General features: G+C 45.5%; 3 protein-coding genes and 1 pseudogene across 12 annotated transcripts; 2 read left to right on the forward strand and 2 right to left on the reverse strand.

Moving 5' to 3' along the window:
• Positions 1 to 11,621: 11,621 nt before the first annotated feature.
• On the forward strand, positions 11,622 to 12,212 carry LOC118995326 (ferritin light chain-like; annotated as a pseudogene).
• Positions 12,213 to 46,899: 34,687 nt separating this feature from the next.
• On the forward strand, positions 46,900 to 212,217 carry ZNF827 (zinc finger protein 827). Of its 7 annotated transcripts, XM_037058445.1 has the most exons (16): positions 46,900 to 47,415; positions 78,626 to 79,678; positions 88,688 to 88,860; positions 94,378 to 94,858; positions 110,009 to 110,242; positions 130,658 to 130,897; positions 133,220 to 133,277; positions 149,674 to 149,774; positions 186,744 to 186,881; positions 189,164 to 189,335; positions 190,352 to 190,518; positions 195,815 to 196,006; positions 196,333 to 196,510; positions 199,862 to 202,464; positions 205,293 to 205,299; positions 212,206 to 212,217. In XM_037058445.1, exons 1-14 carry the CDS (start codon positions 47,373 to 47,375, stop codon positions 200,679 to 200,681), a joined length of 4,050 nt encoding a protein of 1,349 aa, XP_036914340.1. In that variant the 5' UTR covers positions 46,900 to 47,372; the 3' UTR covers positions 200,682 to 202,464; positions 205,293 to 205,299; positions 212,206 to 212,217. The 7 variants fall into 7 exon arrangements, with proteins under 7 accessions (XP_036914340.1, XP_036914337.1, XP_036914341.1 ...); XM_037058442.1 differs by lacking the exon at positions 46,900 to 47,415 and having other exon boundaries at positions 78,529 to 79,678; XM_037058446.1 differs by lacking the exons at positions 46,900 to 47,415; positions 205,293 to 205,299; positions 212,206 to 212,217 and adding an exon at positions 198,074 to 198,140 and having other exon boundaries at positions 78,529 to 79,678; positions 199,862 to 199,951.
• An 8,359-nt stretch (positions 212,218 to 220,576) lies between these two features.
• On the reverse strand, positions 220,577 to 237,921 carry CUNH4orf51 (chromosome unknown C4orf51 homolog). 2 transcript variants are annotated; one of them, XM_037058451.1, is made up of 7 exons: positions 237,595 to 237,921; positions 237,059 to 237,330; positions 233,079 to 233,155; positions 224,771 to 224,829; positions 223,875 to 223,932; positions 223,157 to 223,230; positions 220,577 to 220,902 (listed from the first exon to the last, which is right to left on the reverse strand). In XM_037058451.1, exons 1-7 carry the CDS (start codon positions 237,655 to 237,657, stop codon positions 220,795 to 220,797), a joined length of 711 nt encoding a protein of 236 aa, XP_036914346.1. In that variant the 5' UTR covers positions 237,658 to 237,921; the 3' UTR covers positions 220,577 to 220,794. The 2 variants fall into 2 exon arrangements, with proteins under 2 accessions (XP_036914346.1, XP_036914345.1); XM_037058450.1 differs by lacking the exon at positions 220,577 to 220,902 and having other exon boundaries at positions 222,296 to 223,230; positions 237,059 to 237,921.
• Positions 237,922 to 243,923: 6,002 nt separating this feature from the next.
• MMAA (metabolism of cobalamin associated A) lies at positions 243,924 to 267,052 on the reverse strand. Of its 3 annotated transcripts, none has more exons than XM_037058454.1 (8): positions 267,008 to 267,052; positions 257,818 to 258,241; positions 257,446 to 257,524; positions 254,362 to 254,484; positions 251,571 to 251,741; positions 249,152 to 249,237; positions 247,170 to 247,319; positions 243,924 to 246,194 (listed from the first exon to the last, which is right to left on the reverse strand). In XM_037058454.1, the coding sequence occupies exons 2-8, from the start codon at positions 258,181 to 258,183 to the stop codon at positions 245,886 to 245,888; spliced, it is 1,284 nt and encodes a 427-aa protein (XP_036914349.1). In that variant the 5' UTR covers positions 258,184 to 258,241; positions 267,008 to 267,052; the 3' UTR covers positions 243,924 to 245,885. The 3 variants fall into 3 exon arrangements, with proteins under 3 accessions (XP_036914349.1, XP_036914347.1, XP_036914348.1); XM_037058452.1 differs by lacking the exon at positions 267,008 to 267,052 and adding an exon at positions 262,600 to 262,705; XM_037058453.1 differs by lacking the exon at positions 267,008 to 267,052 and adding an exon at positions 262,600 to 262,701 and having other exon boundaries at positions 257,446 to 257,789; positions 258,083 to 258,241.
• Between the last annotated feature and the right edge of the window lie 17,426 nt (positions 267,053 to 284,478).

Below are 284,478 nucleotides of genomic sequence, written 5' to 3' on the forward strand. Positions count from 1 at the left end.
AAAGAGACCGTGGGAGAAGTATTCCGCCCTTATTAAGGTGTGGGAGCCACCCAAGTAAAAGGATTAACCCGGTGGTGAGATTAAATTCTGGGCCCCAGAGGCAATTTTCCGAAGGTGCCCTTTACTATGTGTAAATTGGAAACAATTTCCTCTCTTGGGCAAGATGACTGCTGTGAGAGGTGTAAATAGATGTAGAATGTCATAAAGACTCGGATTTCTCTGATGAGTTCTGTGAAACACTAATGTCTAATAGGGGTGGTTCAAACGGTACACCCAGTCCCTTTTTTCCCATGACCTTGGATCTTAACTTTGACTCTGCTCTTAAGTGACTATAGAATGGGAATGAAATGGTAAGAACTCGACGGCTGTAGGGAAATGTCCCCCTAAAGAACACAATATTGGGAATGAAGGAAAATGAAATAGTCCTCCAAGAGCTAAACGACAAGATTGATCTATATTGTATGGTACAGCAATGGGCAAAGTCGCCACATTGCACACGGTCACCTGATGGAAGATATTAACACAGCTCAAGGAATAATGGCCAATTTGAAGGAGTGTTGGATACCAGGGGGGAAGGAAAGGAGAGGGCAGAGAGAGAAATGCACACAACACTCCATTCTTATTTTGAGAGTCTGCTAAACACTGCGCTAAGGCCAGTGAGCAATCTGACTCGCCCAGCCTTCCTGTGGTGCCAGAACACACTCACAGGCTCCATCCAAGAACAGCTCGAGGGGATAAGGTGCCTTGGTCAAGACCATCTGGCATTCCAGACCATAAGTAGTGCTGGTCCTTTGTGTCTATTAATGTCATTCGCCTTCCCATAGTGCTACCTCAGCCTACCTTTTCATTAACGTTTGAGAGGTTTTCGCTGGTGATCTACCGGGGTCCTACAGAAGAGTCTCCGAGCTTCCTTCCCCACTACCACTGTGGGAAACCCACACCTCGGTGCACAACCGCGTGCATGGGCCCACACGTGCATCACACACATACACCCATCTAACCGAGACACATGCCTTCTTAAACAACACTTACCCTGACTCTGTTAGTGAATGCTATTTTCCATTGTATTCTTTTTAAACAATCACTGGCTGAGACCTACTAAATGGATTTCCCAATAACCCAACAACGGCTGGAGACCGGCTACTTTAAAGGGCACCTGTGGCCCTGTGCGGGGAGGTTGCATGACCTTGCCTGGGGCACCCAGCCTCGTTTGTCATTGTATTTCTTCTTACAAGCCCTGAGAGTGCCTTATGCCAACTGTGGGGCTTGGCTGTTGTTTCTGTTGTTTTTGACATTTTGGTTAGCAGGTGAGAATGTAGAATTGTTTTAATATTGATTAATATTAGAAACTTATAAAACTTGGTTCTTAGGAAAAGCAATTTGATTATGGAAAACAAAGATTACTGGGAAACTGGGCATGTGCAGCCTGTCGCCAGTGCAGAGCAAGATTACTGTTATTACTGAGTTTCACCCTGTGAAAGGACCACACTGTCCACAAACCTGGCTGGGACCCAAGGAAGCAGAATGACAGCTTCCCTACTCACCCAGGACTCAGTACCCAGGGCATACCCGGCTGGGCCACAGTGTGCTCGGGATGAGTGAGAGCTCAGTTTACAAACCTGGTGGCCCCATTTCCTACATGCGACCTTGAGCATGCTGTCCGACCTCTCTGAGCTTCAGCTTCAGCTCTCTCATCAGTGAAACGGGTGTAATAGCCAATCCACGGACTTCCTGAGTGGGATTGCATTAGGCGCACACGTACCAAACTCACGGTGAGGGTCACCTACCATAAACAAAGGTGCTTCCTCCTCTCCTAAATTCCTTCCAGTGTTTGGGCAATTTTAAATGTGGGTAAGGAATTCAGCAGCAACATGGGAGAGAATGAGCATCACTCTCTTTTTCCTGGATCTCAGCATGGGATGGATCCTAATCCCTGCTTTATAACATACTGTCATCATTGCAGGCACATGCCTAAGCCACATTTGCTCATTGGGTTAATTAATTATTTTTAATAGTATTGTAATTACTTAGGAGCCAACCACCTTCACCCAGGTGAAGACCTTGACAGTGGCTTTTATCCCAAGGTGCCACGCTGTTACAATGGTTTCCACATCCCCTTCTCTCCACCCACCTACCTAATCCCCTTGCTTCCCTTCACTTTTTCTCTTTAATTCTTATAGAATCTAGAAAATCTGTGGTCTTCAGGATGGAGTAGCATTCAGGCCATGCGAAGCTGAACCTGGGATATACCCTGGGCTACTCTTTCCTAAACAAACTAGGCAGACATGTGGGAGGGAGCAGTGAGCATGTTGCACAAAGTAGGACCTTGGGAGGCCCTGTCACCCAGGATTTTTATCATGGTCATTCTCCTCATAGGGGGGTTTTATCAATGCCATTTATTCTTCTTGCCATTCTTTTTCGCCAGTTGTACTTTCAGTCTACGCCCTCCTCAAGAGAACACCAATGGGAGATCAGGGCAAAGTCAAGTAACTTCGTCTCTGTTGAGTTTTCAGAAGTTCCAAGGAACCCCGACTTTGTCTAACATATGTCAGGTGTGTCTAGACTGGGCTACCAGCTTCCAGATAGAGAGTTTCAGCAGCATGAACTAAGATGTCACTGACGGGCTTGGAAAGACTTTGTGAGTCTTGTTGAAAAGGACAGGAAAGACCTGTAGCAGAGATGGCAGAAAATTTGAGCCCCACCAGAAGCAGAATGGCCAGCTCAACCCAACCCCTCTGCTTGCTCAGTCCCCTTCTCCCCTCCTCCCTCACCTCACTTCTGTCTTTCCTGAGGTTGAAGAATGGTTATATAATATCCATTCATGGATAGTTAGCTCTTAATTATCCATTTTGTGGCATTAAAAAAAACCCCTTAGGTTAAGTTCCCCTGCTTGCTACACGTGCCCACAGCACCATCTCCATTTCAGACTCAGCTACTCTATTCTCAGAATGCAGGAGGATGCAAATTCATTACCAGATTAGCCCAGTCCACTGTGCAAACGCGCGTTTTAATATTGTTCATAAATTTAGGATTATCTGAGCTACCACTCTCCTCTCTCAAGATACTAATGAAACGTCCATTGGAAGCCTATTAAGTTGTTTCTTTGCTTTGTCTTTTCAAGGATAAATCATCCCATTCTACCTCCCATCTGTACCAAGAGCAAATAAGAACCACTCCACCTGCACTGCACTCCTAATGCACAGATTATAAGGTGCGGTGAAGACTGCCTAAGAAATTGATCCTGCAGAAGTAGAAGACAAATGAATTTTAGAACTGCTGCCTAGCGTCCTTAGAGATACACGACGCTTTCGTGGAGCAAGGTTCCACTGCTATCTGAGAGTAAGTGCGGTACACTTGGACAGCCTTTCGAGAGTTAAATCGGTTAACATTGATGTAACGAGGTGGAGTAATACAGGGAGCAAGCTCTGAAATGGAGGTAAAGGGAGAAAGAGAGGGATTCTCTGGGGCAGGAGAGAGCGTGAGGAATGAATGACAGCCAGTGTGAGGTTCCCCCGTAGTACAGGGCACTGAAGAACTCAGACACGGATGTCTGATATTGAATTCCACCGTAGCTGAGCTGTGCGAAGTCTGCACCCACCTGGGCACTCGCACTGTCAGGGGCTGTACTCAGCAACCTGATGTCTGTGGTGCTTTGGGAGTGATGAGGAGGGGGCGTGGCCACACTAGACACTGAGCAGGTTAGAAAGAACACTGTAGCCACAGAAGGACCTGGCCGTTGGGGAGGCAACTCTCAGTGTCCACCATAGAGGGAGGCTGTCTTTCCTTCCTTCCATAACCCTTTTCTGAGCACTGAGCATGGGGCTGGAATGGTGCTGAGTATTTAGGATAAATACTACACAGGCCCACCCCTGCTGAAACTCAAAGCCTAGAGGAGGGGTGAGACATTAATAGCACAAAGGAGTGGAGGGAAGATGCCAGAAGAGGTGGTGCTCAAGTCACATTTCTGTTAATAGTGTTTTGTCTACAGATAATAGAAAAAACAGGCAACCAGATGCAGGGCCATAATTTGCCATGCCAACCCTTGGTTTAAACAAATAGGATATACAGAGTCTGTCCATAAAGTATCCAGCCATGTGCAATGAAGAATAGAGACATTTATTGAAGAAGGTACAAGATACAAGAAACATTGTACATAGAACAATGACACTTCAGTCCCCTTCAAAGTAGGCACCTTGGGACCTCACACAATTCTCTCCCAGTTGTCATCAGCTGCCCCGTCATATTTTCCTGGATCTCATCGACGGTCTGAAATCTTTTCCCTTTCAAGGAGATTTTAGTTTGGGGAATAGTCAGAAGTCATAGGGTGCCACATCTGGGCTGTAGGGGGCTCAGTCACCTGGGACATTCAATGTTTCACCAAAAATCTCTGCATAAGATGTGATGCATGAGTGAGAGCACTGTTGTGATGAAGCTGCCAATCACCAGTTGCCCATAGCTGTGGACTTCTGAACCACTCCAATAGTTTCCACAGAGGAATGTCATAGTTTAATGCAAAATTTGATGCAGATTCACTGCTCTACTCGCTCAGTCATTTTGAATGCAACAACCACACAGTACACATGCTCACTCAACAGGTGTCTACCACCCCTACTGACTACTACAGTGAAGTCATCACTGTTCACACATGTGCATTCCAGTCCACTCTCCTTGGCTGCCAGGTTACATTGATATTATGCAAACTGTTCTCATTATATGAAAAATGGCTAGACTTTTTCTGGACAGACCTTGTGTGTGTGCATAAAATACATATATAATTATATAAAATTATATCAAACATTTATTATTTATATAAAAATTATAAATGCATTATTTCTATAATAAAATTATATAAAACATATAATTACATATAATGATTTTATTATATATAACTATATCATAACAATACACAATCAATGCATTATATAAATATATAATATAATTAATATTATAGTGTACAATATTACATTATATAATACTTACATATTAATAACATATATATAACAAATATATTATAAGTATATACATATAAAATATATAATGTTTATAATATATTACAGAATTGTTATATTGTCTAACACAGGGGTTGGCCAAGGTAGGTTTATAGTTGTAATACAAATAAATATAATACGTAATAAATAATGATACAAGAACAAACTCTGTTTTGCGTACTCACAACTATAAACTTGTTTGTACCCACCCATGTATACTATTAATAATATAATATATTATATATAAATATATACACAGACTCCTATTTCTTACTATGCATATTAAGAGACTCGGAGGTGCATGATTATCAGGTCCAGCCCAGAAGCTACTGGTTGCCATTAGGACCCTGGTCTTCCTGTCTGTCTGTCCTGCCTTCCATCACTGTGCTCCCCTCACACCCAGGCAATTTGAACAGCTTCAGCCCAGGGTCCATCCCTGTTCAAGACAGGAAGGAGCTCACCTCTTGTGCTTGTCCCTTTTATCACTAAGCAAAAAATTTTCCCAAAGATACGAGAATTCGAAGGGAGAATAAAAAAGCAATTCTAGAGGTAAACACTAGTTGAGAAAGACTCTCTGAGTTTGATAGGCTAACAGATACTCTCAACACTGAGAAGCAAATGGGAAAAAAACAAAGAGCACACTATCCATGAACTGTGGGACAGATACAAAAGATGTAACATGCGTGTGATAGAAATACCAGATGGAAAAGAGAGGAAGGATAAGAAGCAAGATTTGAAATGATAATTACTGAGAATTTCCCCCCAAATTAATGTCAGACACCAAACCACAGACCCGGGATGCTCACGGAACACCAAGAAAGATCTCTGGAAAAATAAACATCCTATACCTAGGCATGTCATATTCCAACGCCATAAAATTAAAGATAGAAAATCTTCAAAGTAACCAGAGGATTACACTTTAACCTTATAATACTTTACCTATAGAAAGGTGAAGATAAGAATTACATCCTACTGTTCTGAAGCCATGCCAACGAGGGAGCTGAGTGAACTGTTTGGACTTGAGGAGAAAATTCCACCAACCCAGAATTCTGTACCCTGTAAAACTATCTTTCAAAAGTGAGGGAGAAATAAAGACTTTCTCCAATAAACAGAAATTGAGAGTGTTTGTTACAAGTAGACCTGCCTTGCAAGAGATGTGAAAAGGTTTTTGGACGGAAGGAAAATGGCATAGGTCAGAAACTCGCATCTTCAAAAACAAAGGAAGAGCATCAGGGAATAAGTAACTGAAGGTAAAATAAAACTTTTAGTTTTCTTCTTTTTAAGTGCTCTAACAGAAAACAGTACTCTCCAGACCCATCCACCTAGTCAGAAATGGCAGTATTTCATCTTTTCTTAGGTCTGGGTACTATCTTGAGAGTATCATGCTAAGTGAAGTTAAGTCAGAAAGAAAAGGGCAGGAACCATATGATTTCACTCCTATGAAGGATATAAAACAAAATGCAACAAATGAACAAACAAAACTCATGGACTCAGCTTGCCAGTTACCAGAGGGGAAAGGAGTTGAAGTGGGTTGAAGAGGGTAGAGGGGGTCAGAGAGATGGTGATGGAAGGAGACTAGACTGGGTGGTGAGTGCCCAGCGCAATATACAGATGACGTATTGTAGACCTGTACACTTGAAACTTATATAATGTTATTAACCACTGTCATCCCAATGCATTTAATTGTTTAAAAAGAACAGAGTGCACTACATATTTCAAAATCATTCCTTTCCCCTCCTTTTGCAGGAAGAATGAAATCATTTTTCTCTGATATCTACAATGGGGATCTGTTTGACTTTTGGGAGGTAGAACCCACAACAGTCTGGAGGTCTCCCTATGCCTATGTCCCCTGGCATTTTCGACTCTTGGAGCTGTCCAGAGTTGTGAGCATCCAGCAATTCATCAACTACAGCTCAGGTTTTCTGATCCCAACGCTGGTTCCCAGTGAGGCTTCTGCTCCACTGAGTTGGGACGCCCTGTACTTGCGCACCCGACTCTCCAAACTTAGGGGAAGTTGCTTCCCTCCTTCTCTTACAGATCCAAGAAGAGTTGTTGACTTTCCAGCCTGCTCAGCTTTTTATCTGTTGTCAGAATGCAGTGGTGACTTCCAAGCCCCTTACACACAGGACCAATAGCCGCAAGTGCCAGACACAAGTTTTCACACAGAAGACACGCCTGCGCACACAGCTCTGGGGCTGCATTCCCAGAGCTGTCTCTGTCCAACTGAGAAAGCCCCAGGAGAGGACTCAGAATGTCCTGGGTGAGTCATATGCTTGATGGGGCTGTGTGGGAACCGGCTATACTTTCTGCTCACTTTCCTGGTGAAACAAAAATCCCTCTAAAAAATAAAGTTTAACCCTGGCTGGTGTAGCTCAGTGGATTGAGCGGGGACTGTGAACCAAATAGCCGCTGGTTCAATTACCATCAGGGCACATGCCTGGGTTGCAGGCCAGGTTCCCATGGAGGGCACATGAGAGGCAACCACACACTGAAATTTCTCTCCCTCTCTTTCTCCTTCCCTTCCTCTTTCTCTAAAAATAAATAAATAAATAAAATCTTAAAGAAAATCTTAAAATCTTAATGAAGTTTATCAATGTTTTTTTAAAAAAGGATAAGGTAGGTCATATCCACAACATATGATTGAATGAGGGGGGGTCAGGTTCAGAACAGTAGGTATAGAATGACCTTTTTATATGTGTAAAAATGTGTAAAAGGTCATGACTGGTTAAAATTGATTCTGTCCAAGGAGCAGAATTCAATGGTAGAAGACATGGAAGTTGTTGGATGGTGGACTTCCATTTTCCAGTTTAAATGTCCCCTCATTAATTGAACTTATTTTTTTTAGAGCATGTGTTACTTTTACAATTAAATTTTTCATTTTAAGACAATCAAAAGGCAGGAAACCAAATTGATAAATAAGCGCTTTCCATGCAAGCCTCCATTGTTCCCTTCTCTTGTCAAGAGGAAATAATGTCTTGCCGGTTATGCAAGGGAAGCCCCACCATCTACGCCAAGCCACCGAGAATCCCTTCCTGCCCTCTCCAGCTATCTCCAGATCCCGTCTTCTCCTCCCCCCAGCCCACCCTCCCAGCTGAGTAAAAGCCTCAGTGGGCTTCTAAAACCCTGCTTTTCACGTCACCTGCTTTTCAGCACCCTCCGCCCTCCATTCTGCCACCACCACCCTCACCCCACCCCACCCCTCTGTACAAATGGTTACATTTTATGCAAAGAATGTATTCCTGGGGACCTCACATAACTCAAAACTTGCATAATTCAAGCCTGCTTTCCCCAGAGGATCAGATATAATGTGTGTGCGGGAGGAGCAATGCCATCTCAGAGGGCATAAATCTGCAAATGTAGTGTATGTTTGCTTTAAGACTGCCTTTCATTTTCCCTGTGTTTTCTCTAATAGTTTGAAGTGCTCTCTCGCAAATTAATAGAGAGCATCCTGGTGGTCGTTTGACCTTCTCGATCGAGATCTAGCCTGTCTAAGTTTCTGTTGCGAAGTCCCTGACTTTCCCGAGTGTTTTAGCACTCCGCCACTTAACGAACACTGGGGTGACCTTGTGATGGGGTCATAGATAGGATATGGGAAGATTTTCGATCAGATCGGCAGCAAACGTTAAAATAACAGAGGAGAAGACACTGGGTCTCACACAGATGTTCCCATGCAGATAAACTGAGGTTCAGCAGGCACTTACAGAGGGTGGCAGCAGGGCCGGGGTGGGGGGGTGGCCCTGTGGCTGAAGAGCAAACACGCATTCCCCACCATTCAGCCCATCAGCTCTGATAGTATATGATTCTTGAGGAAGGTTCATTTTAATTGGTGGAGGAAAGGGATTTAAACTAAGTTTGAATATAAAGTGAGACTGGCTGTGTTTTAAAAAGCACTAGTTTGATTTTATGTAACTTCAATAAAGTGTACCGTCTACAGAGAAATGCCTTCTTTCTTTCTTTCTGTTTGTTTATATTTTTATTTTAATTACATGTGTTGGGATAGCATTGGTTCATAACATTATGTAAGTATCAGGTGTATATCACTGTGTGCTAACCCCCAAGTCTAGTCCCCTCCGTCCCCATGTATTTGATCCCCAGCCACAACTGACCTTCGTTTTCACCCATGTTAGAACATTTTTATTAGTTTTAAATATCAATTTAGAAATGAAGATAATGCAAATAAGCAAAGATAAAATTTGAATCACCCATAATATTAGCACACAGAGAAAATTATAATGTTTTGACGGGCTTCCTTGCAGTCTTATGCTAATTGGAGTATGTATGTGTATTTGTGGGTGTAAAATTGTTAACTGAAAAAGGATGACTCAGTAATATTGTTCTGCAGCATACTTCTTTGCCTTAAAATACCATTAGCCATTCCCCATCATTGTGTTAAGAACTTGATTGGCTTCCACAATATAACTGTTCCATAACGTATTGAAATGCTTTTGAAAATTTGTAGACTGTTTACAAATTTGAGCTACCGTGAACAATGCTGAAATGAATATTCTTGTTGCTAAATCTTTGCAATCTCCATGACTATGTCTTTAAAATAAAGTCCTCTAAGTAGAATCCCTGGGCCAAAGGAAATGAAAAACGTCAAGGCTGCAAGTGCACATTGCCAGATTGCCCCAGGAAGCTGGAAACAGCTTGCACTCCCCTCCGCAATACCTGGCCCTCGGCGCACACTCACGTGACACGAGCCTTTCAATTCCTCCGTCTTCCGAATTCAGACTGTGACATAAGAAAGCCCCCCAAAGACACCCATATTAATTTGTTCCATTTTAAAAGTACAAATGATTGGCATAGCATGCTCGGGAGCCCTCAGTAGACTCTGCTCAGCGGTCTTTCTCATGCTGTAAGCTCTGCGAGCACACGTAGTGTGTGTGTGTGTGTGTAAATCACTCTTGGTACAGGGCCACATGGAGACAGGCTCGTCGATGTCAAAAAGCATTTATTAAGTGGGCTGATAAATGTATTTTACTTCCAGGCCTGATGTAAGTTATTTGTCTTTCCTTGGTCTCCTGTTGATGGCTTATTCATGATAATGAATGGCATGGTTGAGTATGTGTGTGTGTGTTGTTTGGTCTTGATTGTTTAATTTTTCATCGATAGATATATGCTTCTGGCCTCTTGATGGGTACATTTATAAAATATTTAAAATCAATGAATGAATCTGTGATACCTTGGGGACTGGATATATCAGGTCTTATGGGGTCTGAGTCTACTCTGGTGAAATGTAAAAAATGGCACTCAATTATTCCTCCTATCACCCAGTACTAAGTGACAATGGCAAGGTCACTGGCAAACACAAACACAACGGAGCCCAAGTTCATGTACAAACCTGTTTCTGCGTCTTCTGTTTAAGGTGGCTAGCATTTTGTAATGAAATCTTGCTGAAAGTTCTTTCCCCTTCAGGCATAAAACTCGTGTATATTTTGCTCTGTAACCTCCAGACAAGAAAAAAGAATTAGTAAGACAATAGTAGTTCTGTCCTTCCGCCTCTCCCTTCTGGGGTATCTGGCATTTTTTTTAAGAGACGGTCAATCCATTAAGGGATACAGACAGATCCATCTGTTCATCTAAGTCAACCATATAGAAAATAGTCAGTTAACAAACAGCTCATACCAAGAGTCTAGGAAAAGGCATGTGACAAAGTTCACAACACTTACTATAAAATCACATTAGCAAGTATGGACACATCTCCCTTTGGACGCCCCCAGATCCTTCCTTCAAGTACCGGAGGAAATAACCTAGAAATGCCATTCTCTACATTGGGGCTATTTTTTCAAGGTGTTAGCTGCTGCTAAGAAGTCCATTATTGCTTTCTCCTGAGGGGGTCGGGATGAGGCTGGAAAACTTCCTTGCTATGAGAGGGTATGAAAGAGAAAAAATTAAATCTTTAACCCTTTTTTTCTCAGGCTCATTCAACTAGAAGTCAGGACTTAGAAAGTATTACCCCTTCTCACTCCTCACTCACACCTGGATTAATGGAAATCTTCCTATCAATTGCTGCTTCTAGCTAGTTTGCCTTTTGAGTTGTTATAAATATGTCTTTTCTTTCCTGAGAATTTCTGCAGGTCAAGCCTGGTAGCTATAAAGGGTGGGAGAGAACAAGAAGTTTGATCTCTGCACAGTGATGGTAATAATATGACTGGGGCTTTACCATAAAAATCCCAACATGACCATGGCATTGGCCATGGCCCTGTCTGCATCTAAACATGTCAGCATACCCATATGGGATCTGAATGCCCACAGGTCCAACCCTCCGCGTGTGCTGAATTCCTAAACCAACCATCAAGAGAATGAAGATTATGATAAATAAGCCGTTAAAAGAAAAGTCCTTTGTCATCTGTGCGCTACAAGTATTGAAGTCCTCCAGATCTGCTCCTGTGGGGGCACCACCTCTCTGGCCCAGCTCTGGCAGAATTAACCATGGCCATCCTTTCCCCAGGTTAAACTCTTGTCTCAAGAGTGTTTGGATGGAACAGACCTAGTGAGGCCTCTTCTTCCAGCCTCCAACAACCCTCAAGCCTCTTTTCCAGTCTCATCCTTCGGAACCATCTCAGCCACCCCTGGCCTCTCAGACCAGCCAACTCTGTTATTTTGAACTTAACTCTTTATTGCCAAGCAACCATGAGCTCCCAAATTCATCAGAATTATTCCTCTGATTTGGAGGCCACCGTCAACTGCCCGGCCACCCTGCACCTGCGGGCCTCCTACACTGACCTCTCTCTGAGCTTCTGTTCCCACCATGATGGTGTGGATTTGCACAGTATGCCCTACCTCTTCTGCAGGTTGGTGGAGGAGAAGTGCAAGGGGCCCAGCATCTCCTGATGCTGCAAAACCAGCGCGGGAGCTGAGTTCTCTTCCACAATGTCCAGAAGCCTTCCCACAATCAGTGGGGTCAAACTCAGGACATCATGGAAGACACTTTGGCCTTGGAGAAGAACCTGATCCAGGCCCTTTTGGGTCTGCAGGCCCTGAGTTCTGCCCACAGGGACCCTCAGCTCTGTGACTTCCTGGAGAACCACTTCCTGGGTAAGGAGGTCAGACTCATCAAGCAGATGGGAAACCAGCTGACCCACCTCTACAGGCTGGCGACCCCAGGCTGGGCGGGGCAAGTATCTCTTTGAAAGACCCACCCTTGTGCGTGGCTAGGAGCCTTTGGAGCCCAGAGGTTTTGGGGGGCCTGTCTCCATCCCCCTGTGTCTGGCTTCTGCCTGAGCCTCTTTCTGCAACCACTAGGCAGACTCCTGGAGCCTTCTCCCATGCTTTGGACCAAATGGAAACAATAAGGCTTTTTGCAAAACAAACAAACAAAACCTTATGACCATCTTAGATGAAGTGTATCGGTTTTCTCTCTTTAACCATTTTTTATTTTGTCTTTTTTTCTGGAGGTATTGAGCATCTTTAGACCTTGTTCTCTTTACTTATAGATCAAATGTTTGATTTTGAAAACACCTGCCCCAGGTTCTAGGACTTGAAAAAGTGTCGACAGAAAATGATGGTGTTTGTAGTTGAGGTGGCAGGAGAGGCAAATACAGCTGCTATTCAATGTCAGCAAACGCCACCCTGACCAGCGCGATATAGGCTTACAGTCCCAGATGAACCTGCCTCCCTGGAAACAAAACCATGTTGTACAATTCATTGCCTATAAACGACCCTCTGTCGTAGAAGACTTTCATTCTGCTCTTCTTTTCCCTCAGAAATAAGACTCACCAGATCCAGGTATTTTGATGAAGATGCCATTGTCCGACACAGACAGAAATGCGCATCACACTTAGGCCACAACCGACAGCCGGAGACAAATGCTAAGTGCCAGCAATCATGAGCCATGGACTCACCTTTTGCATTGTTGAACTAACTCAGCTTCTGGACGTGTTCTGCCCAAGACGGAGCCATCTTTTGTTAAATGCATCACCACCAGAGTGCTTTGTTCTGATAATGTATTACTCTAACACATCTGTTGCTTTAATGATATATTAATGTACTACATTCCGAGAGCAAGGACAACCGATGATCTATTCTAGGAAGAAGAGTGCCATTCATAAAATGAAAGTTTCAAGAAAAGGTTCATTAGAATTACAGGAATATAGTCAACAAATGGGATTCTGGAAACCGTACTCTTGGTCTGCTTTCTGCAGTTGGATAAATACCTCCCTAGCTCCCCAGGCTCTCCCCACCACCCCTCTTTCAGGACCAAATTCCATAAAACATCGGTTGCTACATATTTTATAAACTCTTTTTATGTACTAACAATGTCTCCCATGAACCTTGGATCACTGCAGACTCATTGTATCCAGTTACATTGTTTTTACTAGGAAGTCCTCCTTATTTACCCCTAACCATAGGAAACCAAGTAACATTGACCTCTGGACAGTCAGAACGGTGTCTCATCTCTCATTACAATAATCTGAACTCCAGTCATTGTTCAACATTAATTATTGCCAAGGCTATTGCGTTTTCTTGCTACTTGACAGTTGATCTTCATCCTATCATTAACCTCAGGTCAATTTAATCCCAACCTCCGTTCTCAGCACTGTATGAACAATTTATTTTTGTTTTTTTCAACCACACAAAGGCAATGTCAGACTGCTCCACATTGTTTTATGCTTTACAACGATTAAACATTTTTAATGACATTCAGGCATCAATGTTTGGGAAGCACCGGCAGTCAATGAGAGCTCTGGGAAGGAGAAGTCGTGGCAGTTTGCTTTTCAGTAAGAGAATTATATAAGGAAGGATTCAGAGAGAGGATAAGTTCAGGACCGAAAATATAATTTATTTTAGGATTATTCTCTTTCCATAAGCCAAGAAGATTTATAGTCAGCATCTACTATATAAAATTATCCACCAAGTTACAGAATACTATTCTTTTAGTGTTCTTAAAGCCATGAGCAGAGATGATAATGAAATTTGGATAACCTTGTCTGTCTACAAGATTTCTTTTTTTTTTTCTCTTGGAGTTGAGAAGTATGAACATATAGCAGAAGGGAAGCTGGAATTCCTGCCGAGAAATTTATTTGCTGTTCCCTATTCTTCTTGACCTCACACTTATATTGAACTGCCAGAAATAACAGTTTGACACAGCAAGGGCCATTGAAACAATAGTATTTAATGCATTTAACTGACGGGTAAGTGAGCATTGCAAATACAATTAGAGCTGATAGCAAGTTAAAGAAATGCTTCACAGAACTTTGTTGCAGTTTCTTCTGCTAAGTAAAATATAAAACTAAAACAATTTGCTAAAAATATAAAACTCAGGGAACTAGTAATTAAACATTTTCCAAAAATTAACTGCTTTCACTTACAAAGAAAATGTGTTTTTATATCCACATATAAAATAATATATAAAAAATGGTTAGTCAAATAAATAAACTGAACACAAATTTAAAAACCCTCTTCACCTGTATACATTAATATGCCCTCATTTGCATTTTAATTGTTTGTGTAGCTTATGAAGCAGTTAACATAGAAATCCAATGTTCTCTGTTACAACTTTGCCTGGTGACAGTGATGACATCGTAGATGTTTAGCAACTGTCCCGGCTGCACACTGGCATTTCCTTTGCCTCCTGCTGTGGGCACCACAAAGAAGAAACTGAAACACCTTGCCTTTGACAGGAAGAGTGAAGACATTTACCTTCCCCCAAACTACTTACTTTAGCGAGACTGAAAAAGAAGGCATTCTGAAAATGAGATTCCAGTTCGTTTGCATGTAACTTTTAATGCAGACTGTAGGGTTGAGGCTACTTTGCATGTGCCTCTTGCATTAGTCGTAGAGATCTCTCATTCCCCTGACCTTGAACAAAAGGGGACTCATTTCAAAGCTGCCTCCGTGCCTCAGAGCGATTGATTCCCAGGAAGAGCTCTGTTGTCACCCTCTACACCTTCGGGTATCATAAGGCTCAAGGAAAGCCAGCTGCTCTTGTTCTGAATGTGTGTCCGAGGGCCAACAGTTTTCTCACTTCCGGGAAGGAATGCGGTCCAGGGACAGGGCAAAAGTTCCCTTTGTTGTTGAACTTGGGGACTGACAACAAAAACAGGTGGGTAATAGGAAGTCTCCCTGCCATCCTGGCAGGCTGACATTCTGCATTGCAACCCAGTAGCCAGATCTGTCTGTAGTTCGATGTGAGCTCATGGACAAAAGGACACAAGGCCAAGGCTTCCCGGAACCCTATAGAGCCTGGCGTGGGGAGATAAGCCGACAATTACCCCTTAGCCTTGGGAGAAAAGAACTGCACGCTGAGGCCTAGGACGAACTGGAGATCAAAAGTGCCGTTTCGTCACTTTATCATTCATTAGTAGAAAAATTCAAATTTCAGCAGGAAATCCTGGAAAAGGAGTTAGAATTACAATAGAAACACTGAGTGTACATTGAGCTACAAGAACCCACCTCTCTGATGATTTTTGGCAGGAACGTACTTAGAAACCAGTAGAGACCAAAAATCACGGCCTTCTTTTTTTGACTCCTCCTCACAAATTCCTCTCAACACCCCAAACTCAACCTAACTTGCTCTGGGGTGACGTGCAGGTATGGGAATCTTGATGAGAAAAGAAGGGCTTGTGTGAGATCTGGCGCAGCGCTGAGTGAAAGATGCTTTCGCTTAGATCATGCAAACCTGCCAAAAACAGCTGGCGCTTCTCAGAACAGATGTTCCTCGAGATTTAGTTGGAATCTCAGAAACCTAATAAAACCTCTGAGTTCAGTGCATACTGAATTTTCAAGTTATTTCAAGTAATTTCACAGTCAAATGCCAAGTTCTTCTCCTCAGTGATGAACTTGCACACTGCACTAAAAGCATCTAAATGCAACAGGTCGAGTAAAATGCTACTGTCATGCATAGGTACATGTCTGCACGCACTCAAAGGGCAGGGATTTCGATGCAGCTTTGTCGAAAAGGACAAATTAGAGTTTTTGTCCTGCCCCACTCCTCCCCAGCCGCAGGTGAAGGTGGCAGTCTCCCTGAGCGTGTCTACAGCGCAAGCGCAGACTCGGGGCCTTCACCGTGCCTCACGGCCGCCTTGGGAGCAAGCGTCCTGACGCAAACCACACCTGGATGTGTGCGACAGAAAGGTGTGTTGACAAGTTCTCTCCCGTTTCAAGGACCCCCTTTGGGCAATTCTGTAAAATGACGCCCAGAATCTTGTCATAAGACCTCCCACCAACAGACTAGTGGCTGCCAAAGGTCGGGGGTAGGAGACGGGAGAAATGGGTGAATGTGGTCAAAAGGCACAAACATCAAACATCCAGTTATACGATAAATAAGTCATAGGGATGTAATGGACGGCATGGTGACTGTGGTGAATTGTAACGTATTGTGGATTTGAAAGTTGCTAGAGAAGTAGATCTTAAAAGTTATGACCACAAGAAAGAAATTTGTATCTATGTGAGGCAATGGGTACTGACTAGAATTATTTGCGGTGATCACTTTGCAATATATACATACATCAAATTGCCATGTTGTACACATAGAACTAATACAATGTTATATGTTAATTATATCTCAGTAAAACTGGGAAAGGGAAAAAATCTGCCATGCAAAAGCCCCGGAAGGGCCAACATATAACCTCACTCCTGGAAGTCTTTGTAAATAAAAATTCCATAGGAACGACTTGTGCAAGTAGATAGAATACCATAAAATATGAGTGGGAAAGAGGAGGAGTTCTTAAGCCTGTGGCATTACAGAAATATACTCCACAGCCTTCTCTCCAACTGCTGACAAAGAGCTAGTGTTGATGGAAAGGGACAGGCCTCTTGTACGTCAGGTAAGGTGATGAGTTCTGGCTGCGGATGAGGTTGAGTTGAACCAGATCAAAAAAATTCTGGGACGGAATTTCACTCAAGAGTGGACAGAAATGCTCAGCCTCTCATCAATTCCCTCCCCTCATGTTTGTGTCCAGTCATCACACCCCAAAGCTCACGTTATAAACTCACATTCACGGGCCAGTGGGGACACAGAGCTCCGCTTCCCTGCCGTCTGCGTTCAGTTGCACAACTCACAAGCACACACCTTAACCTGCTCCATTTGTTTAAACGTCAGCTTGCTGTGCCATCCACGGCAAGGCAAGGGAAAGAGAAAAGCAAGGAAGGACACGATGTAAAGAGCTAATAAAATATAAACTAATCTCTCAGTAAGCTTTCATTGAGCATTCGCTATGTAACCAGCTCAAATAACTCTCCTACCAAATTCAAAATGAACTTATGGGCATTAAGGTTCTGGATCCACATTTCCAAACTGCCTTTTCAAAGGATTCTGAAAACTGGCATTCCCACAAGGAAGATGAGGAAAACCCGTTCCACTGTGTTAAGTTAAAATCTTGAGTAAAAACTTCCGCACAAATTGTATATTACATACCCCAATGTCCGATAGCTTTAAATATCTCACCTTTTAGATGACCAACTAGTAGCTTATAGCCCAGACAACAGAGCCTCACAACTTGAAACAACAGGCACAGGCCAGGTGAGAAGTGGATAGAACTATTTTAGTCATTTTCCCGTGTAAGTCAAACAGTGTATGGCCACCTTTCATCTCACTCCAAAATCTATGGATTTGAAAAATTCCCTAATCATCTTCGTTATCTCCCCTCCCATTTTCAGAGGCCCAGGCCCCACCCATACCCTGAGGAAGTGAAACTATGTGCCCATATTTTTATTCGATAACTCAAACACCATAGCCAAACCTGATAGGACAAAGAGGGAATACCTAACCCAAGCTAAGCTAATCAGATTCCTGCTAATGAATTTCATTGTTGGAATACTTTAAATATAAGTCTCTGAGCAGGAGGAAATGGTCCAATTAAGTCTAAACTTGGCACCATGAAAAGTCAAAGCCGAAATGATGGGGAAGCAGAAGGTGGCGGTGAATGGGCAGAGGTGTGCCGAAAGTTAAATTGGAGACACATGCAGAGAGAAGATGGAGCCAGGCCTTAAAGTCCTTGTCCTGGTGCCTGCCTGGTTCTTGTGAGTTCTTCCTGTCCTTCCTGCCACTGGGCTCGAGGTCTTCCTTTGTCTTTAAAGTAAATGCCATTTTTTAGTTGAGCCAATTTGATAAGAACACATTCCCTCCAAGTATTCATCTTTCTACCCCAATTTTAAGGTGCACTTCTTCCTCTTCCTCTCTGCCACTTTAAACAATTTATACAATCACACAGTAACTATACACATTAAATGAAAGAGGAGTCTTTCCCCTTGAAAAGTTTTTCAGTGATGGTGTGTCTTGCAGGTGAAGCATCTTGGAACAAGAGCCTATGAACATAAATGAGAGAAGCCAGGCTGGATATCCATGCTCCCAGGTTAAAGGGCTCCTAGTAGATGCTTCAAGGCAGAGATGAAGAGAGTTTATATACCAAATCGCCCGGCGTTTTTAAAGAGGCAAATGGAGCGACCAGGCTCATTGTATTCATTTGAGCTCAACATTTTCAAGCTGATAAACCTATTTGTTACCAAAACGTCTCCACAGGACTTCTCATCTGGGTCGCCAGCACCACTGCTAAGAGCATAATGAATTTTTCAAAACATTTCCCCCAGATTTTGAGGAACTGAAACTTTTCACTCCTACCAGTTCTGTCCAATAGAAAACTATAAAATGAAGAAGTTCCTAACTTTGATAATCACCAGATTTTGACTTAGAAACGTGTAGCTTTCTCCCTAGACAGACAAGGGATCTGATTTAGGGACTGAGTGCCACTCTGGTTAATGCAAAAGCCACCGCCCTCTTCCACCCCTTCTTTTAACCCATCTCCCTCCTTCCCACTGCAGGATGGAGTGGAGGAGCGTGCTGTCATTGACAGAGCTGGGAACTGGACACACAGAGAGGACTGTCAGAGGCACGGACAACACCTCACAGAAGATCCTTCTTAAAGGGAACCACATGTGCCTGGCATCTGTTTGCCGTCCCTGTGGTAACCGGCTTTCATGAGTCCTAATTTCTGATGGGAGCAAACAGAACCAGGAGTGTACTCGGGAGTGTACTCAGGGGACCCCACCTAGAGTGCACCTTTGTTGCTTCTTCATTGCTGTTCGTCTGCTCGTGGTGCTTCTTAATTTGTTTCTAAAACCCTCTGAAATGTGCAGCAGGAGAACATCATTAAAATCCCAAAACAATAAATATACAAACAGTCATGTAGTATTACTGGAATCATGCAAATCTTTCTGCTCATGTCTATCTGAGCCAAAGTTTGTTTACTCATATAACCAAAAGATTTTTAAATCATTGTGGCAGAAATATGTTTTCTTTCCCACTGGATTGGAGATATATATATATATATATATATAAAATACATATTTTATATAAATGATATATTAAAACACATATTATTTTATCTCTGTAATATATTATATATTATTTCAGTGTTATATGCTATAACATATTATGGTAATATGTGATCATTCTGTTTCTCTACCTACTTATCTATAGTGATAGCGCTTCTTTGACTGCGTGCCCTCTGTCCACAGGCCTGCAGACCTGAAAGAGAAATGGAACCAGCCAGCGCAGAAGTTAAGAAAAAGCGCACACTCCACCTTACACCCTACGAAAGAGCAGAATCACGTAAGACATGCAGGCCTGGACAAACCTTCGGGACCACCACTTCCCGAAGAAGACGAGGTAAACCAGTGGAGTACCTTCCTCCTGGAACTTTCCTCTCGAAGACGTGTGAGCTGGGACCACGTAAAAACGAGTGCTCAGGTCACACTGTTGGGGCTGTGGGGGAGGAAGAAACTGTCTCCTGCCCTCAAGGTTCTTTCGGCTGGTCTAATAATCAAATAGATATGAGACAGATTAACAAGAGAATGTAACCAAATTTAATACATATGTATGTATGGGCACCCTGTATTCATGAGGGAGTCAGAGACCCCAAGAGCATGAGATGTTCAAAGACAAAAAGGGAAAGTACCTTGAGGCTTCAGAAGGTCATTGCAAGGACAGCAAATGTCTAATAATTAGTTTGCCTGGCCCTGGGGATAGGTCGAAAGAGATTATTTGTGGTAATCTGTCGTCATGGGTAAGGCCCCCAATTCAAGTTCTTCTTGGTAGTGAAAGGAGGGGCAGAAGTTCCTCCTGAGCCTGTAACTCCAGTTGCCTTTAGCTCCAAACAATCTGCATACCTCACAGGCACACCTTGGGGTGACTTAGCCTGAACCCCCACAGAGCTCAGAAATGTTCCAGGTCAGTTGTGATCTCTTCTGGGTCCTAGGTTACACTTTCCAGCCACTGTCCATTCTTGCCTCCGTAGAACCGAGTTTGGTGGCACAGTTCTTGCCTAGGAACTGCTCATAGAATTGAGCAACCCACACAGACTTCACCGTATGCGATAAGTGCTATTTTAGGGTTATGAATGGAGCCTTAACGAGGGAGAAGTCATGAAAGGCTTCAAGAGAGATGAGTGCTGAAAGATCCAACTCAGATGAACATGTGAAATTGCCAGTTGTGGAGGGCTTTGCAATGAGCTGCAGACAGAAGGTGCCATCTACGGACACATGCTCCCCCTTTAGTGACCTGTGTCGGCCAGACAAGATGTCCTGCAGGCCAGATGCGGTGTGTGAGCCTTCCCATTTATGTCCCCTGCTTTAAAGGTGGCGTAGGAGGCATTTTAGGCAGGGAGGCACAACGATCATAAGAGCAAGTTCGGGGAGGGCAGGTGTGTAGGAGGGAAGTTGAGATGGTTGCAGTTTTTCAGGAGGGGCAGGAGATGGGATGGCTACGAAAGACTTTGAAAGCTTCTCTGCAATGCTAGGCTTTATCCCGATGTCCTATCAAGCCAGACGATGTCTCTAAGCAGCGGGGAGGACACAAAAAGATTCACTTTTAGTGAGTTCGTTGCCAGCAGGACTTCAGGGGAGAGAGACTGGACCCAGGAAGGCTGGCGGTGAAGCCAAAGACAAGGAGAGAGGCCAAGGCCATGGCAGTGGGGGTGGAGAAGATGGGGTAAAACTGAGCGCTATGTATGAGGCAAAAGAGATAAAGCCTGGCTATGGCCATAGGAGAGAAGGAAACGTTGAGAGTGACCCCCAGGGTCTCAACTTCAGTAAGCGCTCAGGTAAAAAGACGCCCAACCAACACTGAGAATCAGAAAAGGCACAGATGAGACAGGAGATCATTTCTGTCTGAGATACTCTAAACTTTCAGTGTCTGGGCTTCAACCAGGTGGCCGTATTTTTTCTTCGTTTGTTTTCTTTTACATTTAAAAACATTCCAAACTTACTGAAAAGCTGGAAGTATCTGACAGAAGGAAATAAAACCATCTTACTCCCTAAACCCTACAAACTATGTCTAAGTAAGTTGCTGACCCCAGGCTCCCCTAATTCTTTAGTGTGGAGGTTCCACAGACAGGAACATCATCTCACGTAAGCAGAAGATAACAACAGAATTAACTTGCTAACGTTACTGCCATCGAACCCTCAGTCAAGTTTTCCCCAATGTCCCCTTAATCACTCGAAGATGAAGAACCTTGTTCAGAATCATGGGCTCCCTCTGTCTGGAAGAGGTCCTCAGTCTCCCCTTGCCTTTCCGGTGCTTGTCTGTTTGGAGATAACAGGGCAGTCATTGAGTCTTACGTCCCTCCTGTTGGGTTCCTCTAGTGTTTCCTCATGATGAAATTCAGGTTATGCCTTCTCGGCAGGAAAACCAGAGAAGTAATTCTATGTTCTTACTGCGTCTTATCAGGTGGTGCATGATTTCAATTTACCCCATTCCTCGTGATGGTTGTTTTGATCACATGATTGAAGTGGTATTTGCCGCTCTCCTTCACTCGAAAGTGACTCTCTTTCCTTATGGAATTAACAAGTTAACTTCCTATTCCTCAACAAACTTGCAATTTTTCCATTCATTAGTCTCTATCAGAATGGAGTCATGCTCTCTTTATTCAGCTGGCTATGATTCATTACTGCCATTATTTATTTATGTGCCAAAACTGCCCCAGATTTGGCCAGTGGGAGCCCGTCCGGGCTGGTTCTGGTTCCCTCTGACATGCTCCTATCATTCTGTGAATACTTCCTTGCTTCCTGCCATAAATGAGACTCTCCAGGCCCACCTTATACTTCCTCTACCAGCCCTGAAATCGGTCACTTCCATAAGGAGCCCTGGTTCCTTGTAGTGGAGCGTGTTGTCCGGAGTCGCGTTCGGGGAGCTAGGTGTGCTTATACTACTGGAGTGGCAGTGTCCGGGGCTCGCCCCGTGGACGGACCTACGGCATGCATTTTTGTGCATACACCCGTGCAAATACCCAAGCATGTGTGGTCTGACATTTTGTTTTCTGTTCGTTCTCTCTGTTCTTAATTTCTTTTACTAGCCTTCCTGTGGATTGCTTAAATATATTTTTAGAATGCCACTCTGACTTATCTGAAGTGTTTGGAGTGTATCTCTTTGTAAAGCCTTTTTGGAGGTTGCTCTGGGTACTGCACTATATATACATAACTTATCAGTCTACCGATGACATCATTTTACCAGTTCACATGAGGAATAAACACCTTAACTCCCTTCAACTCCCTTTACCATCCACGGTCTATAGTATAACGGTCCTAAAATTCCTCTACAGACATTTAGTAGAATCACACAGAGAGTGTTATACTTCTTGTTTCAACCATCAAACATAATTTAGAAAACTCAAAAAGAGCAGGAAGGCTTGAGATATGCACCTATACTTTTCTTACCTCCAAGATCCTTCTTTTATTGCTTCCCTTATGTTTAGAGAAATTCCTTTAGCCATTCTTTCAGGGTAGGTCAGCTGTGTGTGTCTAGTAGTGTCCAGGATCTTTAGTTATGTTTAGCGGGGGGATAGGGAAAATCTGTGTATTCTGTGTCCCTAGAAACAGTAGTCTTAAGGTGCACATGCTACCTCTCCAAAGCTGGGAGTCCTCCTGCTGTTGGTCAGACTGCTGTCACAACACACTCATTTTGATCTCTGGATGTGTCCATGTGATCATAGCTATTTCTATTATATCGTTTCAACGGGATTGGGTACATTGCTTGAGCCCAGGCTTAGCCTTTAGGGGACAGGAACTCGCAGATATGAAAGGACCCCTCAAAGAAAGGTGAAGGGAAGAAGATTTCTCCTGGGCCACAGGAAGCCCCATGGAGCACAGGAAAGGAAGTATAAATGACTGTCATTTGGCATGGTCCTACACGAAGCCGGCAGAGCTCACTCAACATGTTAGTTCTTGATGTATTTCACGGACTTGCTTATTAACAGTTAAAGATAAGCTTGTTAGAAAGTGTGGAGATGTGATTATTCTCTCTCGTGTTGTGACTGGGCAATGACATCTCCTTGACATTTCAGTCAACAAATCATTTAAAGACTATTTGAGGAAGAAATAGGAGCCCCTGTAGTTGTCAAAACCTTTCATTGATACCTTCTAGTTAGATCAATAAAGGGTCAGCATCAAAACTTGCAGGATGGGTGTCAGTGTCTCGGAAGAAAATACAGAGGCAATAGTGGCACTGGCTTGCGAAAGCCGCTCCGTCGCCGGTGCTGCGGACAGTACAGCGGACTGCGGACCGCAGACAGCACTTGGTGTGGGAGATCATGGTCTCAGACAGGCACTTCCAAAAGCGATTCAGAAAAGGCGGGCATTTATTGAGTTGTACTTCCTTTATTCATCGATACAGGAAAGTGATACATATAAAAATTACCCCTATGGCTAAAAAAGCTCTTTCAGTAAGTATAAAATAAAAATTCAAATGGATAAGGAATCATCATGCTATTTTTTAAATAAGTGGCATTATTTTCCCTAAAGGTAGATAAAATAATGATGCATTTTACCATTAAAAATCCTTTTTGACCATTTAAACCATTTTTAATTGCAATCTGTATTGTTGAAATTTAAAATTTTTTCACTTTGGAAAATACACCTAACCTACATGTTACCGTCCTAATCATCTGAAGCGCTCAACTCAGTGGCTTCAGTGCCCTCACGCTGTTGTAAAACTCCAGCACATCGCATCTCCGCTTCTCCCTCTTCCCGAACTGCAGCTTTGTACCTGCTGAACAATAACTTCCCATCGCCCCTTCCCCAGTCCCTGGCCCTCTACTTCCTGTCTTTATGAATTGGACTGTTCTAGTGAGGTCATATACTTGTCGTTTTGTGACTGACTTCCTTCACTTTGCAAAATACCTTCAAGGTTTATCCACATTACAGCACATGTCAGAATTCCCTTACTTTTTAAGGCTGAACAATATTTCATTGTAGGTACATACCATACCTAGTTTGTTTATCCATTCATCCACCTAGGAACACTTGCTTCTACCTTTCAGCTATTGTGAATATTGTGTGCAAAATATGTATTTGGGTCCTTGTCTCCAAAAGACTCAGGAATGAAACTGCTGGATCAAGGTAGTAATAGCATTTCAGATCCACTGAAACACAGTACTCAAGAATAACCTACCTCATAGGGTTATAAATGAGTGTATGTACTTAAAGCATTGAAGACACTGCCTATTCCATAGTATCAACTCTGTAACTGTTATTGATTTTTATGATTAATTAACCAGAAATGTTTTTCTGATTCTTGGAAGAGTGCTAAGGGTTATGGAGAAGAAATCTGAGTCATAAGCACACACATGGTAGCGGAAGCCAATGGAGCAGATGGGACCACTCACGCAGACAATGAAGAGCAAGAAGAGAAGGGAGCCAAGCTCAAGGAAACTGCGGGCAAATCAAGAAACAGAGGAGGTGGCATCAGTGAAGATGACTGAGAAAAGAGCCCCGTAAGTCACAGATTAAGAGAACAAGAGCTGGAAAAACAGGAGGTTGTGGTTCAAGAGGAAAACAGTGAAGTTTCAGAGGTGAGGTGGTTCCTGATAAAAACAAAGTTTAGGGTCTAGTCTTGGTGGAGGTTTGGGGAGACAGAGACCGAGGTCACTGTCCTACAGGAGATTAAGGAACAGTAAGATAGAGTGTTCAGTGGGTCCTCACGTGGCCACCAAAGTAACCCTGGTGGCAGGCGTTGGCATGAACAGGAAGGGAGAGAAATTCCAGTTGCTGTGCAACAGCAGGAGAGCCACTTGCTGGCTGGAAGACCGCAGCAAATGACGATGGGGAGAAGTGGCCGAGTGCCGTGGTCACCAAACTCCAGGAGAACTTTTCTTTAATGGGGCAGACTAATTAATTACAATGAGAAGAGTGTAGTTGAACTTCCTGATAGTCATTCATTTTGATACCTCATGAGATGCCTATGGAACACAAATGGATAGAGAATCAGGGGTTGAACTTATCCACATATCTGAGCTTGGATATTTTAAAAGTGCCTATCATTTATATATATAATGTCTTGAACTGTTCCCGGTGTAAATGTGGGATTCAAAACATAAATCACTAGTTCAGTGAAATCTGTAGCCCCTAGAAATGCCCAGACGGATGAAGGCATAGTTGCATATTGGACAATAATGCCAGGTCGTGGCTTATTAACTTGATGGTTGATATTTAAAGCTATAGGAAAGAAGCTAAATGCAACATCCAAAAGTCTAAAACCATTCTGTGCTTACATATGATTCCCTTGCCTCTATGCAAAGTTAAGCATTGTGGGCTGGTAAGGAGATCACACATTAGTTGGGCATGTCATAAATGTACTTCAAACAGCAAACCCGAATAACTAAACTCAACTTTAGAAATGATCTCTTGGCTCAGACTTCAATAAACCGAGGGTTAATCCCTCACTTGCTGTGGGCCAAAGATAGAGATGTGGCCCTGATTGTTCCAGAAAGCAGGGGGGAAATGTGCTGGCGTGAAGGTAGTCATAACAAGCAAAAAGTGAGAGCATGGTCATAGGAATAAGGTTTTGCTTACAGCATGAGGGCCCAAGCAATAACTTAAGGAACTCCATCATTTATGAGAATAATCACAACCACTCAAAGCATCCGATGACTTGGGCAGTAGAGCTTGCCAACTGCTGAGCCTAAATCTTCATCGGCACAGGACAGCCCTGGCCACGGGACAGGCTGAGAGGCAGCTGACCTGTGGGAGAGTCTAACCATTGCATGCCCTTGGTATCAAGGGAAAGGGGACTCTCCAGAGGGAAAGTTGCACAGGAAACAAAAGTTGAAAATGACACACTATGTAGTAAATGAGTTTGCAGACGAACCATTGATGCCACGTATTTAAGTATCTAGGAATAGTTTTAGATTGGGGAGATTTTTTCCCCTACAAGAGTAATAAAGGATCCACTTTTTAAAAAAATCATTATTGGCCACATAGAAATGATAACACTTTCACCATTAATTTTTTTCTTTGCTGAGAGAGAAAGGAAGACAAAGCCTCCAACTTCCAAACTTTTAAAGTAATGTTGAATCAGTAAATAGAAGGAGTAAGACTTGTGTTTTTACATTGGCCGTATTATGGTCAGTTACGGGGAAAAGAGACACGAGAGAGATGGGGAAATGAGAGAAAGGAGAAAAGGATCGCATTTAGTCACGGCTTTTCCTCCCAGCCTCTGCTCCCCTGCTCAGCCCCGTGGGACTTCCTGTGGGGATCTCCCTCACGACTCCTCCCACAGCCCCAGGCCCCTCTCCTGCTACCACCACCAGGCACGCTCGTGTGAGTAAAAGAAAGTCATTCCGACCCTTCCTCGGAGGCTTCAGCTCCCCGAGTCACACGTGTAAATTTGAGCAAACAACAGGAGTTTTAACTTTCCAGAGAAGTTCCAAGTGACCAGATTTTCACACAGGCCCCCATTTAACCCTCCCAGGCTCAAGAAGTCTTTATCTCGTCACAGTGCCTTCCTTTCTTCCCTCTCATCTCAGGAGAGAAAGATGGGGCCTCTCCTGAGTTCGAGTCTCACCCCTCCACCTCTGTCCCGAGGGGTTCCTCGCCAGCTCTGTCCTGTCAACCAGGCCCTTCCTTTCCCTCTAAAATGACGTATTGAGTAATTGAAGTAAAAAGGTACAGTGTTTGTATGCTATTTTTAGTAGAATGCTCTCATGTGCATTATTTTCTTTGAATCCTCACAATCGGTCTTGAAAATAGGTATGCTTGTTTTCCCACGTATACATTTCTGAGCGGTGAGGTGACACTCGCCAGTGCTCACACCAGTCACCAGTGGCAGAGAGAGGACCCAAAGTGCAGCTTCGGGTGTCAGACCCAGCACCAGTTTCAGGCTGGAGGGGAGGTCAGGTAGAAAAGTCTGCACCCTCCCAGGGGTCCTAGAGGACTGAGGGGCTGAGAGCCCCAGACCACCCCCTGCCTGAGGCCTTGCTAAGAGGCCAGGAGACTGGGGGGTCTGTGGTATCGTTCATGTGAACACCAGGCTCCCAGTGAATGTGGTCCACATACGGAACCCAGATCTAAAGTCACTGGGTTTGGGAGATGGGCAATGATGGAGACGATGAAGAGGCTGGCAGAAGTGACCAGGAAACTTCAGAAGAGAAGGAGGAAATGTTGCCTGCACTGAGCCGAGTTCAGGGAGGGGATCCCCGCTTCCTCAGACCATGAGCAAGGAGAGTGGCTTGTTGGCCAAGGTTAGTAAGAGAATTGCATCAGGACAGAAACCCAGGTTTCAGTTCAACTGATGAAACAGAGGACCAGATTAAAAATGCAGAAAGGGACGGAGGGATTCCCCATAGCAAAAGGCAGACGGTGGAAGGGTGCAGTGAGGCATAGGTCACAGTGAACTCCTGCTGAGGGACATGGGAAGGGAGAGTTACCGGGAAAGCTGTGTCTGGGACGGCACCAGAGGGCTGTCGGGACAGAGGGAGTTCAATATGAGCACATAGAATGGAATATCTCTCATTCTTGAATTAGTCTTTCGGGGGGGGGGGGCTGAGGGGAGGGGGCGTGGTAACTGGATCATCCAGACCGAGGTCAAGATTTTCTGGTTTGTGGCTTCTGAGTCTTAAGCTGTCGTTTCATCTTCTTAGGTTCTTTTAGGTAATGCTGAAGGTGGGGTGAGGGTTGGGCGAAGACCAGAAGTGAAAGAAAGTGGAATATGAGAAAGATTTCCGTTGAGAAGACTCGCAGAGCTTAGTAACAGATGCTCACTTTAGGGTGTTGGACTAGAAGTCCACATCCCAAATTCTAGACACCATTTCCCCCCAAGGCGGGGAAAATGGGGATTTAAAGTATAAATCTAGTCAATTAATTAAAGATGCATGCTGTCTTTTTTAAGTGGAGAAAGGAAGCATAAGAAGTAAGACCTGTTGTGACATTTTAGTTGGTCAAAACAAAACCGAAGTAGCTAGAGTCATTTCAAAGGGTTTTGGTTTGGGGGCTATTTTTTTTTCCAGCAAAAAACAGTCTCTAACCTGGCACCCACCCCCACCCCACACCTCTCCATTCTCTACAAGAAACATACCTGCTGAACTTTAATTTTTGTTGCCTTTGCAATGATATTTTAAAGCTAGAACAGAAAGCACTTTTTTTCACTAGAAAAAACAAGAATGGCAATGAAACAGGGTAGTTGCAATCTGAATCGAATTAAATATTTTACTCATTTTGTTTCATGTTTTTCCTTTTTTCCTCTTAAGAATCAAAATACTCCAATTATGGCTCCATGGAACTTGTTACTCAAGGGGAACGGCCATTCACGGTGTTGAAGAAAGGCCACGAGGGCCTTCTTCTGTTCTTAATCTTAAGTTGGTTCTGCCTGAGAGCAGGTGGAGGGGTGAGCAGCCCTCCTGATTCAGGGCAGTTCGGGGACACGAACATTCTCTCCTCTCTCACCCCAATGCCACAGCCTGGGGGAAGTTAAGTCTGCTGCTCTTGTGTGGGCCCTGGAGGAGCAACTCTCTCCTCTGTGCACTGAACAAAATAAGACACAGCAAAATGAGACATCTACCCCACTCTCCTGTCTCACACGCAAGTCCAGGCAGAAAGTCATCTGGCGTTTACTCAACTTCTCTGAGGCCCAGAAATGACTGACTTAAGACAATCGGTCAGAACATCGGCAGAAAAACCTCCTACTCCGGTACAGCAGCTCCCCTAGGGGACAGCTCCCTGCCCTTCCACGAAGAAAGGTAATTTTCTCCTCATCCACACCCACACCCACACTCACGGCTCAAGGCCAAAGCTGCATTAAAACAAAATGAGTGCCCTGCCTCTTTTCCTTTTTTAATGTTGCAGTAAAATAGACCACCCCCATTCCTTAGATCACAGAAATTGCTTACATAACAGGACACAGGAATGGTGAGGAAGAGAATCTAATTTTCCTGCACATTTGCTGATGATCTTTTCTCATCGTCCTTAGGGATTCCCATACTCAGCCTACTTCCCTGCAACCTCTTAGTTCAAATCCAGGCCTTTTATGCCAAACCAATCCATTATACTTTCCTTCTGGAGCCAAGAGTAGGGGACATTTATTTTTGGCCACACAGCATCCATCTTCTCTACTTTCTGTAACTGTGGTCAAGGGCTCCCACTGGCCTCATCCTCGCTACTTGTGGCTGGGGGTATCCCACTGTTGTCCCCCCCGCCCAACCCCCCCACACGAGTCATCCTACCAGGTGACCGGATCCTCAGTCAGTGTGCTCTTCCAAGGTACTGTCACTGGGCCAAAAGGAAGTGAATGACCGAATCGAAGCCAATAAAATTCAGTGAGACACAACAGATGCTTCTGGGAAGAAGGACATCTTTCTTCCATGCTGGATTTGCGAGAGGTCAGAGCTATGCTTGGGTTTTGCTGCGATGTGGATCATAGACGATGAAAGCCGCACCAGGGGAGGAGGAGCCAAAGGGAGGGAACACAGCCCTGTGGCACCAGGACAGCTCTGCCTCCCAGAAGGCCCAGAACGAGCCAGTCCCTGGACTTTTCAAAGTGCCACCAAGTCCCTTTTTTCCTGAAGAGAGAATTTTGCAACCAAAAGTCATACCAGCTACTCCTGACATCTGTTTCTAGATGGCTGCTGGATTTATAAGCTCTCTTTTGCACACTAAAACGATTCTCTCATGCTCTCTGACAGTGTCCCCTGGTAAGAGCTCCCCGTTTTCTTGAAGGCTTCCTCATGAATTCTTTGCAACCTGTTGTTGAAGCATCAGCTTTTACACTTGTGCAGAATCTTCTGTATCTTTCTCTTCTTTCTATGCAGTCACTTTTTAAAAAAGATTTTATTTATTTATCTTTAGAGGGGAAGGGAAGGAGAGAGGGAGAGAAATATCAATGTATGGTTGCCTCTAGTGTGTCCCCTGCTGGGAACTGGCCCGCAACCCAGGCATGTGCCCTGACTGGGAATCGAACCTTGATACTCTGGTTCGCAGGCCCGCACTCAATCCACTGAGCTACACCAGCCAGGGCTCTATGCAGTCACTTTTGATTCAGCAACAATACACTGAGTACTCAGTACATGCTCTTAGAAGTCGTGAGATGCAGAGAAAGGAAACCAGCAACAGAGTGAAAAAGCAACTGATAGAATGGGGGGAAATGGTCTGGTAAGGGCTTAATGTCCCAAATATATAAAGAACTTTTCAACTCAAAAGCAAAAAAAAAGAAAAAGAAAAAGAAAAGTCTGCAGACCTAAATAGACATTTCTCCAAAGAAGACATACGAGTGAGCAACAGGTGTATGAGAAGATTCTCGATGTCACTAATCATCAGGGAAATGCAAATCAAAACCACAAGGACACGTCACTTCATACCTGTTAGCATGATTATTACTACAAAAATAAAAAATAACAAGCGTCGGTGAGGATGCGGAGAAATCGGAGTCCTTGTGCACTGCTGGTGGGAATGTGCAACGGTACAGCCCTTATGGAAAACGGCACAAAAGAGTCTCAAAACCTTAAAAATAAAACTACCACATGATCCCGCAGTGCTGCTTCTAGGTATTTATCCAAAAGAATGAAAGCCAACACGTGGACAGCGTATCAGCACATCCATGCTCGTTACAGGATTATTCTCCAGAGCCAAGAAACAGCATAAATAATGTCCACCAACAAAAGAATGAAGAAGACAAGTGTGGCATCTACATACAATGGAATATTGTTCAGCCTTAAAAAGGGAAGAAATTCTACAGTATGTGACAGCATGGAGATACCTTGAGGATATTATACTGAGTGAAATAAGCCGGTCACAGAAGAGCGAATACTGCCTGTTTCTACTTATGTGGGGTGTGTCAATAGGAAAATTGATAGACTCTAAGAATGAGATGGTTTTGGCCAGGTGCTGGGGGAGTGGAGCAGAGAAATGCTAATCATTGAGCAGGAAGTTTCAGTTAAGGAGGATGAATACGTTCTAGAGATCTGCTGTCGGTGTAGATAACCACACTGCTGTACATCTAAAAAGTCGTTAGGAAGGCAGACCTCATGGTAAGTGTTCTTACTACAGTAAAAGAAGAAAATTTAAAAGAGGTCTGAAGGATGCAAAACGTCGCTCTGAGCATCCGTGTACAATGACAGAACAAGGTGGTATGCCCTAGACTAGGCACACGCGTGATGGAGAGCCCTGGGGAGAAGAGCTGGTGGCTCCCCACGCAGCCCTGTCTTTCTGAGATCTCCCATAAAATCACATATTTGAGAAACAACATTTCGTCCTTCTTCCTTCAAGCTCACTTTTTAATTTTCTTTATGTAGTAGATAACAAAGAATACAGCAGAAATATTGGAATACAGAAGAAATATTCCAGGTGCAGGGAGAGCCTCAGGTCCTGGCTTAGAATTTGGAGTTGGGGCGTGGGTAGCTGAATGGGAAGGAAAAACCCAAGTGCTCAGAATTCTGACACTTTCAAATCTGCCGTGGGAACATTGAAGATTTCTGGCCACTTCAAGGAAGAGGCTGCTGTGAACTTTTCAGCAACATAAATGAATGACTTCTTGTGGGCACCACCTCTACCCCGAAGCTTGGGAGCCTCTGTGGCATCTAAGCTCAGTGTTTTCTTTTTTTTTCCTATTAAATAAAAATTTTATTTGTATTTATTTATTTTTTATTGTTTTTCAAGTACAGGAAACATAAGTTGTGATTCCATAAGCTCAGGGCTCTCCTTCTGGCCTTCTGCCTGCTCCCTTGTGGGCTGAAATAACTGAGAACAATGTCGAAGCACTTTGGAATATTCAAATGCCATAAAAGCACGCATTGGTGTCATCACAGAGAAGAATGAAAAGTAATGATGCCCCGCCCATGGATGGACTTTGGCTGAGAGACAAATGACCTTTCTGGCTGGCTTGCCCGCCTTATGTCCATCTGTGGCACAGTCAGGAGTCCCTCAGCCACAACCTGCATTTCAAGAAGGATTTGTCACACTGTGTTGTGAACTCATAAAGTTGACGGCACTGCTCGTAGTTGCTCATTTACTAATACCGGTGATATTTATTTAAAGCTCTCAACAGTGAGGCCTGGGCCGTTGGCTTCGGTGCCCTTGGCTGTCCTACATCCTGTGAAGACAATTGAGGTCATCTGCCTTCTCTTGCCTGCACACGGAGACTTAGCATGACCTAGTGGATCCGGAGCCTGAGCCTGCAAGCTGGGAACTCCCAGCAGCCCCCAGACCTTTCCACGTCCTTTACAGAGCCAGCTGTTTGAGCAAGGAAGGCTTTTTCCCCCACCTCCGCCACTCCTTTTAGAAGAAAATAAGTTGGGATGCCTTAAAGTCTGTGAGGTCAAAAGGGCTCACAGGTTTTTGTCAGAGCTTTTTTAGGGAGTCACTTTTTATTACACTTTTCTTGTGACAAATTGGCAAATACCCAGTTGGAAATGACATAAGAGGGTCCCTGTGTTTTAGGGTTAGGGAGGGCTTGATGGGTAGGAAGACAGGGTAGGAGAAGGCCTTATTGAAAATTTAACTTTTCAACGTGTAAGACTGCATTTACCTTTCAGTCGCTTGGTGGTTTTATTTTCTAAGGGGACGCTTGAACTCAGCTGTGGCTGTAAAATCCTCAGAACGGGAGCCTGAGATCCAGCTGGACTTTCATTGAACCTTATTTATCAGCAGAATGAGGAACAGGACAAAGGAAACGTGTCAGGAAAGGTGGGGGCAAGGTGTAGAGAAAAAAAGGGTTTTGTTTTTAGCATCTTTTGCTGTCTCTCCCCTTTTCTGACAGACAGAAAAGCCCATGACCAACCAGACAGCCGGCCTTGGGGCCTTTTTCTAACTGCAGGTTAATTTCCGTGGTAATTCAGATCCAGCCATGCTGCAGTCCCAGAATTCAGGAAGAAATGAAAGTACTGCTTAGAGATCCGCTTTGGAGATGTGTGACGAGGGAAGAACAGTCCTGGATGCCTCCTCTTCTTGGCTGCCTCTCGGTGAGGGGCTATCTGTCATTTTCAAACACAGGAGCCACACTAACGATGCTGGAGACACGAAAGAAAATGAGGGAAAACCTAGAACGCTGAAAGTCTGTATTTAGAGCAGGGGAGGTAATTTCGCTGCTGCCCTTGGCACCCATGCTGTGTTCTGGCCTGAGTGCAGGGCCCAGAGGGACTGACGGCCTCACAGGAGAGCAGCAAGGATGCTGAAAGGGAAACCGGGAAGCACCAGGGCTGCTCTCTGCCAATGTTTAGAGGGTAGTCATGTGAAAGAGTAAACCTGTGCCATATGGCTTCCAGGGGCAAAAAAAAAAAAAGGAATAAAAAGCAGAAATGTTGGATTTCTCTATATTTTCTATTTTGGCAAAATAGATATAACTTACCCATTTTTAAAGACTTTATTTGTTTATTTTTAGAGACTGGGGAAGGGAAGGAGAAAGAGTGGGAGAAAAACATCCATGTGTGATTGCCAGTAACCCAGGCTGTCCCCTGTCTGGGAGTCAAACCAGCGACCCTTTGATTTGCAGACCAGCATTCAATCCACTGAGCCACGCCAACCAGGGCCCATCTCACCGAATTTTAAGTATACAGTTAAGTATCCAGTTAAGCACATTTGCATTGTTGTGTAGCCATCACCACCATCCACGCACCCCAAATTTTTCATCTTCCCAAACTGGAAGATGGTATCCATTAATCTATAACTCCCCATTTCCTTAGCCCCTGGTGTTCACCACTCTACTTTCTCTGTCTCTACGAGTGTGACTACTCTAGGTACCTCACGTGAGCAGAATCGTACAGTCTCAGTCCTTTTCTGCCTGGCTTATTTCACTGGTGTAAAGTCTTTAAGTCTCATCCATGTTGCAGCATGTGTCTGAGTCTCCTTCCTTTTTAAGGGTGGATAACATCCCGTTGTGTGCATACATCACCATTAAATCATCAGTGGACATTCGGATTGCTTCCACTGTTCGGTCACTGTGCGTAATGCTGCTATGAGCATGGGTGTGCGTGGCCGCTGCTTTCAATGACTCGGGGTGCACATCCGGAAGTGGCGTTGCTGGGCCGTACGCTAATTCTGTGTTTGATTATTCGAGGAGTTGCCCTGTTGCTCTCCACAGCAGCAGCCCTATTTTACATTCACATCAACGCTACTCAGAGGTTCCAATTTCTCCATCCTCACCGACACTTGTTATTTTCTATTTGTTTGATAATAGCCATCCTAATGGGTGTGAAAGGAAGTGACAGATTTTGACTGACTCTAAGGAAGAACTGTCTCACAACAAGTTCTGTCCAATCAGAGTCTGCCTTATAAGGAGGGGCCATCAAATGAAAAGCCAGACTAAAGTGATAACCCACCTCCAGGACTGAGAGTCTGTGCATCTGTGACACACGACGATATTCGAGGGCCTTATTTATTTTTTGTCCAAAGTGTATAAGATGAGAACAGTGTGTGTGTGTTACAGTGATTTACTGTAAGTTTTGTACGTATGCAGGGGAGATTGTAAACTGGCGATCCACAGACTGGACCCACAGATATACTTGATTTGGGGCATATGCAGTGCTACTTGGAGATTTCGCAATGCAGTTGAGATTCCCTGCTTCTCTTGAAAGATGGGAAGATGTGCGAGAAAGGGTCCACAGTCCCTGGAGCGGAGAAACAGGAGGTGTCCTCACGGTCCCACCCCAGCCCCTGTTGTCCATTTAGACAAGCTACTCAATTATAAATGAACGGTGATGTGTGTCCTTAAAGAGCTTTCAATCAGATACAAGCTCTTTGACCAAAGCATCTGAAACAAGAGACATTATCACATTTAACATTTTTTCCAGCGTTCATGGACTCAGTTATTTTGTTTTATTAATTTTTAAAACAAAAGTAATGGGCAACGTCTAAAGTGCTATCTGTAGAGCCTTTTACAGAAAGGACCATGACTTGTCATTAAGATGTTTATTCTGTGACAGTGGGGCCGTGGCCCTTGTTCACACTGCACGCCCAAAGCATAGGTGGCGTGGGGGTGGGCCGTCATTACGTACAACGGTGTTACGGTATATAGCTCGTCTTTGTCATGAGTGACATATGGTCTTCAGCCACAGCCACCAACCAAGTGACACTTGAAACTGTACAATAGGTAGTATAAACATTTTAGCAATATTAACTGTTTAAATCCATAAACATGAGGTACCTGGTCCTGTATTTGTGTCTTCTTCCACTTACTAATCAATCTCTCAGAGTTTTCAGTGTATAGACATTTCATGTCCTTGGTGAAATTTATGCCTAAGTACGGAGATGGGTGGGGCGGGGGGGCAAGGTCAGGGGGAAATGGAGACAACTGTACTTGAACAGCAATAAAAAAATTATTAAAAAAAAAAACATTCTCACACTCATGGCATATCCAGACCACTAAACTTGTCTTGTGACTTTCTTTCAAGGGTAAGATGCCAACCTAAGATTTGGTTAAACATTATCAAACTCTGTATATGTGGGCTTTGTTAGGTTTTGTTGGGGTTTGGTTTGGTCTTTTGGTATAAAAATCCTCTTCCGAACTCAGAGAAAATCCAGGTTAATAAAATAAATCTGGTTTTCTTTTTTTTTTTTTTCATTTTGCTTGCCTATCTGTTTTAGACACAGAGAGGTTAGAAGGGAAAGCGGAGTCCTCACCGAGAACTGTGTGCTGCTGTTGGTCTGTAACGCACACTTGAAGGTAATCCAGTGTGGGTTATGATTTATGTCAGATGAATGCTAAATAATACTGGGTCATTTATTTTGTTTCAGGCACAACAATGGAGGCAGAGAAGGGAGAATAGGTTGGTTTAAAACAAATCAAATCATGAAAACCTCAATAAATGTTTTATAAGTGAAATTTATAACTGAATGAATGCCACAATGCCTAAAACTCCTGGTATTAAAGTCACTGCTCTGGGGTGAAGTATGGCGAATCCAGACAACAGAGGTAATATATTCAAACTTTTCCTCTAGTAGCCAAAGAAAATGAAAACTTCTCCTCTGGGAACCTAGGGATGGAGCCGGAAAAGGTTTCCGGGCAAAGTTTCCCCAAAGACTTGCATTTTGACTTAAAACTCACACAGCCCAGGAGGCAGGAGCAGCTGTCTGCTCAGGGTTTCACACCCAGGAGTCCCCAGAATCCCAGGCGGATACATCTCACAGGACAGAGCAGCGCTATCATCACCCCCAGCTCCAGGAGGAAAACCAAGGTCCATGCACATCCAAACCTATCTCCATAAAATTGTGTGCTTTAAATTATGTGGAAGTTGCCCTGGCTAGTGTGGCTCAGTGGACTGAGCACTGGCCTATGCGGACGGGTTGCTAGTTTGGATCCTGGTGAGGGCACGTGCCTGGGTTGCAGGCTGGGTCCCCTAGTTGGGGGTGTGTGGGGGGCAACTGATGGATGTTTCTCTCCCTCTCTCCCACTTTCCCCCTCTCTCTAAAAATAAATAAAATATTTAAAATAAACAAATTTTGTGAAAGTTAAACTAATCATCCCCAACAAATACTTTTGTGAAAGGAGCATTCCAGAAAGATGGCCATGTTTATTCTATGACATCTTACACTTTCTGGCTACTTTATATATGTCCTATTGGGAAAGATAGGACAACAAGCTCCGTTGTACTGCTGAAGACCTAGGAATAGAGTAGCTAATATTCTTACTGTTTTTAAATTTTTTTAAATTATAGCAATATATGTTAATAATGTGGCCAATAAAAGGGAGGAAGGAAAATAGTTCTCCTTATGCCGTTGGCTACCATTTGGGAAATAAAAGCATGCAGTGGTCATGGGAAAAGAGGGGGCAAAGGACCAGTTACACTTTGAATGGAGGACTGTGGGCACGCCCATCAGGAGAGGGTGGGTTTGGTGGGCAGCACAGTGGCTGTTTCTGCATTGGCTGCGGACAATGCAGACGGGCAGCAAACACTCTGCAATGGGTTCTGGGGGAAAACACCTCCCACTTGGCTTTGCTTAGGTCCCCCCAGATTTGGTCCGAGCACGGACCCGAGATGGTCCAGGATCCTGGCAGACCAAGACTTTGCTATGGGCAGCTGATTCTGCTTGGTCTTCATTAAAAAAACTCACCTACTATATTAGTTAACTGGGTCTGTAATAACAAAATACTACAGACTGGGTGGCTTAAACAACAAATTTATTTTCTCATGGTTTCCGAGGCTAGAGGTCCCAGATCCGGATGGCGACACGGTCTGGTTCAAGGAGGGTTCTCTTTCTGGCTTGCAGGTGGCTGTGTCTCACTCTGTCCTCGCACAATCTTGCCTCAGATGTATATATACACACACACAGAGGTGTATATACAGTCATGCATTCCTTAACATTCAGCCAGCGACAGACTGCACACTGCAGAGACGACAGCGGGATCCTGTAGATCTGTGTGTGTACTAGGCTTACAATCTAAGTTTGTGTGTGTGTGTAGTGTGTGTGTCCCACCATGAGGACCTCATATAAATCTAATCACCTCCCCAAGGCCCCACCTCCAAATACCCTCACCTTGGAGGGTAAAATTTCAACATGGGAAATTCGGGCAGACACCATACACTAACTAGGTGTCTAGTATCGGGCTGGGGCCTATTATCACTTCTCACACAGCCTCATTCCCTGTTCTCAGGGTTGTTGGTTGGCTTGGAGAATTTCTGTATTTTAAAGGTTAAAAAACCCAAACATTTTAGTTTCATGGAAAATAACAAAGAAGGGTTAACTAAAATAAGCCCTGGAGTTCTGCAAACTCCTCAGGGGCAGGGATAAGATCTGTGTTTGCTCGCCGTGGCATTCCTGGTGGCTCGTGTGGTGTCTGGCAAGGAAGAGGGCTCATTAAATATTTGGTGAATGCATGAAAGGAGTTTGGGTCAGTCTAGGTTCAGGCAGTGAACAGAACTCATCTCGGATGATTTACATGCTGAGCCTTTAATGAAGGGACTACTTACTTACCGACAGAGGTGTGAGTAAGGTTCTGAGGACGAATGGGAAGTCGATGAGGCGTCCAGAAATTCACAAGGGTGCCAGGCCATTCCCACCTCTAGGCCTGAAGGAACGAGAGAAGGAAATCATGTATCTTGAGTTCAAAAAGCGTGAGCTGTGCTCAGAAATGGTATTCACAGAGGGACAGAGCGACACAAGGCACTGGAGAGGCAGGGAAGAAAGAAGAAATCTCTCTACACCCTTTCCTCCCACTCTTTTCCCTCCTACAATAGCTCCTTTTGGCTGAACCCATCTGTAGGTCAAGCCAACCAGGGAGCTTGGGTGGTGTGGTCACTGGAGGTATGTTCCTGGAACCCGGGGAGGCTAAGACGGAAGAACCTGCACAGTGCAACTTCAACGGAGCACTGGGCATTCAGCCTCCGCTTCTGCTTGTCTATGTTCTGGTTACTTTTAGAGATTACTTGGCTCTCCTTAATAACGTAACAATTGACATCTACGTGGGAGCTTATCCTTGCCTCTCGGGGAACTGGAAGCAACATTTCCTGGGGAGAGTTCAGGGCATCTGGGTTTACTCCTTCCCTATGATACAAAGTCAGAGTCTCTTTGGCCTCTAGGGCATGACACGTGGCCCGTCTGTTCCTTGGGCTTGTGCCCGATGGGAGCAGGGAGGTCAGTGGGGCCGAAGGAGAATACTAGTCACAGAATCAGCGTGTCTGTAGCCCCAAGTGAAAGGGACCTAATGACAACACCCGGAGCAATTTCTTGTCTGGGCCATGCCTCCATTTCTCCAGCTGTAAAGTGAAGAAAGAAATGGTCCAGAGTGGATGTGAAAATGAATTAACCCTGGCTGATAGGGTATGCTCTCTCCCCTCCCCATATGTAACTATGTTGACACTCAGACAGAAATACCCCTGAACCAAAACACTTATATTATGCAAAAGTCACAGCAAAGCTTCCTGTACTTGCCCATACAAAGCAGCCAACACTCCGAGGGCTTAGACTACGTGAAAAAGCAGTCAGCCACCCAACCTTTCTCTAGAACAACAACAACCTGGCACAAACGGAGCTTGAACCTCCTGGGGTGCAAATTTCTAGAGGCTTGACCTTTAGAGACTGTCATCCCTGCGATGCGGGCTGTCTGTTTTCCAGGACATCTTTAGTAGGAGGTACATGGCAGCCGGTCTTCTGTACTCCAGGGACACGAGACCAGCGGCGCCAGAGGAGCCCTGGTCTGCGAGGCCCCACACGACCCCGGGTCCAGGGGGCAGCTCCTCTTTCAGGGCGTGACTCCACAGACTCGTTAATCCATTCACCAGGGGCTATTTACCCAGAGGACACTTGCGGAACCAGTTGTGTTCAGATCCCAGGACAAGTACATCTATTGTCGTTTCTCCACTCTGTTCCCTGCTGTTTGTTCTGTGCAACTAGCGGGTATCATTTTCTTGTTGTTCTGAACATTTTATGAAGTTCCATTTTTCCCATTGTCTCTCAGACAGGGACTCCAGAGTGCAATGCAGAGGAGGACGAGGTTTCCGAGGCCGCTGTTGAAAGAGCACCCATTCTTCCAGTGTGAAAATGACCCTGCTGACCAGCTGCCGGGGAGCTGGGTGGGTGACTCATGGTTTTTTGCTTTAAGAGTAAGAGACGTGCAGTGATACACTGACATCCTTCCAAGGTAACCGTGAGCCCTTCTGAAAGCCTTTTGTCAGGCAGTTGGACAAGGCTAAGAGGACCACACTGGAGCGGAACTGAAGGCGGGTTTCAGAAACTCTCTTTTCATGAAGATATAAACATTTTATTTTGAAATGTCTGCAATGTTTCTGCTCAGAAGATGCAACACCTTGTCTCCCCTATGTTTGTTTTTGTAAGGGTTTCCAGCGTTTAATTGAGTCTCGGTATGGAGTTTATCTCTATGGTTTGTAATTTTTAAAAAATTAATTTAAAGGTTTTTCTCTAGCCCCATAGCTACGTTTTATTCTCATTTCAAAGAACCTTCCAGAAGCTAGTAAAATAATGTCAAACATATGCTGAATTTTCCATGCACAGCATTTAAAAGCATTCCATTCTCTACTTTTGCATGTTACTATCTCATACACTCCTAAGTTCCGGTTTGCAAAATTCGTTTGCTTACATCTATTAGGATGCACAAATATGTCTTCACACCACCCTATGTTTGAGCTAAAATTTTCTGGAATAGCAGATGCTCTCATCAGAGCTCAGCTAGGACCACTAGTCCCTGAAACAGTCCCTTCAGCTCCCTGTGGGTGAAATACCAGGGCTACTCTCAGTAAGCTGCAAGGCACCTTCCAGTCACAAATTCTATGGCTTTCGTTTGAAGCTCTATTTGCCTTCCTCATTAAAAATATTAAAGGGTGAGATTAAATGATGGAAGAGAGGGGACATAGAATAGTTAACTCCCATGGCATTATACTTTGCTGTTTTATATGAAAAAACTTTTAATCTAATAAAAAGGCACAGCCCACCTCTCAACAACCAAAAAGACACAGTTGAAGCTCAAGATAGCTTGATCTCACCTCCATGAGCTACCCAAGTACCTAAAAAACAGCAAAAACGGATAGAGGCAGATTCGCATGACTACAGATGGCAGAAGTAGGAATCACAGAGGAAAGAGTATAAGGAAAACCCACTGGAAGCTTTTTGATTGGCTTCTGCTCCAATTTTATTTGCTGATCATCCCAAATCATGATTCTTGGTGTGTATCATTTTGTTCTTTGCTATTCGTAAATGGTGCCACACCGTACTGCACGCCAAGGAAGGAGAGGCTTGACACATGAGTTGGTAAATGACCTTGCCAAGATGCTCTGGGTGGGTGCCCCAAAGTGAGTGAAGGGGATGAGAAACAGACTTGACAAAGGGAAAGATAGACATTGTAGAGAAACCAAATCAGAGCTGGTTGCAGCTCGAGAGGCAGGCTGTGAGAGAAGCCGCAGTTCATGAGGGGACTCGCGAGGAGACAGCTGTACGGTTTGAGGCAGGCCGGAGGGTGACTGGGTCAGGCAACAGAGAAGTACATTAAGAGACCAGACAAAGCTGGAAAAATGCATCAAGTGGGGAGTAGCTGCTCAGGGGAGTTTTCATCCATGCAGATGAAAAAAGAAAAAAAGGCCCAAGGAAGCTGACTCAATAGAGGTGCTAGGAATCCTAGCCAATGAAGCCTGGGAAACCAGAGTTTAGTCTCATTTAGGGTTTAGGTTTGGAATAAATAAGGGAAGACTGAGTGATGTGGTCACTAGAGCTGACAGGAAGGGCCAGGTGAGTGACATGTGGACCGCAGAGATCTAGAAATTGACCCAATCTAAATGGTAGTCTGAGTCTCAGACAATTCGTAGTCCTAGGTGGTGTTGAGCTGAAGAACTTGTGGGAAGATGTTTAAGGGAAAGAACCCAAGCACGTGAATTTGGATTAAAGACACCCAGAATGTCAGAAGTGCCTCTTTTGGCAGGTTTTCTGCTGGGTCATGCACTTGCATGTCCACTACTTTGGAAAACCTGATTTGTCCAAATTGTGAAAAAAACTTGCTGATCCCGGCCAGGCCCCACCTCCTAGGAACACGAGTACAGATTACAGTGAAAGGCTCCCCCCTCTGTACATGGTGGCTGGTCGTCGTCACCAGAGGCTGATTTACAACTTGTGAGGTCCAGGCCAGGTGAGACGCCAGACCCGTACCTCTGCTTTGGGACAGGCACTGATTATTTAAAATGTCAGACTCGGAGCACTTTGGGGGTAAGGGTGTTCCTGTCTTAACTCTTGAGGCAGTAGCTCAGGTCCTTGGAAAGAGAGAGACCCTCACTCATTTTACTTTCCTAAGGGGTCTGAGGCTGGAAGAGGCGTGAGCCTTCTGTGTGGAGTAACTGGCCTCTCTGCATGGCTGGCCAATCTGTACCAACAGGACATGGTGGCCGCCTACTTCTCCTCTGTGATGGATCGATACCCAGCTGCGTTTATGAAGCCGCTTCCAAGGAGAGGTTAGCATGCGAGTCCACACACTGAATAAAGATCACCTTCACCAGTGAGGGTGGGCATCATCCGATCCATTGTGGGTCTGAATAGAACAAAGGGGCAGAGCAGGGGCCAAATCCCTTTCTCTGATTGAGCGGAGATATTCATCTTCTGCTGACCTTGGACATCAGCGTTCCTGGTCCTCGGGCTTTTGGACACAGACCAGGTCTTACTCCATTGCCTCCCCCCAACCCCACTCTCAGGGCATCAGACTTGGACTGAATTATACCACTGCTTTTCCGGTTCTCTGTCTTGTGGATGGCAACTCTTGGAAATTCTTGGCCCTCATAACCTCGTGAACCAAGGCCTCTAATTAATTAATAAAATATATATTGGCTCTAGGGAGTGAGTATATTCTCTCTGGAGAACTTTGACTAATATACTTTTCCTGTACCTTATAAAGGATCTCATCAAAGAAGCCAAACTTGAGACATGCAAAACCAACTCTCAGCTCCTGGAGCTAAGTGGGCTCTATTTTACAAGTGTAATCAAATACACAACTGGACTTCAAGACCTCTAGTAAAACGCACATAGATGCCTTTTTTCTCTTTAACTACATCTCAGTTAATGTCTAGGGCAGAGGTTCTCAAACCTTTTGAATTAGGACAATTCTGTACTCTTAAAAGTTATTGATCATAGAAATATAACCAATATGAAACCAATATGTAACCAACTTGAAACCAATATGATCTGATTAACCAATGTTGCCCCAAATAAATTTAATTTAAAATTTTTCCAAAAAAGCAATAAAAATGTGCCTAGGAAAAACAGTTATTGAGGGCCCCAAAGAACTTTCATTTACATGGGTTATGTCTTGATGTGTTCTATATTCCACGTTAAAACTGCAATTTTAACATTTATATATTAACTCATATATAAATAATAATAAACACAATAGAAGTTAATGCATCCTTATGAAAACTATCTGTATTTTTGAAGCAAAATATTTTGTGAGAAGGATAGCCTTGTTTGATTTACATTTCTGCAAATCTCTATAATGTTAGAATTACTAAGAGATAGGTAGATTCTCATATCTGCTTCTGCACTCAATTTGTCGTGATATGTTGCTTTGGGTAGAGACTTACATGAAGAAAATCAAGCTACACATAAATATGTAGTTGGAGGAAGGGAGGAGTACTTTAAAGCCTTGTCAAATAATTACGGATACTTTTCTTTGACCTCACACCAAAACGTGGTGGGTGGGAGTTCTTGAAATTTACCGACAAGCAGAATCTGAAATCTATGAACGTTTAATACTCTTACATTAAAACCCATTAGTCTGCCTTGTACTTTGAATGGATCTTTGGCCACAACACGATTCTGTAACGTCATGCGTTGTTCATTTGGAAAAGACTGGTTCCCTGAGTTGAGCAGTTCTTCCAAAATGTGGACGCAGTATGAGAAAGTCACGGTCATTAACATTGCCATGAATCTCATCAGAAAGGCCTTTCCGTCTTAGGAAGCTGGATGGGTACCAGGGATGGATACCAGTTACCGAAAATTCTAGTTTTCATTTGTAACTGCAAATAATATCATTACCGAAAAATACCATGGATTGTTTTTCTGGAAGTTGCCGGCTCACTTCATTCCACTGTTGAGAAATACCCAAGTCTGAGGAACCACAGTCCGTCTGTCAGTCATTCTTGCAAGTAAAAATAATATTCCGTAAAGAAAGCAGCTAGATCAAATAATCTCACAAATGATCTTCCTTGAGACATGTGATGGACTTTGGTCTGCAACAGGAATACTTTGTATGTACCTATCACTTTCTTACAAAGAATTTTTGGAAGTCTTGTACTCGAGAGTCGAGGTTTAATAAAATTAATTTTTACTGCTCCATCAAAGACAGCCTGAGATAAACCCTTCTCCCTATCTCCCTCTGCGTGCGTGCGTGCGTGTGTGTGTGTGTGTGTGTGTGTGTGTGTGTGTGTGAGAGAGAGAGAGAGAGAGAAAGAAAGCGGGCGAACCGTGGTGAAAAAGAAAGTGACTCTAATACATTTCGGTGTCACTGCCTTGATTAGAACCAAACTGCAGCATTTTATTCCCATTGCTTTTGTGTCATCAGTGTCAATGTTAACATAGATAAAAGGGCAAATATCATCTTACTGCTATGATGACAATAGTTTGGACCTCAAGGACCTTCTACAGACCATCCCAGGGGATATGCTCCCACTGTCTACCTACCTTTAGCAGTACTTGGGCCAGGGTGCAATTTATTCCTACGGGAGCGAGTGTGTATGAAACATCTTAGAAAGCATACTTTTGAGAAAATCTATTTTAATCTCACATTTGAGAGGTGACGAAGGTGAAGAGCACTACAATTATTAAGATAAGATTTGCTTGTACACACCTGGGCAGTGGGGGTGAATCAAAGAGAATATTCCAGTTGGACGACTACAATCAACAATGACCTCAGTGCACGGTTCATGGGTGTTTGCACCCAAAAGGCACATGTTCCCCAAAGTATTTACTCACTCCACTTTGAAATCTATTGTAGCAATTGCCAGCTATTTATCTTCCTAATGTTTTAGATTGGTAGAACATTAAAGTTAGTTTGTGTTCCCTGAACATGCAGCAATTGAGGGTTGAGGGGCCAATACCCCCGAAGTGTGCTTTGTGGCCCAGAGATCTCAAGTTGATATTGAAACAGAAACTGTTCTGTCCTTGTTTCCATTTTCTATTGTTGTGTACTATTTCAAATGATTTTTGGGAAAAGGTAGAGGCATGAATACATTCCATTTAATAATGCTTTTGGCTGTTGATAGAACACCTATATAACTAAAAGTTGACAGCGTTTGCCTGCATGCCTTTAAAAGGTCGCAGGAAATGTGCTCTAACTCTGAGGAAAGGCCTGAAGTGTGTTTTCAGTTGCAGTGTACTAAGCATTGTGAAGAGTCACAGCAATTCAGGAGGAGGTGGCAGTGTGCCTTGTGCATGGTACTAGTCCTCCATTTCCTCGCCGGGGGTTCCCAGGGTGAGTGGCAAAGTGTGACCATTCTGTTTACTCTGTGTTTACTCTGTGTAGGGTGCAAGATCCTACACACTCAGGGCAGTGAGTCTACTTGAAACGGTTGGGCTCAGATTTGTCTTTCATATGCTCATTTCAAATCCAACACCAGTGACCATAGGCAAAGTCATTGCAAGTTGAGTTTGATCGGAGTTGAAACAGTTATAATTTTCAAGTCTTAACAGGGGGAAACCTAACTACCAGTTTACTTAAGCCAACATTCAAGGAAAGATTGGTTTAAGGCTAATGCTCCATTTTAGAATTCTCGCACCAGGAGGCATTGCTTGTCATTGGGAAGTCATCTCTTTCAAGGGAGTTGGCAGGGCAAGTGCCATTCTGAGAGTTTATCATCAATGAAAAACATCTTTTGGGAGATGTGGCACTCTCTAAGCTTTTCTAATAAAAGTGTGTCAAAAAGATTTGTTGTTTTGGGGGGAGTCCATAGGGATTTAACCCCCGCGCTGTCTTTGCCACCACTTGAATTATGAGAATGAAGCCAGAACTCCAAGAGGCATCAGTACCCATCCACGGAAGCCTGGAAGGGTCATGTCAATGCTTTGTGCCTTTGCGTGCCTCCGCCTTCTTTGATGAAAAAGTCTATTTAAAAATTGGTGAGAAAATATTTAACATAATAAGGTGATGAGTCAGAGTTTTTCAAAAAGCTAAAAAGGGAAGATGTACTTAAATACTGCACCTTTTTATTTTTTTAGCTACATCTGACTCATGACATATAATGTATTCTGCTTAAGTTCAAAGTTTCCTCGTACAAAGAGAGTTTTATGAAACAACTCTTCTTCGGGCCATTTTTCCTTCGATGATAGCAGCGGGTTTTGGAGTTTAAATAATTAACAACCTCCAAGTGAACTTTTGTCCAAATGACCCCAAGTCACAAAGGGAACAGTCCTCTTTCACCAAGTACCTTTTGTGCTAGAGTGAGACCAGTCCTTTTCTGTTTTCCCCCTTTATGTCTCTCTTTGAAGAAAGAGGTGTGATTTGTAACGTAATGAATGTATCAGTTAATGAAAACTGCTATATTGGGTTCATAATGCAAACTGGAATTACTTCCGTGTAAGCTTCCTCTACCTGAATGAGAACAGGGGAAAAAAGTAAATTTCAGGAGTTGAGATTGCTGTGTGCACTGCAGGAGTATCGTGTAGCAGATAAATCAGCCATCAGGGGTGACCTAATCTTATTTCCCCCCTTTGTCGAGAAGGTGTAATTTTCATTTAGGCGGCATTTTTCAGTTTTAACTCCACCGGACACTCCAAAACTGGGCACTGACTCCATCAACCTAATTATTGATGTCACCATATGTTATCTTTTTATTTTTTTAAATTATTTTTACTGGAAATGTTTTGGAAAGAATGTGTGGGAGACTGTAACCTCCACATGCTTAGGGTGATGGGGTAAGAGAGTCATTCTTTTAGGGACAACACCCCGAAGGATTTTATACCGAAGAACGTGTCGTTTAATAAACAAAAGAAAGTGAAGAGGCAAATCTGTTTCCTTTTGAAAAATCAGTGGGAATAATGAAGTAATCGCTGTTTCAAGAGTGGGAAAAACTTTCCCCCCCCCCACCCTCGATGTGGCGAATAGCGGGATAAATTCGAAGAACTCCATCCCACCCCCGCACGCGCGCCCCCCATTCTGTCCACGCGGAGCGGTTGCAAATCCCTGGCTGAGTCCGCCCTGGGAGCCCTAGGGCACCTTCCTCTTTGCTGTGTGTGTGTGTGTGTGAGTGTGTGTGTGTGACAGAGAGAGAGCGCGAGAGGAGAGCGAGCGAGAGAGCGAGCGAGAGAACGAGCTGTGAGCTGTGCTGCCGCCGCCGCTGCCCTTTGATCCCGACATTAGTGTTAGGGGCTCGGAGACACAGAGCGCGGCCATAGACACCGCGGCACCGGCGCTCATTTATTTATACCTCCCATCACACACGCGAGCACAGGACACACACACACTCACACCTATTAGATCCGTTTCCATTGAAGAATATTACGCTCGGGGGACAAGCCAGGTGCACGACCAAAAAATTTTTTTAAAAAAGGAAAAAAAAAAGAAAGGAAAGAAAAGAAGAAAACCCCTCTTCTGGCTCCAGGAAACAAGCTTCAACCCATTGTACACACCGGAGAGAAGGGGTTTCCCCCTGCCCGCCCGCCCGCCCCCCAACTACCTCCCCGCTCCTGCCAGTGTCTGCCTCTCTGCCCCCACGGGGGTTTATTTGATCTCACATTAACCAAGGAGGAGAATGTGAGAAAAGGGGGAAAATGCCCAGGAGGAAGCAGGAGCAGCCCAAGCGCCTTCCCTCACGTAAGTCATCCCTTCTCCACCTCTTCTCGTGCCATTTTCTCGCCCTCCCTCTCCTCTTTCCCCTCCGCAGCCTCCTCCGTTGTTTTCTGCATTAGTTTAGGGTTACAGAGGTGAAACTGACAAAGACACAGCCCGGGTTACTCCTCGTTTAGGTCTATGCCGAGGCAGCCATGTTGGTGATGATCAGCCCCGTGCCCTTTCTATTCTCTCTCTCTCTTTTTCTTTCTTTCTCTCAGCCCCCCTCTTTTTTTTCCTTGAGATCGAGCTTTTTCCCCCTTCCTTTCCCCCTCCCCCTCCTCACTCCGGTTTGCTGGGGGAGGGGGCAAGAGGAGGGAGGAGGGGAATAGTGTGGATGCCGTTTTTTTTTTTTCCTTCCTAAATCGGGGGTTGTGGGGAGGTGGGAGAGGTTGGAATCTTTAAAAAAATTTTTCCTTGTGGATCCCAGTGCCTGAGGGTGCGGGGATCGGGGCGCGCGCGGAGGGCCGGGGGCCGTGACATGGCGTTTGGGGGTGTCGGGGCGAGGGCGCGCGGCCGCCCGCCGAGTACAGGATCCAGGGAGAGGTCCGTCTCCGGCTAAAAGGTTGCGCCGGGGTTGGTCGGCCCTGGAGCCGCCAGCGGCAGCGGCGGCGGCGGCTGGGGCAGGAGCAGGAGGAGGCGGAGGTGGAGGAGGCGGCGGCGGAGGAGGGGAGTCGGGGGCGGGCGAGGCGGGAGCGGCTGGGGAGGGTGTGGGGGCACCGCACACAAACACACGGTACACACGCGCCGCGGGGCGGCTGGTCCCACTGCGCCGGGGCGAGGGGGCGCGCCGGGGCGCGGGGCGGCCGGGCGGGGGGCGAGGCCGGGCAGCGGCGGGCGGATGTGGGGTGCGGGAGCTGCGCCGAGGCGGAGGCAGGAGGCAGGGCGGCTCGCGGCGCGCGAGGTCCCTGCAGAGCGGAGGGGAGGGGAGGAGCAGGGCTCCTGGCCGCAATAAAATGCGGGGTCAGTCGGAGCAGACGGAGCCGGGCGAGACTCGGGCGCTCAGACCCCCCTTCCCGGCGAGCTGAGCAGAGTCCAGGACTAAAGTGCATCACAGCCCTCCCCGGCTGCAGCCACATACACCAACTGGAGACTCCCACCCGCCGGCACGGCCGGGTCCCCTTCCCCTCCTCCACCCGCACCCCCGGTCCCTCTCTTCCCTCCCTACGGCTTTTCTTTGCAAGACTCTTAACTTTTCCCCCACTCCTTCTCCAGCCGCCCCCCACCCCCCATCCTTCTCCGCTTTGAGTGTTCTGAGATGCTGCTAAAGCTAAAAGTGAAGGAGAAAGAAGCGACTAAAAATATCCCCCGGGGCCGCCCGGCTCCTTGAATGCAGGGAGGAGGGGGCAGGGGAGCAGGCGTGGGGCGGGGTGACGGGGAGGAGGGGACGCCGGAGGCGCCGGAGGGAGGGGTCGGGGGAGACTGAGGGTCAATTTCTCTTCTCTCCCCCCGCACTGCTCCCCTCTCCCGGCGGTTTGGCGCTACTTGGAGCCCGATCCTGCAAAACCCGGGCTGGGGGCGGGAGCGGAGCCGGAGCGCCCGCCCGTCCGGGTGTCAGGCCGACGTGGTCGGTCACCTGAAGTTCACGGAGGGTGGGGGAAGGGTTAAGGTTATGGTGTCTCGGGCTCGGGTTGTGTGTGAGCGTGTGCGTTTCCGCTGCAGACAGGCAGCGCGATCGATCTCCCCCTCGCGAAATATCCGTGGCAGTGCCTGCCCAGGGGACGGGCAGGGGGCGCGTGTGGCTCGGGCCGGGTGCCCCCACTGCTCCGTGTCACCCGGGCCGCGGCCGGAGTGGCGAGCAAGGGCACTTGCAGGCAGCCCTCTCCGCAAACATTCCTCCTTCTTTCCCCTTCCCGGTACGCAGGAGTCGACGCACAGAGCTTGGGTTATGCTTTTTTTCCCCTTCCTTAAAAAAAAAAAAAAATGCCCCTGTGCAGTCCTTTCTTCGCCTGCCCGCTAGAGGTTCTGAGGATAATATCACATATGTAATATATATGCACATAAAATCACTCGCAGGCGGCTGCGTGTGTAGGGAAATTTTGTGCGAGGAAAGAGAAGGCGGTGGAGTCGGGGAGGGCGAGTTGGGAGGCTCCGCGCTGCGATTCACAGAAAACTCACAGCAGTTGGTGGCAGAGTGTTTGCGTGCACAAGGCCGGCGGGCCACGGCTCCCGGCTCTTTTCGGGGGTGCGTGTCGGGGGCGGGGGGAAGAGGAGGCAGGACTCCCGGCGGGGTTAGGGGGAGGCTTGCCCTGCTCGGACAAAATGGGCTTCAGTGTTCTCTTCTAACTTGCCCTTAGATGGCAACTTTGGGAGCTGATGAGCTTGTGTGCGAAAAGCTAGGGCGGTGAGGTTATTTGGTCATTTTCCTTTCTTCTCGTTTCCCCCTGCTTAAAAAAAATGTTGGCGGGGTTAGAGGCAGGGTAGGAGAAGAGAGGGATTTATCTGTTTCGGCGTTGACGGAGACGGACCGCCTTCCCTCCGTTGTGTACAGCGCTGTCGGGCAGCTGCTGCCTGCCCTGCTGGTGACCTTGACCCTGACCTCGTGCGACTACCCTCCGTCTGAGAGGAAATTCAGGCTCCATTTTAGCTCATGTGCTTAGTGGACCTCTTCTGCGCGCTGGTGCCTGGTGATTAAGTTATATTTTGAGAGTGGGCTCTCCCACCCTGTTCTCTAATTGAATACTGTTATGCACTCACTTACACACACACACACAACTGTCTCTTTTAGTAACAGAAAGCCACTTTTACTGAAGAAGTAATTACCTTTGGAAACACTGTAAATGCTCCTACAGTTTTTTAAAGGGACGCCCAATTTGAGAAGCTTTTTCACTTACCTTTCCATTGAATGGATTTTTTGTGGATGTGTGCTGCCTGTTCAAAGCATGGTTTACGCATGTTTTATAAGTAGTTTCATTGGGACTAAGAGCAATTTCTGGGCAAATGGTGTATTTTGCAATTCGGACTGTAACCCAAGGCTTGCTAAGTGCTGAGTGAGTCTTGAAGAAACTTGCAGTGTGTGGAAACGTAACAAATACCAACTTTGGTAAATAGCATTAATTGATATTTAATGCAGGATGTAATTGTAGTCTCAAGTCCCAGTTTTAGTGCCAAATTCTTTATCGTTTATTTACCCGTGGAAGAAGGGGTTTTCTTTTCCTGGAGAATAGTTTTGTATCAAAGTTAAAATTTAGTCAGTCTGGGGATGAAAGTTGCTCTGATGGAAGTCATCCCGGGGCCTGACGAACTTGTCTGGGTCTGATTTAAAATTTGACCCTAAAAGGAATGATGTGTGTAATTTGGGGGGGTGGTTCCAAGGGAGAATGAGGTGGGGAGAATTGCTTTTGAAACCCAAGAGCCCTTCTGAAGAAACACAAAAGTGGTTAAAAACCACTGCGGATATGAGGTTTTAAGAATCTAGACAACTATAAACACACATTTAAGAAGTTCAAGTTAGAATACAAAAAAGAGAGAGAGAAAATTGTGAAAATTGAACGTATAGGAAATTTGGAATGTTTTCCACTTCGTCCTGGGTTCCCCACCTCGTCTCTGCACCTCCCATAAACAATTGCTACTAATCAACTCTTTCTTTGTGTTGAATCTCCTATTTTCCTAAATCCACACCGGCCAGGTACAGTGGGACTGCACAAAGGCTACTGTCCTCCTACTCTGCAGCACAGACACCAGGGAACCTGGAAGTTCCACTCTCGAGTAGATTAGTCCTGGAAATCCAGACTAGCACTTGGTATTATCTGATACCAAGTCTGGGGTGAGCCTCGGCCCCTGGCACCGAGTCCCAGCAATTCCCCAGGCTGGGCTTCAGCCTGCTAAGGTTTCCTAGCTCCTTCTGTTCAACGAGACACCCATGGGACTGTTCAGAACTGAATTAGCTTTGGGGATGGGTGAGCCTTTAACCCGACACGACTAACCTAAGGGTTAGATTTCCGATTTAAAATTCTACACAGTCATTTCCTCCTGGGCTTCTGAAGAGAATGTGTGTGTGTGTGTGTGTGTGTGTGTGTGTGTGTTAATATATACCTTTAAACATATTCGGAGAAAAAATGGCCTGTTCTATAGAGTTGAATGGTGATCCTGCTGGCTACAAATCAGAAAGAAGTTCTATACTAGCTTTGTGTGTGTGTGATACGGGCCTCATACATATGCAGAAAAAAATACCCTGCCCTGTAGAGTTGAATGGTGATTCCTAGTGGCTACAAATCAGAAAGAAGTTCTAGGCAAGCTTTTGCAGGTGACCCCATCAGAGCTTGTTAAACCTAAATTATTTTTTGAGAAGTGGCTTTAAAAAGCCTTTATTTCTTGGCCCAGAGCAATCATTGTCATTTTGGGATTTACCCGTGAGTCTGCTGCTCCTCATGGTGCTACTATGGTGCACAAAGTTCTTTCCGTTAACAAGGTCCAGCACCATGTCCAGCAAGTATCCTAGAGGTCCTTGGAGCTATACCATGTGCTTATCTTTAGCAGAATTCCAAGTGACATAGCTTAAAAGTGTCAGTGTAAGAAAGAGAAAGACAGGGAAACTGATTCTGTCCGTGCCTGTTGGCCAGGCCCGGGGCTCAGCACTTTCCGAAGATTGTTACATTGGAAATCACAAACTGAAGGGGGGAGGGGGAGGGAGGGCTTTCTCCTATGTTTGTGATCCATGCGTCTGTAAACCCTTGTCCTATTAACGTTTTCCTCATTGGCTTCAACTTGCTAGCACTGTGTATGAGTTTAGGCCCTATTATATTCACCACTGGAAATCTGCCTGATGCCTGTTCTCGAGGGGCGCGCAAAGGAAAAGCTCATGAAACAGTTGTTTTGTTTACTCTAGTGTTTTTATTGTTTACTCAGTCGTGGGTCAAGACAGGTTATTGTGCTCTTCATTGACAAAACTTTCAAAATGCTCTTTTGCTTTCTAGTAAAATTGGAGAGCAAAATGCCCGACAAGCACCTGGGTCCCTTATTTTTCTATTTTGAGGAATCTCTTCATGTGTTCTGGAAGAAAAAGGTAGAGAACGTAACTCTTTTCTCTACTTACTATAAATTTTTTTTTGGTGTTGAGGCCACACCTCCTGACTGTGACAGGAACCACAGGGGAAACTTTGGAGTCTGAAGCAGTCAAATATTTCACCACACCTGTCAGCCAGAGCTAATGATTCTGAGCCGCCTCGTAGCCTGCCGGGGTGATACTGGGCAGTAATGGCTTATTTGTTCTCCTAAAAAGGAATCCATATATTCCTAATACAGTAAGTAGGGTCCACTGAGCTTTCCTGTTAAAATAAGAAAGATAGCTCAAAATCACAGTCCTTCTAATGCTTCAAAATAGTGTCTAATAAAAAAATTGATTTTTAATTTATCTACGTGTTGCCATCATGCCCTGGGGATGACACGGCTGCGGTGCGTTGACAAGCCTCCTGCACAAAGTGTTAATAAATCATGCTGGGGAAATAGAAACTGGACAGGTTTTGGCCAGGGTTAGAGCTCGCCGTGCATTTGGAGTTTTAGAGTCTTTGAATGGCCTCTATTAGGAGAGTTCCAAGAGGGGTGTGGAAAACCTCTGTCTTGTGAGGCTCATAAAGTTAAGATGGACAGAGGCCATGGAAACACCGAGGGATAGTGTTGTGTTGGTGGAGTGACCAGGAAGACTTCTCCTGGGGTCAAAAGTTGGTTTAAAATACAAGAAGTCCGATGAATATCAGCATGTTCTTGAAGGGAGGGTTGGATTAGAAATGTCCAATGGGTTGCTAACTAACTACCTTCTTTACTAATTCCAGTGATTTGAGTTCAGATGGTGCCTGAATTGAGGTTGGTTTCACCAAAGAGAAAAACTCATCCAGGACCACTGACTCTGATCATTTATATGCAGAGCGGTGTCTAAGGACTCAAAGGTGACAAGGTGGGAAGGAAATGATGGTGGAGCCCAAACTGCCCCCTGTGCAAAGCTCCCGTGCTTTCTGTGACAAGTTGGTTATGCCTGGGTGAAAGCTAGAGACAGGGCAGCATAGTCCCGAGCGCAGTGATCCATTGCACCCTTCAGCCGCCGTTCCCTCGTCACTTCGTTCTTTTAAGACCTCGGCTGGTGTATTAGGTTAGCAGGACGGAAACACAGACAACAGGCCGGAGCTGATCGTCTGCTCCATTCTGAATGGTGGATTAGTCATTTTCCATAATTCAGTCAGACTGGTCACAGAGCCAGATAATGAGAGTGTGACCTACAAAATAGGACTTTGCGGGGAGTTAAGGCTTTTTGTAGCGTAAGGTTTTACCAGACCATAGGCTTGTGGAGAAAGAATAGAGTTTGAGTTTTACTGGAAAAAATCCAGATCAGGCCTAGTCATGGTAAGGATATATGTTTCTGGGTCCTGTTTGGAGGCATTCTTTTCTGTTTCCTCCTTTGCTAGGTGTAGCCCAGTACTCACACCGACGAGGGCTAAGTATACAAATACTCTATGGTTCATAGTAGCTGAAGTGCCTTTTGTCATGTTCCTAAGAAGCTAGGGTGCAAAGCAAAAACCTTAGAAATAGTTAAGAGCATCTGATGGGCTGGAGTTTCCAGCTGCCTTCCCCCTTCTGTTTAGGAGCAAGTTTTGTGTTTCTATCCACTGTCTATAAATTACATTTTTGTGACATTAGAGAATAGTGTGTGACTGGGTGCTGAAGCAGGGGCCTCTCAGATGTCTCCTGTCATTCCCCGAGGACCTACCTTGGGATAGAATTGCTGTAGTTACAAGGTGGTTTCATAAATTAAAATCAGACTTTGGCTTGATATTAATCTTTAGCCACATGGGTGCATATTGCTGTTTATTTTACGAAAGCCAGCTTCACTGCGTGCACACACAGACACACACACACAGGGGCTGCACTGTAGCTAATTTTATAAAGTGTACAGTGATACACGCCCACCATGTGAGATCAGCATGTGGTCTTTAGCAACTCTGCCATTCACAGACCGACCCAGGGTTATATTAAAGGCAGCAGATTCTATGAGTCTAAAAAGGGTATTGTTTCCAGCCGTCCGTCTTATGAACAACAAGCTCCACCACTGAAGTTCTGTGTCTGGAGTTTTTTAATGACCAAGGCGTAGGGACTCTTTGCTTCAGTTTTTTAAGAAAGTCCCAGTTCAGCCAAGTGTTGCCTACCAGCAAGGAGGACGTGCATGGACCTTCCCTGAGGCTCGGACCTGAAAAAGCTGACCCTAAAAAATAATACCCATCTCCCTTTCTGGTAACTATACATGAGTCAGGAAAGGGACCAGAACCCACTAGAAGTGTGGTGTGAAGGAAAAAAGACAAGGGGTGAGAGAGAGACAGATGCAATCTCAGGGTGAACTGTTTCGCAGGCTCTGAAAAAGCTGGACCAAGAGAAGGCCAGGGGGAAGTGGACTTACATGGTCAGCAGCACTCTGTTTCTCGGAGCGTTTAAAACAAGTCTGTGTGGAAGGGGGTAGATTTTTCTAAAGTAGATAGTGCTAATGCCCTGGGTCACCTGGCAGTGTACTTTACAAAGCTCTGCTGGTTTTGCTAGGAGAGAGGGAGAAAACATCCCATGACTTTGCCCTCTCTTCACTGTGTCCACTGTCCATGGTCCAACTTAAGTAAAAACAGAGACGCACAAGCCGAGTTCCTAGTGTAGTGGCCAAGTGGACAGACTGTTCAGATCCCGGCTCCACCACTAACTAGCTGTGTGACCTTGGGCAAATGGCTTAACTTTTCTGTCCTCGGTTTCCCGCCTCTTCCAATAGAGCTCCTATATCATAGGGTTATTGTAAGGATTAATTGAATGCGCACATAAATATCCATATTATGTACACACACAAGCCATGCCTAATTAGTGTCTGCTGCACTGAAAGAACTCACAAAGAGTGAGCTATTATCATGTGTATGAAATAGGTTTCCATTTGCTTAGACTGTGATTCGACTACAGGAATGTCTGACTCAGAACTTTTTGGTGATTTCTGTGTTTTTAATTTTTTAATTATCTCATTAGAGTGATGAGGAGTAATGTAATATGGTAAAATTCTTTTATAAGGCTGTTTATAACAGGGCTTGACTGGTACTAGCTTCACAGGCCAGCAGTGTTACATTAGACATTTACTGTGGGAACATGTTCCTCCGTGTATACGGTTTGCCCTGAATTATGCCTAAATAGTATAATAACCATGTGAGTTATGACTGCGTTTCCCTGTAAAGTGGGGGTAGTAAATCCACGTTCACAGACTTGGAGTGAGATTCAAATGAAAGAATAGGTGTTTAATAAATGTTTACTTATTCATTCATTCAACAGTTAGTCCGGTGATTAAAATCACCCAGGGGAAATTTATATTGTTTTTTCCACATGTTACATAGATACTAGTTGAAATTTTGCATGAAAGGAAAAAAGGCAGGGCGTGCTCTTTCCAAACTGCAGAAAACCAGTCCAAGAGAACACGTTTGGCGGATTGTAGACGGGTTGAGAGCTGTGTGTGCGCGCATTGTGTCTGTGAGGTAGATCGTGTTGGCGGTCACAAGCTAGTGGCCTAGTGATGGATTTTGCCCCACACAGTATGTTGAAAAACTCAAGATGACATTTGGAAATGGGTGGTTTCACATAAAAATCAAAATTCTTAGCTTCTTTGGAAAACTTGGAAGTGCCTGCAGCGCTCGGCCCACCTCCCCACATGGCAGCAATCTGCTGCGGTCGGCGGCGGCTGTCTTCTCTCTCCGGGCATGTGCTCGTCAGTCTGCCACGGATCCGACCACTCGGCTGCGAGGCCCCGTCTGCACGAACACCTGCCCACCTCCCTCGCGTGGCTTGCCTTCAGCCTCTGCAGGCATTTGGGTTACAGACTGCTCCGCATTCTCCAGTGTTCTGTGGTCTTTTAATTCATCACTAAGGCTAAGGCATTGTGAGCCACATTCTGTGGCAGCATCGAGAAGCAGAATAGGGGATTGAGATCCTGGCACCAGATGCCTGAGTTATATAGCCTAGCTGCCCCACATTTTAGCCATGACCTTGGCAGGTTACTGCAGTTCACTGCCTGTTTCTCCTCTGTACAATGGGGAAGCATTGCAGGTTGTATGGGAACCAAGTGAGTTCATCCATAAAGATATTTATATTTAGATTAATGCCTGGCAGGCACATAGTCTGTGCAGAGTAAATGCCCATCACATGGCTATCCGTGAGGTGTGAATTCATTTCAGCTAAGGGTCTCACTAGGATTGGTTTAATGGCACTGTGTGATTGATCACAGACAGAGTGTTTCCTATCACTTTCTGATCACCATCAGCCAACCCCCAGTGGTTCTCAACTCTGACTGCGAGTCACCTGGGAGATTTTTTAAAAATTGAACACATCGTTGTGCAACGCTTTATGTAACGTTATTATGAAAATTTGTTGCATATTTCTCATAGTTTGAAGCAATAAAATATTAAAATGAATCAGAGAGCCCTGTCCTGGTGGCTCAGCTGCCTGGAGCATCGTCCTGTAGGTCAAAAAGGTGGCACATACGGGAGGCAACCAACTGATGTTTCTCTCTCATGTAGGTGTTTCTCTCCCTCTCCCCGCTTCCTTTCCCTCTCTCAAATCAATATACATATCCTTTGGTGAGGGTTAAGAAAAAAACCACAAATCAAAAAATTAAAAAGTGGCAAATGCAAACACCCCCAGAGATTTAAATTTAAGTGGCCAGAGTGGAGCCTGGGCATGGGCCATCTTAGAAAGCTCCCCGGAGTGATCCTAGTGGATCCTCAGGGTTGAAGACTTCTAGACCCTCAACACTGAGTTGATGCTCAGCCGGAAATGAAGACGTGAGGTTGAGCTTGGGTCGTTTATTGACAATAATTTGTTAGGCTCTTAGAATCCTAAAAGCGGCTCATGGACCTGAGTAATTGACCCCAGGTCTTCCAGGTTGGAAACCAGAGGCTCAGGGAAGGACCTGCACTAGGCAGGAGACACAGCCTCCAGTCCTGTCTGTCCCTCGCTCCCACCACGGACATCAGGGTCTCCCACCAGCTTTATGACCTTGGCTGAGTCATTTAACCTCTCTGTGCCTCTGTAGCGTCGTCTTGTAAAAGGGGTCATAGTACATTAACCACGTTTCGTATTTATATTATGCTTCATTGTCCACGAAGCGTTTTCACTAATACTGTCTGTCTGTGAGACAGACAGGGAGAGGTTCCTCTAGCCAATTGGACAGAAGTAAAAACCGAGCCACAGAGAGAAGGAAGTAGCTCATGGTCGCCAATGTCAGCACTGTCCAGGACTGGATGGACCATCTCTTGGTCTCTTGGGACCCATTGCAACTCTGAGGGCTGGGAAGTCTTCACTGGGTCCCTCGAAGCAAAGGACATGCTTTCCCAGCCGCACCTCTCGGGCAGAGACCCACCGCTGCAGGAGGACCCTTACTAGCTGCTGGTGGAGCTCATAGCTCTGTGACTCACGACACTTGTGTCACCAATAATATTTCTTTCTCAGAGACGGATTGAGACTTCGGACGAAGCAGGAGGTACCGGAATGGAAGCACATGCAGTGACGCTGTCTGGGGTCTCCATTCTGGGCGCCAGGTGGAGGATACTGCCTTTGTGTAACGGCCTGAATTGTGCGCTGTTGTCTGAGCCAGGCTTGTTTGGTCCCGCTCCTTCACCCAGCAGTCCTCTCGAGACCACGAAACACAGCTGTATTTGGGAGGAAACAAAGGGTGGGACACCCTATAGTTTAGGAAATGTTTCTGAAATGTGCATCGTGATTTCTCCCTTCGAGGGGAAAGCAGACCTCACATAATAACTCACTGGGTTTTAATCTGACCTTAAGAAAGAGGGAAATCAAATTATAGTGATCTGCTTTCTGACATTTATAGGAAGAGAAAAATCTCATAGTCTAGAAGTAGGGTTTGGGGTGGCCAGACTACTTGATCATAGTTAGAAGTGCTGTATACCAATGACGGCTTGAGTACTTGTTGAAAAGTGAGGAAATACATGCAAATGAAAATAAATAAATACAAGCATTTAAAATATGAGTTAAGTGTACCTCATAGGGCTGAAACTGTAGACATCACAGATATTGTTTATTCATTCATTTTTAAAACTCTGTATTGCCTGCTCAGTATAAATAATGAAAGCTATGTGGGACTGTTTAAGGTGGGAAATACCGCAGAGCACTGTTCATCATCAAGCCGTGTTCAAAATCCAGCTTTCGTGTGACGAATGGGTGTATTTTAGCAGAGTTCATGTGAGCGTTGAATTCAGAACAGGGGTGGCGACATTGGACTTGTGAGCTGATTAGATCGAATGTGTAGTATTGAATCCCAGCTTGAGTGTCCTGATTTAAAGGGGGAAATTGGTCAAATTCTCACCCAGAAGGGAGGCAGCTAGAATGTTGAGGGCTCTTGAAATCATCATATGAAGAATTAAATATTGAGGCCTCTGGGAGTGTTGGATTGGAACATAAGGGTGAGGGGGAGAAAAACCGTGGAGGGTGACTATGTTCAAACGTATGAGGTTGTGGGATGGGGCGTAAACTCACTCTCAGTTGTCATTCGTTCTAAATTCTCAGCTTGTGTCTGATAACTGACACTTGGTTGATTCACCGACTCATTCATTGATTTATCAGTTCATTCTTGCAGCAGTAACTGAGTGCTTCGGTGCCGGAACTGGAGGTCTGTAGACCCTGGTCTCTGCTCTCAAGGAGCTCTGAGACAAGTGGGTGGAAAAAGAGGTAGAAACAAATCATCAAAATTTGGCTTGAAAAACATTGCCATAGATTTATGAAGGCTGAGCAGAAAACAGAGAACAAGACCAGTACCACTGAAGTTATAGGGAAGGTAACTTTGAGTTCTGAAGTCAGAGGCCTGGCAAATACGTAAAACTGCCTCCGAATGAAACAGCAGACCTGGTGTTCACTAAGAAGCTGGGTCAACCACCCGCCAAGGGTGATTTTCTAAGGACTTCCAGTAATGAGGGGTGGGATGAGAGGAGAAATGTGGAATTCTAAAGTCATTTAATATTATGAAAAAGAATTCTCTGAAGCAAATGTTGCTTCGCTTTGTTATTAAAAAATGGGAAGTCTCCTACAGCAGGGAAAAGCATACTTTGATGGTGTAAATTGAAAGCCTTTTGAGAGTAATGGTGTATGTCAACACTCATGGTTTCACATCAGGGCAGTGAGGGTTTGAGTGGCTGAGAGTTGTCGCTGGACTTGGTCTCATCCATTGAGAAAAGGTTTCGAGCATGTACCTGGCTCATAGAAGTTGTACACAGAGAACGCCGTGTCTGCTGTCTGTTCTTTCAAATGCTGACACAAAGCAATCACAGACCATGAGTACATATCAACATGCTAACAGACGTGAGGCAATGTAACAGGAATTAGATGTGTCAGTGCTCGAGGCAACCTGGAGTAAGAGTGGTGGGTAAAAGATTCTTGGAAAGGAGTGACCCTGAAGCATCCCCAAGGAAGTGATGGATTTAGGTCTTGAGAGGGGAGAACATTCCGAACAGAAGAAATGACACGAGCCAGAAGTGGTTCACACAGACCAAAAGCGTGCAGGAGACACTAAGGGAAGGAACTGAACTGAACCAGAGGGGCCGTGGGGTGGTGTGAGGATAGGAGGTCGGAGGGATATAGTGGGAGCTGGCCCAGGTGATAAGAGATTACAGTCAGACCTCAGTACTCATTGTCTTCAGAATTTGTCAAACCTTGTACTTGTCGAGTTTTGAGGAGGAAAAAGATGTTTCAACACTGGGTGCTTGCTCCAGTGCTTGCTCAGTATTCGTTTTTGTCACCTGTCACGAGTTCAGTAGAAATTAATGACAAGTACCAGGGTACTACCATAACTGTGTTGTGACTGCTCAGTTTAGTGGTTTGGAGACAACACAAATCAACTGTGAAATGTGGTAGTATGTTTCATTGTGATAAAAATGGAAATAGAGGATGGAGGGAGGCATGGGATTTTGAAGGAGAGAGGGATGTTGAAAAACCAAACCAGATGGAGGGCAGTGGATGCGACCTCACGGGGGGTCCGTGGAAGAGACCTGCCCGAGTGACGGTCTCCTCTGGGGCAGGTGCTGCAGACCCTCCCCCAGGGCTTGCCCTCACCCCCAGCCCCGTCACAGTGCCGCTCTTCCAAGGCTGTAAAGTATGTGTTATTTACCACCAATGATATAGCTAACATTTATTCATGTCGACTGAAGCATAATAGTAAAACCAACATCTGTAAATGTGCCGCCCAGTCTAACAAATTCCAACATGGTCAAACTTCTCCATCCTCTTCTGCTGCCTGTTCCCATTTTCTTAAACTCTGTTTATCATTTCCTTTGCTTTTTCTCAATAGCTTCTTTGAAATGTATAAAAATGCTAGTATACAGCATGCATTTTGCACCTGGGTTTTTCATTCGACTGTTAACTGTGTGAGGTTTATCTGTGCTGCTGCGTGTAGCTATGGTGTGTCCATCTTCACCGCATTGTATTGTGCTGTAGAAGTAATACCACATCGGGGATGGGGTCCGTCCCCCGCACCTTTTTACTTCCTGTTAGGAACAGTTGGCCTGAGGTTAAATTCCCTAGCACTGGTTCTCAAACACTTTGGTCCTAGGACCTCCTAATAGTCATTGAGGACTCCAGAGAGCTTTTGCGTATAATGCATTATATATACATATATATCACATAAGCGATTATAACTAAGAAACTTAATATTTTATTATTGAAATAATTATTATAAACCCTTTTATGTTAACTATAAATAGAGATCTTTATTAAAATACACCTTTTCCAAAAACATTTAGTGCGAAGAATGGCATTCTATTTTTGCAAATGGTTTTAATGTCTGGCTTAATAGAAGGCAGTTCGATTCTCATCTCTGCTTCTGCGTTCAGTCAGATGTGGCTTCCTATTTTGGAGCCAGTATGTGAAGAAAATCCAGCTTCACAAAGATATGTAATAGTCTTCAGAAAATCATGGATGTTCTTTGGTACTATGCCACTGCACCAAAACTCAAAAAAGAGGTAGCTTCTTATGGTTTAGATGTAACATAAAATAGGAACTTTTTGTATTCTGTTACATTAAAATCTACGGGTTGATCTTGACTTTGAGTGGATCTTCGTGCATGTAACATCAAGCACTGGTCACTTGAAATGTAATTGGTTCACTGAGTTATGTAGCTCTATCAAATGTTGACATATTTCATTATACAATGTAAAAAGTTATTAACATCAACACTGATCTTATTTGAAAAGTTTCTTTGGGTAAGCTGTCAAGTTCACAGTGTAGGACATGGGTTCTCCAAAGTTTAATTCATGCTTGAAAGCTTGACTTTTGTCATTGGCTGCAAATACTGTCACTTTTTTCCTTAAAGTTTCAGCCTTCATTCATTTCTAAGAAACGGTCTGCCAGATACCCAAATTTGAATGACCATAGTTTGTCAGTTATTCTCCCAATTAAAAGTGATATTTCATGAGAAAAGGAGCCAGGTCAGCTCCCAACTCAATCATACATGTCCTTTTTCTTGGACAGCTGTCACATTTCAGTAATGTGCTTTGTGCATACATTCCGTTACATAATATAACAGTGGAAACATGTTTGCTCCAGGGTCAGTCTTTAATAAAAGTAATAATTTTCACTGCTGCTTCCTGAGAGACATTGAGTGAAACTGGCCGAGTTATTTTGTCTGTTTTGTTGTGTGTGTGTGTGTGTGTGTGTGTGTGTGTGTTTACTGTACGTGGTCGTGAAGACTACGATTACTATATGAGCTGGTGTGGCCACCTTGATCCACACTGAAGCATCGGCATTTCACCCACCTTCGTGTTTGCGTCATTGCTGCAGGTGTCAACAGAGGGAAAAGGGTGAATAACGTCTTCACCTTGATATGTTTTCATCTGAGACTTCCTGTGGACCATAAGGTCCACGGACCACACTCGGAGAGCCACTACCCTAACGTGTCCACACAGGGACGGCAGTGCCAAGTGTCTGCGGCTGTGCTGTGTCAATGTTACTCGATCATGCTATAAGGCAGCCCTGCGTGAACATTTTCACTGAGAAACCAACCCAAAAGGCGGCGAGAACTCTGACAGCCCCAACCCTTCACCTCATCAGGGTTCTCAGCTTTTGTGAGGTTTCTTCGAAGAATCTTTGAAGTGTCTTTTTCTGCCTGTAAATTAAGGTGAAAAATATGCATTTTACTCTATATCCTGTCTGTTTAATGGACTCATCGGCTAAATTACTTTTCTCCCCCACCAACCTGTTGTGTCTCTTCGCTGTCCTGCAAAGATGTGCTGTGTTTAGCCCATGACGTCCGAGGAGCCCCGTTTGAGAAGGAGAGCTCCCATAGGCCCCACGCTCCAGCGTGATTTATCTTCGAGGGCGAGTAGGTGCATGTAAGAGATGGCTACAGTTTTCTAGACTGGGCGGGGGGGGGGGGGCAGGAGTATTCCCGGTCCTCTGTGGTCTCCTCTGGGTTGCTTGCTATTCTCACCAACCACTAACCCACTTGCTTAAGATGGAAACCTGAGTATAATCCTAGATGCCTCCCTCTTCCTTTCTCCCCACATCAAACTGACCTCCAAATCTGTTTGATTCTGGTTCCAGAATCTCTCCAGAATTCACCATGCCCACCACTTTAGTTTATGTTGCTGTTTTCTCCCACAAGAATTGAGGTGTTTTTTGCCTCAGTCTCACCCCTCCCTTCCCTGACCCGGCCTCTGTAATCCAGTCTTCATGGGAGACTTTCTAAAACACTCGGGTAATCCAGATAATCCTCATTTAGGATCTTTTCGGCATTCCCTAAAAGGATAAAGCTTGCTATTCTTAGTAAATTATAGGAGATGTGTCATCATCTGGGCCCCTTCTCCACCCCCCTTTGTCATTCATATTGAATCGTCTGTATTGCAGACCACCACACCTTTATCTGTCTACTTCGGCATATTCTTTTCCCTGTTCCTGAGATGTCTTCACCCATCTGATTTGCCTGATAGCCTCCTGCTCTTCCTTCGACACTCAGTCCTCTGAGAAGCCTCCCTATCTCCCCTCCTTGCCCACCACTGCCCCACTTACTGGGCAGCGTTAGTCGTCTGCCCGGGACCCCATAGTCTCTCCTGATACCTCTCATGTGACATTATACTTACTCGTTCATCTGTGTCCTCATTGACTGAACTTTGGAAGGTGTGGACTATTTCTTTCTCATTTTTATACATTCTTGCACATATCAGTACCTGGTGTGCAACAGGTGGTTAGTAAAATTGTTAAACAAAAGGAGAAGTTAAGAACAGGTTACAGAATCAAATAGATAGGAGGTGTTTCATAAACATTGTTGAATAAATGAAGGAGTGAAATTAAGAAAGGGTCACAAAATCAAAGACTTTGTAGGTATTCCATAAACACTGTGGAAGAAAGGAAGGGAGGGAGGGAGGGAGGGTGGGAGAGAGAGAGGAAGGAAGGAAGGAAGGAAGGAAGGAAGGAAGGAAGGAAAGAAGGAAGGAAGGAAGGAAATTAGTTAGTTAAAATGGGTTACAGAATCAAGGGCTGTGAAGAACATCTGCTGTCTTCCTCCGTCAGAAACGAGAAAACAGTTTGCCTAACTTGTACAATGGGGCTGGGTAGGGGTGACGAGCAGTGGCCTAGAGATGACTGGAGACNGTGGAAGAAAGGAAGGGAGGGAGGGAGGGAGGGTGGGAGAGAGAGAGGAAGGAAGGAAGGAAGGAAGGAAGGAAGGAAGGAAGGAAGGAAGGAAGGAAGGAAGGAAGGAGGGAAATTAGTTAGTTAAAATGGGTTACAGAATCAAGGGCTGTGAAGAACATCTGCTGTCTTCCTCCGTCAGAAACGAGAAAACAGTTTGCCTAACTTGTACAATGGGGCTGGGTAGGGGTGACGAGCAGTGGCCTAGAGATGACTGGAGACAGTCATGTGCTTCCGGAGGAGACTTGCCGAGCAGAGAAGAGGCCCTGGTCTCCACCACAGGGGGATGCCACACAGTCTGAGCGCGAGGGGGAACTTCTGTGGTTGGAAGCCTGGCGCATTCCAGACTGCAGAGTTTCCCCTTAGCTATTGGCTGTGGCTCTCTCTGTCCTCAAACTGTGCCAAGACTGTAAGATTTTCCTGATGACTGGGCATATTCCACATCTGGATTCCATGGTCACAGCAGCTAGAAGTTTCCCATCCTCTTTGGTTGAGGCAATTATGATATAGAGCTGGGTAGCAATAGAAACAAGTCTGAGGTAAGCCCTACTACTTCAAGTATTGCTTCAACTGAACTTTCCGGGTGCCTGGGAGGGAGAGAAAGGGGAGATTATTTACTAAGCTAACTCTGTGAGTTGTGTTGCTTGCATTGCTCTGACTTTGCCTTCACAAATTACCCTGTGAAATCACAGGTATCCGTGTCCTAGTCTACAGGTAGAGGGTGGGCTTGGAGGTGTCAGGTGGGTCTGTTGGGAGGTAGAGCAGGGTTTGAGTGTGTCTGGTGTCAAAGGTGATGGTCTTATTTTATCAGTTTGGTAAGTTCTTAAAGTTGCATATATGAGGGGGGACCCCCCCAAGATGAGAATTATCTTCTGGAGGGTGGGCCCTTGTAGTACAGGCTCACCTAGCACCTGCTAGGTGAGTGTTCTAGGAACCCATCTGTATCAGTGGACCAGTTAGTGTTGTTGCAAGAGGCTGCGTCCAGCTTTAGTGAATTTTTCTGAAGAGTCAACACATTTGCCTGTTTCATGATGGGTGATTTAGGAGCACACCTGCCACACATGCTGAGTGTTCAGCGGTTTTTGACCAAAAATGGCGTGACCCTCATGCACCACCCTCCCTATTCACCCCAACTCACCTGAGCAACTTGTTGTTTTTGTTTCCCTGGATGAAAAAAACTCCTCAAAGGGAAACATTTTCCCAACGTGGAAGAGGTGAAACAAAAAACGGCAGAAGCACTAAAAGGCATCAGAATCATCGAATCCAAAAACCATTTTGAGCCATGGGAAAAAGTCTCGATGGGTGTATTGCATCAGCTGGAGAGTACTTTGAAGGTGACTGAAGTTTAAACCTGAAAGAATAAATACATAGTTTTTTAATAAATAAATTCCAGAGAAGAATCTTTAGTTTTATAGTTCATGGGGTGTGTGCTCTGCGGTTTGCAAATGCTCTGCCGTCTCTGTAGGCGCCCCCCCCCCCACGTGGATGGAAGAAGGAGCAGAAGTCACCAGTCGACCCCGCTGTATAGATGAGGTGTCCAAGGAACAGGGGAAGGATGTCTCCCATGCCTGGGTCGTCACAGGGCTCCTTATACCCAGTCTGTGGGTTAGTATTTAGCAGGCTCTCTGGGTTTTGTTGAGTAAACATCAGGAGTCATACAGCTGGGGAGTGCCAAATCGGACCAGGCCCCAGATCTCTGAGCTTTAGCACAGGGCTCCTTGCACGGCTAAAGCGCCCTGCTTTCCCCAAGCTCTAACCGGAAAGATGCCAGAATGGACTCTGTCATTAGCGGGGTGTGGGCTTGGAAACCCTCTGGCATGGCTACCTGGTGAACCTCCACACATCTAAATGGCCCCTTAGAAAAACATCTCTCTTGCTTTTGTTGCCCTTCCTTTAAATATTTGGATACAGGATTTGAAACCATTTCCCACTTCCAGGACACTTCCCAATAAAACGATTGCGAAGAGATCAATAATTCAACGCTGCATTCGTAGAGGAGTGCCACCAGGAGGACTCCTGCAGTCACCGAATGCGTTGTTTTTCAAAATCAAAGCTGAAATGAACAGTAGAAGCCTGGAGAGCTCCGATACCAGATGAGATCAAGCCGCTGGGCTGGCGAGGTGTGTGCCGAGGTGGAGCTAGAAGGGGGCGGGTCTAGAGAGCCCCGCCTTTCCCTGGAGTCTTTGGGCTCCTTGCGGTTGCGGTTTATAAATCCCTGTTCTGACCCTGCACAGGGTAGGTCAAGAAACAGCGGCACAAAGGTGCTTTGTGACTCACACAAGTGGCTAGATTAAGAAGGTGATGGTGAAACTTTTTGCCATGTATCTGAATTTTCAATACTGTTTTAAAACACCATTCTGCTTTTATTACAAAGGAAAAGTACCTCTTCTTTCGAGCGGGGGTTGGCAAAGTATGGCCTGTTTCTCTGCGGCCCCTTGGGAATGGTTTGCACATTTTTCAAAGGTCGTTAAAAAAAGGCAACAAAAACAACAACAAAAGAACAAAGAGTATGGGACAGAGACCGTATGTGCCCCACAAAACCTAAGATACTGCCTGTCTGGACATTCATAGAAAAAGACTGCCAGCCCTGCGTTTACAGGGTGCACTGCTGCAGAGAGGACCATGGAAATCCCAGAATAATTTGGCTTTCTCCAAGGAGCTTCAACACACAAAGCCTGATAAAGGGGCATGTTTATACCAAAAAGCTTTTGAAACTTGTATCCCTCAGATGAACTTCTTTAAATTGCCCAATACGTTTTTATCCTCTTTTTCCAACACAGGTTTTTGGTAAAGGGTAAGCTAATCATCTAAGTTCTTACAATATGTGGTAGACATCGCAGCCAGAGAACTGCAGGAAGTGGAAAGGAAGTGGTGTGCTTATTCAGATACGGAATGGGGGTATTTTATAGACCCCCAATGTGTTAAGAAGAGAAACTGTTATGCAAATAAGATAAGAAGTCACTCCCAGGAAGCAGCTGAGTCACTCTGGGGCCACACATAGGCAATGCTAGAGGGGACTGTGTGTGTGTGTGTGTGTGTGTGTGTGCATTTGCCTTGGGGTTGAGCCTTCGTCTGAAGCAGCAGTAGAGCGGATTCCCTACCGTCACGCTTACCCCTGGGTGCGTTTCCAGAAGTGTCGGGCTTTGTTGGGAAGTGGAACAGTTTCTCCTCTAGAGCATCACTCTTGATGACACACCCCTGGGAAACAGAGCCAGATTTCGGGGCATGCTGGCCCTTGGAAGGAGACAACAAAGAGGAATATGCACTTGGCCACTCGACTGTAGTCCTGGCACAACGCCAGGTCAGGGTAAAGGTTAAAGCTGTTGGCCTGAATCAGTGCTCAAAGCTAACTTTGAGTTGGGGTTGTCCTAGTAATTGGTGTCCTCTGGTGTCACAGATTCTTGTACGATACCCCCCAAAATTCACAATTCCAAAGCACCAATAATATCCTTTCCCGGATATGTGGAGGCTGGGGAGCTGCCTCCTCAGCAGCTTTTGTTTTATATGTATTTAATCACTAAATAAAAGGCAATTTCATCTCCTCTCCTTTGCTAAGCCTGCAACTTATCCCCCAAGGCACTTTTCTTTCTGGATATATGAATATTTTTAGTAACTAAAGGCCTCACTGTGTGAAGTTGTCCATCGGCCGGCAGAATGATGATGTCTGAGGAGTGATTCATTGCAGGGTGCCTGGTCAGTGTGCCCAGGAAGGAGTGTCTTGCTTTATGCAGACCCCAAGATCTCAATAAGTAGCCATTTTCCTCCTTTATAGAGTGCTGCTCGCAGACGAGAGAACGCGTTACTATGTTATTAAGGCTTTTTTTGTTGTTAAGTTCTTTTTTGATCTATTTAGCGGTTCCTGGTGATTTCAGTCGCTTGGCAATTTATCGTTCATCTTACAACAGGTATTGGTAATGGCGGGATGAAAACATTTATACAAGAGGAAATAAAAGTCAAGGAAGCAGATAATCGACCGATTTATCAGCCTTAGCAGACAGTTTTTCTGAGAACGCCATGGTAGCCATGGTAAATTTACTTCTGATTGCTTCGGGGGACAGATTCTGTATGCTCTTTGTGACATGGAGGTACACGGAATGGTGTAGGAGGAGCACATGGTCAGTCCGTGGACTCACCGGTACTGTTTTGGTGTCTAGATTGGCCTTTGAGCCAGTGGATTCGTGCTGTATTTTGAACTGTTTCTTAATTTGTTACACCATATGGGATGATGAGAATATATATATGTGTGTATATATAATTCTTTTTTCCGTCTGGACATTTCTAAGTAGCTTTAGTAACAGAATACTTCTCTCTTTTTTCTAATCCTTACTGGAGGACGTGCTTATTGATTTTATAGACAGGGCAAGGGAGGGAGAGAGAGAGGGAGGGATACATTGGTGTAAGAGAGAAACCTCAAACAGTTGCTTCTCATACGTAGTGCCCTGACCACGGACCGAACTTGAAACCTGGGCGTGTGCCTTGACCGAGAGTCCAACCTGCAACCTTTTGGGTTACAGGACGACACTCCAACCATCTGAGCCACACTGGCCAGGGCTAGGATACTTCTCTTGCTTAACATTTTCTCAAAATCTTTTATTTGAAAGAAATTTGGCTTACGTTTAAAGATGGGCAAAAATAACCTATTCATCTGCTCGCAGCCCATCCAGCTGTGGAGGGCTCTACCCCGAGCAGCAGTGTGGCCAGTTTTGTACAGTCATACCCAACTTACACAAGAACTGCAGTGGCAGAGCTAAGGTTCCCATTTAGAATCCAGAGGTAAACAAACCCCGAAAGAAATTCGTCTTCGGCCTTTATTCAAACTTAAGTGTATTTGTTTTCTGAGGCTGCTGTAGCAAAGTATGCACACCGGGGGGTTTAAACAACAGCGGTTTACTGTTTCTCTGTTCTGGAGGCCAGAAGTCCAAGATCAGGATGTCAGCAGGGCCACACTCCCTCTGAGGACGCTAGGGAAGGACCTGCTGCCGGCCTGTGTCCCTGCTGCTGGCAGTTCCTTAGCTTGTGGCCGCCTGACTCCAATCTTCACATCACATTGTCCCCATGTGTCGGTCTGTCTCTGTGTTCAAATTTCCCCTTAATGGGGACACCAGTCATACTGGATTCGAGCTCACTCTAATGACCTCATCTTAACTTGATCATCTGCAAAGACCTTACTTCCAAACAAGGTCAGACTCACAAGTTACTGGGTTTGGACTCCAACAACTTGGGGAGGATACGATTCAACTCGTGACAGTAGGTTTTCACCCTTAGTGTGCACACAGTTTAATAAGCCTGGTGATTGTTGTCAGCTGTGGCAGACAGAAAGCCACAAATTCAGAAAGAAGGGGCCCTGCGTCGGGCAAAATAGAGAAAGAGAATTCAAAAGAAATGGTAGCTTATGGACAGTAGCTTGGGGACATTTAATATGGGGGCAAGTGGCTGAGAAGCCCCAGTGGCCTCTGAGACACATCTACGCATTACAAATGTAATAATCATGTTCAACACATCCTATTTGGGTGCATCTGCAGTTTCAAATACCATCAAAATGAGATTTTGAGATGTTAACTACTTGAAAGTACATTGGGTACTTTTTGGTTATCTGAAAAGTTCCTCTTTTGGGGGGTGTCAGGCTACTCATGTTCTGTTAGATGGTCTGAAGGTTTGGGTTTGAACTTCGCTTTGTCACTCACTAGCTGTTTGTTAGGTAAGCCATTAACCTTTCGGAACCTTGGTTTCCTGGTTTGTAAAATGAGGAGAGTGTGGTCTACCATGTAAAATTGTCGCGAGGATCAACCTTGCTGTTGCAAATTTAAATAGCTAATGTGGTAGCAGGTGTATTTTCAGGGCTTTATGCAGAGTTGTTGGTTTATTTGGCAAAAGCTGATTGGGAGACTGTTGCGTTCCAGCCTTGTTCTGGAGTGCATTCATTCACTTCATGGTGGTTGCACTCTGATTTAGCAGTGGAAGCAATGGCCTTTGGACTGGGACATCTGAGCTCAGGCCCTGTCTTTGCCTTTAGATCAGTTTTGGGACCTTGGGTAAATCACCGGCCCTCCCCCAGCCTCTGCCTAGAGATGAGCCATGTGGACTAGATCTCCAAGGCATTTCCATCTGTGAAGTCATTCGTATGACAAAAGTCAAGTTCAACAAATAGAATTACGGTTCTTGATAGCCTGCAGATCAGTTGTACAATCCTGGGAGGTTGTCCTCGGTGCTTTCCCTTTTTTCTCTGAGGTTGGGGTACCAGAGAAAAAAGTACTGTCTGTCTTCTGATAGTCAGAACAGCAACGATGATAGCCGCCCTTTACTGAGCTTTGACATGTTGCCAAGGACTCTTCGTGCGTTCTTGCTTCTCCAAATAGGGTACATGCTCCTCTGAAGCAGGTGCATATCCAGAGAAACTTGGTGCGTGGTCCCGGGTGGTTTGTGCAAAATACCCCCGTGTTATTACGTGAGGACAAGCACACCTATAGTATCGAGTGAAGAAGTAACTTAAAACGTTAAGCCAAAACTCAAAGAAATTTGGAGCTTCGTGGGGGGGCTTCAGCTTCAGTCCCAAATTCCCTAGGATGCAGTTGACTTCTCCTGGCCACCAGGGAGACTTTGGTGGGAAAGTTTGCAAAGTGAATTCTTTTCCTCGTCTATGTTTGACTCCTGTAGGAAAAATAGAATTATGAGTTGTAGGTTTGAGCATAGTTCCCATTTCCAGTACTAACTATGCTACCTTTCTGATGGTTAATCCCATTCTTCTTTCTTTTTCATACACCTAACAAATAATAATTGAGCACCTGCTGTGTGTTTGGTAACAATCTAAATGCTAAGGATAGAGCAGCAAACAGTACAAAGCACTCTCTCTCACGGAGCTTTTGTTTCGATAAACAGTGATGTCTGAAGGGGGATCCTGAGGAAATAAGGGAATCAACCATGTGTCTATTTGGGAGTTAAAAAAAGATTTCAGGGAGAAGAAACAGCAAGCGCAAACAAAGGTCCTGAGGCAGGAGCCTGTTTTATTTAGGAGATGAGGTCAGAGCTATACAGATTACACGGGACCTTGAGGTCAAAATTAGGGTGTTGCATTTTATTCTCAGAAGCATGGAAACGATTGTGGAGGTTTGGGGATGAGAAGAGTGGAATCTGACATAATGTTTTTGTTTTCTTTTAACTTTAATTTTGTGACACTGGAAGGGCATATTTGCAGGATATGTAATAAGTGGTTATCCAGAATTGATAACATAAAAGTTTGTCCACTTTCATCAGCAGACGATTCAGAGACATAGAAATGCAAATGTTTAATACACTTCAAAAAAGATGCTTAGGCTTTGGCTGATTGGTGACATCATATTTTTCAAAGCTTCCTTTGGCTGCCGGCTGAGAATCATAAGTAGGGAGGGGGACCAGCTGGAAGGGTACTGCCACAGCCCCGGCAAGGGGTGGCGGTGCAGTGTCCCCGGGCAGTGGTGGCAGAAATGGTGGAGAGTGACACGATTTGGAATGTCTGTGGCAGGTAGAACCAACCAGCTCTGCAAATGAATTAGATGTAGGGTATAACAGAAAGAAGAGTGCAGGGATTTGGGCCTAAGCAATCCTCAGGGTGCAGGAGTTGCCCTTGATGTTGAGATGGGCAGTTGATGCAGGAGCTTGGTCAGTTTCTTGGTCACTGGAAATTCTAATGAGTGACTTTGCATGCGAATATTAAAACAGGCTCAGATACTGCTTGGAACTCACGTTGAGGATAAGGAGTGGTGTGTTACTTTTTGTTACCTCTGTTTTACTCAAAGGGCATTTAAAACAATCATGTGAAAATACTGCCGTGTGCCAAACGTTCCTGCTGACCCTGGAGCCCCTCCCTGCTGTCCAGCCTGCAGCCTAGTCCTCCCCAGACACCCTGCCATTTCCCCGTGCCCTCACAGCACCTTTTCCCCAGCTGGACTGGTGACAGGGATCTGGTTGTCTCCTCCACCCTGGCAGTTTTAAATAACTAGCAGTTCTTACATTTTCTTCCTGGTCATGCTGAAAGCGGTCTGGTGCCCAGCGCATCGATGTTTCAGTAACTGTGGTGTCTGAGGCTTTGTCCTGCGTTTAACTTCGAGTGCAGACCTGGAGCCCGAACCCCTGAGAGGTCTCTTAGGTTCGGGCAAAACTGGCCTCGGGGGGCAGTGCTGTGGCTTTCAAGCTACAAAAGGGCAATTTAAAAAATTGTCAGGTACAGCCAGCCTAAATGAGGTTATGTGTTATGCTTAAAATTATAAAACTGGTTCAGAACAGCCCGACGTGCAGCACACTCAGCCTTTATTAAACATGATAGAGGTCACTGCTTTTGCCTTCCGGGTGCCTCTTTGCCTCTCCTTTCTTCTGTGACCCACATTGAGCCAACTGCAGAACACACCCTCTGGCTTCAGTGATAGGACCCGGGAGTGGAACCTGACCTCTCACAGGCCAATCAGAAGGGGAAGGACCTCTCTGTAGTAGTAAGTCACTGAGAGTGAAAACCCAGAGCCTGTGCAGCCGGGATGGCAGCCTCCTGGGAAAGGGAGCCTGGGAGGATGAGGCTGGCCTCTGAGAGAAGAGAGTAGAGGCAAATGAGAGAGCTTTGACATCCTGTGGGCTGCTAGTAGCTGCTCTGTGCCCCCTCAGTGTAGGCGGCGTTTGGCACAGGACTGGGAGCGCTGGCTGGGGCTTCCTGCCCTCCCTGTAGCAGGAGCTGTGGGCAGGGCACTGAGCAGGGGCGCAGGAGTGACTGACTCCTGCTCCTGCCTCTGGTCTTTACAAGCTAATGGTTTCACAGCTAGGAAGTGTGGTGTGATGTTGGTAAGCATTTCCCTTAACCAACCAGTGGAGGACGTCTTTTTAACATGTGAAGAATCAAGGATAGAAAAAATTTTCATTACATTGATTTATGCAACAGTTATCACCTACCTGTTAGCGTTCTCCATGACCAGGCTATTTACTTTTGGATGGTCTGCAGAGGAGCAAGCCCACTTTTAAGTGAATTTCCAGTATCATCTGTTAAAAACTTCATCCTTGGAGGTCCATTTCCAGAGCTACCTGTGCCCCCGGAATGAATCGCTCCCCCTTTTGTGTACACACACCCTTGGCTCTGTTCCTTTGGGCCTCCTCTGCCTGCGCAAGCCTCGAATTCCTGTGGATTATGAACTGCTGGCCTGGAGACTGCGGCACCTCTGAGTCACCTTGTTGCAGACTTCCTTAAACATAGTAAATGCTCAGTAAATGCTTGGTGAATTAAATCAATTATTAGCATTGGTTTTGCTGATAACTTTCGTGTACAGCTCCTTCAACTTTACAAACCAATAAATACTATATAAAACTGCACAGAAAATTTGGTTGTATGATTTGAGGGAGCTATTGCAGATATAACTGATGAGACTGTTAGAGATGCATGGCCTTAAAACATACATGTAAGTATTTAGCACTAGATGTGCATCTGGTGAAAGGGGAAAATTTGGAAGATTTAGATGAAAATGAACCAGAAGGCAGCTCTGTAAGTACCAGGTAAATACACCTGTGGTTACAAGAAGAGAGCATGGGCTGCCAGAGAACTAACCATGACCAATGCCACCCAGGTGAGTCCTGGGAGGTTGCGCTTATTCTCCTCCAGACCTGCTGGTTAGATTCATGTGGATCGGCTCGGGGGAGTGGTTCATGGGTAGGTACGGAAGTGGGGCTTTGAGCCTTCCATCTCTACTTGCTTTAACTTCAGCCAAAAGGTATGAAAATTAATAGATGTCTCTGTCTTATATTTTTCCACCCCTGCAGTCTTTCTGAACGAGGATCTCAAATGAATATTGGTCCAATTAAATGCATCTGATTACAACTCTCACACCAAAAAGGAAGTGAGTTGAAAAAATGCAGCAAGAATTGTGGATATCAAGTTACTGAGTTTCTACTGGGGAACTGAATTATAAATAAATGTGTTAGGTAGTAGAATTTTGTTTTGTTTCCCCCAAAGGAGAAATTGTCGCCACATGGAAACAAAATTTATCCAGCATATTTTCATTCTGTAATTGCACCATTTCTATTCTTAATTCTTCGAGTTTCTGATTCAAAGTGAAAAACGCAAAAACAGACTGTTGTGTAAAATTGACGGGAACGAGTGTGAACCTGGCTGTGAGACACATAGGTTGTTGCAGAATTAGCCACGGAAATAGCTTCCTATTCTGGAGGTTAAAAATAATGCATTTAGAAGGAAGTTATTTACGTTGGCTGCTGAAAGGCTTCCCCGGGAGCCTGGGTTAGGAAAGCTGTGAGGCCCACGGTGGGTGGATGTGTGCAGGAAGTATTCCAGTGCTCTGGGATTGCGTGCCACCACTCCATGCCGGTGACAGGAAGAGGGACCTGTATGGCTGCCCGGGGTCTTCGCCGATTGTGAGAGAAACTCAATAGCCAAGCCTTGCTTATTCTAAAGTTTGTGCTGGCCAACAAATTAATCTCCTGGATTATAGCAATGCTGTGTTTTGAGCTTCCAGACGAGAGAACCTTTTCTCAGGATGTATTGTGTCCAACGTGCTGGGGGTGGAGGGTCCTGCAGACCACGCTGAGGCGGGGCTCCCTCACAACTGGACAGTGCAGCCTTCCAGGACCTTCCTGATGAAACTGAATGTAAAAACCGAGAGCATCCCTGCAGGGGGGAAAAGGAGTATTTGTGGGAGAAATTCCTTGTTGCTGCTGTTTTGTGAACTGCAGGCCTATTTGTCTGAGCTGCTTATGATTTTTCTCTAACCTCTGCACGTCCCCACGTCCCTTGCATTCATTTCTGTGAAAGCTTCCCCCACCTTTTTCTTGACCTCAGGTTAGGCCAGAATAATTTCAGATCTGTTTCTCCTCAGGTTTCTGGCCTGGCCCTTTCTAGGCCATGCATTACAATTATTTGGTGGTTTATTACTTGAATAACCTCAATTTCAGTAGCGGCATCTTCAGAAAAGCGATTAATAAGAGTATGATGAGTTTTAAAATGTTCTTTATGTATGCAGGTTTTCTTCCAGTTTGGAAGAGGGTGTATGCCTGTATTTCTGCCCACAAAGAACCGAAGCATGGGTGGTTGAGAACTGTCCAGGTATCTTAGAGGGGATAAATTAGTCTGTTTAAGAAATGCTCTGTTTGCTTGTTTGGGGCTTGTATTTTGGCAAGGTTGGGAAAGTTGCTTTAAATGTAGATATCAGTGGTTTGTATCATTCAAGAATGTTTGGCTTCACTTATCACTGCTGGATAGGTTTGGAACCCAAGTTGACAACTGCTTTAGTTTGTGACACGCTTCCCCACTTTGGCACATTGGAAGACGGCATATTCTTGCTCACTGACGGTGTACACGGAGGGGGGCGGAAATTAAGCTTGACCTTTGGGGCTCTGCCAGTAGATACGTTGAATTCTCTAGGCATTTGCATCAGTATTTGACCGACTACCACAAGGAAGAGGTAGACAGGGAACGGAGAGATTAGAGTATTAGGAATATGGGTATTTACCTCTTCGTGGTTTATCTCAAAATAAAGAGTGAACACTGTTCTTACCTAAGAGAATTCGCCTGCTGCTTTCTGTTCCAGGAGGGTGGAAGGATGGGTGTGGGGGGGTGGGGCACAGCTGCTCGGACAGAAGTGGCTGGAAGTTGTCACCTGGAGGGCATCTGGCACATCGCACGCACTGGGGCTTTACAGAGAACACTGAGCCAAATGCCAAGAGATTGGGGTTCTTGGTTTGGGCAAATAGATAGTTGTGTGTCTTCCATGCAGCTGGACGGCCTTTATAATATTTAATTGTCTCAGTAAAGCGACAGGCCTGGATATGGGGTTGTAACTTTGTGTGGTTCTCAAAACCCTGGTTTTAGATCCGCCACGTTAGTCGATCCTTACAGCGAGTTTCTGGACCAGCCTTGCCTGTCCAGAACTACTCTAGTTTGACAAAAAATATAATCTAATACTACTCGTGAATCACTATTTTTCCTATGTCAGTTCATTTAGTATCAATAAAGACCAAAGAAGGGGTTCTTCGAGGAGGCAGTCAGCCGATTCTTACTGTGGGGACTTTAAAATCATAGTCTCATGTGATTCTCCTGAAGGATGAGACGTTTAATCTGAAATCAAGAAAGGTGTTTTGCCAGAGGAACATAAAATTAGCCCAATTGTTGAAACCGATGCTGACTGCATGGTGTTTGGTATAAAGCGTCTAGGAAAAGCCACTGGAGAGGTGAGTAGTTCAGGGCCCTGCTGATTTCAGGGGAGATGAAAAATGTTGGAATCAAGTGGGAAGAAGGAAATGTGGTAAATCACAAGGAACTAGGCTGTTTTTAAAAGAGAAAATTCCATTTGATCTGCTATTTTCCAGCACATTCCATTTGATGTTTTACATTTTCTTGATAACTTAATAAAGACTCTCAGGAAGGAACTGTAAAACTTTACTGAAAGAGAATTTGTCATTTGTGACATTTCTTCTCCAAATAGCATGGGAAGATCAATGTATTAGCTTGTAGTTCATGCATTACTAGTTCTAGCTATTTCTGTTCAGAAAAGACAGCACGTTAGATAGCAAACCTTGGAGGTGAGGCATTCTGGCTCACTCCCTCCAATACTCACTGAACTCTGCTAGGGACCAGGAGTTGCATTGGGCACTGTGTGGGATACATAGATAATACAATCCCAGCTTTCAAGGAATACCACTACTTACCTTTCAGAACATAAACCAGTGGCAGACAGATAATCCAGAGTGATATAAAATCAGCATAAACAAAGCACGGGGATGTTGGCCCTGCATCCAAACTATGCACAGAATCTGGCTGCTTCTCACCCCCCTACGCACCTGGAGCTGGTCTCCCTGCTCCCACCCTGTACCTGGATTCTCTTCCACACAGCAGCCAGCACAGTCCTTTGGAACAATGCAAGTCATGGCGTTTGACTCCCCAGCCCCACACCCTTCAGTGGTTCCCAGTTTCACCAGATGCCAGAGACTCTGCAGTGGGTTACAAGGTCCCAGGCACATTCACAACCTCCTTCACACATCTCTCTCTCTCTCTCTCTCTCTCTCTCTCTCACTTCTCCTACTGCTCTGCTTCTCACTCACTCCACTCTACCCACACTGCCTCCCTCAGTGTTCCACGGGCACGTCATGCACGTTCCCACGTGAGGGCCTTTACAGCAACGCCCTCTGCCTGGGACTCTCTCCCAGAGATCCTGCATGGATAACTCCTTTCCATTTTTACTCAAAGCCACCCCCTCAGTGAGGCCTCACCCCGGTCACCTATTTACAACAGCAGCTGGCCTCCTGCCCCCGAGCCACCGCCCTCCTCGCCCTGCTCTCTTTTTTCAAAGCACTTATCACTTCCTGGCTTACTCCATGATTTACTCATTTATTAATTTTTTTAACCGCTGTCTTCCTTCATGGAAAAAATGTAACCTTCAAGGAGGCAGGATCTTTGTTTTGTTCAATGGTGTGCAGTCTAGAACAATCCAGAACAATGCCTGGCATGCAGCATGTAGTCTGTTGCAACTACTTGTTAAGTGAGCAAATGAATGGGAAGGAGAGATTAATTCTGAATGAGTTCTGGGGAGAATCACAAGGAAGAAACCTTGGAGCTGAGTGTTGAAGAGTAAGCAGAATTGGACAGTCAGGTTTTCTGGAGGAAGACATTCCAGATGGAACACCTTGAGCAAAGGCAGAAGAGGGATGGAACGCAGGAGTGTTCCTGAAATGGCAGGAGCCCCAGCTGACCGAGCTTTGGGGGCGGGCATTCAGAGTGGGAGTGGTGGATGGATGAATTAACACATAGAAAATAATTAAAGGGGACTCTTCGTGGAGTGAGGAAACAAATTATTAATCTCTGCCTGGGGTAAATTGGAATCAAGGACTCTCAACCAAGTAGCAGTCATGATGTGGTCAGTGTTGTCACTTTAAGACATCATTAGTGTGCATCGTTTTTGCTAACGAGATCTGATTTTTATATAGTACTTGACTCATTTCAAGCATGGTCACACATTTATTATGATTTAAGCTTCATAAGAACTGGGTGAAATTGTAAAATATAGCAGTTATTTGCATTTTTTGATCAACTTTTTAGAAAAAAATTAATTGCCTCTTCTATCAGCCCAGCTAAGTGGCTTGCCTGAGGGCACGCAGTTAGGCCCTGTCTCCCAGCCAGCATCGTCCCGCTCTGCCTGCTGTCTCTCTAACTCGACTCGAAACGAAAGACAACTTGCTGGTTTCCTACAAGGGCACAAGCTTCTTCCCACTTGCCCTGGGACTGAAAATAGCAGTTACTTCTTTACCAGATCCATTTTTTCTCTTTACTCCTTTTCCTCTTCCACGTATCCGGGATAATTATTAGGTTAATACATGCCCCGAGTGGGCGTGTTTTTACCTTTGCCTGTTTAGCATTTTACCTCCTTTTGGGCTTATGCCAAGACAGTCTGACTCAGCACCTGACTTTCCAGTCAGGTGGTTGCTGCCTTTCATGTGGTTCTTGGGTGGAAGGGAAGAAGAAGCATGCGAGCAGCACCATTTGAATGCCTTCAGACTTGCCTGTTGCTCACTTGGGCAGTAAACCTGATCTTCTTCATTCCCCCAGATGTTAGTAGGCAGGAAGAGGCGGAGGGCGAACTCAGTGAAGGAGAGCACTGGTATGGAAACTCCTCGGAGACTCCGTCAGAAGCATCCTATGGCGAAGTCCAGGAGAACTATAAGTTGTCTCTGGAGGACCGGATCCAAGAGCAGTCCACTTCCCCCGACACCTCCTTGGGAAGTGCCACGCCCAGCAGTCACACGTTGGAGCTGGTGGCACTTGACGGCGACGTCCTGCGAGACTCCCTGCAGTGTCAAGATCACCTCTCCCCTGGTGTGTCCTCTCTGTGTGAAGACGACTCCCCAGGCTCCACAAAACCTTTGAGCAGCAACTTGAGGCGGCTGCTGGAGGCTGGGTCCCTCAAACTCGATGCCACAGCCACGGCCAATGGCAGGGTGGAGTCCCCTGTAAATGTCGGCTCCAATCTCTCCTTTTCCCCACCGGCCCACCATGCCCAACAGCTCAGCGTTCTTGCCAGGAAGTTGGCGGAGAAGCAGGAACAGAATGACCAATACACTCCAAGTAACCGTTTTATATGGAATCAAGGTAAGTGGTTGCCAAACTCAACCACCACCTGCGGCTTGTCCCCCGATTCAGCCATCCTAAAACTGAAAGCTGCAGCCAATGCTGTTCTGCAGGACAAATCTCTCACCAGGACTGAGGAGACCATGCGATTTGAGTCCTTTTCCTCCCCTTTCAGCTCCCAGTCTGCCAGTTCCACTTTGGCAGCTTTGTCCAAGAAAGTCAGTGAGAGAAACTTGACTCCTGGTCAGGAACATCCCCCTCCGGCCAGCCCTTTCCTTTCCCTGGCTTCCATGACCTCCTCGGCCGCCCTTCTCAAGGAGGTGGCTGCAAGGGCTGCTGGGAGTCTTCTGGCTGAGAAGTCATCACTGGTGCCTGAGGATCCCCTACCACCACCGCCTTCCGAGAAGAAGCAAGAAAAGGTGACCCCGCCACCTCCTCCACCACCGCCACCACCTCCACCACCACCGCCACAGTCCTTGGAATTACTGTTACTCCCAGTTCCTAAGGGAAGAGTTTCCAAACCCGCCAACTCAGGTAAGGCATCTGTTATTTCCACCATCGTGTTAGGCTTTTGGACTGTAAATTGCTAAGTCTTCTTATTTCATTCTTGCCTTATTTGGTTGGGTTCCCCACGTGATCTGAGGCAGGAATGAAAAAGTGGGAGTGCAACAGAGTGCTTTAAATAAGCAGTGTGGTGGTCTTTCATGTATGTCTGACACAAAGACTTCACAAATAGCTTCACTGTTGAAAGGTAATGAATAATCTTGGAGATACACAGTACTCTCCTGGCTTTCATAGACATGACTTTTTTTCATTACCAGGTTCAGGCCAAGTCCATATAAGAGATGTTTAATGGGAGAAGATCAAAGCATCTTTGTCATGGAGCCTGTGGCATCACTGAGCACGGGGGGGGGAGTGCTTTTGAAACATTGGACGAGGGGGAGCCCACCCTTGCCGCTGCCTCCATCACAAATGGACTTTTGTAGAATCAGCAACTACTCTGCCCTAATTTATCACATTCAATACTTTTATGTTAGCATTTTTATTACCTTTTTGTGGAATTTAAGTCCCTTTCACTTATCCTGCTCTTCTATAATTCCTTGTCACATAAGAACTGTGAAGAACATTGTCATTCAGACTTAACCAAAGCATTTCCTGCACGTGCCTTATTTTATTCCAGCCCAATCAGATTCTGGAGGATTCCGAGATTTCAATGTGTACGTGGAAAATCTGAATCATAAGTTTTTTTCTGGGGGCGCAGTCTTTCCAGAGGAGAAGTCTCTGTCCTGTAGAGCGAGTTACTCATCGAGGGAGAAATGTAGTCATTTGAGTTCTCACTGTGGAAACATTTCTTGGATGGGTTTGTTTTTAAATTGTGCACATGATAAATACATGGTCCTGGAGATGGACGTATGGAGTTTCGGATGTCTCCTGAGGATATCCTGCCAGACTTGAACGGGAAGTAGGCTGTGTGTGTCCCCATCAGTATAAACACCACTACTGTGTGTTTAGCCAGCTCTGGGTATTTGCAGCCACATTGATGAAGGAGGTTTAGAATGGCAAATAATTGACTGAATGAACGCAGCTAACATCAATTTGATGCATTTATGACAAATTTCCATTTAAATTGCTGAGTGAGCTATATGCACTAATTATAATTACTTTAAAACTTGTGTAAACAGCAGAATACAACTAGGAAAATGGATCTTTGGAATTTTTATGACTCTAAGCGGTCCAAATCGTCCTCGCCAGAGTTTCCAAAGTGTCAATAAAATCCTGAAATGTTTATCAGTTCTGAGTTTCATTTCTCCTCACTTCGCACCTGCCATCTGGTGAAATAGAGAGAAATGGCTAAAATTTGGAAACAAGGAGAAGAGCAGTGGGAGCTGGGTAATCTTGCCATAGAACAAATCACTCCTGATTTATCAAAATTTTATTTAAGGTAGAAGCAGAAAGAGAGGTATGGCTCTGTGTAACATGTAATTTTATAAATATTCTGTGCATCTGGTTATTGAATAAATGTATTAATGGTGTTTACACTGCAAATTCACCTGGACATTAGTTGCCTGGAAAACCTTATGCAAAATTAATAATAAACCTTAGTTCACTGAAGAATTGGAAAAAGGTAACTGATAAAACTGTGCCTCTTGAAAAACTAGGGGCTTTGTCTTTTTCAAGTGTCTCAGATAAAATCAGCCATAGTTGTAAAGTATAATTTTTTCGCCCAGGTGACTAGATGCATGTAAAGATGAGGAGGAGGTCCTGAGCTTCCAGTGTGGGGGAGACTTTGGGCCTATTTTGTTGTAGGATGTACACCCAAGGGAGACAGGTTGTTTTCTTGGTTTAAATGCACTGAGCTCATGCCAACACCTGAATGAACTTCTCATTCAGGAGTTCTATAAGAAATCATTTTTTCTCTTCTCTTCACTAAATTTATTCTGTTGCTGAGACACTTAATATCTTAATCAATAAATGCTTAAACCGTTCACACTGAAAGAGGAGAGGGGAACTTCTCGGATCGGGGCTCTGCTGTGGATTGGTACCTGCGCCTCCTGTTTTCATGCCTCTGCTCACAACCCAAGACTCGGTGAAGCAGCCCCACGGATGCAGTAGTTATATTTAAAAGCCATTCATTTCTGTCAAACTCATGCAAGGGGAAATATCCCTGCAGAGAAAGACTCACGGGCCCTTGAAATGGTCACTCGGAAAAGGTTCCATGCATCTATCCACAAGGACCGTCCTAAATTCAGGTTCTGTTTCCTGTCGCGTGGACCTGAAGCAGCGGAGGGGGAGCTTCTGCGTACTTGTCCGTCGCAGCGAGTGCCAGCACTTCCCAGCATCGATACTAGAGTATGGGTTAAGGAGGAGTTGATAGAATGTTTACTTTGTTGTTTACCTTTATATCGTGGCGAGATGATTTGGTCGGTGTTACTTGGATCACTGGTATTTGAATCTGAGGGGTGGAGGGGAAGGTGTGTCTTCTCCATCGGGTCCCCCCCTCCACTTCGCATGCTGTATATACTGTTGGTCTCCGGGCAACCTGGGGGCTGGATTCTCACGTCCCTCGGCTCTACCTAAAAAGCGTTCCTGGGGGTGTGGTGAGAGCAGTCACCCATGTTCCTAAACATTTCATAGTTTTATTTTTTCCCTATACTTTAGAAAGAAAGATTAGTTTAATTCAAAATGGATAGGTGGACCGTTTTCTCACAACAATTCTAATATTGTTGCTTAATAACTTAGGTAAATAAATAGTAACCAAAAAAATCCACAAAAATAAACTGCACACCACCTGACTTCAAGCAGGGATTCCGTTTTCAAGGCATTTGTCAAATGTTGCAAAAAGGGCCTATCAAGTTGATTCTCGGGTTACAAAGGTATGTGCTAGAAAAGCCAATGTATTGAGCAATTTAGACTCAAGCATTTCTTTGACCTTCTTTAGGTCAAGAGAAGTCCAGACCATGAAAAAAAAAAAGTGTCTTTCAGGTCTGGCCTTACTCCTCTCTTTTGAATAGGATTCAGTTGTCACCAGGTCATGTGTATTTAATTCCGTGAAGAGTCCGCTGCTGGGTAGCCTTTCCCCCTGCGAGACAGATGTGACACTTGAGCAGGAGGTTTCTCTCACGTGACCCTGTGCCCCGGCACATGCGACGCTGCTCCTCTGAAAGGGGACACGACGGAAGGAAGATTATGTCCGTTTGCTACAAAGATAAATGTCACACATTGACTCAATTCTCTTTGAAGCTACTGTTCTATTGCAGCTGAGGGAAAAAAAGGAAATGGTTTTTATTTTACAGACAACAGTTTTTGTGGAAGGCCCTCAAGATTCTCAAGATGTCAGGCTCCTAGTTAAATGACAAGGAGTGTTTCAGAGCGTCTCCAAAACATCTTCTTTTCCTGAATAAAAGTTAAATATGCCTAGATCCAAAACATCTTCTTTTCCTGAATGAAAGTTAAATATGCCTAGATGCAAGCTGGGCTCATGTGCCTGAGGGCTAAGAACGTTTCCTGGGTCAATAGCTAGGGGGTGTCTGGCTGCCGTTTTCTGTCATGTTTTCGTGATGTTAACATTATTACAAAAGCATAGACACTCCAGAAAGTGAGGGAACCCCTCCTGATACTCCCTTTGGTCCATGGTTATTCCAGCTGTAATCTGGCAATGATCACAGACGGGAACTTGCTTAGAAAATTCACTTTTTAACCAGGATTCAGAACTATTCTGTCGCTGATCTCAGTTGTATTTCCCCAGTAACTCCGGTTTAGACTGCCTCTAGATATTGGACTTCTTAGTTTTATTGAATACTTACCAGTTATTAAAATATGCATTGATGATATCAATGTCAGTTACAACAGATAAACCCAGTGATATCCATTGCTAACACAGTTTTTTGTTCCCCTGAAATGGCATTTGAGAGACGCCCAAGGAATTCAAATAAAAGACATTAAGTGCATGTATTGACATACCATTATTTGGAAGGAAGGCGGGTCCTCTTACACAGGGGCTCACTAGAGGGTTGGCAGGCCTGGAGTGCAGGTGGCGGTCATGTGCAGACTGTACCCTGGGGCCCCTGGCACCTTGAACTCCTACATGTGTGGTAAGGTTTGTATGGAAAGACTACCCACTTGCCAATTATCTCAATTTTCTGCAGATTGTTACATAGGATCTAACAAGAGAAAGTTTGATTTCAAAGCCTACAAAATAATTAAATTTATTTTTTAAAAATACCTTCCTTGAGTTAAAGCAAGTAAATTAATATGATTTTCTTTTTCTTTCTTTTTTGTTTTTTAGTCCAGTGAGGTTTCGGTGCTGTTGCTTCGTGAATGTATGGGTAGCCACAGGGCAGAGCACTGACCGCAAAGAGATTGGCCCTAATCCACACCTGCCCCAACTAGCGGAGGGGCACCAGCATTTATAGTCGCTTCACTTTCCTCATCTGTGAACCCAGTTTGTGGGGAATTATCGGCGAGGTTTCTTCTTGCATGAAAATTCCGTGGTTTTACTTTCTGTTTATTTTTAACTCTATCAACTAAAAAACCCCCCACAATTTAAAAAACAATTTTAAATTAAATATATTCCTTCTTAAAATTTACAATCAACCCCCGCACCCCTACCCCGGCCCTGTTTTGAGCAGCTCCACTCTTGTCCATTGTCAGTAGTTTAACCAGACATCCTTGTACTTCATTAATAAGGTGGCCGTACTGTGTGCATTGTTAATGTAAGCTGCTCCAGGGTCATTTTGGAAATAGGTGAGGTGTAAGCACAGAGAGATCCATCCCTGTGTGTATATACCATTCATTCCAATGGTGTATTGGCTGCTGTGTGAAAGGCGTGCCATCTTGGGCTAACCCTGCTTCCACTGGGACATACTTGGCAGCTTCCTGTTTCTTTTCCTTCTGTATCCAGTGCTCTTTTCACTTTTCCATACTCTCTTGACCCCACCCTTTCCACTTAATCTTATTACAATCTGACACACAGGCACTAAATCGTCCTACATTGTGCTGGCACTGTTCTGGCTGCTGGAGACACAAAGGCGAGGGCTTCCATCCTCGCCCAGCCAGTTCCCCGCTCCACCCTCTTCTTTGCCTCTTCTCTTTTCTCCATCTCTCTTTTCCTGCCAGGACCAGTCTGTCTAGGCTGAGGCAGACCCTACCTGAGCAGCACGATGGACACTTGCTCTTTTAGTTCGTCTAGGCTCCAATGACAAAGTTGGAGCCAGGCCCCTACCAAGTTGGGCCAGGCCCCGAGCTATGTATTTATTGTGGGGTGCCAGTTGTTTACATTTACGTCTGCTCTGATGGTGAGTTTTCTGCTTTGGAGGGCCTGACCAGAGTTTATTGTCACCCCTATTACTATTACAGCTGCTACCAATAGCTTCCATTTACTGCGTGACGGGCATTTCACACACATTTATTATCTCTTTTATTCCAATAATATTATTGCCTAGAAAAGAACATGTTTTCTCCAACGTAGGAAATTAGTAGCTTTCCATCCCACTGGGCCGATTAGCATCTGATGGGATTTCGTTTTGTTTGCTGTGATAATAATTAGCTAGTGATATATTTGGGAGAAATTGTTTATCAAACTAGGTAAAATCATGAAGGTTTCAATCCTGTTGCCTCAAGGATGTGGGGATTATTTTGAGGAAGTGGTCATATTTCCTTAGGCTCTAGATACAGCTGTCAGCTCCTTGGAAATCGTTTGACACACAAAATAGACTACATTCTTATTCCTCCTTTCTTTAAATTAGTTTATGTCCTGTACATGTGGAGGGCATCCCACTAAACTATGAATTTTTTCTCTTGAATAAATAAAAACGCAGATGTTATCAGGGGAGATTATTGGTCAACTTTGAAAACTGATTATTGCACTCTGGTTACTTTTGTCATTTGCATTGTTTTCTTCCTTTCCTGCCACCCTGGGTTAAAAATTTCAAACGGTTGTAGGAGTGTAGCTGTTTGGCCACGTAACTTGTGGCTAGGTTTTTTTTTCCTCATTGTGAGTGTTCTAATTCTTTTTCCAGTCAATCCAAGGGCATCCTAATTTGTGCATGATTCATGTATGTTTTGGTAGTAATTAAAACTAAAGAAGAGGAGCTCTGAAATAAAATAGGTTTATACAGAATGTTAACATACCATGTTTTTGCAGTGCACTCGGGACTGCATTGGCAGTATAGACGAGGTGGTGGGGGCGAGGAGCTCCGGGGGTGCTCACATTTGGCAAAGCAAGGCGTCCTGGGAAGCCGCCAGTGTTCCTTGTTATTGCCTTCCTATGATGTGCTGTGCAGTCTCCATCCAGTAGAAGACATCATAGGTTTTCTCTCATCTCCCAGACAATTCTATAAAACTAGGCAGTTTAGGCTTTATATAGTAGGGAGTACTTCCTGAAGATGGGATTGGCGGCAGCCTGTTTGTGTACCTCTTTCTTACTATTGTTCTTTAATGTTCTCTTGTCACCCCAAGTAGACTCATCCTCCTCTTCCTCCTCTCTGGTTTATGACGGGATCTCCCCTAGAGGCCCAATTCAGTCCATTCTCTCCTATCTGTTGTTCAACGTGCAGTCTTCATGAGCAAGATATCAGAGTGAAGGCAATGACAATGAAGGACGGGAAATTCAAGGTCCAGTCAGGGGTAGGACTGCAGGTCAGCGGAGACGAGCAACAGAAATAGACATCAGGAGGGCTCGAGTGGGTCAATAAAAAAGCCTGTAGATCAACCTCAAAACTGTGCTCTTCCTAGAGTGGAAGGAAACCCTCCATTCCCTCCCCAGCCCGCAATCGGAAGAGGAAATACTTATAATAGAACACGTCACAAGTAGAATTTCCCAGCTTGAAGGGTATATTTTTAGATAGAAGATTCTCTTTCCAGTTACTTGGTCAAGCCAACCCGTATTGCTTCTACCTGTCTCAGTAAAACAGTGTTTTTGGAATGCCCTAACTTTCTTCCAGAACCCTTCTGGTCCTGTCTGTTTAAAGTGGTTCTTTGCATGTGGAGACTCAGCTGACTCAGTGAAAATATAAACTTATTTTAAAGTTCACACTTAGGAATAATTTCTTTTAAAATAATAAAAGTAACATGTGCATTTAAAAATTCAAATAGTACCGAAGAATGTAAAATAAAAATGAAAGTTCCCCTCCCTGACCCCTGTCTTTTAATCCGCAATCTTTGTAAGTTGACTGCTTGATGGTTTCCTGGGTACGCCTCCAGACAATTTTCATACAAATAAAAGGGTATCTTTTTTGTGTGTTTGTTTCATTGATTCATCCCATTCTTCCTACTGCTCCTTCTTTTTGCGGGGGGGGAGGGGGGAATGAAGTGTTTTAAAGCAAATCGCAGACATCGTGTCCATTTGCTTGTAAATATTTCCATATATATTTCCAACAGATAAGGACTTGAACTAATAACCACACTGGCTGTTGTCCCATCTCACGGGATCAACAGTTGTTACATGAGATTATGGAACACCCAGGCATTTCTTCAGTGTGTTAAAATAACACTCAAAAGTGTTATTTTATAATTTTATAATCAGGATCAAAATAAGCTTCTCCCCTCGCATTTTTATATGTGTCTTCACATGTCCTTTCATCCATAACTCCTGCCCTTTTAAAAAATGTTATTTCCTTGTTGAAGAAACTGGGTCATTGTTCCAGCAGATTTTCCCACATTCTGAGTTTGGCTAATTCTGTCCCGTCTGTGTGTTTAGCATGTTGTTTAAATCACTTGTATTTCCAGGGAACTGCTCGTTAGATAGACGCCTGATTAAATTTTGTGTAAGAGTATTTCACAACTGGCTTATCAGAAGATGCACAACGTCTTTTCCCTTTTCAGTGACATTAAGATTAATCAGTGGTTTTGTGTTGTCAGCCTGATCCATCCTCTATAAAGTTCCCTGTCAACCTTTCACCTCATGGTTTCAGCAGCAATTGATTCCCATTTTCTAGAAAACAAAAATAGAAACACCCCAGACATAGTTTCATGTCTTACTTCACCCACTCACTCTTGAATATCTTGGGCATGCTCCTGTATTAGCTTCTATAGCACACCTCATTTTTAAAATACAGCTTCATGGATTTTATTTGTGAGTACATTACACTTTATGTCACAGTTTGCAAATATTTCTGATCCCTCATGATTAAGAAAGGAAAGTTTGAGACCTGAACTCTCCCTGTTGGGATTGTATTTCCCAGTGGCCAAGGCCACTGTGGCACAGACCAATGCCAGTCAATATTGGGAACCCAGTGTCCCAGCAGAGACTCTCCCCCGCGGAGACGGTGGAGGAGAGAGTGAGCGGAGCTTTCCTTGGAGGAAGCAGCTGGTTTGTTTGCTCTTCTGAAAAATTGGAGCGGGTTGGTAGTTCTTCCCAAAGTGGGCAGCGGGGCGCTGGGGCAGCGCAGGGGAAGGCAGTGCATCTTGTTAGCAGCAGCTAGAGGGACAGAAATAAGGGGGTGAAAACCCTGACCTTCAGACCCCCAGTGGCTAAATTGGCAGCGGCAGCATCTGTTTGAGTCATAGCTGAACAAGTCAGCAGTAGGGATCCTAAAATTTGTCTCCACTGGAGTTCAGTTTGTGAGGTTTATGGTGGCCGTTAGGTTTTCAGTCCCTGCCGAGTGTCATTCTCTGTCCCCTTTGATTTGTCTTAGTTTCTGGTCATTTTCCAAGTTCAGGAATTCACAGATGGACTCAAGTCCAGCAGTTTTCTTCCAGAAACAAAGCCCCTGAACTGAGCCCACTCTGAGCTGAGCGAGGACAGGTCAGGCGAAGCCCCTTTGCAGGTGTCTGACTCCTGAGTGGGGGGCGGCCACTGGGAGTAAGACTTCCGGAAGCGAGGCAGAGCGATCGGATTTTGGAAAATGGTACCCAGAGGGAAGTCATGAGATGAATGTGGGTTCCTACCTGAAAAAAAAAAAGCAGCTGCAAAACTTCCTCATGGATAACATCGTGGGATTGCCAGGAAGAAAAAGATTCCAAACCATTTTCAGTGTTCTTGAACTAGCGTTGCGTATACCTTTCTGTTTTCTTTAATGCTCCTTTCTCTCTCCTTCTTCCAAGCCTCCGAAGAGGAAAGTGGAAAGCCTTTTCAGTGTCCAATATGCGGTTTGGTTATTAAAAGGAAGAGTTACTGGAAGCGGCACATGGTGATTCACACAGGTTTGAAAAGCCACCAGTGTCCACTCTGTCCGTTCCGGTGTGCTCGCAAGGACAATCTCAAATCCCACATGAAGGTAAGCCGGCCACAGCAGACCCTTCCAACGAGGCGGGGCACAGCCAAGCAGGAGAGGGGCCACTGTGGGGTGGCAGGGTCAAGGTCCCAAGGTAGATCGCAGTGGAAATAAAGCACCTGGAAAAGTGAAGGTCTTCATGGGCAATTTACAACCAAGAACTTAAAGACGGAGAGAACCTTCAGTGTCTAAATCATATATGTAGTGTAGAGCCGTTCCTCTTAGGGGAGCTGCATCCTAACCAACCCTTGCATGGTGATGCATTTCTGGGGTGCTTGGAGGGGTGGAAAGGGTACAGGAAAGGCCGCTGGACCTGAGCCCCAGAGAGAGGGTGCTTGGGCCCGCCTGCCTAGCTGGAGAGACTGCCCTCTTCTGCTCACAGACCTGGAGGAGCACCTGACAGGAGGTGGGGGGGGACTCTGAAAGACACCTGGGCTTCAACATTAGCACTGTGGGAGGCCAGGCCCTTCCCGACAGGACCGAGTCCTCACTGAGGCTGTCCGTGTCTGGGCTGTCATAATTCCCAGGGTCATACTTACCCAGCAGGTAAGGACATTGTCTTCAATGTCCTGTTGAAAACAGGTGGGCTTGTGCCTGTGATGGACATACAGAGCATTGAGTAGCCTCTGTGTGTCACTCTTCAGTGAGATGGGGGGCAGGGGGCGGGACCTAGTCATCTAGAAATCTTTTTAGCAAATGCCTTTACTACTAAGGGTTTTGTCTGAAATTCAAGGAGGAAACTCAAGATCAAAAGAGAACATGGTTTGAACTGAAATTTTAATCCTAGTGTGCGACTTACTAGCTAAGGGGCCTTGAGCACGTGAGCCCTTAGGCTTAATTTTCTCACCTGTTGAATGGGAGTGGTAATGTTGGAAGATCTATCATTAGTATTTAAAGGAACAGTGTTAGTAAAGGATCTGTCACAGAGATGTTCTTTAATAATGACGTAATTTCAGTAACTATCATCTAACACTTTAATGATAACAATTATTTTTACTGGTATTTTCAATATGGTTTGGCTGTTGACATTGTTTATAAAGTTTTTACTTCCCTGCCATAAGAAGTATAGTCTATGTACATAATTAAGATATTTGCTTTTTTCTAAAGCTTGTCTGATCCTTCTGACTACATCACTAATCACTGTTCGTAATTGTAGCCCTAGAAAATAATGTGAGCAGACAGAACTTATATTGACTATAGGAAATAGCTTAGAAAGTAAAAAAAAATTAAATTCATGATGTTATTTGTTTTCTGTCATTTGCCTTTTTCTGCTGGGAGTAGCATGCCCTTCATCTTCAGAATCCATTTAACCAGGAGTTCCGGTTGGCTGAATTTTAGTGAGCCTACTTAGTTTTTACTTTAACTCTCCTCATCCTCTATCACCTCTTCCCAAAGTAAAACCTCGTATTTTATACCTGCCAAGTGGATTTTGCTAGCAGGACGAGACTTCAAAAGAAGTGCCTTTAAAAGTAAAATTTGTTTTCATTACTGTGTCCTACGCTGTGTTCAGCAATCAGGTCTGACAAATTTAAGGCTTCAGTGAGCAGAAAACTTGCATCTCGCCTGACACCTTGTAAGCCTGGTTTCAGCTCAGGGTCACGTAAAACAACCTATTTATAAACCCATGGTGGGGGGAAAGCTGGGTTTTCAAGAGCAGGGACTACTGACCCTGAAACTGCAGAGAGAAGAGTTGAGGCCGTGATGATACAGACGGGTCGGCCAGGACAGCATCACCGAGGCGAGCGGCGAGGGCTTTGCAGGTGGCGGGGTCTCACGCTGCTTCAGAACAGATCAGTAACCCGCACAGTAAAGCAGCTATGTGAAATTACTGCTCCACTCAAACCTGTCGAGTCCTAACCTGTTGAGCTCCGCCTGAGCTTCTGATAAAGGAGGTGCGGGAAGGGCTCATACAAGTTTAATTTGACCAAGTGGTGTACTGTTTCTTGTCTTTACTCTGCACCTCACTTATGGACCTTTTCTGAAAAAATTCTTTCATCCAAGGACTCGTGGTTTTATTTTCATTACACATACTTGAATTTTGCTACATTTTGCAAATAATAGTCCATATAGAAATATGATCGTTGAGGTTTTAGAAGTCAATGGATGTCCTCCGCTGCCTTCACCGGAGGTTACAAAGATGGGGGTTTTTCTGAAAACGATCTCTGTCTAAGCAGCGGGAGCAGCATAGCCCATAGATGAAGATCTGCGACTGTGTGGTCAGGAAAACCTTAGCTGGAATCTCAGTCCTGTGCCTTCTGGTAGCTGTGAGACTTTGGGCAAATCATCTATCCTCTCCAAGCTCCCATTTCTGTTCATGGAGATAATCATTGTGCGATCTGTCTCATCGAGTTGTTGTAAGAGTTAAATGAGATAATGGAATCAACCACTTAACGGAGCCCAGCTTGGAGAAACGCTAGGTAAATGTAGCTAATACGGTAATTATTACCCGAAAGCCTTCTGAACGTACATTAACGTTTACATTTAGAAGTAAATTAGTGACATGGTCTAATTGGATTTCTCTAAAATAACATTATTGTTTCCTCCTTTCGTGACAGTATCTCTAGTGTTTAATTTGGAAAAACTGGTAAAAAGAAGAATATAAAACTGACCCTTAATCTCATCGCAGAAATAACCCTGAGTGACATTCTCGCGTCTCTCCTTCCATGTTAATTATAGAGGTTCATTTAAGAACAGAGTGGGTTTCTACTTTATTTTCCGACAAGCGCAGCGCTGACAGTGTTCCTACTGGGTGCTAGGCACTGCGTGTTTTTTTAAGCCTGCCTTTCTTCCTTAACACACTGTGCAAATGTTTTTATGAGCAGCAGCAGCAGCAGAAGATGTAAATGCCTCCAGCTTCCTCGGGGTTATCTGAGATTTCCATTAAGTCTTTTACAACTTTCCTGGATGAGTGAGCATACAGGAATTAAATAGGAAATTCATAAGCTGAGGTTGAACAGAAAAGGTGAGAGGATGGCGACGTTAAAGAACATGGGTGAAGTAATGGCAAGAAAAAGGGGACCAGAGTCAGGGCGCCAAGTTCCCCTCGTCTCAGGCCTGCCGTCTAAGGGGCTGTGACTCTGGGGGAAGCCCCTCACCTGGCTGGTCAGGACCCCAAGGGCAGTACAGTGGGTGTTTCCCAAGGTTCCCTGTGTTCCTCTGACTGAGCAGTTGGACCTGCTGATGTAACAGCACCTTCACTTCCCTCCCCTTAGGGTGGGTGGTTGCTTCTGCTGCAAAAGCAAAAAGTGGTTAGTGAGTACATCACTCTGTGGCCTGGAAACAGTGATGTGCCTTAGACAAGTGTGTTTTTTCATGAGCAGAGTAAGAAGGATTTTGAAGTCAGTGTTAAGCATAAGAGAATAAAAATTGTGACCGACAGTGCTTTGCAGTCAGAAGAGAAGGGGAGACACAGCAACAGGAGGACGGAGCTCACACGTCTCTCCAAGGCCAAATGGGGTTCGCAGCCCCTTCGGGAAGGTGTAGCTCAAACAAAATTGTAAGTGCGAGAGTCAACACTGCATCCACAGATTTTTCCACAACTAAATATAGCAAGGCCAGGACCTGGTGGAAAAGCAGCCGCATAAAATACTTGCCTACAGACTCTTTCCATCCAGGGCTCCCTTCCGACTTGAGAACAGGGGCTCGCTCTGTGCTTTTCCTTCTTCCAGAAGTTGCTTCTGGAGCTTCTGTTCTTGGATCAGCTCCTCTCCTCCCCTGGGTCAGAGATGGAAGGACACTTCTAGGGTGGAGTCTGCCCCCTGTACTCTTCAGGGACTACAGAAGCTTTCTGCCCTGTAGTCCAGGGCAGGCTTGGGGCGGGTCCTGTCAGGGTCTCCTGGGGCTGTGACCTGAGGCTCAGAGGTGCCCACCTCTGTGTGAATTGGGTGGAGGAGTAGTAGGAATTCTTCCTGATCCGGTGAGAAAGCAAATGACCGACCAGCTCCAGAGTGAGATCCCTTTGTTGTGAAAGCACAGAGCGGGGTGATGTTCACAGCCAGTGACACTGTGGCTTCCCAGCCCAGTGCCGCCCAGCGCTGCCCCGCCCTCCAGACCTGGCAGAGAAGGGCTTTAATGGGCAAGACTTTGCTGCAACTGAATTTAAGTTTCGATGGTGATTTCTGTTGAGAAAATTCATGCTTCGGGGGACCAGAATGTCTTCTGCTGTTTTTTTCAAAAAGCCACAGTGGGGTGCTGTAGCAACAGGATCTCACCGTTAATGTTTAATTCCTTTGCTTTTGTTGGTCACTTAACATTATTTAAAAGTATGTTTTGGCTGGTGAATAATACTTTTGGATTGCATTCAGAATGCATAAACAGCTGTAGTAAAACTTGCTCTCTTGGAAAGGAGGCCTTTGCAGAGGGGCCAGGTGGTACAGTGGATTCACGGACTGGCCCTTAACCTTGGTTCGACCTGGGTTCAAATCCCACCTAGGTCACCCCAGACAGATGAGACGTCCATTTTGTTTTGCTTTTGAATTCCCATCACTGTCTTGTTTGCCCAGATCATACATCTCCCCAAATCATTTGGCCCAAATCCACGCAATTGGCAGTTTTTATGCGAGGGAAGGCCAGTCCTGAAAGTAGCAGGGTGCGGCGGGGCAGCGCTGAAGTGTGCTGGCGGAGATGAAAGGGGGGTTAACAAGCTGAGGAGCACCTGCCAGCCCAAAGCCTGGCTCGGGCCAGGGCAATGCTTTCCTCACTTTTTCAAGTGCTAAATTTGGTAGTGACCGGAAGAAAAAAAAGTTCCTCGCAATTTTTACCGGTATAGACGTGCATGCAAGACTGGAGCTGTATTTCGGAGCGTGCATGTGTCCACTGCAGACGCCTGAATCACCGCAGTGGGAAGCACTGGTTTCATCCCGCTGAGAGTCCTTGGTGGGGATCCTGCTGGCGTGCTGCAGTCGCCCCTGCACACTCTGCTTTGTTCACATGTAATTTTGCTCATGCCACTTGCCCTGGGGTCTCAGTTTCTGTGTCTATAAAATGGGAACACTCTGAAGACATCTTTTTCCACATCCTTAACTACCTAGAAAAGCATTTTGAAAAATTGAAATTATGTTTGTAAAACGTCACTAATTCTCTGGGCGACAGTCCTTGGGAACATGCTAAGTATTACTATGATGAGAGGATTTACATGACAGGTGACCTGTTTTGACCCCAACGAGTAATTAGGTAAGTTTGCATTCTGCTCGGTGTGTAACGTTTTCTCTGAGGACACGGACGGAGATCAGATGACCAGACTATTAAGAGGGTTCTGCCCCGATGGCCTCCACGGGCCGACACCACCCTCCGTCATGCACACGGCTCTAATAGTGGACTCTTAACCTACTGGGACCCGCTTTATGTTTCGGGATGACCTCATCACTTGGAGCACAGCAGTGCAATGCCCCCCTCTGGTTACTTCATTTCCTGGGCCAACCCTCTGTGCTGTGAGGAGATCGTTGATGGCTAGTGCGGATGCGCAGCGCGGCGTTGCCCATGAGCACACGGGGCAGCTCACTGTTCTTGCTTCTCCGTCAGGTTCATCAGCACCAGGACCGGGGAGAGACCTTCCAGTGCCAGCTGTGCCCTTTCACCTCCTCACGCCACTTCAGCCTGAAGCTCCACATGCGTTGCCACCAGCACTTCCTGAGGACAGAAGCCAAGGTGAAGGAGGAGATCCCAGACCCAGATGTCAAGGGATCTCCCCACCTCAGTGACAGTGCCTGCCTGGGGCAGCAAAGGGAAGGAGGAGGGACAGAGCTAGTGGGGACCATGATGACGGCCAACACTCCAGAGAGGACTAGCCAGGGTGGGGCTGGCATCTCGCCTTTGCTGGTGAAGGAGGAGCCCAAGGAAGATAACGGCCTGCCAGCCTCCTTTACCCTGAATGCTGCCGACAGGCCGGCCAACCACACAAAGCTGAAAGACCCCTCCGAGTATGTGGCCAACAGTGCGTCAGCATTGTTCAGCCAGGACATCTCTGTTAAGATGGCGTCTGATTTTCTCATGAAGCTGTCAGGTACTTGAATAGGGTTGTATTCTCTCTCTCTCTCTGTGTCTCCCCGCCCCTTCTCTGCCAGTATTTTCATCTGTAAAATGAACTGGTAGCACTAGATGATTGCAAGGTCCCTTTAAATTCCGGTAGTCTGCACCTGTACACAGTTCCCCCTGGACTGTTTCCCCAGTCCTTTGGAAGTAGGCCTTGCTGTGATTTGGGTCTGGAAACAGCGGGGCTGACAGATGGCCTTCGGGGTTTTCTCCTTTATGGACTCTTGCTGTGGGGGAAAGGTCGCCTGGTGAGCCAGCTCAGTGGCAGTTCTTTGTGTGACCTTGGCCCTTACTGAACTTGTCTCTGCCTTGGGTTCTTTAAAGTGCTGTGCGGAACACTTCAGTTTGCATTACTCAAGTTCTTTGTTTTTAATTTGAAAGATTTTTTCAAAGGGCCTATATGCAGAGGCTACTATTAGGAATTAGAGACTTTTAAAATTTGATTCAGTGGTAAAGATTATCTTAGAATTAGTTTTTTTCCCAGTGGAAATCTTTTTGTTGTGATAAAACGTACCCAACACGAAATTAACCATGTTTGAGTGTGCAGGTCTTCGGCGTGAAGCACATTCATATTGTTGTGTGACCACCATCACCGTCCATCTCCACTCTTTTCACCTTTTCATTAGACAGTAGCTCCCTCCCCCCAACTCCTGGTGACCGCTCTTGCTCTTTCTGTCTTTATGAACTTGACCTCAGGTAAAGTAGAATTCGAATTTTTGAAAAAATTATTTTTCAACGTGCCCAAATGCCTTTTGAAAGATAAGGAGTATGAGTTGTAAACAGTTATTTTTATTAATTGATATCAGTCATTTTCACCATCAAATTATATGCGGTTTTTTAAAAAGTTTTTGTCTTTTTTTGTTTGATTGTTTTCAATGGCTTTGGCCAAGTTTATGGAGTTGAATGGGGCATGTAGAGACATTGACGGGGCTGCATTGCCTGACTGTCTTTAGAACGATAAGACATTGTGGGGTTGTGCTGCTACTCATTTCATTTTTTTGAGGTACAATTTTAAATTTTAAAGGCAGTGTGGAGGGTGGGGAAAGGTCGGCTGAGAATCGGTTCTGTCTTGCAGTGCAGACGGCAGTCCCCACGATGGTTTCCAAATGCCATTTCAGCTCTTTGGAGAGTGACAATACCCTTTTAAATGGAGAATAATTGGTCACCGCCTTCCTTTAAATGGACTGTGAGTCGCATTTCACTAAATGTCATTGCCAGGTGAATTAGAGGCTCAGTTTCACTCTGAAGACCCCATGCTCAGTGACACTTCAGTCAGGTCTTCTGGAATGTCCCTGACACCCCAGATCTCTGCCCCTCAGGAGTGCCCAGCGCTAGTTGGAAGGAAGGAGAAAAGGTAGGGGATGGAAATGAGGCGTCACAGGAATGAGCTTCAGAGAAAAAGAGAGCAGAGTCCAGGGAGGCGAGCAGACCTGCGCTGTGAGTGAGGTGCGAGTGAGGCACTCCTACTCTGGGAGTGGTCAAGTCCTAGGAGTTCAAGTGCACCTGACTGGGCTCAGACAAACAGGAGGCTCTCTGCTGCCCCACCCCCATGCCACCTTCCTTTTCTTCCAGCTCATCTGAGGGGAATTGAGCTTTTAGAGACTGCGGGTTTTGTACTGAAACATTGTTGAAACAAGGAGGGGGTGCTGAGGAGAGGGAGGGATGGGCAGCCTGCTGGTGTCCCTTTGCTCCCTTTGGTTTTTACCTCCCCATCATCTTTGGTTCTTCCTTGATGGTCTCTCCCGCCAACAGCAGAGCCCAAGGGGCTCCTTTTCTGGACTCTGCTAGTGCAAAACCAGGGAACGCAAAGGGCATCTTGGCTGAGCAGAGCACAGAAAGAGACAGACATCTTACTAAGGGGGAAAACCAAGGGTGGGTGAGTAACTCCTAGTAGGGGGTTATTCCCTAGACTCCACCATGCTGGGAAGTTTTCAAACCTGCAGCAGGACGGATTGGATAAAACACTTGGTGTAGGATACACCACTCTGCTGGGCTCAGCCCTGGTGCCCTACATCCGGCTGTAACTAACTCCAGACCCAATCTCAGGGGGCTTAACTGAATACCAGAATTGCAAACAGGAGTTCCACCAGCACCAAAGCCAGTCAGTACCTTAAGGTAAAAAAAACTGTGCCTTCTATTGTGATCTCAGCTAGCTGTTGAAGGGACTTGTTTGCAGTTTGGCAGTCACAGTATTTACCAACTGATCAATTGGCAGAAGAAAACAGATAACAAATGCACACTGTTTATGCAAAAGGCCCATGCAGCTATTTTATGGTGGCTTACTAAAGGTCCTGAAACCTGACTTGTGTGCACTGTTACCTAGCAACCTGTTACGAAGTCACTGGGGAGTGAGGTGCATCGGTAATTTTTTTGTGTGTGTGCATATTTGGATGTAAATGTAAACTCGGCGACTGTGGCAATGCAGCCCACGGAAGAAGAAGGTATGTTCCAAGGAGAGGAATACATTTTCTGGAGGAAAATTTTTTTTAAATTCCACTAGCTCTTTGGATGGCCGAGCCCTGTAATTGATAGCTGCCGTCACTGTGGTGCTGTGTGTGCCCGACTGTGTCCGTGGCTCTGATTCTGGGACCAGAGGACCAAATACCAGAGAACTGCGGCTGAGTGTCTAGCTCTTTCCCTGCTCAAATGTAGTGCAGTCATGGTCAACATTGGGCCTTGTCCCTTGGCGTCACAACGACACCATTGTTCTTGCGCCGAGTGTTAGCTGGGCTCTGTGCGCGCACCTGCTGAGGCTGCCAGGAGCAGCTGTTGGTGGGCCCAGCGTCTGTGAGTGTCTGTGCCAACCTCATCACTGTCCACAGAACTGGAGCACAGTGACAGAATCAAGCATGTACATACCTACTTGTTTCCAAAAGAGAGATGGGAAACACTCGATTCTTTCTTACTTGGTTATCAAGGGGAGTCTTTCTTGCTCTTTCCACTAAAACTGAGAACAGAGATGACCTTAGGGAAGCCGGTGGGATTAAAAAGCACGGGTGGAATGCTGCTTTAAACAGACTCTCCACCTTCCTCCCACCCACACCCCGATTTCGACGACATATCCCACCCAGCTCATGTGCTTGTGAAATCGAACCCCTTCTCCCAGTCATCACCTGATGCTTCTTCTGCCTGAGCCCACACTTAACATTCCTTGGTCCTTCAAGATCAGTGCTGTTCCCTGGAACCGAGGCTTTCCAGGCCTGGCACCATAATTGAATTAGGGAAGAGAATGGGCCAGCCCCTCCTGCTGGCTTTCTAGGCTGTGAGAAAAAATGATTTTGTAAACTTTGCTCAGGGTTTTGGCCTAGAAGGCAGGTCTTTGAGGGCTACAGCCCTACTTGTTTGCATAGATCTTTCTTGAGAGCCAGGAGACGTATGCAGGTCGTTGCATCTCTGGGCAGGGGATCCAGGGGCTGCATGACCGGGGTGTGCAGGGGAGAGGGCTCACCTGAGCTCAGAGCACGGACGTTCCTGCTGCTTCTGTGCCTTCTCTCTGCGACCCAGCACCCAGCAGCAGGTCTAACTTTGGAGTTTTTTGCTTTGTTTTGTTTTTAATGCTAGGGTCCAGGCCACTCCCAGAAATTAGGATTCAATTGTTCTGGGATAAGGCCTAGTCATTGATATTCTCTTTAAAATCCTCAAATGATTTCAACATGCAACCAAGACCGAGGACCACTTATGTGGAATATAAACTTGGTACCTGGTACAGCTTCTTTTCAGTACAGCTTTCTTCCCTTGCTTTGTATCCCGGGCCATAATAGGGGCGCAGTGGTGTGAGGTGGGTCTGGGGCCTTCCACAGAGGTCAAGGTTGCCATGGGTGAGAGGCCTGGATGAGTCATGTTCATTAAACCCCATGTTCTTCCTCGTGGGGCCTTGTGACAGGAGAATTAGAAGAAACATTTTCATGTTCTCTAGTTAGAACTAGGAAGTCTCATGCCTCATCTAAAACATCGAGGGGCTGGGCGTATCATTACTGAGGCCTGATTAAACGTTGCCTGCTATGGCCTTACATCATGTCTCTTTCTGAAAACTACACTTTTCAAGATGTATAATTTAATTCTGGCTCTCCAAATTATAACCCAGGCCTTGACAGAAACTTGGCCCCTCAGTTGTTGGCTGGGAATATCTTTTTGTCTCTGATTGTTGAAAATAAAAGATACAAGTCATTTCAAGTATTTTTAACTTGGAAACAGGCAAAAAAAAATTTATACAGCCTTCCACATTTTGTTAGTTTCATAAACTCACTGCTGAAGTGATCTTAACTGGGAGACACGGACTTTTGAAAGCAGTGACTTACTTACAAATGGGTACAAGCAGAATTGCTTTTAATTTCTTAGGAGCACGGCTATAAAATAGCCAGTGTCTTCTTGTATAAACGAATGGTGGCTGGTGAATGTATTTGCGTCCCACAGACCTTTGTTCTGCCACTGCCGTCTATTTCATCCCTTCTGTGCACCTGAGGATACAGGATGGTTAGTCTTTGAAGGGCCGCTGCCCTATCTATGCTGGGATACATCTGTTTGTGCTTCTGCAGAAGGAGGGATGATGGTAGACACCCAGTAGACCAGGTTGTCCTTATTGCCTGGCGGCTCTGAGGGGCCTTTCTGTTAAACAACTCAACAAACTAGCTGTCTTTCCAGTAAGTGCCATCTTGGGGCATTCACGCCCAAGGACTTCAGTGCCAGTGGCCAGGGGGCTCTCCCGCACCCCACGCCTGGGTGCCTTCCCCAGTGGGTGTATTTTTGGCCACCTTCCTTTGCGTCTTCAGGTTGGCCCCCTCTTGTTAACCCTGCCTCACTTGTCTCCTGCTGTGCACTCCCCGACCATATGACTAGAATCCCTGGTGTCAGAAGCTGCATTTAGGGACTTCACATGCAGGCAGCCTGAATGCCCTTATGAAATCCTGGATTTTAGTATTGAACCTGGGGGTGATTCCCACGAGCAAGAGAGTGTGATGCTTTCCTGGCCTTCAATGACTTGCGCCTCCATGAAACCAGAGCTGATCTGTGTCACAGAGAGAAGCAGGTAACATTACAAGAAAGCAGGACTTGGATGAGTCCCCAGCCATAGGTGGGGACTTTGTTTTCCTTGGCAGTCACTTATATAGCATCTACTCTGTTCCATGAACACATGAACTTCATAGCAACCCTATAGCAAGATGGCATGCCCATTTACAGATGGAATCCAAGAAACAGAGAGGTTAAGAGACTTGCCCAGGTTTACACAGTTAGTAAGTGGCAGAGCTGGGGCTCTAAGCCAGGGGGCCTGGCTCCGGCATTTCCTCCGCCCGTCTGCCGTACCCCAGATCACAGAGGAAGGAAGCAGCGAAACTGGACCTTGGCTCCATCCTCTGTCCTTTGTTGTTGTAAAGGAAGCAGAGCCCCCCAGCACGGGGGCCCTTCTCCGAGTGCCGTGTGCTCCATGCCATTGGAAGTTACGTGGACACTTCTCGGCTTTTCAGGAATCGTTCAGTGCCAGTAGAGTAGTAACCATAAGGCCAATTTATATTTCCATAGGGCTTTCTAGTGTGTAGTGTGTTTCCAAGTACACTGTCTGTTACCAAGTGTGCATCTGAGGAAACCGAGACTCGGTGTAAATTCTGTAGAAGGGTCATGACCGGAAGCCAGACCTTGCTTTCCTCGGTGAGCTAGACTGAGCATCCCTCGTTCTAGAACTACCTGCGGAATAGTTTTTTCATCTTGACAGACCCCCTGGGAAAACTAATCAGAGTCTACATTTCTGCAAAACTGAATTTGGCTCATTTTCTTCCTTCCCTGAGAAGTACACCTTCTTCTACTTACTGCTGCTGCTACTATTGTTACTATCTACTATTATTATTGTAAGCACCATTACCAGTCAATTGTGTTTACACGAAGCAGGGCGGCGTGCCAACAACTTCATGTAAGTTCTCGTTTAACCCTCCCGACAGCCCTGCATGGTCAACAGTATTAAACCTATTCTGTAGATGAGAAAGCTGAGGCGTTAAGGCTTCATGTACAAGGAACAGAACAAAGATCCAGCTCCGCCTAATTGCAAAGCTTTGGCTCACGACCACTTAATTAGCTATTACCTAATTTTTTTTCTCAGCCGAGCGAACTGTCTTTTTGACCTCCGTCTGTTGCGCTGGTTATTTTCCTTGGCTTCAAACCATGGCATCATTTCTACATGTTAATTCAGTCGCTAATCTGGTTAGACTTTTGTGTGTCTTCAAAATAGACCTACAATCCGTCGTTCACGTGCAGCTGACAGCTTGCCCCTCCAGCTCCCTCCCTGACGCCTTCTTCACGCCGAGGTCCCCCTGCCCCCAGGCCCTCCGAGGCATTCAGAAGGACACTTCTTCTAGCGCCTCTTGCATCAGTTTATGCCCCCACCTGCTCCTTCCTGCCAAGTAACCCCATCCCCGCTTCTCTCAAGGAAAACACGTACAGTCTTCACCAGCTCACAGACATGGCGCCCCTCTCGTTTCCATTGCTCAGCCTTGTGTTGTTTCAGGAGCCTGATCATTTGAAGAGGAGCATCCCATGTGTCTTCTTCCTATTAGATGAAATGGGAGAGGGGGCTTTTGAAAAAAATAATAATGTTATTAAAGCTAAAATAGCTATCTTAATGTACCTCTGACCCACAGTGGGATCTCTGTGGAGAATTTCTAGCGACGTCGGGCCCCATCCCTGATACCTTCCCCTACTGCTGGGCCCTCCCAAGTGCTAGCCTTTCCTTCCAAGACTAGTCCCCAAGGTTAAACCTTTCCTGGTATTCTGGCCTTTAGTGTTTGCCCCCACTGTGAACTCCAGTGATACTTGGAGCCTTTATCACCTGGGTTGGCACTTGCATTATGGCTGGTCCCTTCTATTGCTATGTATTTGTCTTGCTTCTTCAGCTATTTCAAGTTGTTGGGGGTGGGGAGAGATCAGGCTTCTTTTACAATATCTTTTTCTTTGAATCATCCACAGTGTATTCCATGATGGACTATAAGGGAAACATTCTAATAGTCATTCTGGAAGTCAGGTTTGCAGAGGCTGTGATGTTACTTCCCTTAATAAAGATTTGCAGATCCATAACCACATCCGTGATGCTGTAAGAGAAAAGATGGGGTGGGGATCAGTGGTCTACAGAGAGTAAGCAGGCCATGTAAAGACAGCCCCAGTGAGTGTGAGTGAGTGAGTGAGTGAGTGACTGTGAGTGAGTGAGCTCCGTGTGGTCTCAGGCCTTATGTCCCGGGACCTCAGCTTGTAGGGCCAGGACTAGGAACTGCAGTCTGTGGCACTCACAGACTTCCACAGCTTAGCAGCTCAAAACGATAACCATTTTCTTGGTGTAAGATTTTGTGGACTGGCAATCGGGGCAGGGCTCCACAGTGGGCTGCTGCCCCGTGCTTCTGCAGCCCACTGCCAGGCTGGCTGGGGGCTGCTGGTCCAGGGCCATTTCAGCTAGGATGGCGTCTCTGCTCCCCAGGGTCTCTAGTCCTTCTGTGGGCTGGCCCAGGCTCGTTCACATGGCAACTGGGCAGGGTTCCAAGGGGAAGGTGAAAGGGCAGGAGACTTCTGGAGGCTCAGCCCAGAACTGGCCCAAGGCCGCTTCCATCACCTTCTATTGGCCAAAACAAGCCACAGCTCCAGCCTAGATGCAGAGTGGGGAAATCGCCTACACCCCTTTGTGGGAGGAGCTGCAGAGTCACATGGCAAAGCGGTGGGTCATCAGGGAGGGAAATCGCCACAGACATTTTGTAGCCTCCCTTCGCCCAGAGGTCTTTGGATTCTCCAGGTGTTCCTCAGTAACAGAAATCATGTAAAAAACTGGCATATAAACCAGAATGTTGGCATAGTGATTTAAAATGACAATTGTAGCAATCAAAAGGGGTGTCATTTGGGGCAGATGGTCCCCAACTCCCCTGAAAAGTGTTGGAAATATATTAGCCAGTCTTTAGGCTGTCTTCTTCCCCCCCCCCAATCTCCAATCGTTTCCTGCTGTTCATCCATTTCATTCTTTGGACGCAATAGTATGACTTTAACATCCAGCTTTCTTCCACATTTACTCATGTCTTGATTGGTTTTCCAGGACTTGGCCTTCCTGCTTGTGACAAGGGAGATATCCTGTCTGTTAAGTGGATTACTGCAAATAGCTACTTTTGCTCCTTATGTGATCGTTTTAGTAGTTTAGTTCACAGGGAAAAACCTTATTTATTTATTCAAACGTTCTTGAGGCACCGCTCATTGTTACTCCCGTGACCCTGCCCAGAGGTTGTTTAGTTTTTCCCGTTGTCACGTTGTCACTGGTCTGTAATTGCAGGAGCTCTCACTGAGGGCCTGTGCAGTCTCGGTTAGGGAGGCCAGTCCCGAAGTGTGGCCAAGTATTAGCTCAGGTGGGGATTAATGAGAAATAGGAGATGAGTAAAACTTCACTACACACTAATTATGAAGCTACTTAAGGCAAATTAAGTAGTTTACCTTACTGGAGAGCAAGGTTGAAAAATATTTAACTAATGTTTTAAACATTCTGTTTAGCTATAATATGCTTAACATCTGAAAGTAATACTCCACTTTATTATACTGTTTAATTAAATTTCCCCTTTCGTATGATGTTAGAAGGCAGTTTATTATTTTTTTCTCAGTTAAAAATGCATCAAGTTATTTAAAAAATCCCAGGTCCCCAGCCTGGTCATGCATACTTTTATATACATCTAGGCGACATCACTGGTTTGTAATCTGGAGAGATTCTGATTCTGGGTCTATCGTTAACAAGCTTTGTGGTTTTCAAAAGGCCAAATCGTTCTCTGAGCCTGTGCTTTCTTATTGTAAAATAAGGGAGTAGAAAACAGTAATAATGAGTTTTATTTTGTTGGTTTGTATTTTCAATGGTAAGCCCATTTTTTTCAAACAAAATTTTAAGTGAAGAGTTAATATGTAAAACACATGGAATATATATATTTAAATATAGGTTTATTTTTTTAAGTTCCCATTTATCACATTTATTTACTCAAAAATGTCAAGCCATGAAGAAACGAGTTGCTATTTTGTAAGCACAAAATGAACTTGAACTTAGAGTTCAAGTGAACTTAGGGTTATGATCAGGTGAGGTCTTTCAGCCCCATTAGCACCCGGTGCATTCCTAAATTTGCTTCTCTCATTGCAGTTTTGAGCGACACCCTTTACACAGGGCAGACGTTGCAAATGAGGGCAGCGTTCAGACAATTTGCCTCGAAATCTCAGGGTCCCTTCACTTAAGTGTCTTCAGAGACTTGAGAGAAGAACATGATACCTAAAAGTTGTTTGCTTCCATCTCGATGATATTTAGCAACTGCCCTCATTCCTTATACTAAACAGCAGACGAGAAGCATCTGGAACTTTCCATGTGCACTACAGCCGTCTATCATTTTGTATTGGCTACTCGGTTGTTAGTTAACTATGACCTGGCCATTGTTTCATCTCTAGTCCCAGATGCCCCACCTGCAAAGTGGAGATCCTAGTAGTACCTCCTGCAAAGGGCTGTTTGTCGGGGTCAGAAAAATGAAGCCAGGCAAGCACTCGGTGCGCTCCCTGGCCTGAGGTGAGCGCTCTGTAAGTGCCAGGCCCAGGTGTATCTCCATATCTGGGTATGTCCGTCAGCCACAATCAGAAGCTTCACCAAAGCAGATACACTTGAGCCTGTCCTCGCGTTAATTTAAGGCAGTGGTTCTCAACCAGGGGTGTGCTCGAGGGACCGTTGGCAATGGCAGGAAGAATTTTTTTGTTGTCACAAATGGGAAGTGCTCTCGGCATCTAGTGGGTAGAGGCCAGGGGTGCCACTCAACATCCCACGCGTGCAGGACAGTCTCCCATAGCACACTGTCCAGCCCGGGGTGCCGGTGTCACCAAGGCTGAGAAGGCCTGCGTCCAGGGGAGCCTGTGGACTCCAGGTGTACCCTAAATGTATGCTTTTACATGGATACACATGTGCCGCTGTGAACTGTTTGAAAGATCAGTACATAGCCAACTGCTTCCTTATTAGAGACAGATCACTAGAACTCCACCACTTACGTAACAGGAAGCATCCCAAATGATACACAAACTGAATTAACATATCGACACAAATTAACATAGTGGCCTCTTGTTGGCATCTTATATAATGTATATAATGCCCCTTTTAAAATTAAATTGTATGTTAATTTTAAAAGTAAGTTTGAAGTTGATTGAAAAATAATCATAGAGACTTACGTTGGAAGCGCACATTTGGAACCCCTGAAGCATATTCTAGGGTTCCTTGGAACACAGTTTGGAAACCACTGCTCTGCAGCCCCTCGCAGGTCCGAGAGTCTTTGGCTCTGGTTTAGGGTGAGGGAGTAAGTAGAATGCTCATCGGTCTTGCTTTCTTATGAAACAGCTCCTCATGGGCCAAGTTGCTAGTCTCTGAACTGGGAGAGAGCTGGCTCATCAAACTGAAGGAGAACGTCGTTTGCCTTCACCAGAGGGAACTTCCAGAGCAGAGGCTGTCTGTCCTCTGACAGTTTGTCTCTCCTCTTCCACCCTCCTCTCAAATCCTCACCAAATTCTTTCTTCCCAGGTGACCCCTCACCTCCCCTTCCTTGTGAAGAATGTTTACTTCACTCTGTATCACACGTGTCCTAAGGCCCGCCGTCCAGCTGCTTAGGTTAGCATCTTTCTTAAGAAGAAAGATGGACAGACAGGAGAGAGCTTGGGTGCATTGTCAGCCAGAAGCCCTGGAGTCTATGGATTCTGTGATTTTGGGGGGTGGGGTGGGGAGTCAGTCTGTTAACCTCTTGGGACCTTAGATTCCTCACCTCTAATACGAAGATGATAACGATCCTTATCTTGGGTGATTGATGATTAATTCCTGTTTGACTATTCAGATGTGAGTCGTGTGCTGTTGTTAAAACCCATTATGGCCTTTAAGGAAGTTCTGTAGGATGTTCCTCAAGGAGGAGCGCATGGGAGAAAGCTCCCTGAAAACTGAAGACATCTTACTTCACAGAGGGGCTTCCTCTGCAACTCATTAATGGCTGCCTGCGAGAGTTAGAAAGTCTCTAATTAGGAACGGCTTTAGCCCAGTGGCTTCTCACTCCTTTCCCATACTAGCCTTTATCTTGAATCCTCTGTAAATCCTCAGAAAGCTCATTTGTTTCTTCTAAATGGCAGCCCAACTCCGCAAAATGCATGAACTTGAGATACACATCATTCCTAATCAGAGCCTCAGGCTCAGGACCTAACCTCCTTGCAGCAGTGAAAGACGGGGCCTCCTGATTAGTGGGGCTTCCTCCCTGCGTTCAGAATGGAGTCTCTGAAGACAAACAAAAATTACAACAATTTAATTTTAAACATGAAAGAAAGATATAAGGAGATAACAGATTAGGTCCTAATGGCTCTTTGCCTTCTGCATTTCTTCCTTGCATTGGATTACTGAGGGATTCTGATAACATTGCCAAAACAACAAATAATTCCTAAAATAATGTAACATTACAAAAATAAAATGAAAAAATAAAAATATTAAGGGATCCTTGTAAAAAAAAAAAGTGGAGTATCTGGAAGCTTTAAAATACACAGACTGCAGTCTGGGCGAGTGTGCGAAGAAGCCCTTCACAAACTGATACGTGCACAGATCTTGTGGGGCGGTGGGGGGAAGATAGAAAACTGTACTTGAATAACAATAAAAAAATGTTAAAAAAGAAACAAACCTACAAGAAAGGAGAGACAACGGAAGTGACTAATAAATGCACGTTACCAAAAAAAGAAGAATGAAATACGACTGTGTATGCAGTGGGTCAGGTACAATTCCTTTTCTTTGAGCAGTTCCCTGTTCCCCAAAGAAAATATCTTTCGTTTTACCTTTCTGTGAGAAAGACAGTGGGCTTTTTTAAAAACTGAGGGTAATAAAAAACAATGGCAGTTATTCAGCCATTAACTCTAAAATAATAGGCTTTATTTATTATTCTCTATGTAAATATTTCTGGTAATTGAAAGAAAGCGAGATAACCTTCCAATTCTATTTTTACATCTTTTATTTAGGCCCAATGTTTGGGAAATTAAAATGTGAGCAATGAGTGTCTCCCACATGCTTTTTCCGACTTGTCTTTATTTACACTTCCCGAGTGCGTTACTAGTTGTATGCTATTCTTGTCATTGTCAGAATGAAAACCAGGTAGAAAGTGCCTTGCACATTTATAATCCAGCAACATCCAGCCTGCCTTTTGTTTCTTTTGAAGTGTCTTATTGACGTTCTGTTAAGTCTGGGCTATACTAACAGAGCTAAGTGTCTTTTTTTCCCTTGTTTTCTGTAGCTTGTACTCTGCCGACTGCTCCCAGGAGCTACTTGATTCTTCAGAGAGCATCAGCATAATGGTGGCCCCTCTAGAAGCTCAGGTTTACTTTCCGGGCCCCAGGAGTTTCTTATCTTTCTCCTAGCCTCACCTTAGAATTTTTTAAAGCTTTAAAATAAAAGATACAGCACTGAAGCCTTTAAAAATACCTAGCCATCCACTTTATATTATTCCTTCCCAAAGAACCCAAGTCACAGCCGTCGTAGCCCCGCCCCCCCCACCTTTTGATGACTCTGTCGTGACTATCGAGGATGCTCCTGCCTGGAGGAAAGGCTGAGGGCTAGGAGGTGGTTGGCTCAAACCTCAGGAAGTGGCTGAAAGGGGAGACTGTACTAACTAAATTCTTCTTAGGAACTGCTTGCTGCCCTGGTAGGTGGGGAGAGGTCCGAAATGCATACTTGTTACAGATTGCTCTAGAAACTGTTTTTGTTCCCTTTGGTTCAGATTCTGATGGCATTGTCCCCAAAGGGTTGGATTTAGGCACTTGGCTGGATGTCTGGACTGCTCCTTTAGTAATGCCAGAGTCCAGGTGATTGGTCAAAGACACCTCGGTGAGCGCCATGGTGTGGGCAGCGAACTCCATCCGAACTTCATGTCTGTGGTCTTATCCCCAGTCTCATAACCAGGGAGAGCACAGCTAATTGCCTTTGGTGAGATAGTTTGAGATTCTTAGTTTTTGTTGACCACAGGTAATGGTGGAGTGCCATCTGATGTCACAAACTTGTGGCCAATGTATATATTGAGCACCTACTATGTGCCAGGCATTTTTCTAGGCACTTGAGGCCCATCAGTGTTAGATCATTGCCTTCATGAAGAACAGATCATGAATGGTGAACATAATCAATAAGAAAATTATATAGCATGTGGTTAGCTTGTTTGGGCTGCCATAACAAAATACCACTGACCAAGGGGCTGAAACAGCAAAAAAAATTTTTGCACATTTCTGAAGGCTGGAGGTCCAAGATCAAGGTGTTGGTAGGCTTGGTTTCTCCTGAGGCCTCGCTTTCTCTTTGGCTTGAAGATGGTTACCTTCTCACATTGTCCTCACCAGGGTCTCTCTCCTTATAAGGACACCAGTCATATTGGATTGGGTCCCTACCCTAATGGCCTCATTTAACCTTACTTACCTTCCTATCTCCAAACACAGTCACAATGGGGTTTAGGGATTTAACATATGAATTTGGGGGAAGGTGGACACAATTCAATTTCTAACAGTATGTTATGAGCTGATAAATATTTTGGAAAAAAGATTAAGGTATACAGTAAGAGAGATTGGGAGTACTGGGGAGGGAGTCACAGATTCGGACATAGCAGACTTCATCAGGAAGTAATTCAGCGAAGATTTGAAGGTCAAGTTACATTAGTGTTGTTAAGACGTAGAGACCAGAGGTGGAGCGGTGGTGTGATGGAAGTTAGTAAGGGACACAGGATGGGCAGCCCATGGACTAGGTTCGAGCTCTTCCTTCTTCTGGTAGCAAAACTCCCAAATGTCATGTCGGCCCTCTGGGCTACAGTGTTCCAAATACTCTGGTCTGTATGAACTTGTGATTCCAGAATGTCCATTCTTAGAGGCACATGAGGTAGACAGAAAGGACTTTGTGTTTGAGTATTGGCTGGGGGAAGGCGGTGAGGGAGGAGCAATAGGTCTTTGCTTTGGGGATTTGTTTTCTTCCTTTTATTTATTAAGCAGGAATGGGTTTAACGCTCATTCTAACAAGCATTGCCAAGAACTCTGTATTAAGATGAGATCTTCTTTCTCAATAGACAAACACACCCAACGTAAGCAACCTAGAAGTTCCTCCCACACAGCCTTTGAACAGGGAGCAAGACGCCTGTGAAAGTCACGGGTGGTGGGAGAGGATGCTTGTCTTTCCTGGGTGGCGTGTAGCTTAGTGGTGTGTGGTAGCCAAGCCATGGAATCCATCCCATAACAGGCTAGTTGGCTCTTGCCTCACCACACACTCCACACCAACCAGCCGTGCTAAAATGGAAAAAGGGCATGAGTGGAAAAACTGGTGAAATACAAATAAAATCTGGAGTTTAGATCACAGTAATGTGACTTTCCTAGATCTGACAAAAGCATCGTGACTTAGTAAGATGTTAACGTTGGGAAGGCCGGATGAAGGATGGATGGGAACTCTTCAAACCATTTTTCTAACTTCTCCCCAAATCTGAAATTATTTCAAAATATGCTTTCTTTAAACAATGCCCACTGTGGACTCAGGGGTGACGTGGGCTGCACATCTGGACCCAAAAAGCCATGTCAAGTGTATGTCCCACTGTTTGTGGGTCAGTGGTATTGGTGTATAATAAAGCAAAAGGTATATATCTCTACTCCGAGCCTTTCTTTCTGGCAAATTCTCCATCCTTGCCTCACACCCCAACCGAGGCTTTCAGTTTGGCTATTGCCTCTGATTCATGTTTATTATATTCAATATTTTATGGCAGAAAAGCTGTATGAAGGCATTATTCTAGAATAGGACTAGGTGGAGAATGCAGGTGGGTCAGGGAGGCAGCAACATATACAGGAAAGAAGATGTTGAGAGAAACCAAAGAGAAAATGCCCAAACACTTTGTAGAATCAACGCTTTTTAAAACAGGGTAGGTCCGAAAGACTCAGAAGCCCACGTGCTTATGGAGTGTGTTGTGTCTTCGTGCCCTGGGCTCAGCCGACTTTGATTAGGTCGTGGTCCCTCCCGCGGTTAGCACGATGTGATCGCGCATCCATACTTGGTTGAGTTGGGAACAGCGAACAGGGGGAATGGCCTTTTTTATCTGTCTCACTATATATAATCCCTTTCTTCTTTTGACAGCTGCAAATCAAAAGGAGCCCATGAATCTTAACTTTAAAGTGAAGGAGGAGCCTAAGGAAGAGGAGGCCCTCAGCTCCTCCTTGCCTCGGTCCAGCTACGTGTTCAGCCCGGAGTCTGAAGTGTCAGCCTCCAGCGTCTCTGAGGACACGCTTAAGCCCCAGGAAGGGAAGGGGAGCGTGCTAAGGCAGGATATGTCAGTCAAAGCAGCGTCAGAACTTCTCATGAAACTCTCAGGTACTTGATTTACTCTAAAGTGTTCACATTCGGATCATTTCACGTGCAAGCCAACCGCGCCGCTTCCTGCTTGGTTCATAATTAGCCTCCTGGTAGCCCTGTCTCCTTATCCCTGTGAATCCGGGAACGATGGGGGGCCTGGCTTAAATCCCTGGGTTGTGTGTATGAGTTTGTTTTCAGAGGTGAGCTGGGTATCTATCTTATTAAACGCAGCCTTCATTTCCCGAATGTGACTAAAAATTGTTGGAAAACACTGCTACTTTCTAAGACGAAGCCGGCCGTAATTTTAAATGGGTTCTAAATGCATGCAGAGCGCTGCTGTTGAGTGATCAGAACATCTTTTTTTTCCCTAAGAGAGGACCTTGCTTTTGTGTGTATTTTTACTTTATGTTCTTTAAGAACTATTAAAAAGATTATTCTTAACCTAATAAGTGGTTGAGGTGGTACTTGAAATAATTACTCATAGAGTGACAATGAGATTTTAGAAATAGAAAAATTCATGAAGAGGTATTACAATAATTGTTTAGTCCTTAAGATGAATGGCTTTCCTTAGTATCTAAATGTAATCCAAGCCTTGCAGATGTTGGCAAAACAGGTTATAATGTGACATTTATATTCCTCATCTCCTATCTGCCCCATCCCCTTCGGAACAGGTAAGCATTGGGTGTCTTTTAAATTCAACAGTATGACTTTCAAAACATGGAAAGGAAAGTTGTATGAATAATACTACTTACCAAGTCATACTCCATCTTCAGTTAGTTCACTACTGCTTAAAAATAACTTCTACAAACCATATTCAAAGTGCTAACACCAATCAAAAGCTGTTTTCAGTTTGTAGCTTGCTGTGGGCGAAGAATGTGGCGAAACACATCGTGGTGCCGGTGAGCGAGGTGCTCTGCTGAGTAATTTCATAAGCAAATCGGACTGTGTTTCTGGTTGACCAGTGGGTTGGAAGTAAGAAATCGATAGTGATTTATTTGGAGTCATTGCATCAGCACTGATTGCATTCAGTGAAATTCAGTTGAAATTCCTGCATTTGCCAGTTGGTGGGGTTAAGAATTCTTTCCTTTGGTGTTCACAATGCACTGGAACTTCAGGGGAACATGTGTAGACAAAGCATAATACGATTCTGACATCCAATCGTAGCCTCGTTTGCCTAAAACTTGCAGTGGCAGCGCAGCTTCTCCCATAGTTGGGAGGTGTGGCGGGGTTGCGCTGGTCAGGGAACACTGAAAGGTTCAGAAAATGATAGTCAAGCCGGCATATCTTCATATAGCTGACCCCTCCATTCAGTGTCAAAAAGTCGTGTTGACGTGGGGTAATCTGTCGTTTTTTTCAGTCAATGCAGTGAGGCTGCACAGCGCTCTGATTCTCTCCCATACCATAAGCTTTCACATGACAGTGGCCTCAACCCTTCTAAGAGTGACTTTTGCCCCCTCCTGATGGTAAGGTTCTAGTGTATAATTTTTCTGTTTCAGAGTTTGCTGTGTACCCAGTGCTGTGGGCAGAGAGAGCTGGGTGGCACCGAAAGACAATACACAAAAATGAGATCTCGGGGGAGATGTGCTTTCAGGAAAACGTTGTGTCTGAATCCTTTTGGATGATGAGACAATGCAGTAGGAAATGGACAGTGAAGTCCCTCAAATAGAATAAGGGTGTGCAGCCGTATCCATTTGATGATGTTTGCGGATAGCAGTGGCCTTTCTAAACGTTTATGCTGACTTTCTTTGAGCCCGTGTGCTGTAGGGGTTAAACAATAGTCAAATGGATGACATGGTCGCATTTCCAAAGGGCATCTGCCCTGCTTTGTGCTGTGGAAATGTGTGAAAATGTGTTGGAAGACTAAGATAAGTTTTCTTTGCCCTGAAAAATCTTCCTAGCATTCTAGGTGCAAGAGACCTGGTTAAAAAAAAAAACCATGCATCCCAGTTCCTCCCCTCTAGATGCTTATGGTCTGGTCAGATGGAATCTAGGGCAAGGAAATTCATCCAGTAAGTGACTGGCAGGCACGTGGAACTTCATGCTTCTACACTCTGGCAGACTGTGGTCAGGCGAACTGCAAAAAATTTCCGGGTTAGTCCAGAATATGGGCATGTGACTTAAAAAACAGTCATCATTCCTAAGCCACGAGGTAAAGAGGACTCACCCTTTACTGGATTTAGAGTGGACAGTAGAGTTTCTGAGCGTGGATAGGTCAGTGCTTTTGGAAGAAAGAAGGCGTTAGGGAAAACCTTGCTGCTCTGTCTGTCCTTGAGTCGTAAATTGGGCAATTTCAGTCTTCGTGCCCTAAAAGACATCCAAGTACAGAACTTGCCAGTGTCTTCAGACTGCCTTGTCCCCATGCCATTTGCTGTGCCTTTTTAGACAAGGGTTGTGTGGTAATTCAGTTCCTAAAGCATCTCTGCAGGGAAGTCAGATTGCTCGGGCTGCACCTCCCAGGAGACCCTGAAGCCCTTCCGAAGGCATTCTGGCACTCTGGAGAAAGTTCTTCTCTTAGGAAAAGCCAGGTGAGCCCTGGCCCGCATGGCTCAGTCGGTTGGAGCATCATCCTGTGGTCCCAAAGGTCACAGGTTCAATTCCTGGTCAGGGCACATACGAGAAGGTGGCTGATGGATGTTTCTCTTTCACACTGATGTTTCTCTGTCTCTCCCCACCCCCTGCATGCCCCCCAACACCCTCTCTCCCTATAAAAGCCATGGAAAAAATATCCTCAGGTGAAGATTAAAAAATAGAGTCGGGTAAGAAAAGGGCATCTGTGAATTATCATGCATTTTCTTTTCCTTCTTTCAGTTTGGACCCAGGGAGTGGCTAAGATGTAGAATGAAAGGATTTTTCTTCTCTGTTACTTCCTGGAGAATCGAAGCTGTGATCTGCAGTAGTTAAGGCCCTTTCAGTCCTTTCATTGAATTAATGAGAGGAAACTAGTCAATAATTTTGGCTGCTTCATTTCCAGTTTTAATTTATGATGACTCTTTAATGGATGCTGGGCGCATGGCCCAGTCAAATATCATGTGAAACTTTCCTGTGTGGAGACACCTCTGTAGGTATATTGTTTTCCAGATTGACATTTACATTTTATGGGAAAAACACAGATGCGTTAGGGACTAGACTAACTTTTTCATTAACTGCATGTTTGGGGAAATCTGACTTTTCTTCCTTCCTGTGGCTCAAGTTCTATTTCAGTTGTTAATTGGGAAGTCAAGGGCCTGACAGCTGGGCCAGATAAATTGATTACCATAAAGAAAGCAGCCCACTCCAGGAAGCCACGGGAGGCCTGCGACTACCTGTTGTTACGTGAAGAGAAGCGGCCAAAGTAATCAGACTTTTCTGCTAAGCGGATGATTGCCAAAGATAATTCCCAGAAGTCCTGATCTAAGGAGGCCTGCGTGCCAAAGCTCAATACAGAGGATAGATGACATTCGACAGACGGAGAGTCAAGTCACTATTAAGCTCTGGTTTTGTAGTGTCTGGTGACCTTGCGAACTTACGGCATGGATGTGTTTTTGCATGGCTGTGTTACCACAGATATGACTTATGCTGAAAGTGACACAGAATTTTATCTGCTTTGTCTGCTGTGCTTTAAGAGGCGTAACTAGGCTCAAAGATAAAGAAACGCTCTCTTCCCCCTTTGGGCGGCTGCCGGTTTACACGAAGATGTGTGTATAAAACGCTCCATGTGTGCGGTCGTGCCTGGAAATAGTGGATAACAATGATTTAAAAACATGAATTCCATAAGACTAAACAGCCGGATAGCTGGAGTTATTCAGAAACATTATTGAAAAACTAAACATTTAAATTTACCCAACATGGTGAATAAAACTTCATATCCAGACCTTAATTTAAAACCTGTCTATTGGTTTTCTTACTCCTATGCTCAGAAAAGGACACCAAGTGGATTTATATTCATTTTTGATTTATATTCATTTATCCCAGCCTGGTCTTGGAGAGCAATATAAATTATAATTGCCTCTTGTAGAAGAATCCAGTGGGCCCTGGATTTGAAATACATGGTGATGTAAAGTACAGGGAATCCGCCGAGCAAGTTAGGGCTTCAGCTATGAGGGATTTAGAAGCAGGCAAACTTGGGTAGGATGCGGTTTTTGGATGAAGATAATCTCTGAGTGAATTGAAGCAGAGAGGAGAAGTACCTGAGATTGACTTTATTAAGTTTTAATTAAGGCTCTTTCGGTTGTCAATAACAAATCCTCCTCAGCCAGTTTAGGCAAGAAAGGGAATTTAATAGAAGGTGGTTCGGGGTTACTCATGGAGCCATCACAAGGGCAGGGACTCAGTCCTCCCCTGGAGCCAGGCACCCGAGGCTCTCCCCCTCCACGTGGTGCCCCCTCCTCTCTGTGCTTTCACGTGGACTGTTGCTGTTTCCCAACCAACCGCTGGTGATGGCCCACAACTTCTGGGTTCAAAAGAGCAGCAGGACAGACATTTCTTGGCCTCAATTCTGAATTCCAGCTGATTGCCTCCTTCCGAGTGGGGCCCACCAGGAGACACTTCTGTGTCTGGGATCAGGGCATGGTGGGCGGACACGGGCACCGTCACGAGGGGTTGATGAGAGGAGAGGAATCCCCCAAAACAAGCGTGAGGGTGGCGTGGGACCAGAACGTAAATGATACTTCTGAAATCACAAAAGCCGAGGAGCAGATCGTGGTGACTGCTGTTGTTTAAATGTTAAATGTCATTGTGTTTTGGCCCTTGGGTGATGTTTTCTTTCTGGTAGACTCTCAGAGGAGACTTGCCCGGCCAGCCCAGCTCTGGAGGTGCTGAGACAGTGCCTCCCCAGGTGTGGTCCGCGGACCGGCAGCGTCAGCCCGGGTCGGGAGGGTTGGGAAGTGTCAGAAATGCAGATTCCTGAGCCCTGTGGTGGACCAGGTCGAACCCCTGTGGCTTGTACAGCCCTAGGGTTGGTTCTGACAGCTGAGTTTTGAGAAGCGTACAGCTGAGGAAACCGTTAACTGGAGGAGTAAGTTTTGTCCATCTGAAAAGAATGCCTTAGGTGAAAGGCAATAGAGGGCAAAGCTGTGTTGAATGCACATCTTGTTTTTTCAAAAGAAGCATCTGTCTTGAGTGGAGATTCTTTTTCATTTATTATGAAATAATGGTATCTGGGAACCTTTTTTAGAAGGGCACCTGTACCTACTAAATTGAGAGTGTTGATTATGAGCTTCAGATAATACAACTGTTTTTAGTATTCTTTGCTGTCAAATTTCATGATTATTCCTGGGCAATGTGGACATTCATTTCGGAGAAAAAAGTTTCCCCTGTCCCCCAACAAATTAAAGACATTAAGATGCCACTTCTATTCTAAGGAATTCCTTGGGATAAATTAGAGATTTTAGCTAAATAATTTGCCAGGGCAAAAATTATTCACTGTTCCATTTGGTATGTCTCCCTTGGAAAATCATAATCTATCAAACTGTATAAGCAGTAGGACCTCAATAATAACCTGCAGGAATGGAAAATGGAGTTTCAGTTTTATGTCCATGTCATCATACATTTGCCTCCTTCAAACTCATGTTATTTGATTAAGTGAGAAGACATGGGAGGCGAGTGGGATCTAGTTCCTTGTGATTCTGCTTGCTTACTACATGCAGCTGAAAGCAAAGCTCCTCCAAAGTGAACAGGCGATGAGCAAAGCTACCTGAAAGAGTTCGGGTGATGTGGGAGTGTCCCTGGGAGAGTGTTTGGTGTATGTATTTCAGGCACGTTGTCTGTTTAACACAGTGTCCAATACGTGGCACTGGCGAGCTGAGAGCTCCCGCGTCAAAGCAGCAGAGTCCCATTGGTCTGAGATCGAAAAATGCTTCTTTTCACTTCAACTTTATTTGAGCACCTGGAGAAGTTTATTGAATCCAGGACTTTACTTTTCTAAGAATTTATATATTTTAGATTGTTAGGTTTTAGAGCAACTTCTAGACTGATTTTTAAGCATCATCCCGGTTTTTAAAGAAAGCATCTTTATTGAGATATAATGCGCATCACAAAATTTACCCACTTAAAGTGTACCATTCGATGGTTTTTAGTATTGGGTTGGCAAAAAAGTCTGTTTAGTTTTTTCTGAAAAGTAGAAGACATTTTTCATTTTCACCAATAACTTTGTTGATCTGGATATTTTGAGTATGCCAGCTATCTCCCACTATTTATTCTAGTCGACAGAGGCCAGGGGTGCTGCTAAACATCTCCCCATGCATAAGACAGCCCCACATGAAAGAATTATTTGGCCAAAATGTCAACAGTACCAAGAAACTTCACAAACCACTTTTGACACGTCCCATCAGTCACAGCACCTTCTCCACACACTGCACACATCTTTTTTTGTGCTTCGGTTGCAATTTATCTTTCTTGAAATATAAATCATAACATGCTGAAGACGTTGCACATTTTCTTCCACCTTTAATATTAAAATGGCTGCACAAAAATTCACCAATTTTGGTAAGTTTTTTAGTGCACACTGACGTGACAGCTGTCACAACACAATGTAACAAAATTGTTTTGGATGAAGTTAAAGACAGCTAAGCACTACTAGAGTCATCACATGGAAAAAACTAAATGAACTTCCATGCCAACCCAATACATTCACTGAGTTGTTCAGCCATCATCACGTCCAATTACAGAATATTCTCATCACCCCAGGAAGAGACTCCATACCTGGTAGCGGCCTTTTGTTAGTTCTCTCTGCACCCCCAGTTCTAGGCAAACATTAATCTACTCTCCATCTCAATAGATTTCCCTGCTCTGCAGATTTCTTATACATTAAATCGTACAAATATGTGGTCTTTTTTAACTGCCCTCTTTCACTTAATGTTTTCAAGATTCATCTATGCTATAACATGTATCAATACTTTGTTTCTTTATATGGCTAAATAATATTCCATTTGGATATTATTGCAGTGGATTCAGCAATAATGTAATATTAACTATACACGTGGTATAAAATGGTATAACTTTATACATGGTATAAAATGGATATACCACATTTTGTTCATCTAGTCATTCGCCGATGAACAGAATTTGGGTTGTTGCCCAACTTTTGCTACTATGAACATTTGTCGAGTGTTCCCGTGGACATATGTTTCGTTTTTCTCGGGGAGATAGCTAAGAGTGAAATTGCTGGGTCAAATGGTAACTCTATGTTTAACATTTTGGGGCACTGCCAAGCTGTTTCCCAAAGCAGCTGTACCATTTCATATCCCCACCAGCCATGTATCAGAGTTCCAGTTTCTCTTCCACGTTCTTGCCAGAACGTGTCATTGTCTGTCTTTTTTGTTGCAGCCATCATCCTGGGTGTGAACTAGTATTTCGCTGTGGTTTTGATTTGCATTCGACTGATGATTAATGACGTCGAGCATATATGCATATGCTTATTGGCCATTTATATATCTTCCTTGGAGAAATGTCTGTTCCAGTCCTTTCCCCACTTTTTAATTGAGTTATCTTTTTACTCTTAACTTGTAAAAATTCCTTATGCATTCTGGATGTAAGTCCCTTATCAGATATATGATTTGTGACTTTTTCCCCATTCTGCTGATTATCCTTCACTTGCTTGATGGTTTTATTTGCAGCAAAAAAATTAAATTCTGATATAATCCACTTTCTCTCTTTTCTTTTGTTGCATGTGATAGTTGTGGAGTTATTACATTTTTCATAATTCCAAAAATTAAGCTAAAATAGAGACTCAAAGTTAAAACAAAAGCCTTTACTTATATTACCAAGTATTTAATTTTCATATATAAAGACTACAAAACCTAGTTTATTGAATGAATAACTTCATAGCAGAGTTGACTCCTTTGATGTAAATATTTGCTGTAACATTCTGTGGTTCAGCTGATGGTAGAGAATATTTGTGACATTTTTTTAATGACTTATAATGAATGTGACCAGCAATGGGCTTTACAACTAATTGGCCAGATGACTTTGCCCGTTGCCATATATCACCTAAGCAACCCTCAAGATATATGGGAAAGTTAAATCTAAGTAAAGAGTTAATTAGACTCTTTCTTTTTGGCATTTGAAAACTCAGTGAGAACAGGCAATGTTTGGAGTGTGAAAACTGTATCATACAAACAAGGAATCGATCACTTTAATAAGATAAAAATGTGATGTTTATAGACCCAGAGAATTATTTTCTTGACGGTCTGGACCTTGTTAGGCTCAGAGGATGTGCAGCTGTGGTATTTACCTGACCGCTTCAGCAGGATGGAGTCCCCGTGCCCAAATGCAGCTCCGAAGGGCCGTTCTTTTCCCAGCCGGAGGAGGCTTGCTGCTAACAGGCTCTCCTCTGCCTCCCTAACTGGTGTTACCCTCACCCTTGGACTAGTAAGCCCTCTGTTTATTGGGTAACATCACACACAGCTTACAGAGCCTTGAACCCACACACCTGAATGGCTGTTGCGGCTCCTCTGCTTCATGTGGGGGCTTGGCCAGCTCGCACCCCATCGTCCCTCAGAGCCCTCAGCCCTCAGGCCACCCTTTGGCTTTCTTGACCCAGCTTCCTCCACCTCCCACACTGAGGTCTGAGACTCAGACAGGCGGGACTCAAAGGGGCTCTTGTTTTATTATCATCTCCCAGTTGCATAGCTGCATATGTTAATATAGCCACGAGAATTTTTATTGGCTAGTGTTCCCAGAAACCGGGCAAAAACTGGGAAAGGAATTTCCTAAGCTCCACCTTCATTAGAGATTCACTCCTGTTTGGCAACTGGGAGAGGGAGGGGTTTGAGCAGCTGTAAGACTGAGGGTGGGGCTGTAGAGGGGGGGTGCAGGGTGAGGTAGAGTGTGGTGGAGGGTTCCAGACCCTCCTTTACAGCATAGAGCGAAAGAAGGACGACCCCTAGGACACGTGTTTGCAAGTGGGGACGGTGCACCCTGCTGCTGTATTTTGGTGTAGCTTCCTGGTTTCTGGTGTAAATGACAACAGGTGTTACCTATCCACAGCACAAACGGTGGCACAAACACAGAAGCCATTTGTAAATACTATTTGATGGGGACAACTGTAAGAAGAAGCTTTACTTTCTGAGGGACCCAGTTGCAGTGTGGATGCAAAACTTTGAGTGACTGGTCATTCTGTTGCATTTTTCACATAGAGGGTACATCTGCCTGCCAGGGAGAAGCTGGGTACCTTTTCCACGCATTCATATTGTCTACATCGCTCCAGCTTTTATGCCTTTCGTCCCCAAGCTTTCTGTCTATAATGTTGCCATAGTTCTGGTCATGGGGTGAGAGAGCACAGCCATTATTTTTCTCAGCAAGAGATCAAAATATCTTCATCTCGTGGTAGTTTTTTTCTTGTATTGACCTTTCACCTGTCACTTGCTCATGTCAAAGCAGGGGAACATTTTAGGATGTATAATTAAAACCCATGGATTCCGTGCCCATCTGAATACAAGCTGGTAATGCTTGTATACCTCTGGAGAAGGGACTGCACTCCCCACTGCCAGGTAGCCTGTTTGCCGTGGCCACGCCCCCTTCAGCACACAAGGTGGGTGGGGGGAGCTCCTGAGAATGACTGGCCCCTCGTTTTCATTGGGCAGGGAGTGTCCCTATTAGCCCAAGAGTGGAACGCTTTTGTCAGAGAAACTACTTCTCCCTAGGACTTCTGTTATTCTTATAGGAAGACAGAGGAGTGAAAAGTGGAGGGATCTTGGTCTCCCCTCCTAATAATTCTTCTATTTACTCCACTCACATGTACATATATATGTATGTGTATATGTGTGTATGTGTGTGTATGAAATATATGTAACTTGAAATTGCAGTGATCCGGGGGACTTCTTCTGAGATGGGAACCATCACCCCACCCCCTGAGTCTTTGAATATTGGTAGGATCCTTCACTTGGAATTCATCAGTGCTTATTTAGCCAACATATTGGGTAATATCTAGATAATACTTATTTTTCTTCTGCCCCTTTTTTAAAGCACTCTAGGGATGAAGAAGAGAACTGGGACCCGGAGGTTAGTTTAATCAAGACAGATGGTTATCTCCTTTCCATTACATGTGCTAAACAAAACCTTTTGCAGCGTGTTTATCCCATCCGAATGCTGTTGAAAATATTTTCTCCTGAAACACCGTTCACATTAGAAAGCGCTTCCCATCAGACTCTGCCGCAGCTCCCTCGGAGATACCCAGAGCGTCCAGCTTCCATCCTGTGTGACAGTGAGTGTACCGTGCTGGGGCCTGGTTCTCAGCTGAGGGGTGGTGACCTCTCCCTCTGTGTCCTTGCTCCTCACCACCTGCTCCAGAGGGGACACAGGGAAAGACAGAGGACGGGAAATTAAAATGAGTCACTTACGCTACTTGTAAGTAGCTCTGATGTAAAAAATGCATTCGGACAAGACGGTTGAAGCCTCACACCCTCGTGCTTCGTGAGGGTGTTCATGTACTCTGCATCTCCAGGCATCCATGGGAAAAGTTAAGAGCCCCTAGAGGTCGTGGTCTATCATCCTGTAGTTTCCCCCTCCGTCCAGGGCTCCCACAGAGCTGGGCCTGGGCCCTACCAGAGGCAAAGCCTCGTTTATCTTTGGTGATTAGCACCTTGTTTTTTGGCAAAAATACGTTAAGATTTGTTGGGGTTTAAATGAACCCTGTACTTTAGCTTTCCTCTACTTCTCATCCGTTCTTTCCACTTAATTTCCATGGTCTTCCTTCTTCTTTTTTTTTTTCCCATTTATTGTGGGTTTTGAAAAACATTTATTCAACAAATATTTATTGAGCTCCCATGCTTTCCAAGCCCCATTTTGAGTGCAAGGGATGCAAAGGTGAGCAAGACAGTGCCCTCTGTTGCATGGGGCCTCCCTTCTCACCCCAGCCCATCTGTTGGCGCCGGTTGTCGCCCAGGGGAGTGCCTGGGGTCTGGCCTCTAGTGTTCCGTGATGCTCTGTCCTCCGCACCATGCTCACCAGCCCTTCTCCTCCGGCTGGAAATACTGACCAATGGGAGAGACGCAGTCGAGACTGCTCAGCACAGATACGTACCCTTGTGACATGATTCAGTAATATTTAGCACCACCTAAGAAAAGCATTTTAAACTGTCTGCACATACTAACGCCTTTTTTACCATCTGTTAGTGGAAAATACCTCAAAAGTTTTGCAGAACTCTCAGTAATTTAAAACTCTTGGCCTGTTCCTTCTTCTCTTTGGGCATTAAGGACCCCCTCTGCTCTTCTCTCCCCTCTTTGTACACAAAGCACTTGACAGAGGTAGACTTTTGCTTTTTGGTGATTTTTTTAAATGTCAGCGGGAATTCTATTGAAGCTTTTGGGAATTCTGTTTAAAACCTACACGTGCATACGCACCCCCTGCATCCAGGTTCCTGGGAAGATATGGAAAGGCCCATTAATCACAATAAATGAGGTGAACAGGTCTTAGATTTATTAAATGGCAAAGGATAATGATGTTAAATAGCTTTAAGGTTAGATCAGATACTTTAATTGACCCTGTTCCTTTCTTTTTTAATATAGACCAAAAAAGGATATCTGGACATCGGATGAAAAATAGGTTAATTTTTAAAAAATGAGATCATTTGGAATGTTACCAAATAGCAGACACATAGTTTAAATACACCTCTTCAGCTAATGTCCAGTGAAATCATCAAATGAAAAGAAAACAAGATGATCGGGCGAGGTTTCACATTAATACCGGGACACTCAGAGTTCAGCTGCTCATGACAGCCATTCCAGGTCGTTGTTGGTTGCAGAAGCTGATCTCCCAGGGCCCCCCATACTCTTGATTGTCATTGGGACAAAAGTGAAATGGCAAATAAAGTGAAAGGGACAACTGTGAAGTGTCATGGACGTGCTTCAGACTTGTGATCACCTTCCACGTAACCACTCTGAGAGACCTTCCTTTGTGTTATGGGCACGTCCCAGGTAGCTTAACTTGAAGCAGGTTCTTATCCAGAATTAAGCCCAAAACTTGTGCTACAACCTTGGGCCCAGTTTTGTGGCTAGTCTGAAAACACGAGCAAATGCCCAAGGACCTGTTGCATTGCTTGCCGGTGCAGGGTATCCAAAGACTGGTTTTAAAATCCAACAGAAAAACGAAGCATCAAGTGCTTGGCTCCCATGGAAGATACGTGTCTTGGAAAGAGAACTTCCATATCTCACTAACTATTGCCTTTAAAGTTCAAGTTCCGTTGTTTTGGGGCACATTTGTTGTGTGCAGATTAGTGAAGTGGGACACCTGGGGCTGCTTATTGTGTGCTTTTAAAAACTCGATTCCAAGTTGACGCCCTGCTTGCTGCTGTCTAATTGTGAATTCTAGTGTGCATGGGTCAGTCTTCGGATGTTTGTTAATTCTCCTTCTTAAAGTCGTCGGGTAACATACTGATATAGAGGGCAAATGCTAATTAATTTATGGTTTTGGTGATCCAATTCCAAAGGTCAATTCTGATAAAATACTTTTGAAATTGTTTCAGGGATCAAAAATATGGTTGTGTGTGTGTGTGTGTGTGTGTGTGTAGAAAGGAAAAAGGCATACAAAAAAGCCCATTCTTTTAAACAAAATGTTCCTAATGTCTAGATTACTGTGAAGACTGGTTTTACCAACCTGGAAAGATGATTTAATTTAATTAACTTTTTAATGCATTATTTAATTTGGGGCAGGTCTTTGCTTGTCTTTCTTTGAGACATTGGCTTGGCCTCATGGTTTCCTCCATTACTACTGCGCAGTTCTCGGTGAAATGTGTGTGTGTGTGCTCTGGGCGCCATGGTTGGGCTCTTCTGTTGAAAAATATTATTTTTTTAATAAAAAGAGGGGGGGAGTCCAGTTCCCTACTTCATACTATTTAGCACTCCTGCCCACTATGTCTGTTACCTTCTAGTCGGCAGACCATGCGTTTTATCCATTCCAGAGAGTTCACCTCCCATTCCACTCTTCCAAGAAGAGTGGGCTGAGAAGTGCTATACCTAATACAAGAAGATGCTATTCTTGTATAGCTGTAATGTTCTTATGTATTAGGAAAACCAGAGAAAAATATGGTTTTTTTCTTGGAGAGAGTTTCCTCTCTTTTTCCCCAAGAACAGATGACTACTAAGTCCAGTGGGAAAAACTCAGCTTCCGACGTCATTCCCCAGAGCAGGACTGGGGGGCACTTACTTCCCCACAGAGGACCACTGGACTCTGGGCATTGCACTAGCAAACCCAGGGCCACCCCATGGAGAAGAAGGAAAGGTTTGCACAACTGCCCATGGAGAAGCATGTGACAGCCCAGTCTTTTAAAGAGCATAGCCCTTGTCCCGGTGTGCTTGTGCTTCTGTTCTGTGTGTTGGCTTATAGAGCGAGAGACAGGGGGTGGGGTGAAAAAGAGGACAGGGACGATGACATTCAGTATCCTGTCACAAGAAGGGAGCTCCATGGCCTCCACTTCACTGCGGGCCCAACTTCCGGCACAGGGTGAGGAAGGCTGCTGGCCCAAGGCCGCTTGGCGCCTGTGCTAAGAAGACCTGGCGGCTCCTGTGGAATGACATTTTCATTTCAGCCCACGTCCCTGACTCTGCTGGGAACTTTGTCTCTCCCTGCGACACCACAGAAACTCAGCCCAGTGCTTCATTCCGTTTTGATTTTGGCAAAGGCAAGATCAAGTAAGAGAAAATGAAGGGGAAAGGCACTCACCTTTGTCAGAGGCCTGGGGTGACAGGCCTTGTGACATCCTGTCACCGTGGCGTCTCAGGTCCCATCCTGTTCCTGGTCCTTAGTTCCATGCCACTTCCTTTGTGCCTCCAGCACTTCTCATAGACTGTTGGGGACTGAGCCCAGCGCCCGCAGGAATTAAGTTTCGTACCTGGATGGTGTTTGGATGCCCAACGAGCACTTGGTATCTTTGAGGATGGCAAGTTGGAAGTGAAAGATTTTAATTGTTATGATTGACAAGAGTATCCCTCTAGACAGTGAACTGTTCCCACGCGGCATAGTTGGCATTGCTTCTAGAGGCTGGTTGAAGCTTCTCGTTATTCTAAGACACTTGTTGTTCAGGACCATGACAGTGAGCAGTGGAGGAAGACAGAGAGGTCACTTACTATTCTTTATGTCAGTGCCATCATCCTTTGGTGTACCAGCATGTGTGAGCATCCTTGGCAGACGAAGGGGGCAGGACAGGGAGCTCGGCATCACATGCCTACTGTATACAGTGCTTCAGGGGACTGACATCCACGAAGCATATTGAATGTGCTAGGCCCTCTGCAAAGTCTTGGGGACAAGAGGCAAGTAAGCATCTAGCTCTCCCCCGAACGTCCAGTCCAGAGGGAAGCGAACCTGTACATAATCACTGTGGTGACTACAGTATTTGCAAGGTTTGTACAATCTACAGGTGAGAAGGGAATGCTGCTCACAGGGGGGGACATCGGAATAGTTTTGAAATCTGCATTTAGAGGTATAACGGGGGTATTTAAGAAGGAAGGAGGTGAGCACCATGTGGCATGACGAAGCACTGGAATAGTCCAGCAGTGGGGGAGCGTGAACGTGTGTGGAAGAGTGCTGAGAGCTGATACGGAGGCCACGGGCCCAGGGCCTGTGTGGGGTGGAAGCTAAGGGAAGGAATCCTTGTCAGAGGACAGCCACCTGGCGGGGGAAGAGGCAGGAGACCCTCGTGGTGGTGCCCAGGATGCCTCTCCGCTCTTCTTTGGGTTTCCATGGCACACACCATGCTGGAACCACCCTCACCACCTCTTCTTCCCTTTCTGTTCTTTCTCCTCCTCTCCAAGAGTATTTGGGAACACTGCTGCCCCATCCACATGCGCTACCACTTACCCTCACGACCTCACCCAGGCCCCCCATTCAGACGACACCTGCTCTGTGTGTCACCGCTGAGTCTTTTCCTGCCTTCTGGAAGCCACCAGGAGGAGTTCCACTTCCTGCAGGGATCGTAAATAATTCTCCAAAACAGAACTGAAAAATTTTTTTTTAATTTCTCCCCAACTCAACTTTTTGTATTCCTATCCCAAATCTAGAGAGCATGGCATAAGGGACACCATCTGGCACGTCTGTCTTGCATTTGGCTCAGGCGGGGAGCCTGGTGGATGAGCGCCTGACACCTGCCTGGGAAATCCAGAGGGTGAGAAACAGGATGGCCAGCTGCTTTGGGGGCCAGGTGTGCTGTATGGGGCCGGAACTTTCCCTCCAGGTCTGGTCAAGTAAGGGGCACTATTTCCCGTGTCCCTGGCAGTGACCAACATCCCCCCAGAGGGCTGCCATTGTGGGTATTGATTTAAATGCTGTCCAGTGGGACTGCCAAGAGAATTGATGGTCCCTTTACACAACGGGGTGTGGGAGGAACAGGAGGGCCCCTAGAGGCAGTGGAGGAAACAAGTGACCCCAGACAAGAGGGACTTCAGCCAGGTGAAGGGAACGTCAGGGGAGAAACCAACGCGAAGGCTTCGAAGACCCTGTACACAAATCCCAGAAGCCTCTGCTGGCCTGCAAGGCAAAACCATTCTAGAACAGGAAAGTGAAGTAAGACCTTTCTCATGCCGGCACTTCTCCACCCTTGGCCTCCTTCTCTGAGGCCCCAAGGGGCAGCCGGTGTAGGAGGCAACAGGAAGGGACCAGGATCCACCCCCCACTCTCCCCCACCCCTGTAATAAGTAAGCAGTAGACCCTTCCAGACAGCTGGAAGGACGGATCTTCAAAGGAAGGTGGAACTGTGAATTAGCACCTGGGCTCGGGCCGTCTGCATTCTGAATGGAGACTGTTTTGCTGTTAAAAGGGGTTTTCAGTCTTTGTATCGTCTAAGAATGATCAGGTATGGGCCTGCCTGAGCTTCCTGCCAGGGAGAGGGGTGGGGTGGGACTGTTCCTACCGGGCAGGTTTAAAGAGACAATGGACTACAAAAAATAGAGTTGCTTTTATGTTTGCCCCCTATGAGCCCTGCTTATTCAAGGCATCGGTTCCACCTCTCGGGTCGGCCCTCCAGCCGGACCAGACCAGTGCTAGTCCCTGAGCACAGCTCCTCCTCAGGTGCCTTGGTTCACGGTCTCCCTTGACCCCTCTCCCCGCTTTGTATTTTAGTTTTACTTCTCGTGTGAGAGGGCTGTTTGTACTTGTCCGATCGTTCATTTAGATTTAAACTGCTTGAGGGCAAGAACTAAGTTGCATTTTCCTCAGTGCCCCACAGTGTATCTTAGTTCTTAGCCCATAGTAGACATTTTTAAAAGATGACAGAGTGACTAAATGACCGATGCATGAAATAACACAGGTCGATAGCTAGTATCGCCATGTCTGTGAAGGTAGAGAAGGCAGAATTACTGCATTCTCTTGCCACCCGCCGTCCACTGGCAAAGTTTGGAGGGGCTTATCTGACTCGCCGACTCTTCCCATGCTGCCAGCTTGCAGTGTTCTCACCGCTTCTAAGTAGAACACAGCACCTTCTTATGGGCGGATATGATTGTTTTCATTATTTAAAAAGTTAGGTAAATGACAAAGTACCCACGTATTTTATAGAAGAATTACAAAACACGAACAAGCATTTCAATGAACAGTCAGACTTCAACCCCCGTCCCAGGCATAACATGGTCTCGTCTTTTTCCACATGCCAAGTTCTTTCTTGGAATAACAGTATAAACCATCTGGGGTGAGATTAATATTTGTCCTGTTACTTTAGGAGGTGATTGGAAAAGGATTTGTAAGGGGTGTGGAGCGGGAAGCCGATGGGAAAGAATAAAGGCCTGGAGGTACAGACCCAGGCCTGGAGGTACAGACCCGTGCCCAGGTGTGGGAGTCTCAGCTAAACCCGTGAAATGATTCATGCAGCCTTTGTTACGCTAGGGCGGCCCAGGCTAGAGGGAGTGAGCTGGGGCCCAAGTGGGATCGGTAAGGGACACCCTGTTCCCAAGTCAACCTGCCTCCTGCCTCTTAGGCCAGCCTATTCCCACCCCTGGCTGAGAGGGGCGCTGGGGAGCCTAAGCCACAACTTTAGAGAAGGCAGGGCGGGAGGAGGTAGGAGAAGAAGGTAAAGGGGGGATATAAATGGTGACGAAGGAGACATACTTGGGGTGATGAACACACAATGCACTCTACAGGTAATGTCGTATAGAATTGTACACCTGAAGCCTATATAATTTTACTAACCAGTGTCTCCCTAATAAATTCAATAAAAACAAGTAACAAGCTACAATGTTAGAGGAGCTTTTGCCTTCTTCTTTGAAGCTCTGGGTGCTGATTCACCTTGGGAGGAAATAGGTTGAAAAGCAGAATGTGGCAGAAACTTGTCAGCAGTGGTCTCCAGCAATGGCTGCTTTGCTCCCTAGACAACACTGGCAGCATCTGGAGTTATTTGTGCTTGTCACAACTAGGAGACAGTGACAACAGCATCCAGTGGGTAGAGGGACAGTGACAATGGCATCTGGTGAGTAGAGAGCAGAGTGGTTGCTGAACATCCTACAATGTACTGCCCAGCCTCCCACAACAGAGAAGTATCTGGCCCCAAATGTCAGCAGCGCTGAGGTTGAGAAAACTGCTTTAAAAAAGAAGGCAAGGAAGGACTTGGCAGTGACGCCCAGAAGAGCAAGGACTAGGGAAGTATTTATTGTATCGAGTCTCACGCGTTGAGAGGTCCATTTAAAGGCTCCTCTCCGGAAGTCTGGAGTCCATCAGGTAGATCAAGAATGCTAAAGGATTTTATCAGTGGTCAGTGTTTTGAGCATTTTTAAAATATTTTATTTACTTGTTTTTAGAAAGAGGGGAAGGGAAGGAGAAAGAGTGGGAGAGAAACATCAGTGTGTGGTTACCTCTCATGTGTTCCCTACTGGGGACCTGGCTTGCAACCCAGGTGCGTGCCCTGACTGGGAATCGAACCGGCAACCCTTTGCTTCACAGGCCCGTGCTCAATCCACTAAGCTACACCAGCCGGGTTTTCAGCATTTTTGAAAGGTCAAGGGTTGTCATAGGAAAGGGCAGGAAGCACTTCATGGAAATCATACATGATTTGCCACGTAGCTTTTAAAAATGGATTTCATTAAATTCAGTGGTGCAAGGAGCCAGGTGGGTTTTAATCCAGGGAGAAAGCTCAGGAAGAGGTGCTGGGGAGAAGACAGAGATGAATAACGGAGCTTCTTTCTAGCTTTGCCCTGTATGTTGTTGAGATTTTTTTGTGACTAAATGAATCTCTTTCTAGTATTCCTTTGTGTTTGTCTTCAGGCTTGAGCACAACTTGCAGGGCTCCGAGACATCATTGTGCACCTGTGACACTGACCCCACTGTTTATTGTCTAAACGAAAGTACTTGGAGGGAACAGGTGCTGTGACTGCTCCAAAGGGTGGGCCACCTGTTAGGGCAGCAGATCCCTGGGGGCGCAGGGGGTGTGGTCAGCACTCAGGGAAGAATTCCATGGACGGAAGCTAAAGTGCGCTTGCAAAGGTTTTTTTTTAAGCAAGATTGAATCAGTGAACTTGGCTCCACAGACATACAGAGGGAAAAAAAAACAGCTTGGCAGAGTTAGAGAGGGGGGAAGGGATCTACATTAAATGTAACAGTTGCCTGCAGATTAGTTGCTGACAAAAAACAAGTCCTTTTCTCTGAGAAGCATGTGTAATATGTCAAAAGGGAGAAAAGAACAATTAGCACACTTCTTACATAAGAGCTTATGGATAGCAGCATAGTAACTTTAAGCATTTCATTAAAAATGCTCCTCCGTCTTTATTGCAAATCAGTAAACTGTATATGTACTTGACTTTCACCTGTCTTATACTTAGCAAGGAAAGCACAGTGTTCTCTGACCACCCAGCTTGCAGCAATGAGATTTCCCCTTTCAAATCCCCTAGCTTCATTTTTCGTTTTGTTTTGTTTTATCCATCTGTCCATCCATCACCAATGATCACAGACTTGGTAGCTTAAAACAGCAGAAACTATTCCCTGACGGCCTGGGGGCCAGAAGTCTGAAAAAGCTCCCGGCAGGAACCTTCCCCACCCTCTCTCAGCTTGAGGAGGCTCCAGGCAATGCAGTCTCAGAGCCTCTGGGTGGGACACCGTAGACCGGGCAGCCTCTACACAACAGGAGTATGTTTCTCATGGTTGTGGAGGCTGGGAAGTCCAAGATCAAAGAGCCTTAATATTTGGTGTCTGGTGAGAACCCTCTTCCTGATTCACCGAAAGGCATCTCTTTATTGCATCCTCGAGGCGCAAGTAGCAAGGCAGCTCTGTGGGGTCTTCGTTGTAAGGGCACTAATTCCATTCACCAGGGCTTCACCCTCGTGACCTGAACACCTTCTGAAGGCCCCGTCTTTAAATACCACCACACGAGGGGTTGAGTTCCAACATACTCCTATGGGTGGAACACAAACATTTAGTCTGTCTTCACGTGGCCTTTCCCCTGGGTCCTGTCCCCCTCTGTTTCTTTTGGGGACACTTGCCATAGGATTTAGGGCCTTCTCAATAATTCAGGATAATCTTATCTTGAGATCCTGAATCATATCTGCAAATACCTTTTTTTTTTTCAAAATAAGGTTACATTTACAGGTTCCTGGTGTTAGGACACAGACATATCATTTATGGGGGTCACCATGCAATTCAGTTGTTTGTCTGTCTGAGTCCTTTTTGCTTGTTTTCTGGGATGCTGAGTAGCTACTAATAAATGCTTATTGATTTGAAAGCGTGGCCTTATTTTAAAGTGACCCAAATTAATGGCTGGGCTCATTGCACCACCTTGTTTCAAAGATGTTATGCCATTAGCTCTGAGGGACACGTGGACACAAAGATACGCCAGCCTTGCAAAGTGAATGTATGTTTCAGACTAGAGGCCAAACATCTAACAGTCACACCTAAAGCAAGAACAGTCAGTAAATTGAATCGTTATTATAACCTGTAAGATTGCTCTTTTTCTAAGTGTTAATCCTTGGGCTGCAATTAACTTCCTAGGTGGTCTGGAGGATTACTAGCTCCCAGCAAGGCATACATGTTTTAGTTGAATCGACTCTATTTAACTTTTTATTAATTTAGATGCCCGAGAAGAGAAAGAAAAAATGATCAGAGCTTTAAAAATTGAGGGAGAAAATCCTTATTTTAATATGCTAGCTCTCACTTGATTCGTTGAAATTAAGCTGTAAAATGAAGACATATGTATACCATCTGTAAGTTTGGGAAGCAGCGTGGCAGGGAGGAAGGAGTGCATGGAAGCGGCCGCAGCCCCCGGGCAAGGACCCTGAGCTGTAGATTTGCACAGCCAGGACTGTTTCTGCTGCCCATCCTGTGGCCTTGGGCAAGTCGCTCAGCTTTCCAGACCTCGGTTCCTTACTTCTTCAGGAGACCAATGGGTCAAATGAGCCGTTTTTCGAACTCTGTCCCCGTGCGCCATGGCACACTCTTCCTGACTGCTCCTTCTTGACAGCGTCCTCACCGTCCTCCCGGGGGATTAGACACTGGGTTTGGTTCTGAATTAAGACACTCCCATGTTTTTGTCTGTCTCCATGCACCTGCTCACAGCGGAAAGCTACAAGGAAACCCAGATGGTGAAGATTAAAGAGGAACCCATGGAGGTTGACATCCAGGACTCCCATGTCTCGATATCACCCAGCCGGCATGTTGGCTATAGCACTTTAATCGGGCGAGAGAAAACTGAACCCTTGCAGAAGATGCCAGAGGGCAGGGTGCCCCCAGAGAGAAACCTCTTCAGCCAGGATATCTCCGTGAAGATGGCCTCCGAGCTCCTGTTCCAACTGTCAGGTACGTGGCGTCCGGGAAAATGTCAATAATTGGCAGGGAAGCCACTCACAGAGTGAACACTCCCACATGATAGGATTTTTGCAGACAGAAATCAATTTTGTTACTTGAACATGCCTACTGCAACTCACACTCCGTGGATACAATGTTGCCAAGTTGAGCTCCTGCCAAACTTTCTTTAATAAATAGTTAAGAATCGTTTGAAATTAGAACTCTATTCAATTCTGTGCAAACGATCCCTGCGGACTGGGCTACACGTCTCACCTCTAATGTTGTTTAGGCAGCTGATCTGATTAACAGCCTTTTGTTTCTTTCCAATGTGCAAAAGATAAAGTGCAGCTTACTGCCACATTGACTGAATTACCACGAATTCCAAATTAGTGCGGTCTGAATTAATGAGATTTTACTGTATCTCACCAAAAAAAAAAAAAAAAATCAACGAAAGGGAAAAGCAAAAGATGAAGAATGAGGATTGTTTTTTGGCTCTAGCCTAATAGAACATTTTCTGTAAACCAACTGCGTTGACTTTGAATCCTTGGAATTCAAAAGTGCAGTAATTACCAGCTCGGCTAAGTGTCCTGATAGAATAGTTGAGGGTTCTAGTCCCTAAACTTTTCCCCTTGTTAACTCTTTCAGACTGTATACATGGTGTCCTTAACAGACTGTCTAAACAGGCTTGAGACTGATGATGATACATACCTGTTTGAGATTTAGATTTATATAGATACCTCCCTTGTCTGTGGTCAAGTATTTGTCTGCATATTGAAGTTCATGCATGGGTACAGTTTGTTACTAATGTGGGATAAACTGTTTGGCTATGGATAACAAATTTAAAGCACCCATTAGATGCCTTGTTATTTAAGTATTCACTTGTTTTCTCCACTAAGAAGAATACCAGGAAGGAGAAAAGAAGCTAGAATCCGTGGGCCGTTGCGAGGGTTCGTCTTCTCCTTGGCCCAGCGCCACACCCCACACCTGTGGCACTGCCGTGGGAGGCCCGGGAGTTCTCACTCCAGGGTCGCGTCTGTGCCGAGCCCTGCGCAGTGGAAACTGTTAATTCTGTCGATGTAATAGGGCACATAGATCTTTGCAAGCTTCAGGAAAGATCCCAAACTTGCAAACACGCTTTTTGATTTCTAACAAGCTGAAAACGTACCTAAAAACCATATAAGTTTGCAGATGATTCAGCAGTTACATTTGGCAAAAGGGAGGCCAGTGGGGCTCTTTTCAGAGAGAGCCTTCCCATCTAGGAGGGCGTTATCACAGTCTGCGATCAGCTCGGAACTCTGTGTCTGAGAGTCCTGCCCCTGGCACTGTCACAACTGCCTGGGTGACCTCAGGCAAGTCATTTAGGCCCGATTTCCTGCTTTCTAAATGAATGCTGCCTGGGAATCTCAATTCACCCTCATTGTCCCTGGCGAGCGGACAGAAAGGAATTGTCCACGCAGACTGGCTTGCCACCGCCTCAGACTCTTGTGTTACAGAGGATGGGACAGATGTTGTAAATCTTTGTTGACATTTTTCCAAAATTTGTAAGATTAGGAGTTTTGTTTTTTTTTTACTTGCCCCGCCGTTGAAACCTGAAACCCTTGCAGAGTTGGCCGGGTTTTCTCTGGGTATGTAAAAGAAGCCATTGAGAGCCATGGCGGTCAGGGCCAAGGCCTCGCCTTTGAACTGCGTCAGGGGAGGCCAGGGTTCGACTTCTGTGTTCTTGAAAGCTAATGAAATAATTTCTGACAGCTGGTAGGTACAGACCTCAAGACAGAGGAAGGGAGGGTTTACCTTTTCGTGTCTGGTGGTATTTTTCGTCCCGTGTGACATTTATCAGAGTGCCCTGAGGTCTTCCTGTGGCTGTTTCCATAGCCCCTGTCACAAAGGGGGCTGACAATACAGTAGGCTTACGGGTTGTCATCAAAGTCGGAAGCGGAACAGTTGCAACAACAGCATTTTTCATGCTGAATCAGAGAAAGGCAGAAATTTTCAGCTGGGGAAAAATCTGGTAGAAACGACTCTTTCTGTGCAACTGCGCATGGATGTGTGTGCAAGTTCTGCCCCAGGCCCAGCTGAAACCAGACCACACGCTTGAGATTTGTTAGTAACTGTTTCCCTTTGATTAGTTTTTAATCCATTTTTGTGGATGTTATCTACCTGCTTCTGATGCTGGTCTTTACCAATTAGACAGAGAGGGTGTGGCTGTTTAAAAAAGAAACCAAGGGGAGAACTGCTCGAGAGAAAGAAATGTTCAGGCTGTTTCTGCTGCAGCCTTGAAGGCATGACTTGAGTGTCCGTGACCTAAGAGGTTTGTTTCGTTCTTCCTCCTTTCAGAAAAAGTGAGCAAAGAGCACAATCACACGAAAGAAAACACCATCCGGACGACCACCAGGTAGGCGTTCTATGCGGGGTCCCCTCAGAACACCCCTGGGGTGGGCCATGGGGCCCACGGCACATTGTCCCCCCAACTGGCTCCTTCCGCTGTGTCAGGGGAGGACCACTTGACCACAGTTTTGTACAAGAACCTCGTTGGTAGAAAACAATACAGAAAGCAAGGACACCAAAGTGGGGGAGGGCCATTAATATTTATTACCCATCTCAAAGGTGTCCCCTTGCTGAGGAGGTTTTTTTTATTAGAGGGTTTTTAAAAAGATTTTATTTATTTAAGCCCTGGCTGGTGTAGCTCAGTGGATTGAGTGCAAGCCTTTGAACCACACGATCGCGGTTCGATTCCCAGTCAGGGCACATGCCTGGGTTGCAGGCCAGTTCCCGGCAAGGGACACACAAGAGGCAAGCATACATTGATCTTTCTCTCTCTCTCCTTCCTTTCCCCTCTAAAAATAAATAAATAAAATCTTAAAAAAAGAAAAGAAAGATTTTATTTATTTGTTTATTTTTAGAGAGAGAGGAAGGGAGGGAGAAAGAGGGAGAGAAGCATCGATGTGTGGTTGCCTCTGAACCCACGCACGTACCCTGACTGGGAGTCAAATCAAATCGGCCACCCTCCGGCTCTCAATCCAGCACTCAATCTGCTGAGCCACACCAGCCGGGGAGGAGTTTTCATGTGTTCTTGTTCTCTGTACCTGACGGTGATTTTGTGAAGTAGTTATTATCCTCTGGACTTGGGAGTTGGGCGGGTGGCGCCTCCGTGGGTATCTCAGGACAGCCTCCCTCCGGAGACCAGGGTGCTGGCTGCAGCTGCTCCTAAGGGACCGTGCGGCCGGGGACTAGTGACTGTCACCGAGGAAATCCAAACGTGTTCTCTCACGGCGTTAATGGGAGGGCAGAACAGTAAGAGCAGAAGAAAGTGCTTTTAGATTTTTCAAGAAAGCCCGCATCGCTCACAGCTGCGGGTGAGGAAGTTTCCACCGGCTAAAGACAGTCTGAGGAGGTCAGCCGGGGTGGGCTACCCATCGGTCTGCCAAATGAAAGGGAGGGACCAGGCAGGGCAGCCAGTCTTCCGACTGTGAGCTGTCAGAGGCCAACGCCAGCCAACGCAGACCCAGCCAACGCAGACCCCGCCACCGCAGATGTGTTGCTCCAGCCGGGGAGATGGGCCCTCCCCTTGGAAGGCTTTAAGTCAGGCATCTTTGCTTTCCTGAGCAAACTTAGTTGCTCCCTAGTGGGAACGTCAGTTAGCTTCATGCTTTTCATTCTTGCAACTAAAGACAAATGACGTTTTTCTCTTCAATGTGGTCTGAACTGACCTCAGAGCATCATCAGGCACGTGAAGGGTGCCCAGTCAAACCTTACCTGAGTTGTGTTTTCTTTTTAATGCTGTGAATTGGGATGGAAGAATGTCACACATTAAACGGTGATTAGAACAGAGCCGGCTTGCCTCACACAGAGTTGATGTAGTTGGAGGGAGAGGTACCTGCCTCTACCGAAAGGAGAGGAGTGATGTAAACCCTGTCCCCACGGACAAGTACATGGCTGGGAAATGAGTGTTGGGGTTTGGTTTGTGCATTGCATTGGGAAATGGGTGTGGCAGGTGGAGTCTGTTCAAGTGGGATTCTCAGAGAGGAGACGTGCACTGCTGTAGATTCCTGCCCACCTTCCACCTGAAATCGGAAGGCCGTTTAGTGTGTGGTCTTGTGTCTGTGGGTTAAACACATGAGATTGGGCAGATGGGTCATCACTGAAAGGTGGCAGACTAAAAATAGTAAACGATCATTTTAATTGGCTCCCATAGGCTTCTCGAAGTGTCACAGGCCAGGCTCCTTAGCAGCAGAGCCCGAGGTGGGGGTTCCTGGGGAGGGGCTTCGCTGGGAAGTGTCCTCAAAGGAGCCTGCGGGGAAGTGACTGGGCAGGAGAAGGAAGGGGAAGCTACTGAGCAAATGCATGTGGTTTTAGCCGGGTTCAAGCTTCAGCTGTCCTACAGTGCGTTCTGGGACATGAACTGCACCACAGCAAACCCTGCCTCAAGGCCAGGGGGCCGCTCTTTGCACCCCTTTAGTATTCACTGACTTCAGTGGGGGCTGTGGAACCTCCCAGGTGAGGGGGCACTGATGGTGAGGCCAGTTCTCACTCTGTGATTCCCTGACACCCCCAGCAACTCGGGAGAGGGCGCTTGGGGATTGGGGCAGGACCCCAGCAGCATCTCCTGGGAGGGCTCTGCTGGCTCTCTAAGATACCATGGTGATATTTATATGCCAGAAAGGTATGCAGCAAGACCATGTTATTTTATGCTTTTCAGGTGTTTCCTGGGAATAGGTAAGAGGAGGTTTGAACTAGCCCCAAACAGGTGAAATGCTCCTCGTAGCCTAACTCGGAGCCTCCTGGCTGGAGCTGGAGCATAATTACAAAATAAACACAAAAAAGTTTAGCCATTTGGCAGAAATGAAGCAATCCTTAAATTCTCCTCTTGTGGGGAGAAAGAAACCAGATCTTTCACCCAAAGCACAGGATAAGGTGCTTCCTATAAGCCTCCGACCCCCACCTTACCCTACGATACACTGTTCAGAAATCAGTATTAAGAATTCTTGCTTTGTTGTTCCTCTACAAAATCCTCAGTGTGTTCTTATTTTTCCTCTGAGTAGGCACCTTGCTCAATTAGCCTCTCCTCAAATAGATCTCTTCTTTACCTTCTCACCTCATTACTTCAGGTGAAAGAGAGTCAAGCTGCTTTGTGCCCAGAAATCCTCTTTGACCTGAGTTAACTGATAGCAGGGATAGCGGGGGAGGATGGCTCCCTCTCTTCTTTTTTGAGCCCTGGCTTATTTTGTATGCACAAGGTGAGCTTCTGGGTCAGGTGGGAAGGTATGATTGGGATACTTTTCAAAAAAAATTTACATCATCTTCCAAAGTTCCATATCCCCAGGTTTGTAAGTCCTTAGTGGGCTGGTCAGTTAGGTGTCAGACCTCTCATGTTTGATTTCCTAGACGCAGCCGACTGTCTGTAACAATGGCTTGTGATTGGAATCCAGTTCAGAATCATCTGTGTTTGAGAGTTGCTGGGTACATTTAGGATAGAGCATAATGTAACTGTGAAATTCATGGGGAAGGACAGTGCTGGGACGCTGGCCTCAGGGGAGTGAGTATCCAGCTCTTCAAATGCCAGCAATCTCCCCCACTCAGCAAGATCTCCTGCTCCTGGGGTCTGGGATCCAGGGGGACGTGGGGAGGGACAAGATGTGCAATACTGAGGAAAGGGGTTGGCCCTTTCCCTGTCCTTCATAAACCCACAGCTTCCCCCACGGTTGTTCATCATTATTGATCTTGACTCTCCTTCCAATCACAAGAACTAAGGCAAAGTGTCGCAACCCAGGATGAAACACTCTGTAGCTTGGCATTTCAGTATGGGCTTACCAACGAGACTTGGGGCTGCCGATTTCCTGGCCGGGGCACCAAGAGAGTGTGAAGCTGGTGGCTGTGTGTACAGTGAACTCTCCCGCCCTGGCCACAGCTGTCCACCGGCAGTTCTCCTGTTTCGTAGTGCCTCCATTGTACAGTGGGGAGATACAGAGAGAGAAAGACAGCGTTCCTTGTTAGCAATGTTTGAAAAGAGGCTTAGGTGAAGCTAAAGGTTGAAGCTAATAACTAGCAAGTTTCTGGATCATTGGTTCTCTGCCTCATTTTGTTAACTCTTACAATGGAAAATTTCAGAAGTACAGAATGTGCCCATGGTTGCATTTGACCAGTTATCTATTCAGGACCCATATTATTTCATCTGTCCCCTCCTTTTGTTCCCTCTCCCTTCCCCTAGATTATTTTGAAGCAAATCCCAGACATTGTAAGATCTTGTTTGAGAATGCCTTTTCTTTAATCCTAAAAACGTAGACTTGGTTGCTTGAATGGGACCATCTTCCCAAATGTCAAGGAGAACAACAATCACCGAAGTGCCCCATGTAGCCAGGCAGAAACATCATCCCTGCTTAGCAGCCGGAATGATGGGCTCCCGTGGTCCTGCTCGCCAAGGCCCCGACCTCACCCCTGCGGCCCTTGTTTGGGCCCTCGTCGGGCGCCTCCACTGAATCAGTCCTTTAGGTGGGACCTCACTGGCAATGCTAAAAGCAGCTGTCCCTTTCCCTGTTTAACCTTAGAGTCCAGAAAATTCAGTCCAAGCGTAAAGAAGCCGTGTGTCTCCTTTGAGATAGTGTGTAGACAGAGTGTTCTTAACGCCATTCTACCTGACAAATGAGATGAGGAGACAGTCCAGCCAGACGCATGAGAACAGAAGGCCTGAATAGTTAAGAGACTAATAAAATCCTGGTGTTTCTGTTTCCTTCCCCACACAAGCCTAGGTTCTGCAAGGAACAGATAACCAGCTAATATGATCATTTGTAGGTGAAAATATGTGAGAAACACTCTCATAACCACATCCCAAAGCTTAAAGGAACAGAGGGAAGATCTGCATCTTCTGACATGAACCATCACCCGGCCAGATGCCAGATAAGATCAAAATAGGAAAATGGAACCCTAGAGTAAGAATCAGATAGCTCCTGGCAGGTGAACTGGACATGCTCAATGTTGTGTAACACCGTGAACTTCAAACAATGGCTGCCAAGAACGCTCTCTTGATTATTTGTTCTCTTTTCCCCATTAATAATTCAGTGTCCATGGGGATATAAGATTGCAGGCCTATAAGAAAAACTTCTCACACCTGGCTTGCTATTCCAAAAGCAAGGAAATGTTTACCTGAATTGTCCTTTTCTCCATCACTAGACAAAAAGCAGAAGTAGGAAAATCAGAGAAAAGTAGATTTGTATCATGCTGTGCTGACCAATATTTAATTTGCCCAATTTTCAAAATTTGACATGTGGGCTATTTTTCTATGATATAGATAATGGCGCTTCCAGTGTTTACTGAAAGACAAATGTTCTTGGAAGTGTTCAATACAGAATTTTCCCGTGTGATGGTGTGGGTGCGTATCCTTAAATATTTATGATTCAGTAATAGAAATTGCACAAATTTGTAAAAGTATAATGTGCTTCCCCAATTTGTGCAATTTTCCCTTTTCATTTTTCCAAAGGCATAAGAGAACAGTGCTCCATTACCTTAAAAAGTAAAATACAAAGAACTCTGGATTAGACAGAAGCAATTAAGAAAATAGGAAAGAGAGCAAATGAAGTTGGTGGTTTTGAGTCGCTCTCCATATATTCTCTTAACCCTCTATATTTTGTGACCTGAAGATTAAATGTGCTGAGATCTCTGTTTCTCAGAAATGGGAATTACTGCTAATTTTATGGTATCCCTTTAGTCAGGGCATTCGATGCTTTTTCAGTGAGGTCAAGGCTGTTGGTGCCCCATTGCTGGTGTCTAAGAAGTGCCCTTCCTCAAGACACTGCCCTCTACTGGAAATACTATCATAATAAATATGCACGTCTTGGAGGCCTGTGATGTTAAGTGTGTCTCCCTAAATGTGTATTGCGCAGCCCACACCACTGTCTGCAGCTGCCCTGACACGAATGGTGATTTGAGAATCTTCGTTGGCGATACATGCTTTTCAGTTTATGGTTAAGTTTTCATTTTTCAAAGAAATGACAGCTGATCTTGGAAAACAGTGGATCATTTTTTTCAGTGAAAATAGCTTAAAACTACTTTGTGCATTGCTGCCACGTGAGGGTTCTTTTTTCTTATTTCACCAAACCTGTCTCAGCACTTGTATCTACTCCTTGACTCCACTGTCTTCTAGGTACCACTGTCTGCTATTTTTTCTCCCGTCTGTGGCATCTGTGTCGAGCTGTAGTTGACATAGGGCGCTGCAGAGTGGCTCAGAATTGTGTCACTGTGAAGAGGCAGGTTTAAATCTCCTTTCGGGGTCGGCAGAGGGCTGTGCCTTTCTTCACTGCGTTTTCCCTAGGCCCTCCCACCTTTATTTCTCCTGACTCGAAGCAGGGTTCCATCTTGTTCGTGTGACTCAGAGCAGTCAGGAACAAGGTGTAAAGCTGTAGGTCTCTGTAAGTACACACCCAGAACCTGTGTTCTCCCCTAGTCACCGTTGACAAGCGATGCAGAGGGGACAAGACCAAAGGTCTTTGTGGCTCAGTACCGGCTTCACTCCCGTTCTTCTTAGCTGGGATTTACTCTCAGGAGTGCCTTCATGGTTGTTAACAGAAAGATATAAAATATTCAAGGGTGGACCTCTGTTGAAGGGTGAAAAGTCCTCATGGGTGATGCCAAGGGCCAGGGGGCATCCCCATTTCGCTGGCATTCCCTACAGTGTCCACAGCACACGCCCTGCGTCACTGCGGAGAAAACTGAGTTCATCTGTTCTCTGCTCACCTCAGCAGCGAGCCTTGTTTATGCAGAAAGTCCGATTCCTGAGGGAGTTCCAGGTCCCTCCACAGGCTGACATTTCACAGATCCGGACGTGCAGGTTCACTTCCGTGGCCTGCGGTTGGCTCGGGCTCTCCGGGCCTGGCCTCCGAGCCGCGGCGGCCCTCCACAAGGCCTGGCATTGTGCTCCCTGTCCTGAGAGGTTTCCTGGCCCCGCACTGATGGCTGCTTCAGCCGCAGCCACAGGAATTGTTCCTTGAAGACTTGGTGTTAGGTTAGCCGGGTTGGCCCGCCTCTAAGACAACCTTAAATAGAAAGCATTTGTACTTTTCAGAAAAGAAAATTTAAAAATCACCGATTACTTTTTCTTCCTAAGATGCTTTATTGTCCTGGTATTTGAAATAGCCCTGTCCTCCGATAGCTGTGGGCCTCCTGCAGCTGCAGGTGGCCGACCCTGGTGGGGTTGTGATTGAGAGGCAGTTGTCCTTTGTAGCTGCCTGCAATTGTGGAATCCCCTGAGTTATTTTCACAAGGCTAAGAAACTTCTTTAAAATAGAAATAAAGGGTCCTAAACCAGAAAACTTAAATTTAAAATTTTTTTTTGATGACAGTTGACACTCAAGATTATAGTAGTTTCAGGTGTACAGAAAATTTTTTAAGTTTTAAAAATAACTTTTATTTCCAGGAGAACATTAAGAAGAAAAAATAATCATTAATAATCAGTCCTGCTACCCAGGCAACCACTGCTAAGCTGGTGGTGTATATTCTGGCTGAATTTTTTTTCTATTTATATACATATATTTTCATGTAAAAATCAGATAGTACTATATATACAGTTTTGTAGTCTTCTCTTTTTACCTAGCAATATATTAAGAATTCCTTTCCATGTCAATAAACATAACTCAATATTATTCTTTTCGTGTCTGTGTAATGTTCAATGTTTGCGTGTGCCATGATATATTTAATCAGTCTCTGGTTATTGAATATGAAGGGTTTTGTTTGGTTTTGTTATCCCAAGTTGTTGCTAATATAAATGGTACTGGAGTAAATTGACTCAAAAAATAATTCACAGTTTTCAGGCTTTTGCCTGAAAAGTCTAATTGACTTTCAGACAGGTTGGATCTATAATTCTACCATAAGCTAATGAGAGAGAGAATATTTCAAGAATCTCTGTGCTTTATCATTAAAAATAAATTTTTTGCCATTTGGGAGGTTAAAATTGTTATAGTTAAAAACATTTTAATTGATTGTGTCCTAGTGTTGTCAAGCATTTCGTTCAGAGGGAGGCATTTCTATTTGTTCTTTTATAGATTTTCTTTTAATGTCATTTATTATTTTATTTGGGGGGTTTGTCTGGATTGAACTTTTTGTTTGATTGTTGCTACTGATTTTTTTAAAGATGTAAAATTTCAAAACAAAGTAGAGGGAATGATGTGATAAATCCCCGTATCCCACCACCCAGATTAAATATTTGTCATATTTACCTTGCCAGTCCTTCCCCCCATGTCTTAAATCATACCCCACTCATCCTAACATTCACTCACAGATTCTTTTACATATATATGGATATTTTCTATGAAACCAATGCACAACTTACAAAATAACAACACGTTGGATTGGTTTTGTCACTGTTGAGAAGGATCTACTATATAGATTGGCACCAGGCAAGTGTATAGCCATGTGAATGGGCTAGGAGGAGAAAGAAACACATCTTAGCTTTCTCGTCACCTCAAAAATTAAGGATGAAAAGCTCATGCCCATAGGAGTAGTGGAATGATGGAGTGACCTTGGTTCTCAGTCTGCCCACCAGCGCCATTTCGAAACCCACTGAACCTGCAGGGCCAGCCTCAGTGTGCAGGTTGGATGCCCCAGCTGAAGCTTGCCAGTGGATAGCCAGTATTTCAAGTTTTACCACTACAGCCCAACTTGATCAATGTTGGGGCTTCCAGGCCTGGCCCACTGGGGTTACAGGAGGTCTTTTTTGCTGTGTCCCATTTAAACTTGAATAGGGGGTTACTGTTTTGAATGGTCAGGGTTGCCTTCAGGTCAGAGGCCAGCTCTCCCCCTGACCCCCCACCCCCCACCCCCACCAGTCATTTTTAATCTTGAGCACTGTTCTTCACCCCCGTGTGCGCTGACCTTCATCCCTGGGTTCTTTTGTTGAAATAAGTAAATGAATAAAATCATTCTGGAACAGGAGTCCTCGTCTCTGGTATTGAAAAGGGAAGGGGAGTCTTTGTGAGCACCGTTACAGCTGTTTTTTTTTCATCATAGATTACCGTTCTAAGTGACGACACAAGTACTCATAGGAAAATGGGCCCTGGTTTTTCCACCTAAAATGTTCAATGCCTGGGCCTATTTCAAAAGAAATGAAATGGCACAATCTGTCAGCCAAAATGAAGTTGAGGACCCAAGGCGAAGTCAGGGGGGCCACTTCCAGTCTGCGGTGCCATTCAGTGGTTGCTAGATCCAAGCAAAATGACCTCACCAGGGTTTTTTTTTTTAAGTGTTAAAAATTCTTTTTTTAAAAATCTGTGTTACACCCTGGCTGACGTAGCTCAGTGGATTAAGCACGGGCATGCGAACCACATGATCGCAGTTCGATTCCCAGTCAGGGCACATGCCTGGGCTGCAGGCCAGTTCCCAGCAGGGGACTCACAGGAGGCAACCATACATTGATATTTCTCTCCTTCTCTCCTTTCCTTCCCCTCTAAAGATAAATAAATAAAATCTTAAAAAAATCCGTGATGCTAATCATTTAATGTATTTTGAATGTAATCATGTTATGCCATGCACATTTATAAACATTTTAAAATATTAAGCATTTATTATTCTGTTATAAATTATTAGCAAATAAATTAACCTAGGACAGTAATATTTGGGAAAGAAAAAGCACTACCTAAAATGAAGAAAGTTGCATTAATGGTGAAAATTAAGGTGAAAATGAAGTCATCTTATTTGGTCTTTTTTAAAAAATGAATAGCTAAAAAAAGTAGCATTGTTTATGTTCTCCAGTTGAGAGCACATTCCCCATTTCTCAGAAAGTTTCTTCTGAACTTAAAGCACTGGAGGAAGTGTTGACAAGGTAGCTGTGACGAATCCAGATATTTCCCCTGTTCCTTATCTTCAAATAATCGCGTCTCTTTAACTGATATGATAGAAAAGGTTTTTCAAAGAAAACTCTTTTTGATTTTTGGCAAGGACTGTATTCTGTTATTGTTCTTAGCGAGGTCTGGGTTTTGTTCAAAGAAAACATTTCCGGTTTGTTGTCATTTCCTTTCATTTCACTATGTACACATGGAGATTCCACATGGAAGTTCCCTGTATCCATTTCCATATTCAGAAAGTCTTTAAACTGGCATAAGATTTGTTCTTGGAATAATTTTGGTCCGTCGCTCACTTCTTCTGGAGGCTTTTGGAAGCACAGAAAAGTATTTCCAACTAGCGTCTCCTGTTCACTCCAAAACGTGAGGTGAGGTGTCACACTTGGGTGTGTGCAAACGATTCCAAGGTCAGAGTTTTAAAAATACCGGTATGATGGTTTTAGGTAAACATATGGAATTTTAGTTCTTTAAAGATAACGTGGTATATCAATATAGAGAACTAGTGTTTCAGTGACCGAGGCTGAGGAAGGCCCGTTTGTAGCAGGGAGACACGGCTGGCTGGGTGGTGAGATGGCCCAGGGGCGGGGCTCTGCCGGCCAGCGGGTGGCAGCCAGACAGCAGAACTACCAGCCCCCACGGAACTTTCCCAGCCCAGAATCAGGCTTCTGGCTCTCCTTTCGCTGCATATACCTTCTCTGAAAGATCAAAGTCAGATAATTTATTCTTAAAATTTCCTTCAAATCAAACAAAGCAATATAAAGATTAACTCGAATCCTTTTAGACATATTTTACCCAGCTCTTGGACAACATCTGGAAGCTGGATGGAGACTCAAGTACTTTCACTTGAAAATACCTCATCTTTTTATATTCATTAAAGAAAAATTTGTCTATGCTCAGATTGAGGTCAGAATCTCACTTCAGGATGGTGTGCCAGAAGCTCTTACCTTTAATAGACTTTCATTCCATCCTAAAATACATAGATCCTTATATGTTCTGAGTTAAATCTCGTTGTAGAGCAAAATCATTTTCCTAGGTTTAACCTTTCTTTTCAATTTGCCATCCCCACATTCAGTCCCAAGAATTATCATCATCTTTTAGAAGGAGAAAATGCTTCTTTGTCATTCTGTGAAAATTTTTGTGTTATTACTAAACATAAAATTTGTTTTCTTAACTTTCTCTTACATATTGTACCCCCCTTCTTCTTTCCCTTTTTGCTCTGTTTTGCTATTGCCATCAGACTAAGAATCCCTGTAACATTTGGTTTCCATGGCGGCCCATGGGGGCGGGTGGGGGGCCTTGGGTTCTGCAGGCCTCCGAGCTCCCTGTGGGCCTTCAGATGGTAAAGGTGGAGATATTTGTGCCACAGTCGGCACTTAGCAAAATGTATCACTGTTTAGAGCCATAATCTTTTATGGACTGTTTTATTATTTATTGTAAATCTTTTCTTTGTGCAGCCCCATGCTGGTGACCCTCCATCCCAGGCCGCCTGATGCCTGGAATTGTCTAGTCATGGTGACCACAGTTCCTTCTTATCTTAACCCTTAGATTGTCTACAGGAGAAAGATGAAAATGCACATTTAATTTCCACTTCGTTTTTATGCAGAAATGAAAGTCAAATAGATAAAAGGCAGGAAAAATAACGGGGTATCGGGCAGTCCAAAGTCTACAGCAACAGCTTCTAGATGCTACTTCTGGATATTTATTAAATATTTATACAGGGGTGTCAAACTCATTTTCACCGGGGGGCCACATCAGCCTCGTGGTTGCCTTGAAAGGGCCCAGTGTAATTTTAGGACTGTATAAATGTAACTACTCCTTAACTAGGGGCAAGGACCTTGGCGCTGCCACTGGGGAGGAACAAGGTGGAGGGCCGGACTCAGCCCCCGGGCCTTATGTTCGCCACCTGTGATGTACACCCATTAGCCAAGTCTTCCACTAACTTGTTATTATACGGGACCAGAGGGGATATGTTGTGGTAGATGGTTACAGTCCCCTCTCCCATTAACTGTCAGTTTCAACTTCTTCCTGTACCAACTTTCTAACCAAACATATTGACCAGGAATACATTTTTAAACAATTTTTTCCTTTTTCTACATCCTAAGTTTACTTTCTGAGGGAGAGGCTTTTGCACAGTGAAGTGACCCAAGTTCAGGGAGCTTGAGAATCAGCAAGTGAGGACCTTGCGACATTCACACACTGCCTCCCTTTGTGGAGAATCGGTAACTGTCCGACTGGCCAGTTGAGGGGCCACACAGACGTGTGTCTGTCGCCTGTGTCACAAAGCCCGTTGTTTGTGTGTTGTCTGTCTCCGTGGCAGGAGGCGGACGCGGTGCATCCCAAGTAGGCACCCCCTGGATCTTCCGCCCCTTGGTCACCGCAGCCTGAACCTGGTGTTGGCTTTTCTACCACAAACCAGACAGTGGCTGAGAGTGGGTGACCTTCTGCGCAGTAGGAGAAGAGAGATCAAGGAGTGCCATCTCTACACTAAAATGCATGTTGCTCGGCGCTAAGTCACAAGCGCAGTTGTCCATCCTCAGGACATGGGCAGAGAGTTAAAGGTGGCCCGCGGTATCGGAGGTGTAACCCCACTAAGCCAGCGCATGCTGTATGGGGCAGGGTCCAAGTTTGGTTTCTCCTCCTGAGACGCGGATGCCTATCTGAGTGGCCACAGTGCCACCGTGAGCTTCATATCTGTGCTGAGATACATGCCTTGCTACCCTTCCCTTTCTGTCTGGGATTAATAATGGAGACGTGCTTGCCCGCAGTGGAGCAGGGATAAGATTGCAAATTGTCTCACGCCTGTGTTGCAGAGTATTAGAGAACTGGACCAAATCTTGACTTCTGGAGAGAAGTAAAGCCTAAAAATTCTTTTTACTTGCTCAAGTTCTCAGTTGAAGAAGTCATCCTTCCATGACCCAGGAGCCCGCATATTGAAATGGCTGCTCCCATCCTCCCTCATCCCTCCTTCCTCCATCCCTTCCCTTTGTTCCGGAAGGATCCGAGATTCGGTGTTGTCCACGAGTGGCCTGGATGCTAAGAGACCACACAGAGGCAGCAGAGCGTAGCAGGCAAGAGTGCATACTGGGCGTCCAGCTGCCTGGGTTCGCCTCCTCGCTCAGCTCATGGTAGGGGACGTGCCTGCATCTGTGCAAAGTACAGATAGTGGCGGTGGTAGCTGCACCCTAGGGTCCTTTTGAGGATTAAGTGAAGTTAATATGCACAACACACCTTAGAACAGTGCCAGATACTTAGTAGGCAATGTACGCCTCAGTTGCTGTTTGACTAGGCGTGTACCGTGTACTGAGAACTTGAACATGAAATTCCTTCTTTAACCTTCATAGCACCCTCATAGAGATGGTATTTTTAAATTGCCTTCCCAGTGATGAAACTGAGGCTGGAGGGGATGTTGGTTTGACAAAGGTAACTCGACTCAGAAGTGGCCAGGACAGAATTCAGCCTCGGGTCCTCCTAACCCCCAAGACTGCTGCTCTGTTAACCTAGCGTCTTCTCTTTGCAGGTCAGCCCTTACACCAGGCTTAAGCTGCCTTGACTCGTGAACGGTTCTCCATTGATTCTTTCCCCCGCTACACTGACGGTCCTTTCTGTGCACTTTTAGTCTTCGGCGTGCCTCCCCTCTCATTCTCTTCTCCCTTGGAAGAAATCTTTTCTTTGCTATACAGGATAAAGCATCCAGGGTAGAAAATTACTTGGAATGTTCCCCTCATTGATTGTCTCCTTTCGCCTCAATTTCTCTAAGCAGCGGGGTGATGAGAGGGCGTCCCTCCTCCCATCAGCGGGCATCTCTGCTGTTGTAGAGAACATGTGGGGATGCAGAGCTGGCCCATTTCTGCCACTTACAGAAGCCAGGAGGCTGTTCCCAGCAGGCAGCATGGCTGCCTCAGGCCGGTTCACCTGGAAACCTTAGGGTTCCTTCTGGTCCTCACCTGCCTATCTGTTACACTATCTTCCAGTCTTCAAGCATCGCTGCTCGCTCACAGCGCTGGTCACCAGCGTTACCACGTCCAGTGTGGACTGCTACTCTGCCACCTGCCCTGACTTGTGCCAGCCCACACGCCACCCAAGGGGCAGAGCTTCCTGGAGCTGCTAATCTATTCTGACCACCCGGCTGCTTACTTAACACACAGCAGGGCTTCCCGGGCCCTCAGGACACAGCCGTGATCCCTGCACGCAGTGCGCCCATGTGCCAAGCCAGCCCCATCTCCTGCACCACGGGCCTTCTTTCAGCTCCAAAGACTGGCTGTGTTCTCTCCCTGTGCAGGGGACACCTTCCCTAGCCCCTAGGAGCCTCACAAGCCCACTCTGCACACAGGTCCCAGGTCAGCAGTGGCTTCTGCAGGAAACACTGCACCCCTCCCTTCTACAGCACTGGTCACGCGGCAGTCCCCTTTCACGTGTCCACACAGGCCTCTGCGCTTCCTGACACCTGCAACTGGAGCCAGTTCTGTGGAGCATTATGTTCCCAGGGCCGGGCGTTCTCTAGGCACTCACTAAGTGGTCACTGTAGAGCAGAGGGAAGGAGGACAGTGAACATGTCTGTCTGTAGCAAGAAGGGTGATGTTTCTAGGTACCCTTTGGGGAACCCTCTTGGGACTCTTGCTGTCCCCAAAGGGACGTCTCCACATTTCAGACCAAGCAGTTGCACGGGCTCCCCTGAACTTGCACACTTCAAGGCAATTGCTGTGGCCAGAGTGACAGTCACAGGCTAGCCCCTGGCCACTCTTTACCCTGTGCCCAGGGCCAGCCATGCTGTTTCCATGTGAACTGCTCATGGAGACACAAGGGTGTCACTGTCACCTCAGCAGAAGCTTCAGAGCTAAGGAGGTGGGATCGAGAAATCTCATAGTCTGGGTTTGACCAACCATCCCCCAACGTCCCCATATCCTTTCAAGTTCTCTGATTCTCAACAGTTTTCTTCATGGAAATATTGAAAATTAACCTAATCACTCCAGCAAGCGGCTGGCCCAAATCAGAGCAACCTTCGCTTCATTCATTTTATCCAAGGAAACGACACTTTTTGTCAGATCGTGATTAATTTATGTTCCGCTTTTGGCTGGCCAGAGATAGAAGTAAAAAATAGCTCACATTTGTCTGAGCACTTACTGTTTGCCAGGCACTGTGAAAAGCATCCTACGTGGGGTATCTTATTTGGTCCTCACAGCTCCCCTCTGCGGGGCGGACACTGTCACCAGACCAGTTCATAGACGAGAGAGGAAGGCTCCGAGAAGTTAAATATACATGCAGGGTCTCACAGCTGTAAGTGGAACTGCAGTTTGAACCCAGAACTGCCCCGCAAGCCTGCACACTCAGGCACCACGCAGCCCTGCCTTATCCTCTCCAGGGTTTGTGTCATCTGTAGGTTGTGAGGAGATTGACATGAAATGGCCTGTCTCCCTGCTCTCCATCGCCTACTAGCCAGTTCATATTTCAGCCCATTTACATTGTTTTTATCAATGACACAAAACTAAAAAGCACTGTGGCCCAGCTTTGCACGAAATCTGGCCTAACCGTCATGTAAAACTTTGTTATTGCTTTTTAAAAAATATTTTTACATGTGTCTTTGATTTATCTTCATATTTCCTTTATTGCATTTAATAATACAATAACCATAGCCCTGCAGCATGTTTAGAAAGCAGCACCCATCACAGGAGTCCCAGGCTCAGGTGCCCTCAGATCTTTTCCTCCCTGACCCCTCATCTGTGGCTTTGCAGGGGGCCTGATCCCTGGTGCTGTGTTTGTCTGGCTTCCGGAAGGGTTCAGCCTATCAGAGGCCCTGAGGGGAGAAGGGGTGGGGCTTAAAGGAGAGCTAGGATATTTCTCCCTGGTCTCCAGCAGCAGCTGCACCTTCTCTGTGGCTCCAGCTCCCATGAGGTGGCCCCAGCCCCTGGACTCCATTATGTCTTTCTGTCCCTCCAGCCTGAGGGCGGTGGTGGCCTTCTGCTTTTTTTTTTTTTAATTATTATTCTCCGGGCTGCTTTACTGCCCTCTATGACCCGTCTGCCATCTGTGCTGTACCCAGTTCCCTCAATTAGACTTTTCCTGTTGTGCGTAGGTCTTTCCAGTTCTCCGGAGTGGACGCCGCCGGATACTCCAGTCTTCTCAAGTGCGATCACAATACTTATTCACAGGTCACTTTAGCGGCACAGACGATGGAGGACAGGATTGGGTTAAAACCCTCTGATGACAAGCATCCAAGGCCTTTGTGTCCACTCTGGCTGCCAGAGGAAACCAGAGTGGACACAGGGTTTCCGTGTCCGTGGAAACCCTGGCGGGGTGTTTGGTGACCCTGGTTCTAGTTCTAGCTGAGTCAGTAGGGGTACTTAGAATCACTCAAGGCAGAGCCTCAGTTTCATGGAACTTGGAGGTGCTTTAACGCCTTCTGAACCTGACAATTCTAGGATGCTCTCTCAGTGTCTGTGGGGACTGGCGAGGTGTCTCCTTCAGTGGAATGGCCCCTGTTCCAGCCTTCTGCCCTTCTAAGGCATGCTTTTGGTCCCCAAGGAATCACGTGACAGAATGTGGGTGTGCAAGGGCAAATCTATCACCACTCTTGGAAGAACCTCAGCAGGACTTGCTGATTCTGCCCAGATGGTTGGTCTTCATTTGGGCATGGCACACTCGCAAAACGTGTAACACAAGAGTAAAATTTAGTGCTCAGCTGTCCTGACTGTGGGTTTAACCGTCTTTCAAAGACGATATTCCATATATTCACCTTATATATAAAACCAATAGCAGAGTGGGCAGATGGCACTTGTCTCGTGTAATATATTTTCTCTTTCTCCATTTTCAGCACACTCTTCTTATAGTCTCTAAACTCCATTTTTAAAAAAGCACATTATCCTGTGTGTGTGTGTGTGTGTGTGTGTGTGTGTGTGTTTGGGGCCAATTGCCCTGGGTGCCCTAAATAACTTTAATTTACTAAACTTCACTCCTCCTCCCCTACCCCAGCCCTTTCTTTTCAGAAGATACATTTAGACAATCACCATTCTCCAATTCAAAGGACCTGCTGCCCAGTGACTCTGTGCTTCACGGAAGAATATCAGCTCCAGGTATGGATGCGTCGTTGGCTTTGCTTCTACTATTGATTGCTTAAAAATTACCTTGCTGAACATTGTGTGCATTTTCAGATATTTTCATCAAATATGTTGACATTATTCATAGGAAGAAGCTCGGTTTTTTAAAAGGAGAGGGAGAGACTCAGTGTAAGCAGCCACAAAAGTTCACTAAAAGAAAATGCAGACCGTAAGAAAGTTCCGCCTCTGCTTTAGAAATTCATCATCGGTTACCTGCTGCTGTTTCATTCCTACAGGGAAGCTCTCATTCTTTGAAATAGTGAAGGATAACCCGAAAACAATTTGCTTTCTACGGTGTCAGTATTTCAGGGAGGCAGCCAAGAGGGTAGAGGGGCAGTGGCCAGGGCAGGACAGGGCAGGACCCTGGCAGGGTAAAGGCCACCACAAATGCCACTTTGGTTTCCATGCAGGCAACACAGCTCCTTAAAACAGCCCTGCCACCTGGATGTTACCCCCTTCTTAGAGCGTCTGCGTGTAGCCATCTCATGTTCCTTTTTGCTGACGGAGGATCAGTACACAGTTTCTTGCCTGCTCTTCCTTTTTCTTTTCCAAAGTGAAAAAGAAAAATGTAGTTGTTGTGCCCTTATCAACAGCATGACCGTCCCTCCGGGCTGGTGTGAGTGTCCTCAGAGCTGGTATGAAACCAGGGCATTTGAGAATCACCGCACTGCAGCCCGTACCCTTCACTCACTCACCCCCACCCGCCCAAACACCGGCCCAGCAGCAGGCAGGAGGCTTCCTGCTGGGGTTACCTTCGTTCCCAGCCATGGGGAGAATTTCCCAAGCTCTCGGTGGCCTCCACACCCACCATTTGACCAGGAGGGCAGTGGAGCCTGTGGCTCCATGCGTTTGCAGGTGGGTCTCACAGCAGGGTTGCTGGCCGGGCACCCCTGCAAACATCAAGTCCAAGTGTCCTCCACAGGCCTAAGGAGCCTGGTGCCACAGACAGCTGGAGATCGGACTATTGTGTAATTCAGAAGGCGCCAAGCGGCATCTTATGAAATGTTGTCTTGGGTGTCACAAGTCACTGGAAGGGGGCGTAACAAACAGTTGGGAAAAGGCAACTCTCTTCCTCCCTCTTGCGGAGGCAGATCTGTGTCTTCGTGTCTCCAAAGAGTCCAGGGGCCTGTGAGCTTTTTAGCTTTGCAGGCCTTTTCAGTTCAATCACCATAAATAACACATGTGCACAAAATCCTGTTACGCAACACCTGGTTCTAGAGTGGGAAAGAAATTCTACTTGGCTGATGTCTTCACTCTCACAAAGGGGCAATGTGAACGACCGTGTGCTTCCCACAGTGTCATTTTGAATAGCCAGCTCCCTGGTCCCCAGATTATCGCCCTGCTGTTAAGTTGATGGATTGTGACTTTTTAATGTCAAAATAACTGCCTAGGAATTGCCAGTCGGAGTGCTGTGACCCACACGGCCGACGTCCCATGATGGATGGACAAACCCCGCGTTGCCGGTTTACTGTTTGCTTGGCTGTATTTTAAGAACGCTGCACACTGGTCAAGCGACAACGGCCCCTCAGGAGTGTTGTCGGTATATTTTTAACTGTGTATAGACGGCATTTCTGTCATTGGCTTGATAGACGTATGTCACAAATTAGATGAAGTCACACTTAAAAATTTAACTTCTTTGCGGATGTGGGAGTCAGCATAATGGGGATTTGTCAAAATGTAAAGCCACCGTCCGCAGGGAGCGCCAACCTCCGTGCTTCCAAAAGTCTGTCTCCGGGCAGAGGAGATGCTGGATGACGGTTTACATTTTGCTAAAATGCACAACCAAAGGGGACTGTTTCAAAATAAGCAAGGTGACAGTGCTTTACAAGTGGAATTAAAGTTAGAGAAATTAAAATGATAAGGACCACCCGGCGAGCACAGACTTCTTGCAGTGTGAAGACACCGTTCTGTAAGGAAAGCCTCAAAAACGCGAACTAACTGGAGAAGACCAGTCTGCACTGAGGATACCTCGAAGTACGGGGACTTCTCAAGTCCCTCTTCCCTTCAGTCTGGAGGGTGGTGACTGGCTACAACACTCCTCCTGAAGCTCCCCAGTGCCTCACCCACAGCTCGGAGACCCCAAACTCTACCAACCACAATTTTTTGAATAAGTTACTTGGTGATACAAACTAACGGGAGGCTATTTACAGCCTTTCTGTGTTATGCCAAGGGTGAAGTTAATGCATTTCGTTGCAGAAATATCAACATATTTGATCATACAGGCCCAGTCGAGTGTTGTATAAAGTGTGCATTGTGCACCATATTATCATCCTGAAATCAGAAAAAGTACACAAATCCCAAAATACATCAGGCCCCCCGGGTCTCAGCTAGTGTGGGTGCACATTTGCTCCAGTACACCGCCCAGCCGCTGTGCTAGGGACGAGGCAACCGAAGCTGTAGTCGAGGATCTCCAGGTGCTGCAGTGTACGAGTCATGGATTCCCATGGAAAATTACGGGAGACCGAGCAGGCAGCAGATCGCTGAATCACTGGAGGAGCGGTGACAGGAACCAGGAGTCCATTGGGGATGCCCTAGTGCTGAGCCGCATCAGTAATGAGGGCCGGGGACAGGGAGAAAAGGCAGGGATGAGAGAGGCACACCGGTGGCTGCCGGGTCTGGGAGGCTGGCTGGCTTTGCCGTAAGCTGGCTGAACTCAGGCCTGACAGTGGCTGTGCAGACCTGGGGAAGCCAGGAAGGAGGCAGCGGGCTTTCGTGACTAAGCAGAAAATATTTTGTGGTTAAGGTGTGAACAAAAGCCTGAGTCCTGAGAAAGCTTCTGTTGGGTAGTCTCAATGTTACCATTAAAATGGTATTTCTCTTCTTTATTTGCTTTGCAAACTTCTTTCCACAGAGAATGCAAAGATAAATGTCAACCCAGAAACTTACCTCAGATTCCCAGTTAGTAGAGATTAATGACATTTCAGGTGCCTAGTTCCAATCTAAGAAATCCCTCGCAAGAGCTGAAAACCCATAGCATTAATCCAACAACCTGTATTAGTATATGTTTACACCCCTTCCATGTGTGGGATGAAATTCTCTCCAAGCACCTTTGGAGTGAGAGCGTGGGGCAGGGGCAGCGTCCCACCTGGGAGGCTCAGGTGAGGCCAGTGTGTTGGGACGAAGGAAGTGGCAGCGTGGGGGTCGCTAAGTGGGGAGGGGTGGAGAGGACCGTGGGCTGGGAAGAAACCGGGACTAGAACAGTGGACTAGCATTTGCCTTCGGCAGATGGTGTCTGAGACGCACAGCTGCTGCCATCCCAGGGAGACAGACGAACACAGCGCTTCTCGGTGTCTTGGCCTCTGTTGTCGCCACTGTTTCTAGACTGACTTTTCTGAGCACCAGAGAAAGCTCAAGGGCTGGGACCCAACATCTTTACTTGCTGCAAATGTCGTAGACAGAGGTAACACCAGGAATCCTTAATAAAATGATGGTTTAAAAGCTGCTGTCACCTTCCGCTACAGGGACACGGGGACGAAATATCCTTAAAGCTGTGAATAGATGACCGAGTGCATCCTGGGTAACGGTGCTTGCAACGGTGTTGCTGGTGGTGATTTTACAAAAGAAAGAAAAACAATCTCCTGTTATGGGAGAGCTAGAGTTACAGACCGTGTGCCATGTCAGGTACTTTGTCTAATTTAGAGTTGTCTCACTCTGTGAAAGATTGATACTAATGGAAGATGGATTCTGAGGTCCGGGGTTTGCCTGGACAGGAAGGGCGGTGCCTCCGTACGAGGCGCAGACCTGTTACCGTTGCACCTGTCGCTATTCCTGTTCGCTGGGAAGAGAGGAATTTCTGTCTCTGCGCAGCGTTTAAACACCGTGGAGCTTCCGTTCTGTTTCCATGTGATTTCTGAAGTCACAGTCTGTTTGCTCTGTGTTACGCCGAAAAACAAAAACACAACCAGAACAGGTGTGAAGGAGGACGTGGGTCTCCGTGGAATTCTCTCACGGCGTCTGGAGTCACTGACGCTTCTGTTGGCTGTTTCCAGTGGGGCCTAGCGTTGGACGTTGGACGACGTATCAGCAATTACAACTGTAAACACCCACCCCCGTTATTTGCCAACTTCTTTTAAAAAAAACCTCTTTTGCTGGTCTTGTTTATAAGAAAAGAATGTGGCGGGGAAAGGGCTGGTTTGGAATGATCTACCCTTGTCCCCAGACCAGGTCTTGATCCATTTTCCTCTCTCTGTTTTGCCCATCAGTCTAATACTAGTGGTGCCATGTTTTATATTTTTCCAAACTCTAAGTGAAGGTTGCCTTGTATTAGCCACCCTCAGCTAACCCCGCCCCCCTCGCCACTGGCCAGCTGTGAACGGCCTCCACACGGTGGCTGGAAAGGTGAGCACGTCACATCCTCACGTCAAGACTTCGCACTCATACCTCAGGAGACAGATAGACAAAACTGCTCTGGATTATGGCAAAGTGTTCATTTCTATCCTTTTTCAAACACAGCAGATTCTTTTTCAATTCAGACTAAGTCACAGGCAAACAGTAGACTGTCAGGTGTTGTTGGTGCATATCATTTTGTAGCTTAAGCCTCTTTCTGATTAAACAAATCCATTCTGTACAGAGAAGGAAGCTAATAGTGATCAAGGACCTATGTCGGCTCATTTAATTCTGAAAACAACTTGAGACGTAGAAATTATGCTCAATTTACAGAAGACTAAATAGAGGTTCACGGAGATTTAATAACTTTTTCTAGTTTTACTGATACAATTGGCCTATAACATTGTATTAGTTCAAGGCACGTAATAGAAACTGAAACCTATATTGGAAAATTATTACTGAAATAAGTTTAGTTAACATTTATCACCTAATGTAGTTATAATTTTTCTCTTATGATGAGAACTTTTTATAACAACTTATCTTTATTTTTACTTATTTATTTTAATCCTCACCCAAGAATATGTTTATCGGTTTTAGGGAAAGAGGAAGAGGGTAGAGAGAAAGACAGCTGTGTGAGAGAGAAACATCAGTCGGTTGCCTGTGACATTTTAGTGCACAAAATGACAATCCAACAACCTGAGCCACCTGGCCAGGACTTACGGTGAGAACTGTGAGTTCTACTCTCTTAGAAACTTTCAAATACACATTACAGTGCTATGAACTGTAGCCACCGTGCTGTACATTAGATTCCTGGGACTTAGGACCAGAGGTTGGTGCCTCGTGCGGAGAAATTTCCTGACTTGTTCAAAGTCACACGGTTGGTGAGAGGCTGCAGCGGAATTCAAACCCAGCCCTGCACGAGGCATCTTCCCTCCTCCCGCCCTCTCACGCCACCCACTGAAGTCAGAGGGTGCGTCACCAGCAGTGAGTCCATTCCCTAGTGTCTGCCCACACGACCCCACAGTTGGCAATTGAAGTGTTACTGATGGATGACCTCCTCCAGTGTGTGTGTGTCGAGTGCCATTGAGTCGGCTCTGCCTCCTGGGGACCCTCATTATGTGCTTGAAGTAGGTTTTGTCATTTTTGCCTCCAGCGATATTTCAGGCTTAATTTACTGTAGGCCCCACATGCCATCTTTCTGGAAAACCAGGTATCTGTAAGGCCCTTCTCCAGCACCATATTTTATTTTTTTAAGACTGTTTATTTATTTATTTTTAGAGAGGGAAAGGGGGTGGGATAGAGAAGGAGAGAAACATCGATCAGTTGCCTCTCGCACACCCTGCGCTGGGAACCTGGCCTGAAACACAGCCATGTGCCCTGACTGGGAATCGAACTGGCAACGAATCGGTTCTCAGGCCCATGCTTAGTCCGCTGAGACACACCAGTCAGGGCCAACACCATATTTTAAATGAATCCACTTTTCCTACTGTTCAGCTTTCACATCCATACGTGGGAAGTGGGAACACAGGGGAATGACTTCTTGGAGATAGGAATCAACAGTAGTCCTGTAGATAAAACATTTCAAAGACTTTACAAGGTGAGGAGGTACTGCTTATTAACATCATTCTGATTCTGTTGTCTTCCATTTCTATCTTTTTTCTTCCTTTAATACTTTGATATCTAGTAATCATAGTCACTCAGAATGTGTCTCTCAGTTATTGAAGTTAAAAAAACTGTTTATGTTTCTCTTCAGTAATCTTTAATGGATCGTTGGGGCCATTGAAGGAGTTCCATGAGACTGTAAAAACCTCCTGGTTAAATAGAACGTGTAACACTGAAGCCAGTGGCGATCTGGCCACCACTACAGGAGAGTCAGTTCTTCACTGTTCTCTTCACAGAGAACCCTAGTTTCGCATCCTGGCCCAGTTTCGAGTAGAAACACATAGGAGGTTGCCAACCTTCTTCCTTCCTCATGCCTCTTTTTCAAAACCTCTGCCATCTGGAACACTACTGTTACTTCAGCCCAGGTTCCTTTCTTTTCTTTCTAAAGGCCAAAACTATGTGTTGGTACAAGGGTAAATCAGAGTCTAGCCTAGGGGTTTTGCCCCTGAAATTCTACCACCCCCACTCAGAACTGGGGAACAGCCCAGACAGTATGGCTGAGATGGTTGTCCTTTCGTCCCGTAACCAAAGGGTTGTGGGTTCAATTCCCAGTCAGGACACATGACTAGGATGAGGGATTGGTCCCCAGTGTAGGTGCATACGGGAGGCAACCAATAGATGCTTCTCTCTCACATCAGTGTTTCTCCCTTTGCCTCTCTCTAAAAAAAGGCAATGGAAAAAATATCCTTGAGGAAACATTAAATAAAGGTGGGGAAGAAACAATTCAACACAAATAATTCATTAAAGACATAGAATTTGGGAATGGGAAGTAACTGGGAAGGGAACCCAGAAGGGCTTCTACAAAGTTGGGGTGTTCTGTTTCTTTATCTCACTGCTAATCACATGCCCAGGTAATTTTGTGAAAATTCATCACGCTCTGCACTTATGGTGGTATTTATGCATTTGTGAGTGCTAATTGGCTTATTTACAAATAAGTGGGTTTAGATGCCAAGCGGTCACCTCCGGGCCATCAGTACACGGTGCACATTCACTTCAGAAGCCATGGCAGTGACGACGATGACAGCGGTGTTTCCATTATACAACTTTCCATTGGCAGGAACGTCCCCATTAGTCACACGGACTCACTGTCCGGAACCAGATGGCCTACGGGTTAGTGTGTCTGATCCCTGCTGTGCTTCAAACTGAGACACGCTTCTGCCCGCTTGTGGGCGTTTCTTTGCTGTACCTGCAGAAGGTGAGCCCTAGCCCTTGCAGCTGTTTACTAGAAGGGAAGTTTCCATTGCTGCAGATTTTCCTGATCCAGATAATGTTACTTGAAGCTAAAAATGATGTGCACACGACTGGCCCCACCTGGTCTTGGTACGCGTGTGGGTGAATTCCAAAGGTGCAGTATGGAAGCCAATAACTCCCTGTAGAGGAGGGTTTCACATGAAGCACTGTCAGCTTGGGTCCAGCCTAGTCTTTGTAATATAACTAAGCAGGTCTCTGAAGAGCATCCGTGGCAGGGTTCATGCGCTGATATACAGGCACATGTCTTTTAAAGGGCAGTAGCCTTTCCAGAGGAGAAATTCACATTCAGCTTGGACGCATCCCCCGAGCTATCTATAGAAAACCACAGAGACAGAGAGAAAAACTGGGGGGGGGGGGGGGGGTTGGTCCAGCCTCCGTATCTCCACCCAGGTGGCACAGGGGTTGAATCACTTGGTATTGAAGATGACCATCTACACTTTCAGGTTTGTACTTAGTAGGAAATGGTAACGTCCAAAGGGGCTTTTAAAAACCCAGCTTGAGGACCTTGTTTCTCGGGAGCAGGTCGCCCCCCGCCCCTGCCACCCCCCAAGGCTTCGGTCACTTCGCACCAGCCTGGGATCTTCCTGGGACCAGAGCAAAGACGTGTGTGCTCCCATGAAATTTTCTGCACACCATGTATGAGGCCTCAGCAGTGCCTGTGATTGTGTTGTCACTCCTGCAAAGTCCGTTGAGGTAGAAGCCTCGAGAGGGAACAATGCTGTAAAAGACCAAATTCTCCAGTATGCGTAATGGGTGATGGAGAGTATTTGTTTGAAAACTGCCATGGAGTGACCCTGGCTTCCACTCGGGACTGGCTCCTTCAAGTCTCCAAGGCCTTTTCTCTGTATATACAATATGTTCTTCCATTCCTTTGCTATCAAAAATACTTATTTTCATTGCATGCAATTTCTTCTTTGTGTTTATTCCCTTTCAGGGCAGCAACCACCCTCTGGCAACCAGGGGAGGGAAAAAAGCCATTGCACTTGCAGACTAGACCATCTATTTTCAGTCAAACAAATCCATCCTGTATTTCCCATTTGGGGGCCAAACGGGTGCCTCCCCAGCACACCGCAGCCCTTTCTTGATGTAGTTATCAGAGTGCCAGTCAGCGGCTGCATTTTTTGGCTATTCTTCCTCATGCGGCGTGTTTCCTTTAGCAAAGTACTTACCATTTCTGTTCTCAATGTATCATCCAGAAAAGTAAGGCATTAACCAGAAACACTGAAGTAGGGGCAGTCTTTGCATTTGCCAGATGCTATCAGGCTCACTACACCAGCCACTGGGTTCTATGGAGACATCCACGCAGAGTTCCCTGAGCTCTTTAAATTCAGTTGGTCCCTAGTTAAACCTGTAATGTTTCCGCCACCTCCCACTGTCCCCATCCCTCCCGTCCAAAATCAACTCATTCCTCTTCTCTATCTTGTTCTTTCTTTTGTGGTGGATAGTATCATCACCAGCACACACCGTGACACAAACCATAAGGTTGGACACCAGTCACCAGTGTTTGGGTTCCTCCCAAAGCAGATACTAAGACAAAGATTTAAGTGCAAGTCATTTTTTTAAGGAAGTGAGATCAGGAAATACTGGGAGAAAGATGGAGAAGCAAGCTAGGGAAAAGAAGGCAGCCAGTGAAGCGTATGCTATCAAATAGGAGGCCGTCCACTGGCTGTGGACAACTGGAGATGAATTCCCTGGAGAACTCTGGGAGGCAACGGAGGACACACCCCTGAGAGTTTTCTCCCCAAGGCGGAGGGAGCTGGGGTGGGTATGCAGTCACTCATTAGTTACAGTTGCTTTCAGGACAGCCATGCCCCCGCACTCTGGCCGACCACACAGTGGGCTCAGCAGGCTGCCGTGGCCAGAGGAAACCCTCAGCAGATACATGCAGGTGCTGGCAGCAGGAAGGCAAGGTGATAACGTGATGGGGGCAGACAGCAGTATTTGCTACATCATCTTTCATTATTACCTCTTCTTGACCATCCACTTGCATTCAGGTACCACGTTCTCCTCCTCGATCTCTCCTCCATGCATCCTTCTCTTATTCTGTTGCCTGTGGCTTTATCCAAGTCTCCATCTTTATCCTCTGCATCACAACAGTGGCCTCTTGTTGGTCTCTCTGTCTCCAGCATTTGCCCTAACACTTCTCTCCATCCCACAGCCAGACTGATCTTTCTAGAAGACAGATCTCATGTGACTCTCAGTGCTGGTGGCTTCCCATAGCCCTCACGATAGAGGCTAAACTTGGTCCATTGGCACATGCACTCCCTCTCTGTAAGCTGCCTTCTTTTATTTATTTTGTTTTTAGTAGTCTCTGCCTTCTGTGGAAATTGTTCCCTGCCACTCCAAAACCGCATGCGGGGCCCCGTCCCTTATGTCCTTGGGTATTCAGAATTTCCTGTGCACTCATCGGCCTTCTCGCCAACCTGCACGCTCCTATGCAGACGTAAACCGGCCTGGTGACCATGATGTTACCCAGAAACTAGCACCTCATGTAGTTGTTCAACAAGTCTTAGATGAAAGTATATTATTGAAAAGCTATTTTGTTTATGGAACAAATAATGCTCAATGTTTTTAAGAGAGATCTGTTAAGACTTCGATTATAAAACATAGTAAAAAAACATGTTTTTTTTTAACTACAGATTGGATTGGGGATCAGTCTATAAATATAAGGTATACACTAAATCCCTTTCTAAACATAGCTAGGCTCGCTACCATGCTGTAACTGTTTTTTTAGAATTAAATGGTTTAGCTTGACAGAAAGAAAAAAAATCACAGGACTGTCCTGTTCTTTTTTTCCCCCACCTTAAATTCAGCTGTAGCTGCCAACCACCTGAGAAACTCTAGAGTAGCATTTCTGATGACAGACAGTGGGAGGTGGAGGGGCAGGAGGCCTTCAGATGGTTTGACGTGCAAGTCCAATGCCTGGGTTAATGTGAGAACCCAATCCCGAGTCTCACATGTAATAAATAACAAACTTCCCAGGCACAAAATTCTCACGTTAGTTTCATATTTCAAAGCTTGGAATTATTTCAAATAGAACTTTTGAGCCATCTGTCAGCCAATCACTTTATCAAATAAGCTTCTCTTGTAAAGTAAATTATTTTATTGAGGGACAGTGTTATATCTTGATCCAATTATGGGCAAAAGTTCACATCAGAATCTCTCACAACTACTAATGGGAAACTTCGTTTGAGGCAGATTTGAATTCACACCTGGCTATCTCTGAAATCCAGACAGCCCATGATGGAAATAATTCTTTTTCTTTCAAATTCTTAAAAAATTGTATTTGGCTTTATCCTCTTGTGTGGGAAACAAGTCCCACAGATCTGTTACTTGCTCAGTTGTTTCTTATGTGTGAGGAGCAAAATAGTTTTCTAGAGCTCTCAGGCCACGGGCCTCTCTAGTCCTGCACCTGTCTGCTCACCTCTTCAAGGAACAAGCGCCATTTCTGCCCTCAGTTTCCTCCATGTTGCTTCAGGTGTTCTTGCGTTCTCTCTCATCCCAGCCTTTTCCTCCCTCTGTCTACTGTGACCCCCTATGGGGCTTCCATAAGGCAAGCCTTGCATTAAATACTCTACTAAACACGGAAATAAGAAATGAGTTCTCTGAGTTATGGAGAAATACAGTGCTGCATGTTGTTTTGTGAACTTGGACCCTGATGTCCCATTCCAGAAATGTAACACAGATAGATGTCACAACCAAGCCGCACTCAGGTACATGGACAAGGACGTGCTTCATGGCAAAAAGGTCTGACAACAAGCTAGGGATGGAGCTGGTGAAATGAACCATGGGGCATTCGATGGCAAATTGCACAGCTGTAGAGAAAGTGAATTTTTAAAGGGTATCTGAAAGTAGTTTATTTGAATTTATTTGAAAAGATGTTCCTGATGTATAGATTTATAAAAACTGGCTGTAGACATGTGTGATGAGACCCATTTATGTTTATAAAAAGAAGGGGGGTGCATTGTATGTGCCCATTACAGGCTTGCACATGCAAAGACCATTCCTCGACAAGTAAACTGTTAACTGTGGTTACCACCGAGGTGTGGAAAGGACTCTGATGGGCAGGAGAGGGTGAATGAGTGAGAGTGAGACTTTGATTTTTTAGTTTATAGCCTTTGCACTATTTTTGAACCATTAATTTAAATTACTTTTATAATGCTTAAAAGTTTTAAAAAAGGAAAGTGGATACGTATGTGTTCAAATCACTGATTTTTTTAGAGTCTGTCATTTGCACATAGGATGACTTGGAGCCTTAATGAATAATCTCTAAATTAAGCGAACTACTAAAAATATAGAAAAAGCAATTATGCTTAGCCATTTTCCTTCAGTGAGCTCCTCTAGCTAGATGCCAGAGTTGAATGAGTTTTTCACACCGTTCATGAGAATATAAAGCAGGTTACAAATCCACATAAATGCTATGATCCCGCGGTTTGTAAAAATGCGTGCATACAGGGAAAAAAATCAGAAAGGATAGGTAAAGAAATGTTAGCTGTTATCTCAGTTTAATTAGCATTTCAAGTGATCTTTACTTATATTTCATGGACTTCCATTTGTAAAATAAGCCTATATTATTTTTATAATCAGAAAATACCAATGAGCTTTTTTCATTTTGGACAGAGGGGAAACAGTCTTGTATGTTATGGTAGTGAATATTTGACACTAAGTTACCCTGGAAATTTTTATCATGAGGTTACTCATGGAGCTTTGGACCAGGAGATTAGCTTGAACTGAACCACATTTAAATGTGATCCAAGAAAAGAAGTGGTACACCTAAAAGCGATGGAAGGAAATGTAGATATTTTCAGCTGGAAGAGATGAAAATGTTGGGTGTGGGAGGAGACTGGTAAAAGGTGTTAAGGAAGTAGAATCCATCTTAAGATATCAAAGTAGTTCAGCCTAAAGGGCACTGACATAATGTCTTGTATTGATTGGCATCTACAACCATCATGATTTCTGCATCCTCGGTTACTGCAACCTTAGGGACCTTCTTGCATCCAGTCAAAATGACTCATCCGTCTGCAAAATCCAGGCCCCCGCTGTATGTATCAGGAGTGAATCAGTCAGATCAGTTGCTTCTCTTTTAACTTGAATGGAATTAAGCTCAGAGATGTTCGGTGGAAAGATTCATGAATGGATGGATCCCAGGAAAGGTAGTGGTGAGGTTATTAGGGAAATCAGCAGTATTATGGGAAACAGGAATTTGGGAGTCCAACAGCCTAGAGGTAGAATGATTTACCAAAAAAAGATTAAGTCCAAATTCTGGCTGTGAGTCTTTGCTACAGTAGAGAGGCAAGAATTACTTGGTTATGTGGGTTTTAGGTAACTATTCTGTCTTAAAGGCAAAATGACTCATACAAATTATTTTTTTTGCTCACAAATTTCGTTGTGTATTGTTAGATGCTTGCCAAAAGAAAAGCAGAGGAAAATTATACTCAGGAAAAAGAAAATGTGTACTCTTTCAAATGCCTTTAACATGTAGCATGCTTTCGGTATGTGAAAGTTATTTTTGACACTATTTTTGGCCAAATTGTTTTTCATTTTTATGAAAAATGTTAATTTTTAAAGCACTCTGGTCTATCTCCCAACTGTTACTTTTATCACTCGAAAATGTGGTATTTTAAAAATATCATCCCTGGTGTCATACCAAGACTTGCCTTGCATTACAAGCCTTTCATAGTAATTATTTTTTTTAAAAAAGCATTTGGACGTGAAAAGGGAATAAAATGAAAGTTAACCAAAATGTATAAGGCAGTTGGCTTTGGATAATGGTGGGAACTGTTGCCTGTGGTTTTCCCCCACTTTTCTATGTTTTTCTGGTTTTTTATAAAGAGCACGGGACCTATTATTATAGAGAAAAAATCAAGTTTATTAGTAGGCAGAAGGTATTAAGGAGTGAAGACAAGATTCATGATGCTTTGAGTTGTACTATAATAATTATTGTGGTCACACACAAAATAGGCCTTCGTCCTATGTTCCTAAATAATCTTGTGTTACAGTGAACAGCTATTGGCAGAGTTGTTTCAAGAAATTTAAGTTATAATATTTTGCAAGTTATTGACAAGGAGCTGTGAAATCCTCAGGTGAAAAATAGGGTCACAGTCGTTTAAATATGCATTTCCATTTGGCTCCTTACTAAGCTTACTTGAGGAATAATTGAAGTTTGAGGATGGTTACTTATTTTGAACCTTACAAGGGAGAGTAATAAATCACATTTAACGTAATGAATCACATATGTTGGGGAGCTAGCTGTTGGAGAGGAACTTTACACCATCTTTTTAACATGGTTGTTGAAAGTAGTGTTTTTAATGGAATAGTCTGTGGTCCTTTTGCGTTGCACTGTCGGTCTCCCAAATATCATTTGCTTAGGTACCATTAATAAAAATAATAACTGCTGATAGAGGATATTTTCGCTAGTTTTATCAAGAACTATAATGAGCGTTCTCATTTCTGTTGCATCGGTTTTGTTTCCTGATGGAAGAGTTCAGTTAGAAAAACAACCTCAGTGGTGACAGGCAGGTTCCTTGCCTTTCCCCTCAGACGGTCTTCCGTCCTCTCCACCGGGGTCAAAGGACACCGAGCTCCTATGAAACGAAAATTAAACAGAAAAGGATCTGAATGTCATTAAGTATTGGATGAGCAGTGTGAAAAGCTGTTGTAAAGTGTATATACCACTAGAGTGAAAAGGAAGGTCGTTCCTTCATTCAAGAAATACTTACCGAGCCGCTACTAAATATACACCAGGTACTTTTTAGGTCCTGGTGAATAGCAGTGAGCAAAACCAAACCGCTACCCTAATGGGGTTCACAGCTACCAAGTGATGCAGACAAGAAACAGACAATTATGCAGTGTGCATATAATATATATAACATCATAATGTGTGGGGGAGGGCAGTCGAGTAAAGGCAGCAGTAAGTGCCAACCCTGGCGTGACGGCGCTCTCTGTGTCTTGAGGGAGTGACTGTAGGACAGGAGGCGAGCCTGGTGGGGCCAGAGGGAGAACAGCTTATGGAGCCTGGGAGTGAAGAGCAAGCTCTGGGCCGTATTGCAAGTTTGCCAGGGCCGTTGGAATGTCTGGAGCAGAGCAGTGACCTGATCTCATTTCCATTTTAAAAAGTTAATCTGACTCTTTCTTGTTTAACCTTTGAAGCCCCAGTAAAGTTCCCTGAAAGGCTTAATGGAAACAGAGAGGCCCTGCGTGAAGATAAGAGAAGCTATGAAAGTTAATTTAATTGGCTGGGTATTATTTTTGTAGTGGATGGAATTGGTGTATATCTCTTTAATAATTAATTACAGATGGTGAGTGTTGCCCGGTATTTATCTCATTTAATTTTTCATACTCAAGTTATAAAAGAAGGGGTTATATTCATGGGACTAGTACTGAAGGAGGGATTTCTTTGCCTCCCATGCTTAGCACCACCTGGTAACTAGGCAGGATGATCGCCGTCCCTGGGAAGCTCAGGTTCAAGACCACCTTCCGGTGAAATGTATCACTTCCTATCTATCTCCAATAATCCTCAGATGTTGAAATAGCGTTTTAAAAATATCTCATTATCCATAATATCTGAGGAAATACAGATTCCTCATAGACTCTTCCAGGCTAGCATTATGTAAATACATTTTTCGGCTAGATTTTTGTTTTAATTGGTTTGTATCCACCGGAATAGAGGAGTTGATTATCCAGTCTAGACCTGTTACCATGCCATTCCTTAGCCAAGCTGTTCAGTGGCAGTTGGCTGAGATAGGAGTGAGATATTGTGTTTTAGTGATAAAATAAGCGGTCCACTCCTTGCTGGCAAGCTGTGCAGTCGACTACTTAATACAGAGCTAGAGAGTGCGTCTGAAGCGCCGTTTCCTCCAGGGCCAGGCAAGCCTCAAACTTCCCTGGGTGGGGGGAGGGGGGCTAGCTGGAGCCGGGAGAAACCTTGACAAGGGGTCCCTTACATCCATTTTCACTGCAGTGTGTGTGCATTTCCTTTTGGCATGTGAGTTCAAACTGGTCAAAATCTACGAAAAGAGCTTTATAATTTGAAATCATAATTTCTACCTAAGATGTTTTATAGTTTAAAAAAAAAAAGCATGTGTTCAGTCGACTACTCAAGGTTCTCCAGCGTCGTGGCTTGTCTTCAAGGTAGCACACCATCTATTCAAATCTGTTATAACAAAAAAGAAACGCGTACAAGGAAAACTGCATCCCTTTTGAGAAACTGAATTTTTTTATGCACAAGTAACCCAACTAGGCTGTTCCTGAGCTTAGCACACTGAATGCACTTATGCCGGTTTTATTTCATTGGGGAACTGGTGCAAACCTGCAGCTGGGCCTTTAGGAAACCATTACTGGCTCGAGCTAAATGATATTGCTGACTCTACGGTGTCCTTAGAGTCTTGCGGAGCCATAGGAATGGATTCATAAGGAATCCTTTGATCTGCTAGAAAAACTCCACACTGCTCAGAATGAAAGCAGAGAAGATGTCGCATGGGTCAGCTTGTGTGGTCGGTGTTCTCAAGGTGACGATAGTAACCCCTCTCAAACTCTGTCCCGGACCCTTTCTAAATCCTTCCGCTAACAGCTGGATGCCAACATGACTGCTCCTGTTTGTGCGATTGAAGAGCTAGGAGTGATCCTAATGCACCACTTGCTAGCAAAGAAGTGATTTTCTTACCCTCTTGAAGGTAGTAACCAGATTGGGCTCATTTTGTTCAAATTGCTGAGTTGGATGAGGTTAAAGAGATTTCTGAAAGAAGACATTTTAATGATGAAGAACTTCCTGTATTCCAAGGGATCAGCTCACTCAGAGCAAATAAAATCTTCAAAATCTCTTCCCAGAAAAAGAGTGGGGAAGATGCGTACCAGGAAAAGGATATTTCTTGTTGTTCTGTGTATTGGTTCTAATAGACTTGGACTCTCAGGATATTTCATCATAAGAAAGTAGGTGGAATAATGCACTGAATTAGTGGCTTTCATTTTGGGTTTGTTTTTTTTAGGGAGTGGGGAACCCAGAATAAATTTTGTGTGTTTATGTGTAGTGTGTGTGTGTGTGAAATGACAATGTAAAATATACAGGGTTAGTTGATAGAGACAGAGGTAAAGGAAACAATTTTCACACATGTGCCGTATCTCGTACTATTCTACCCAATTCTAATCTATCCTATTCTAATCTATCCTATTTTATTTCACTTTGTTTTCTAAATGCTGGTTGAAACCCACTAAGTTTATTCCATAATGTGCCACTGAGTACAACCAAAGATGGGAACTTCCCTGGGCTAAGGGGTAAGAGCAACGAGAGCCCTCCCCCACCTTCGAGTTACCTTTGGACAAATCCAGGTGGCCACGCTGGTGCCAGCTGCTTTGGCTTTGACTCAACAGGCTGGTTTGTGCCAGACAGTCTGTGGATCGAAATTTCCATCCTTACTGAAATGGTCGGATCGCTCCCAAACCAGACCTTTGACGCTGTGCCCGCAGTACTAAAAACAAACAGAACAATAGGAACCAAACCGTTCCCCAGTGTGGGCTGGTAATATTTGGCTTTATGTCTCAGTAGGAAAGAGAAAGTAATGACGGTGTTACATTCGAATGAGTCTCATTGAAGAACAAATGTCTCTGAATTGCTTCTCAAATCTTTAAGTAATGGCACAGTGAAATTACGTTGGAAGAAAAAGAAGAAACTTTTAAAATTCTGCATTTAGCCATGAATTGAACCTTTAGGGTCCCTGGTATCTGAAACTCGTCTCTGGTTTTACACCTTCTTGGAGATGGGTGACCGTGACGACGCCCAGCCTCCATTCCTGTCCAGCGTGTTTGGTAAGAGATAGGTGACCTCCTCTACCCAGGATGTTGTCTTTCATTTCCATTTTCAAAAATAACCTCTTCCTATCAATAGTAGACCACCTTTCCTGCTGCCCCCACCCCCTGCTCCCACCCCACCCTCCCCTATGAATGGTAAAGTGTACAGATTGAAGTAATGGACTTTTTTGGTTGCTGGCAAAGATGAAATGCGGCAATCGGCTAAGCTTTCAAAAGCACATGTATCAAAAGGGAAAAGAAGACAGGCCTTGGATTCCACCCACTCCAGAAATCAGCAACGAGAAAATTCTCTCAATGGAAACATACTGTAATTTCCATCCCACCTTTGGGGCATTACTTCTGCTATGCTGATGAAAGTGAACATCAGATTGATTGGCGTCCCACGCCCTGACCATCATTAATTATGCCAAAGGTGCTGGGGGCCTTCTGATTGAGTGCGGGGATCTGAAAGAAATGTAAGGCGACGGCTTGTTCCTTACCTCACCCCCAGTCCCATCTCAGGAGAGGCAGTGGGCCTGACGTATCTTTTTCCAGGGCACACCTTCCCCGTGCTTTCAAATAGGAAGAGATTGGGAAGATATTTGCTTTGAATGAGCTGATCCCTTAGAACATAGGCAAGTCTTCATCATCAAAACTGATCAAATGCTAAGCATTATGGGCTATCACGGCAGAAGAATTTGACAGGTCCTTCTAAAAAAACTGCGTGTTTGCAAATGCTTGCAAATAATTCTCACTTACCCATATATACTATCCAAATGTCTAAAAATATGGTGCTAGCAACATAAAAAGGCTAAAGGAACTTGGAGTTCCTCCTGATTCTGAAAGGGTCAAAGTTTCTTCTATCATTAGAGTTTCCATAAAGGAATCATATCCATACATGGAGGATTTTTTTTTATTTCACACAGGCAATTATTTCCATCTGAACTTTGGAGAGAGGAAGTTGGACTAATAGTTAAATGTGCTTGAGATCGCGCCTATGACTTTTTTACTACCCTGTGAATTTTCTTATTGACAGCTCAGTGAACTTCTTAATTTAAAAAATAAGAATCAGCTCATGCTCCTTGCCCCTGGTAATCACCAGGGCACCATGATCATCAAGAGTGTGTTAAGGACCTACCTGTCTGTATCCTGCTAGAATTTAAATAGTGCAGCCTCTGCTTTCTCGAAATCTGCGAACTGGGGTAAGATGAATGGTCCTCTGCTGGGGGCGGTTTGGCCCCTAGGGGTCATTGCTGTGTCCGGTGGTCTTGTCCGTCATCGTGAGTGGGGTACAGGTACTGCTGGATCCAGTAGGTAGAAGCCAGAGATGCTATTAAACACCCAGCGATGCACAGAACAGCCCTACAACACAGAGCAATCTGGCCCAGAATGCCGATAGTGCTGAAGCTGAGACCCCTGCCTTAGCCCTGATTATACAGATCAAATGGCGTGGCTTCGACTGTGCAGAACCATCACTTCTGGACCATTTTCAAGTTTTTACATTACAGTGTGGGTATCTAATAGCACTGTTAACACTTAGGCTTGGTTCAGAATGAACAACTGGGTGACAGAGACACTATCTCAGTGTAACAGCGGCCCGAGAAACAAGCATGGCAGAATATTGTTCATGAGTTATTAAAATCTCAGAAAATGGAGAATATGCATTATAGAGGGGGAGTCTGCTCCCTATGAACTAACTGAGCATAGTTTAAATTGTAAAAAGTGTACATGTATTAGGTAATATATAGTGTCTATGGCTGGGCAGCTATTATTTAAAAAGCCAAAGTAACAGTGGCTTCAGTGAGGTAGAGGTTTCCTTCCCTCCTGCACAGCAGCCAGAGCGGCAGTGCGGGGTGCCCAGGCTCCTCTCCTGTCTGTGTGCTGCCAGTCTTGGCAAACAGCTTCCACTTCGTGGCCCAGAATGGCTGCTCCAACTCCCACCGTCACAGTCACATCCTAAACAGCAGGAAGGCAAGAAGGAAGTCAAGGGCATGGCTCTTTTAAAGGCATGACCTAGAGCTTGAGTACATCACTTCCACCCATCTGTAGTCCAGAACTTAGTCATATGGCCACTCCTCACTGTGGGGGAGACGAACTGTTTTGGTGGGCAGCCACGTGCCCAGCTGGACCTCAGGGGTTCCTTTATTAAAGGAAGAAGAAAAGCTTGGCTGTTGGAGGACAGCTGGCAGTCTTTGCCTCAGATAGCTTGTTTTAGGTTAATTCAAGGTCAAGGAACCCAAAGACAACTTAATAATTCCAGATGGCCTTTGGTCAGGATAGAGGTCCCAGGCTGTGATGGTGTGTGCAGTGGCCTGTTATTTCTCGCTGTTACATTAATCCTAAATAACACTGAGCTCGGCGCTGAACTACCAGGGTTCAAACCGGAGCTCTACCACTTGCCAGCTGAGATGACAAGTGCACTTCCACTCTCCGTGCCTGGATCTTCTCCTTTGTAAATGCTGGTGGCGGAGGTGCCCAGTCCTAGGACCGTGGGGAAGGCGAGAGAGGTAATACTTGTAAAACACTCGGAACAGTGCCTCCCACAGAGCGTGTGACCGAGGGCTCTAAACCTTGTTATTGCTGTGGGAGTCCTGCACTCGACCGACTGACTGCTAATTTGAGCTTAATTTATTATGAAAAAAATGCCTGTAGATTTCAGCTGGTTTTAAAATCTGAATAGATATATTGTTGTGTATATCTAGTTTTGAGGTGTAGGTCCCACCCCTACCTCCAATAAAGTGTCAGAACACGGGATTCGATTCAGAATGGGACTTGTCATTAGGATTTGCAGTCCCAAATTGGAGTTGATGTGAACTTGAGCCAGTTCACGAATCAGTGCATTGGCAGCCAGCATCTTAGATTTGAGCCACGCCGGTAAACAGGCTAGAAATTCAGTATGGACAACTGATGACAGAGAACTCTGGTTTGATCAACAAAGCTCATTAAACTAGAGATAATTCAAGAACTCAGTGAGGACATTGCCACTCACTTCTGCAAATGGCATTAGTTGTCATACTTTCTCCAGTATTCCAGATTTCAGCATCTTGTAGGAGATAACTGTCCTTCCCTGACATTCTACCACATGGGCCCTAATAAGCAAATGACTAAAAAGTAAGGTTAGAACATCTTTATAGCCGCAAACATAAGCGTGTGTGTGTTAGAGGAAGTCTTGGCCACTAAAACGCCCATGTAGGAGACCATTGTGCATGGCGTGGGCCCAGCCCCCAGTGGCAAACATTTACTGCCATGTAACTTCCTAAAATCCATGCTAAACCTTCCAAGGACGAGTGTAACTGGTTCAGCCACTTTTCCCTTTTCATTTGCAAATAATCCTTCTTCTGTGATGTGATTAGTGCCATTGGCTCCTTTGTTTTCTGTAAAAGGTAACCACCTAAAGCAAACCTGTGCCTAGTAAACGAGGACCATCTTGTAATGTGCCAAGAAACCCAATAAAGGCCGGTCATGGCAAGGGCCAAGGCTTTTGCTCCCCTTGAGAGAAAAAGCCACGCTGTCCCTTTTCCCCACACCGGATTTTGTCATCCGTGTGAATGTCTCATTTCATCTATAATGACGCGGACACTGCAGGCCAGTGTCCACATCACGCACCTGTGAATTATGAGGTCATTTCATACTTTTACTAGTGTAAATTTTGAAAACGGGTCAGTCCTTTTCCCCTCTATGGAGTGATTAAAGTCAAAGCCATGTATATTGTTGACCAGAAAGCAGGATTCTGTGGGCTCTAACTATTCTGTTGTGAGTAAATTGATGGGGGCAGCCACCCCGCAGCACAAACCTTGGTCTTGATTTTCTTCTCAAATGCCCTTTGGTCCTTGAAACATAAAATTTAATAGGATGATTCTACATCCACTTAATCTTAAGTTCAGTGAAGGAGAATGGTGCTGATCCATTATAGTAATTCTTATTTTACCAACAGAAAATTATAAAGAAAACAATTTCACCCAATCATATGGAAATGAAAATTATTCAGAAATATTCTGTGGCAGAATATTTCCTAGGCTCGTTAAAATCGTGAGCCCTGAGAGGGCATGTGGGTTTAACAACAACAAATTGAGAATTGCCATTTCTACAGAAGATTTGATTTCTTAAAACTCAACTTATTTCAATATAATGCTTTAAAGTTATTCAGGACTTTGAAAAGTAGGTTTTGGAATGTTCGTTTCTCCAAACAGAAAAGCAAAAGTTCACTCTTTTTCTTTTTAAAAATAAGTGAATACAGGAAACAGAAAGGCAAAGAAGGAGCAGGTGAGGATGGGAATGGGCAGCCTTACATTGACAAACAAGCTCCAGCTCCCAAAGGAAAGGGGGCAAAGTCCTTTTCCTGGAAGGCAGCATTTGTGCGGGGGGGTGACTGTGAATAATCTCTTCAAGTTCAAGGACTTCAGAGGCCTCTCCTGGCCAACTTGAACCAAGCGAAAGACTCTGGAGTGACCTGGTGAACAGGTGTAACTTGATACAGAGAAAACCCTCTGGCTATTATTGTAGAATAGTCATAGAGAGAGCGTCTCTAAAGGTCAGTGTGAAGCTTTAGAAAATAATTTACCTCTAAGAGCCACAACCCTACTTTGTTTTATAGCATCTCTTGGGCAACTCGGAGAAACTCACACTCTGACTTGAAGCTCACACTCTTGACATTGAGATATGATTTGTTTGTGGCAGACTCTCCAAGACCTTTAATTTTTGTTTTGGGATATTAAACTAGGATTCTGTTGATTAATATTGCAAATGGAGTCCCACAATTGTGTAACAGTGCCTTTGACCTTGTCTCTGACTTCACACAACCCTTGGGAGGACACCCCGGTCAGTGTGTGGTTCAGCTCAGATCTGTGAAAAGGGGACAGCACCTACCACATAGGTAGTTAGGAGCAGCCAATGATATAAATTGTGTCAGGTCTTTAACATAACTGGTGCATCGTTAGTTCTTAGTGAATTTTATTGCTGCTGTTGCCTGTTGCCTGAACAGGTGTTAATAGGGTAAGTGGAGAGATGATAACGAATATTTGGAGCTAGTTAGAAATTTGCTTTGCTATTGATGAAATCAGGTGTTTCTCCCACCCTTCTCCACCCCCAGGTCACTGCTCCCTGCTCTTGCCGCCTCACCCCCTCCCTCCTTCTGCCCCTCCACTCAACCAGTATTACCAGTTTCATGGGAATCTTTCCAGAAATAGCATACACGTACACAAGGGAAAAAATGTCTGTGTGTATCTATATTTGGGGGACATTTATTCTTAACCAACCCTCCCCTTTAAAGAATCAAGAACCTCCTTTCAAGCTGATACTTGAAATGGGGAAATGAAGTCTCTTTTCTCCATAGTTGCAAATGTCAAGTTTATGGGCCCCGGGGAATCAGAGGGTTCTGTCCTTTGGACAGGGCAGGCCCTGAGCCCAGAGGGGTGGTTCGGTGGAGTAGCGACAGAGCTCATTCTTGCACTCAGTAAGCCACTTAGCAACATGATCATTTCACTGCTTGGCCAGACACGGGTGCCCAGACTCAACACCAGCTCTCTTTTGTGTATTTTTATATGATTTATTAGCTGACTGGCTCCAAATTAAACTCAAAAGGAATTAGAAGCCTCCGTTGAGGAGCCGTTGGTCTAAGATACCCTATTCTAGCTGAGCAAGCGCAGCAGAAAACTTCAGAAAAATGACAGCTGTTTCTACTTCCCTTTTTTCGAACATTCCCATTGCCCCGCATACACAACCCTAACCAAGTCATGGCTTAGCTCTTCCCCATCATTACTTATGGCAGAAATGACTGGGTTAAAAGAGCATTCTTGTGATTTTCACGGTGCCTAAATAACGTGGTAACACGACAGACAAATAATGCCATGAGGGAAGATGCAGGCACCACCCCCCCCCCCCCCCCCCCCCAACCCCNCCACCCCCCCCCCCCCCCCCCCGCTCCCATACGCAGCGGACAGGAGGCATCTGCGGTGACTAGACTTCATCTAGGTGTCATAGTTCTTGATTTTGGTTAAACCTTCACTTGGGAAAAGAAATGAGTGTGCCAGTCCATTTGAAAGCCCTGTCTTTAGAAAGCCTCACTTTTTACCCTTGGCTACCTGCCAGACCAAGATTTGGTATCTGGCGTTACTCAGGGCTGCCCCCTGCCGTGGATGTTACTGGTTCCTGAACAGTAGAAATAGCTCTGTGAGTTGGGTCTTGACGAGTAGAGATCTTTTCCATTGGCCTTAACCAGTGTTGAGGATGTGTCTGCTTTTCACATGAGAACATAGATATCGCCAGGAGTTTCACCTGACAGCATCTCCTGTAAGTTTAGAATATGACCACCTCTCCGTCTCAGAAGACGCCACCAGGACCTCGAGGCAGATGTCCACACTGAGACGGCAGCCAGCCATACGCTGCCGAAATCAGAATGTGGCAGCGTTCCAAATGGAGGAGCCTTTGTTAATTCCCATATTAATATTAAATGCAAAAATCTTGGCTCATGCCACATTAAGGTTACAAATGCCCACATGCCAAAATTGGGAAGTAGCCGAAAATACGATTCTCGTGGTGACATCTGTTCTCCACCGTAGTACGTGTCCTGTAATATAGTGTATGAGTTGAAAACGTATTTGTTACGGTATGTAGTGTGATTAAGAACCTGATCTTCAGCATGGGGCCGGGGTGGAGGGGTGAAGTGAAGAGAACCCTGAGCGAAAACTACTTCACTCCGAGTCTGGGTTTGACTCTATGGCTTTAGGCAAGCACTTAGCTGGCCCACACCTCAGGCTCTCTATAAATCAGAAGCAGTAATGTTCCTTCTCCCCGGTTCACACAAGGTGAGTCAGACTCTACTGAGATGAAGTCTCCAAAGAATGCTACACCTCCATCATCAAAGTTGGAGGTAGTGGCCTTCTGTTACAGGTGGGAAGCGATGCAACAGGGACGGGCTGGGACCCACAGGCCTTGTCCATTCGTGTGTGATTTGCATGGATGTACAGATGGCATATATCCAAGCATGCCTTCTCTACCCTTTGCCTGTAATGAGTCAAAATGTAATCAAATCAACAAATATTTATCGTCTGTTTCATTTAAGATCTATGTAAAGAGAAAGGATAGAAAGAGATGTTTTCAAAGACGATAAAATCAGAATATATCAAAAAAGCACATACATACAACCTATGGGAATACAGGACAGGTAACTAGAATGGACTGCATTTCCACTATTGGGTAAAGTAGCACGTCCATATTTCCGAGTCTGTTATTTGCTTTTTCTAGAGTTTGGTGTAACCCAAATATTGCATTGATAGTTTAATATGTAATTTATTTGATTTCTTTTTCAATTTGAAATAGAAGGAAGATGCGTTCTTATTTTTGGATTTCTCCTCTTGTTCAACTACTTTGGAGTTGTATCGCTGAGCATTACCTGTTTATTAGCATATCTGTGGGCTGTTGGATATTTACATTTCTGATTTTTGAGTTGAAAATCCATTTCTGACTCTTTTAATCCTTAAATGATTAAATAGAAATGGTTTAGAGTTTTATTTAGTTATATTGATAATAGTAATGCCCTAACGCCTATGTACAAATTCAGTTTTCCAGACCCCTGCTTGATACCATGTGTGTTTGGAGTAGTATTAAGTTTACATTAAACCTTCTACAGTGCTGACTCTATTCTGTTCTTCACCTCTATTCTGAAGGGTATTTTTTGTTCAAGGCAGCCGATAAGGTTGTACAGGATGGAGCAAAAGTAGGTTGACAGTTGCTCGTATGGAAAATTAATACAATAAGTAACAATACAAGAATAAACTCTGTGTTTTGCATACTCACAACTGTGAACCTACCTCTCTCCCACCCTGTGTTATCATCTGAGGCCATAAAATTCAGCGGCACTTGCCATCTAGGAAAGAGAAAAATTAAAGGCATGACCTTAGCCTCCTTAGGACTCAGTCCACATGAAGGTCATCAACCTATAAAAATCCCAAGCCGGCAGCCACCAGCCTTGTTCCACTTTGACGCAGAGATCAAAGGCGCTTCCCAGAGAGAGGTGACAGCCCCGGGACCCACCCAGAGTTTGTGCCACGTGTGGGAAGGCACGGAGCGCTTCCTTTTTCAGGGGCAGACCTGGTTCAGGTCGGCTCTGACTCTTACCAGCTGTGCGAGGCCAGCTTAATTCCTACATGGCTCTGGGCTTTGAGTTCCCCCATCTACAAATGAGAATGAGAGTGAGACCAGCCTTGGCTTCTTGTTGTGAGGATTAAATGAAATAACATAAAGGGCTTAGCCTTCACACAGTGCCTGGAGCACAATAAGTGCTAAGTAAATCTTAGCCAGTCATATGTATAACTTCTCTTTCAGGTACACTGAAATCCAAGCTCTCTCCCCCATTAAAAAAAGTGCATAGATATTTGAATGATGAAGATAGCCTATTTTATTTGTTTAAGAATAAAACATTTGCCGACCGTATTACTTGCTACTACTGGCAACGAATGACCGGTGCTGCCCATCATCCTGATGCACCTTCAGAGGAGACACTAGCAGCCCCCGCCCTCCGCCGCTACAAGTGAGCAGGGTATTTCCCAGTCCCACCCCTCTGACCCCTGCCTGGGGGAAAATAATCAAACCACCAATAAAGGGAAAGTCTCCACCTATAAAAACATATAACTCTGCTTAATCAAATAGGCAGTATTGCTGGGTCAAGGAAAAAAATATTTATGATCAGTGTTGCCCTACAATGTTAAATATGCTGTCAACTAACATAAATTTTATAATGTGCTGAAACCCAAGGTCAACAGAAAGGCAAAAGAGAAGAGCTACAGTTTCTGTTAGTGCACAATTCAAAAGATTAGCTGCAGAGAGGAGGAGAAGACTAAACATTTGCAACTGGATGTAGTCACACAAGAAGATTGCAGTGTCCAGGAGCTGATAAGGGACTTAAGGAAATTTAGACATTTTTAAAGGGATGGATGATAAGATCGAGGCTTGTCCATGAAAAAGAAGGATAGAACAATTGAGAATACCAGTGAATTTCAGTCTTAGTGGAGAAAATATCAGAAACCTTAGGGTCTAACTTGAATGTTTGGAAATGACTCACTTGAATTTTAAAAGAAACATTAACTAGTTTTAAATACTTTATAAGCATGATTCATAGCACATCACATAATTTTAGGTGTAAATGGACATTAAAATTTTAATATTTTAGATAGTCTGAATTTTCATGTTTTAGAGTACTTTTAGAAAGTTTAAATTCTCCAACAGTGGCAATTTGCTATTTTCTTTTAGTGTATTTATTTCTTCATTTTATAAATACAGGGTCCAGCACAAATAACGCCCTTTTTATTGCAGAATCTTTTATTATGAAACCATGAGCATGTACTTCTGTAACATAACGATATCACACTCAAGCACACCACATGACATTTTAGGTGAAATGTTCAAATTAAAACTATAAACTATTACATCCGTATTATTATTTTACCGGTAATTCTGCCGCACCCTGTATATACTGTACCTAGTTCAGCAATAAACAAGGGAAAAGAAGGTAAGTCTCTTATTTGCCCAATGAATGGTAATGTTTTCCCTCAAGGTGATCTCATGTACGTCCATACTTTGTAATAATTTGTAGAAGGAACCTCCTTTAGGAAATCTTAAAGATTCCCCATCACTTTAATACAGCCCTGGGGTGGCTCCACACTTGAATGCCTCTCACATGTCTTCACTGGGAAAAGTTGAAAGAACGGCCACTGTGGGATCTGATGCTGGAGCAAGTGAAGGCTCACCTGAATGCAGTTTTGCAGCTAAAATGTACCTAATTGGTGCTCAGGTGTTTGGTATGCGGCAGCCTGCCAAAGTAAGACCTTGGAAAGAAGACCAGAGGGATTGAGCAACAGGAACGAGGCAGAGTCTCCAGGTCCCGCCATTCGCTGTCCAGCTAGGTCCGGGAGAAGCATTTGGGTTGCCCCAGTAAAGCCTCCTTTCAATGTATGTGATCACAGATGCTTCCTCTTCACAGATGGTGACTACAGGGAAATTTAGAGTAGAACAAATCAAGACTATAACAGAGAGAATTGTCTCTGGGGAAATAAATGAGAACTCTCAGGCTTTCTTCTTTGATTTTATAGTATAATAGTGTAACATAATGATTAGTTAAGGCTTTGGAGCCAGACAGACTTAGGTTTGGGATAGGCTGTCACTCACCAGCTGAATGACCTTGAATCCATTGTTCAACCTCCCTCAGCCTGACAGTTCCACCTGTGTGTGTGTGTGTGTGTGTGTGTGAGTTGGAAATGGTAATAATAGTATCTAATGCATAGTGCTGTTATAAGGTTAAATATGCAAACTGCATAGTGCAGTGCCTTGTAAATGGTAAATTCTCCATAAGCATAAGCTATTGTTTTAATTATACATTATCTCCTTAATATACTCTTAACCAACTCAGCTCTTGTTTTGCATAATGGAGATAAACTGCCAAAAGGGCATGAGCCTGGTTATACACTCGAAGTCTTTATCTGTTAGAATTATGTTCTGCTCAGCCATAGTGACTTCACCAAATGGGGATCCAGTTTGTTTGGTTTGGTTTTCCACATGATAAGGAATTCAGAAGGAGGCCGTATAGGGCTGGTGCCGCAGCCGGAGGACCCAGCTCCCTTCTGGTTTTTTCTCTGCCGTCCTTATCCGACGGACTTCATCTTCCTGATAGAAAGAGGGCTGCTTCATCTCCAGATGTGGGAGGAAGAAGAGCCCAGGTGGACCAGGTGGAAAAGCCTTTATTTAAAACTGCCTTTGGTGGGGGCACGTGTCCAAGACTCTGTCTCCAGGAACGTCCACCTGTACCTCATTGGCCAAAGCTGTGTTTCATTGCTAGCCCCTAACAACAGTGCAAGTTAGAAAGACGTGTGCATGTTTTAACTGGGCATGTTGCCACCCTAAAAAAAATATAATTGTACCTCTGTTGGATACTGAGTAAACCAGCAGCTGCAGCTGCCACAAAGCCACAAGAAGTACCTAGTTCCCAAGCCTGACGGTTTTCTAGCAAAGCTTTATAAATGTCCTCAACATTGGGACATTCTGAGGGCATTTGCTGAGACGTTAAGGCTTACTGTCATCATTGATCTGTGTAACTGGCGAGGTAGTCAGTCACCAGACCCTGTAGCAATGACTCCTGAACCAACACTGTCAGTTTATTTCTGTGTTGCCCTGTAAACGTAGGCTGCACTTTAGGTCAACAGTCGTGATCTTGGTGATGCATTTGTTGAGGGTCCACTGATCTTAGAGATACAAGTAGAGAAAAAAGGGTAGAAGCCACATCCCAGTGTCCCAGTGGATTTTTTTAAGGTTAAGCTGTGTAGAGGTGACAGACATCTATCCGTCAGTCAGCCTGGATTCAGTGATGTCCTGTGTTTGGATGCTTAGAGAAGTTCCCTGAAGTTCTCAAGTTCTGTGTAATCAGCCACACCTGAATTAGGGGTACCCAGTCCTAGCCATTTTCTACAGGAATGCAGATGTTCTTCCATGAATGTTAAATGACCTATGTATAAAATCAGATGTAGAAAACTTCTATGGTTTTTTACCAGTTTAAAAGATTACAAACCAATCAGTAAGGATTCCTCAAAGCTAACTATTGCCCAGCACTAAGCAAAAAACAATGTTGTCCAACTTTTCTGGGTTGATCTCAGGATGTTTACCAAGAACCAGTTCCACAACCCTGTTTGGTTGTAGACTTTGGCATTGATTTCTTACAGCTGAGAGGAGCTTGAATGAGACAGTAGGACAAGTTGGTAAGTTCTCTGGGCCCCGGTTTCCTTAAGTAAGAAGAGAACACTTACCAAGAGGATCCTTAAGGTGCCTCCCTGAACTACTAAGGTTTGGAGCAGACTGAAGACTGAGTCACTGGGGAAACCTTGAATCTGTTACCCAGCCCTGTGTACATTTCATTGTGGGGTGCATGGGGGTGACAGAGGTTCTGGTCTCTAATGCCCCGGTTTCGTTCTCAGGGAGAAGAAAGAGTTGGGTTCTGAGAAATCTGAGTCTTCGACTTGATCTAATGTTCGGTCAAGTAGAGTTCAATAGCGCTCCCTCCCAAATTCTAAAAGATGCGTTTGTTTTATGAAAAATTCTGGAGAAATGCTTGATGGGTTTCACCTTCCTGAGACCTAGGCATGGGCTTTGCCAAGTTTGTTAAGCATCGAGGTTTGAAATGAGCCCAAAGAAGATCAAGGCCGTGAACTCCTTTCGTGTCTAAGACTCTCCATCCAGTGTTTTTAATTGGGCACAGATTGACAAAAACTATTGCTAAATTCTGCTATCTGGACTGTCCTTTGAAATGGCATCTAGACTGGCAGAAAATCCCATACTTTGAGGGAGTGTTCGAAGCGGTCTTTAATGGACTCTGGTTACACCAAGACCTACAGAGAGGTGATCATAAGGAACTTAATAAGAGATCTTTTAAGACCTGCCAAGTAACCCTCAGTTGGTGAACCCTAAACGGAAAAGAAAAATAAGTATACAGTTAATTGCAGGCACCAGAGCAAAGACATTAACCCCCGAAGGGTCCTGAACCATGGCTGACTCAGTTCACCAGCAACGCTCAGAAGGTCGCAGCTGGTTTCAAGCAGAGGCCCTGCCAACAAGCCCAGGAAACTGAGAGACAGAGCCAGGGGGGACGAGGTCTAACCCCAAAATTACATGCTCTGCCTGGACTTGGCCTGGTAGGTTTCAACCTCCGCAGGGTACCGACTCCAAATGCAGAGGGTTTCAGGATTTCTGTTGTGATGTGCCTTGGTGAAAGAAAGGAATGAGCCTCATACCATCTGTCACGACGGGAAACCCACACGGCCCCAAGGCCTCTTCCCCAATGAGCAGCCGATGCGGATTTAGTCAATCTGGACAGTTATTTATGCTCTGAGGTCACATTTTGGCCCATCTTTCGCTTACGGCTTTAACCAAATAAAGCCTTCTCTCTCTCTGCACTTCTCTTGCCAAAGTCAGGTTGAGAGATGGTTCTTTGAGAGGATTGTTTTGGCAGGAGATACAGGGATCTTCTTGCACAGAGAAAGGCAGCAACAACGCCAAACGATAATACCACTCAGGGGGCCTAAGTGATGTTCAAATTGGAACAAACTACGGTCCTTCCCCATGCCCCTTTTGTCTGCTTGGTTTGGTTTGGTGGAGTTTTGTTATTGTGGGTTTTTTATATGCTCTTTTGTTTTTGTTTGGGTTTTTTGTTTGCTTGTTCGTATTTCTATCCAAAAACCAGCTCCCCAGATGTCAGTGAAAGGCCCAGGGTAACTGTCTTCAGTAAGAACTGGTTTACCTCGAGGGGACTGGCTTTTCGGACCCTCTCATTTGCTCTTCCTCTTGCTCCTGTACAGTCTGGTTTTTGCCATATTGCAGTTTCTAACTTCTCTCTGGCTGCAAATATTCTAGGCTGACACTTTCGAGAAGAGAGACGGAAAGAAATCCTACTGCCTGTGAATTGTTGCTAAATCTGCACGTGTCCACTTATAACCGAGAATATTAAACTCAGAGCCAAGGAACAGGAGGGGAAGAAAAACCCCTTCCCTTGTCTCTTGTAGACTTTGGCATTCGTTCCATAGCGCTCGGGGGAGCTTCTGTGAGGCCATGGTGTAGTTAGTCTCTGCTCTCCCAGGGTCACCAGCCAGGTTACCTGAAGCAGCGTCTTAAGTTCTTTGGCCTCAATTGCCTTGTAGGTAAGAAGGGAACATTGAACAAGATGAAGCTGGAACACTGGACTAAGGTTTGTGGTAAGATGGTGACTTAGTTACTATGGAAACCCTGATTCTGTTACTCAACCCCGTACGAGTTGTGGGGTGCCCCAGGACAGGGGGAAGAGCCCTGGAACTTTAAGCCTTGGTTTCATCCTCAAGGAAATGAAGGCCTTAGATTCCATGAAAACTTGATCTAATGTTCTGTCAGGTCTGTCAAGCTCCCTCCCAAATTCTAACCAGATGGGTTTATTTCATGGAAAATTTGGAGAAATGCTTAATGGATTTATCTCATCTTCCCAGGACCTGTGCATGAAATTAGACTTGTCGCCTTGGATCACTGTTTCATGATGGGCAGAGTTTAGAAGACTGTCTCTTCGTTATTAAGCCTCATCATTATGAATGAGGGGCCTCGGTTCACTATAAATAGGAAGAGCCAAGAGCCGTGGGCTGGGAATGCTAGGACAAGTGACTGTCTTTGCACCCTGCTCCTGTGTCTCCAGTTACTTCATTTAGAACAGAAACCTGCTTAAGGGAGAGGAACGTCCCCAAATGACATCCGAGGCAAAGACCACGGGTGGAAAAATAGAGAAAAACACCTACTCAGAGAGTCCCAAGTAGCCAGGAATGCCTGGATTTCCCAGGAATCAGAGTATAAGAATGTGAAGAGAAATGAAATGTGAGAAGACAAGATCCTCTGAGACTCTGTATAAAAGAATATACCAGGGTAGGCAAAGGTAGGCTTACAGTTTGTATAAAAAGCAATGCAAAATTAATAATAACATGAAAATAAAATCCATTTCGTGGACTCACAACTGTAAATCCACCCCTGCATTGGCTTTAGGAAAGTATTGTGTTATAAAAGAAATGAATGAAGAATGTATAGCAAGGCCACCACCAACAAAATGCAACGCCAGCCTGTTGAATGAGAGAAAAGATTTGCAAATCAAATATCTGCTAAGGGACCAATATCCAACAATATCTAAAGAATATATACAACTCCAGAGCAAAAAAAGAAAAATCAAACAATCCAATTAGAAAATGGGCAGAAAATACGAACAGACGTTTTCTTAGGGAGGAGAGACACAGAGATGGGCCAACAGGCGTGTGAAAAGATGCTCAACATCATTAACCAGGGAAATGCAAATCAAAACCACAATGAGATATCACCTCACATCTGTTAGAATGCTAGTATCAGAAAGACAAGAAATAACAAGTATCAGTGGGTGTTTCGAGAAATGGAACAGTTGTGCACTATTGGTATAGAAATCGGTGCAGCCACTGTGGAAAACAGCATGGTGTTTCCTCAGAAAATTAAAAATACAACTACCACATGATCCAGCAATTACATGTCTGCGTATTTATCCAAAGGGATGAAAACACCAACTCAAAAATATATATGCACCTCATGTTCATTGCAGCACTATGTACAATAGCCAGGACATGGAAGCAACCTCAGTGCCCGTCAATGGATGAATGGACAAAGGAAAAGATATATAAGTATGTGTGTATATGTGTATGTATATCGCAATGGAATATTACTCAGCCATAAAAATAAGGAGATAATCTTGCCTCTCTGGTGGGAAAGAGCAGGGAAGAAAGCTGAGAATAATTGTTGGGTTAACCAATAAAGTGTCTTTCGGGGAATTTATGTTGAAGAGAATAATCCTGTGGCTTGATATTAGGAAGAAGTGAGGAGATGGAACCTTTGGGGGTCAGGCTCATGACTGTAAACATTTCCCCTAATAAAACCATTCAATTCTTGTGTTGAGTTAAAACACCTATTCAGAAGCAAATAGCCTTATTTTTTGCTCTGAATTGGTCATAAACCTTACCTAATGCTATTTACAGGCATCAGTCTTTCCCACTGTACGATAAGAATAATGTTTATTCCCTGCCTCACTTGGACCCTTTTATTCAATTATTCATTTATTCAACAGCTGGATACCAGGTGCCTACTCTGCATCGGGCACCGTGCTTATGCCAAGGATACACAAGTCAGTAACGCAGAGCCCCTTTCCCACTGAATTGCATTCCAGTAGGGAATGGGGACCAGGAGCAGATTTACTGCACACTGCTGCGTGTTGGACCAGGGGGTAGCTCTGAATTACAAAGATGTATATATAATACATATGCTGTGTAAACGAGTAATGTAATAGGTAGAGAGGTGCCATAGAAGTAGTCATAAAAGTGCTTTGGGACAGAGAAGGGGGATGACTCATTCTGCCCTGGGGAACTGGGGAGGCTTCGAGGTGAAATCTGAGATAGGGCCCGGAAAGGAGCGGGGCTTTGTTGTGTGGAAGTGCAGGGTCCCGACCGCCTTCTGGGGGAGGCCTAGTTGACTCAAAAGCATCGACAGCTGAATAGGAACCAGTTTGTTCCCAGAAGGGTGGGTAGCTCATTCTGCAGAGCCTTTGCTGGTGGGAGGTGGCAAGGGAGCTGAAGGTGGGGTGGTGGCTGAACCCAGGGATGAAGGACCTCAGAAGCCGTGTGAAGGTGTTGGGCCTCGAGGAGCCGTTGGAATAGAAGATGAGACCTGATCAGATTTGTGCCCCAGCAAGATCATCCCGGGACCTGTGAGGAGGCGCCATTGGGATGGAAAGAGGCGGGTAGCAGAGACTGTTCGAGAAGCATGTGCAAAAATCCTGGTCAGAGCCGATGACTCAGTTAAGGCGGTTGGGCTCCTTTTTACTTTCGTCTTGGTTTCTAAACATTTTTTGAAAACCAAAACGTAGAAAAACTTTACATACAAATAGGTCCACGTTAGCTTCTGCATTGTTATCTACACACACACACACAATTGAAAAATGATATCTTTTTGTTAAACCGGTGGTCACTGAGCCAGTCTGTTCAGTGCACCGCGACGGGGACAGAGCACAGTGCCTATGTCTTGGAACCAGGCCGTAACATGGGCACCCCACAGGACACTCTCCACCTTCCCTGCAGTGGCCTCCTTACAAAGGGTCACCCTCAACCTGGCTGATGCGTGGAGATTAGAACTGGCCTGCGTATCAGCTTTTAGAAGTATTTCTTCATCAACAGGTTCACAATTGAAATATTTGAAGATATTTTTGAAAACTTTTGATCATCAAGAACTGGGGACAAAAATGTGCCCCTCTTTTCTGGGATGCCTCTAGGGGACCTGCGGTCCCAGCTGGCAGCTCTCGTGACAGTGTGGGCCAGTCCTACTTCAAAAAGGCAGACCAATGACATTTAAAAGCCCATCCTCGCTGGGTGCCCATCCCAGGCAGATCTCACTCTAGAACTAGACGGACAGCTTTGGGTGGCTGATTGGCTGTGTTGAAAGACAGAGAGAGGAGAGAGTCAAAAAGATTCTGAGGTAAGATCAACAGCCTCTGGTGAATAGTTGGATGTGTCGAAAGGCCAAGGGGGAGGAATCAAAAGTGTTTCTGAGGTTTCTCCCGTGGCGTTTGGGTGGAACCATTCACAGGCAGTGTGGGAGACTGGCATCTGCTGAGCTGCTTCCGGCCCTGTGAGAGGGGGAGTGGGCCTTTGACTTCGGTCCTTGTTTTGTCAAAGTCATGCTGCTCCCCCGGAGCCTCCATCCATCCCCACAGCCTCATCCAGCTGTGATTTCAAGTTCACGAACGGGGACAGGGCTCTTCGTGGCTTCTGGTTGCCTTGGTGCATGCGAAATGAAAACAGGTGGCCGCAGTACATGCAGACAGCAAGCGGGAAGAGGAGCTGATCCTTGGACAGGGCTTGGGTCCCGGCGCAGGCAGGGAGGTAGCTCCTCAGTCGGGGACGCCAGTGGTGGCTCTGGCCTGCCCCCCCCGCCCCCCCCCCCTGCCACTGCAGCCTGTTCTTTCTCCTTCGCCACAGCCCAGGCTTCGTAGCTGTGAGAGTTTCTCAAGGCCAGTGGCGGGGATTAGACTTTTCATGATGCTTCAGTTTCTCAAGTACATGACTAATACTTGAAAGAATTAAGAGACTTCTTTATTTTTAATTGCATCTCCTTGTTTGGTATGTGACTCGGTGAATTCATTCTTGTTGTGAATGTATTGGGAGACCCTGTTCCCCCTTGACCTCTCCTTGTAATTATTACTGTCGTCCTGCTCTGAAGCACTGTTGTGACTGCACGCTGACCCGCCCTCTCACCGCTGCATGGCTGACAGGCCCTCTGCTCGGACTCAAGGACAGTCGTCTCAGAGTGGTTCTTGTCCTTAGCGGGTCAGTGGCCTCTCTATTCAGCCCCTTTCCTCCATAATTCTGCCTGTTCCCCTTTAGGAGGTCTTAGGCATACATTCCAACTTGAATAAGAAGACCCGCACTTGTCTCTGAGGCCCAAAGGTCAGTGTGGGCCATTAACACAGATAAATCAATAAATGGGCCTTATCACGGTTGGCCTGGCCGGCAGGTGCCTCACAGCAACGGTTACTGCAGTTTCGCCATCATTCCATCACTGCCACACCCGCCCCTCTTGCCAAACACACCTGGGCTTGTTTCTCCTTCCTGTAGATTATACTGTCTGGCAAGTCTGCGTGAAAGTGAAAATCGATCCAGTTGATGGACCCAAATACAGGTGGCCGCCTATATTTGGGAAGCAGTTGTAACCAAATTGTGTGAAATAAAGTTCTTTGTTCCCAGTGTTTTCTCTGAGTGGTGGTCTGAGAATTTCCGTCTGCGTGGATCTTATGAGAAGTCTTTCCCACTGTGTAATCATCACCACGTGGTCCCTGGCTGCATAGGGCAGTGCTGTGCTATAAGAAGATTCACAGTAATTGACTGGGGTAAAGGAGAAGATACTAGCCCAGTACATTATTTGTCTTCTTCAAAGTGAGACCTAAGGGCCTTTCAGTGGTCCGGGCAACTGTCCCCTGGAAGCATCCATTCCCCTTTTTGGTATTTCCTCTGTCACCTGTCCCCTTGTATTTCTATAGAAGGGATGTGTGATTGATCCACTGATGTTCAGGGAGAAGAAGGAAGGTTAAGAGAATTAAAGGTAATCTTATGGGTGATGATGAGAAAACAAAATATGTTTAAGATGACAGAGGCAATATTAACGTCCATTTATTTCATTCATGGCTGGGAATTCACGTGCAGATAATGTGGGCCACTCACCGTTGTCCCAAATACAACGGGGCGTTGGGGAAATACAAGTTGTGCACTTTTGCCATAGAGTTTCATGGGGAAGAGTGTTTGAGTCGGTTTATACTATAACAAAACAACGTAAGTGTATTCCGCACAGTGCAGGAGGCTGCGTGCTAAGATCAAGGTGCCACTGTGGGCCCCCAGTCAGGGCCGTCTTCTGGGTCACAGACTTTTCACTGTGACCCCCACATGGAAGGAGTGAGGGATCTCTGTGCCACTTCTTGTATAAGGGCACCAAACCCATTCATGGGGGCCCCACCTTCAGGGTCGAAGTGCTTGCCAGAAGCCCCACCTCCTGACACCATCACCTGAGGGGTTGGGATCTCCACTTAATGTGGGACACAGACAATCAGATCAGAGCGAGCAGCTTGCACTGTCATCCCTGGGCCTCTGGGACATAAGTTCCCGAGCAAAGATGCTGTAGCGCCCTTTTGAACGTAGGGTAAAACTTTTCATCATAAAGGGCAGTGAAAGCATATTTCCTTCCAAGGGATTTCCTTCCATTTGTTTTTGCATCAGAATCTGAGACTCAGCATTCTGATTTACTATCTTGTGGCAAAATCTACATTTAGGGAATTCTCAATGCAGCTCAACCATTCAGCAGTTTTTTTATCAAGTACTGACTGTGGAGCAGACACAGTGCCGAACCATGCTACCAGCCTAGCAGGGGTGTCAGACTCTTGTTCACAGGGGCCACATCAGCTACAGGGTTGCCTTCAAAGCGCTGAATGGAATTTCAACTCCTTAACAGTTAAGAAGTGGTTACATTTCTACAGTCCTGAAATTATTTCAGCCCTTTGAAGGCAACTGTGAGACTGATGTGGCCCCCGATGAAAATGAGTCTGACACCCCTGTACTAGAGGGTTGGGTCGGCTGATCTTTTTTTTTTTAGTGACAAAAGCAAGGGAACACTGGAGACTGGCCACCAGATCACACCTTTCAAGGGTAACCTTCTTAGAGGCAGTAAGTGAGCGTGCAGACCAGCGCTCACAGGGACTCTTCTGCAGTTACCAGCCACACTCTCCAGAAGGAAGCCTCTGCTTGAATCCTGAATGTTGCCTGAAATCACATTTGTTCGTGCTGCCTTATTTATTCCTCACCATGTTTTGTTGTTTTGGTCCAGAAACAGACAAGCTCGTGCTAGAGGCAGGCAACGGGTTGCCGTCCTGGAAATTCAACGACCAGCTCTTTCCCTGCGACGTGTGTGGGAAAGTGTTTGGCCGACAGCAGACATTGTCCCGGCATCTCTCGCTGCACACAGGTGAGTCAGGCCCTGGCCACGGCACCCTCCCCAGTCCGACTGCCCAGCTTCTCTCTCATCAAGAAGCTGGGAGAATTCTCACAGGAAGGGGAGCGCATGTTTTCATCCCAGCCTCTTCAGGCCATTTTACCAGCCAGGTTCAAACAGAGCCCTGGAAAAGGGTTTTTATTTGTATCCAAAGGACTCTTAGAGTTCAAGTAGGACGGATGGGAAAAGATGCACACGTAGGCATCTTCCAGTAAAATTCCTCGATTCTAAGGAATTTATTGCTCTTCTTGGCCCCGGGATGGGTCTGCACACCATCTTATTGGGCTCATCTTACTGTGGGCGCAGTAGGGACACAGAGCATCTCGATGGAGGAACAATTACTGTCTTTACTTACATAAAATAGTAAAGATTCTGTGTGTTAGGGGAGGGAAAACAACCAAGTTAAGGAGTAAAGGTGTAATAAATGTTAAATGAATCAATGCAGCAAAATCAAGTGAAGGTGAAAAGAAATATGGTAAAGATCCTGGCCGGCTAGTTCAGTTGGTTAGAATGTTGTCTGGATACGCCAAGGCTGCAGGTTCGATCCCTGGTCAGAGCACATACAAGAAGCAACCAGTGAATGCATCAATAAGTGGAACAATGAAGCACTGTTTCTCTCTCCCCCACCCTTCCTCTTTCTAAAATCAATTTTTTAAAGTATGGTAAAATCAATTGTGAACATAAACTAGGATGGAAATAATAAAGTGACGTTTTCAATTTTTGCACTGAAGATCAGACTTTTTACAAGTTCGGATGTAGCTTATTTATAGGAAATGCAAAACAAAATGACAAAATAAATAGAGGTTTTGCATCCTGGCTGGTGTAGCTCAGTGGATTGAGTGCAGGCCTGCGAACCACACGATCACGGTTCGATTCCCAGTCAGGGTACGTGCCTGGGTTGCAGGCCAGTTCCCAGCAGGGGACTCACGAGAAGCAACCATACATTGATATTTCTCTCCTTCTCTCCTTCCTTTCCCCTCTAAAGATAAATAAATAAAATATTTTTTTAAATCCCCAATTAAAAAATAATAATAAAATAAAATAAATAGAGGTTTTGCTTATCACATGAAATAAAAAGAAGGCGAGGCAGGCAGTATTAATATGGCCAGATTAATTTTCTTTATATATATATATTTTATTCTTTTTAATCTTAAATATTAAACTGCTAGACAAAATTTAGTCATATCCTTAGCCAAAAAAAAATCTTCAACGTTAGTGGAGGTTTTGCAGGCCACATGTGCCCTGCATACTTAAATGAAATTTAAAGTAACCAAAGGTCAATAAAATGTCCTGCTTAATCAGGTCAAAGAAAAGGAAAAAAAATCAAAACACAAATTTTAGACATCTAGAAGGAATGGAAAGAGGAACACTTCATACCTACACCTGCAACAAACAGCCACAGCTCTGATCGGAGGAAAATTCATAATAATGGTGTCTCGTGTGTGTTGTAAAAAACCTCTTCTGTGTTCTTCCCGGAGAAGTAGGTAAGACAGGTTTGTTTGTTTTTTTAAGGCAAGCTCAGTGTTGCAAAGGAAGGACAGTAAGGATGGAAAACGAGGCAGTTTTTGTCTTCCGCTCCCATCCGTTCCTTGCGGCTGCACAATAAAAGCAGAGCCTGCTTCTTTCTCTTTAATTTGCCTGATTAACCAAATGAATTCAGACCGCCACTCTGGAAACAGGCCCGAAACACTGTCGGTTTTAGGAGAGACTTTCCATTAAGAAATTAATTGAAATGTTTTATTTTATTTATGTAAAATGTAAATTTCTAATTAAATTATTTCACACAGATCTTTTTTTTTCCCTTTAATTTCATTAGGTTTTTTTTTATGTCTTGGCTGACCCTGGCCTAGAGCTTAGAGAAAATGATGGAGCTTCTTTTACACACCCATCCTATGAACACTGTTTCCCTCCCCCAGCCCCAGCATAGCATCCACCCACCCTGGCACCTGGGGACCATTTACACACTCACACAAGACATGCTGTGCTTTTAGCTCTTCTTAGCCTGTGGGTGTCTGGGAGAACGCAGATGGTCCACTTGCCCTGGGACTTTCTTTCGTCTGTGGAAGTATTGATACAGGCGTGCCCTGCTGAGTAAAGGCTTTTTAGTTGTTTACAATTCCAAGGCCTTTCCTTTGTCCTTATTGAAACGAGAGGGGAGCCCCCCTTTCCTGGGTACCGCTGAGTGGTCTCTTGCAAGGTGCTGGGATTTCCTTCCTGAGATCAGCAGGGGTCCTTTCCTTTTCCTTCTCCCCCAGAGGAAAGAAAATACAAATGCCACTTGTGCCCCTATGCTGCTAAGTGCCGTGCGAACCTGAACCAGCATCTGACCGTCCACTCGGTGAAGCTGGTGAGCACGGACACTGAGGACATTGTCAGTGCCGTCACCTCTGAAGGCAGTGACGGGAAGAAGCACCCTTATTATTACAGGTGAGCTGCGGCTGAAACCCAGGGTGGGCCAGCCCTCCCGACACTCCCTGCCCATCTGCGAGGTGGACACGGACGTGACGAGGCCCCTCTGCTCAGTCGGCACGTGGGCCTGCGTTTTTCCGTGTTGCTTTGCTTAGATCGGGCCCTGCAGCAGCTCCTTGCCTCCCGTGGGTGCCCTGGTGGATTTCATTGAAAGGGAAACGGCCTTGAGGTGGCTCCCAGGGGTGAAGCTGCAGAAAGAGGCAGGGCCCTGGGGCTGATTAACTTATAAATTTTTGTGCGTCTGTTCAGCTCCTCCCTTGCTGCTTCCTGGGGATTGTCCTAAGGGGGGAAAAAACTGGGACAAGTAAGCCTGAGAACCCTGAGGCAAGGGTTTTTTCCCTGAGTCATGTTGTCCTTCAGCACCCGGATTTTACGGTTGTTCCCCCATACCCAACCATAAATCCGTATGTGGTTTGGTTGCCATAAAACCCCAAGTTTCAGGCTTTTCACCAAAGCTTGCTCGTGAGAGAGGCCATACAGGTTGGTAGAAACTTGCTTTTGCACGAAATGTCTCCATGGACAGGTGGCTTCTGCCAGGACTTGTCACGGGCAGGAGTGCCGTCCCACGACCTGTGCTTTCATTCCTGCACGGAAGGTTGCGGAGGCAGCGGAGGCTCGCGGGTGCACAGGGCCCGTATCTTGGCGAGGCTGCTCTGCATCTTCTTGCCCAAAGGAATTTGTTAGGAGATGTGCGGCATCTGGAATCTGTAATTTTTAATTACCTCCATGATGATTTGGCATCATTAGAGCGTGTGGGGGGTTGTTTCACCACACTGGCACCAAATCCTTTTAGCTCGGTGACCACTGCCGAGGCATCCCAGAGAGGAGAGGCACTTTCCATGGCAGAGTCCTCCAGTGGCAGGAAGTGTGTATGGAAAAGGTGCATTCCCTGCGCGCACTGGGTGTCAACGGGTAGCCTACATTTAGAATATCACTCCTCTTTCTCTCCCCTCTTTCCTTTATGGTGCATATAGCTGTCATGTGTGTGGATTTGAGACCGAGCTCAATGTCCAGTTCGTCAGCCACATGTCCCTCCACGTGGACAAGGAGCAGTGGATGTTTTCCATCTGCTGCACCGCCTGCGACTTCGTCACCATGGAGGAAGCAGAGATAAAGGCTCACATCGGCACTAAGCACACAGGTGACCGTTCCTGCCAGTCTGTGTCCTCCGTTCCCCACCACACCAGACCGCCTGCGCCCCAGGCAGAGGCATCCTCATCGTCACAGGACACTGGCATTCCTTCCTCAGAAGGAAGGGTGTTCCCCAGGTAGCAGAAGCACATGTCCCTGTAGCCACTTCGCCATGGCCAGGCACAGCCTATGCGCCCGCTGAGCTGTTGACTTGTCATCACCAGCATCATGGTGACAGCCATTAAGCTCTCCCGATGTCAGGGGCTGGCACCTTTGCACTCTGGATCCCATGCAAGCTTCGTAAGGACCCTCTGAGGCCAATACCATTGCTGCCACAGTATAGAGGCCAAGAACCGAGGCTTAACAGAGGGGAGGTGTTCTGTCCCAGGCCCACGGTAGGGTGTGACTCCAGAAACTCAGACCAGGACAGTTTTCACCCAGGAGCCTTCTCTCTGTATTGCTGCTCTTCTGGCGGTCCCACACAACCCTTGGCAAAGGCTGGGCCTCCCTGGGTTGCTGGGCAAGGGCTCTGCTCCTCGCCAGGAAACCACAGCCCTGACACTCTCCACAGTGACGCGTGGCAGGCCTGTGCAGGGCCAGAGGAGCCCCGAGTCTCCTGAGAGAGCCCAGTCACTCCCTAGGCCACGGCCCAAGTCTTTGCCAGTGCTCGCCTTTCAGTGCAGACTCTTGCCATCCTGGTTAACTTCTTCCATTTAATGATGTTAACATTTGACTTCGCCATGCAATTATCCTCTCACAAGTGATGGTTACAAATGACACCAGCGTGGAGTCATTATGTGAGAACGTGGAGGAGCTCTCTGTGTCTGCAGTGCTTACAAATTACGAGCTGATGTTGTGGACTGCAGCCCCGGGTGCTGGGTCGGCCCCTCACGTTGTCGGCAGTAGAGGGATTCAGGAAGGCAAGTGTCCCTGACAGCTGTGCTGACGATGTGCATGGCCAAGAAGGGTCTCTCTGTGTTTTCCTGGCTGCCTGGGTTCTGTGGTGCCAACAACAATAAAAGCTTGTTTGTGCCAGCAAGTTGAGCAGCCCTGACGTGGAGGTCCGCAGAGAGCCGTTCTGCTGAGCGAGAAGGTGTCATTCTTACAGTCGGTGGTCTGACCATAGCCACATTAGCACCACAGGCTGCAGGTGAGATGGAAAACCCATGTGGAAGACAAATGACATTCAGCCGTTCTGGAGTGGCGAATGGAGGGACAGGCCGGCCTCTCTCCCATTTCTACTGTCTTTTCAGATAATCTATTTTATCCTCTCTCTCTCTCTCTCCTCATTCTTCTAACCTTCTCCACACCAAAAAGTATGCCCAAACCCAGCCAAAAACCTGCCTCCTCCTCCCCACTCCCCAGCCCCCTCNAGATGGAAAACCCATGTGGAAGACAAATGACATTCAGCCGTTCTGGAGTGGCGAATGGAGGGACAGGCCGGCCTCTCTCCCATTTCTACTGTCTTTTCAGATAATCTATTTTATCCTCTCTCTCTCTCTCTCCTCATTCTTCTAACCTCCACACCAAAAAGTATGCCCAAACCCAGCCAAAAACCTGCCTCCTCCTCCCCACTCCCCAGCCCCCTCCACCAGCTCCCCACCTCAAGAAAACCATAGGACCACAAAGGCTGGAAAGAAGTTGGACTTACTCCCCACTTTTGTGACTCTCGTTCTCTAATTTGATTGACCCGTCACGGGAACAGGCACCTTTTCCTCTAGTGCCCTGGGAAATCTGCAGTGCTGTCTTGCCACCTAAATGGAGTTGTGAGCTACAGGATGAGCTTCCGTCAGCCCAGAACATTTTTATTTGGCCTTTCTCAGATTTCCTTGCTGGCTACTCTTAGTCAGGGCCCACGTGTGAATGGGGTACGAGCAGCTGTCTGCAGAATGTCCTACGCGTAGGTGTTTCTGCAGTGATCCCTCCTTACTGTCTCTCTCCCACACCTGGCTCCTTGTCCCTGTGGGGAATATCAGCAAGGGGAAAATACTCCCTCTGGCGCTGTGTGGCTTCCTCGACTTCCTCAGTGCAAATGTTGCTGCAGTTTTTAAATGTTGTAATAATGGCTTTGAGAACTTTGAATCGCTATTTGGAAAATACAACCGTCAACACCTTACCTCACACTGACACCAAAATAACTCACGCAATCCTTGTTTACAAATATGCCCTAGAAAGGCTTGGAGAAAATAGACCAGAATGTTCATCAGACACGATGAGAAGGATTTGTAAAAGCTTACGGCATGACAAGAAATCACAAAGGGAAAGAATCAAGAGATTGGACACATGAAAACTACTTTTTTTTTTTTTGCAAAAGAAAGGAAGAAGAGAAGGAAACCTCCCCCACAGAAAGCATGCATTCTGAAAATGTGTTTGTAAAAAGGACCCCAAAAGCTAATATATTTATATAGAACGTTCACCTGCTGAGAAACACTTTAGATCTCTAAGTGAAGAATGTATAAAGAACATGAACAGTCAACTCACAATACAATAACAGCTAGTCAATAACATAAGGAAAAACGTGCAACCTCACTGAGCAGTCAGAGGGCAGGTCCTGAGTGGCCTGTGTTAACCTATCCAGTTAGGAGCACGTTTTATAGTGTGGCCCAGTGCTGCCCGATTCTGCTGGTGTCCCTGTGCCCACGGCCCTGCGGGTGGTGGAGCTCGGGGAAACTATTTAGGCAATATATATACCAAGAGGCTCGAAACTGCAGTGGTGTGGGACCTGGTAACCCCACTTCTGGGAATGTGCCTGTAGGGAAGGAAATCTGCCACAGAAGGGTAATTTTAACCTAAAATTTAATCTTAAGGAACCATCAAAGTAGATAAGTAGGATAAGTCCACTCCTTGGGTCGGCAGCGCAGTCTCCCTGTATTTTCCATCTTAAACATAAACCGGTGGGGCAGCATTGAATTGGTTTAGGGAGAATTGACATCTTAACAATATTGAGTCTCCTGAACCGTGAATAACATAGAGCACAGTATTGTGGCTTTTTTATTGTTGTTCCAGAATGGTGGGCTCCATTTCCTGCCACCGCTTTACCCGCCCCTCCCACTCTCTGTCCTTCCCCCTTTGACTTTGTCCAGGGCCCGATAGCATACCTCCCCTATCCACCATTAGGTCCATTACATTATTGCCATTGTGTATTTACTTACATATGTGTTATAAACCTTACATTATTACTGGTTTTAAAAACAAAATTAGTTTTATAACCTTTTAAAGAGATTTCAATAATAAGAAAAACCTACATATTGACTCGTGTGGTGGTTCTTCCTTCCTCTGTGCACACCCGTTTTTACATTTGGTGTCATTGTCCTTCTGCCTGGAGAATTTCTTTTATCATTCCTTGAAACTAACGTCTGCTGGTGATAAATTCTTTCAGCTTTTTTACATCAGGTGTTGGGTTTTTGCCTTTTTTTGAAATATGTTTCCATAGTTGTTTCAGTGCTTTAAAGGTGCTGTTCCACTACTTCTTACTTGCATTGTTTCCAGGGAGAAATCTGCTGTCAATCCGTATTTTTGTTCCTCTGTACATAATGTGTCCTTTTTCGTCTGGCTGCTTTTAGGATTTTTCTTTATCACTGGTTTTGAGCAATTTGGTTATGATGTCCCATGTATAAATGTCTTCCTTGTGCTCGGAACTCATGGCGCCTTTTGGATCTATGTGTGTGTGCTATTTCTCAAGCTTGACAAGTATTTGGCCTTTTCAAATATTTTTCTGCCATCACCACTGTATCAGGGACACCAATTAAATTTATATTAAGCTGCCTGAAGGCCTCGCACAGTTCACTGAGGCTCTTTTTATTCCTGTGATTCTTTTCTGTTTCATTTCAGATCATTTCTATTGCTATTATCTTCCAGTGCACTGGTCTTTCCTTCAGCGATACCTAAATTGCTAGTGATCCCATCCAGGGTATTTTTCATCTCAGACATTGTCATTTTCATCTAGAAATATGATTTGGGTCTTTTTTATAGCGTCTACCTCTCTACTTAACTTTTTGAACACATGGAATACAGTTATATTACTGTTCTATGTCCTCATCTGCAAATTCTAACAACTGGGTCAGTTTTCATTAGGTGATATTCTCTCCATTCAGGTTGAGTTCTCTTGTTTCTTTGTGTGCCTAAGAATTTTTATTTGAGTGTCAGACATTGTAATCTTTACCTTATTAGGTGCTGTATATTTTATATTCCTATAAATATTCTTGACCAGTTAAGTACTTGGAATCTTTGATCCTCTCAGGTCTTGTTTTTATGACTTGTCAGATGGGTCTGGCACAGTGCTCCATCTAGGGCTCATTATTACCCACTACTAAAAGATCCTCCCTGGTTTTCTACCCAGTGCCCTGGGAATTACGAGGTTTTTTCCAATCTGGCTGGTGGACACAGGCACTGCTCTCCAAGCCTTTCAGACGGCTTTGCCCCCTCCAACACATGCTCCGATCCGAAGTCTGCTGAATACTCACAGGAGACCTTCTGCAGTCCTCTGAGTTGTTCATCTCTGGTGCTGTGTCCTGCAAGGTCCAGCCATGCTCATCCGCCGGACCATCAGCTCTGTCTCCTCAAATCAGCACGTGTTCCGTGCTCCACCTCCATCCCCCCTCCCTACACTGCAGCCTGGAAGGATGCAGGGCAATCGTAGGGCCCCCTCTTTTCTTTCCTGTCTCCCAGGGATCATTGCCTGATTCCCAGGATTGTGAAAACCATTGTTTGAGGTGTTCTGTCTGTTTTTTTCATTGTTTCATAGTGACAGTCAATTCCATCCCTGGTATGCTATGTTGATTGGAAGCAAAAGTCTACCAGTACTAGATTTTAATGGTCTGTTGACTGTTTACCCCTGGCTGGAAGGGAGACTCCAGTGCACTGACAAAGAGCATGGATTCTAGAGTCAGACCAACTGACTAACCTGATGGTGCCTCCCTTCCCTCATCTGTAGAATGGGGAGATAATAGTTGTGCCTCAGCAGTCATTTTCAGAGAATAAAATGAGACAAAGCAGTGAAAGCATGACCCAGGTTTTGGAACTGGGTAACATCTTAGCTATTATTGTCATTTCATTTTAATTATTATAAGACCTCCATAAACACTCATCCAGTGAATGAGTGCCTGCTTTTGGTCCCAAGTACCGTGAGTGTCATTGCCATGGGTGCCTGGGACCCGGGGCCCAGGGGGTGTCCCGGAGGAGCGGGGAGCCTCCGCTTGCGCTCCCTGGGTGACGATGTGGCTACGAGGCCCAGCCCCACCCCCCACTGCTGCTGTTCCAGGGTTTGCGTCTCCTGAGGGACAGCCTTGCATTGTTTTATTTTGTAGGGGAAGACATGAAGACCCCAAGTGAATCAAACAGCCCCTCCTCATCCTCCCTGTCTGCTCTGAGTGACTCTGCTAACAGCAAAGATGACTCAGACAGCTCCCAGAGAAACAGGAGCGGGAACAACCTGCTGGTCATCTCCGTCATGCCTGGGGGCCAGCCCTCACTGAACAGTGAGGAAAAGCCCGAGAAAGGTAAGGGAGCGGGTGGGTTGGCCTGTGCAACCCGCCACCCCTGCCCCCCACTCTGGAGGGATGACCCCTCGTCAGGAGTGGTGTTGGAAACAGGGACTGGGTCCAGGAATGCTCCTGTTGGCTTGATCCGCACCCAGTCTGGGGTTGAGGGACGAGGCGTGTGACATCGCCTCCAGAGCTGTCACTTCTTTTACACAGAGACGCGGGGAACAGTGCTTGGAAGGGTGTGAACTGGGGTGAGGGGTGAAGAAAGGGGTCTCGGCCTTGCCCCTGCCCTCCTGTCCCTCTGCCCCGTGCACCTGTACACCCGGCTCCGGTCCTTCCAGGGTTCGAGTGCGTTTTTTGCAACTTTGTCTGCAAGACGAAGAACATGTTTGAGCGCCACCTGCAGATACACCTCATCACCCGGATGTTTGAGTGTGACGTGTGCCACAAGTTCATGAAGACTCCCGAGCAGCTGCTGGAGCACAAGAAATGCCACACTGTCCCCACCGGTGGGCTCAAGTAAGGAAAGCAAGTACAGAACCTTTTACTGTGTTTGTTTTTAAACACCCCTTCCCCACCCTTCCCCTGTCCCCTTCCCTGAAGGTTCTGGGGTCACGGAGAGGGAGAACTGGGCACGAGGGGAGTGAGGCAGGCACCTCGGCTGCCTTTAGCTGGGTGTGAATTGGGCCTGTCCCCAGGGGGCCAGCAGACAGCAGCAGGAGAATCCATCGCACCAGATGGCTTGTGGGAGCAGACCAGCACTCGGGTAGGCTCCTCCTACACTGCTTGAGTTCTGTTCAGACTCGATATTAGTATGCTTGGGTCAGTGTCCCCAAGTGCAAGTCATTACATTGTCACTGCAGTTCTGTTTTTCTAGGTGATTTGCCACACATCTTTAAATAAGCATTTCAGTCACTCCATCCACACCCCTCCCCAAATACTGGGACTTGGCCCATTTGAACAGGCTGGAGACTGCGTTTTTCATGCAAGGCCCGTGTGCCTCCTGAAACATCCCTTAGGCCTTCCCAGGAACTGGCTTTGGGATCTCCCTGCCTGAGATCTGACCTTTCAGTCACGTTACTCACAGGTCACCATCCCTGACCCCCACCCACAAAGACCAGGACAGTCAGCATCGTCACTAACCAGTATTTGCAAGAAGCCCTCTGGTCCGAAGGGAGGCTGATCAGTTCTTGCCCAATGTACTGTGCGTTTGGCTTGATAACCAGCGCCCGAGGGAAACCGAGGACCAAAACCTAATTCCCACCCTCAGGCAGTTTATGTCCTGCCACAACCAGAATTGAACCTGCCAGCGATTCTGAAGCTGGGTCCCTGTTCTCAAGGCCCTCGGGGGCTAGGAAAGAGGAAGCAGCTTACATCAGGCCCAGAAAGACACACCGTTTTCAAGGCAGAATTGTTCATGTTCAGCTGAAATGACTTTGTAATTTAAAAGAATGGAAAATTACAGTTTACTTAATGCAAGGGTGGAGGGAACCTTTTTAAAACATTTTGGTTTTTGAAACTCACAACTTGCCAGAGGGGTGGCGTCACTGTCCTGAGTGGGCGCGGGCTGGAAAGACCCAGGACCCTGGGAGTCGAGCACTGGGGGCCACTCAGGGGGGCCTCTCCCCAGCTCCTGTCTGGTGGGACACCCGCCCAAGTAGGGGGGCTGGGGAGAGGCCCCTGCTGGGAAATTCCATTTTGTTTTCCTCTTGGGGATGCTTAGGTGGGAGGGGGAAGGGAGGTCGCCAGGGATGGGGGAGGGGTGGTTATAATCCAAGACAACCGGACACTGGGAATTTGATTTGTTTGGTTCCCTCTGCCCCTTTCTAAACATGTGTGCACTCTGATTTAAAGAGCAAGGCCATGTATTTCTGTGGTCAGACTAGTGCCCCTTGCCCTTCGCAGTAGTCCCATCACAGCCACCAACTCTGCGGCCAGCCAGTCGCAGCCCTGCCAGCTAGCCTCTCCTCGGGGACCTGCCGGTCCCAAGCCTCCAAGCTGCTGGGGAGAATGCGCAGTGAGCGCTGATGCTTTGCGGTACACACACTTCCCATGTGGTGCTAACGGTCCCCTGTGTAATAGTTTATGTTCTAGGATGGCCAAGTAGAAGAATACTTTGAAAAAATTGATTATGCCTTCTGGCTATACAGTGAGTCTTTGTTTTTGTTTCGTTTCGTTTTGTTTTGTTTTCCCTTTGCCGCATCAGAGAATTAATTTGCCTGAGAGAGTGCCGTGAGGACCAATAGCGGGCCCCGCCACACCCTAGCGCTTGCCCCGAGTCACAGAAACGTGCTTAAAGTGAAACGGACTGCCAATGTCTAAGTTGCTTTTCTGTGATGGAACTGCTTGTACTCTATATCCTGTTCATAATGCAGATCGAATAAGATTATACTATTATTTTTCTTTTGCCGTAGCTCAGGACAGTGGTGAGTTTCAGACTCCTCTAGGTAAGGCCCAGCTTGGCGTAGGGGTTGTGTGTGCACCTGACCTGGGAATGGGCTTTTATTTCTCTCGTGTGCACTCTTCTGTGAGCTGAGGTTCCAAGGCTAACAGCGGGCTGGGCGCTGAGGAGCAGTGCGTGGTGCACTGGGTCGTGCTGGGCTCTGCTGAACACCTCTCCAAACCCTCAGGGGACACCTCGCTCCTGGGCCCTGCCCTGCAGGCACCTGGCAAGAGCTGAGGCAGCCACTTTTGCATTTGCCTTCTGTTTGTAAAGAGAGCAAACACGCTACAGCTATCATATCAGCCACTGACTCGAGCCTGGCAGCTTCTCAAAGAGCAGAGTTTGTCAACATGCCCCCACCGCTCCTCCTAGCCCCCCTGGACAGCCAGGAGGCCTGGAGGGAGCCTAACCTCACTGCATAGGATGGAGAAATGGAGCAATGGAGAGGCCCAGGCTTTGGCCCAGGGCGTTTCCAGCTAGAGCCCAGTCAGGTGATGGAGCTGGAACCAGAATCTGCCTAAATTACATGTAGGACCAGTCTAGTGCCTACCATGTGCGAGTACTTACCAAGCACTGTACATAATGCAGGAGAAATCTAAGAAACGGTCCTGCCCACTGAGAGTTTATGATCCAGTTGGATTATGATTATTTCCATAATGTAATAATGTATGACCAATGTCTTCAAGCGTCAGATAGCAGGCGCCCCCTCTCCCTCCTCATCCCCCACGAGTAGGCGGGCGGGGGGGGTGGGCGTCCTTCTCCCATGGGCGCCCTGGTCCTCACCTTCCTCCCCTGGTGGAGAAACAGCCATAGGAGACAGTTGCTACGGTCACAGACCCATGGCCACACACACACACTCACACACACATACATGCAGGCCTTCTCATCCTAACCACCTCTCCTAAGCACGATTCTGACCCTACAACTTTCTGTTTGCTGGAGGTAGCTTTCCCCCTGTAAGCTGTTCTTTAAAACTCTTAGCCTTTCTGCGTGTGCTTGGTGTGGTGCATGAAACGTCGATTCTTTGTGTTGCTCCCATCTAAAGGGGAGGTCGTGAGGGTTCGCCCTCTGTTATGTCCAGTGGGGGGCGGGGAGGGCTCCGAGGGGCCAGGTGGGGAGGATGGAGGGGAGCCATAGCTAATGTAATTCTCACCCTTTCTCCGCTCCCCCTCCTGAGGGTCAGTGTCCGCCGCTCCCTCCAGGAGACCCAGAGCAGACTGAGCGCACCTCATCACAGCTCCTCCTCGTGGGGCCGGCTCTGTCAGCAGAGCCGAGGGGGTCATCTTAACCCCTAAGAGGCAGCAGGGCTGGGCTGGGCAGGGTCAGCCGGGCCGCAGGGTTTCCAGGGTGGCTGGTGAGGAGGGTGGCAGTGGGACCAGGGCAGAACCTGGCTGGCTGACCCTCCCTGTCACCACTTCCCCCGGCAGGTGCCCATTCTGCATTTATTCCACCAACCGCCCCACTGCCATGGAGTGCCACCTCAAGACCCACTACAAGATGGAGTACAAGTGCCGGATCTGCCAGACGGTGAAGGCCAACCAGCTGGAGCTGGAGACGCACACCCGGGAGCATCGCCTCGGCAACCACTACAAGTGCGACCAGTGCGGCTACCTGTCCAAGACCGCCAACAAGCTCATCGAGCACGTGCGCGTGCACACCGGGGAGCGGCCCTTCCACTGTGACCAGTGCAGCTACAGCTGCAAGCGCAAGGACAATCTCAACCTGCACAAGAAGCTGAAGCACGCCCCACGCCAGACCTTCAGCTGCGAAGAGTGCCTGTTCAAGACCACACACCCTTTCGTCTTCAGCCGCCACGTCAAGAAGCACCAGAGTGGGGACTGCCCCGAGGAGGACAAGAAGGGCCTGTGTCCAGCCCCCAAGAAACCAGCCAGTCCCGGGGCCCCGCTGCTCATCGTCGGGAGCTCCCGGAACCTCTTGTCTCCCCTGTCGGTCATGTCCGCCTCGCACGCTCTGCAGACCGTGGCCTTGACGGCTGCCCACGGCAGCAGCTCGGAGCCCAACCTGGCACTCAAGGCTTTGGCCTTCAATGGCTCCCCTTTGCGCTTCAACAAGTACCGGAACTCGGATTTCGCCCATCTCATTCCCTTGACGATGTTATACCCCAAGAACCACTTGGATCTCACATTCCACCCTCCCCGACCTCAGACCGCACCTCCCAGCATCCCCTCGCCCAAACACTCCTTCCTCGCCTACCTGGGACTGCGAGAAAGAGCGGAGACTGTCTGAGGGCAGCCGTGTTCTGTACCAAAAACAAAGTGACAGAGACAGAAAAACCCACAAAACTTAAACACAACCCCAGCAGGTGTATGTTGCTGCAAAACCTACAGACCCCCGAGGGTCTGAACCAGTGTACTGTATATCTTTAGTAAGGAATAGAGAACTGGCTCCGTGCGTATACCTATTGCATTGACCTGAAAGCTGCTTTATCCACCCTACAGAGAGGTGACCTACTGCGTACATCTACCTTCAGAGGCATGCCTCCCCAGCTCCCACACCCACTCTCAGCCCGTCTCCATACTTTATCTGGAAGGAAGTTTGTCTTGTTAAGCCCTAACGCGAGTGTCCTTAATAGCAATCAGCACTTGTAAGCGTATATACTGGTGCATTTTGTTTTCTGTTGGGTGAATGGGGTGTGCGGGCGATTGTGGATTCTGAACGAGAAAGCCGTGTGTCGTGTGCCATGAGATTTCTATTGCACAGTTTTTGTCCCGGCTTCTTTTGCAGCGGTGAACATGTTGTTCCCTCCTGGGTTGTTCATCCACTGCAGTCTCTCCCCGAGCTCCTCCATCCCCTTCCCCCGTTTTACGGCTACAGAGTGGTGGGGCCTGGTGCTTGGTCGATGAAGGAATGGTAGATGCCCACGGTGCTGCTGGGGATTTCTGGCAGAGGAGACCTGGTGCTCGGGCCTTCTCTGGTGAGGCAGGCGCGAGACAGCCAGAGTCCAATCTGAAAGGAAATACCCTGCAGCACCGCGGCCGACACCACAAAACCTAAGTGTGTGTTGTGTGTGTGTTCATACGTACACAATGTGTGTGGGACACACACAGCGCCTCGTTTTTTTTAAGGGCAGATTATATATATATATATATGATGTATTAATTCAGTGGTTACCATTTGTTTGCAGGAAAAAAAAAGTGTGAGTGAAAAATTTTATGGTTGATAAATCCAGCCAAGGAGATTAAAAAGGGTTTGGATCCATTCTGGGTATAAATGCTCAGACTAAAAAAAAAGAAATGGCAGTTTTGCACAGTGCTTTGGTCTTGCACTACTTTTTGTTTCTCATCTGCAAAAAAGGAAAAGAAGTAAAATGAAAGGAGGAAAATGTACCTTTTCTATGGAACGAGTAGACTCTGTTTGGAAATTTTGTCCAGCCTCATTGCCATGTACCCACCCACCCACCAGGTGCTGTCAGGTCCCACAGCTCTGTCCCCGCCCTGAGAAGTGCCCGCTGTGTTCGCAGGTCGCAGGCTCTAGTGCTAGTCAGTCTCCACATTATTAATAATTCTATACTCCATTTCGTTAACGCCTGGTAGATGTAACCTGCTAGGAGGCTAACTTTATACTTATTTAAAGCTCTTATTTTGTGGTCATTAAAATGGCAACTTACGTGCAGCACTTTATTGCAGCTAGAAGCAGATGTGATTGGTTGCAGAGCCCTTTGCTCATCTTTAAAAGTACTGGGCGATTTAAAAAGAAGAGAAGGAAAAGAATCTTCGGCTGAATATGTGAATGGCTTGTATTTTTTAAGACAACAGAATTTCCTGTACAAAACAGGCTGAAAGAGCAGGAAGAAATGTGCTTTGTACAGTGATGGGAAGTTCAGAATGTAAAAGTTTGTGTATTATTTATCTGTTGAAGAACTGGCGGTGTGCAGGAGCAATATTTCTCACTGCGCTGCTGTTTCCCATCAGGTGTTGTCCTACAGGCGGGATTTTTTTTTTCATGTGTTTCACCAGGGGAAAATAAAAGCAACCCTGATTTTCTCCCTCTAGTCAGTCCGCTTCACATGGTTCCCCACCACACACCCCTTCCCTCCCCCAGGCCCAGCGGGTCTGCTACCCTTCTTCCCTTTGCCAGCCACCTGGCCCTGGCAAACCTGTTTACACTAAGGAGACGCCCCGGGGGCAGGAAGGCTGAGCCAGCCAGGGCCAGAGGCTCCTGCACCCTCGGCCATTCTCCAGCAGACACTTGTTCCCGGCCATGTTTGAAATGCCGGATCAACCTCGCCACGTCAATGTCTCAGTAAAAGACACTACAGACAATGATAATACACTCCAAGAATACCGGGCTAATGGGTGGGTTGGTTTTCTTTCTTTTTTTTTTTAAGTTATGCCTTTATCCCCATATAATGGAGAATGTGCCACTTGGCTAATCATGTGCTTTCAAAATTACAAGTTCAGTGAGGACAGGGAAGAGGGCCATGATGACCCCACAGAGGCCGGCAGGAGAGGTTAAAAACCTGAAAGGGTGGCCCTGACCACGAGGACTGCAGTTTTACAGCCTGCCACTTGTGCAATAGGAGGTCCTAGGCTGCAACTCTCAAGATCGGGAGGGGTGTTGGAAGGAGACGTTCACTGTCCGAATGCCATGCATTTCACCACTTGCCACTGAACTTGTATTTGAATGACTTCGTCATGCTTAATGTAATTGGGCACCTTTTTTAGCACTTTGGAAAGAGTCATCAATCTTTCTGGTAAATTATAAACATTTTCTGAGTGAGAAAAGGTGTGTTTGGAGTTTGTTTGACTTTTTATATTATTATTATTATTATTGTTATTAATAAAGAAAAGATCTACAGCATTTTTCAGACTCCACTGAGATACTATGTACCCCCGAATTTGGTTTGCCGTTTGATACTCAGGGAAGGATGCATTCTATGGAAGATATCCTTTCCACGAAAAACACTAACGTCTTTGAGAAATTCACCTGCCAACTAACTTCAGTTGTTTTCACTATGTATTCTTCAATGAAAGCTAGCTTATTTTTCCATATAGTAATGCAGTTAGTGTTCTCAGCACTTTCCTTCTTCTGTCCTTTTTTTAACCCCTCATATTATGCTCAGATGATCATACTATCAAGGTTTGTGTACATTACTGAAAATTTGTATTGTATAAAGCTTTTTGCATTACAAGGCTGTACAGGGTCATTTTGACAGTAACTGGTATATTCCTTTGCATCTTATGTTGCATTGCCAATTTCTAGTGTATCCAGTTTGGAAGTATAATATACTCTAATTAAAAAAAAGGTTGGCTATACTCTTGTTTCTTCTTCTTTCTTGGTTGCCATCCTTGACTACTTGTTAGTCTCAGGGCTTGGTCTGTCTTGCATTGTTCTGATTTTTACTTTTCAGTGTACTTGAAATAAGTTTAGGAAATACCCACTACTAGTTGTAACGATTGCAAAATGCAGGTTTTGAACAGCCATGCTATAATGCAGACTGTCATTGTGGAAGTCATTTAATTAGTAGCCATTAGGTCAAGAGCAGATCCATCATCCAGTACAATGGCAGGCCAGCCCCTTCCTGAAATTGCTTAGTGACATTTAAAAGTGTCCACCAGCCTTACCCTCTTCTGCTTAACATCATTTTAGTGACCCCACAGCCAAAGGGGCAGGGGTGGGGGGCAGGGAACAGATGAATAATTCTATTTGTCTTAATGAAGTTTGGCAACGATGAGATTGTAATGGGCGGGGGCGGAGGCAGGAAGATTGGCCTGTTTTGAAAACTAAATAATAATCTATCCAAATACAATTAATAGTTCGTTCAAAAGAAGTTACCAGAGAAAGAAACTGAGGCCAAAAAAAGAAAAAATACACTAGGTTAAAACAATAATTTTTTAAATCCATTTTAAAATTCTAGTTTTAGAGACCTTCCCCCATGAATCTATGCTGTTTGATAAAAAATGTAAAGCAGCAAAATGATATTTTGCCTAGTTCACTACCTGCAGGTTTATAAATATAATGTCCTCTGCTCATTGCAAGAAATTATAAATTGCTTTACTCTAACATTCAAAAAGATCGAATTTACCTTTTACAAAACAAGATAATGCAGGAAAAGCCACTTTGACAAGAACTAGTCACTAATCCCACTATTTTCCCCTTCATTTTTTCATCCAATAGCTATTTTTAGGTGATTAAATCAAGTTCTCTCACTTGATTCAAATTCCAGTTTTGTAGTGAGGGGGCTGGTATTTACGGAAAACATTAAAATAAGCCAGAATTCTTTGCCTTTTGCTAGGACTATAGGCAGGAGTGAGTTCGTATTTTGCATACATATTTTTGCCCTACACTCCCCGCCCCTATGTCACATATTTTTCTCGGTGGTTGAAAAAAGCCTGAAATGTAAAGAAAACAATCATCAGTTTGGTACTTGCAATGTGCTTGCAGTGACCCTGAAGAAGGGCTGAGATGGGAGCCCTCCGACGAAGCGGACCCCCCCTCCCGTCCTCACCCACCCAGAAGAGCCTGCATGTGGGCTGGGCAGTTCCAAGCCAGTCCTACGGCCTCTGAATATACTCCAAGATCAAACTTCGACTTTTCCTCCTGTCACGTTAAATAAATATTTTACGCTGAGACTCAAAGCCATGTTTCCTATAATGGGTCTCCGTCTCATTGGCTCCATTTGGGGACCACCTCCAAACTGCTCCTATAACAGAGCCGCACTTCCAGTCACATGAACGAGGAGAAATACGAGGGCATGGTGAGCTCGCGCCTCACTTTACCCACAGTTGGGGGTGCCAAGGGCAGGGTGGGGCTCGTAACAAGTTGAGGGGGAAGAAGGCTCCTCGTTAGCTGCCGAAACCAAGTCACTTTCGATCCACAGAGAAGGAGAACCGAGAGGAGCCCTGTGCCTCCAAACGGGTTGGGAGGGAAGGAAGGGGATGCACAGCAGCTGAGCGGTTTCATCTCTGCTTCCCACAGGCAGAGAATGGAAACCTGGAGCCCTTTCTCACGTGGCCTCGGACCCTGTGAGCAAAATCCCAGGATAACGAAGGGGACTGGGGCCGCACTCTAAGGAGTCATCCACCACAACAATACACGAGACCCCAGACAACATTCTTGCCGGTATCACTCTCTCGAAGCAGACGGGTCCCACAAAAATAAGGTTTTATTTTGCAAACGACTCCAATAAACCGGGAAAGCAAACACGCATAAAGCAGGCCCTGGAGAAAATAAAGTGCGGTGACACGGGGACCAGGGGCTCCATTCTGCCCGTCCAGGGTCCGAATGGTCTCAAGTTCGCCATGGAGACCGAATCACTGAGGCAGCAGGTCTCCCGTTCATAACACCTTCCTGAGACAGGAAAACGCAAATCCTCGAGTTGGTAGGAGCGCCATAGGGGAAAGGAAATTCATCCACCGCTCTAGCCCCTTGGAATTTTTCAATCACTTCTTGGTATTCAGTAGAATTACAGAGCTAAAGTGGAGAATCTACTTCAATTCATACTTCAAATTTCCCCTTCCAGTAGTTCTGCAAAAGGCTTTCTACCCTACTGAGAGTTTCTAGGTTACAGGCAAGGTTTTCCAACTGTGAGGGACATCACCGTGGAGTCAAATCACCTGAGTTTGAAGCTTGTCTGGGAAGCATCTTTTAAAAAGAGAGGTTCAGCCCTGGCTGGTGTGGTTCAGTGGCTTGGCTGTTGGCCTGTGAATCAGAAGGTCGCTGGTTTGATTCCCATGCCTGGGTTGCAGGCTAGGTCCCCAGTAAGGGCACGGGAGAGGTAACCAAGGTGATGTGTCTTTCACACATCGATGTTTCTCTCCCTTTCTGTCCCCCTTCCCCTCTCTCCAAAAATAAATAAATAAAATCTTTGTAAAAATTAGAAAAGGTTGAACCAGCTGATGTCTCGGAGTCTTCCCCACCTAACAGATACCATGCAACATTCATTCAGTCCTCACTCAACATCGTCGGTAGGTTCTATGACTCGAAGTGAAGTGGCCGGTAAAGAACTTCACCACAGCCCAAGTGAAGCGAGAGCTGAGTTCCTACAGCACACCGCCAAGGTTAAAGCCAAAGGACGTTGGACGGAACACCCTGACCTGCAGCCTTGCTGTACTGGGATGCTGTGACTCTTTCTAAACAAGCGCACGTCCACTTTTTGAAGCAAAGCGGGTCACAAAGCTGCACCTTTGCGAGGCAGTTATAGTAAAAATGGCACCTTGGCATTTTCAAGCCACAACAGACTGAAGGGAGAAAAGAAATGGCTAAAACCTTTTTTCTGCCCACTTCACAGTGTGAGAGGTCACAAGTCCTTCTCTTGTGAGTGAATATGAAATCACCATGCTTGGTTTGCCCGCACTTATCTGGAGGGTGGCTTCGACATGCTCTTCCAAATGGTGAGCACTTCATCTGGCCAGAGGAGTCGGGGACGGCCACGCGGAGATGCAAAGGCTCGTCCCCCCCACCGCCCACCTGTTGCTGACCCCCTCCAGGGGACATGTGCAGCCGTGACCACTGAGAAGTCTGCCAACCACGTTCCCACTCTTTTCTGTAGAAGAGCAATTGGTTTCTTTTAACAGGTAATGAAAGACGTTTTACTTTTAATACAAGGCACGGCACAAGTAACACCCTTTTTATTACAAAATCTTTCATTACAAAATCATGAGCATGTCATTCTGTAACATAACAATATCACACTCAAGCACACGAGAAGATATTTTAGGTGAACTATACATTATTACACCCATATCATTTTACCCTACCAACCACACTCAAGCAGGCTTCACTTCTGCCGGACCCAGTATAATGAAAGAAAATATTCTTATTCTGCCACTTGTTTAAAAAAGCTCTCAGCTCAAGGACTCAGCTAGAAGCCCACAAAAGCTCCCAGGCACTTCCACTGCATGGCAAGACCCCACATATTGATGGAGACCCAGGCAAATGACTCATCTGTCCCCAGCATCCAACAAGCAAAGCCAAGAGCGTACACATGGGGCAGGGACCAAGGCAATCCACTTAGCCACCCCCGGCCTGAATGTAGGGTTCCCCCGAAACCATCCCCGAATGGTGGGTGTCTTTCCCAGAGATTTTTGGATAAGAGAAGCCATCACTTGGCTTCAGTGTTCTTCGTTTTATTTTAACTGCAATTCCTAATAATCTGAAGACTTTTCAGTATGTGTTATAAAGGGCCACCAAGGCCCTCTCCCCCTAAGTCCCAGTTCAAGCAGAATGTCTGTTAGATCATTCTCCATGCAGTGGGTCTGACCAGCATTTGCAGTCTCAGTTTGTCTATCTGTCTATCCATCCATCTATATATCTGTCTATATCTATTTTCTGGGTTTCCCTAAAAAGCAGAATCCTGAGATTTATTTTGGAGAGCCATTCCAGAAACACAAGTGGGGAACTAGAAAAAGTGGTGCAAGTGAGAACAGAAAGCCAGCCCCAGGGTGCCCTGGGGCGCTAGTCTCGGAATGGGTGCCTGGGGCGCCGTCCCTCGGGGCACCCTCTCGGGGAGCTGTGTAAATGGAGCTCTGAACCCACAGCCCCGGGACAGAAGGAAGAAGGGGCTAGCGCAGCCCAAGAAAGTGTTCGTTCCTTTGCCCTTCCAGCTTTGCCCATCATTCCAAGCAGCTGGGTAGTTTCCCTCAGACAGGCACAGAGGTGGCAAAGAAGCCAACGGTGCAGAAGGCAAGAGATGCTTAGGGGAGCTGAGGCCAGGTGCCGTCAGTTACACTTGACCCTGACCAGCTAGGGCTGGTTGTTATAGCAAAGCCTGGATTAAGAAGTGAGTTTGTAAAATGAGGAACAACTGGTTTCAAATAAAATTACCATATTTGGCAAGAATGTCATCATCAGCCCTGGCTGGTAGAGCTCAGTGGATTGAGCATAGGCGGGGAACCAAAGGGTCACCAGTTCAATTCCCAGTCAGGGCACATGCCTGGGTTGTGGGCCAGGTCCCCAGTGGGGGTGCGCAAGAGGCAACCGCACACTGATGTTTCTCTCCCTCTCCTTCTCCCTCCCTTCCCCTCTCCCTAAAAATAAAATAAAGAAAACCTAAAAAAATGCCATCATCACTTTAGCTTCTACACCACTGTGGGCTGCACACCCAACCTATCTGGTTAGCTCGAAGCTCTTCTCCTCTCCCCCAACGACAGTGGTGGGTCATGATGCTAAGGAACAGAAGGGGTAACGCATGAGAGTAGGTACAGGCTCTCTCACCTCTGCGACACTCTGCGGAGTCCTCCCTTCCTTGGGGTTTGTATGGGGCTGAGCTCTTGCAGGATGCCAAGAAGGGGCAGTCCCTGAGGAGGACCTGGGCTGCCGCCCCCCCACCCCCCGCTCACAGAGGGCCCCTGCCTTTGGAAAGCCACCTGAGAGCCCAAATGAGGCCAGAGGGGAGGAGCCAGCACCCAGCACTGGGGTTGGCCTCAAGTCTAAGGAGGAGGCATCCTGGTAGCTCTCATAGGTCCCAACCCACTGTGAATGGGGGCCCAAACACAGGGGTTGGCAGCCAGACCTCAGCCAGGCATAAAAGGGCTACAGTTGCCTGGCATTTTCTTTGTACACATACATCCCTCAGGAACCTGTGGCTGAACAAGGCGGTATCTGTCCTCTTGGAAAACAGCTGATTGAAAATGGAAATATTCAGAGTATAGGTTATCTCTGTTTCTTTCCATCTCTAACCCACAACTAGCAGCCTTTTTACTAATGGAAGACTGGGCTGAGTGTGGACTGATGGATGGGTGGTCACATACACACACCAAACATATATAAAGAATGCATGGAAGACATACACACTACAAACATAATAGATATACATTTGGCTGAGGGCATCCAGAAGGAGGACTATGAATTTTATTATTCTGGGAGTCACAATATTAAAAGTAATAGTTTTCATTTTTCCTCTGGGCTGCTGAAAATAAATACAGGTTGATAAAGGAGTATCACGTGAAAAGAATAATTAAGGGTCAAAGGAATCTCATTCATCAGTATCCCCTCGCCCATCCTTTCCACAGTTAAATCAACGGGCACAGCCAGGGTCCCCGCTCTTTACGGCATCAGACAATAAACAGAGCAGCAGCAGCGATAGCTAAATAGGCAGGAGTCTGGGTCACACAGAGGGGCCATGTCTCTTTTCGAATGGGCGGGATAATTAAATTTCCTGCTGATGAAGGGCTTCCCAATTTGGCTGATCTGCCGGTGACTAAGCTGAACTGTATCCATGCATGAGTTTGTGTCACGGGATCCTGTCTTTCAACATGAGTCCCTCACATTACCCATAATCCAGTGCCTTCCTCATTATTATTCTCTTCACCTGTTCTTCACAGCACAAAGTTTTCACCGCAGTTGGCCATATTCTAAAGCAAGCACAAGCCAGTCAGGAGCAGATGAAGGCTCTCTACCAATCATTTCTCCCCTTAAGGCTCCCTTTCCACTCTAACTTTCACCAATTTCTCTCTCTGCTTTTCATTCATTATTTAATGAGCAACACATATGTGGAAAGTCATGTGCTTGCAGCTGATAAGAAATGGAGATAAATAAGATACGTTTCCTAGGTTTAAGGAGTTTATCGACCAATAGAAGAAATGCATATTTGAATAAATGCATTATAATACCAGGAAAAACACGCATAAATTGCTGCGGGCACCCTGGCCCCGCGTGGCTAGGTAGGTTGGGCAACATCCCACAATGAAAAAGGTCCCCCAGTCCCAGCCAGGGCACGCACCAGGCTGTGGGTTCTGTCCCCGGCTGGGGTGTGTACAAGAGGGACCTGATTGATATTTCTCTCTCACATAGATGTTTCTCTTTTTCTCCCTCCCCCTTCACCTCTCCCTAAAAAATAAATATTTTTTAAAAATAAAAATGAAAATAAATAACTTGTTGTGGAAATAAAAAGCTACTAATTCCAACATTAGGTGAGGGGAGACTTTGGGGGCGGCGTGTGCAGCCACCACACTGTGGCAGAGGACTGGGATTTTCCTAGGCAGGAACAGTGGGGAGGGCAGCCCAGATTGAGAGAACAGTTTGAGAAGAGGCAACGAGGTGAGAAATTACACAGTGGGGTCCTCTTGTGCTAGAAGATCCTAATGAAACCAAGCAAAGCCATCTCGGGTAGGGCTTCGAATCCCTTCTTCAGGAGACTGAACGTCTAAACCACTCTGTGGGTAAAAAGAACTAAGAAAGAATGTTGTGGAGAATGGCATGATCTGGCTCTTGTTTTGGAAAGACAATTCTAGCCGCACCACAAAAGGAGGACTCGAAAGACAAGGCGGAGATGCGGTATGTTCAAAACATCCTACACTGAAGCCACGGTCTTCTTCCTCTGATCTCTTACCCATCTGTTCCTCAGCCCAATAAAAGCTCAGCCAGCCTCCGAGTTACCCAAGCCACAAAACTTGGGGTCAACTTTGCCCTCTTCTGTTGCTCTCCTCCTTTCTCTTCCTCTGTTTCCAGGGACAGCTAACCCACCACATCCTGTTTATTTTACTTGCAATGTGTTTTGTGAATCGAGATAGAGTCACAACATCCTGGTGCAGGTCCCCAGCAATAGTGTCTCGCAATAGTTTCCTGTATGAAAGGGACACCCTTGTGTAGAAAAGACTGAACAATTCATTCCAGAGAGCAGAAGGAAGTTCATGATCAGACCTGAAGACTCGAAGGTGGTATTTGGAGCCAGCAGAGAGGGTGATGGATAACACCACGGTAGCAATGTCAACAATGACAATGACAATGACAACAGAGGTCCCAAAGACAGCACCTTGGGAGATGGACACCAAAAAGCTATCAGAGAAGCCGTAGACAAGCTCGACATTGTTAGGAGAAGCCAAGGTCAGAGAGATTTTGATAGGAAATTGCACAGAGGATGAGTAAGTGAGGTCGAATCTGGAAGCTTTTTAGCAATTTGATGCTCCACAGCGAGCTTTAAGGATCCAGTGGCCGTGGCCGTTTGGGGGTGGAAACCAAATTGCAACAGATCCAAAGAATGGATTGATGGCGAGGAGCTGGGGACAAGGAGAAAAGGCAACTCTTGTATTAAGTTTAGCAGTGTGAGAAAACCAATCGTGCCGTGCTAAAAGATGTCACATCATGCCCTGGCTGGTGGGGCTCAGTTGGTTGGGCATCAGCCCGCAAACTGAAAGGTTGCCAGTTTAAAGGTTCCCAGTCAGGCACGTGCTCAGGTCGCAGGTTCAGCTGAAGCACGTACGAGAGACAGCCTATCAATGTTCCTCTCTCACACTGATGTTTCTCTCCCTCCCTTCCCCCTCTCTTCCCCTCTCTCTCAAAATAAATCAATAAATAATAAATAAACAGCTCTTCCCTTCCCTCTCAGGGAAAGCTAACCTCTCCCATTCCTACTTGACATTCCTTCAAAGAAGCAAAAGCTGCAGACTTTGTAACCCTCAGCCACACTCCAGACCAATTTCCCATATTCATTTCAGTACAACTCATCCTTTGAAGTGCTTCAGTCTGAATTCACAACATCCTGCTATTTCTGGCTGTTTGGACCAGTTCCTTTAGCCAAAGACATCCGCAAGAAATGGGCTGTGGGGATAAGGTTCAGCAGCACTTCTCTAAAGCACAAGAGTCCAGAAAATTGCAAAATAATAATAGTTATAATAATAGTCAAGGGACTGCATGCCCCCCACCACCCTGGTACTGTGGCCAGGATTACCAAATGAGGATTGCAGCGTGGAAAAATGAAGGATTAGAAGGGAAGATGATCATTTTATTTAAAGTCATGATGGACATAGCCGGGGAACACAGATTCAACCATTGAGTTCCAGAACGTTAGACCGAAGAGTACATCAGGCAGCTGAAAGGGGTCGTCCCTGATGGAGGCTGGTCCCACGCTGTCCAGGCGGTCCCAACCCGATGCACTGCAGACCCCACCTTTGTGCGGGGCAATTGGCTCTCAGAGCCTGCAGGGGACACACCACCCCAGCTGGGAAGACTATCTACAGCTCAGTTCTCCTGCCCAGGCTTGTGGCCACCTCACCAACAGGGGGAGAAAAAATGACCCTCATCAGACATCATGGAAAGAAAGGTGCTGGGTTTTATGGGATGGAAATGAAGTAATCTGTTGTTTTTATTAAATACCATGAGAAAGTTATTAATCCGTGCCAGAAACACAAACGTAAATATTAGCCCATTGGACGCATTTATCCTGAAGGGGACCATCTGGCCGAGCCTTGCAGCGCGCACTTCGAGAAGCAGGGTGTGTGCAGGCCCACACCGGGCCCCCTTTGGCGAAGCCCCAGGTCCCCAAGAGGTGGGAATTTAAGGGTTCTGAGGGCAGCGCTTCGCGATGATGGCATCTGCTAGAAACTTGTCGCGTGTCCCTCTAGCAGTGGCCCCGCCTTTGCAAATGCCGTTATATGAAAACTGAAAATCTCAAAACAAGGGGTGGGTATTATTTCAGATTCTCTGCCTTTAAAAATGGACTCTTTCCTTGGGCACCACATGCCAGACGCATATTTACAGAAAACCTCCCAGAGCACGCGCTGCTTCACATGGGAGACTGGAGGGAAGATGAAGGGGAGTGTAGAAAATGTAAAGACTCGGGAGCCACAGCCAATTCTAGATGAACCTCAAGTTGAAAGTGCAGCATCTTGAAATTATAAAGTTAAATGCACAGTTCTTTTTCTTTTTAATATAAAATGCAGTTTTAAAAACCCTACACTGTCCTATTTTGTGCAGAAAGACAGGGCTACAGATACACCAGGTGGGGGGTGCAGTGCCCTGTCTGGGGATCGATAGAGCCCCGGGTACCCACAAAGTGGAGGCCATCGCACATTCTGGAGAAGAGGAAATGCTGATACAGCTTGAAGAAATGCCCGACTTCCTTGAGGACCCAGGAGAACCCCGTTCACCTGTCTTCCCTATGTGTTCAGAGGACTCCTGGATTTAACTTTGTATCTCCTGCCTCCGTCTGCTCAGAGATGCAACTGTGGGTTGCGTATCAGTTCTGCATTTGAGCCTTTCCCAAATCTCTCTCCCCTATGGCACATGTCAGCTCCAATGGGTGCATGCGGAGAATCTAGGCAGCAAATTCTTCAGTCTACATAATGGGAGGCCGGCAGGGCTTGACCTGGACAGGCTTTCAGGTACTTGAGAGTTCGTTCCCTTCTTGGTCTCATCCAAGACCGCCAGGCACCCACCTGCCGAAGTGCAGTCACTACGCATGGAGTCATCGGAAAAGGGCCACGTTACACATCAAAACGGTGTTAACATGCACACAACTTGCTCAGGCGCATCTCAAATGCCAGGGAGAGAGGCAGCAGCTATCAGCTAGGAGCTCAGTGCTTGTTGGGTAGGGGGGGGGGCGGGGGCGGCAGTGTCTCACACTCTAAATACCATTTAGTTAGGGAGTAATTCAGATTACACAGGCTGCACAAGTTTACTCTCTCTTCATATCAAATACTGTACTGTGTGTGTCTGTTTTTAAATTTTTTACTCATTGATTTTTTAGAGAGAGAGAAACATCGATTTGTTGTTCCACCTATTGATGCATTCATTGGTTGCTTCTGTATGTGCCCTGACCAGGGATCAAACCTGCAACCTTGGCATATGGGGACGATGCTCCGATACACTGACCTACCCAGCCAGGGCCAGGGATGTGTGTATTAGCAGTGGGAGAAACACCCAGCACTGCCCCACTCCGGGTCTCCTGGGAGAGTCCAGACCCTCTACTACCCCTACATTCCTGACTTTTGAAAGTTTCGTAACTGTTTTTTGTACTTTAGAAAGTACGTGCACATGGTAAAATAAAAAGATCCAGTGATTATGTTTCAACGCGAATAACTTCGCTTTGTTTGTGTCTTCTGCCTTTATTCGCCCAAGATGCTTTTGTAGCTCAGACCCCTCTCCAAGCCGCACATCACCTCCAGTGGGTGGGCCAAGAGAGGCCATGGAACGAGTTCTGAGTTGAGACCAGTGAGCTTCTGGGGAGGCTGGCAGGGCTTCGCACACCACACCCGAAGCCGACAGTCAGACCCATTACCAGCCCAGTCACTGCACTGTCTTCTCTGTCCAAATCTACCCTCTGCCCATGTGTCTATTCTTCTCATAAGCTGGTAACCATAAAAAAAGAGTACTTTAGGCAGGTAGATGAAAGAAGAGTAAGAGAGAGAATGAGAGGTGTCGAGAAATGGCAGGATTTTACGGCATCTAATTCGATTTCCTCGTTATATAAAAGGAGAAACCAAGGTCTGGAGAGGGTGGGGAAAGGTAAGGGGAGAGAGAGGGACAGTGGGAAAGAAAGGTAATTGCTTAATAACTTCAAATAATAATAATTATTTCTATAACTCATATTACCCCCAGGCAGTGCTGGGTTGGCCTCAGCATCAAATCACAGAAGAAAAAAAAACCAGTCCCACAGAAGAAATGTAATTAACAGCAATCCAAGTCTTAGCCTCTCTATAAAACACCAGAGAGTACATTCTTGATATACATCCAAAGATCTTAAAAATCTTCTGAGGACATTTTCCTTACGTTACTAGCAATGAATTCCTCCGACCCAGGGTCCCCAACCCCCTCCTCCTGGTCTGGGATGCTGCTGCATTACCACCTGAGCCCCACCCCTGTCCCGCCCCACCCTGGGGCTTGGGAAAATTGTCTTCCACAAAGGGAAGTCAAAAAGGTTGGGGAACGCTGCTCCAACCTTCCCCTTCCCCATCTTTCTAGAACCCTTTAAAATTCTTCCCAACACTCAGGCCACACACCCCTCTCTTCTCCTTCACCCTTTCTTATATGGATCAGTTGAACCTTTCTGATTTTTTTTCCTCGCCACCCACATCCTGGAGCTGAAGAAAGGCCTGAGCTCTCAGAGTGAAAGAGCCTATCAGTACTGAGGAGGAAAACACTTCAAAAAGAAACTCACACGTGGAGGCAGGATAACAAAACTTCCGAGCCCTAAAAGGGACAATCAGACGCAGATTACCTGCAGAGATTCACATCAACCACAGCAGTTGCAAGAAAAGAATGGAACAATAGCTTAGAAATGCTCGGGAAAAATAAATTCACACTCCAAGTTCGGGCCAAACTAACACTCAAGAGAGCGATCTGAGTACACTCTCAGACACAGAAGCCCTCAGAAAGCTCTGTGGTCCACAGTCCCTCTATGGAGGAGACAGGAGGGAGAACAAAAGAAAACCTACCTGAGGACGTGCTCCAGCAAGAAGAAGAACGAATCCAAATGTAATTAGAAGGCAGAGGAGAATATAGTTGTGTTTTACGTTTATACTTAAAAAGTAGTGTTTGAAAAGGGTAGAAAGAAAGGAGGGGAGGATATGCTTTAATTCTTTACTTTTATTTTCATTTTATTTTACCTTTGTATAATGGTAAAATTTACAAAATGCTTTCAGATAAATTGTCAGTGGCCAAAGTCATAGGACCTGCAAAAAATATGTATATATACATATTATATATAAAATATACATATGTGTGTGTTTTAAGAGGGACCATATTCAGGGCAGGTAATCATCCCAGTCAAGCTCTGGCTGGTGTAGCTCAGTGGATTGAACGCGGGCCTGTGAACCACACGATCCTGGTTCGATTTCCAGTCAGGGCACATGCCTGGGTTGCAGGCCAGTCCCCGGTTCCTGGACGCACTAGAGGCAACCATATATTGATATTTCTCTCTCTCTCTCTTTCTCTCTCTCTCTCCTTCCCTTCCCCTCTAAGATAAATAAATAAAAATCTTTAAAAAAAATTTCGTTTAAAAAAAAAATCATCCCAGTCAAACTTGGAAACACATGCCCTGAATGTGGAATGCAGGCCCGGCCTTGGAGCCAGCTGCCTCATACTAGTCTTCATGAATGACAATGACAGTGGGTCAGGGTGGTGAACTTGTGATTTAGCAGACTGATTGTTTCTCAGTCTGCTAAAACAATCAGTTTTAAAACAACCAGGTTGCCCGGGGCGGGGGGGGGGGGGGGGGGGGGGGGGGGGCGTNGGGGGGGGGGGGGGGGGGGGTTAGCAGACTCTGCTTCCCGACTTGGACTAGACTATGAACTGGTCAAGAAGCTGAATGGAAGTAAGAAGCATAAACCTTCAGACCAATGACCAATGGCTCACTGGAAAGGGGCTCACTGGGTGTCCAGGCCAGGAGGTCGGTGGACGAGAGGCCCTGATGCCGGGATGGTCAGCAGGAGGCGCCGCCCTGTGCGGGCCTGCTAATGAAAGCTCCTGGGCTCCATGAAGGCTTCTGTGGGGAGGTTCGCGGTACTACTGCCCATGTCATTTGCTATGAATTTAGGGCTTGGAATCTCTCACTTGAACTTTTTGACACTATCCTGGTGTGTGTCAAAAAAGAGCAGCTGCCAAAAAGCGAACTTTTCCTGTCTCTAAAAATAAAATGCTGGCAACCCTTCAGGCCCCTGTGCCAGGACCCGGCCCTTCCCAGGATAAACAATAGGTGGCTGAGCGAATCAGGGGCACAGAGCCCTGCTGGAGGCCAAGGTCCAGCCTGGGGAGCCCAGCCAGGGCATGTGCGCAGCCGCAGTGCTAGAGGCCAGACATGGCCGTCCTGCCTCACAGCCGGTGGAGAGCCGCTGCTGCCCCCCAGCCAGGGCCGGGTGTGGCTGAGAGGGGATAGCCTTGGGTCACACCAGAAACCGTGACCCAGTGAACAGATCTCCCACCAGCCTCTGCCCCCAGAGCCCCGGGGTGCACGGCGACAGACCTGAGATCCTATCCTGAGAAAGCTCCCAGGGAAGGAAAGTTTCATAAATCTCCATCTGCATTCGTCACTCAGGGCTGTGCCGTCACCTGTCAGAACCCCTCATGCCCAGCTGAGGGCCCTCACCTGCTACACACAGCCCAACGAAACCCTTAGTGTCCAAATGCCACGATGACAGTCACCATTTCCAGTCTATCCGCCTCCAAACTCGCTCCAGCCCCTGCACCTCATCATCAGGGCTCGAATCGTCCCTGGACCGTGAGCTTGGCTTTTTGCTGGTTTGGGAGTTAAAAGGACTAAAGGGGGTTAGGGAAGAAGAGGGACTAAATATAGCAGCTGTTTGTAGGCCCAATCACTCCATAAACATGCTTCAGGGGTAGGAGCGCCGGGCCACCCCAGATGACGGATGTCACTCACCCGAGTGGCACATCATAAATACAACTGAATGAGCCCATTCTCCTGCAGAACCAGGGTGACGCCTGTTTGCACTATAAATATTTATGAAGTCATGGTCCTCACAAGACGTTGTTTTGCCAGGTAAGTAGACTTGAATGAAAAAGCTCAGCAGAGTTCTTCCTGCAATTACGGAATTGACACTGCAGCTTTTCAATGAGTAGTCAGTGGAAAGGAGAAGAAAAAAGGAAAGGAGAGGAAAAAAGAAAAGAAGAAAAAAGGAGAAGTAAGGCCCTGTTCCACGAGGCGTGGTGATCTCATTTACCCCAGTGGAGGTTCATTCTCATTCAGAAAGTGACAGCCTTCTCCAGGATGGCAGGGATGGGAGTCCCGTGCGGCCCAGGCCTGGGTAATGAGGGGCATGCACAGATGGGTCCTCGTCACCCCAGTGCAGGCCCCTCCCCCCACCTGTGCTCCCAGCCCTCTCAGTCTGTCTCCTGGTAACAGACAGAATGTACCCCTCACCTTGTTACTAGGCTCATTTGAAAGGAATTCTCAGAATGTGAGGGTGTGGGCCTGGGCCTCTCTCCGGGTGTCTGAAGTCTATCAGTCCTGTTATTAGTTATCTCTCCTGACTGCATTAGCCATGGCACCCAGAAACGCACCTGAGGTCGACCGCTTCCGCCTGCACTCTTTACCACGCACCCCTGCAAAGAGCAAACACCTGGGGGAGCTCAGCAGCACTGCCACGCCCCTCTACTCCAAGGCCCTGGGATGGTCCTGCCACCGGGAGCTCGCAGTGCAGGCTGATTTTCATGGCCCTTTGCAGCTTACATGTTACTCATCTCTTACATGCACCCAAAACCCTTGCCCAAGTCCATCTAGCCTGTTTCTTTCCCAGCCATGGCCTTCTTCCCAGGCTCCCACCTCCTACAAACCTCAAGGTGGCCCCTGCTATGTCAGGTTGAACTGGCCCCGCCAGAAAACGCTGAAGATCCTTTGGCTCTGGTCTCTGGGAAGTCTTGTTCCACGAGGAACAGAGTCTCGGGTTTTGCGAAATGAGTCACAGGCTGCCCAGACTGACCTATCTGGGGAGGCTAGGCTACCATGTATGGTCCGTGCGTTGTGCCACCCACCTCTCCGTGTCAGTCAGCGCTCTTTGCCAGGACAGCCTGAGTCAGAAAACTCAGCACATTCCTCGGAGGTTGGAGAGTCTTTCCTTGTTATTACTCTGCTTTTGTTTTATGCAGCACCTGGTTTCATTTTAAAAACCCAAATAAAATCTCACGGTCAGGGCTAGAGTGGATTGGGGCGGGGGGGGGGGGCGGGTAGGAAGGAAAGAAAACAAGAGAAAAGGGAGCAAAGCCTGAGTGAGGGGAAGGAAGAAAGCTGTAACTCCCCACACAGGCAAGACTCAGCTGGGCAGGGAGCGAGCCACTGCGAGAGGGGTCCGGAGAGCGGACGTACTACCACCAAACCCAGCGCGGTCGAGTCCTGTGTGCTGCACGTGATGAAACGCACACGTCTCAGTCTCCTCCCCAAATCAGGCCGCCAAGGTCAGAATTAGTACTTTACTTGTAAGCCACGTGATCTTCCCGAAGCCCCACACTCTCGGAGTCTCTTCCGTGAACAGACAGGCTTATTTTCAGTGCATTTTAAAGAACTTTCCAGTTACAAACCTCTGTGACCCTAGGAACCTGCCTGTTCCCTTTTTCCTTGGACCACAAGCCCCAACCCAAGCGTAAAGGACGGTTTTTTCCACACGCCAACATTTGTTGTTTTCCTTGGGGACCGCAGTGTCAGGGAATGGGGACAGCAGGGCAAAGGTGCAGACACGGCTGCCATGAATTTCTGAGGCCAGGTTATTTTGTAAAATCATCCACAACGCTGTTAACATAGATTTTTTAGAATTAAAACAATGCTAATTCTGTTTTCTGCCTTCCATCCATTCAGTTAAAAAAAAACCGAATGAATGAATAATAACCATGGGCATAGAGAACTGACTTTCTTGGAATGGCAAAGCATATTAATTACAGTGTAGGGCCAGGACCATTAGGGACTAGACGCCCCTGAAACAGAGGCCTGAGACTCTGGCTGCGGCTGGCCAGGGCACACATCCCAGAGGTTCCTGAGTCGCTCTGGGGCTGCATTTTCCACGCACGGTTTGAGCGTAATGGAAACCATACGAAGGGACCCCGGGAAGGAGACCAGATGGCTGGTCAGGAATGTATTTTGCCTAACCTGGGCTCAAGAACGACAGTCAAACACTAGCAGCGTTCCTCCCCACTTTGGGGGCTGGGTAGGGGTGGGGTTGATGGTGAGGCTTTTAATGACCTTTTCAATTCAACAAAAATCATAAGGAAGAGGATGGTTTTGGTAAAGGGGAGCAAGTGGAGCCCTGGAGCCTGAGACCGCAGGCGAGTGGGGTTGGGGAGGAAGAAGGGGCAGAGGCAGCTCCTTTCGTGACCACATGTGGTTCTGCCTCCCCTCCCGAGCAGCAGCTGCTGGGGCCCTGCGCTTCCCTGGATGGTGGCGCGGTCCTTCCCTTCCTGCACGGAGGGTTTCCAGGCCTTGGCCCTCACTCCTGCGCACGCTGCGCAAGGGCAGGGCGGATCGTGGGGGGCGGGCACGGGTAGAGGGGTCTTTGTGTGAGGAGAAGGAGGGAGTGGAGGCAGGTCTTGGGTTGGGGTGGGGAAGATCGTGGAGGGAGGAGGTGGGAGAGGAAGACCCATGCCGGGGGCGGAGCTGTGGATGGGGCGGACCGTGGCTGGGCTTCAGGGACTCGTGGAGGGGCGGCCTCCAGAGAGCACCGGGGCGTGACAGGGCCTGACTCACTCTCCCGGACCCCAAGCTCCTGCTTCAGTCGGGGCTCGATCGCCCCAGCCCGCCCTACCAGCCAGTTTGCTTCTCAGCGGTGGCGCCTCTCTCCTCTCTTGGTGGACAACCTGGCGGCAGAAGGCGGCGGCGCTACCAGTGCGCCTTTCTCACGGCTCTGAGCTCCTCCTAAACTCCCAGATTGAAGAACGGGGTTTTTGACGCTGGAGCCCTCGGCTGTCGGGCCCCCAACACCGATTCTGTGGTTCTCACAAAAATGTGGAGTGCCAAGTATTTATTTTAAAGGAAAATTTAATAATGATGATAACGGTAACTTTTGTCCCCTCTTCCAATTAAGAAGGGAGGAAAAATGAGGGACGATGGCATTTGAAGCCCAGGGAAGGGTCCAAGAAAGCCACCAGCCAAGGTCCTCGTGCTCCAAGGCCCTCTCATACCTCCAAGTCGCCGCCGATTAGGCAGACCGCGGACCTGCAGCTTCGTGGCTTTGTTTCCGACTCAGCTAAGTGCCTCTAACGGTCCTCCCAGACTGTAAACGTAGTATTGATCAGCATCGGAGTCTTCAGACGAGCCAGCCTTGCTTGCAGAATTACAGGGCACCGGAGGCTGGAGGAAAATGACCTGGTTGTCAGCACTTGGCCAAATGCAAAGGTTGCTGTCTGCACGGAATCGGGAATGCAACTGCCAGACCTCATTCATGAGCGTTTGGTGACTGGTTTTTCTTCCAGCGCCTTCTACCTTCCTAGTTCATCTATCCTGCCTCTGCCCAGAAGGCCAGATCAAGAAGAAGAAAAGAGGAGGGGAAACGAGGCGAGAAGCCCCGGAATCAATAACCAAACTGCCCACGGGTTCCTCTACTGTCCTTTACTCATCCTTCAGCAACAAGACTCTCCCCCACCGCCTGCCCTTCCTACTCCTTTAGTCTGCACCCTGCTGGGTCTGATGACGTCTCTGCTTTCAGATCCCGAACTTCTTGAAGACTGGGCCCAGAAACATAAATATGTAGAAGCTGCCTGCTGAAGGCATTAGACACCAAGCAAATACTTGTTACAGTGAGAATATGCTTAATGATGGTTGAAAGTTCCATTCAATCCCTGCTTGTAGCTGATGCAACATTTGTACATTTTACATCTCAGTGCATGTTTTTCTCCCCCCAAACATGGTGTCTGTTTAAAAAAATAAGATTCTGCCTTATCTAGTGAACAAAAAGTCATGATTTAATTTTTCGTCACAACTGTAGGCCCAGTGTTCCCCAGACAAGTGCCTTAGACGAATATTGGGGTGTCTGTGATGTGCAGACGTGTACTTTCAGTTCGCTGGCGCACTGCAAAACCAGCAGCAGGAGGCAATGCCGCCACCCGCCACTTTGTCAGGAATCGTTGACGTAAAAGACGCTGCTGTAGCAGAGAATTCACTGTAGGGGAGGGGTCAGGGAAGCACCTCAAAGGGAAAGGCAACAGTTCCCCAGAACAGCTGCAGGCTCTGGCAAAGGGATTGCTGGGCCCAGTACAACGCCACGCAGCAAGACACATTTACTTCATTTAACAAGAATTAATGATTCTCCCACGCAGCTCCCAGGAGGCCAGCTCACAGTAAACATCCTTTCAGGAAATCGCCTTCCCTTTCTAGAAGCATATACCGACCGTACAGTGAAGGGTGGCCCCTGGCTGCCCGTACACTGGAATTTTCCGAGGACTGCCCAGCTCCAGATGCCCCCAAGTAACTCCCTCCACGGGCTGCCAAGTCACTGCCTTCCTGGGCTTGAAATGCTTCATAGGAGACTTACCAGGCCCTACAGCAGAAATATCAAGAAAAACGCACCATTTCCGGAAGGTCAACATTAACTAGACCTGGGAACCAAGGGGGGCTGTCCACCCCCGGTCCCATTGGCTCAGTTTATCAGATTAGCTGGTCAGTGCCCATGGGGTCACATTTTCCGCGGTGATATCTTTGTATAACTGGTGGTTCTTGAGTGACTTTTTTTATTTTAATGGTCAGGTTTTCTTTTTTCTAATACACATAACCAGCATACCAAACCCATGGTATTGCAAATACAGGGTTGAGCAAAAGTAGGTTTTACAGTAGTGAGTATGTGAAACATAGAGTTTCTTTCTTGTATTATTCATTCACGATTGTATTATTTTTCCATACAGACAGCTGTAAACCTAGTTTTGCCCCACCCTGTCTAATTACTTAGAATAAGGCTGAGCTGCTGTTGTGTTAAGCCAATTCAGAGCAATCTTAATAAACAGAGGCTATGGGGTAGCAAAAAAGAATTGGGAGGTTTGCACTGAATGAGGGGAAGTGAGGAAGGCACTCGTGGAAACTGGTTTCCATTCTTTCCGTTGGTTCTCTAGGAGTCACTGCCGGGACTCCGAGGCATAAAAAGAATCTCATTTTAACACGCTGTTGAAAATTGCTGGGTTTTGAAGAAGTCCTATCAGGCAAGACAGAACCATGGAAGACCACACCAGAGACAGCGGCGACAGGCGATGTGGGGGGCCTGTGTGGGTCCCCAGAAGGGGGGACGGTCTGAGAACTTAATGCCTTTTTCACAAGAGGCAGATCCAGCAAACACACACATCGCTGGTGAAAATTTGGACAGTACAAGAGGAAAACCCACCCCCCTCTGCGGCTTGTTTCTGAAACAGCTGGGGAGCTCTGGACAAGACGTGTTCACAGGGCTTGAAGGAAGACCACTTCTCAGGCAGGCCTGTGGGTCCCTCAACTGTGAATTAGGGATTCCCCTCATGCCAACTCCAAACGCACACACACCACCACCCTTCCTGCCACCCCGACAGGCACACCACCGACACCACCCTGGGGTTCCACTGCTGGTGACGAGTGCAAAGATTCTTACCCGCCTCGGGAAGGCTGTCCTCCGCTGACTGTGCTTCATCGGGTTCTCATAGGCTGGCTTCTTTGATCTCACATCTGGGGTGAAAAGTCAGCCAGCCAGTGTGTAAGTGCTTGTGGTGAGCAGAATGGACAATAGTAGGGACAAAGGACAGGTACCAACTCTCCTAGCCCCTTTTCTTCTTTATTTAAAAAACATTTTATTTATTTTTTTGAGAGAGGGGAAGGGAAGGAGAAAGAGTGGGAGAGAAACATCCATGTGTGGTTGCCTCTCATGTGTCCCCCACTGGGGACCTGGCCTGCAACCCAGGCATATGCCCTGACTGGGAATCGAACTGGTGACGCTTATGCTTCACAGGCCAGTGCTCTATCCACTGAGCTACACCAGCCAGTCCTAGCCCCTTTTCCATCAGGAGTTCAAACCCTCACGATCACAGCCCCCACCTGGGCCACCACCGCCTCCTGCTCAAGCGTTGGCTCTTTTTCAGAGCTGCTGCCGGCAAATGCTGTAGGGTTTCTGCCCCCTTTTAAGCTCTGCACGCTTCCACCCCTACTGTTGGGACGGGGACAATGAAGTCACGGGTGGGGTGACGGGAGGAAGGAGGCAGAAATGCAAAAGACCTTAAATGGCCCCCGCCTGGGAAAGGGATGAAAATGGCAGATGAAGATCGTAATTAAAGGCAGGACATGGATATAAAGTGACACTTTGGGGTAGGACTCACAGGACTTTCCGTGATTTGGAGGCACTGGAGAAAAATCACCCCACAGAATTTGGTGTGTCTGTGAAGAAGAAAAATAAATAGCAACCACTTCCACAATAGAAATTTAACCACACTACTTTTCCAGCGTTGTTTGCCCCACTTGAATGGCACTTGGATGCTGCCGCCAAAAGCCACTGTAGTAACTGATACTAACTGTAAAATGGAAAGAAAAAACTGGGGAAGTAATTTATAAAATAGGGTAGGCAAGAGTACTACCCTAGTATGCAAGCAGCTCATCCAAATCGATAAGAAAAGCTAAACACCCTAACAGGAAAGTGGGCAAGGGAAACGCGTCCCATCGATGCATATTATTCATGTATTTCCTACTTGTGAGTTTATCTGTAACCCCAAGTCAATATTCCTGGCACGTCTGAGGTCTTCCCAGGGCACACACACGGTGGTGAACAATCAGTCACCTGACATTCACCCTCTCAGTCAAGGTCGGACAAGGGGACACTTTCCCCTCTTGTTTCAACTCTCATGCTGTAAACAAGTGTCCTCTCCACAACCTGTTTAGTGCCCCACTTTCTGCATTTTTCTGCTCCGTTAGGGATTTCACTGTTTAAAGTGCACCCCGCCCCCCTCGGGGTCCCTGAGTGCTGTCCACTGTTCCTCCATGCGAGAAGACTGTGCTGAGTCTTCCCAAGAAAATGTGTGTTAGATCACCTTCATTCAGGTGTGAATCAATAATATATCTTAAATAAGGTGTCTTTGAGCAGACACACACAGTATACAGATTTATGTATCTACTGGTTAAGGAAAACGCTGCAAACGGAGGCTCGCGGGAGCTGGACCTCACTTTTGGGGGCAGTCAGGTAGGCTCCACAGGTAAACGACGCGGAGAGACGGGGACTCACCACTCTGTGCCCGACACCCATCGGCTTGTTACAGGAACTGGGTAGATGGGGCAGCAGTCCTGCGTGCAAACGGAGGGGAAAAGCAGGCTCGAGACAGCGCTGGAACACAGTCTCTTACACCCCCAGTTAGGCTGCATGGGGGCAATGTACTCACCTCACCTACTTCCCTTGAGAATCTGACCGACAGAACAGTAGGAGTGGGTCAGGTGAGACGAAACTGTGACCGAGCGCTCATTCAGAGGAAGCATTCTGGAGCTTTGTGGGGTTTTTTTTTGGGGGGGGGCGGGGGGGTGTAAAACATTTTTTGTATGGTACACATTTCAATTTTATTTTAAAATAAACAAATAGTACTGAGAGCAGCTAAGGAGACGTTGAAATTGTGAGACTATAACACAAAAAGTTATCAGAATGATTCCATGCCCTGTGCCCTTCTGAGGTTTTCCTCAAGTAAAAGCCTCTGATCGGGTCTCAGTCCCCCAGTGAGAGGCTGAACTTCCAAGCTGGGAAAGCCACTGGTTTCTAAGTTTTTTTTTTCTCCCCCCTTAGGTGGAATAGGACAGCTAGAGTGGGCTGGAGGTGGGTACTTCCTTTTCCCACGGGGAAAGCTGGGGTGGGTGGAGCTGGGTATTTCCCTTCTCTGGGTCAGTTACGCTGTGATAATACCCTGGCAGGTGAAGTTCTGGTTGACAGGTTTCTCCTGGGGGCTGACCTTGTGAAGAACACAGTGTCTGGAATATTTCAAAACAGTTCCTTTCCCCTCCTTCTTCCTGAAACACAAAGGGGATTTTTCTCTGATATTTACTCTGGAATTCAGGTCGAGTTCCTGGAGGTAAATCTTACAATAGTGTCGAGCCTCCCCTATGCCTGGGTCCCCTGGCGTCTTTAGCTCCCAGGCTTGTCCACGTGAGCCTCCAGCAGTTCGTGGGTCAAAGTTCAGAGAGCACCACGTTGGCACTGGTAGCCGTGGTGGTTTCCTCGGCCAAGTCTCTGCTCTGTTGGGCTGTGATTCCCTGTGTTCGCCTGACTCTCCACTTTTGGGGGCAGCAGTTGGCCCTATACCTGCCCCTCTCCTGAGGATCCAAGAAGAGCTGGTGATTTTTCAGTCTGTTCAGCTTTGTACCTGCTGTTAGGATGCAGTGGTGATGGTCAAGATCCTTACATGCAGGACCAGAAGTTGGGGCAGAGAGTTTCCTGCCTGGACCATTCTTCAGTGATACACAGCTTATACTTGTATTAGAATCAGAGGAAGCCAAGACGGAGCCAATTTATTTCTCAGAGTCTAAAGCAGCTCTGGTGTCTACTTTAACAATTTCATTGAGGTAGATAACATTTTACGTGCACAGGTCAATGATTTCGAGTAAATGTATCAAGCCACACAAGCATCACTGTAATACCATAAACTAGTACCAGAGCATGTTCATCAGCCTAGTGAGACCCTCCGGCCCCCTGACAGCTCCTCTCCTTTACTCTCTCCAGCCCCAGAAAACGACTCGCCCATTTTCTTTCTCTGTAGATCTGCCTCTACTGGACATTTCATAAAAATGAAATCACCCATTATGTGGTCCCTCTTGTCTGGCCTTCTTTTATTTACTGTGTTTTGGAGGCCCACGCACAAGGCAGCTCTTTTAGTAATTTGTTCCTTTTCATTGATGAGTGGTATTCCATGATATGGGTAGACCATGTTCTGTTAGCCGCTCACCAGCTGATGGACAGAAGGGTTATTTCCACTTCGGGCCACTGTGGATAATGCTGCAGTGAACATCACGATAAGCCTTTGCGTAGACACATGGGTTCATTTTTCTTAGACAAATACCTAGGTGTGGAATTGTGGGATCCTGTGGCAAATGCATGCCTGCCTTGCTTTTTTGAAAGAGAATGGCAGCGTGTTTCCCAGAATGGCTGTCCTATTTCGCAGTCCCACCACCAGTGAGTGAAGGCCCCAGTCTCTCCGTGTCCCCACCAGCATCGGCTGCTGCCGTCCCGGTAACAGCCTTCCTTACGGATGTGAGGGGGCGTCTCACTGGGATTTCAGTTTGCACTTCCCCAATGACTGATCACGTTGAGTTCTCTCAAAACTGTAATTTGATGAAAGTGGATAAAAACGGATCAAAGAAAAAGGGGGTCTTCTTGGCATGATATGATGGGGGCTGATCATTAGCATTTGTCAACTACTCACGCTTTTTAAAACAAGGCGTAGCTTAAGTTTAAGTCAAATAAAGAGTTCAACGATTACTGAGTTAAACCCAGACAGACCCACTTTGTTGCACCTCTTGCAAAAGCAGGTGGATAAGTTGATCTCGCACAATTAGCTCTGATTATTCCATTGGCCATGAATGCCAAGCCTTTCAAAGCTCTATTAGGCCTTTTTAAATCCCACAGACCTGCCAGAGGCTTTAACTAGTTATTGGTCACTCTTCCATTCAAGAATTATGTGAGACAGTCATCAATTAATACGTGAAATGCTACCATAATATTAAAGTTTTGCAGAAACTAATATTGAGGCATTTGGTATGTTACAGAGGGGAAAGAGAATTTTTGCACGAGGGATTTACGCACTCATGTCCATCTTCTGGCCATACTTGGTCATTTTTCTAACTGAGCTGGGAAAAACGTCTCTCGTTTTGTTTAGTCTGTTTCTGGGGAGGAAGGAACACCAGCAAGATCGCACATGTTGACATGTGGCGAGCTAATGACTTTTTCCCTTGCGAGTTCACAGTTGACAAAACAGAGCTCTCAGTGCAACTTGACCTTAGCAGTTTCAGCTGACCTTTTAATTAAGGACATTTAATGTTATCCTAGTTTGGGTATCCACCTCCCTGCTTCCACTTCCTAGTCCTACGAACTGGGTGATTTTGAAAATAACAGTGTCAGGAACTGCCATCGCAGTCCACCTTCATGTCGTAGGCCCTTAAATGTTACGCCCACCTGGTGGAATGAATGCCACAGGTACTTGGTTTTTAAATTATCGAGAAAGCGAGTGTGGGGTGGTGAGCTTCGGCCCTTCCAGAATCAGAGAAGCTCGAGTTTGGAAGTGTTCTTCCAGGTCTTCTGATCATTTAGTCCACCTCCTGAGTGTCCGTCACAGTGTGCCTCTCACTGTGTTTCAGATTCAGTTTCCTTTTCACAGGTCGGGAGAATGGGGCCTCCTACCCACCCGTATCGGAGTCCCTGGAACACAGAACGTAAGGTTGGAAAGCAAAGACAAACCATTCTGCACCTTTGTGAGGACCGTGGTCTTCCATCGTAGGCACACGGAGAGGAGGGTCCGGCTGCACTTGACCCGGAGCCCACGGACGGCAGGGGGACCTGAGGGGCGTGCATTGCTGGCTGGCACGAGTGTCTTCAGGGATAGTTTCTGAAGATAAGGGCCCGGGGCTTTCACCATGTTTCTTAGAACGGCCTTAGAAACAGGAGGTGTCTCAGAGAGCAGCTAACCCCGGGGACAGAGGCTAAAGAAACCTTTCCCGACAGATTTTTAAGAACCAGGCATTTAATGATCTGTATAATAGGTTTTTCAAAAGTAATTCTATCTATATTGAGTTTCTTAAGTGTGGTAATAGCATTATCGTTCTGTAAGAGAACATTCTCACTCCTGGGAGGCCCACACCGAAGGAGCTAAGGACGCGCTGTGATGGTGTCTGCAATCCACTCCCAGTGGTGTGGCCAAGAAGCCCACGCCAGCATCCACAGAGAGACTAAGACAAAGCCGCGCATTGACAGACGTGGCAAAATGCTGGCGAACGAAGGATCCCGGTGAGAGTGGGTGAGTACTGATTGTCCTCGTCCTCTGGCTTCTGCATGGATTAAAACATTTTTTTAAGTTGTGAATGAAAGAACGGGCATCTGTTCGTCTGCCTTCACTTCACAATTACAGGTTAAGGAGGAGCGCTCTGATCACGTTCTATAGACGGCCAACGCACGGCGGAGAAAAGGTGAGGAAAACCAGCCTCAGCGTGGCAGTCAGATCCGAGCCAAGGGCAGGCCGGAAAATAGCACTTTGCCTCCTTTTCGTGCCTCCCCGCCTCACCTCAACCCGTTCCACAGGCAGCCGTGTGGTTTGTTCATACAAGCCCACTGTAGTCACTGTCCTGCCCACCCCAGTGCTACCTGTGAAGTTCACGGGCAGAAGCCAAGGCAGCCACCTCCTAGTGGCTGTTACGCTTGGACAGTCAAGTGCACACGGAAACAGATGGCATCTTGTGACCTTCTTAATCACAGGCTTGGCTGCCAGGGTTCCCTTGTGCCCAGTCTCTGCAGGGAGTTTGGAAACTGTTGCCTTAGACTGGAATATTTTCTGGCAAAGACATTTAACCATTTGTTAGACTGTTTCCTAATTCAAAACAGAGACTACGAAACTGAGTTCCCAACACCTGACAGGGACATGGGCCGGAGGCAGGCCTTTCTGGAATTCTCCAGAGTGGGCCAGCAGTCATCCAGTGTGTCTGTCATTATTAATGGGGTGGGGACCTCAGTCCCAGCTAACTGCTTATGACACTTTCTACATTTACTGGTAGCCAGTGTGAGCTTTTTTCCCTGTAGTTTAAAAGAAATGTGTGTACTTCCCACAGCAAGGCATACAAATTAGCCAGAAAACACACCAAAGCCAGCATTCACAGGTCCCTCTGATGTGACAGCCCACACCAGGAGTGAGCGTGGGAACCCTGCAGTGAGTGCAGCTTGTTCTAAGTCACCTTGTTCCCGGGGCCATCAAATTCCACAGTGACAGTTGCGGGGGGAGGAGGAGGAGGAAGTTGGAGGGGAGAGAGGGGGAGGGAGTAGGAGGTGGAGGAAGATGAAGGTTACAACTCAGTAGAGCCAGAAAAATTGTATTCTGGCAAAGAGAGTGTACATGCAAAGGTCCTGGGGCAGGAAATGGCTTACCACTTTCAAGTTATTAAAAGAAACTACTGTAACTGGAACAGAGCAAGAAAAGCTGAGCAAAGGCACACAATGGGACTGAGGGAGAGGCAGGGTCACATTCATGAAAGAGTTAAAAGGCCTTGGTGAGGAATTAGGATTTTGTTGCCAGTGCACCAGGAAACACAAGTGACATCAACTAACTCATTCACGCTTTGAGATTTCCCTGTGTGAAGACATAATTTGTGGGGTAGTCTGGTGAGTTAGTTTTGCTTTTAGAAATCTTTTGAGATTTGGAGGATGTTCCACAGAGAAATGAAAGTGGGAATAAAGGAAGAGAAGAAAAGGGATGTTAAAAATGGACACTAACACTCTTGAAGTAACACGACAAAGCGTATAGATGCTGCCCTCCCAGAACATTAAAATACTAGAAGAGTTCTTGCCAGTATTCCCCTGGACGTGCCATCCTCGTGGAAGGGTGTGTACCATGGAGGCAGACCTAGGTAGCTGCTGCAGACACTCAGAATTTGTCCCCTGCGGTTAAGGACTTTCCTCAGGAGATCTTACATATGTTGTCACCTCTGGGCATTGACGTGGTCATACTACATAGAGCCTCTTCCCTGGTACATACTGCGGCTCCTGGAATAGCAAGAATGAAAGAGGCCAGTGTAGCCTTTTGCAAAGGTAACCTGGGCTCATCTTAGAGGGGCGCAGGTGTGGCCACAGGTACAGCGCCAAGAACAAGAGAAGGGACAGGGGTGGCCAGTGAGTGCTGCCCCAGCTCAGCCAGTCTGCACTTCACCCGGCCCTTGCTTCTGCTGGAGAGAAGCTTTCAAAGTGAACAGAACTTGCTAGAATCTACTTAGCAGAGTGTACATGAACAGTTGAATTGTTTATCAATTTCTGTTTGCTGTACTACAGGTCTATGACACTAGGTTTTTCTTTTTGTCAGGTATCGCTTTGTATGGGGCCACAGGAGGGGAGAGCCACATCCAAATTAAACACCTGGAGAGAAAGAGATAGTCACGCAAAAGGAAAACCACCCTCGAGTAGGCAGAACAAATACAGCTGAGCTCTTTGAAAGGCAGTTGCGAGAAGGAATGAGAACGGTTTTGCTTTTTTTAAAAAAATATTTTCTCCCATTCTGTGGATTCTCTATTCACTATTTATTTATTTATTTATTTATTTATTTATTTATTTAGAGGGGAAGGGAAGGAGAAAGAGTGGGAGAGAAATATCAATGTATGGTTGCTTCTTCTCGTGAGTCCCCTGCTGGGAACTGGTCTGCAACCCAGGCATGTGCCCTGACTGGGAATTGAACCGCAATGAGCTGGTTCGCAGGCCCGTGCTCAACCCACTGAGCCACACCAGCCAGGGCTCGGTTTTGCTTTGATGAACGGAAATCACACTCAGCCCAGCCCATCTGATTTGTATACCGTGTAGATGGATGCACTGCTGCAAAGAAACAATCAGCAGACCACGATCTTCCTGCCAGTGGTGAGCAAATGAACACAGGTGGCTTGCATTGGCGATTTGACCCCTGGCTTCAGATTTTAGCGCCCTTCATTAGGGGCTCCTAACATAACAAAGTTCATGATCCAAACATTCAATGTGGAAGTCGAAGAGCAGCACAGAAGGCGTTATCATTTGGCCAAATGACATCATTCTGCCTTGATGTGCTGTCACCTCTTAACGAAGTGAATACAGTTAAGTCCTTACTTTGTGCGTATAGGTTCTGTGACTTTACGGGACACGGCAGAAGGTGAAACCAATTTTGCTGAAGGCTGATTCACATAAACATGAGTAAGCCCCTACAGCAGCTCATGGACATTGTAAGGAAACCACATGGACCAAAACCACCTCATCTGAGGACCTGCTGCCGCAATCAGTTAAATGACAATGACCGTTTGAGGAGAGTGAAGGAAGCAATGTGGGTGAAATCTATTAAGAAGTCATCATTATGAATATATACACTTATGTCATTTCCTCCTACCACTGCCTCCCCATGAAAACAGGACAGGATGGGAAGTCAAAGTCACACGGGTCATACAGTGGTAAATTACTGCTTTTGCTGCTCACGTTACCACCCCAGAAATGACCCCACCCATCTGACTCCAGCCTGCTCCTGCTGCCCAGGCCGGAGGTGATTGGCGGGCTAATCAGAATTCCTAGGGGCACAGAGAGAATGCAAGTGTGATGGGGGTGTGCTTTGTGCTCCTCGGATCAGATGCCCTGTCACCTCAGCTCACACTGAACGACGTGACGAGGCTGGTCACCTGCCTGAGCCCCAGCTCAGCCTCATCTCCCAACTGCACAGTGTGTTTCCATTTTACATTCATTCCTGCAAGGCGGAGAATATAAGACTTTCTCAATTTTAACAATTGCACAAACGGTTAGCTGTCTGTGCCTTTGCCTCAGCCACCGGTGGGCTGCATAGAACCCACCTCAAACAAACCACTTCCATGAAGTCCAATTTTATTGTGAAAGCCAGCAGACCAGTGATCGTCCAAGGCAGCTGTTAAAAACCTGTATCTCCATCAGTGAAGAAAACCCCACAGGTCTGTTTATCTCCCAACACACACCTTAAACCTCTCAGTACCACAACAAAAAGCATTACTAGATTTCATAAAGTGCTAAACAATTCTAATGTGCGATGACATTAGTCTTATTAGACCTTCAAAGAGTTAACCCAGAGAGATGGAAATTATAGGAGGAAAGCCTGTTGCTTCCTCCTCAGAATCGGAGTGCGTGGCAGGGTGCCCAGGGGTCTCTTCCCTGGGGCGGGGTGGGAGGGTAGTTGGTGCTAGGAAGCAGCTGCCCAATGAGGAGCCCATTTCTGAACTCTTTGGCATCTGGGTAGATGCCACCTGGTGACTGCTTCTCCCTTTGGAACGTGAGCCTAAGGTGGGTGTCATTTGTACCTGCCAGACAGAGACAGAGGACTCTGGGGTCCCAGGGGGTGGTGGAACCCCAAGATGAAGAAAGTCTGTGCCCTTAAATCTCCATGTGGAAAGTGTGCTCGCAAACCCCCCACCTTGGCCTTTAAATGAAGAAAGAATATCTTTTGTTGAGTTAAGCAACTGGAATTGGGAGGTTTACCTGTTACAGCCAGCCTCGCCCTAATCTCACTAAAACAGAGTGGAAGTGGTTATAGATGAGCGTCATTTACTAGCTGGTGGCTTATAGCTTTGTTCCTCTTCTTAGTTCTTTGATGTGTCCATTGAAGCTCAGGGGACACGACCAGAGCTCGAGGCTCCAGCGGAGTTACATTTGGGAAAAACTGGAGGAGAAAATTTTGCCCTAAAATAATTGTCATCCTTAGGGGTGACAGATCCAGAGTAGACTATGTGGGAACACGAAAACCATATGACTTACATCAAGAACCCAGAAGTCACAATGAGAGCAAACTTGCACAAAGGGCGATGCTCAGAGCCCATGGTGCTGCACTCACCTCCAAAACCTGCTGTGTCTTGGGGACCAGCCCTGCAGAGTGTGAGGGTGCAGGCGGAACTATTTGGTGATGATATCCTGAAGAAAGCAAATAGAAAAATGAGTTATGGGTTTACGGGTTTATAAATCACAGCCTATGAACTTAGAGGGACTTTCATTCATCTGTACATTTAATTTCTTAAACTTTTGCTTCCTCTTTCCCTTTCCACACTCTCAACCATAATCCCACACTCTATTACATCAACCCATATGAGTCCAATGAGTTGGACTCATTGTCTTTAGTGATTTGTTTGTTCCCTGTCATAAAAGGTTCACGTGTTCAACTTTTGTACATGAAAACTCAAGCATTAAGTTCATAATTGTTTCAAGAGGATTTATGAGTCTTTTCTCTAGGGAACTGTTTAGAATGGAACAGAAAGTTGCTATGAATGGATTAGAAAATATTGCAGTGATCACATGGGGTTCCCAGTACAACTTAGAATGTCACAGCAGTGGAATAACGTGGGGACACGCAGAGGTGTGTCTGTCCTTCAGAACACGGCGTATCTCAGTTGCCCTGAATCCAGATATGACTGACTCTCTTTAAGCAAGCCAGGGCTTTGCAGGGAGCGAAGGTATTTTGCATGAGATGGAGAGAGTCGTCAAGTCTGGAGCACATCACATGGGTGGCCACTGTCTCGGGGCCTCTGGCCGGCGAAGGCAGGATGTCCCAGCTCCGGGACCTGCAGTGGAGGGTGTGAGGTGGGGGGTGTTCTTGTTTCACCTTTTACACTTAGCTCTTTAATTCATCTGGAAGTAATCTACCTGGAACTGAAAATATTCCAGTGAAGTTTGGTGTCAGGTGGCCAGGCTGCATGCAGGAAGAGATTTTTCAACCTCTTACACAGTGGCCATTCCCACTGTTTTTTAGTGCCAAGAATCACGTGGAACGTTGTTAAGCAGATTCATCGGTGCCTCCTGGTCCGAGTTTCCGAGGGGAGTGGCTTGAGAATCGTGGTTGTCAACAAAGCAGGTCACTCTCAAGGCCAAGCACCTGCAGGAACCACCGTCCTCAAGAACCGTCCCAGGGATGGGAGTCGTCAAGTTCCAGGGCCGCAGACCCTGCCGCTCTCGCCGAAGCTTTGCAGTTTTCCTTGGAAACACTCCTCAGATTGTCGCACGCCTTTGGTTAAGTTCTAGAGTTTTTGAAAAAGTTGATTTTGACAGTTTTTTTCCAGAGTTTTTCTGCTTTTATGGAGGAGTGGAGAGAGATGTATACAGATCCTCCCTCTCTTCTCAAAGTCCTGTCCTTCACGAATTATCATTGTAAAATGTACATAAAAATGGGCCATCTCACACATGTAACTGTACACTTTAGCGGCAGGAGGCTCATTCACATGTTGTGAATGAGCTTCATCATCACCCCTCTTCATTTAGCCTAAACGAAGTCACACAAAAGACTCCCTTAGAGCATATTTGATTAATAGTGAATAAATGGATAGTTTCATGAATAACACACGGAGGCTTAAAAACTTATACTTGTGCCATACTTTCACCCGAGGAACTGCAAGACGCGACTCTCCGCTTATTCGAACCTTGGCGGACGATCGGAACGGGCACGGACGTTCCGTAAAGGCTCCAGCACCCACTCACCTCCACTCTCCCGAGGCAGGGGGTGACCTCTTTCTGCATGTTTATGATCCTACAGATTTGCTGTCACTGATTCAGAACCCAGTGACCAACTCTCCTCTGTTTCGCACAACATGGGTGTTCAAAGCAGGTGGTGAATAAAAAGTATTATGTTTTGTGCACTTTAATATTTTCCTGTCTTGACACATTTTAGGTGATCAGTCAGGCCACACTCCATTCAGCAATCCCCCCTTGGACCATTGGTGGTTTTATAGCAGTGTAAAAAGTCCTCTTTATAGCCTTTCAGAATTTTAATCAAAGAGCTTTTGCTCCTAACTTAAGACATTTGTCCTTGGTGATAAAATTAACTGGGGGGGCGGGCGGTCAATGGTGAAAGAAGGAGATTAGACGTGGGGTGGTAAACACACAATAAAATAGACAGATAATGTATTATACAATGGATACCTGAAACCTATATCATTTTATTAACCAATGTCATGTCAATAAGTTCAATAAAGAATAAGTTTTAAAAAGACAAAAAGAAATAAATAATGAAATTCGCCAAGAAAAAAGATTAAAAACAAAACCAAATGTAGAGGATAACCAGTGCTTTTGAAACGAGCTAAACCTGCCCTTCTCCTTCGTTGATCACCCCCACTGCTCCTTAGCCTGGAACGGAGTGAGTCAAAGTTGTGCAAAGGACACACTTACATTTCCGAGTTCCCCAAAAATAAAGATAAAGATCAACCTCACCGGCTTGTGCTGTTTTGTAGTTGGGGGTGTCACGGGCGCCTTGGCGAGGCTGAGTCACACCATGATCACACTCTCAGGAGGAAATTAGTTCAAGGTTCTGGACGTTTTCACCAGATACTGTATTTCCTCATTTTTCTACTTATTACCTACTTTTTCCTGTTCTGACGTGCGCCTGTGTTTGGGTGCCAGCTTTCAAACTGTTTTCAGAAGGGACCCCAGCTGGAGGTGATGGTTCCCCTGTCTGGCCAAGGGGTGCCTCAGAATCCAGAGAATTGCAGAAGGAACTTTCCAAATGCGTTGAGGAGTCAACCTACTCCAGCACCTTACAGATGCAGAGACGGCAGTTTGTTGGAACAAATCAGACAAGGCATTCAACTGAGAACTTTGGAGACATCTTAGCTTTAAGCACGGTTTTGATCATTGGGAAAGCCTGGGAAGCAATATAACTAATATTAGGATATTATTTGAGTTAGCCCTCACATCTCAAGTTGGAGCCTCTAATCCGACTGTTTTTCACATCGATTTTCAGAATTTGGACAAGGTAATTGACAATTAACATAAAGGACGACATATTTCATCAGGAGTCCTCATATTTTTCTACATCTCCACCGACGTTTTCTGATAGCGCTGCGAATGAACCGCTTCTTTCTCCCTGCGCCCCTTCCCTGCTTTGCAGACGGGGTTCCCGCACAGCTCAGAGGAAACCTGCCTCCCCGAGATCTTTCCCNTATTTGAGTTAGCCCTCACATCTCAAGTTGGAGCCTCTAATCCGACTGTTTTTCACATCGATTTTCAGAATTTGGACAAGGTAATTGACAATTAACATAAAGGACGACATATTTCATCAGGAGTCCTCATATTTTTCTACATCTCCACCGACGTTTTCTGATAGCGCTGCGAATGAACCGCTTCTTTCTCCCTGCGCTGCTTTGCAGACGGGGTTCCCACACAGCTCAGAGGAAACCTGCCTCCCCGAGATCTTTCCCAGGGCACCCTTCCCCATTCCGCCCGCAACCCTGATAGCATCGCCCTCCCTCGTGCTGATTCCTTATTTCTGTGGTTTCAGTTACCACATTAAACTGAACTTGTGTGTGTGTTGGGGGGGTGGGGGAGTTTAACAAAGGGCTGGACTCAGAGTAAACATTCAGAAACTGCCTGTCGGGCCCTAACTCTGCCTCCTCCGTTGCTAGACATTCCCAGGTGGAGCTCAGAGGGGGCGGGGTTTCGGGAGAACTTCCTTGTGCTCTGGGGGCATTTTTTTTTTCCACCTAAAAGTGGAAAAACTAGGCAAGAAATAAAAGGCTCAGGAGAGCCTTCACTGAGCAGAGAACAAAATATCCACAGTTTAATCAAATACCCATAGTTTTACGTTTTCACGAGTACAAAGTTGTAATTTTACAAGCACTTGAGAGACGACCAACCATTTCAGCTGATAACTGACATTTATCAGTTATCAGTTAACATTTAGCTCTTCTTCCTGCTGACATTTACAACAGGAAAATACGCAGAGCTTCACTCATCCTCGAGGAAGCCCCTCTGGGTTTACAATACCCTCTCTCTATTAGCATACTTGTCTATTTGTAGTGACATGTCCAGGTGCAAATGACAAAGCCATCTTACTGGGGACACTCAGGCCAGTGCTGTACTGCTTCTGCAGAGAATCGGCGGTCTGTGGGTCCCTCCAGGTCTTTCCTCCGGTAACTGCCCGCGTATGTCGTTGGAGAAGAGGCTGACCATCTCGTCTCACTCTGCCAAGACGCTCCAGCCTTGCGTCTGATCAGCTCGAACTCCTGAGAAGTCAGGGGGCTGAAGGGCAGAAGGATTTCTGGGGTCAAGTAGAAGAAGTGTGCCATGGCTATGGATGGCCGGCTCTGGGTCTCTTTGCAAGCCCTCTGCACGATGAAGAATTAATTTCCTTTTAGCAGCAAGAAACTAATCACCTGGGCTCATCAAAAGTTGCCAAGCAACAGATCACAACATTCCACACATACCACCGCCCTCCTGCCCCCCAGTTTTAACTAGCAATTTTATAAGTGATATAACGTCCTGGCCTTTGTTCTAAGCAATATAGTGCCACAAATTAGGGCAGGAAAGCTGATGGCAATCGCTTTTATAAGTGAAATCGTGAGTCCTAATGATGGCTGGTTTCAGAATACCGGGCATTGGTTCCCTTTGAAGACTGACCTCCAAGGGTCTTCACAAACACCAACCCTTCGCATGTGGATGGTGACATCAACAATAGCAGGTGACTCAGTAGCAGGTGTCCTATGTCACAGAGCAATGGTGCTTAAGCTGGCTGCCCACGGTGTCAGCCCAGGCCCCCACCCCACCCCTGAAGATTCTGATCTAATTGGTCTGGAGTAGGGCCCAGGCACTGGTGTTTTTCAAAAGTTCACTCCTGCAGCATTCTAAAGAGCAGCCAGGGTTAAGAAGTAAGGTCATTGAAATGCCACTGTGAACCTTGTTTAGGTTGAGAAGTCATAGCATTCCATCTCTTACTCACATGATTTCCTGCGCCCTTCGCTAATGATTAAATCTAGTTAATACGTTTGCCTGCCTTTCTCTGCGTTCACAAACAATCCACTGGCAAACAGAAAGCGATCTTTCAACATTCTTCCTTCCTTTAATCAACTCTTGGAGTATAGTTCGCAACCCTCATGCTTAGGCACATGCCCCGTGGAATTCTTTATAAACACAGATGCCATGCCTCCCCTGATCAGCCACTCTGTGAGTGGATCTCCCAACAGCATTAAAACAAAGGAAAAAGAAAGAATCTCCATAGGGGTTTGGACCAGCGCCTATGGGACACATCAAACATGCAGAGGACTGAGCCCTACCTTCCCAAACTCCACAGACTGTGGAGGAAAAGCTCAGAAATCAATCTGTTCATATTGTCAGATGATTCTGAGGCCACTGACCTCTGAATACTAGGAATACTTGCTCCAGGAGCTGAATCTAAACAGTCTTTAACGCAAGGCTGACATGCCATAGGGTATGTCTCTTTGAGAATAACATTATTTGCGAATAACTGTTAACATTTAAAATGAGGATTTCTTTCCTTAAAACTTTGAAATGGGGACCACAACGCCTTTGCCCTGGAAGGTCCGGGCAGATGTTTGCAGACCCAGCTGCTGTGTCTCATGGAGTTGAAGGCAGAGATTTCTCCGGAGGTCTCTTAGAGAAATCTAGATGGGATGAGAAGATGAAGATAAATGATAAGTCCTGGCTGGTGTGGCTCAGTGGATTAAGTGTCAGCCTGAGCCCCAAAGGGTCACTGGTTGGATTCCAAGTCAGGGCATATGCCTGGGTTGCAGGCCAGGTCCCCAGTAGGAGGCGAGTGAGAGGCAACCACACATTGATGTTTCTCTCCCTCTTCCCCCTTCCCTTAACCTCTCTCTAAAAGTAAATACATAAAATATTTTAAAATATAAACAATGAAATAGGGGAATCAAAACTGGACTGCGCAACTCGCTTTGGCCCATCCAGTGGTGCCCACTAGTGGCTGCTTATCTGCCTAAACCTTTAGCAATTTTGGCAAAGAAGTGTTTTTAAAGAACTATGTGTTAGCAATACATATATTGTTTAAAGACAGGAAAATAAATAGAAAGCATTTGAGAGGTTATTTGTAGGAAATATTTTAAAACTTTCTTCTTTCAATATATTGTGAGGTTGTCTAAAACTACGTAATAAAATAAGCTCTTTCTGAGTTATGACATAAGTGTATTTAACCATAACTTACCATATTTCTGGTCCTTTACATTAGTTTCGTTTCTATTCCCAAAATCAATTATGATATCATTTTAACAATTATAGCCTCAAGAATCAATAGTAGTAACACTTAAAAGCGTAAGTGAAAATGTCTACTAGTGGTTTAGATGTAATCAGATCTTTGTCCACCAATTTATTAAATATTGAACAAGTCTGTTACAATAAGTCGACTTCAAATTAGCGAATAAGTAGAACAGACTAATTAAATTTATTGTCATAAGTATTTAATCTATGAAGTCCTAAAGGCCTCTGCACTCACTCTTATCCTCATGTTGTCAAGAGTCTCACTCGTCTGGGACACTGGTACTCCGTGCTGATTTGTATGATCTGATTTCCAGGCTGAGTCTGCACTAAAAACTTCCATTGTACCTGAATTACGGAAAGTTACGTTTCTCGGTCCCTGCTGTGTTAAATGTGAAAAAAAACCTTGACAAGGAACTCCTGCTTGTGAGTGCAATTCAGTGAAGAGAAGCTTCCTGAGTGAGTGACCTTATACCCAATGAAACCAGCAGGTGGCGTACCTATCACCTGACTGGGAGGAGGGGGCTGGCCTTGACTGGACTTTTGTCTAAAAGCAAGCTGATTATTCTAATAAGGCGTTAATAGATATTAATTAAGGCTTTCAGAGTTAAGCCCAGACAAGATGGGATAAACATGCTTCTTTGCTATAGGACTTAGAGCCTCTAACATTTCAAAGTGCACTGTGAATCTTTCAAAGGGATGTAGATGGTGTAGCATTTCCTAAACTTATTTGGCCATGAGCTCTGTTTGTAGGGTGAGGAGCATCCCAGGGTACAGTTGTTCTACAGAACAGCCCAGGAGCTGGAAAGGCTGGGCTCTTTACCCCGAGGACAATGGCTGCTCGGTAGTCTCTGAAATTTGCTAGACCTTCACTAGACATCCAGCTCCAACTATGGGCACAGCTAGGAAGAAGGTGGATCAAGCAATAGAGATGCAACACGAAACAGTGAAGTACACAAGTATACTTTAAATGTGTGCACTTCCAAGTAACTCCTACCCAGATGTATCTATCCCTCTGGTCCCTTCCCAGTCAAACAGCCCATACACACACGCACCCCGAGGTAACCGCTTGTTTCAGTTTCTGTCGGCACAGACTCAATAGGTCAGACTGCATTCTGTGAATGCATAGACCATTCCAAGATCAAACTGAGGAGGGAAATGACTTATGGAAAGGCCAGAAGAAGCAGAATTCCCTTCAGCAAAAAGACCCAATATGAAGCTGAAGCTTCCATCTTGAGGAAGAATCTGTCCTCTCCCATAGGGTGCCAAATTCTGCTATTTGGGTAAGTGTGGCCAACAGCGGGATGAGCATACACAATGTGTTGTAGTCAATAACTGTTTGAGTCTGTCAGTTAGCATAATATTAATGCTCAGCCCTTGATCTTGGAACAGTTTCTTCACGCCTACCAACTGTGTAATTTGGAAATCTTCAGTGCCTTATCAAAAATGGTGTGGCACATGGTCTCAAGGACACAGGACACAAGGAACCAGCTGCAACGGGACTAGACAGAAGTAAAGAGGGTGAAAGTGCACAGGAGCAGGAAAAGGAAACGGATAAAGTTAGTGAGGAGGAGCCTAAGGGGAAGGATGTTTTTTTTTTCTTTTTGAAATTTCTTTTTTGGTTATTTTTACTATTTGAAAACTGAAATTGATTTCAAACCGTGTATGCACTGTGATCCCAATTTTGTTAAATAAAAAACATACGTGTCTGTGTATTTATAAGGAAAGGTCTAGCAGGCTATACATGAATATGAATACTTATTACATGCTATATATTGTTTTTACATTACTTTATATTTTCTAAACATTTTACAATGAATATATGTAACTCATCATCAGAGCCGCTATGTTATTTTATAAAAAGTAAGACAAATGGGATGCATCCCTATAGAACCTATCCCCCAAATCTTGCGAAGACTCCCTTTGGGTTGACAATCATTTTTCTCTTCTACTTCTCTAACAAACGAACACACACAAAACCCTCTAGGGCGAAGCCACTGGAATCAATTCAACAACTATGGTGCTTCTCAGATCGCCTCTCCCTCAAGCCCAGGGTCTGGTTATCACAGGCAGGGAGAAAACACGTCATGCAGGTCTTTAGAGAGCGGGCGTGTGTTGGGTGGGGACTAGGGAGCAGGGAAATGGAAACGGAAAAACACCAGGTTTACAGTGGACCCCCGTGTGAGAAACCTGAGGCAACGGCTGCTGCTTTCCCAGGAAGCCCTGTCTATTCACAGGCACCCGCAAGGGGGTAGCCCACAAAATGTGTCACTCACACACACACACACACACACACACACACACACAAGGAGACTCTCAATGACTGAAACTAAAAAATGAGCCCCGACGACAGGCGAGGCTTTCTGAGCGTCGCTGTGGCACCTCCTGGGATCAAGAGCAGACAGGGGGAGCCGACTTCTGCCCCCGGGAGCGGAGTGGAGGGGACGCAGACCCCCGAGCCAAGCAGCCCCTCCTCCCTGTACTGTGAAGTTAGCCACCACGGCACAACTCTGCTGTACAACAGTCCAAGTGTCACACAGAACACATGACTGGGACAGTCAAAAGTCACTGGGAAAGAACTTGTTAAAAGGTACTTCAACACTATTCTTGCCTAAGTGCCCTGAGTCTTCAACAATTTACGTCTATTGGTAACAACAGATGCAAATACTTTTATGTTCTAGACACTCGGCAAGCCCTTTACACACATTAATTTATTTGATCCTCACAACAACGCCATCAGGAAGGTACTGTTATTGTCCCTGTTCTGCAGATGAGGAAATTGATCCACAGAAAGTTTGTCCAGTGTCACACTGCCGGGGGTGACAGAGCTGCAGCTCAAACTCCAACAGCGTGACTGCAGTCTGGCCTCTAGACTGCTGCAACCTACGTCTTTAACCTGCTTTCCTCTCTCATCTGTCACCTCCCCCCACCTCTGCCGATGCCCTTGCTCCTAAGCAAGGACGTGCACGGCCTCTGTCACGCACACCAGTCAACACTCCGAAGCATCTGCAGTCAGGTTTAAAAACCGCCTGTCAAATGTCGTCCGCTAAACACCAACATGCAAGGCCCTCGCAATGCCTGGAAGACTCCAGGCTAAGAAGAGAGGTTCTGTGACAGTCTGTCTCATGCACACCTCCTAACTGGGATCACAGCGTTCTCTGTAAGGAGGACCTCAGCAGGTGACGGCTTCTAAATGCTTGAAGATAAACAACAGGTAGATGAACTCCTCAGAGCTTTAAACAGCCGAATCCTACCTGGAAGGTCATGGTGTGGGGAGGGGACAGGCAAAACATAAAGCTGATAAATCGGTCAGTTCATGCATGTGTGCTGGTGAACAAAGAAGACAAGTCTGTTTAGGACTGAAGAGAGACTCCCTTCCTTCGCTCCCCATTCAACAAGGGAGTTACTTGCTAAAGCTGTCAGCTCCGTGAGACACAAATCCAAGTTTCACTTTTCTGTTACTAAGTTCTGTTCACAAGTTCAGGGGTGTGCAGGAGGGATGTGCACAAGACCTGGGAACAGAGGACCCTACGACGTCCTAGGCTGGTACTCCACCCACCTCCTTCGGATGCTAAATCGGCCTGGCGGCAGATTTATAACACGCACAGGTGTTTATGCACCTGTTTCTGGGGTTCCACTGAAGGATGCTTTCCGCTTGGAGAGACACAACAGTACTTTGTGCAACAGAAACGTGGGCGTCCCAACAAACGCAATTTAGGATACTCTGGAGAACTACATCAACTCAATCTATTCCAGCTCTTTGACTTGCCATTCTTTGTTAGAGATTTTTCAATATGTGGCTTTGTCTCTGTGGCTATGTATAAGCTTTGCTCAGAATTTGTTCATTCATCCATTCATTCCATAAATATTTATTGTGCGTCTATTCTGGGTCACTGAACACCATTTATTATTCTGTGCCACAGTGGTCTACCCCAACAAATACAATGACGTATTCTGCTGCATTTTTCCTGCCACCCTCCTTTAAGTAGGGGACTGTGTAAAAAAGATGACCAGAACAGAGACCTAGTGGGTACACTTTCTAAATGTTAGAGAGTGGGTACACCATATACAGTGAAGTAAATTTTGTGCTGGGGTACAAATCCCTACCACATTTTCTCAGCACATGATTAAGGTTAAATTATTTTGAGCTAAAAATTCATATTGCAGATACCACATGATAGGGCTTGACGCCAGAGAGGCCTAATAGACCCAGTAAAGTGGAATAAACCAGAGTGAGCGCTCTAAGGGCGGAACGTGTTCTGTGTACTTGACTCCTCCCCCACTCTCCGGTGGGCATCAGATCTCATCTCCGCAAGGCAGAGAAGCCTGGACTGGCCACGCATTCCACCGCGGCTGCTCTGCCGCTCACCGCTAATGGCCTTAGAATGTCTGCGACTTCCTGAGTCCCTCTTGCAGAAACCCAGCCTGCCAGACTTGTAAATTCGGGTCCTTGGGAGAGTTCGTCGAAGCCCAGTACTGAGTGCTGGGATAGCAGCCGAGCAAAGGGTGCAGCACTTTGTCAAAATAAACATGAGGACTCTCTTGTGCGCCTTTTCTGTAATGGGTTTTGAAGGTCCCGAGGGAAGGCAGAATCGGGAGGTCCCAGGCTATATCCTTAGCTGGGGTGGGGAGGTGTGATAAAATCTCGGCAGGAGTTCCTTCTTTGAGTTAGGCTCAGATAAGGGGGGGGCGGGGGGCAGTTGGCATCAGTGCCCTGGAGCTGCTGTGACAAAGCTCCACATGCTGGGTGGCTTAGCACGAAAGAAAGGAACCGCCTCGCGTTCTGGAGTCCAGGTGTCTGCTCTGCGATCCAGGCCTCAGCGGGGCCACGCCCCTGGAGCACGTGGGAGGACCCTTCCTTGCCTTGTTCTCAGGTCCCCTCGTTTGCCAGCCGTCTTTGGCATTCTTTGGCACCAAGCTGCTTCACTCCAGTCTCTGTCTTCATCTCCACAGTGGTCCCCCTGTGTCTTTGCCTTCCCGTGACCACCTTCTGATGACATCGGTCATGTTGGATCAGGGCCCACCCAACTCCAACATGACCTCCTCTCAGCTGATCACATCCGCAAAGACCTTGCTGCCAAGTACGAGCACATTCTCAGAGACCGAGGACTAGGACTTCACCGTCTCCTTCCAGGTGGACCTGACTCAAACCACAGCAACGGAGCTGTTCGGATGTTCTGCAGTTCACTGCGTACAATGGTCTGTGTCCTCTGTGGTTCCAAGAGCCCCAAGTGACTAGAGCTAATGGGAAGAAGTTTCTGGAACCAGCAACATCACTGGTTTTATCAAGAGGTGGTGTGATTTCTTAAGTTCTTATCCTAAGGTGTAGTTTGTGTAGCAAATCTCTAGTAAACAATGACATTTCTAGAATTAAACAGCCAATAACCTAAGGAAGAACAGGAACAATTTAAAAGATTATAGTCAACAGGCAATACATTTTTGTAAGAGCTGGTTCTCACCCACGTAATAGAGAGGTCACTGAGTAAGAAGTCAGGGGAGGTCGGTCTGAGTCCCGGCCATGCTGGCCGCTTCGGCAATCACCTGACCACACCGAAACTCACGCTATCTCCCCGAGAGTTTGTTCTGTGGCAAACTCTGCCTGGAGCACACACACTGCCTGCCCCACCCATGAGCCCGAAGAAACAGGGCCGTGTACACTGTTCCTGCTGACTAGGACGCAACCATATTTATACTTTCTCCCGGCCCTGAAACACGGGTTGAGGTGGGCGACTGATTCTGGGCAACACACCCAGAGGTTTCCCTCGGCGACCTCTAGTGCCTCTGAAAGTTGAACAGGCCAATCATATTTCTGTCAGGAATTCAAAGTTAGGCACCCAGAAATTATGAGGTGTTAAAATGGGAACTAGAGCTGCAAAATAGACAAAATTGGAGCCAAAAAGGCCATGATGACTACATAAACCTCAGTTGTATGTTTTGGTAGTATGTTACCAATAATTAGGGTAATAATTAACACTTTCCATGAAGCTCACATCCTTCAGGATAACATATCGATAATACGCATTTATTTATATCTCATGTCTATGTGTAATATTTCTAACAACATGTTGTAATTTCTCATCTAATTATTCTAACAACCCTACAAAGCAGCTTTCCTTACCCTAACTTTACCGATAAGCAAACTTTGAAGTGGTGCTCACGTCACTGCACCTTCCAACTGTTTGTTACTCGTGCACATGGATGGCCATTTCAGAAATTCCTGGGAGAGTCAACCATGGGTTTTAGCTCTTAGAAGCCCACCGTGTATTCTTCTGGTCTCAAGCAAGACTTCTGAAATGTGGTGATTCTTGCTTGCACGTGCCCCCAAATTTCCTGAGAACACAGAATCAAGGAAGGCGTTTTAAGGTGCACAAACTTTCACCATCCTCAGCCTTCTTGGCTCCTGACTGCGAGAACTCTGCTACAGGCCACTGGGCCAGGGCAGAGGACAGAGAGAAACAGGAAAACATGGAACTCAGTAACAGACCACAGGTAGCCTGTAAGTACTGCCCAGCCGCCTGACCTCTGCCTTCGCAGCTACTATTCTCCAGTTTGCAGGCACAGTTCCCAAGGAACTGAGGGCACCACGAAAGCATTACTGAAAATATAAGCACACAAGTGACTTTCAATGTGAAAACACTTTATGAAACGATATGGAAAATTATTGTGTGGGATACATCTCATGACTCTGTGCCTGAAAAGCTTTCAACAACAAGTCCGCCGCCAGGCCCGGGGGAAGAGCCCCACTGAGGACCTTCCTCTCCAGCAGAGGAATCTGCTCCCGCACCGTGGGGTGGGCCCTAAAGTGCTCCAACACGCTCTCCTGGATGAGGTTCCACATCCAGACCTTCTGCTGCTGCTGTCGCCGGGTGGCCAGTTCCCCACTGGCCAGCATCAGGTCGCGGAATTCTCTCATCTTGTCCCACATTTCAGCAATCCCCTCTCCACTTCTGGCAGAAATACGAACCACCTATTGAAAAGGGGAAAACCAGCACTGTGCTACTTACAATGACAGAACACACTTTCATGGGCACTTTGATGCCTGCCAATTAATTTTTACCGTCTAAGGAAAGAGGCAACGGCAAAAATGAGATATTTCATTGCTGTGTCCAAGTTACCATATGGGGAAACACACCGAGGTAAATTACTAGGATTCCTACATGCAGAGCAGAAATGAATTACTGATTCGAGGCCTGGTGTTTTAGCCCAGAGATTCATCTGGATTTAGGATTGCTCAGATGGTCTTCGGAGGCCCCGTGGAGGAACTATGAGAGGGTCACAAGGGCGAGGAGGGCCACGCTCCACAGGTTTCTCTGAGGTCTGAGGCCAGGAAGTGAAACCAAGGGGAGCAGCTCTGTAGAAGCTGCCCGACTCAGAAAGTGCAGGGACAGAATACCCGACCCTGCCTGTACAGGACGAGCCCGGACCTGACACACCAGGTGGCTGGGGGGGATAGGGAGCTCCAGGCCATGTCGTCAGGGTTCTCGGTACAGTGACTGGAGGTTGGTCTTTACTAACACAATGTCCTCCTGCAGACAGAGCTGCCACTTCAGCATTGTCACTCCACTCGTCACAGGACTCTTCTCCTCCCTTAGTGAAAACAGCACCCAGCGAGCCTAATGGGAAGTGAGTCACTTCGGGGGCCTTCTTCTCTCTCTTACTCAAACTCTATTACAGGTCATCAAATCATTAACTGCTCCCAAACCTTAAAGAGGTTCATTTCAGGAGGGATCTGCTGTCACTTCCAAATGGCTCATGCCCAGCATTAAGCAATCTAATCTATCGCTTCACAACTAGTTTTTGACATCTACTGGTTGACATACTCCGGCCTTGTCATAACTCTTACAATTGTAATCTCATGCACAAGCAAAGACTGAATCCACGTCTAGCTCAGACTTCCATCCCCTGGCACGCGGGCTGAGAGGCGGGGCCGGGGCGCCGGTACCTTCGGTTTCCAGACTCCGGAGCGCCGGCGCAGCAGCTTCAGCGCGCTCGTGTACTCTGCCTGTATTCTGCGGGCCGGCACTATCAGGTCTCCGTCGGATTTGGTGATGGCCACCAGATCTGCCATCTCAATTATACCTCTTTTGATGCCCTAACAAGGAAAGGAGAAGAAGCGATTTATCAAAAACATTTAATTTAATTACAGCCCCCAAAAAAGACAAGGGACACCAATGGATACTAAGATTTTGGAAGTCATACACTTCATTAACTGACGTTTTCTCTGTGTCTCTCCCAAGCCCTGGGTACCAGGAATCACAGTGACTAGACAGAAATTACTCAAAAGCACCATCTCCTGGATCTCTGAAAGTCATCTGGAAAATCTTCTAAGTTTAGAGCCTAACATGCTGAAACACGCTCCGAATTAGAGAAAATGTATCATCAGGACACAACATGACTGCGTGGCAGGAGCAGTTCCCATGGTCTCAGGATGCAGCCTGACTCTCCTGGGCTAACAGAGCAAGACGCAGAGCCGTCCATCACCGAGGCGCTTCGAGAGAAAGCACACCTATCGCCACATTCTGTACATCTCGAAACAAAGTCTTTGAAGTTTTCCTTAAATGTACCAGCATATAGCATTTGGAGATTTTTGTGGGGTTTTTTTTTTTGAGGAAAAATAACCTGAGGATAAAAAAAAATGCCTCAAACTCTTGATTTAAATTTACGCTGCAAAAAAACATCCTAAGGCCAAACCCTATTTGGAAAATGTAGATTTTTCCATCTAAGATTAAGATTTCTTTTCAAGTGTTTTAAAACATAACCTTCGACGATTAAATCCTAATATTTGATGTTTCTAAAGTGCAGCACCCACTTCTGCGGTCGGGCTATTTTTGGAGCTAAAATTCTCTGCAACAAAGAATTCATCTGGTCTCTGTCCAGGGTTCCTGCGGAGCAGCCTCCAAACCCTGGAATTTCCTGAGTGACAGGGGTGTCTTTGTCACTCACCACGGGTGCCACCAGGACTACACCCGAGTTCAGAATGGGAGCAGAGTCCCGGAAAGACCGACCGCGACCGTGCGATTGGAGCCTGACCTCTGGGGAAGGCTGGGGGCAGGGTACTGGGGACTGAGTTCAGTCGTGTGGACAGCGACCCCGTGAATCACGTCCACGTAAAGATGCCCCAACAAGAACCTTGGGCCCTGAAGCTGGGACGAACTCCCTGCAGGTGACACACATTGATGCCCAGGATGGAACTGTGTCCTGAGCACAGAGGAGCTTCAGGTTTGGGACCCTGCCCGCCCTCTCCCTACACGTCTCTTCATTTGGCTGGTCCTAATTTGTATCATGAAACTGTGACTGTAATACAGTACCTCCCCGAGTTCTGTGAGTCATTCTGATTAATCATTAAACCTGTGGGAAGCCCCGCATTGGTGGCCAGTTGGTCAGAGCCGTGGGTGGCCTGGGAACCCCCAAGCCTGCTGCTGGTCTGGTGTCTGGAGTGAGGGCGGCCGTGGTGGGGACAGTGCCCTCCACTGGGGAAGGCTGTTAATGCCAGGCGGCCCATGCCAGACTCCTGCTGCAGGAGGAGAGTCAGGATCCTACTGGACTAGACACAAACTCTGGTAGTAGGATCCCAGCGAAATACGGAGGGAGGGATATCTTATGAGGAACTTCTCAACCAACCAGACTCCAAACGCCCATGTGGCAGTGGCCCCTTCTCACTGGAGCTGCCCACGTATGCCACCACTCCAGGGTCACAGGTGGCCAAATCTGGGCTGTATCATTGTCTCAAGGTCCTCAGTTCTGTTACTGCACATTGGGAAAAGATACAAATCTGCCTTTGACAAGTATTTTAGCTAATGTGAATGTTGCTGTTTCTTTCCCTACACTAACAACAACTTGATTTACAAAAATACGACATTTGAAACTCGTACTTTCAGAGATGCATACTTTGTGTTTTGGGAAGGAAAAAGTCAGAACAATTACCTGCAATTCATCCCCTCCTGCTGGTGGCAGCAGTAACACGAACATGTCAACCATATCAGCAACAGCGAACTCCGACTGCCCCACACCTGGAATTTTAGATTACAACTGCACGCTGAAATACTCATAGTGACTTGGTTTCCCAACCACACTGACGATGATTTCCACTCCACTCCGTTCACTCACTCCATCACCCACCCGACCGGATCCCACCTCAAGCAGCCCCCTGGAGAATGACACGTCCCCGTCCCAGCCTACAAGCAGGCCTGTCGCCCTTCCCGTCTCTCTGTCCTTCCCACCAGCCTCAGTCTCTGACTGAATGAGAACCTTGGGGCCTCCCCTCCCACCCCACTCTCTCGGTCTCCCTCTCTCCAGCAAGCACACTGAGCTCTGCAGCTCTCCCCTCAACTGTGCCTGTTAACACTCTCTGCCTTCCTGCCTCCTCCTCACCCTTCGGCACCAGCCCTGCAACCCCCCCCTCGGATCAGCACAGTTCCCTGTGCTCTGGCCTCCATGTGCACACTGGAGAACCGGCTCAGGTGTGGACCTAAGGGGCCACGATGGGGTCATGGGCTCCGGTGTCTCCTGAGAACCCTAGAGGCCCTGCAAAAGCGATGCCCCTGAGGGCCTTCAGTCAGCCCCCCTCCCATTGCTCCCACTGGTCCCACAAACACGCACTGTCCCGTAATCTCGCACAGGATGATGGCCCCGGCACCTACCTCACAGCGAAATACAGAGACCCCCTCCCCCTCCGCTGTCCCCCCACCAGTGAGCACCCCTGAACGGGAGCTCTGCCCTCCAGCTCCTCGCCAGTCCAGGTGCTGCAGCACCAGCTGAGGATGACCCTGCCCCTTCCTCCTCTGGGCCCGTCAGCTTTGTCTCTACCCTCACCTTTGTCTATGGCTCCGTCCCTCAGCACGTGGCGTGAACTACACTCAAGTCTTTCTCATCTGAAAACCCAACAAGTAAAAAACTAGCACAGACTCACGAGCTCCTCCAACTATCATTGGATCTCCCACTTTCTCTTTGGAGCTAAGTTTCTAGAGAAAAGCAGACATGGGTGCCATCTTCATTTGACTACTTCACATTAACCTCAATCCACCAAAATCCGACCCCTGCCCAGTCCGCTCCCCCAGCACCCCTCTCGGAACTCCCTCCTTCCTGGTGGGCAGACTCCTAACTGCCCACTCAGTCTTTCCTCTCCTCTACTTCCTGGCCCCGGGATTACGGGAGCATCAATGTACCAGACGAAAGGCCAGGTCACCAGACCCCCCCTTTCAGCTACAGATGATTAACGAGCAGAAACTCATCAGAGTTTCCAGGAAAGGTGTTTCCTTCAAGGGTGCACTCTCCTGCCTGCCCCCTGCCCTCCTTCCTCCCCACTCTCCTTCCTTCTACCTGGAACACGGACGTGAAAGAGTGTCACCAGCCGTCTTTTAATGACAGCAGAGACTGAAGCCTGGGACATGGAGGGCATGGTAGAAGACCTACGCCTGCTCAGGACACCTGCCTCCAAGCTTTTATCTACAAAAAGTAAACCTTCTCATTTGAATCACAGTTATTTTGAGTCTCTGGGACAAGCAGCCCAATGCAATTTCTAGGTAATACACTTGGTGTTTATGGTCCTCCTCTCCCTTGATTCTCCTGCTACCACGGGGGCAACTCTCCCTCCATCACCCTTAGCTGGGGTAGTTCTGGCCTCCAGCCCCATCTCTCTTCACACCCTGCCATCACACCCCTGCTCCAGGACCCCTGAGCACACTGCAGTTCTCTGGATGGGCCACGCTCCCTCACGCCTGCGTCTTTGCAAACACCCTTTATCCCACACTTTATGTAATTCCAATTCTTCCTTCAAAGCTGAGTTCAACTGTCACCTCCTCCTGGAGGTCTTCCTTGATACCCCAAATCTGACTCAGGCTGTGTCACAAACATCACTCAGTAACGTAATATATTGTTTCCCTACCAGAATGTGGATTTCTTGGGTTTCCATTTTAGTATTCTCATCACATGTAGTTATGTAATAGGGACATAAAAATGAAATAAATGTGACCCTGTTTTCAGGAGGCACCCAACTGCATTAACTTTCTTAGCAAACACTGTAAACATGAAATGTGCTTAAGCAAAATAGGTGTCATGTTCAAGTCCTGTTTCTGTAGGTCATCCCGGTGCTCACAGACCTCCTCAGGTACTTACAACACACCACCTTGTGTGACAGGTACCCAGAGACATGGCTTATTTTTCTTCTCTTCAAAGGCAGGATTATAGCCTATACACTCACATCTCCCAATGAGTCTGAGATAGCTTGTATTTAATTATACCTTTAATAGTAACTGCTGAATGAACAGATCAAGTTAGCTGCCACTCATGTTTACGCAGAGTGCATTAGAACAGGATTTCGTCATGAGCAGAAGACCACACTCACCTACAGTCTCGATGAGAATGATGTCGTAGCCCCCTCCTTCGCACAGCAGAATAGCTTCATTGGTGGTCCTTGTCACCCCTCCTAGAGTACCTCTAGTAGGAGACGGCCTGATGTACGCATTCATATCTCTGGATAACTCAGTCATTCGGGTTTTATCACCCAAGAGTGATCCTAAAATGCACAGTTACATTTTATAATCACGGAACACCTATAAGGGCCAATCATCAATCAGCCAGTTCCTAGAGGAAGTGCTTTATGACATTTCTGCCCAAATCTCAAATTGTATTTCAGATTGTTGAGCTTTTATCCCATTACAGGACATACAATAATACCAAATTAAACTTTTTTTAGCACGTCAAGCCCTTCGAAATTTGCAATGGCTTCCCAAGGACTGGAGGCTCAAATCCAGATGCTTCGTCCCACCCAGCCTGTCCAGTCTCAGCACCCACTGGCCCCCACACTGGTCCTGCACTGCACTGTGTTTACGGTTCTCAACTTGGCGTGATTCTGCCCCAGAGGAAATCTGGCAACACCTAGAGATATTTTTACTTGTCACAACTGAGGGATAGGGTGCCAGGGGCACCTGGCGGTGGAGGCCAGGATATTTCCACAAGCAGGACCACAGGATGTCATCAGTGTCAAGGTGGAGAAGCCCAGCTTTAACCAAAGTTCCTCCCTATAGGACTGTATCTTACACATTTTGTATGTCACTGCTTGTTCACAGTGGGCAATTCCCTGAACACCTACAGCAATATTTCAGGGTTTACTGCGGTATTTTGGCAAATATCAGTATTTGCAAATTCTGGAAGAGTGAAAGCCCCAGAACTACTGAAATCACCTCTAACCACATATTAACATTTCAATGTCTAGTACTGTTCTATCCTGAAGTTCAATATTCATTCTGTGTAAAAGCTAACTTTTCCACATAAAGTTGATGCTAACCATTGAGACGTCCCTTCAAGACATGCCCTTTCCCCTTATGATCCCCGTTTAGAGTTCTCATAGATGCCAATTCTGGAGCACAAGCCCTGCCACATCTCAACAATCTCACTTACTGCACATAAAACTTCTTTCTAAAGTAATTTTCTGCATGAAATCACCTCTGTGTAAGTCAACAATATGCAGAAACTATACTTGAAATGATTTACTTATAGATGCTAACGCACTGAACTCCACATTATGAACTTACTCTCCCATGTAATTATCTTTGCCTGTGAATCCAAAACTGCTGTGGGCTGGCCCTTTGGGGGGCCTCAGAGCTAGTGGGGGGGCCTGTGTGTGCAAAGCACAGGTCTCCTTCTCAAACCTCAACGTGACGCTAGTTTTCAAACGTATGTACTACTACACTTCCAGTGTCCTGTTTATGCTTGTGTACTTTTTTCTTTCAAAGTCTGTACTTCGTTTTACCTGAGAAAGGGAACCTCATCTTTGGTTTGAGAAAGTTCGGGAACCACACAGTATGCAACTGCAATCAGACCTCCTTATGTCAGCATTTCTGCTGGTGTCACCTCAAGCTACTGTTCTCTTTGGCTAGTGCAAGGGTTCTAGAATATTTATTATCAAGGTTCAGGGAGGAAATGCCTCCTCACCTACATGAAAATGAGGGCCACTCTCAAAAAGTACTTGTTCAGGTATGTACCTTTAACAAAGTTTTTAGACTGTAAGTAAGACACTACATTAATATGAATTTAACCTTGAACCCTGTGATTATCAATTTTACTTTAGTTACCCTTTTAGTTATAGTGAGTCAAAAGCTGTGAATGTCCTCAGCTGAGTTTCTCAACGGGTGGTGACAGGAACTGCTATCCACCTCTCTATGAAGCTAAGGACCCAGAAACAGGATTTTATCGTCTGTATATTTTAGCCTTAAACCCACGGCACACAAACCAAACACTTGCACAGAGCACACCGCACTTCCCCTTCCCAACACACAACACACTGCAGTGGCCTGTGTGCCCTCATGTCCACGGGGCTCCATCGGGCGCGAGGACTGTGGCTTACTCACCATTGGACAACACGGTGCCTCCTTGCACAGTGCCTGCCTGCAGTCACACTTGTTAAATGGATTACCGTAATGTGAGAAGCTTAAATCATCCCGAGTGGTAAGAGAAGAAAACCCTTCCCTATTTGCATGAAAGCTTTGTTTTCCTTACGTGAACCTTTGGGGAGGTACGATTCATCACCTCATCTCTGATGAGCAGCAAATTAAACTGAGTGACGGCAAGACCTCAAATCAGTAGGTGACTGCTGAGGGCCGTGTGCAATGTGCCGTGTATGTTAAGCGCTGCAGGGGGAACCGTGGAATACTACGTGGGCCCTCTAAGGGCATTCTGGTTAACAGAACATGTAATCTAAACAGGTGACAAGTTCTAAGGTTTTTTTAAGCCTAAAAGGAGATATTACAACAATAAGAAGAAAACAGAGAAAGAGGAAGAACCCATTTTCTGAATCATGTAAGGGCTGACGCAGCCAGGAAAAACCAGAGGGAAGAGGGGCCTACCCTCAGGTGCGACAAAGGGCTGAAATTTGCTGTTTATTGTCTTCAACTTCTGGCCACATTCTCCTAGCTCTGGGTACCCAGGCCACTCCATGATCCTGGGCTAATCTCGTCTGCAGAGCCCAATGCCCCAAACTGCCTCCCTCAGCCTCCACCTCGCTCCCCAGGACTCCTCCTTCAGTGAGACCAAGCTCAGCTGGAGGTTAGAAGCCACCTGACTGCAAACCCCCACTAAAGCACAAAGAGCCCCAGCAGCCCCGGCCCTGCCGCCTACGGAGAAGCCACAGTACTCACCCCCACTAGCACAGGAGGAAGGGTCCACGGCCAGCACGGACAGCTTGTGCCCTCGCTCCGTGAGCATTTTTCCAAAATATTCTATGAAGGTTGATTTTCCAGCACCAGGGGGGCCGGACAATCCTATGGTGAAAGAGATCTTCTGATTTAATGACATAAATGAGTTCTATTAAAATATGAGACTTCCTTCTGTTCCTCCTTGGTTATTAAAACCATCATTATTATACTTTAACATTTCCAAAAGCAGTAAACGATAATCCATTTCTTTATCTAGTATCTGAGTAATAGAGACATAGGAAGGAAACAGTTCTGAGTGCCATATGTTCACCAAATTCACTTTTTAAAATTACAAAACATGACTTCCCTTTTTTACTATAACACAGACCTTTTGGGACAGACTTCATCGCCCCTGCTGTCAAGGCGCTGGCTGTCCATAACACCTGCTCACCTCTCGTCAGGATGGGCAATGATTCCACCTACCCCATCTCCGTATGCTGGGTCTCCCCATTGGAAAAAATAACTACTCATTGCTCTAAAAATTGCTAGTGATGGAGAAAGTAATTTCCTGCTTATTAAAGATTATTTTTCATCTCACCTGTAACTCAAAGAATATAGACTAAATACTGAAAAAATAATTTGTCTTAAGAATGGCAGAGGGTATTATGCTAAGTGAAATAAGTCAGGCAGAGAAAGACAAACACCGTGTGGTTTCACTCATATGTAGAATCTAAAAAGACAAAACAAAAGAAAACAAAATAAAAAAACAAAACCCAAACCAAACAAAAAGACACTCATAAAAACAAACCCCAAAGGGATGACTACCAAAGGGACAGGGTGAATGAAAAGGCAAAGGGGAATATAATTAATAATATTTTAGTTGGTTTACACAGTGACAGATGATTACTAGAATCAGTAGGGCGATCACAGTGTAAGGTATAAACATGTCAAATCACTACACTGGACACCTGAAACCGATACAAACACTGCGAGACTGTAAACCAAGTTAGAGAGAGAATACACTCACTGCGAGCACAGCAGGTGAGAGCACTAACTGGGGAGCTGGGCGGCCACCTCTATCTCTAGCTCCGCCTTCGACGAGCTGTGTCCCCTTGGATAAGCTACTTCGCCCTCCTGCACCCGAGTATACACTGCCATAAAACGACTACAGTGGCACCTACCTGCTCAGGTTGTTGTAATGACTGGATGAGTTAATACTGGCAGTGGTTTAGAACAGCTCAGGGCATAAAGTCAAAACGATGCGTAAGTGGATGTCGGTTCAATAGTGTAAAACATTAGCATTTAACTATCACCATATTCAAAAGTATGTATGGCCTATGTAGTTAGTACGCTTGATTTGGGGCAGGTCTCTATCTTAAATTTATTTATGGGCACTCTATACTGGTTGCTTTTATTTACAATGGGAATAAAATAACTGCAATAAAGAAATAGGTTTATTGAGCCAAATGAGAGCAAAATAGAAAAACAAGAATAACACTGCAAAATTGTGAATTGCTAGCGATGTGTGGATTACTGGTTAACTCCAGATATTTCTGGGACATTTTCTCTAAAACACTCCCAAAGCAGGGGTGTCCAAGCTTTTCATGTCTCTGGACCAGACTGGAAGAAGAGTTGTCCTGAGCCACCCATTCAATAAACAAACACTAATGAAAACTGATAAGCAAAAAAAAGGTTTTATGTAAATTTACAGTTTTGTGTTGGGCTGCATTCATCACAGCTATCCTGGGCCGCATGCGGCCCACCAGTCAGACACCCCTGCTTAGAAAAAGAGTTAGAAGTAAATACTTTGTCATAACTAAAACTTCTCTTTGGAAATTTGCTAGTTTGTCTGCCTAGAGATTATTAACACCTCATGTTGTACTCTCATAATGAGAGTTCCCTCAGTGAGGACAGAAGAATAAGATGTGTGAAAAGTAATAGTTGGTGAGCTCTTTTTAAAAACTATCTTTAGCCCTGGTTGGTGTGGCTCAGTGAATTGAGTATGGGCTGCAAACCAAAGGGTTGCTTGTTCGATTCCCATTCAGGGCTCATGTCTGGGTTATGGGCCAGGCCCCTACTGGGAGCCACATGAGAAGCAACCACACACTGATGTTTCTCTCCCTCTCTTTCTCCCTCCCTTTCCCTCTCTCTATAAATAAATAAGATCTTTAAAAAGAAAACTATCTTTAAAGCATTTATACTCCACTTAAAACCCTAAAAACTAAAAGGCTTTAGTTCCCATATTGCCCATAAACCAAGATACGAAAGTCTAATGAATGCCAGTCCACTTGGAAGTGTCCTCATTTCTCACAAAACGTCTGCACTTTGCTCACCACTTCAAGTTGCTCTTGGTGAGCGAGGTGGCTGGAATCACCTAGCTTACCGTCCTGAATGGCTCCCATGCCCCCCAAACTGACCTGCTCAGTTCCTGATGGCCAAACATATCTAAATTGCATTAAAGTGTACAATTCCACACACATAGCAAGCTTACACGTCATTACAGAAACAAGTCAATTGTTTAAGAAATTAAGGGAACATCCAATGTCTTTCAACAGCAAATGAATACGGCCTCTCCCTCAAACTACATTTTGGTGTTGAGGCGGCTGGGCTCAGAGCCAAATCTTTCCCAGTAACTCTAACAAAAAGTGTCGGAGAGAAGGCAGACTTGTCTATAGGAAGACGAAAGGAACACCAAAGAAAAAGAAGTTTAAAATATGACAAGTGCAATTTTAGCTGACTTAACCACAGAAACTGGGAATTCACTTTAGACTAGTAAGCCAAAGGCCTACTGAGAGAAAGGAGTGGACCGCCAACCATTCTTCCCATTCATGCTTCTGTTCTGGGAGTCAGAGCAAGATTCTTGCCGGCAGAAACCTTACATTATTATTCTTTTAAAATGCAGAGCCTTGGTTCAAATGGCCCGGCAGCTTTTCTCAACACACCAATATTTGCAATGGAAAAGTACTTAAATTCATCGCAAAATTCTGAAAAGAAAAGCAAACCCCCATTACAATGCAACCATCTAGGCATTTTTTCAAACAGAATTTTTAAAAAGTTTCTGGACACTAAAAGAAAAAAAAAACTGACCCACTCGAAATGCTCGTGGTTTTCCTTTATTTAGTCGTTCTTGCTCCCTGTGGTAGCTCAACACTCTCTGGAGAAGCACCTGGGCTAACTCCTTTTTCCTTTTGTGAGTTGATTCTATGAGAGTTATAGCCTCTGCTAGGCAGGCCCTTTGCCCTTGGATTAAACCCGTATAAAGTTTATCCACAAATCTTTGTTCTTTATCAGAAATTCCTTCTGTGTGCTCCTTTAAGACTGTGTGGACGCATAATGGTCTCCTTAAACACTCTGACCGCAGCAGCCGCTTTGTCCAATGGGGTCCAGGGGAGTCCCATAGCCGAGCGCAGGGGCTCCCTGACCCGAGAGGANGTAGCTCAACACTCTCTGGAGAAGCACCTGGGCTAACTCCTTTTTCCTTTTGTGAGTTGATTCTATGAGAGTTATAGCCTCTGCTAGGCAGGCCCTTTGCCCTTGGATTAAACCCGTATAAAGTTTATCCACAAATCTTTGTTCTTTGTCAGAAATTCCTTCTGTGTGCTCCTTTAAGACTGTGTGGACGCATAATGGTCTCCTTAAACACTCTGACCGCAGCAGCTGCTTTGTCCAATGGGGTCCAGGGGAGTCCCATAGCCGAGCGCAGGGGCTCCCTGACCCGAGAGGAGCACTTGAGCGAAAGATGCAGTGGTACCGTCGCAAAGGTGTTCTCAAAAGGCCTTTGAGGAGATGCTGGTGAGGGTGTTGTAGCAGCAAGGGGATATTCATTTTGTCTGTAGCTGAAGAAAACACGGACGTTTCTTGGCTCAGTGTGACTTGTAACTTCCTAAAAGAAAGACAAACATATTTTTCCCAGTTCAATATACAGCTGGGATACTGAAGTGGTAAAAAACTGCAAGCTTTGTGTTTTCCCTATATTCTAAAACACACATAATCACGGTTCTTGGTAGTACAAATGAATGAAAGTCTCTCACTAAATTTAAAAGGCCCCTCCTGGCCTACAGTAAATATTCAGAATAACCCAAATCATGAAACTCTACTGTGAAGAGCAGTATAAATATGTATTTTCTCCTAAACAGAAAACAAATTCACAAAAACCTCATTAGGGTAGAAATTTTATGTCATGCTTAGTTTCTTCTGTCTACAGATCTTATATTCAGCTTAACAATTTTCTCAGATCAAACATACCCTATTCTGAAGCTCATTCAAAATGTTTTTTAAAAACCCCTCTGATGCTGGCCTTTTATTCATTTTCTACCCAAGAGATGCGATTAGTTAGCAGTGCAGGCACTAGAGGTGTAAGTTTAGATCCAGCGTGCACCCCACAGACTCACCCTGGAGCAGAGACGTGTACTCCGCATGGCCCTGCACGGCCCTGCACGAGCTGACTAACGACAACAAGCCTTCATGTGAACCGAACTGTGAGGACTGTACTCCAACCACATCAGTGTAACCCAAAGTATGGTCATGACCACATGGGTGCTTCTTAAAAATGCACGTTCTCAGCCCCACAAACTACAAGTCTGCAGGTAAGCACACTCGAGTTTGAAATGCTATGGAATTGAGGATCCTTTACTTAGACTTACTGACCTTCTCCACTTCAAGCTGCATTAGACAATGAAGGCTAAGCATGCTGAGAGTCAGGAAAGTGCACAGGGTATGAGCCTTGGAGACTCTGAGTCTCTGCCACATAAGCTGTCATGACCTTGGGCATCTTTCTTAACCACCTTGTGGCTCAACTTCCTCTTAAGAAAACAGGTGAGAGAACAGGATGGCTGTGAGAACAAACCAAGTTCATGTAAAAAGCTGGGAACAGTGCCCAGCACAGAGTAAGAGCTCAGTAAAGGTTAGCTTTTATTATTATTATACCAGTTTATAAAATTTTAGTAAATATTAGATGAGATCTAGCTTTCAGTGGCAAACAAAAATTTACAAATGACATATATATAGCCTACTAAGTTTGCTTGGGCTTATGACTATTTGAAAATTCTGGCTTTTAAGAACCTCTAAGCACAGTGTACTAAATTATTTTATTGCTACAAAGTTCCTCTCCAAATTGTACTTCAAAGCCAGTCAATGAAAATTAATTTTAGCTAAATAACATTCTATTACAAAAAAAAAGAAATGTTTTAACTTGTTATTAGAACTGAAACTGCTCATCATATTTCTGTTTTGGGTGGGAGGGGAAAGCTATGACTTCTGTTTGCACAAAATTAGTCTTACTCTACGAGGATAATGCTTAAAAATGTGTAAAAATGTTTCTACAACACAGTTTTAAAACACTCATTACTACTCTTCGCACAAACATGCAAAAAGACATTTAGAACAAACAAAGCACAACTGCTATGGTAGAAAAAGAAACAACTTTCTTGAAGATAAAATTTAGAATTTTTATAAGTTTAATGAGAAATATCTAATAACTATTCATGATGTAACTTTGTTATCACCTATAGCTTGCTTCCTTTTACATTTAGATTTCTTTATTATATGAGAATCAAATTTTTTGAGCCCTTAATTTAACTAACCGGTTACTGTGGGCATCGGTATGACATTCATTGTATATTTATAGGTCACTTTCTAAGTTAAATATGAAATTAGCCTATGTACTCAAAAACCTAGGAAAAAGAATTATGTGCAATTTTTAAAAAGTGGTGATCATGTTTCGGCTATGTTTCTATGCACAGAGATTCTATCAGAAGCACCACTGAATGGCTAGTAACCATTTTAAAGCACGGAAGATTTTTTTTTGACCATCCATATGCTATAATAAATATGAGGTGTCCAAATGCATATCTTCCACTTTTTTGCCTGACAAACTCCTACTCAGTTCAAATATCACCTCTTCTAAGACACACCCTTCCCCACCTCACCCGGGCAGCCAAATGTTCTATCTTCAAGGCTCCAGACCCTTTCAGCACATCTCAGGGACAGTATTTGTCCTCTTACGCTCTAATTTATCTATTCATTGGCCTTTCTCCACCAAGTCCCACCCCTCACCGTGGCTGGCAATCCTCCCAGAGAAAGGACAGTATCTTATTCTCAATTTCCTCAGAATCTAGCACAATGCTTGACACATGGTGACCTGTTAGTAATTTTTGTTAAAGGCTCATGAACGGATACTCTGTCTACTTTATGTTGTTCTATACAGACAAGTTTGAGTAATAATTCTAACCTGAGAATACTGACTAAAAAATTCTACCATCTCAGTTCACTGTTTTGAATCAAAGTTTTATCTTTGACATCTAACTAATTTCCCAAAACAGAAGGAATCAAAACCCAGTAACAACAGCTTTACTAGATGAAAATATGCCCACTTATAATAACGCAAGCAAATAACATTCCCTAAATAAATGAGATGAATAAAAATAACTTAATACGGCCCTGGCTGGTGTAGCTCAGTGGATTGAGCACGGGCCTGCGAACCAGAGGATCGCGGTTCGATTCCCAGTCAGGGCACATGCCTGGGTTGCAGGCTGGTTCCCTGCAGGCCAACTCCCAGCAGGGGATGCACGAAAGGCAACCATACATTGATGTTTCTCTCCCTCTCCTTCCCCTCTAAAGATAAATAAATAAATAAATAAATAAATAAATAAAACTTAATACTTGCCCTGGCTGGTGTAGCTCAGTGGATTGAGCGCGGGCCTGCAAACCACATGATCACGGTTCGATTCCCAGTCAGGGCACATGCCTGGGTTGCAGGCCAGTTCCCGGCAGGGGACGAATGAGAGGCAACCATACACTGATATTTCTCTCTCTCTCTCTCTCTCTCTCCTTCCCTTCCCCTCTAAGATAAATAAATAAAATCTTTAAAAAAATAAAAATAAAAACGTTTGAAAAAAAACTTAATATTTTATAGACTGCTCCAACATTTAAAACAGCGATTTCTTTTTTTTCTAAACTATTAACAAATAGTTGTCATTTTTTTTAAAGATTTTATTTATCTTTAGAGGGGAAGGAGAGGGAAAGAAACATCAATATATGGTTGCCTTTTGTGCAGCCCCTGCTGGGAGTTGGCTTGCAGGGAACCGGCCTGCAACCTAGGAATGTGCCCTGACTGGGAATCAAACCGAGATCCTCTAGTTCGCAGGCCCGTGCTCAATCCACTGAGCTACACCAGCCAGGGCTACAGTGATTTCTTACAGTTGTAGTCTTTCTCAGAAAAATCCATGTCGACTATCTGACAAGTGAAGTTCTCTGCCCTTCGATGTCAATACAAATCTTAAAAGGTCTTTAAGTGAAAAGAGCGAGCCAGGAAAAGGATGATACACTTTTTTTACTCTTTTGCCAAAATCAAAAAACTACCCAGATGCACGCAACTCTAAGTTTCTAAACCTTCAGATCTCTGCCTGGGGGCTGATTTTCTTGGTGCCGCCAAACCTTGTGGACCCTCCGAATGGCCGAGCAGCAGCTGGTACCTTTCACCGAATGCTTACTATGCATGAGATACTGTGCGTGCGTTTCCTCAGCTGGGCCTCACAGTGCAGATGAGGTTGTTTTACAGGTGAAGCTCATGGGGGTTACTTTTATTGACCTACCTCTCACAACTAGTGGCAGAACTTGGGAAAAACTATGGTTTGGTTTTGTTTTTTTACGATTTTATTTATTTATCTTTAGAGGGGAAGGGAAGGAGAGAAATATCAATGTATAGTTGCCTCTCGTGCATTGCCTGCTGGGAACTGGCCTGCAACCCAGGCATGTGCCCTGACTGGGAACCAAACCTCCATCCTTTAGTTCACAGGCCCACACTCAATTCACTGAGCTATACCACCCAGGGCAAACTATAGTGTTCAACCTAGACTGTTTTATAAAAAGAGGAGCAGAATCATGTTATATTAAAGGAACACTAAATAACCCTTTACATGTGAATAATATGACAGCAGGCTGTTTATCTTCATTATCTTTATCTTTTCCTTCCTCCTTCCCTTCCTTCTTCCCTTCCCTTCCCTCCCCCTTTCCCCTCCCCCCTCCCTCCCTTCATTCCTTTCTTTCTCTCACTTAGACCAAATGAAAAATTATTTTGGATAACAGCTGGGGTGGGGGGAGGTGGAGGGATTCAGCAAAAAGGAAAAAGTACTCATGGACAAGGACAACGGTGCTGAGATTGCTGAGAGGAGGGGGGGTATATGGGGTCTAAATGGCAATGGAAAAAATACAATAAAGATTACATTTTTAAAATTATTTTACATTTTCTGTGCAAACATTATCAGTAAGATTCCAATAATGTATTAGGTGGCAGGCCAAGCTTCTAAAAAATTTTTAAATATTTTTTGCTCCAGAGAATAATTCATACCTGAAAACCAAAGTACATATTTCAAGTAACCAACCAATCCACCAGATTTTAATGGAGTCCATACATTTTTAAAAGGCAATAAAACTCAGCCTTGCCGAGCAGTTTTGTGCCCTCATATGGCACGGGCACAACAGACTGCGTCTGCTGCAGTGGCAAAGTCACACAGGTAAGAGAAGGACTTCGCACCGCCTCGTGTAACTACGCCTCTTTTCCTTATCGGACGCAATCAAAGAACTTGGCCAACAATCAAATCAAACAACCTCCATGAACTCCCAGGATTCCGGGGAGTATGCTTTCATCCTCTGGCTTTAATCTGAACATGCACAACATTCAGTTAGACACCTCAGAGCACTGCCATTCCTAATGGGCCTGAACGTCTGTGTGCTGATACGCAGTGGAGCCCATCAAGTGGGCAAAAATACTGAAGCGCGTTAGTAAGGGCACCCCTTCCTCTGCAAAAGGTTCACATCGTTTTCGTCCAAATTACGCTGGTATCCACCCCGTTCTCTCCAACGCCATCCCCACGTTTCTCTAATGGCTTCAAGCTTTGAGTGCCGGCCACGGGGAGAAACCCACTCACATCAGTCACCACACAGACATGTAACTGAAAAGTTTCGCATGTAACATGTAACATGTAACATGTAAGTTTCACAAAACATCACAAACCCCTACTACAGGTGGCCCACTCTAATGCTGATTTCCTATTCATTTTTTTTCATGTAGACTGCAACCTACCAACAAGTACAACCTTAATGAAAAACCCCAATCTACTACAGTCATCTCTATGATCATTAATTCTTCTTCCCAACAAACACTTATCCTCATAAGATATAAGTCTGATTATATTACTTACCCCTCTGCTTAAAACATTCTAAAAGTTCTCTCCACCTCATCTGTAAGAAATGTTTTCCCGTGATTTGGCCATTTACTCACTCAGCAACTGTTTATTGAGAAGCTACTACATGGTAGGCACAGTGCTAGGCCCTGGAATACACTGGTATATGGGCCGCACTTGGCCCCTAACATCATGAAGCTCACAATCCAGCCGAGACAGCCGGCACCTAAACAGTTCATACTCTTTTTTGAGTGCTCTTGTCCACCTCTCCTCCACTTTTACCACATCACTGTAACTATTCTGACCTGCTCAGAGGCCCTGGAAAAAGCCATCCTCTTTTATACACCTCGGCCAGTGTCCTTGAAGTCTCTTCTGATTGGAATGTCCTTATCTCCTTTAATCATCTCACAAATTCCCCCCTCAGCCCTCAGAATCCACTCGAGGGTCACCTCCTCTGTAACAGTACCCTGGAGTCCTTTCAATGCCTCTTCAGTTGTCATTTCTGTCTCCTGTCACCATGGACTGGGCACATGCCTCTATTATAGTAATGATCACACTGTTTTGTGATCATTTTTTAAAATGTCAGTCTTGCCTAGACTATGACTTATCCTTATACCCTCATCAAACTTTATTACTCTGAAGAATAAATGAGTGTGTGCTGTATTTTGTATGGGTCGATAACTCCATCATGCTGATTATTCAGTTAATCAATGTTTGAAAACACACATTTTCTACATTTTAAAGTGAATACATATTTATCTTAAGGACTTTCTTTTTAAAGTCTGATTCCAATATATGGATGTTTCCCTTCATTAAAAATCTGCTCAGCAGCAGCTGGTCTGACTCGGGATATTTGTCTTGAAATTGATCCAGTGAATATTTTCAATCTCAATAACCACTCTGGCAAGAAAAAGCACACAGGATTTCCAAAATCAATACATTAGGTCAGTGTCCGCGGCGCAGTACAGTTCATATAGTCAGTGCAGTGTTAGACCATGTGTTTCTATTTCTCAATGCTAATCACTTTTGATTTAAAGATAAGCTCTCAGACGCTACTAACCTATTTAGCATCTCCCACCATCCCCACAAAAGGCTTTCCTTTCTCCTTTTCAAATAATTTCAGGAAATTTTGGTAGAGCAGGATGACTTTTTAAACAAGCAGCTCTTAAATGGGTCATTGTTATATGAGAGGAATACAGAACACACAGTGAATTCTGCATGGAACATTCTCAGGTTCTCTGTCCACTTCACCTTTTTTCACTTTTGGAGCTAAAGACTCAGATTTCCCAATTTTACTTTCAAGCTTCAATCTACTTGGGAAGTTCCTCTTTTTCTAAATTCCATCACCATTGAATGTTTTTGTTTCTACTGCTACTACCCCAGTCCAAATCTGAACTAGCCTTAGGAATCTGAGACTAGCCTAGCTGTGAGGCCTGGGATATCTCTGCTACTCTCCATATAAAAATATTGAGACCAATACATCAAGGTCACAGTGAGTATGAAATGAGATCCTGTGTATGAGGGAGCCCGGCAGAGGGCCTGGCCTCCAACAGGTGCTAATTAACTATTAGGAACCCTCTTTTTTTCTCCCTCTCTCTGTCTCTAGTCTTCCACCTTGGACTTCACAGCAAGACTCATGTTGAACCCTGATTGTGATCCATCTTCTTAGCAGCCACCTCAAACCCTGGGATTGTGGTTCTCCCAGTGTGGTCCCCAGACCAGCAGCAACAGCATCAACTGAGAACTGATGAGGAAAAGAAATTCTCAGGCCCCACCCCAGACCTTCTGAATCAGAAATTCCGGAGGGGCCAGCAATCTCTTGTCATAAGCCTTCCAGATGACTCTGGTACATGTTCAAGTTTCAGAACCAGTGACCTAGAATAAAGTCCAGTGTGGCACTGTACGGTTTCCCAAACCAGTTTTCTTCTACTCACTGTACTTGCTTTCTCAGACCCATTTAGTCTAACGAAAGTTTATTCATTATCTCTGCTTACTTTCCCAACCAGATTTTACTCACTTGCTATGTCCTACCCCTTCTAAAACACCTCTCCTATGTGACCCAGCTCAAATCTGTTTTCTTAAATCCTTATCCAACCACCAGTGTCCAGGAATTTTTTCCTCTTTCAATTCCAATTATTTCTGAATACCCTGGTGATAATCTGCAGAAGTCACAAACTGCCTATTTCCATCTCAGAGAGTACGTGAGTAAACTGGTTGCCAATAATATTTAAAAAATTTTTAGCCCTGGCCAGTGTGGCTCAGTCTGTTGGGCATCCTCTGGCAAAGCAAAAGGTCACCAATTCAATCCCCAGTCAGGGCACACGCCTGGGTTGCGGGTTTGGTCCACCATATGAGAGGCAACTGATTGATGTTTCTCTCCCTCAGTTTCTCCATCCCTTGCCCTCTCTTTAAAAAAAAAAAAAGAGAGAAAACTTAAATCACATAAAAATACGGATTTTTCGGTCTGTGTTGGAGACAATGAAATCTGTGTGAGGGACCCACATCCCCACACGGTGTTAACGGGCTGGGAAGCAAAATGTCTCAAGCACTCACCAGCACTTCCCAACGACAAACACAGGTTTGCATTAGATATCTTAATACCTAAAACCATGATTTCCACTTCTTATGGTTCTGTAACTTTCCATGTGTTTACTTTGTTTCTAATAGAATACTGGCCTTCAAAGAACTGAACTAACTTTTCCAGTTTTTCTTTTTAATTCTTAATTACATTGAACAAAAAATGTTAAGTGTTTACTATATCCTGGACAACGACACCAAGATGACTTATAATCTGCACAGACCTTCATGGTTTTCTATCAACTTGGAAAAGTTATAGTCTATTTTTTATTTTGTCTCCCAAGGTACAGATACTACGATACAACTCTTAAGAAAGGTAATAAAGTAAGAAATATCATTTAGCTTAGGTTGTCTTTCAATTTGTAATGAGAAATACAGACTCAGCCCATGCCTGGGCACATTATTTGACATAGACACTGTTTAAAAGCTATTACATACTGGATTTTACTTCATAGAAGATGAGGTTTAATTTCACTCCTTGGCAGTAGCTACCCCGGACTATCACGCTTTTCATAGGCCATAGTTATGGTTAACCATTCGCGGGTTTGGCAGAGGCATGGGGCAAGCCGCCTTGCCTGGCATAACGGTAAGCTCACATAGCTGCCCAAAGTGATGAAAATTTACAAACCCCGTTTTTAGAGCATTTCCTTTTTAAGGAGAATAACAATGAACCTTCCCTTTGAACCCATTTTGCCGGCGCTTGCAAGAGTCCTCACATCCCGCACATCCAACATCAATCCAACTTAATAGTCTTCACTTCCTTCCCCCACCCCAAATCCTCCAGGGGGCGCCCCTGAAGGCCAAGGAACTCCCACCCCACCCTCGGAGGCCGGAGGCGGGAGCTTAGCGTCCATTCCCGACGCAGCACGCAACCTCCAGACCAAACTCACCGGCCAAGGCCAAGGAAGTGCAGCTCCGCCCCGCCCCACCTTTTCCGCCGGCCAGGTTCGCCCCGCCCCGCGCTCGCCGTGGTGCGCAGGCGCAGCGTCCACTGTCGGGCCCTGAGACCAGAGCGGCGACAGGGGGTGTGGCCTGGGGCCCGGCAGACTGGGCGGGGCAATTCTTGCCTCTGGCGAATGACGCGTGAAGATGTTGTCTTGCGGGACTGCTGTGGGCTGCTGGGACGCTGTCGCGAGGTCCAGCGGCGGAGGGCGGCCTTTTGGGTAGCTTCTGCTTCTCTCCAGGTCCGAAATGGAGGTCTCGCCCGCAAAGTTGGAGGGTAACCTCCCCTTTCTCCCGGACTTGGTGCTTCGCGATGCCGGGGAGACGGAGCCGGAGTCCAGCCCGGGCTGTGCGTACGCAGACCTCCGTCCGCCCAGCGACCCTAAGTGGGGAGTCGGGGGCGACACCAGGGACGTTTGACAAGCTGGTGAGGTTAAGAAGACTAAAACACCGCAAAGCAATTTCCATCCTGCTGGAGTAAAATGCTCAACGTTCAGCCGAAATAATAGCGTGGTTTTTAAAGACTGAAGGTTTCGCAGTTTTCTTCTTTTAAAATTCACCCTTTTGGACAGACCCGCGCTCACCTTAGGAAAGTCACCTGGGGGCGGGGGCTGGGGTGGTGGCGGGGGTCCGAAAGGCTCTCGCCTGAAACAGATGAAAACGAGCATGCTTAAATATTTGCTACCCCACTGCAAGGCAGAATGATAACTAATATTTTGAAAAAGTGTCAGATTATGTAATAAGTAGTAACACTTGAGTTCCAGGATTTGGGGGGAAAACTGAGAGTCTCCAAAATGTTTGGTGTAATGGAAGGATAACGGCATCAGTGGGTAATAACAAGGATCAATTTATGGTGAACAGGAAGTCATAAGTGGGGGGTAGATTATAATTAGTATCTGGAACCAAGACCCCAATCCCCACATATGATTTGCAAAATTGCGTACATGTATGAGGGGTTAGGCCTTTCTCAATTACTTGATATAGATAGATTTTTAATCTAGAACAATAACAAATTTTCCCAGGGTCTTTATTATTTAGACTAAAATGCCACCACTTTTACCCCAGGGTAATTGTAGACCCAAGAATAGTCCATTGCAAAAAGTTAAAGGAGTCCTGACACAGCAGAAAGGATCGTGGAAACACGGCAGCATTTAGACCTGGTTTCAAATCTCAGCCCCTGAACACAGTAAATACCATAAGGATAGAATTTGGAGGAAGTTAGTTCATTCCTTAAGCTGGGGTTACTTATCTGTACAATTGAGGGTTTGGGTTTTTGTTTTTGGTAGGTGTTAAATTGCATGAAAGCTCAATTTGCATAACCTAAGGAAATTAGGAAATTTGTTATTTGGAAAAGGTTTTTAATCCTTACCTGCTTTTTTGTCAAGGCATTCTTAAACACTTCAGTGAATTTCCCTTTTTTTCTTGTACAAGTGTTCCCTAAACTGCATTCTATAGAACATTAGTCTTTTGCAAAATGTTAATAGGTGTTTTAATGGAAAAATTTTAACATCAATATTGGGAAAAACACAAACCTATGAGGTTATTGGAAGTACACCTTTGTAATATTCTTGTCAAAGAAACATTTAGCCTGAATCTGTGAAGGAAACAGATAAATTTAGAGTGTGATTTGTTTGGACTTTTCAATAATATTAATATCATGGAAGACGTTAGAAGATAGGACTAATGTCCACTAAGGCAACTGTGAACTGTATAGAGTTATGGATTTTACAGGACATTTTGTGGACAACTGGGGAAATTTGAACAAGAAAGTATAATAGATATATTGGTGACTTAAGTTTTTCAGGTATGATCATGACACTGTCTGGTTATTAGAAGGATGCTTTTTTTCTTAGGAGATGTATGCTCAAGTATTCAGGGGTGAGCAGACTTCTTTCAGAGTGTCCAAGCCAAAAAAAGAAGTGTGTCTGTAGAGTGAGTATATGGCACTATGTTAATTGTGGTTCTAGCTGAATAATACAGTTGGCCCTTGAACAGTACAGGGGTAAGGGATGCGACCTGCACAGTTGAAAAGGTAACTTGTGATTCCCCCAAAACTTAACTACTAATAGCCTAGTTGACCAGAAGCCCTACTGGTAACATAAACAGTCAGTTAATACATTTAATACTGATTTCTTTCAGGTCCAAAGGTACCTACATTATGTTTTGTTTTACAGGATAGGCAAAGTTTTGGAACTTCTAAGGTCGTCATTCTTGCCCTTTAAGGATGCTAGAAACCCATTTCTGCCTCCCAGCAGATGGCAGCAAATCAATACCCTATAAGGTGCAATAAAATTGTGATTTTCTTGTCCTGGTAAATGTTCTGTGGGTTATAGATTGTGGCTTTTTTTTTTTAATTGCCAGAAGAGGAAAAAGAATGTTGCTGCCAGTTGTAGAAATTTACATGAATTTATCAACTAGTTGGGTGAGTGTTTTTAATTTGTGTGACTGAATTCCATTCCATAGTTACACATATTAATATTGTTCTTCATTGCTTGCCTGTCACAGAACCAAAAGTCCATTTGTAAGTAATTCTGTTGGAATGACAGTAATGCTTGTAAGTTACCTCCATAGATAAACAGTACTCTCTGTAGCCACTAATTGGCTAATAATACCCATTAACACACAACATTTAGAAATTTATGGGATACACCTAAAGTATGCTTGGAGGAGAATTTATAGCTTTTTCATTACTGTATTAGAAAAGAATTTGATTCAATGATCTAAGTCAAAGTCTGCAAAAAGATCCACAGGCCACGTGTGGGGCATAGCATGCTTTCTAAATCCTAAAAGCTCCTAACAAAACAAACTTAAACAGATGACCAGTATCTGGAATGAAAGCTCACTGAAGGTCGTACAGACCTTAAAACATTGGCTCTCAACCAGAAGTATCATGTCCCCAAAGAACATTTGTCAGTGTCTAGAGACATTTGTGGTTGTCAGGATTGAGGAGACTGCTATCAACACCTAGTGGGAAGAGGCCAGGATGCTGCTATAAACATTACAGTGCCCAAGATAGTCCCCACAGCAATTTTCTGGCCCCAAATGTCAGTAGTACTGAGGGTGAAAATTCTAATTAGAACCATAACAGGAGAACATTACAAACAAATTTAGGTTAGTAAAATTTGATAACTTAGAAGAAAAAAATGGACAAATTCCTTGAAAACAAAATGAACTGATTGAAGAAGAAATAGAAAACCTAAGTAGTTGTACATCTAGTAGAGAATTTGAATTTATAATTAAAAAACACTTTATAAAACAAAGTCCAGACCCAGATGACTTCACTTGTGAATTCTATCAGTATTTAAAGAACACAATTGTCAACCTTACAGAAACAGAAAATTGAGGAGAATATTGTCCAATAACTATAACAGCATAGCCCTACTAGAAATATCTGACAAAGACATTAGAAAAAAAATCAAAGACCAATATCACATGAATATAAAGGGGAAAATCCTATACAAAATACAAGCAAATTGAATGTAGCAATATAGAGAAAAGATAAAATACAATGGCCAGTTGGGGCTTTCCCCAGAATGCAAGGTTTGCCCAACATTTAATAAACTAATTTACCATACTAATAAAGGGGGAAACATCATGTTATTGCAATAAATTCAGCAAAAGCATGACACATTTATTGCCTGTTTATGGAGAAAACAATCATAAAACTAGAACTAACAGAAAACTTCATCTTATAAAGGACATCTGCAAAAGACGAACAGCCAGCTACTTTGTGGTGAAACCCTCGAATCCTAGGACTTGGAAGAGGGTGGGGAATGTCTGCTCTCACCACTTGCGTTTAACTCTTCACAGAGGTTCTAGGTAGCAGTAGGCAAGAGATAATTAACAGGTGAAAAGATTTGAAAGAAAGTAAAACTCTTCACAATTGTCTATGTAGGAAGTCTTAAAAATATTTTTTGAGATTCATAGATTAATCTAGATTAATTGTCTTTAGATTAATAGGTTGTCCATGGAGCAAATCTTTTAAATCTACTAGAATTAATCATTGGAATTAGCTCCAATGATAGGATAAAAGATTAGTATATAAAAATCAATATTTTTTGCATTAGCAAGCAGCAATTACAAAATAAAAGTTTAAAATACACCATTTATAATAGTACTCTAAATACTTAGAAATTTAGTGAAAGACACAAAGGAGCTATACTCAGAAACTGCAAAACATTGCTGACATGAAAGATCTAAGTAAATGGGAGATACACCACACTCATGCATACAGGGTGTGGACCAAGAAAAAGTGTATTCTGGGCTAAACAAGTCTCAATAAGGATTCAAATTATACAAAATATTTTCTCTGACCACAATGAAATTAAAATAGAATCTATTTAGAGATTTCTGGAAAATCCCCAAATTTTAATAATCGAGGGCATAAGTTGTTTAGACTGCTGGCCTGAGTTCAGGCTGACACCTGAACTCAGGTGTCAACGTTTTCCCTCTGCACAGCCAGCTGGATGGCACTGGAATTGATTATGGCAGTGTTAACGCCACACTCTAACCGACTGCACCAGCCTGGCACTGCCCTGGGGCTGGGGTGTGCTGGGAGCCAGCAGATGGCTGTTAGGTATTTGAATGTTGCACTGAAACAGAGCATATTTGGAATTCATGAAATCATTCGCATTTCTTTTTTTTTCTTTCATCAAAGTCTGAAAAAATACTGATGAAAAATCTGGGAACAAGACTGTGGGTGTAGTTGACAGAAAATCTGAAAAACAGAAAAATGTGTTCCTGGACAGCCTTTGATGAATTTAATAAGTAGGAAGATAATGAGCACAGACTATATTTGCATAATGATATAACAAAAATTCATTAAGTGATGCTAACTGGGAAAACTGCAGTTTGGAAACTGAATGTAAGGTTCTGGTTTTGGCAATATTACCCATCCTGTTTAGTGATGATGAATGGGTTTGGGGGGAGAAATAACCCCGCATGCTTTATTCTCACTGATTTTAAATACCATACCTTCCATCCCATTTTCCTAAGAAAATCATTAAAGTTCATTTTTAACTAGAATTTCTAACATCCAAATTTCTCCTAAGTGTAGCTCTTCGAACGATTCCTAAAATTATACTTTGCTCTTTAGTAGAACTTTGAGAGGACTTAGGACTATAAATCATTTTTAATGTTAAAGAGTTTTTTCTACCCTTGAAAAGGACTTTAAGTTATTTTTTCCCTTAAGTATTTACTTGACTATCAATTATGGTTAATTTAGCCAGAGAATGTTCAAATTTCACTTTGTAAGTACTGTTCAGAAGAATGTTCTTTCGGGAAGTGTTCTTCCCTTTTTCTAAAAAATAAAGAAGTATTTTTTTGTGTGTGTATATGTTTAATATCTACCTTTTGCAGTTTCTAACATCATACTGCTTCTGATCGGGCTGAAAATAATTTACCATTTTGATATGATTTTCTAAAACCCAGAGGAAGTCTTCTTTTCTGATATTCTTTACACTCTGGGTTTTAACATAAAAGAAAAGCCAAGTATGGTGGTCCGTTAACAGTTAATCATAGCTGATATTCTAAAACTATTTGATGGCCAGTGTGCTATTATCATAATATTAATCATCCCTCTCAACATCCCTGTGAGAGAAACGATACTGGAATCCTCCTACTTACAAGGAAACTGGCCTCAGGGAGGTTAACCCCTGTGCCCAAGTTCATAGAAGTGCGCGGGAGAGGGAGGGTTTGAGTTCATTTATGTAATGGAACTCCAGTGTCCACATATTTAATCATTGGTGTTTACCAGCTCCCATTTTGCTGTGCATTTACTAAAGTAACAGGATTATTTCAGATTCCCCCACTTTTTATGACCTCTCTAATTTCAGTGTTCTCTCTATAGTGGAAAATGTGATATAATGGCAGCCTGTCTTAATATAGGCAGCGATTTTCAATGTGATACACAATTTCAACCACATGATGGTGCCAATGAGGTGGGAAGCCTTGTGCTTCTAGTGACGTTATGTTCAAACCTAAATATAAATGTCAGCAGAATGTAATTAAAGGCGTTAGAAAATAATATTTTTAAGCAGCTATAAAGAATGACAGCCTAGAGGGTCTTTTTTAAACATAAACAATGAAAAGACTGCAACTATAAAAAGGGGAAGAGTAATTGACTCATGAAAATTAAAAATAAAGAGATAAAAGATGAGCCTTTGTATTCATAAAGAAGTATGTGGGACAGATGTCAAATACTTCCCACAGGAAGGAAAATACCAAAGGAAATGAACTAAATGAGAGCAGGTGACTTACCCCAAAAAAGCAAGAGAGACCAGCTGCATAGTGATGGGTTCCAGGGTCAAATGGAGACGTGTTCCCGTAGGATTCCACAGTAAGAACAAATGGGTGAGCAAGAGCCAGTGACTGGGAGATTGTAGAGAGACTTTGCGTAGACATCACTACTTCCTTTTCTGGCCAGGATAAGCGTTCCTAGTCCCTCTCCCCGCGATATCAAAGATACAACCTACTATGGAGGAAGAAGCACTGTTGGTTGGAAATTTGTTGAAACACATTCTTACACATTCAGTTAGTTACAGTGATTTCAGGGACTTGCAAAATGATGGTATAAGAGCAAGCAAAAGCACTTCCCTAAGCTGAGGTGAAGAGCAGTACAAGTTATTTTTTTATTGTATTTGATGATGAACTTTTATTTCAGAATGAAAGAAATTTTAGAAACAAACATTAAAGTATGAGCAGTTGCCTTGAAGCATAATTCAATATTTATCAAATCCTTTGCGTATTTCTACTGAACTTGGAAAAGTCGCTTTGGGCTTAGATGGCCAACATTTAACTGTTTATGATAAATATTCTTAGTCCTATTTACAGTATATCAGATTCAGATATGTTTGTTTCTTTTCCATTTCACAAGAAAGGAAGACAAGACTGAACTGCCGAATGTTGCATTCTTGAACTTAGGCACTATTTCAGCTTCTTAGGATAAATGAAAAAGAAAAAAGTCTATTTAAGTAAAAGAACTCCAGTGGCTCAGCCTGTGTCCATACTGATAAAATCAGAATCTGTGGGTTCTTTTCCCCTTACAGTTCCTATCTTATTTTGATAGCTCTTGGGAATATCAACCAATTTTTTGAAAATGGCTTATAAACCTTGAAATAACCGTTTTCTACCTCACACCCTAAATCACTATTTCTCCCAAGGGATAGTTGAAAAGGTGCCTCCCAAGTACCTCATCACTATTAATTAATGCAAATTGCTGACTGGAAAGATACCCAGGACCTGGTAGTTTCAAGAAGAAAGCCTGCTGGACACCCCGAAAGGTGTGGGGGGGCTACCACCTGGGAGCTGACTGCTCCATCCACAGCCAGCCTGCGGCCTTAGGGTCTTGATTTATATAACCTCTTAAGTAAAGACTCATGTTAAGCATACTCTTGGAGACCAATGTGTGTAACCAGAATGCCAATTTACTGATTGGTTACAAAAACATAACATGTACTCTTCCATACTTCTCTCTATAGGCAAGTTTCCACTGAAGGCCAAATTTCAATCAGAAGAGATGATACTAATGGCTAATACCATCTAGGATCATGGATAGACCCTTGACACCTACATGGTCTTATTAACCAATGTCACCTCAGTAAATTTAATTTTTAAAAAATCTACAATGCCAGATACACCAGTTCCATTTTAGGCTTTTTTATTTAAAGATTTTATTTATTTATCTTTAGAGAAGAAGGGAAGGAGAGAGGGAGAGAAATATCAATGTATGGTTGCCTCTCATGTGTCCCCTGCTGGGAACTGGCCTGCAACCCAGGCATGTGCCCTGACTGGGAATCGAACCGCAATCGTGTGGTTCGCAGGCCCGTGCTCAATCCACTGAGCTACACCAGCCAGGTCCCATTTTAGGCTTTTATATCTTCTACATTGCTGATCACCCATTGTGAATACACGTGCACACGCACACACACACATGGTGAAACATTCAATCAGATTACAGTGTGTATTGTCCAGCAAGGGTGCATTTCTTATCCCCAGGGTGCTCTTGCATTATTGATGAAATGATGCTTCATGAGCTTTTAAAAGAGTTTAGTGTTTAGCTATATTTTTCTCTTTTCATATTTGGAGGAGCATGCTGACTTAGAACAAAAGCTGCGTAAGAACAGAAATCTGGCTTGTCTCGTTCACGGCCACCCCAGAGCTTGGAACACACGTGCAACACAGTATCACTAATAGTAATTACAGAATGAAACTGGACGTTGTCTCACGTGGACCTCAACAAAGGTCTTCCTACACAACTTGGATGTTATTATAGAAAAGGCTACATACAAACAACCCATGGATTATTCCCTGATTTGAAGATATCAGAGGAAATTGCTCAAAAGCCCTTGCCTTTGACCCACCAATTTGAATCAGATCTCCCCACACCCACCCAGCACTTTATTATTCTCTTTGTGTTCCTTCAGCGCTTTCACAACAGGTTGTAGTTTATTTGCATTTGTTTATTTAAAGTCTGAATAGTGAGCTCAAGAAGGCAGGGACTGCGTCTGTTTTATACATAGACAATATCTACAGCCTACTTTATGATGTGGGCTTCGTGATCTTTACTAAAATTCACCTTGAATTTTATGAGCCAGAACTACCTTGAAGTCATAAGAGACATAACTGATGACTTGGGGACTTTGGATATCAGGCTCATTGGACGATGAGCTGTTTTCCAGGGCAGACAGCTGCCCCAACACCCTGAAATCAGCCCTTGGGGTGTGCTGCTCACAGACAGGCCAGGGATCGATGCTGCTCCCCAGGCTGTCTACAGCAGGAAGGAGCAAGAAAACAGTTTCAGTTCATGTTCATCTTGTAATTTAAAGGTTAAGATGAATTTATTAGCCATTTATGAGCCATGGGCTCATAGGATTGAGCACCAGCCTGTGAACTGAAGGTTTGCTGGTTCGATTCCCAGTCAGGGCACATGCCTGGGTTGTGGGCCAGGTTCCCAGTTGGGGGGCGTGTGAGAGGCAACTGCTGGGTGGATCTCTCTCACATCAGTGTTTCCCTCCCTCCCTGTCTCTCTCCCTTCTTCTCTCTCTCAAAATAAAAATTAAAATCTTTTTTAAACAATCAATTGTATTTTATAGAAATAACTGTGTTCCTAGAGAGCTGTTCATCTCAGCCAACATTCGGTTAATGGAGCACTTTGCCTTGACTATTGGATTTTATGTATTGAAATGCTATGTACATCTGTTAATTTTTCATTTTTGTTGTGCATTATGATAGCCAATTCACAGAACAAAATCAGGTGCTGAAAGGCAGTTGCGTGCACAAGGAGCGGTGAAAACGGTCATGCGAATGTAACAGAACAACACTGTAGGTGTAAACTGGGAACCGGGGTCCAGTGTGGATATCGAATGTGAAGCTGCGTGTACTAGACCAAGTGAATCTTGATGAATACGTGTAAATTGGATTTTATCAGAACAGCAATCAATTTGCCTCTAGTTTCTATTGCATTGTCTCTCACAAAACTTTGTTAAGGAATGGCAGGAAGCCACAGGAGCTTCTGCATTGCTTTCAAAGGACCCTGACCTTTCTGATAAACCAATTGAGTTTTTCCTGAACAAGCACAAAATAATGCTTCCTAATAGGAAATTGATCAATTTTGTCATTTAAAGGTGGAGAAGAGACCAAAGCTAAAGAAACATTATTCAGAGTTGTACACCCCCCCACACAAATAGATGGCATATTCCTATTAAAAGTGTATAAATCCAGCCATAAGGTTAATGAATAATTCCCATGCTCAGGAAGAAACCTTAGCTATGAGGAGTCTCATAGTGCCTGTGGATGGTGCTACATCATGTAATATTAACAGCATATAACCCAGAAGGGCAGTGTCTGCCACGAGTGTGTGGGAGCAGGTATGTGCTCACAGTGGGAAGGAATCACTCATGCGCAGAGCATCAGTCAGCACTTGGCTGGAATATAAGAAAGGGAAACGTTCGGTGACTTATTGACCTGTTAGTTTACGGCTCCAGCCCCATGCTAGAGGAGTTAGGAATTATTTTGTGACCCATGATGTAGGCTGGAAAGACCGCCAGCAACAGTGATACATTCAATGAGGAAGTCCTGGCTCGTTTGGGGAAAATCGTCGTCCCTTTGCGTGTTGTTTCATCCCTAGAACATTTTTGGTGAAGGTAGTTAATACATTCAAACTGTGGTTCCCGAGTGAGCGTTTCTCTCTCAAGCATGCTGTGTGAGGAAACTGGCAGTAAGTAAAAGCCTCTGGGCCACACAGAATAAACTGTTTCCCGAGGTGAACATGTTTCAACAAGCTTTGAAAATCAGGGATGGGGTAAAAGCTAGTAACCCCGACTTTTTTTTAAAGTTGGTGTCTCGAGTAGCATATTTCAGTGATGTATTCTGTATTTAGTAGCCTCTGCCTATCGGGTCAGAGCATACATTTTGTCATTCTAAATATTGTGGCTCTCAGAATTTCTGAAGACCAAGCTATGGTACAAATATTTTAACCAACATATTTGATTTTTAACACCTGATTTTTTTCATTCATTGGAGAAATCCAAGACAGTATGGAACGTACTTATATGTCACATCCCCCCCCCCAAAATAAACCGAGAAGTTAATCCAAATGCTGTCCCCAACACTGGAGAAACACTTTCCAGAGCCAGATGAAATCAAAGAGGAATAGGAGCCCACTTACCGTCATCTCTGAGGTTGAAACAGAACATTCCACGTATTGTGTGGCCTATCTGTTTTATTCTAGTGCCAGACTTAGTGCTGAGAGAGAACTGGTTACACATTTGAGCCATATATTTAGAATTATCAGACAGATTCCTGAACATCTTTGCCAATCTCGATGGCCAGTAATCACAACCAGGACCTTCTGTTTCAGCAGAAATTGAGTAAAGAGAAGAAGCTGACCGGATGTGGGCTCTAGCCTGTGTCTCAAGCTGTCTGTCTCTTAGAAAGTTATGAAAACCTTGGCCAAACAGCATCGTCCTTTTCACTGATAGGAAGTATTAATAATTATCATTCACTGAAGACTGTTGTGTTTTGGAGAAACCTGGAAAACATTATGCTAAGTGAAATAAGCCTGACACAAAAGGACAAATATTGTATGATTCCATTTATATGAATTACCTAGAATAATCGTCTTCATAGAGACAGAACGTAAAACAGAATTTACCAGGGAGGTGAGTGTGAGAAACAGTTTTGAGAGACTGAGCCCTTAACCTTTGGGATCTTATTCCAGCTTGAGGTTTGTATCAGAAAGGAGTTAAATTATAGGACATCCAGCTGGTGTCAGAGAATTGCTTGATGGTGGGAAAAAAAACCCCACACATTGGGATTGGTGTGAGAATCAAAGGAGTCCTTTCTATTGTTATTTCTTTGCTTCTCACCCAGTTTTTTTGTGATCATTCTAGGTTATCAGTGGCTCAGTTGCTATCAGATCATCTTAACACTTTTTGTTAGTCTGTTCACACTAACATTTATTGTGTTTTATTAGAAAAGCAATGCAATCTTATTGAAGAAATATTGGAAGACACAGAGCAGCCAAAGGAGTAAAATAAAATACCCATGATCCTACTGTCTAGGGGTAACCACTGCAAACAACTTCTAGATATCAATTCAGCTCTATTCTTCTTATAAATATATACACAGTTATTTACTACAAAGAGACCATTTAGCACACGTTGTTTTTTAATCTAATTTTAAGTTAACAGTCTACCACAAACTTCCTCCTGTGCTGATAAATATTCACTCAGTGTGATTTTTAATGGCTAAAAGTTCCATATTTGCATGTTAAAATGCAGTCCTGAATGATTGGCATGGACTTTGTAGGTTCAGGAAATTCACTGGTGCCTTCATTTTATCTCCTCTGTGTCGCACTTTAATGCAGTTTTTAAAAAAGGATTTGGTCAGCCCGTCCTAATCCCTCCCCAGCTGCATTTTGACTCTTAGATGTAGCCACAGCTGATCAAGGTTATGTGTGTCACTAACATATTTGCCTAAACTATATATATATATATATATATATATATATATATATATATATATATAGTTCTTAGCCGAATCCTGAAAAGCAATTCTAATTTCTAGCCACACCTGTCAGCCACTCACGTGTGTTCATTTATGCATTGATGGCCACCTCCCTGTGCACTGCGGACTATAAATGGTGGTCAGCAGCTGAAGTGCAACGTTTAATATAGAAAGTGGGGAAGCACAAAACCTCTTCCAGGAAAGGAATTTGGTTTCCGAATGGAGATCTGTAGAGAGCACCCTTCTCTCCCGCAGACGACACTACCTGAGTTTTTCCACGTGCCTCCGAACCTCGACTTGTAATCACGTTCCTCCAGCAAAGCACCCAGAATCCAGGGGGACTGAGGACCCCGTCCTGCTTCAGGGACACTGTGTCCCAGGCTGGAAAAAACGTGTGGGTGGAAGGGAGACCTCTCTCCCTGAGCCTCTCTCCACGACCCCAGGCAGGGTCCCCAATCCCGCCAGTCACACCTCCTCTCTCTGCCTCAGTAGCACCCAAAGGAGAGCAGCATTACCTGTGAGTTCGGGCAAAACACACCTGAGTCCTCACTCCATCGATGGGGAGGGGCACGGCTCCCCTGGTGAAAGAACAAATGCCCTTAAATCTGAGGACCAGCAGAGCCACTGACTCAAAGTTCCTGGAGGCCACAGGGCTTATTTCAAAGTAGGAATCAAAATTATGAATATAATCAGGGATACTGTGAAATTAAAAGATGGAAGTGTATATTTTTATTTTTAAAATATATAGACAATTAATTCACTGAGAGATATTACTGTTTTGAAACCAGAATTACTTCTAATCAAGTAATAAGAATAAGCACAAGCTGATCCAAGATTAAAGATCACATGCTTTGTGAACAAGAGCTAGCTAAAATTTTAAAACCTGTTTTGGTTTAGTGATCACATATATGTTTCCCTTTCAATTTGTCAAATCAGTCAGGCCATTTCTAAGGATATTTCTGTGGACTTAGAAAATAGATCTTGTGCTTTTCCCAAAGAGGGCTTTTGTTAACAATCAATAAACTATATGCTGTAAAATAAGAATAGAATCCTATATAAAAAAACAATAGTTCTGGAAATTGAAACATGATATCTGAACTAAAGCATTCAACTGAAGGTATGGATGATAAAGATGAATAAATCTCACCAAAAAATCTGTATTGCCTTCCTATTGTAACAAATTACCGCACATTTAGTGGTTTAAAACAACACAAATTTATGATCGTACACTTCCGGAGGTCGGAAGTCCAACATGGGTCTTCCTGACAAAGAAAAGGTCCCCAAGCTTTCAGGGAAAAAAGCATCAGCATCTTTGAAAAACGGACGATCAGACAGCCCTCAGTGTCTCACCAGCAACCCTGGAGAGCAGGGAGCAGCTCTACCAGAGCCTTCAAGGTCCTTGGGGGACATGACATTCAATCTGGAATTCTGTACCCAAACTGTCCATCAAGGGCAACAGCAAGATGTAAAACATTTTCCCAATGTTAACCGTCAGTTTTTTCTTAAAGGAAGTAAATTTTAGCTGCACTTCAACAAAATGAGGATGTAAACCAACCAAGAGGATGATACGAATCCAAGAAACAAAAATTCAGCCTACGAGAGCAGTGAAGGTAAAGTTGTGGGGAAGCATCTGTTCAAGACTCCAGAGGGACTTCTGTGGATTGGAGGGGGAGGGGAACCGGTCCATGAAGGAAAGCTCCAGAAAAGAGAAGAAGGCTCAATATATCATGAAGACAATTGGTAAAAGTCGAAGATGTGATTTTAAAAACAAGTTTGAAGGAGAAAATCAGAACCAGTTAGAGATGACAGAAGATGGACAGATAGATGGATGGAAAGATAGAATGATTGACGGATTACAGGAACTGGTCCACAGGATTATTAGGGCTGACCCTGAAAGACTGAAATCCACAGGTGAGGTTAGCAGAAAGGAAGGACCATGGCAGGCTCGAATCCACGGGCTGAAGCTATGAATTCTGCGGGTGGAATTTCCTCTTTTACTTTGAGGGAAACTTCAGCCGACCCACTTTAGTCTGCCTTACTCAGAATCAGCCCATTAGGGACATTAATTAATAAATCTTCAGAATCCCTTTACAGCAACCCCTGGATTACAGTTAGGAACAGGGCTCTAGCCAGGCAGGTTGACGTATCAAAAAACTCATTACGTACAGCAAAATAAAAGGAATCAGAAAGTACAAGAAAAAAACAATTTAAGAAATCCTACTATTGGGAAGTTATGGTCCAAATAAAAAGCAAACTAAAATCTAATGTTATATTGGTTACATGGCAGAACACACAGCAGAGAATCCATTTGAACTTGACTCTAGACTCATCTTCCGCTGAGGGGCACATGGGTATACTGGAACCACAGAGAAGGAGGGGTGAGCAGAGCTTACCCCTTGGCTCTACATGGATACTATTTAATATTTATGATCATGTAAATGCTGTATATTCACTTGGAATACTTAAAATCAACCCGTGGGCCAATCACAGGAGACTTGACTCTGTTTAAAGAACACCGTGGAAATGCCATCACCCTTGACATCGTACTAAGAGAGGTTGGGGTACAAGATTGGGAGAAGTTGAGGGCATACTGATAGAAAACAAGAATCACAGGGAAGAGGCGAGAAGGGGATGCAGGAGCCATGTAAATTAGCTAAATCGTTCATCACGGGAGAATCAATAAACAAGGTCTAAAATTGTTAAATCAAGAAATCTAAAGAACTTGTGACACATGGACATGAACGAAAGGTGGGAAATGGTGGGGGAGGTGTGTAGGGTGGAGGGGAGTGAAGGGGGGAATGGGACAACTGTAATGGCATAATCAATAAAATATATTTTAAAAAGATAAAATAAAAAAAAGAGAAGCAGAAGCTTGCTATTCAGAGCTATGGCGATGACAACCAAAAAACAGCCCCAAACAAAAAAGCAACAACAGATACAAAGACGGTTGCCTGGGGGCAGCAAAGTTAAGAAAGGGGAGAGCAGGGGACAGGACTTTGGCTTTGCAACTAGACCTTCTGGTTGTTCATTAATCACGTGCATGCTACCTTTATAAAAAAATCTAAACAATCGTATTTGTAAACAAACGTTTTAAACAGAAACATCAAAGGGCCTTGTGAGATATGTAAGAGACGAGAGTTAGAGAAAGGACAGTGCTGTGGGAATCACATTATTTACAGTGGTAATCCAGGGTCACGACCAGTCTCCTGCCTATGTCCCCAACAAAGCCCCCCAAGGCTGGGGTTCGGGGGACAGCATTCAGCACGGCAGTGCACACAGCTGGCCTGGAGATGGAGAAGAACAGAAGAGAACAGGGTCAAGAATCATGTCATAACATAACAACTGACTCCTCGTACCCCAGGGCCTTTCTCCAGCTGCCTGGTGTCTCAGGCCATCTGCCTTTCGTCCACTCACATAGTCAGTTCAGATGAAACGGCAACTGGTCTACCGTGTGAAGGAACCTGTGGAAAGGGGGTCATTGGACCAGTGACCCAGTACTATTTGAATGTAACCATACACCGCAGGTGGTTAAGGCTCTTGCTGGAACTGTCCCAAGTTCACTTCCTCACTACCATTTCCTGGCCGCCCTGCTCCAAGGCTAGATGAAATCCTGACTCTTGCCAGAAGCCCTGAATAAATGTTTGCTGAATAAATGCTCACACACAGGAATGATTAGAAGCTGGAAGAACTGGCTTCCAAGAAGAGCTCGGAGGTGGCAGGGCAGCCAGTACCTTGGGTATCTTTGCAGGTAGGGGTGCAGGGCGGGAGTCCAGGAGGGTTCAGTGAGGAAGAGGGGAGCAGAGATCAGGCAGCGAAGAGCTGACTGCTCCACTCAATCCCCCTGTTCCTCTTTTTGCCGTCAGCTCTGAACTGTCCTCTCGTTTTTCTCCAATCGGTGCTGCTTCCTTTGCCCCTGGCCTGGGCTTTCCTGAAGCCTCTTTCACAGCCCCTGCTGCCCCGCTGGGTTCTGTTCTGCACATGCTGGTATGCGCACTCGTCCCTCCCGCATGCATAATGCTAATGCTTTATTTCTCCGCATTTACATAACGTGCCTACCATTTTCCTACTGGCCTTTCCTACTCTGTACTACCTCGTTTTTTTAGGATACCCGGGAGAGGGAGGACAGGTCTCCCCTCAACACCCCTCCTTCCCAGTCCCCCCTCCGTCCCCCCACCTCCAAGCGAGGGGTCTCATAATGGCTATGTGTGATCCAGCTCCTCTGCAACTGGGAGCTTGTCCCCCCTCCTCCCACCACGCCCTGAGCGCTCTGAATGAGACTTTTTCAGCAGTAATTCCAAGCGTTCAGGGTGAGGCCTGGGAAGAAGCTCCTCTTCTTCTTCAGGGTTATTTAAAAGCCAAGGAAATGGTCCTCGATCCTCCGCTGATAGCCCGTTGCTGTTGTGTTTGTCAGCGGTTGCATCAAGGCACAATTCCCAAGGCAGAGGGACGCATTCCACGGGAAAGAGACACACAACCTCCTTGTCCCCATTCCCAACCAAAGAGCCCAGATGCCTCGCTTTTGAAGAGCATGGAGTCGAAACAAGAATTTTCAAGCGGACACAGTCATTTCCGACAAAGAAAACAAAGTGACAAAGGACGTGGTCCCTTTGGAAGAGTTCAATAACCTGGCTCATTTATAAATAAAGCAAGTCATGACAACTTTAGATACGAACAACCTATGAAACTGTAATTTTAAAAGTTCCAACACAGCTCAGGAATTTTAGTATAAAATTTGCATTCTGACCCGTAGTACAAACAAAATGTAAAAGTGTCTTCAAAGTGTGTGTGAGCACAAAAATGCAAAGTATCAAATAGTACTTCATCATAGTAGTTAAATGGCCTGGTGTAAGACAGAGATCAAATGCATTAAACATATTACTTACCCCTGTTTCTAAAGTGAGACCCTTTGGTATGGTATTTAGTTTAGGACATATGGAATCCTGCCATCGGTTTAAGAAGTTGTTCTGAGGAAACTGCCAGAAGCATCAGGATTCTCTGATGGGATGGCGGTGGCGTGACCACGCAGTGGAACGGTCCTGGGAACTGGGTGCTGGGCACAGCTGTGATGCTGGGGTGCTGGGAGGTCTTGGGCCCAACACGCAAGTTCTGGGCTACATCTTAACTGCTTATTGCTCTCAGGTGGCTTGGAAAATCTCACAAAAATCTCTATGGGCACATCCACCCCTAGGGAAAACACACCCCAATACACACACACACACACACAACAGTTTATGTGCAGTGTCAGGGGCTCATTCTCCCACCCCTAAAGCCCACACGTGGACCACCTGACAGTCCCTGGGCTATGTGTCTCCCTGGTTCCTCACACTCTCTCCTCTGTGACTGTCTGCCAGGCCATCTCAGCTTAGTGATGAGCCAGGCTGGGCAGAAACCCATTGTCCTGTGATGGGCACAG

This window comes from Sturnira hondurensis, unplaced genomic scaffold, assembly GCF_014824575.4.
Source record: "Sturnira hondurensis isolate 20B ecotype Veracruz unplaced genomic scaffold, ASM1482457v3 Scaffold0010128, whole genome shotgun sequence".
Taxonomy (NCBI): Eukaryota; Metazoa; Chordata; class Mammalia; order Chiroptera; family Phyllostomidae; genus Sturnira; species Sturnira hondurensis.

Coding starts and splice junctions, on each gene's coding strand:
- ZNF827 (XM_037058442.1), top strand. CDS start 78,544: ATGCGAGCAGCACCATTTGAATGCCTTCAGACTTGCCTGTTGCTCACT. Junction 79,679..88,687: donor TTCCAAACCCGCCAACTCAG/GTAAGGCATCTG, acceptor CCTTCTTCCAAG/CCTCCGAAGAGGAAAGTGGA. Junction 186,882..189,163: donor GCATCTCTCGCTGCACACAG/GTGAGTCAGGCC, acceptor CTTCTCCCCCAG/AGGAAAGAAAATACAAATGC.
- CUNH4orf51 (XM_037058450.1), bottom strand. CDS start 237,291: ATGGCACACTTCTTCTACTTGACCCCAGAAATCCTTCTGCCCTTCAGC. Junction 223,933..224,770: donor TGGGTGTCGGGCACAGAGTG/GTGAGTCCCCGT, acceptor TCTTCTTCACAG/ACACACCAAATTCTGTGGGG. Junction 223,231..223,874: donor TCCAAATCACGGAAAGTCCT/GTGAGTCCTACC, acceptor TTTTCACCCCAG/ATGTGAGATCAAAGAAGCCA.
- MMAA (XM_037058452.1), bottom strand. Junction 251,742..254,361: donor TTCCTCCTGTGCTAGTGGGG/GTGAGTACTGTG, acceptor TGTGCATTTTAG/GATCACTCTTGGGTGATAAA. Junction 246,195..247,169: donor CCGGAGTCTGGAAACCGAAG/GTACCGGCGCCC, acceptor CCTTTTCAATAG/GTGGTTCGTATTTCTGCCAG.